This window comes from Dunckerocampus dactyliophorus, chromosome 7 (genome assembly GCF_027744805.1).
Source record: "Dunckerocampus dactyliophorus isolate RoL2022-P2 chromosome 7, RoL_Ddac_1.1, whole genome shotgun sequence".
In the NCBI taxonomy this organism is placed as follows: domain Eukaryota; kingdom Metazoa; phylum Chordata; class Actinopteri; order Syngnathiformes; family Syngnathidae; genus Dunckerocampus; species Dunckerocampus dactyliophorus.
The window spans coordinates 16,078,666-16,322,458 of record NC_072825.1 but is presented as its reverse complement, the minus strand read 5'-3'; the positions used below and the strand labels follow the sequence as shown (position 1 = coordinate 16,322,458).

The following is a 243,793-nucleotide window of genomic DNA, read 5'->3' as shown; positions in this document are numbered from 1 at the left end:
CCGAAGTCAGCTGGGATAGGCTCCAGCATACCTGCGGTCTGCGGCTCTGGCAGTCGCTGAGGCAAAAACTCAGACATGGGAGGAGTTCGGAGAAGCCATGGAGAACGACTTCGAAGAGATTCTGGACCACCATTCGGCATCTCAGGATGGGGAAGCAGTGCACCGTCAACACCGTGTATGGTGGGGATGGTGTTCTGCTGACCTCGACTCGGGATGTTGTGGATCGGTGGAAAGAATACTTTGAAGACCTCCTCAATCCCACCAACACGTCTTCCTATGAGGAAGCAGAGCCTGGGGACTCCACAGTGGGCTCTCCTATCTCTGGGGTTGAGGTTGCTGAGGTTGTCAAAAAGCTCCTCGGTGGCAGGGCCCCGGGGGTGGATGAGATCCGCCCGGAGTTCCTTAAGGCCATGGATGCTGTAGGCATGTCTTGGTTGACAACTCTGCAGCATCGTGTGGACATCGGGGGCAGTACCTCTGAATTGGCAGACCGGGGTGGTGGATCCCCTTTTTAAAAAGGGTGACCGGAGGGTGTGTTCCAACTATCGTGGAATCACACTCCTCGGCCTCCATGGTAAAGGTCTATTCGGGGGTTCTGGAGAGAAGGATCCGCCGGATAGTTGAATTTCAGATTCAGGAGGAGCAGTGTAGTTTTCGTCCTGGTCGTGGAACTGTGGACCAGCTCTACACTCTCAGCAGGGTCCTTGATGGTGCATGGGAGTTTGCCCAACCAGTCTACATGTATTTTGTGGACTTGGAGAAGGCATTCGACCGTGTTCCTCGAGGAATTCTGTGGGAAATACTCCGGGAGTATGGGGTATCGGACCAGCTAATTCAAGCTGTTCCTTCCCTGTATGAACGGTGTCAGAGTTTGGTTCGCATTGCCGGCAGTAAGTCGGACCCGATTCCAGTGAAGGTTGGACTCCGCCAGGGCTGCCCTTTGTCACCAATTCTGTTCATTATTTTTATGGACAGAATTTCTAGGCGCAGCCAGGGCGTTGAGGGGTTCCGGTTTGGTGGCTGCAGGATTGAGTCTACTTTTTGCAGATGATGTGGTCCTGCTGGCTTCATCGAGCCGTGAACTTCAACTGTCACTGGATCGGTTCGGAGCCGAGTGTGAAGCGACCGGGATGAGAATCAGCACCTCCAAGTCCGAGTCAGAGTCCGAGTCCGAGTCCATGGTTCTCGCGCGGAAAAGGGTGGAATGCCATCTCCAGGTCGGGGATGAGATCCTGCCCCAAGTGGAGGAGTTTAGGTACCTTGTGGTTTTGTTCACGGATGCTCAGATTGAAGTTTGACATTTCCGCCATCTTCTGGTGTAAAGTATTAACTACAGGAGGCACCATAGCAGAAAATTCAGCAGTGGTGCGACTTAGGCGCTTAAAGGGCTATATCGGCTTTCATTTCAGAGAAAAAAGTGATACCGACATTACATTTTTATGCCAGTATCGTAGGGCCAATATTATCGAACATCTCTAATACCCCACTGAAACACTGTTCAACACGGAGTGATTGTTTAGTTAAGTATGCTAATTGTGATACTGAATACAGCTTGGAGATTGTACAGTAGCTGCTGTGCTGTTTGTACAAAACTAATGTTTATCTTTTCTTATATACAGGGTCAGGCAAAATGATCTGACACATATGTTTGCGATGGGTTTTGGGCATGTACTTTACTGGGCATGTTTTTACTCTTTGTAATCATTTCTACCTATAATGACATGCCCCCTCAATCATGCCACCTGGAGAGTTCAAGTTTTTAAAGTGTCAACATGCACCTTTTTTAGTGCCCATAGTTCAATTTGCATCATGAGGGATTGATGTAACAATTTAAACAATATGCTTTACATATTTTTTCCATATTTATGGTTTAGTGTCCTTCCAACAGTTTGACATTATACAGTTTCAATGACTAAAACGCTACTGTAACAAAATAAAAATCAGATGGTTAGTTTTCCATAATTTAGCCAACTAGTGAAAGTTCTGATTGCATGCAGACTCGTTTTTTTTTTGCATGTAATCTTGTTCAGAACCATTCCACACTATTCCTCTGCTTTTCATGCCCAGATTTGTGATCTAATATGGACATGATCTCACCAGAGACCCCAGCAGCCTAGTGAGCCCACCAATAAATGATTTCACTCTCATTTATGTAGTCACAGCTCCAGAATATACAGTAGAGGGATGTTGTTTAGTGTGGTGGTGTTAAGGGCTTGTGTGTTTGTATGTACATCAAAGGGGCAAGTTGGCAGAGCATATGCATGTGGATTATAGTAGTCTGGTCTGGACCAAAACATCCAGGGCCAAATTTTAGTATAAGGTATTCAGACGATGCGTTCAAAGACGATGTAAAGGAGATGTAGTACAGTCAAACCTGTCTATAGCGGCCACTAAAGGGAAACGGCAAAAGTGGCTGCTATAGGCAGGTGGCCGTTTTTGACAGGTTGGTGGCCATTTTGAATTTGTGCACGCACATATTAACATGTCTGTGATTAGAAGCTTGTTGTGTTTGCAGATACATATAATTATACTGTTACATGTTGACCAGTAGAGGGCACTGCGGGACTGCGGATAAAAGTTGTAAAGAACTACTAGGTTAATAAACCGCTGTTAATGAAGCGATTCCCCACAACAAGCGGCATTACAGTATTGACCAGTGCACATTGTCTCACACCAGGAAATAAACAGTGTCAATGTCTGCAACAAGCTCCAAAGAAGACGGCTTTTTTAATGTCGAACAACTGACAGTTTGTGTGGAACTTGTGAATGATTGTGACTGAGCTAGGACTCAGTAATTAAAGTCTACACACGACGGCTTCATTGATTAAAAAACAAAACTTTTTCGTGCATGAAGCTTCTGTTTGAGTCGGCATTTTGGCCGCTATATGCGGTCAGATATTGACCAAGGGATACAAAATGGGTGGCCGCTGGCCGCGTTAGACAGGTGACCGCTATACACGGGGTCTATAACACGCAAATGTTCTGCAGGGGATTTTTCAGTGGCCGCTATAGGCAGGTGGCCATTCTATACAGGTGGCCGCTAAGACAGGTTTGACTGTATTCTACATTGTCACTAGGTGTCAGCAATGTTGTCATATGTAGAGTCATATGCACCGGATCATATGTACAGTATATAGCAACACAAGCGCATGAGTCTTATTTATGTCTTAAATGGCTCACTTCCTGTTGTTATGTCTACCATGCTGGGTAATATGAGTGTAAAGGTGACTATAGTTATATTTTTTCATGTCTCGAGGGCTTTAATAAAGTTTAAAAAAAACATATTTAGAAGGTCGTAAACAGGTTTTCTATGCTGTAACTACGAAAATATTTAATTTATAAATAAGAAATCCTACTTTGTGGAAATTCTTTTATCACAGTCGGTTTTGGAACCAATTAACCGCAATAAACGAGGGATTACTATATATTAGGGGTGTAACGATTCACATGGATGTATTGAACCGTTTCGGTTCTGCATGTTCGGTTCAGTCCACTCCCGTACCGTTTCGGTATTTTATGCTATTTTTGTCATTAAATTTATTACTAGAGTGATCTAAGCGCTTCACGCAGAACTAAATTCCTGGTCACGTTTCCGCACGGACGCCTCTGAGTGTCGGACACTACTGACTGAGGAGGAGGAATGCTAGTAGCTTGCAGGGGTGACAAAAGGCATCATGGCAAATGCAAGCGAGAAGTCTTCCAATCTCACTACGGTCTCCTGTTTGGGAACACTTTGGCTTCCCTGTTAAAAATTACAGATGCACAAAGGCAAGTGGACAAATCCAAAGTTGTGTGTCGACATTGTTCCACAGATATCGGGTATGCTGCAGGAAACACGTCTAACATGTTAGTGCCCCTAAAGCGGTATCATCCGGCAGTGAACATTGCATCTACAAGAAAGAAAACCAGCTTACTGCAAACACCGATAACGTCAGCATATAAACAACCTCTAGCAAGCAACTCTGACCGGGCCAAAGGAGTTACATATGGTATTGGAGTTTTTATAGCCACGAGATTACATCCATATTCAGTTATTGAGAGCGCTGGCTTTAAGTACAGTCATGGAAAAAAAGTTACCAAACAAACGTACCTTTAGTTGTACCAGACATTACAATGGATGAATAAACTCAAGAAACAAGGGTGGTCTAAATTGTTTTTTCCATGACTGTATATGATTAAAGTTCTTGAACCTCGCTACGAAATACCATCACGTCCTCACTTCAGCCAGAAAGTTATACCAGCACGTCAACGAGCCATCACGTGTCCGCTATTTCACTTCCGACAGATTGTTGGACTTCACTTCAACAGACAGCTATTTAACTGTCTATTACATTTCGCCACAATGTTTAAATACAACAGTTGATTTTATTATTATTTTTCTATTTAAAAAAATAACTCAGAGTCTAATTTATTTGAAATATCATCCAAATGGGCTTCTTTTATTTATTTAAAAAAAGTTATTTGCATTTTTTTTTTTTAAATAAAAGCATTTTAATTCATTTTTTTCTTCCTTTTTTATACCGAAAATTAACTGAACCAAGCACTTCAAGAAACTGAACCGAACTGAAATTACATTTAAGTTTACCGTTAAACCTCTACTGTACATCCTATATATACATACTGCATATATATGTGCTATATAGCCTGGGCACAAAGCCTCACCCCCTGTTTTTAAAACCCTAGCGACGCCCCTGGTAAGTGTGATGGACAACAACGTATTTCTGTTTCCATTATTTCCATTGATGTAAATGTCAAGTTGTAAAATACAGTATAACGTGTTCCGTGGCGCTGAAGTAGCACGTAAGGACTGGACATTTGCCCCATCCTCACCTCCCCTCTATCAGTTGCTCAAGGCTCTGTCATTTTCTCTTACTATATGCTAATGGCTCTCAAATTGTATGACTATACTGCAATCTTGATAGAGTGGTTCCAACTTCCATACCATCATGAAAATTAGACCATCCCTCAGAGGATAATATGGACACACTGCCACCTTTCGTCCTATTGATATTTTCTTTCAGATGTAGGGCTCTCTTGAATCTACAGTGTTGAATTGTACAATCTAAAACAATTCAGTTGAACGCCACAACCAAATGTACCAATGTAACACAACATAACACATTCATTACGTAAAGCAGAAACATAAAGCTTTTGTAGGGCTAGTCATACCATGAAGGGACTGAGTTGAGCATATTTCCCATCATTTTAGCTTTAAACTGAAGCTTTTCACCAACAGAGCTATGAATGTGTGTGTTACATTGACTGTGATGAGTCAGTTCTGCAAAAAAAATGTTCACAATGTTAAGGACAGTGCAAACAAAATGGGGAAAAAACTTGCTTGATAAAACTACAATTAGGGGTGTTGTATTAAATGCTGTTTGAATTAATTAGCAAAATACAAAGTTCAGTTGCTGTGTGAGGCACTTTCACAAATGAGTTGAATGACATGACATTCATTCTATGATCTATGATCAAATGTTTACTCCAGTGGGATTTTAAATGACAGAGCAGATGTATTATTTGATCCGGGATTAGTGGTGCTGATGCATCATCTTATAATAGATATATTCTACTTCTTTCAATATGTACATAGATGATGATTTTTTAAATTGTATTTAGACTTCTAAGTAGGCAGGCAATTGTGGACTAAAGACAATTTAGAATCTCTTACGGAATACGTTATGATGATATACAGTAGATCATCTGTGCCTGGAAATCAACAAGTGGGAGATGAACATATTTTTGTGAGAGAGACAACAGATTGGGGGTTGGCTTGGATTCTGTACAGTATATGTTTTTCCTTCTATTAAAATGTAGAGGGGAACGTAGAATGCTTCCACTGAATTAATATTGTCTGATGCATTTACCTGTGCCCTGCGATTGGCTGGCGACCAGTCCAGGGTGTACCCGCCTGTCGCCCGAAGTCAGCTGGGACAGGCTCCAGCATGCCCCCGCGACCCTAATGAGGAAGAAGCGGTATAGAAAATGGATGGATGGATGATGCATTTACACTGCAGCACATTATGCAATTTCAGTCAAATCTATTATTAAAAGTCATCATAATAATAAGTGCTATTTAGCATCAAATGTTTTACGATCAACTCCCTTGTGGCACTACAGTATAAACATGGATCATTATTTTTGATATGTAAAGCATTACATTGACATTTCACATACACTCTTGGAGCTCTTTCCATTTCCCTGTGGTACAGTGAAAGTATCAATAATGCAGAACACGTCATTTCTCAGATCTCCTTTTGGATGAGGCAACCAAATTTAGCAATGCAAAGGTTGGGTCCTTCTGGGCCCAGAAGAGCTTGACCATAAAAATGATCATTTTGGTTTGGAACGGTAAAGGGGAAAAAGAAGAGCTGGACCGATTAGAGTGAGAAGAGAGGCGGGTGTGTGTGCAGTCGTCCTTTCCGTGTGTTGACAGACTGCAGTGAGACAGTCTTTATTACTCTTCTCCCCTTTGATGGGGTAGAAGGATATGGATCTTTTGTTTTAGCACATTATCCTTCCTGAATCTAAGATTAAACTGCAAGGGGAAAAAAAAGTATGATGCAACAGGAATACAACCAGCGTGCACATTGATTGTAGGAGAGTGAGGAAATTCCATTACAATGCCATTTAAAAGCGTCTGCTCTGAACGGAGTATTTTCCTGTTGCCTAATTAGCAAATGGTAGCAATCAAGGCCTTCTATCATGTGATTAGCCTTTAAAAGAGCAAGTAGGGCTTGTCGTGGTGGATGAATAACTGAGTGAAGTTAACACAGGTGCTAACTAAAACACGCCATTTTGTCAAAAAGCAAAATGGGAAAAATTAAAAGCATAAAATTTATGTGGAGAAGCACGTACTGAACAGAGAATGAAATGAAATATTTATGGAGAGCCATGTCATGTTTGTTTTCACCTTCACCAAGTGCAAAAGCAAGAGGTACTGTTTTGATCACCATTATTTATTTGCCAGCAGAATGACTTAAAAAGTACATAACTGATTTCCATTGTGGAGGGAACACGTGCCTGTCAACAGCCCTGTTTACCCATGTTTGGGTAAACAATGCAGGAAGAGGAATTTTTGTGGTCTTCTCGCCATTTGAGTCACAATGGAGCATGCCCCAACCCCAGAATACAAATGGAGTCCCATACGCTGAATCCTAATGTCTTACATGCTTCTCCATGAACCCAAACAAATCCTGTAAAATAATCCGTAGCAATGGGAACTCCGGCTCTTTGAACAAAGACACTAAAAAGACTCCGAAGTGGATCCTCAGATTTTTTTTTGCTGACATTAATTTATTACCAGAAAACACAAAATATTTCCAAATACAGTTTAAAATACAAAAACTCAATGAGAAGAAAATATTGGTGATTATACAATATGTATATTTATAAACGTTTTAACTAGGGGTGTCAAATTAAAGCATTAATTGTGATTAATTACTTAGTCATGCTCAATGCGTTTTAATCATGTTTACCTAATTTTTTATTTAAAATATTTACATTTTTAATCTGTACACAAGTTGCCTTTTCATCAAAATGAGGTTTTATGAAAGCCCTGGATGTCGCGTGTCTAGTTTTGCTTACAACGCCATGTTGGCAAGCCAAGCAGCAGCTGAAATGAATGGCACCATCGTCATCTTCAAGCTTCCTCAATTTACTGCTCATTTTAATCACACGGATATTGAGCAATGCAACACTAAACTTAATAGGTTAAACATGACCGACCTGTGTAATGCACCTGGCACGATTTTTACATTTACCGAGTTGACAAAAACAAAGGACAAATTTCCCTGCCTGCAGTATCTGGACACATAAAACTACCGTAATTTCCGGATTATAGAGGGCACCGGTATATAAGCCGCACCCATAACATTTCAAGAAAAATAAAGGTTTGTACATAGGCCGCACCTCTCTATAAGCCGCAGTTGTCCATGTCGTAACATTGGATATTCAGTACACAGAAAGATGTTACACAGAGAGATGTTTATGACTTTTGATTAAATAAACAGAACAGTGCCTGTAACATGGCTAGCCTACCAGAAAAGTCATGCATCGCCGTCCTCCTCTTCAGAACTAAAACGACTAAAGTCCTCTTTTTCAGCATCACAATTGAACAGCCTTATAATTCCTTTGTCACACACTTTGTCAGCCTCTCTCTCTTTCATTGTCTCTCTGTGTTACTTTTGTCTCGGTTCATTAACCGTTTATCTTAAGCTAAAGCTCTTCATCACGCAGTAATCCAGCCTTTCGAAATCAGTTGGTGATAGTGGACATTTGGCGGTCCGAATAGTCCAACCACAAGCTGTTATAATTCTACACTTAAAACTTACTTAAGATGTGTCAGAGATCGCTGCATAAGACTTCAAAATGTGATATTAACTTTCACTTCACTACTTCTTGAAGCTGTGCTCTAAGCATCATGGGACATGTAGTTTTTAACCATAAATTAAGTTAACCATTAAATTAATTTAAGCATAAATTAGCAAATTAGTACAAGCTGCAGGGTTCATAGCACGAGAAAAAAGTGTGGCTTATACACATGAAATAATGGTACTCGGGATGTCCCAATCCGATCTTCAGGTTCGGCTGCCGATCCACTGTATTATGCAGATCGGATAATGTCGGCTTCCGCCACAAGATCGGACCGATCTGGTTGCCATATCACATTCATAATTCCGAGCCACACTCCAACATAGGTAGGTGCAGTATTGCGCCTCAAAGGTGGTTGCCACTCGACTCCCGCAACACACAAGAAGAAGAAAACGCAGTGCACCGTGGTGAATTTAGTTTCACGTTGGACGTCAGATATTCGGCTTCGTAGCTACAGCGGTAGACCCCCTGACTGTTCCCAGACTGCTGTGTCAATGTGTGGGGAGCTCGAATGCAGTGGTGGCCAATGGTGGTCGTGGCCACCCCATTAATTTATGATTTATTAGCTCATGATATTCATATGAATATGTACCGTAAATACCTGTGTAAACACCTGTGTATAAGCCGCACACACACTAAATTTAGTCCACGTCATAAAATATAATTATGGTGTGCACAAGTCCATGAGGACCAGGCAGCTCTACATTGGACAGGAGCCAATCATGAGCTATGAAAAGACAACGAGCTTGTCAACGCATTGCGGGTCATTACTCAATATTTTAACAGTCTGAGTCATAGTGTCATCTTACAAACGACACTAAACTCATCACAGAGCAACATAACACTCAAAAGGTATATGTAAAAATATACAAACAGGTACCAATACAAGTTAAAAATGAAAAAAAAGTGAACTTTAAAGTTTTTCCATGATGCATTGCATCTGAGCAAATCATTTCATTGGAGGACAAGCGGCATAGAAAATGGATAGATAGATGACGCTGCAATGCTGCCTCTGTACACCAGGAGTGAGCCAGAGGAGCCCAGAAGGAGGTTGACATCATTGCAGTGCCCAGGCACCAATGAATGCCTTGCTCAGACTCAATGCATAATGGGAAAACGTTGATACACCTTTTGAGTGTTAAGTTGCTGTGTGATGAGTTTAGTGTTCTTTGTAAGATGACACCGTGATTCAGACTGTTATATTGAGTGGCACGGTATTTGTAGTAGTAGTAGTAGTAGTAGTAGTAGTAGTAGAGTTCTGAGTAAACGAGATGCCACGAGATTAGAACTTAGCCGTACCGCCGTATAAGCCGCAGGGTTCAAAGTTTAAGAAAAAAGTAGTGGCTTATCCACCGGAAATTACAGTACTTCTAGTGTGTTACGTGCTAAGATAGCACAGCCAGTTGAAATCCACACTAAAGTACACAGTACTGCATTATGGGATGCACAACTCAACAAGGGGTGCACAGCCCAGCAAAACAGTCTTTAAGAATTGTTTTGTAGAAGCTGTACAGACAATAAAAAACATTCCCATTTGTGGGAATATTTTCCACTTTTTTACTTTTACTCCACTATTAAACCAATATTGGTAACATATGCTAGCTGCTGGTGGTGTTCTTATATTTTTCGGTTTCAAAATGTTTTTATTTGGAGAGAGTTGCATACTGTCCCTTTAATATGTTTTGGATGCGTTAGGTTAGGATGTATGTTGGGCTCATTGAAGCGCTATATTGCTCTAAGTGTAAATGACAGCACATGTCAGTCCTGTGATTGACTATTGATCAGCCATGGTTGTTCCCCACCTCTCACCCTATGTCAGCTGGGATGGTCTTCAGCTTCCCTGTGGCCCTGAACAGGATAAGTGGTATGAAAAAGGATGGATTGTTGGAAGGGAGGCAGAGCAAATCATGTTGCTTCAGGCTTTGTGTATCTACATTGGACTTTCCATTACAGCGCTCAATTGTGGACAACAGTGTGAGGTTTTAATGCTGCTATATCCCACAAATAAAATGTAGGATATATACAGGGATCATAATGAAAATGGCCCCATGAATGCATGACAATAATGAGATTTGTAATGAAAATTCAAAGTGACCCTGATGGAAATGTATCATCCAACATATTTGGAGATGCTGTGAGCCAATAACCAGTAAAGCCAAGTGTTTCATCAAATCCATTTTGTGTACTGCTGTGCCCAGAGCAGTACGTTGCCGCTGGCTGAAGGGATGGGTGCTTTTGAACAAGACTCTCGATAACAATTTTTCCCTGAATTGGATTTAGACTTGGCGTTTGCAACGCTCCTGTCTGCGAAAATGTGTTGATGTTGGAGTTGAACTGAACCATGACGGGTGTGGGGGTGGGGATGGGCGTTAAAAAATTTGAAAGGAGGCCTAGTCGCTGCTGGAAGGGAACAAATGGTCAGGTTATAATGTATGATGGGCTGTACTGTAGAGGAGAGTGCTAACATCAGTGGCTGGCTGAAGTGGGGCTGCCATTTCTAGCCTGTATATGTCTGACAGCTTGGATGCTACGATACATAATGCAGCATGTGAAATCTTAAATGAGCAGGGTTAGTAAGGTCATGCTCTTACATACAGCAAAGTTTCAGTTCACCTCAGATCCGCTCATCTAAAGCATTCAGTTCTAAAACATTTAAGGTTTTAATAAAAAATGACATTATCTTAACTTTTAAAGAAAAAACTGACAACCAACAGTGTTAAATTGTGCATGGGAGTGAATGTGTGAGTGTGTGCTTGGTTGTCGATATACAGCATGTCCTGTGATTGACTCGCAAGGATAACGACAAGCGGTAGAAAATAGGTGTGTCTCAGAATAATTGACTATTCGATTCAAAGGAGTCTCATTCAGCTATCAATCTCTCCGTTGGATCGTATGAAAATGTCTTGTAATCAAGATTGTACCATTCCGACTGCATGCGTGTGCCTGCGGCATCTACTGAGCATACATTTTTACATAGAATGCCTAGCTTATTTTGATAAATGAAGAAATAAATGAAAAATTGAAAATGACGTTTGTGTTTCAACAGAAGACCTTTACTTAGTACTCGCTAATGAAATCACACACTACAGTTGCGCAATTCAAAGGCACTGAGGTGAGCACTGGGACGACCGTCAACATCGACAGACTTACTGGCTCATCATGGCTACTAAATAATCATCCAAAGCGTGGATGTATTTTGAAAAGGTTAAAGACAACCCCAACAAAGTGAAGTGCAACTTGTGTCAGCCCTGGTAGAAAACTTATGAGTCTGGTTGCATTTTGCAGTGCTACATTATACTGTACACCTGTTAAGAACGGGGTAGTGGTTCTTTTAGAGTTGGGACACCATGGAAAGATTCCGGTCAGAGAAGCATTTAATCATCTTTATTATGCAGGTGGATGGGCTCTTTTAGGAATGTACTGTATATGTGTGTTTGTCCAAAGGAGTGGATTTTGTCCAAAGAGGTGAGTGTGTCCAAAGGGTTGTGTGTGTGTGGTCTAAACAATAGGAACACATGCAATTACAAACAATGCCAAGTAAAGCAGCCCAATAACATATGATACAAATAAATGCATGCACAGTAAACATATCCAGTCATCCTAAGTGATAAACACAAGTGAGAGCAAACATACTCGGCAGTGAGCCCGGTTAGCAAACAAGTACAAGCACATGGCTCAGAAGTGCACTCTTAATCACAACACAATCAAACAAAGTAGCTTTCATTTAGCTCCCAACACAGCTTACATCATGAACAGCAAACACTCCCAATGCACAACCTAATCATCAAACTCACCTGGTTGAGTCACACAACGCACACAAATGATGGCCACTTCTTACTCCACGTGGGAAGCAGGATCAAACTAGCAAAACTTGTACCAGTGCTCAGCTAGCGCTTTTCTAAGAAGGTTGCATTCAGGTGCATCACGTACCTCGTCAGGCACAAGTTGCTGCTGCTTTCATCGACACTTGGAAATCACAGGGAACACCCCAAACATGCACATGCAGCCCAAATCACGTGATATTTACAAAAGAACCACTTGTTGCTCATAACAGTAAGACAATGGGGGGGTATACGGCGAAAGTGGCTCAACCGATCCAGGCTTTGTGCTCAAGATGCAACTCCTAACCAAAACTTAACATCCGCAATCAGACTTAATTGGTCCCGTGACTCTGGTTATCAACTTACTTTGTCACTTTTTCTATTTCCACTGAAAAGTGAAGCGATCTCAGCCAGTGTATTTTACAAAAATGACTGCTAAAAGCAACACTGTCGCTGCCAATACAGAGAGGGAGGGTGGACTGCTGGCATGCCCATGCAGCGTGTGAATGCATAAGTTAATACAGTTTATTATAAAAACTATACCCCACTAGTCTTTTATCATCAAATAAATGATTCAAATAGAGGAAACAATTAATAAAGAGTTGTTTGACTAATGTTGGATGCACACGCATATACACACATGGCCATAGTGTTCTCTTTCTCCTTCCCATCTCCTTCAGAGCTCAACAACAGAAGGTGTTTTATTGAACGGAGCTCTGGGGTGGGAACATATTCCATCATTTCAAAATGAAACAGGTCTCATTTATCTCGCGCCGACTCTTGTCTCCGTTCTCAGCCCTAACGCACTTCTTTAGTCTCTCTTTGTTTGTCTTATTATTTCTCTTTTTTCTTTCTCTCCCCCCGTGTTAGATTTCCTCTCTTATTTTCCCTTTTTGATGGGGCAGGTAATTTTCTGCGCAGCCTCCTCTGGGCAAACGAGATGACCCAGTGTTTCTTAATTACCTCTACACTCCTCTATTCTTCTGCCATTATTCTATTAGAATCTACAACATAATAATCATCAGGTTGGAAATTGGATGTAATAGCTTGGAGCAGAATGCAGTATGAACAAGGAAGCAGAGGGCAATTAAATGACTTTGGTTCCCCTCAGCAATTCTGTCAAATGATGTTAAAAAGATGGCCACAAACGGTAGAAGTATTAATGCTTTTCAAAGAAAGTGGAGGTGATTCTTTTACATAGGAATTGGGTATCCCATGATAAAGGGCAATGGGACTTGCCAGATAAACATTTCATGTTTATTTTACCTACATCGAGTGCAGCCTGGGAGCTAATTGAGTTTATATGTTCTCTGTTTTGGAACGATAAAAGTCATTTTCTGTTGCTATAGTGGATAGTAGGAGTAAGCAGTCATTTAGCAGTAATTTTTTGTAAAATACACTGGCTGAGATCGCTTCACTTTTCAGTGTAAATAGAAAAAGTGACAAAGTAAGTTGATAACCAGACTCACGGGACCAATTAAGTCTGATTGCGGATGTTAAGTTTTGGTTAGGAGTTGCATCTTGAGCACAATGATAAAAGTCATTTTCTGTTGCTATAGTGGATAGTAGGAGTAAGATGGTGCAAATACATATGTGCATTGACTTGGGCTGTCTTCGACGAAGCATTTTCATCGTCAAATCTGATTCGTTAGATTTTGTCCGCAGTCGACTAATGGTCGAATGTTGGGTTTTTGTTTGTTTGGGGTTTTTTTTTAGCACACAGCTAATTGGGATCCATACAAATAAACTGATCTCATTTGCAAATGTTTCCCCTAAGACGCTCAGATAAACAAATAAACATGGTTGGTGTACAACAGCAGTACCTTCTATTTATTGAGTGGCACAGAAAGCAAGATGAACAAAACCAAAACAGTCACTTTCAGCAAGTGGACATATCACACGTCACAAAAGTACACATAAAACAGGAACAACATGGCTTGAAAAAAACAACTTGCCAAAACTGTGTTGGCAGCCTAATTTACAGATTAAAATCGACATTCAAATTAATTTGGTGTAACAGCGTTACCTGTTTTAAATGACACACCATGTGGGTTGCGCTTTACTTTCTTAGGGTCCATTTTAACCTTTTCAAAATACTTCCACACTTCGGATGATCTTTTTTTAGTGGAATTATGACCCAATAAGTCTGTCGATGCTGAAGATCGTCCTAGCCCTCACCTCCGCTCCTTTGGTTTGTGTAATTGCAGCGGGTGATTTTATTCATGACTAGTTAGTATACCTGTTGTTGCTTTGCCAAGTACTTGCTCTGCAGGACGTGGACACAAATGTTTGTCTCTTCATATGCTCTTTACCTGGGAAGTGAGACTTTATGCAGTGTCTTCAAGCATTTACAAATAACCAAGTTAATTGGCCAAGCTGTGGCAAGGAACTTTGATTTGTCTGCTGCACTTTGCTGCACTTTCCCAAGTTAACCACTCAGTTTCAGCTCTTCAACCTTGCCCCTTTTGCGATTCTCCAGGAGAACTAGGACAGCACGTCTGGGATCATTTGTCTGCCAGAATATCTGTCTGGAAGACACCTTGCTGAGCCAGGGTTATCACCATGTTGGTACGCTGTCGTGGCAGCAGATGCAACTTCTTCTGGGTAACTATTTTTAGTTTGCCTCTTCCCTGTTTTGTTATATTTTTCTGACACAGTAAAGAAAAGAGCTGGTTCCTAAAAACTGAGTACAGGGCCACATTTACATACATTAATTGACAGCTATCAAATATGCTGTAAACTCGAGAAACAAAGCCAACTATTGCTTAACTTCCTGAGACCTAGAGCTCTTGTTTCGTATGCATTTAATTACAGTAAGTTAGGCTTTCTGTTTGTGTTTATTGAACTGTAGTCTGTCTCTAGAGTGTAACATCTAAGACTGAACACAATCGGTTTGAGATGTTGGTAGACATGGACCCCGAAAACGTCTGCAATTTAGGGATGCCCTAAATTTATTCCGAGTACCCTTAAAAATACTACTCCTGATAATGTAGTTCATTTATGATGGCAAGACATTCATTCATCGTTGTATCATCTGCATATTTTAATGAGTCTTTTTATTTATTTTTTTTTAAACAAGTAAGATTATCAGTACATAAGTCCTGCTGCTTGTTCAATCATTGGACAGCCACACTTGTCCATTATTATAGACGCACCATGACTGTGATGTCCCCCAGTGCATGTGGAATTTATACATTGCTGTTGTAACTTCAGGCAGCTCTCTAAGCTACACTGTCAATGAAGAAGAGGGTGAGTGAAACTTGAAAAAAATCTGTTTATTTATCTATGATGGCAGTATGAACAAAATGTTTTATTTAGTGAGTACTTTTATTTTGTTATTGTTTTTTTTCAAACTTTTTGTGGTGTCATGAGCGCTTTAAGTCCCTGGTTTGCATGTTTAAGTCTTTGTAAGGTGAGGTGAGGTCAGGTGAGGACTGCAGGCAGGCCAGTCTAATAGCTGCACTCTTCTGAAATAAAGCCATGCTACAGTAACACATGCAGAATGTGGCTTGGCAACAGAAAGCTGGGACAAGTTGGGACGCCCCTGAGAAATATGTCATCTGGATGGCAGCATATGTTGTGGTAAAACCTTTCAGCATTAATGGTGCCATCACAGATGTGCAAGTAACATATGATGCCATGGGCACAAACATCCTGCCCACCGCCACCCCCTTCACACCCCCACCTCATACCACCACAGATGCTTCTTTTTCAACGTCACACTGGTAACAATCTGGATGGTGCTTTTCCTCCTTAACCCAGAGGACACATCCTCACAACACAATGCGGACTCATCAAAAACCGTTTGATTCTCTGAATTCACACAATCTGCTCGAGAAATGAGTTGTTCATGTGTGGCTTTGACTTTACATGGAATGTCATGTCCCACATGGCAGGTGGACTTTAGTTTTGGTTTTGCCGTGTTTCCTGTTTTGTTCCACTTTCTGTTTTGCACCATGGGCGGTGGCTGATGGCCGCACCTGTTTCTCATAAGTAATCAGTACCACTATTTAGGTTGTGTTGTGCCTTTTGTTTGTTGCAAGCTCATTTTCTTCTTCTTGGTTGCTCTTCATGCCCTTTGACTACACACCTCACCATGTGAGTCATTTGGATTTCTGAACTGAACATTGTTTACTCGTGCCCTGGACCTTTTTCTAAGTACTAGCTATGCCTTGTGCATTTCCTTTTTGCTTTGCTCAAATAAAGATCCTTTTTGACTGCACCTGAACATCATCATCATTGCATTCCGGGGTAGCGCACGTTGCTCATACAGCAAATCGTAACATGGAGAACTCTAAATGTTTGTTGATTTGCAAAAGTACTGATTTACCTAATAGGGATGTCCCGATCCACATTTTTTGGCTTCCGATCCAATCTTTTTTATAGTCTTGCCGATCCTATCCGGTACCGATCAATTTTTTTTAATAATAAGCTTTTGTTACAAATGTGAATTTGTGGAATTTAATATGTTTATGAAAATAGCGCTTCAAAGCATTAAAAATAAAGTATTATTGAATTTACTTTTTTGTTACACAGCATGAATATTATTAATATTAATATCCAAACAATATTGTTTGGATTTTGTAACAAACTTCTGTGAGTCAGGTCCCTAATCCAATAAAAGATACATCCAATCAAAAAGTCCATCCAATAAAGGATCAAATTGGAAAAAATGGGCATGCTAAATACTTTTAGGGTAGGATTAATCATTTGGCATGGTTATACATCAATTTGTGGTGTGATTTAGAATATATTACATTTTTTTAACAAACTCTCTTAGGCGCAATCGTCATTTATTGGCGGTCCCGAGGGTAAACAACCAGCGGTTAGAGCAGCACTTCCAGCAGTGGCAGAGCCAGAAATGTTTCATTGGGGTGGCCAAGGTGAGACCATTACTCACATAGGGGTGGCATTACGTTGATACCTGAAATGTCTAGATGGCCAGTGGGGTTGCCGGAGAGTGACCAAGGGTGGCCACAGCCATAATTGGCTACCACATAGCTCCGCCACTGCGTATGAGCTCACCACACAATGGCACAGCAGTCCGGGCACAGTGAGAGGGAACTATTGCTGTAGCTACAAAGCCGAATGTCCAACGTCCAACTAACTTCACCACGGTACACCGCGGACATGTCTGCATGGTGGGGTTGCGTTTTCTTCTTCTTGTGGATGGCGGGAGTCGAGTGGCAACCAGCTTTCGGGCGCATTACTGCACCTACCATGTTGGAGTATGGCTCAGAGTTACGTACATGATACGGCAACCGGATCGGCATCAACAGCAGAGAACAGAAAGAAAAAATACTAACGGGAGTTTTTTCTTAACAGTCATTTTTGCTTCTCAGTCCAGTCTTATGGTCTTTGTCACTGATTGATCCTATATATTGCTCATGTCATCCATTTCTCCTTGAACTTAGGCTCCCACAATCACAGGGAGTATGCAAACTTTTCCATTGTGTCAATTTCCTCTACAATCAGACTCCATTGATCCTGTGTAAGGCGGTTCTCCTTTGCCCAGTTCCTCATAATAACTTGTTTCTCCTGCTGTTAGATCTTTACCAGCATAGTTGATGTTGCACCCCCAAGGTTTACCAGCAATGTCTGAAAGTGGCAAATATTACCACATTCAATCACACACATGCATGCTTGGTCTTTTTGTGCATCTTTACTCATCTCACTGCCTTAATTTGACACATACTACTACTATTACCTTATTAATACTAATATTAGCCTCAGTATCATGATTTGTTATTAGTATTATAGCCGTTGTTGATTAAAGTAGTTCACTTCTAAGCACTAACAGGCTAAAATGTTATTGCAGTTGCTGCCAATGACGTGCGGTGAGGTCTGTGGTTGTTTTTTTTATGGTTTTTATGTTAATTTTATGTTACTGCCTCATAGCAGTGGATATGGACAGAGGGGTACAAGTCACGTGTGTCATGTGTGTCACGTGTTCAAGATTCAAGAGAGTTTTATTGTCATGTGCATAGTAAAACAGCAGTTATACCATGCAATGAAAATCTTATTCTGTTCATTCTCCCAAGAAAGAAAGAAAACAAATGAAAGAATAAGAACATAAGAAACAAACACATAAACATATATACCAATAAATTAAGCAACAACAACAGAAGAGACATTAATACAAGTAAATAATACAAATAAATAAATAAATAAATAAAGTGCTATGACTGTGTGCGTGTGTTGCGTGCGGCGTGTGCGAGTGCTTCGTTGAGGAGCCTGATGGCCTGTGGGTAAAAGCTGTTTGCCAGTCTTGTGGTCCTGGACTTCAAACTCCTGTAGCGTCTGCCTGACGGTAGGAGTGTGAATAATGAGTGTTGTGGATGTGTGCTGTCCTTGATGAGGTTGTGTGTTCTGCGTAGGACTCTAGATGTATAAATGTCTTGCAGTGAGGGGAGGGCTGCCCCAACAATGTTCTGTGAGGTCTTGATCACCCGCTGGAGTGCCTTCCTATCACGTGTTGTACAGTTACCGTACCAAACAGTGATGGAGGCGGTAAGGACACTTTCGATAGTGCATCTGTAGAAGCAACTCAGGATTGTGGTGGGCATGCCAAATTTCCTCAGTCTTCTCAGGAAGTACAGTCTCCTTTGGGATTTCTTCATAATTTGTTGGGTGTTGTGAGACCAGGTGAGGTTCTCGCTGATGTGTGTGCCAAGGAACTTGAAGGTTTTCACCCTCTCCACCTCAGTCTCATCAATAAACAAGGGTTTATGCGGCTCCTTTTCCCTTGTTCTTGGGTCAATGATCATCTCTTTAGTCTTATCTGTATTGAGAAGGAGATTATTATCACGACACCAAGCTATGAGGTCCGCCACCTCTCTTCTGTATGATGTTTCTGTTATGTTATGTTTTATGTTTTATGTTACCAGTTTTATGTTAATACCAGTGCGGTCAGGGGAGGCAGGTGAGGCAGAGCCTCACTTGTCATGATGAAAATGTTTTTTTAGAAACCATCTATCCATTTTCTATGCCACTTGTCCTCATTAGGGTCACGGGGGTATCCCAGCTGACTTTGGGCGAGTTGCAGAGTACATCCTGGACTGGTCACCAGCCAATCACAGGGCACATAGAGACAAACGATCAGTCACACTCACGTTCATCCGGCCCATACCCATACTCATTCTTCATATAACCGCTGCTATTCTGTCACATTTTCTTTCTTTCCTTTTTGACGGCCCCCTCTTGAACCATGTACTGTTTGGTGGTTTTAAAATAAAAACCGCTGTACAACGTTAACAGGAGGTGTACAGCAGACTACTACATTCTCTTCACGTACGTTTCCCAAATAGTGTATATGACTCTACAAGACGTAGGGATCTTATAACCAAGTAATGTAAGTTTCAGTAATGTATTGTATAACATTTTCCAAAACTGTGTTCTATTTGAATGATCTGCATCCATTACTCCATATTCCCTTTAACAGGGTATATTTTTGTGCAGTTGTTTACTCTTGACCTAGGGTGTGTATTAGATTCTTCCAAGAGAACTCTGAATTGGTGGCTGTATGATGTAGTTTCAACATGTTTAGCCATTCTTCATCTGTGATTTGTATCTTAAATTCCCATTAGAGTCCCATTTTCCTTTACGTATTTAGTTTGAGTGTCTATTTGATATCGGTGTTTTTAAATAAGCCAGATATGATTGTAATTTCAGTAGCTTTGAGATTAGTTTTATATGGCTTTGTCTTTCTAAAAGCTCAAGAGTCCTTCTCAAGAGGTAACAATACTGCACTGAACTAATGTGTGGCATGTTAAAGAGGCAAAGTAGTTGAAATAAGGGACAGAGGGAAAGTGAGAGACACAGAATCATAAAGTCAGGAAAAACGCAAAGATAGTATGAAGGAGAGGATGGGCGACGTGAAAGAAAGCCCGCAGGAGAAGAAGCAATAGCAGAATTTCAACACCTGCTCTCACGGCATTGTTCCTGCACCTTGACCTCTACTGCACCTTCATGGAAGTCTCACAAGACCTGACAGACACAGCTCAAGGCTGTTGTAATTCACTTAGGAGCTGCCAGATAAAAGAGCAAAGGCAAAGTCAATGGGGAATTCATCTCACAGCATTTTTATATTATTTGTAGTCACAGTGGAGCAGATAAAAAAACACTTGTGTCCACAGTTGATAGAGAAACAGAGCAAAACTATTTTGTAGGGCAGCATGGTGACACATACTGTATACTTTGCCTCACAGCAGAGTTTGCGGTTTGAATCTCTTGGTTGTAGCTCTCTGTGTGGGTTTATTCGGGTACTTAGTACCTACTCTTAGCTTCGTTGGAGTCTCTAAATTGTCCACGGGTGTGACTAGTGTAAATGGTTGTTTGTCTATAGCAGGGGTCGGCAACCCACAGCTCCGGAGCCACACACGGCCGCACCTATGAGCGTGAACCGGGTAAGTGGTAGAATATCAAAGACTTATGAATGAATTAGTTTGCAATAGATTCCCAACCGGAAATTACACATAAATGGCCATTTCCTCTTACTTCAGCTCAGAGAAGCAAACACTGCACACATCTAGCACAGAACGGACACTCTAGCCGACTATTAACAGGAACTTTCCCTCTTTGCTTTTGACAGGAACAAGCACACATCCAGTGAGCGTCTGTCAGAAAGAGCCAGTCTCAACCTCTCATAGAAGCAGCAAATGCTTCAATGTACAGAGAGAATCTATGAAATAAATCTCCTCTGTAAATAGCTCCCAGCCTCTGGAAGACAGATTATTGCTCAGATCAAAAGAGGATATTTTGCGAGACACAACAGCACCTTAAATATTCTTGTTAGTCTCACGCCGTTAGGACAAGCTTACGTTTTGCTCCTGAAAGCTCAGTACGCCAGACAAAGGCTCACATTGATTCTGGGCCAACATAGAACATGACAGTATTTTGATTGTTTTAAGTCTAAACCAGGAAGATACAATTGGAAAAAAAAAATGTGCTGCTCTCTGGTTTCACAGCCTGGTGCTCTGACAGCGTGTAAATGAAAATGGATGGTTGGAAGAGCCAATTAAAAAAAAAAAATACAATTAGCTGGTTGAAAGCATCTGACACCTGTCAGGGGTTACTTGTAAATGACTTTGATTTGAGTATGCATAAACACATCATGGGATGTCTGCTGCAGTGATGTGCAGTGATCATTATAAAAGAGAACATGCTACCGGCATTCCCTTTATGACGGTCTTCTGCCAACGCTCACATAACTGGCGTCACACAGTGACAAAACACATCATTCAGTCTTTGGCACCTACATGGTGCCATAGCTGGTGGGGGCTTATAAACACAAGCAATACACTTAGTTGCATGTAATATTCTGTTGAGGCCTTTTTTATTTCTTATTGCCCCGATGTCTGTGGTGAAAACAAACACTCTGAATCTCTGCACTGCATCTGCAATAGCGTTATCTAACTTGATGACGCAAGCAAACCGTGCAACCAAAAACTAATAATTAGCGTGTTTGAAAAGATTTTAGACTCGTCTGGCAATTTTAATTAGATGTTGCTTTAATGGCTTTCATTTACATGCCAGTGAGATTGTAGATTACGACGCTATCTGCCTCGTCAATCTAACAGAAGAGGTGGATGTGGAGGATCGTGGTAGTTAACCAGCCAGAGTCATCTGTATGCGCCGCTTTGGGCTATAGATGATAAGTATCGTAAACTTTGCGGATGTACAGAGGGACAATACAATTACATTAAGGGAGTGCACTGCCTGGAAAATTAGCCAGCTTGTGTTGTTACTGGTTTGATCATCCATCCAGTCAGACATATGTACTGTAAATATGGATATAAAAAGGACAGAGTACGCTGCAGGAAGACTAGTGCATGATGGCCCACCACTCTATCGATGCTGATAAAATGACAAAGAACGGAAGGGGAGTGGGCGGAGGGGGAGTGTTTTGGCACAATGGTGACCTCAGTGTGAGCTCTTGTTCAGTATAATTGAAGTGAAGTGGACATACGAGGTTTGTAAAAAAGAGGTAGGTGCCATCTAATGAGTCATCTACATGAGAGACTGCAGCAGTGCTCCTGCTTGTGTTTGACTCCAAGAGGTGGGTGTCCGCTTCTGATTTCTTATCTAAAACAGAGCCCCTATATTGAATCTGCATCGTGTCAAAGAGCACAAAAGCATGCGTCTCAAGCGGCTATCTTCGTCTTCTAATTAGGGATGGAAATTTCGGCTCTTTTTGGAGAACCGGTCCTTTTGGCTCGGCTCACTAAAAAGATCCAGTTGTTTTGGCTCCCAAGTGGGTCCTCATTATTTATTTATTTATTTTAATTAATTTATTACCAAATTATGTGTATTGTGTAAAGTGAATTACTAACGTAAAAAATACATGATATCAAATGTTTATTTAAATCTCAATGAACAGCCACAAAAATGTATTGTAATATAATATTACATTACAAAATACAAAACAAACATCCATCTCAATAGACAAATTAGGTCAAAATAGGCCAAATCTCTCCATGCAAATTTCTCACAAACAAATCGAGCACCACAGCGTGTTTAACCCCGCCCCTCCCCCTTTTCAGTGTGGACACAGACATGCCGCCACACATCATGACCAATGACATTCACCTTTAACTGGCAAAAAAGCCGAGGAAAAAACTAATCGGCTCCCAATTGGCTCCCAACGATGCAAACCGGCTCCTGTCTTTCATTTTAAAGAGCCGGCTCTTCAAGCCGATTCATTCGCGCCCGACACATCGCTACTTCTAATGCAGCTGGGCTAGAAACCCTCAAACAAGTCAATCTCTCTCTGAAGATCCCAAATTGCAGGTTAATAAATCGTGGGTCTATCATTCCGCACGGCATCATGATGGAGGCCTGCTCTTCTCCTGCAACAAACCTGAGATGAGAGTGTACCCACCTTTGACCCCCTATCCCCTCAGCAACCAACGGCACAGAATGATCCATTCTCAGCCTAGTGTGAATACACATGGCCTCATCTTTAACCATCATGATTCACCTCTCAAACTAGTCCAACGCGCACCCTCTCTGGAGGCAACCTCTGACCTTAATAGGAAAGGAAATGACACTCCAGTGTGTAATCTCAGCAGGATGCTTGTAGCACACCAGCTGCAGCAAGAACAACATTTGTTCTTTGTGAATGTGTTTGTGCACCAGCACAAAGCTGTGGTACACTGAAGTTCCACCACAATCTGTTCTGTGACCTTCAGTTTGGATTTTAAAACACTATTTGGTTGGAATATATTCAGTCCAAAGTTAGATTTATATTCAGTCCATTATAAAACCTTCCTTCACTGAACAGGCAATGTTTTAGTAACGTTTTAAAAACACATAAATCCACCTATAGGTGTTCAACACCACCGGAGAATACCGTCTTACTTGATGGTAACTTTCAGTGAATATTCTTCTCCTCTTACCACTGTTGTTCTTTGAAAGAAAGTGTTGCAAAAAGCCAAAGGAAAAGCAAAAACACATAGTTAATCCCTGCGATTGGCTGGCGACCAGTCCAGGGTGTACCCCGCCTGTCGCCCGAAGTCAGCTGGGATAGGCTCCAGCATGCCCCCGCAACCCTAATGAGGATGAAGCGGTATAGAAAATGGATGGATGGACATAGTTAATCCTTTTTTGCAAGTGGCTCTTCAGCCTTCGACCAAGGATTTTCATAGTCAAATCTGATTCGTTAGATTTTGTCCATAGTTGAATATTTACCTTTTTTTTTTTTAAGAGCACAGCTAATGGAGATCTCGACAAACATATCATTTGCAACTTCCATGTCGGCAAGTGGGCATATCACACTTCAGAAAAGTGCACATCGGAACATGGCTTGAAACACATTAATTACGTTTGAGAAGAGTTTGAAATATCTGACTCACCGCAAGTCCCTAAATACATCTAGACTGCGATCTGACTGCGGACTGGATGAGCGAGGGAAGGGGGATGGGGCCAGTGTGTGCCGTGCGTTACCCCCCACAGTCAGCTATCCTTTTTTATTCATTCAATCATTCATTCCTTCGGAAAATAAAAGAAATGCCTCTCTCTGCAACGACAATCGAGGAAAGGAACAATGTTTTCAATGTAGGCCTACACATGCACTTCTGTTAGTTGAATTCTGTTGTTGTAACAGGTAGCATTTCAAAAAGATTACAACTTTTAAGAGTTTATAAGCTGTGTAATGTTTTGCGACTTAAGACTATCAAAACGGCTGATGGCTGGCTTGATGGTAAAGCTTCCCGACCTCTGGTGTATAAACACTCCGTATACGCTCACCTTGAGCTCATGGCGTGCTGGTAGTATACAAAGAAGAGCAAAGAAACCACAAACAACAATGCTGGGTTGTGGGCGGTTGCACAATCTGGGGTGCATGCAAAGTTTCAAAGCAGTAGTAGTATGAGTAGTGTTTGTCATGTTAAAAAATATCTATTCCCATTTAAGTCCCTGTCACTTGCTGGACTGTGACAATATCTGATGTTGTCTGTTATAGTCACTACTACTTTTCTTGATACTATCTTGCCTACTGGTGTTGACTTTTGTTATTATCTCTTTAGCAATTGTCTCTTTTAACGCTGTGCTCTCACTTCTGTCTGTCGCCTGTTGTACCACATGCTGTCTGGGGGCATATATTTTCAACACAAACTACACAGGAGAAGTATACCAGACTTTCCTGTCACAGAGCAAATGTTTTCTGGCACTATAAGACATACAGATCACTTCTTTTTTTTTTTTGTACCGCTTTCCATTTGTGTTAGCTGTCGCTTCGACTCTTTCCTCTTCTGTTCACAGTCTGAATCGTAGTGCCGCTCACTTCCGGGATCATGCGAGGTATCGGGTGACAACAGCAAAGAAGGAGTGCATGCTAAAACATGGTTTAAATCTAAATGTCATTTTAAGTGGCATCCCAAAAATCAGTCTACATAAGATGGAAATGTGATGCCAGGGGGATGCTGGATAATCGGGAGGGTTGTTGGTGCTTGACGTAAAAGGTAGATATTGGCCTAGTTGACTGTTATAAGGGTTACCTATTTGATTGAATTATGACTTTGATGATTGGCTGGGATGAAACACATGGTTGAAATGGCCTATAGGGTATGTTAAACTCATTTCAATTAAGGTTTATGTTACCAAATATGGTTCTTTGGGCAATAGGCTGCAGAGTATCCTATTATGCATTATCATGATTCAACAATTACATGTTTAGATGAGCACTTTTTCGGTCTGAAGAATGCAGGAGCCCACAGTGCATGTTAAAGATATTCCTCTGAGCAGGAATGTAACTAAAGTTATAGCTTTTTCAACAGCAATGCATGATTTGCATAATTTATTTTCTTTTAAATTATTTATTCAACTAATCTGTGTGTCACTGGTGAAAGAAATAAGTTCTCCCATGAGTCCAAACCAATGTTGCGCTGGTTGGACACATGATAAAAGTATTTTTTTGTTCCCAGACGAGGCTTAGTAGAAGTAGTTTTCTAAAGAGCTCATTTGTAGGACAACTCCATCAGGAATATGGCTTTAAGAGGTTAAACTGTATTACTAGTATTTATTTGAAATTGTATATATAGTAGGCATAACGAAGCAACGTTTGCAAGATAATCTAAGGGCTCTGTACTCAGCCAGCATGTCAACAATGTAGGAGGGGAGTTAAGACATTGTGAGATTTAAAACCAAGGAGAAAGTTAAAATCAATCCTGTTTTATGGAGAACCACTGAAGATCAGTTAACTGGTGTTTCAATGTTTTAGTTAGTAAAAAGGTGGTATGCAGTGTTTAGAATGGGCTGCCTCAGGAGGCGTATCATAGATAAATTAATCTGCCACTTTCACTCAGAAGAGATAAAGGTTCATTTGAGCACCAACATTACCCTTGGATTCCTCAAATGAATTATTGCACTATTTTGAAAGAATTCATTTTACTGTTGTCTTTCTCTGACCAATGTCACCTGTGTGCTCCACTACATCTGTACCGTTATGTTTCCTGTTGGTATGTTGGTCCTGTTCGTATACACTATGGAGTTATTTTGGCCCACTGGTCTTTGCTGAATTGTTGTAATTCAGCCACATTGGAGGGTTTTCCAGCATGAACCACCATTTTAAGGTCACAGGATTCATCAATCACTTTTTCACAAGGGGCCATGTCTTTTACACAGTTGACACTACTGTAAAAATGTCACTTTTATAAAATTGGCTTCTTTATTTTATAATATAAGATTAATGTCGACAACAAATGTTAACTGTAGAATCGTATCGAATCAAATCATTTGGAATCGTATTGTTCGTACAAGTTCGTGTATTGAATCCTTAAAATAATGTTTTTAAATGGTACCGTAACCCACGTATCTAGACACGTATCAAATCATCTATCACAAAGAGATGTATAACCCTATTCAATGTCTTATTCACTCGGTCACAAAAATGCCTCATGGTCATTTGATTAAATGGCCTGATGAATTCATGTAACTAGCAAACGGGGGGAAAAAAATGCTTTTACTATTAGATGCAGGAGATGCCAATTTAAATCAGAATGTTGCCAGGCAAACCTTATAAAATTTGCATGATTAATTCTCCTGTGTTAGAAGACAAACATACTACCGACACCAGGCAAAACAAATTAAAAGGCTTGTTACCTTGGAGGTTGTTATCAAAAGTACAAGAACAAAAAAATACAATTTCCACACAGTGCACTACTCTCTTCCATGTTTTGTTTTCAGGGTTACACATTTCGCATTTTATTTAATACTTTTTTTGTATGTCGGGGAAAAGTTCCTGCAGCAAACAAGCTGGCTAAGTACTGTCTGTCAGTCACCGAGCTCATTAGCTTTCTTGTTAAAGGCACAATTAGTCCTCACAAGAAGTGAATAATTGACTGCTGTCTCAGGACTGACTGCCAACCACTCCATTTACACTCGTACCAGCAATACATTTAAATTAGTATGTGTGTATGGAGCTTTAGAATTGCACGTATTCCAAAATAAGATGATTGTCGTGATGGCATTTGTACATCTGACCCAGCAGAGCAAGCCCTGTTCAAAGGGCATCTCACAGCTGAGTAGTAGGGGGTCTACTGAAAGACTACTGAAGCGTGACTCCATCTGTGCGGCAGCACCATTCATAACAAGCCAACTCGATCTTCTAAATAAGGAGCAATCAGCCCCTCTCTCAATACTGACCGACTGTCTGTAGGGTCTCATCATTGTGTTGTGGCTCCCACAAGATGACACACGTGACTTGTACCCCTCTGTCCATATCCACTGCTATGAGGCAGTTATCGACTTTCCTCATCCAAGCCATAATTACATGATTCAGCAGTGTCCTCAAGTGCAACTACATCAAACATCAAGATAATGAATATCATCATTGAGTGATATCGCTGAGCGTGGTAGCCTCAGACCTGGGGGTATTATCATTAAAGAACCAACACATTTTATTAAGCACAAACCACATCCAACTTACAGCTGACGCCTCTCGCTTTTAAGGACTTCAAATATTGACATTTGAGGCTCATCTCATCTAGGGTGAGTGAATTTCGTAGATGAAACACAGTGAAACACACGAATGTCACAAACGTGATCAAATTAGGAGCTCACCAAAAATCTTTTGAAAAAATTGAAAAATAAAACATGGAGGTCATGTCAGAAGTCAGTAGATACTGTGGGACTTCAGCTCAATGTGAATCTATAGGAATAACTTTTTTTTAATGTTTTTTTTTTATCTGGCTGCATAAGTCCTGGACAAACTAAAATATGATGCGCATAGACTGGAAATGAACTTTCTGTGACATAGTTTTGTTCTGCCCAATTCATGAGTAATAAAATCCAATAAATGACAACTGAGATAGTAGTAGACAGTGGTGCAGCAAAGCCTTCTCTGTTGGCCTTTACACTATCCCAAGCACCTACATAAATGTTACTATTTGTTCCATCACCATCCATCCAACCATCCATTTTCTATATCGCTTCATTCTCATTAGGGTCACGGGGGCATGCTGGAGCCTATCCCAGCTGACTTCGGGCAACAGGCGGGGTACACCCTGGACTGGTCGCCAGCCAATGGCAGGGCACATATAAACAACCAACCATTCACACTCACATTCATACATATGGACAATTTAGAGTCGCCAATTAACCTAACATGCATGTTTTTGGAATGTGGGAGGAAGCCGGAGTACCCGGAGAAAACCACACACGCACAGGGAGAACATGCAAACTCCACACAGAAATGCCCAAGGCAGAATCGAACCCAGGTCTTCCCGATCTCCAGGCTGTTCCTGTGTTGTTCCATCACACTTCAGCTTGTTTGTGTTGCTATGTCAATGTAACCTGCCCAGGACCTTCAGAATTACCAATGCGGGTCATGTCACTTTAACACAATTAGAACAGTTAGGGGGGCGGTTTCTTTCGCCAATCAGATTTCATATTATATGTCAGTGGCGCACACACAAAAACAACAGCAGTCTCAGAGAAGCGACCGACTATTTGGAGTCGTTGTGTTGTTATCACAGACTATGCATTCAGTGACAGCTAACATTGGCAGATAAAGTTGCGAAAATCGCTACTGTTAGCTAACCGCAAAGGTGACAAATATGTGCGCTTGTGTTGCGTGGGGCGTTGCGTGGGGCGTCGCTTGCAGCGTCAGAGCAGGAAGTGGGCGGAATATACAGTTTAATAGTTAGCGCCCCCATGCAGTGCCTAACCAAGGCAGACAGCACCTTTAACGAAAGGTTTTACGATTGTCACATTTTGAACCTGGATCTTAATTAATTAATTTTACATCTAATGTTCTGGGGAAAAAAAACATTTAAATCAGAACAACGTGGAAGTCAATCAGCATTACAGTGTCTGACATTACAAGTTCCACTGTTTAAAATAAAAAGCAAAAGATGAAATCATGTGGATTTTTTTAAAAATAGATAAAACTGACTTTACATGTCCATGCAATGCCAAGAGGTCACTGTCCTTTTCGAGCTTCTTTTTGATAACCTCCAGGGATTAATACCAAACACAGACACATCTGAAACATTTACACAACTCAAACGTTCCCACTACTCTAACAAGAGCAGAGCTGATGTAAACAAAGCCTGAGGCTTGTCAAGTTAATGTGTGGTCATTGCGTGCCAGCCTAACACCTCTATACTCACAACAAAGCCTATCAAAGTTGACATGGCTTCAGGCAATGCATTTAGATTCTGAGTTTATACTCTCAAATGAGTGTGAAATAACATTTGCAAGATTGAAGAAGAATTAACTATCGTTCTTGCTGCTATTGTCTGCACTCCTGTCATGAATGTCAAGTTAGTGGGTGGGAGTTTGTGGGCCTGTGCATTACATACATTTAAATGCCAATTGAAACAAGTCAACGTACTTTAGCTGCAAAAGCTATTGTAGTAGAAGTAAGTAGTAAGAAAAAAGTCTCCCGAGCCTCTGTATTAAAAAGGTATCATCGCCAGCTGACAAATCTTTCATACAATACTCAAAATTTCCGTGCAATCAGAGAAAAACAAATTCGACTGAATACAATGTTAACCTGGAGCTGTGAGATTAAGTGTGACAGCTCATTTAAAGGAAAATATGCTAAAATATTCCAGTGGCATGGGGTGAGTAGAAGGTGGGAACATGCCCAGTGCTGCTGGTGTCTTATGGTGATCAAAGCATTACACAGACGGGGACCATCACTCCCCTGTGGGACAAGAAAATTTACCATTACTGATCATGCATATGTAATTAGTCCACGGCAGTTCCACTTAGAGCCTTTTATGGAACAAACATCTGCGCATCTAGGGGCAAGGCTAATCCACATAAGTGGCAGACAGCCTTTTTTGGAGCGTTTTAAGTGATTAGTGTTCCTCTTCATTAGGTTTCTGTACATTGTCATACAAATAAATAACCGATACTCTTCACCAGTCAGTGTGTTTATGTAAATATAAAGCGACATGCTACAATAGCACACAATTTCAATATCCACTTTTGGCGAAATACAAGATACACCCTGGACTGGTCGCAAATAGCCTATTATTGTATATTTAGTATGCACTCAAGATCTTCAATCCTCATTGTAAATTTGATTTATTGCAAGGTTTATAAATATGGAGTAGTTTGCAATAAACTAACCAACAAAAGAAAGAAAAGGAGATTAACATCTAACATTAACATTAACATCACTATTTTTTGGCCACATATTGAAAGTTTGTGCATTTTAATGTTAAAATTATTTTGAGTGCACCTGTAAATATTGATTGTGTCAAAGTGTCCTTGGTAAACATGCTAGCAGTGTCAAAGCGCTTTGAGTAGCTTGGAGAAAAGCACTATCCAAGTGTAAGACCATTGACCATATTAATCTTACATTATAAAATAAAGATGCCAATTATATGAAAGCGGGATCTTACAGTATTTTCTAATGCATAAAAGAGGACATCATATCCACTGGCAAAAATAAAGTCAACAGAATAACATGTCAAACATGCTGAATGAATATCCTTTTCTTTGATGGAATCAATATTTTACATTCTATATTTTATACCTGTAAAATTTGGATTTGGAACATGTAAGTTTTTACATGTCTTAATGTTGCTAGAAATAGAAGTGGAGCCATCAAACTAAGTTTCTTTGTATTCTGTGTGCAATGACAATAAACATCCATCTATCCATCTCGATAAAATGCAATATTTGGTTTAATGAAAAAACACATCTTAACCTTCAGTCCAATTAATAATACACAATAAGCAAATAGTGCAAATCCCCTTAAATGACATCTCTTCCAAGCACAGATAAGTAAATAGAAGTATTTGTCACATGAGTACAATGAAAATGCTGTTTTAGCTTGGAAAATTAAACAATCCCATACTCAAAATGTCACATAACAAGTAACCGTACAACATTTCAGACTGAGCATAGTGTTTTCAACACTGCAGAGGCAACATTTCAAAGTAATCCATTTAGAAAGCATAAAAGTTACCATACGCGCCTGTTGGTCTGGCTGGTCAAGTTTGCACCCTTCTTGAAATTAATCCAAAACGTTCCAAATTTTGGCGCGATTAGACCGTCGTGAGCTAGGCGGTTAGCATTCTTGTCTTCGGCTATGGCACGTTATGGAGCATGCGCGACAATCCTCTCGCGTTGTTTATAAAACAATGTCAACCGATTGATTCTCTCGCGATACACGGTGCATATCTCCGCAGTTTATCGTTCACATTTTTTGACAGCGGCACCAGCTAGAGCTAGATTTAACAACACGTCAAATGCATGAAAGATATTTTTATGCTCTGTCAAATGAATGAATGAATTTGGCTGCCAAGATGGACAATTATATATCCAAGCTAAACAAAAGTTGATCAGACTTTTACAACAAAGTATCAGAGCTTTTCCTGGAGAAGGATAGGGTGCATTACTTCATGCACAAATTAAAAATAGGACCACAAATATTTTTCAGTTTATAAATAACTAAATAAATGGGACTAAGAAGTAGTGGTGTCCCGACCCAACATTTTCATTTCCAATCCGATTCCGGTATTGCAGCCTTGAATATCAGCCAATGTCGATATTGTTCCGATATCAGCACAGATACATACTTTTACTAGTTTAGTAGCGTGGAATGTTAGAAAAGGCTTGATCAAGTGATATTACTCAAACACAGAATAATAGACCGGAACAGTAGGAATGATGTTTTAGGAAGCCATGGTGTTGCGAAAATCCTTCTTCAGATGCACAATGAGATTGGTCGTACAGTATTAAACATCTGCTCCACTATGGGAAAGTCATGCATGACAAGTTTTGCACTCAGCTGGAACATTTTCGGACTTTCAACGAAAAAAACAGCCACATGGTTGACATCACTCGTACTCCTTGCTCAACACGAAAGCACACACATGTTGCTACATGCTGAATACAAGTGCTGCTGCTGGACAGCAGTGCTGGCGCGGGGTCTGGAATGGACTGTTTGTATCGGCGTGCCAATATTGGAGATTTTAGAAGCAGACCGGCATAATCAAATCAGTTTTTTTGGCTATCGGCAGCACTAAGAAGAAAATAAAGTTTTTAACAAAAGTTAACTATTCTCTTTTTCTTTTCTCATTTAAAAAAAAGAGTTTGTGCCTCATTTCTTATAAAGGCATTTGTGCTCTCCTACTTTGCTTATCAATACTCACAGTTGCTGAATCACTGATATCCAAGAAACCATAGTTAAACAGATCCTTTGATTTGGTTAATTAGTAAAAATGTACCAAAATATAGTAGGTCAGTGACCCTCAAAAGAATCACATGTCAAATCCAGCCTGAATGATTCAGAGAAACAAGGGACTAGCTGTGTCAAGGAACAAACTCGAAACTAATTTCACACTTTGTCATCATGACATTGTGATTAATGGTCGGAAGTACCAAACAGCAAAAAATGCCACAGGTCAGTTGTCGATACAGTGCTCAATTTGTAAGGACCTGCTGTAAAGCAAGTTGATGGTAGTAAGTTTGAAGATCTCTTGGAGGTCAATTAAGAGGGAAGGTGAACTGTCATCTCAAAAATCACACTTGAATTAAATTAAACGCCCATTACTCATAATGCCGTGTAAGACAGTACTGTGTGAGACGGGAGCTATGACACTGAATTAATGCAAAATAATACCACCTTTTCTCAATAATTTGCCCTTTCAAAGTCAGTGCTCAACAAAGTACTTCTGTAGCACAAAGCCAGAATACATTATATTAGTGACAATATTGACACTGGTTGGTGGTGCATTAGAGCTTCAAGGCATCACATTAGCATTGATGACACAGAGTGAAAAGAGTGGTCAGCAGAAGGGACGTCTGCCCACAGCTAACATTTGGAAAGGCATGCGCACTCATTTAAAAACACCAACAAGGTCACGGTCTGATAATACAATCTGAATTGTCAAGCTTTAATTTCATCCTGTTCTGCAATTTATTAGACTGCAAATAAAATGATTCTGATCAAGTTCAGATTACTAGTGAAAATTAATTATTACAAAACCTGCACCAACGTATGTTTAAAAAAAAAAAAAAAAAACAATCTCTGACAACGAGCCAGAATGCAGAGCTGCCATGAGTCATGGAGAAATGTATGAGATGCCATGGGATCTTCTAGGCTGCTCCAGGGGACAAAAGGGACGGCAAGGATCAAAGGAAGCAGTACACCCTTACATCATGGCAAAACAAGAGGAGGAAGTGGGAGTCTGGTGGGGACTGTAAAGCACTGGAGACTGACCAACAGACAAGGAGGCCATTGGGGGAGTGATTATGGACCAAGGCATCAGTGCTCTGACTGTCAGCTGCAACAGCACAGTGGCTACTAAATGTTTGCCTATGGGGTAGAGCACTGTAGACAACGATAAAGGGTGACACTGCAGTGGTGACCTGTGGAATTGTGCTTATTGGGCTGTGGAGGTCAGTGGCGGTTTTTTAAATATGGGCCACATGGGCAATTGCCCAGGGCGTCTTTCTCTAGGTGGCGCGCATGAGGGGGAAAAACAAAAGATTCATAGTTATTTGTGCTCAGGTCAGGATCTGTATGTCATACGAGGGCCCTCTAAAGACGGGATACCCCGCCCTCTACCCCCCCAAATACTGCTCACTAGGCGTATCACGAGACACTCAGTTCACGAGATGAGGCGATACACGAGATTGGGATTTAAGAAACATACAATGAAAAAATATATAATAATATATTGCAATCTACTAATTTAATTTTTACTAGGACACCTTGCATTGCTCCTCACGAAGCTCCACTCTTCTGCATTCTGTATGTATGCTAGCGGCCCCACATCCACCCACCGAGATAGAGACTATATGACTGACAAAATGGCTCACTCTATATGCCATTGTTCTATGGAACAAACACGTATGAAAATGGCATTATACTGAGGCTGGCAAAATTATTGAATTCATTTATTTATTGTGTGATTAATTTACTTATTTACGATCGTCCCCAGGCCTAGTGCCCATGACAGTTTTTTTCTAAAAAGGAAATCTTGTCACGTTTTAATCTCACAAGATCTTGTGACACAAGATCTTGTGACACCCCTACTGCTCACAGAAAGTGGATAAAACCATACTGAGTAGGAAGGAGGGTAATGTCACCGCTTTGCCTCAGCCCTCAGGTTCAATAGAAGGTAAAAGTAAATTACAAGAGAAAATGCTTAAAAACTACACAAATTTCATTCTTAACATTCTGCATTATAAGTTATGTCACAGGTAAAGAGTGTCAAACATGTTTCACTACAAAAAATAACAAACATGAGCAAATTGAGAGTCAGTATGGGTTGTTGCAGCCTTGACTGCTAGTTGAGCTATCGACTGTGGGGGATGATGATTAAGTGTCAACAAAACATCACGGAAAAGAGAAAGTCGAAGCCAACAGGTGCACAAGAAAGAAAAAAAAGAGGAAAGAAGAAAAGAAGAAACGGGCCAAGGATACAGGGATGAAGCTACGTCATCACTTGTCTAAGTCGCAAGAATGTACATTTTTCAGGGTTGGATCTTAGGGAGGTTCTACTGTAAGTAGGGCATCACAATGCAAAAATAAGAAATGGGAGTGAGACAAAAAAAGGTTTGAGTACGAAATTTATTGCAAACAAACATTAAAGTGAAATCAGCCGATCAAAAGTTTAAAACTATAGCTCAAAAAAATCTGAAACACCCGTTAAAGGAAAACTGCACTTTTTTGGGAATTTTGCCCATCATCCACAATCCTTACTTGGGACATGAACACATATGTGTTTCTCTTTTCTGTGCGTTCTAAAGATATAAAAACAGCAGCTCAGTACTGCACGTATGGGGCCCACTTATTCCACCTGTCCATTTTCTATGCCGCTTATCCTCATTAGGGCTCCTGAGACTTTTAATTGTATAAATAACATACTGTATTCAAAAGCAAATTAAGAGGCACTTTTAATATAACATAAATATAAATGATCCAAATTTTATATTGCAGAAGATATATTTAGTCAGGATGAGGAGCCATCTATGTCATGCTCAGACACACAGGCCACCACACAAATGACATTGGATCCTCAGCCTCAGGATGCTATACCTTCATGCTGTTGTTGTCTTTTGATACTTCATATTATCTTTTATGATATTAGCTATTTGTATTGTAGTAGATATTTAGTTTCAGGTTATATTTACTTCATATTATATATTTTGTAGGGGCACAAGATCTCGTGAGATTAACAGATGAGATTTCTCATTTTTTTTAAAAATTGCAATAATAAATACACTAATCACCCGATAAATGAAAATGAACTTGATCATTTTGCCGACCTCCCTATGTTGCCATGTGAATGCCTGTCTGTTTTCCTTGTCTCTTGTCTCCAAACAGGCAGGACGAGCGTTCACTCTGTGCATCGATTCTGCACCTCGACGCTTCATACAGTTCATACATAATGTATATTCCACAGTGAGAACTCTTTGTCATTCACATAGTCGCTTTGTCTTTGTGGGGGGAGGCGGGGCCGCTAGCATACACACACAGCAGGAGTAAAGCTTTGTGAGGAGCAATGCAAGGTAATGTGAGAGAAAAGGATGCTTGCAAGCTAAATGCCACAGCCTGCATGTGGGAAAATGAATGAGCAAGGTGAGTCTATCAACACAAATGAGCCTTTATGTCAAATTTATTTGAAAGTGGTAGCGAACTTGCCCATCTCAAACATATCCACCCAAAGGGATGGGTACCTTTCACATTTGAACAGATATGTGTGGGGTTTTCTCTGGGTTCTCTGTATTCCTCCCACATTCCAGCATGTTGGGTTAATTGGGGACTCTAACTCTCCATGTGAGTGAGTGTGCATCGTTGTTTGTCTATATGTGCCCTTCGATTGGCTGGAGACAGGTCTGGGGTGTACCCCGCCTCTTGCCCAGCATACCCCCACAACCCTAGTGAGGACAAGCAGCATACAAAACAAATGAATGAATTATTTTATCAGTAATATCACCGAGTACTGAATTCCATTCAATAAAGTCGAATCCTTGAAAAATAATGTCATTTAAATTTACCTTAATTATTCAAAGTCATTTCATTGTTTATGTGTATGTGTGACATTCCACCACAACAGATGCCATGACTAATACTGTCCTTTTTTAAGCATCAAAGAAAATCAGAAAGGTCAGGGTTTAGATTACAACTGAACATTTCAGTTCAGTCAGTTTTTCAAAAAGTGTGCGAATAGCAGGTTGATTCAACTGTACTCGTTTGTATTTGAAGGATTTGTGCACAGCAGAAAAATAACTATTTGTGTTGAAAAACGTTTTTAAAAATATGTTCTATTTATGCTTAGTTATATTTATTATATTTAGTACATTTTGTGGGTTTTCAAGTTTATTTATATAGTTACTTATATACTGAATTTATATACTGAGGCAAGGGGAGGTTGGGGATGTGGGGGGGGGTGTATTTGAATGACTTTTGCACAGTAAAAAACTACTTGACATTCTTTGAATACTGTATTTAATGTTTTTTTATGCTCATTTGTACTTTATTATATTGTGCTAATGTATATGTTTTTAAATACAAATATTTGCTTTCATAAACATAGACTAGGTGTGTGAATTTGTGTTTTGGGGGGTTTAGAGCGGACCAGGGAGGCAGTGTACCAAGGGTGTCATACAAGCCAGAACCGCCACTGGTGGATATGGAAAGTTGTGGCTTCTGGCACTGAGAGTGGACAAGCACACACGAGGTGTGACTATGGAAAGAAGAACAGGTGACGGGTCTATTGGCTGGAGTACTGCAGATGACGATGAGCCACAGGAATGGAATTGTGGTAAGCAGGGATCCCCAACCACCCAGCGAAAAACTTACAGGCGCAATGATTAAAATTAAAAAAATAAATAAATAAAGACTAAACAATTTTATAAAAAAACAACATCAATCTTTTTGTACATGAATACTAACTTTGGAAATAAGGTATAGTATTTTATATAAAAGTATATATATATATATATATATATATATATATATATATATATATATATATACAGTTAGAAATCCCACAGTTTTTGCAAGTTTGTTTATTTGTTTCATTGCATCACGTTGTTCGACGGTCCCTCAATGCAACATAGTTGTGTTCAACGCTGCACAAATAAGACTTATATCCTGTACTTTTCACATTCGTCTTTCATCTCTTTGCTCCCAAATGCTGATACTGCGTGGGAATGCATAAAGGTAAGATTTGATGACATTAGTGAGTGCTAATGTGCACTCATTAATACAACGTTCTAACCTACTCTTTGAAAACAACTGCAGGCTTGTACTGATGTTGAATGGTTTGTGCTCATTTTGTGCTTATAAGTTGATGTTTTGAATGTCTTAGTTTTATACATAATACATAAGAAATGAATAGCATTAGATCGCTATAATGTACGACCCCTGCCCCGGAGCCCTCCCTCGTCTGCCGCAGGGTTGTGGGAACACAAGATGGTCCCTGGGTCCAAAAACGTTGGGGGTGTAATACCGATCAGAAGCAGAAGGTCAGCCTCCAAAATCTTTCAGTGCACCAGAGCCCCCAGTATTACAAAATCTGCAAGTCATCTCTCGCAGAGTCTGAAATGTGCCATTAATGAATCCCTACTTCTATTCACATGTGTGAGGAGCACCAGCCATCCATCCATCCATCCACCCACTGGTAACTTCTTTCCCCAACCGCAGTACTTGTCTTTTTCCTGGCTGCAGAATCCATTGGGTCGATTTTGTGGTCAACAGCAAGTAGTCACTGGAGGGTAAAAATCACAGGAAACCACACAAGAAACAAACAAACAACCCATAAAGCTGAGAGCTCCAAACAACACATGAGCAACACAATGCTTGAGCAATGTGTCAACTTGTGACAGAGACCCGAAAAGAATGACCAAAAGCAGTAAGCGTTATACAGACCGACTAATTACACAACTAGAGACAGCTGGGAAAGACAAGAGGGGAAAGGGGCTGATTGTCTGACACAGGAGGGCATGATAAATGAGAGCAGGTGAACCATGCAAACAATTGTCACAGCACAAAGAGACAGCGTGAACACAAGAACAGATAAGACCAAGAAAACAGAAACTATGATACAATCATCGTGATAATGAGGTATCAGTTGAGAAAGAATTTCATTAATGATTTTACAGCAGTACATTCATGCCCAAAGCATGTACCATTATACAAGGTTGCCATTCCACACACATGCAGTCAAGCAGGCAACATGATTGACAAAGCTCGGCATCCACTGTACAAGTGTGACTCACACCTAAGTCCTGTGGCCGTTGGTGGCACCATCAGAACATTATCAAGAAGAATACATATCCAATGTTTGTTGAATCCACGCTAACATGTAAAAAATGTCACATTAAAAAGAAAATATGAGGTAAGCTAGACTTGAAGGTTAAGATGGGGTGGTGACTCCCTGTGTGAATGGAGTGACTTGCAAAGAACTCATGTTATCATGGATGACCACATGGACAGCTTTGATTGTGAGGTACAAAAAAAAAAAAAAAAGTGCTACTATTCAATGGTGTGCAGCCAGGGCCAGCAAAACCTTGTCTGCTGGCCTAAACACTATCAGAAGCACTGATTTACATTTACAACTTAAATAGTAGTATTTGTTCCATGAAACTAGATTCATTTATTCCCAAGAGTCTATTATCTTATCTGCAGAAAAAAATCTGGCCAGTTAAGGCCCCACTGAAGGTCCAGGTACCAAATGCACCACCCACCACTGCTAGTATTCATTTTTTCAAAGTAAAACCCTTTGGTAATCAGGTGACATATGCTATTGTCTTCACTAAGGATTTAAAAATTGTTGACTTTGTTGATGATCGGTGGTCTCCATGAAAGATTCATAAGGAGAAGGAACATATAAGACAACAGATGTTTGGGTGCGATATTGAAAGGGGAATAACGACCCACGTACTAATACTCACTCTCAAAACCCCTCTGAAGTTTTATCTTCTGTCTTAGTGTCACAGCATCCTGATCCAAATAATCTCCTCCATTTCTCTCCATCAGTCCACACTGCTGTCCTCCATGATATTAAACATGGTCTGCAGGAGTACCACGTTTCCTGATCCATGCATCACCTCATCTCTCATCACTCAGCCCTTCATACTGTGTGTGTGTGTATATATGTATATATATACACACTACACACTGTACACTGTATATGATATAAGATCTGCAACAGTTGATGAATTAACAGCAGCCATTGAACATGAATGCATGCAAATACCAAGGGAATTGTTTTGTGATGTGTGCAATTCCATTGCTTTGCATTGTCAGCAGTGTCTGGACCAGAACGATGTCAAAAACGATGACAAAACACTAAAATGATGTTTGTATTTGAAAATTAACACCTAGTTTACAATTATTTTAAATATATACACAGTATATATACTGTATATACATATACACACACACACACACACACACACACACACACACACATACACACAGGCACACACAGTATATAAGCAGTATATATTCTAACATTCGGCCCTTACTCTTCATTTCCTGCTTTTAATCATGCCTGTCTGTCCATATTTGCTTAACGCACACTTGTCAGAACCTGTTGACGAGTAAAAATGTTGTTAGCTCCCCTTTGCTTGTCTGCAGTAAATGTTTTTGACCGGGCCACAGTGACGCTAATTGTTGATTTTTGAGAATCCAGGGGAAAAAACTATCCACCACAACAAGAGGGTGCTGTTCTCCATAATGAACATCTGGCAGGAGAAGGCAGCTCATCAAAGTTTAGACTGGTTTGCAATTAGAAAAGTTCACTTTCCATCTTCCTCTTTTCCTTCAAGGAAGTTAAAAAAAAAAAAAAATCACTGAGCCAAAATGAAAAGGGATGTAAAATATATTTAATACCAATGCTGACTGATAGCTGTTGAAACCCCATAGTCATTCATTATTTCCAAACAAACTGTGTGCTGTGTACATTACAGCTGGACTTGGTAGCAATGACAGATCTGTATCGTCCAGAGTATCTCATTCCCTGTGGGGCTATTACAGTCGTTAGCCTTATCTTTGAACTGGGGCAGCTAAACTGTGCTCTCTCTATTCTTATTCAACCTGAGAAGGAGAAAACTTCATCTCTGTGCAGAGGCGATTTCAGTCACCGGAGACAAGCCCGGTGTCAATGTGCCCGAGGCAGCTGGCTCGCTTGGCCCAGTGTGGCTGCAGAAATGTGATGACTTTTACTATGGTGGATTGGGGCTGAGTCATAATGGGCAGCGTAGTGGAAGGATTACAGGGGAACACAGAGCTTAGCCACATCTATCTCTGGGCATAATGAAATGTATCCACCCACTAGCCTAATTACAAAGGATTCTGAAATCTCTCCTACTGGATTCGTATGCTTCTTGGAGGAATTATGTCTCCAATTCCAAAGAGGCAAACTAAATGCATTTAGACTTTTGCTTGCATTTAACTTCAAGGACAGGTGCAAGACTTTAGTGCTGATTCTGTCTTAAAGTGAAAGGACTTCTGTAGATTCTTCTGTAATTTTATTTGTTATCATTAGGTGTGCTGCAAAATAAATATCGGACCGGTAATTATTGAATGGATATTAGGAATTATGACATCATACCAATAAAACCAAGAGCATTAAAAAATAGCTCAGACAACCGATACTTTAAAAAATGCTCCAATGCAGTGAGATTACCTGTACGTGAGTCAAGCACTCCTTTTTTCTCCTGCCTGTGGCATTAACGGACGATCGTTACATACCCCGAGTTCACTTGTAAACAATTTCACAGGAAGAATCTACCAAGCATAGTTGAACCAAATGTTCAAAATGAGGGAAAAACCTTAAATGGCAGCATGGCTCTGACACCTGGGTCCCGGGGCTTGTTCCTATCACCGGCCCATTTGAAAAGTGCAGGAAGTTTCCCAGAGACAACTTGAGGGCTAAAGTGATTTGCGGTTTCATCATTGAAATGATGGCGCTGGACAACCAGCCCTTTACCATTATTGAAGATGCCAGCTTTTATTGGCTAGTAAACCCCTTGGAGCATACCTGTATGCATCAAGCATACAGGTAAGCTAGCATCCTTGGCAGGGAAGACAAAAGAATGGTTGCCGACTCGTGGTACAGTCAATTGGATGTGCCCTGCGTATGTTTTTTTTCTTGAATCCGAGATGTTCCCAGTATACACTCCACCCTACATGGAGCAGCCTTGGGGCATTCAACAATCTCCCATCAAATAATATTATACTAATAATATTATATTATACAGAAACATCAAAAGACCCGATGCCGGAAGGTTTATTGACATACCCCAACAGTGAAATAAATACTGTAAAGTAATCAAGAAAAGAAAAATGATTACGAAGAAAACAATGAGGTCAAACTAAGTCCCCAGGCTGAGGAACAAACACCGTGGTTTCAATTTACTCCATAAAGAGCTTTTGAAATAGAAACACATCACGGGACTTGAAATCTTGGGACTTGGTCAAATGGGATGGAAAGAACCAACAATAAGAAGGGGAGAGCGGCATACGGCTATTTAATTATTACAACACAAGCACACCTGACAACATAATGCAATGCATCCGGGGAAAGCTATCAAAGGCGACTGATGCACCAATTCAATTAGAACAGCAAGAGATGGAAAACACACACACACACAACACAAGTACAGACAAAAAGGCATATGTTAAAAGAACGACGGTGTCGCTTTAAAAATGGTTACTTCACTATAACTACTGTGGAACACAATTCATTCCATGATTCCAATCAGACTTCAAAACAATGCTTGCGTGGATTTTCGGCAGCTATATCCCAAAACCATGCATGTCAGGTTAATTGCCCATACGCCTGCGATTGTCAAGTGACCAGTGCAGGGTGTACCCTCTCTCTCACCCAAAGTTAGCAGTGATAGGCTCCAGCTCGCCCGTGACGCTGAAAAGGATAAGGTGTAAAACATAAATGAATGATGAATCAATACTCCACGCTCAGGCTGCTGTAAACCGTAACACATGAAAACAAACCAACATGCAGAGGGAGTTTACTGCTGGTGCTGAATAAGTGGATATCTTCACACCAATCACCTTGTAGCATACATTATTTGTATTATTAGGTATTGTATTGTACAGATGAGTTTCATTACTATGCTACTTTGTCACATTTTTCCTCTTTTACATCACTGCTAACATTCTGTGGTAAATTCTTTACAATGCAAGATTTTCATGGATTAATTCTGAATTGTTCAACATCAGGGGTACTTGACTTTAGAGGTTTGAGCAGTGTTGACCAAATGGACCGTAACTAAAATACACTGGTGGCTCTCATGCCATCAAATGCAGTAAAAGAAAACAAAAAAATACATCCATTCATTCTACTGCTGTTCAGGGTCATGAGTGAGCAAGAGCCTATCCCAGCAGACTTTGGCTGAGAGGCGAGTTACACCCGGGACTGGTCGCTAGTCAGTCACAGGTCGAAAGAAAAATACCAAATCCTCTAAACTAGGAGATCAATGTCAAAATGAAAGCAGGGTCGAGGCGACGCTAGTTATTTTACTCTTTGCTCCCCCTCTGGCTGTAGCCTATAGCAACCTCAGTGGCACTCGTGACTGCTTAATCCAAAGTAATGACATGTCAGAGGCCTTAAATGTGATGGAATATGGAAGTATTTTGAAGGAGCTGTGGAGTGCACTTCATAGTTAGCAGCAAGAAGATTATGTGACACCAGGCATGTTTTTCTTAAGCTGGGTTACATCAAAATAAAATGTATTCGCCCTACAACATATAGCGCAAGTGGGAAGTTCATTTGAATAATCAAAATATATACTTTAGAATCTCCCCCCAAAAAATCCTTATTTTGGATTCTCTCTGAGTCACCATTTGGGTCTGTGAATGCATCATGTGTTGATGTAAGAAATGGCGCATAGCTAGACATCTGGCAGAAAACTCACATTTCCTTTGAGCCAAGCATGAGCAAACGTCTGATCAATTTCCCTGTTCAGAACAGCAGGCATGGCCAAAATTAACAAGTGACTGCACGTCACACCAACACATAATGAAGCATTTGAAGACAACCCCCTAAACACACACACAAACACACACAAGCGTATTCAATGTGATGGACAAATATCAATGGGAATAGAAATGGCTGGAGGACAGCAGTTTGAGCTGCAGCGCAAGGTGAGGGACGAAGTGAGACTAATGCAATGGGACGTGCTAAATGTGAGCTAAAGCACCGGCAGGACATGGAGCACAAGTGCTTCAAAGCCGGGGGTGAGGGGGTGTTGAGCAGTGGGAGCGCTAATCCGGACTGACATTGTGTGAACTACAGTAACTAAACTACACATCAATATGGAGCCCACTAACTCACTTCTGAAAATGGCCTTCAAAACCTGCCAGACATAAAGGATGCCAGAAATGACTGTTAATTGGAGAGCTACATTCCGTATATGTACACCAATGCTATTGCTATCCATATTAATATTATCCCTTTGTATTTCAGCTTCATATGACTGCTTGTAGGCGTGTCATGTCGCGTGCTAACCGCTAACCATCCGACTTCTGATTAACTCGAAATTGAAATCGTGAAATAGGGCAGGATACTCACTGCAATATGAGCGATACAACAAGTGAATATCAGTTACTCACACAAATATATTGATTAACCACTACACTAATTCCAGGAATACATTCAATACCAGTTGGTTTTAGTATGGCTCTGCAAACACCACCTTGTTCCCTCATCATAATCTGTCTGTTAGGCATGTGAGTAGTTTTACTTTCTATTTACTTCTTGTACAAGTGACCTGTATATTAAGCAAGCTGCAGCGACATTGTTATTGTAGCAGCCAACACAAAAAACTATATTTATCTGCAACGGGACAGACGGAATAGTGGTAGTGGATACTACTGATACTACAAAGACTCAACAAGATGCTCCTTTGCTGTCAGCATTTTTTGCCTGAGGACTGGAGCACAAGTCTTGTGCTGAAAGACACATCCATCCCAATGAGAGCGGACATTGTAAGTGTTGTGGCTGTTTCTATGCTGCTGTTGTTGACAGAAGTAGCGTTTGCTGCTATGGGCTATGTCAAATCGATGTGCCTCGGAAAAAGTTCTGGTAATGTTTTAAATCATCAAAATATGTAAGTGTTAATCCATGATCACAGCATGCATATAAAACGATAATATTTTTTAGTTTTTTATAGGGCTTTATAGTCATAATAGGTGCCTCCCATGACATGCAACATTAGCTGACTCGTGATAACTCGTTTTCTCTCGTTAGAACGCAGAGAAAAGAGAAAGAAATGTGTTCGTGATTCACATAAGGATTGTGGATAATGGGCAAAATTCAAAAAAAAAAAAAAAAGTGCAGTATTCCTTTAAGGTTTTATGATGGTAACAGTTTAGGTCTGGAATTAATTCACTGGGCGGTTTTTGAAATTAGAACAACTTGCAAGTCCACACATAACAGAACTGACATTGGAGGGGGCACTGTACTTCAAATTATTATGGTAATTTTGGAGTGGCTTCGACTGGATTTTGTTTGTATGTTAATTTTCTATTTGTATGACAATGAGCTGTACAGAACAATTCAGGTTAATGAACCACAAAGTCCACGTCGCTACAAAAGCAAACCACTTGATACAAAAGGTGTACACTAGTTTCCATGGGCATTATTCAAATTGCCACTGAAAGGGCTTTGAAGCGTTAAAACCCTGTTGATATTGCTGACTTGTGAGGTGTTTTTTTCATTGCCATGGCAACGCTGTTCATTATCTTAAGTGGATGAGCACTAGTGTCTAGTTATATATATATGACACGTTCTCCGAACCAGCTGAATAAAAACTTGACAAGGGAGTCAAAATTTGAAGTTGAGGTGCACTCAAAGCGTTTTTTTTTTGTTTTTTTTTCCAGTGTTCAATTGCCGTTACATCATGAAAAACATGTAAAAAGATAACGATACAATGTTATGTTCATGAAAAATAGTGGCAAATAAAACCTTGCACTCATCGACATATGTGTGAGTCATAACAATTGTGATGGTTGGACACCACATGATTTTTAGATATCAGCAGACAAGAAAGGTACGAATTTTTATTGGATTTCCGTGTTCCTGTTTTTCGTCAATATATTCTGTGTAGCCAAAATTGTGTGCGTATTTTGCAAACGAAAAACTCACTCATGACATCCACTGCAAATCATTTTACAAAATGCAACACTCTCCTCTTCACAACAGATATGTGTTAATTCCACGACAGGAGAGGTTCAATTTTACACATATCGGTATCGGAAATTGGCAAAAAAGCCGATATCAGACATCTCTAGTTCCTTTAAAGTGTTACAATGTTATAGGATATTACAAAATAGTGTACTAATGTATATTGCTTGAATGAGGGGAATAGAAAACTTCCCTCTGCAGTGCCACAGTGTTTAGATTACAGAGTACATGTTGGAGTATGTCCGCTTTATTTATTCTCAACCTTTTTCCAATTGGAAACAGGACCGTCAAAGTGGAATTGACTCAACTCAAATAAGAGTGACCATTCATAAAGAGGATTTAACAAGTGGCTGTGCTGGTCCTCTTCGGCAAGATGTTTTTGTAAGTGGGTTTTAATGATTGGGGTGACAGACAATACTCTTGTGCGCTTGCATGTAAACAATAATAGGAGGCCAGGTTAGATTCAGGTTGATTGATTTAGTAGAACTACAGTCCTGTCTCTCACAGTCTGGCCCTTTACTGGTGTACTCACACTAAGCCATGAGTGGCACGTCTTTATGACACTCGAAAATTTTATTGCAAGTGAGCGGGTGTGCTGCGGGTTTTGAATGTTAGGATTATTTTAAGTCGTGAAAGTTGGTGTTTGTTATCAAGAACTGGCGAGCAGCGATGGCATTATAGACATTCTCTTCACTTGGCTACACTGTGTGTGTAGCCAAGCTCCAAATGAGCTCCAAATGAACAAAAATTGGAAATCAAGCTAAAGCATACTGCACTCCATAATATAATTAGTCTGTCTTGTTGCAATGTCTCTGTCTATAGGCTGGCGTGACAGGTATTTAGAACAATATTGTAAATATATTCAAAAGGCAGTACAGTAAGAATAACATTTTATTCTACTCAATTAAATGGGTCATGTTAGCCATTGCTCTTTTTTTGAGTGGAAAATATGAGATTGCTTGAATATTCTCCTAATATTTTCACTTTATTCTCATGTTCTGAATTTTCCCCCAACCTAAGTTTCCAAAAATTATAACTTTATTAATTGTTTTTGACTTGAAAAAAAATCTTTAATATTTCAACTTTATGCTTCTAAAATGACACTTTTCCTTATACTATAAATTGTGAAATTATGTCTTTTTTTCCTCGCTAGATTACAAGTCAGACTTTTGATTGATTTCCCATTTTTGCTGCTGTTGTTTTTTTTTTTTATTTCCTTGTTAAATTACATTTTTAGTCTGTGCTGCGGGCCGCAAATGGCCCCGGACCACACTGTGGACACCACTGCTGTAGATCATTTACGTGAAAAAACACAGTAACGCAGGAACTAATAACACAGGTAAAAAAAACATAGTCTCTTAATTTAATTTTATTAAACTTTATTATATGAAACAACACTATAAACACAGCTGAACAGATTTAGCCACTACTGCCTAATATTTTATATATATATATATATATATAGTATGTGTGTATATACACGCATACTGTACAACAATATGGAAGTCCTTAATTATGATATTTGTTGGATACATAAAATATGGTTCTATAATGTCTCTTTCAAATACACACACACAATACAAGAAAATAGTCAAATTGGCAAATGTTTTTATCAACAGATATTGAAGCACAGAGGAAAAGAATGAGGACGTGTTGTTCTAAGCATGGACAGAGAGATGCGTTTGCGAGGTTGAGGTACATGTACTGTAAGCAGAGGTGTCAAACTCGTGCCACGGAGGGCCGAGACATTGCAGGTTTTCTTTCCAGACGGCCACCACAGCAGGTGATTTTAATGATCAACACCTCCTTCAATTTGATGGAAGGCATTCAATGAAATCACCCGCTGGAGAAACTGGTTGGAGAGAAAACCTGCAGTGCCTCGGCCCTTCATGGCACGAGTTTGACACGTGCTGTATGGTGTTGGAATTGAGCACTGCTGTCGACATGTTAAGGTAGGAATAAAGTTGAAAAAACAGTGCCACACTCTGTGGGGACACTACAATTGTCTCCATCTACCGTGATGCGTGTGCATTAGTTACAGTAAAAATGTTATTGTAATTAAATAATACATTTATTAGCACCATTAACATTAATGTTATTTTTGACAGTCCTACTAAAACGACATGAAAATAACTAACTTCGGGGTGCTGAAAATTAATTGTCACTATCCAGACTAATCATTCAAAAGGTGGAATAATGAGCACAACAGTCAGAGGTGCTCAATCCGGTCTTATCCATACGAGCGCAAAGATGACTTATGGCAACAGCCAAGGACCCCACCTGTTCACACACAAGCCGCAGTGGCACAATCCCATTACAGTGCGTGTTATTGGCCCTTTCACACCGTGCAGCACAGCACCAGATCAGGCAGCCACAGACGGCCATGCTGCCTCTCTGTGGAATGGAGCCGGTGTTTGATTTTCTGAGGCGCTCATCTCACATGCTCTCCCACCTTTCCTCACCCCTCACCCACATCTCCCTCTCAGCCCTCGCCGTTTCCCACTGCTCTCCTTCTCCTTGCTCCTCTGTATGCCTTGTTCCATCTCGCCTCGCCTCACCACATCCTGACTCTTTCTTTCGACAACAAAAAAAAAAAAAGAAAAAACTTATTTAGCAGTCAGCTCAGCACCACTATCGTAAAGCTGCCAATTCACCTGCATAAATTGCTGTATTCTCTACAGCATCTCCAAAACCCTTTGTGATTACGGTCCCTGCATGTCCCGTAAGCACCATGTATCAAACACCTTCTAGGAATGTTTTTTTCCAACACAGTTATCAACAAGTTAGCTAAAGTGTTCACATATTTCATTATACAGTGGAAAGGTTAGTGTCCACCCTGGTTAGCGTGTTTTTCAGTTAAACGTCAAACATTTTGCCAAAATGTTGCCTCGGTTTGCATGCATTTTCCTGTGAGCGAACAATATGGGTCACGTCTTGTTGTGTTATTAATACACTGCATGAGTCTAACTGTCGTCTTAATTTATTTGTATGCATAGCATGCTAACAAAATGGCAACCGGAAGTGGAAGGCAGCTATGTGGCTCGTCTATGTCGTCATCAAGGGTTGACTCTCAAGAATGTTAACACAAAATACATTTTTAGAGTTTTATAATTGTGATTTTACATGCATAAAACAATTCTAAATGAACATTTAAGGTTACTTCTCCCTTCATTACCTCCGCCAAGCGCAGCGCGGTGGTTATGTTTTTGCCGGCGTTTATCGGTTTATCTGTTTGTGTGTGTTCAAAATAATTTGAAAAGTTCTGAATGGATTTGGATGACATTTTCAGGAATTGTCGGAAATGGGATATGGAAGAACTGAATAAATTTTGGGGGTGAGCCGGATCACCGTCTGGATCCAAGAATTTTTTTTAAGGATTCGTTAACATTGTGAGATAAGACCATTTTCGGCATTTGTGCATATACTGTAGCGCCACAAAAATTTTTTTGGTGTGACTCACAATATGGGGAGGAACTATGCCGCTTGGCTTGCGGAGTGCTTCTCTCGTGGAAAAAGTGACCCAATGATGCAATGTGGCAGCAAGACACCACACAGACACAACATTACCGTTTTGTTTTTTGAATTCAATAGTGTTTCTCACCTTCTTTATCAAAATGCTGGCAACTTTCTTTGGCTCCATTTTAGAAACACTATTGAATTCAATAAACAACTCATGGCGAAACACAAAAGGTGGTGTCCGTACGGTATCTTGCTGCCACATCGCATTGTAAAACTATAAAAATGTGTTTTGTGTTTACATTTTTGGCTTTCTGGAATAGATTAATTTGATTTACGTTATTTCTTGTCTTCATTTATTCAGTTAGCGTCCGTTTCAGTTAGTCGGCCCTTGTGGAACAAATGAATGACGCTAACCAAGGTTCCGCTGTACACTTTACTCCAGGGTATCAGAACATATTCTTCTATTAGCTTGTACAGAACTGACACATGTTTTGGTCAGAAGCAATTAGTAAGGGCATCTTTCATACATGGCTTGAGTCAGATTATATGGAAGCCTACTAGAGTCAAGCGAGTCATCAACACAGGATTACTCTGAGTGTTTCTACCAAGTCGTAAATTGCAGCTTTGTGCCAGCGGACGTCTGAGGTAAGACAAGGCTTTAATTAGTTTGTTTAATTTAATTTTTTTTTTCTGTTGATTGTAAATCGGTACTCATAATTGTTTAATTGCTTGGACGCTGTAAAAGACAAGAAAGTGTGAGCTTATGGCAGTTTATAAATGCGCAGCATGGAAGCCGGGCATAGCAGAGGAAATGCTGTTCAACATTGAGTTTAAGATTTCACAAGGCTGTAGCAAAAGCATCCTTCAAATGCATTGCCTCTGATAAGCAGATCTGTGTCGTGTAAGAAATATTCTATGGAGTGATCTTGTTCTCCCAATTCTACCTTAGAAGTGATTGAGGAAATTGCATCTAAGCTGTGTAACATCAAGCAATCGAAGCATGACAGCCCTTTCAAGGTCTAAGAAGAGAAAAGGTGTTTACTAGACATGAGCCTGTATGAGATTCTGACAGTACTTTCGGCAAAAATATCGGTTTGGTATTATATTTACAGCTCTAAAATGTGTTATTTCGAAATATCTTCATTGAAGAGAAAAAAAGGTTTTCTGAACAGTCATTTTAAAACAATATAATACAACATGATGGAAGAAATGAAATGCAGTTCTTAATGCAGTCTACTGTAGCAAACCCTGCACCTGAAGTCACAACAGCATAGATATGTTCTTAGTAGAAAAAAAACACAAAATGAAAATAAATGCAATCACTAATTGACTCACAAAGGAAACAAAATACAGTCAAACCTGTCTTAGCGGCCACCTGTATAGAACGGCCACCTGCCTGTTGCGGCCACTGAAAAAAAAATCCCCCGTAGAAAATGTACGTGTTATAGACCCTGTGTATAGTGGTCACCTGTCTAACGCGGCCAGCGGCCACCCATTTTGTATCCCTTGGTCAATATCTGACCGCATATAGCGGCCAAAATGCCGACTCAAGCAGAAGCTTCATGCACGAAAAAGTTTTGTTTTTAAGCAATGAAGCCGTCTTGTGTAGACTTTAATTACTGAGTCCTGGATCGACATAAAAATCAAATTACTGAGTCCTGGTTTGACATAAAAATCGAATTACTGAGTCCTGCTTTGACATAAAAAAGCCGCCCTGAAAAGATTCAATGACGGCCAAAACGGTAATCTTCCCACTTTGCAATGCAGTGAATAGATTCTAAAATAGCCAAAACACCTGAATAAAACATCTAAAATATCACTTAATTGCCGACTAATTAGAGATTAGAAGCCCATTCAATAAGAAAGGAGCGATGGTATTGTTAGTTTACGACGATCTTCGCACCTCCTCCGCACTCAATTGTTCACGCACACACCCATTCATGACTGCTTCACGCGTATCCTGTACACATATCATCGGGCTCGTTCACTAAAATTTTTATTTCTTGCTTTTAAAATCGTGTTTAAAAAAAAAAAAATCAAAGATGGAAATTTGTGACGTTCTGCAGGACAGGAGCGAGCGTCCCCTGTCCTGCGCTCTTATTTGGCGGGCTGTGCCTTCTCCGGGGAGGAAGAGGCAGCCGCTTCATGCCTGGTGGCCGCACAGCTGCGGTCAATTAACAGTTGTGGCGGATAAAAGGCCAGCGCCGTCAAATGTGCGGCGCTGGTTCATTGTTATTGATATTACTAGTTTCCTCACCGGAGCTGTTACCTACATTTACCTATCTGTTTGTGTCAACAGAGCGTTTTCCCCTATGTCTCTTGGTTTTGCTCCAGTCTTTTTGTGAATACATGTTATATGTGTGCGCACAAATTCAAAATGGCCGCCAACCTGTCTATAGCGGCCACCTGTCTATAGCGGCCACTTTTGCCGTTTCCCTTCAGTGGCCGGTATAGACAGGTTTGACTGTAAATATTTAAAAAACAAAACAAATTTCTATTAAAAATACATTATTTCATAGCTTGGTCAATGTTCAGGTGTTGTTGGAATGTGTATTTGCTGAGTTTTGATTAATTTGTTGCCTTAATTGTAACTAATTTTGGTGTTGAAGTAAAACATTACACCTGTGCTGCTCTTCTTCTTCGCAAGTTAGCTAGCTAGCTATTAGCATTTGTAAGCTATTTTTTTAAGGACACCCTTATTTTGTTACCACAAGTAAAGAGGACGTGGCGCACAGCGGTCTTATTTTGAAGGTCGGAAGTGTGTCGTGTGTTGAGAAGGTTGCTTCGAGATGAGTTGTGTGCATGAATAAACGTGCCACCTGCAGCCATTTTTTCTGTTCTTTTATTTATACCGAAATTCCATGACATCAGCGGGCATCCTCAAACCCTAGGTTACACCAATTTAGCATGCCATATTTTCCTCTAACAAGTTCATAGTATTTGTTTCACTAATGCCAGCTGCAAAGGGTAGCTAGTTCATGTCAAGACAGCATTAACTTTACCTGAAATTTAGAATATAGTGATGGGTGGTGCTCCCGTGGATGCACTAGCATCTTTAAAAGGTGTCGCCTCCTCTTCCTACCAATGTCCCCAAGCACGTTTTGCACGTTCAGCGACTTCCTCCAAGCCGTGGCCATCTGTATTTTTATGAAGTAAAAATCAAACTATTCCCAAACAGCAGATTTTGTACTTAGATGAGGAGGGAATGTTTGGGGACTCGCCTCCTTCAGCCGTCATACAGCCTGCCGAGCTGTGAGCAGATGGAAGGTTCACGATACTGCAGACAACCTGAGGGATTTATGACCTCCATTTTCTCTCGTAACCCAGGAACGGTATGACGGAAAATTTTAGTGGTTTTGAAAACGTGACTTTTTCATATTACGGTATACATTGGAACCAGGAACCAGCCCATGCCGAGTGTGAACATGTAACGGGTAGAATAAGGCTGAATCCCAACTCTACCCCTTAGCCCTTCCCCCTCGTCTTATCCCACCACTTTAAAACCTTGGGCCAAGGAGAACGAGCCACTAAGAAATGGCACACCACTTGATTCTCCTCACATCATCACCCTTCACCTCTTGCTGGCTGTGACGTAGGCAGATGAGATAATTCAATGGTTCATAACAAATGTTTCCTTCCATAAAGTAAGATGCATACATGTCTACATTATTTCAATGTTATATAGCCTACCTCACACTTTTTTTTAATAAATAAAAAGGCACACATTTGTACAAACTGACATTTTTTGCAAAACAACAAACAAATGTAATAAACATTTTGCAACCTGCACTGTAACAACATTTATAAAAATAGAAAATGGATCAAATATACATGTGGAATAAAAATAACAATATGACAAACGTCATCAACAAATGTATAAACCTTATCAAGGGTCATTTCAAGATTTAAAAACCTCCCTGTTTTGGCCATACTGAGATTGTAGCTTGTAGTCCTGGAGTGCTGTGTGGTGTAGCAGCTGACTTCACTTGACTCAGCATCTCCTGCAGGAATGACACATATGCATGAATGATGGGCTACAACTATCAACTCATTGTAAATACAATCATAGTAGTATACCGTAGTAATAGTGTGCTAAAAATGAATATAGAGTGTGCTGTCCACCTATGGTCATGTTGTTTACATCTTTTATTTAGCTCACTTCCTGACCATCCATACTGTATGCTGAATACAGTAAACATATCTCACTATGACAATAGTTGGTGGACTAGGGTGGCTATGATTCACAGCAAACAGACTTCACTACGATGTGCTGCGTTACATGAATGATTAGATTAGAAAACGCTAACATCACTGTACACTCTGGAGCGGGGCTAGCTACCTGCCACGGGTGGGTGAGGTGCATCCGAGCAGCCTCCGTGCTGCCATGGAGCTCGGGAGTATAGAGCAGGGGATATCCACACGCCCTGCCCGAGAAAGGGGGCGCTTTAGTCGGACACAAACATGGCACTCTCTCGGCCAATTCAGTAATGTAGATTCCACCCGCTATCGAGCGATTTATTTTAAAATACAACGTACAATGGAAAGGCTAATGTGGTTGCTGCCTAATTATTTATTAAATGCAGTAAAGTCAGATATCGGTGTTACCCGGCTAGTTATAACTCGCGAAAACCAACAATTCAAAACATGGCGAATATTTAGTAGCAAATGATTGAATGTATAATAAACCATGAGTGACGTTACTGTGAAACTCAATTGTGCGTAATTACTTACATGTAAATCTTTCTTTCGGTCTCCGCGCTTCCATCTTCTCAGCGGGTGTTGTAGCTCCTTCGTTTGCAGCCCTTTCGTTTCAAGCGTGGTTGCTGACCACACTTGTTTTCAAGGGGTGTGTAACCCTTTGCACTTACTCCTTAAGAATTGGGACACCACTTGATTTTCATGAGTGCCCAAAACCTAGGGGTTAAGGGTTGAATTGGGATTCAGCCTATATCTCTCAAACCACTTCAACCATCATTTATTCCACTCAGTGACTCACAAGGCCAACTTAAATGAATGATTGAAAGGAGAAACAAGAATTGCACTCCGGCTGCTACTGAAAATATTTAACATTAAATCCCGTTGTTTGTATAATCCGCAGTTAGTCCAAAGCTTTCCAAGCGAGTTTCTGCTTGTTATGCACCCCGAGACTGAACAAAGGTTGAACCCAGAATGCACAAAGGGGACCAAACAAGCAGTCTGCATAGAGAGCATAATTGATTTAGACGGCTGTGATTGCGTGGGCATTGCTGCAAAGGATACAAAAGACACCACCCAACATTCATTAATTTTCCACTGCTTAGCCTATTCTGGGTCACGGGTGAGCTGGAACCTATCCCAGCTGACTTGGACATGGACCGGTTCGCCAGTCAATTACTGAACATAGAAACAACCATTGACATCTATGGACAATTTAGAGTGTCCAATTAACCTAACATGCACGTTTTTAGACTGTGGCAGGAAGCCAGAGTACCAGGAGAAAACCCACGCAAGCACATCAAACATGCACACTTGACACAGAGAGGTCCGTGCCAAGATTCAAACCAATACCAAGCGGCTGAGAGGCAAAGGTACTAACCACATGTGCAACCCTGCTGCCCAGCAACCTACAGTAAAACACAAATTAGCGAACAGAATCTTGCTGTGATGGCAGTTGTGTTCCTTCAACACGATTCTTATGTAGTACAGTGGAACCATTAAGGTCAGATGCAAATCAATTCAGAGATGCTGGTTAGCCTCCAATTTGTTAGTATAAATGTAACTGCCGCAATCATAACATTTACAAATGTAAAAAGTAAGTCAAATCACAATTGTCACAGATGCAGTCTCTTCTAATGAGAAATACAGGAGATGTTCATCGCTCTGTGTGCATTCTATGAACACCACCACCCACAACAATAAAGATACTTTAAGGATTCCCTGGCTGGAATCAGTCTGTCTATAGCAGAGGTCTTCAGTGAAAATTGAGTAAAGTCTGTTTATTTTTTCTCCACAGCAAAGGTCCGAACCTTATTTTGCATCAAGCAGACTACACAGCAAATCCAACTGTGTTAATACAGCTCATATTGAGTTAGTTTCAACACTTTCACTTAGTTATACAGTATATGGTCCACACTAGATTGAGTACAAACAACACTTTTCAAAGTGTTTCATTTTTAACACAGGAAGTGATGCAGCAAACACTTAAAATTGTTGAATTCAACACATTATAAGTTGCTGAGAACTCCCCTATTTTAACACCCATACCTTAACACCCTCTTCAAGTGAACTTTTAACAATTCTTAGGTGTTATTTTTTTAAGTCACAATTTTGTGTTAAATAAGTCTTTTTATAATGCCACACAAAAACCTGAAATAGAAAAATGTTGCCATTTTGAACCAAATTTGGGTTTGGGCATGAGATGCAGGGAGGATTTTCAGTTTTAGTGCAGACCTGCCAACATGTCTGAGTTTGTCTTACTCCGCATGCAAATTGACTTTTTAATATGCTTGTATGCTTCACTGGTCTCCATGTTGCAGGTTTCATTTTCGAGTTGTCTGTCCAGATATATACATAGATATCAGCTTTTCAATCGTATTTCAAATCGGGGGGCGAAAATATTTCTGTACTCCAGTGGGGTTCATGACAGGAAATTGAGAACCACTTCCCTACAACACAGGATCACTTATTTTGAAATTGCACTTAAAATAAATCAGGATCAAATGTCACAAATAAATAAAAAAAAAAAGTTTGACTGCACAAAACAATGAACACATGAGGCTTATTTTTAAGTTAAATAAAACTTCACCGGTTTCTCTGAAAAAAAGAATTTAATAAGTATCTTTTTAACAGAAAGGCTGCAAGAGTACATTCTCTTCAGTTTCACATTTTCCTCTTACCGGTACTTTTGTAGCCGACATTGGAATTTGCCCGAATTTGTCACACAATTGCTCTTTTTGTGACTAAGATCTCTGCAGCAGAAGCACGCCACAACTCTCCCGTCAGCGAAAGATGATGTTTTGCTCCAATATCTATATAATCCTTAAGACTTATTTGCACGTTGCTGTGCTGTAAATTAATATGCTATGACTCTTGTAGATTTTTCATACTGGACTCTACAGTTTCAGAGCATATGAGACACAGCGGTCCGTCCGTTCACTTTTAAAATGTTCCGTTTTCACGAACAACTGTTCTTACTTTTGAGCAAGGTTGGGTGGAGCATGGTTCTCATTCGAAGATTAAGCGGCATAGAAAATACTGTAGATGGATGGATGGATGGTTCGCTCGGAAAGTAAACAAATTATTTCATTGGCTCATTTTGAGTGACGTCACCGCGTTTGCTGTCACGTTAACAGTAACAACTGAAGCAATTTCGCCCACTGCAGCTTCGATCGGTCCGCAAGCATGATTATATTTCCCATTCACTTTAATTGGTCACAGGTCCGTAAACGGCAATCACTGCATCCAGATCCAGACAGAAGTCCACCATTTGGTAGTGGCTGGCCTGTTCTGTCGCAGCTCTCAATCATCAACATGTGGATGTTTTGTTTGGGCGCTCAATCCCGCAGACTGTTTGGTCGTACAATGCCCAAGACTGTGTACGAAAAACAAGACATAGTTTTAAGTTATCATTTTTATCAAAAAATGAATCCTTTCAAAACCAGGTTGTACAAAAACCCAGGTATTAACCGTTTAAAACCGCAGGGCCCCAATATTGGGGCCTGTGTTGTGTCGCTCAGATAATTGCTGAATATCAATAAACACATGTCCACGTAACTAGAAGAACGCCAGCTAAAAGCTAAATGTAACTGATTTTAGAAAAACAGAGGACAATTGATTCAAATCAAGGCTATGCATGGTCATTTAAATGTAATTGTCACATACAGTCCCTTGTTTATTGCGGTTAATTGGTTCCAGACCCAACCGTGATAAGTGAATTTCCGCAAAGTACTGCTACCAGTAGAGGGTGTTGTATACTCATGTGAGAGTTGAAGACTGTCCAGGTCTCAGTAGGGAGAACCCGCTCGTTGTGTTCTGCGTCCTGATTGGCTGGAGACAATTGTCAATCAATCTCCTTCATGCTTGAGCTAGCAATCATACATGCTGAAGAAAGGCAGAAGTTAGGCAGAGGCCTGGAATACTGTAAAAAAAATCTTCAGTTCATGGAGGACGACAAGGAGGAATATGGTTTAACAAGGATACAAAAACATTACAGCCTAACAGTGCCAGGACAAGCCACGGTCAGAGTGAATTATGCATGGAGTCGCTTAATTTATTGTGTCCAATCTCGTAAGTTGATCATTCAAATGAAATTTGAACTTTGAGAGTGTTTAAACAATAGAGAAATGTTAATGACCGTCTGAGAAAAGTGCATAAAGTGTATGGTGAGGGGTTTTACAGCCTTAAAACAAAAATATGTACAAAAATATAGTTTGTTACTTGTTACTTACTTGTTACACGGATTTCACTTATTGCGGGCTATTTTGGGAAGCCATCCCCCGCGATAAATGAGGGAACACTATTACTAATTGGAACATTTTCATAGTTGGAGCATAGAAAACCTATTTGACGGCCGCCGCTTTAAACATAGCATGCTAGCGGGCTAACTAGTTTGCCTCAAATGTATTTATTCTAAACTTGAGAAAGGGTTTCAAATGGAGTGGGGATGAAGGTAAGAAGCCTGACAAAGTAAGAAGCCAAAAACCTACCACTTCCACACGGAATGGGAGGAGAATCTATTTTCATTATATCATGTCGGACATGCCATGGCTAACTCCATGCAGTGTGAAGGCAACGTAAACAAATGTCATGTCTCAGTGTAAAATTACTGACGCCTAGTTACCAGAATACTACATAAAACATCTTTCCATATTTTTTGACGAATAATGGTCCACAGTCAACCACAAAAGAGCGGTCATTTATTATAATTAATTTCCAAAAATCGCGATAGAGTGAGGGAGCGATGTTCAAACCGAGGTACGACTGTAGTTCTTTTACATTTTTACTTTGTGTAATTTCCAGGGTGGATATAGCCATTCAACACATAAAAAAAAAAATTAACTCCAAATTTGGCTGAGGTATGAATAATTTAAGCCTACGCATGTCTTGTAGAAAACGTAACTGGACTTAAATGTTTCACCCAAAATAGCTTGTTAAGAATACACTATTGTTAATTCAACTAAGGCCTCATAATGGGTCAGCCCATTTTCCACTTGACTTTGGCCTTTGTGAGCTCAATTTGTTTTTCAAAAGATTTTGTCCAAATTGAACTGCTTCGTAATTAAAAACAATCTAAAATATGAGATTAGTTTTTAACCAAAGCTCTTCATTACCATATTCCATGACACCACACTTGATTAAGTAGCCTCCAGCCACATGTAAGTGTTGCTCTATCACAGTTGCTCTCTGAAAAGGTTAGGGATTGAAATGTAGAATAACCAATACCAGATGTTTGTGGCCTTGGTCTGAAGAGGACATTTATAGTGTGTTCATTTTCAACAGCTTTTCAACTGTCCATATTTAGAGGCAAAAGCCAATTTATGGCATCTCAGCAGATATGACAGCGCTTTTGCTCCACGGTGTGAAAATTCTTGCTGATAAAGACTCCTTTGGATTTGACTGAGAAGTATTACCGCTGACTTGTTCACCGTTGTTGCGGTAAGTGCATGGTGTTAAGTACTGCATGTGTCAAACTGCTAAATATGTATGTCACTTGTGTCAGCTTGGGTCTGCAACAGGTCAGTGTGTGTTTGTGTGTGCGTGAGCTGTCAATTGTCCAAGCAGCTGAGTGTGCCAGGGCTCTGCTGTGATGCCACGCTGACCTTCACTTGGCTTGCTGGGAAACTGTTCAAACAGCTCAGGGCAAAAGTCATTAAGATGCACACAATTAACAATGTCTGTCTTTGGCTACTGGACATTACAATTGTAATTTTAACTGAAAGTCTTTCACTTGTATAGCGCTTTTCCACCTCCAAGGCACTCAAAGCGCTTTGACACTGCGAGCACATTTACCTACTGATGACGCAGCATCGGGAGCAACTGGGGTTTCAGTATCTTGCCCAAGGACACTTCGACACGATCACAGTGCTATTGTGGCACGCTTGAGTCGCCAAAATAGTCCGATCCAATCTGTAGTTTGTAGAAAAAACGCCATCCAAACAACAACACATGACGCACAAAGTAATCTATACACTGCACCATGTGGGCATACAAATAAATATCTCGTCGCCAGAGAAGTAAACGAGGAGGAGTTAGCATACTCTTGATATCCAATGTTTTATTGTTCATAGTTCATGTTTTTGCAGCTGGACTGCCCAGCATGCCTTGAGGGCATTTGGAAATAACAGTTTTAAGTTACGTGTTTTGTTTAGAGCTTAGTGGTTATCACCCACTTAGTAGTAGTAGTTGATTTATGTGATGCGTTATCTTGCTGTGGATGTGTTGTGTTTTTGTTCCGTTGCACCGTGAGCAAGTATGGCGTTCTGTTTGATGGCCACCCATATATAGATGGAGCTAGCAGGAGAGTTTGGAAGGGTAGGAGCCAGTGTTAAAAACAGATGTTTTTATGGGCGACAATTACTCATAGCTTTTCACCAGTTGCTGGTTGGTGTGGAACGTAACTCCCACAAAAAGTGAGGATCTATTGTATATCCGGTGAACTGAGTCATCTAATTGATGTGTGCCGGTTGACTAAAATGTACTTTTATGTTGAGACGAATGCTACATTGTGAGTTTAACTGTAATAGAAGCACGCTGTCTTACCTTGCTACACATTGTTACAAACAGAGGAACGACGAGTTGCATCAAAGTAGAGCAGGTTGTATTGTAGTCTTTTACAATGACTATGCAATAGTGCGTTTCAGTATTGAAAAATGCTGTGCAATACACATTAGAGTTACTGCATTTCCAGATTTGTATTTTGTGGAATTGTGAACAGAACACACTGGTGGACCAATCCAGTTTCATCTCCAGCCCAAACTTGGCTGGGTTAAATATGATGAAAATACGGGCCTTGTTGTGATGCATACTGTACAGTAGGTGTGTATGCACCGTTTGAAAGCATTTCAAGCAGAAGGAGACACTTGTTAAGCAGAGTTTTTGGTATGAAGTGCTAAAAAAGAACATTTCAATTATTCACACTCAATCACATCTATAACTTAGACTCCCGGTATCATGTAACTGTTCACACTGTGTAGGGCAGTGCACTATTTATAAAAAGGACGCTGGGTGGCCACTCGGGCTTGATAAAGTGACAGACTGACAGGCATGAACAGACACACCTGAGAGTTCGGATGGGGAAGAAAAGGAAAGGTGGGGGATGAGTGGGGGAGAAAAAAAATAATGGCTATTGTGGATTATGGTGGAAGCAAAAAGGAAAGGGAGGATGACACAACATAAATGAAACGACACTGATGACTGAGCCGTCTCAAGAGGCTGGACTTGGTGCACGTGGGATGTAAACAGGACAGAAAGAGCCATTCAATCCACAGTTGAGCATATATTTCTAGCATCCATTCATTCATTCATGCCTGTTCTACACCACTTATCCTCTTGTTTAACAGATCCCAGGATGAAGAATAGCGTGCAAGGATTTGTTGGTTGCGTTCCAGACTTCACAATCAATTTGTCACAATCATGGATGTTTATTGTGGCAATAATCTGTTTCACTTGCAGTGCAATACGCCTTATTGTAATAGACATTACCAAAATGAGAGCTTCACTACCATGTTGAAACAGAAACACAAATAGCAACAATTTGAAACACAAATAGCAGATATTTTGTCACTATGTCACTTGTTCTGGTTTCCTTTACCTATTAGATGTCTTCAGCACGGTGAACAGTCATACGTGTTCCATCCAAAGAGGGGTGGTCTACTGTTACCATGACAACCAGGAGCAGGGTGATGGGCTAGAGGAGGAAAGCATAAAAGTCAACACCCCTTGCTAATTTCCTCTTAATTATTTTATTCTTTGTGTTGTCAATAAATCACACTTCAGATAGTGTTCCAGACACAAACTCTTGGACAACTCAGATATTCCGCAAGAGTTCCACTGCCTCAAAGTGCACATAAAGTAGGCAGAGTGGATGAATCACTGTCGTTGAGTTATTTCTCAGGCTCCTTTTTCCATTTCCTGTGATGGTTGAGCTTGAAACAACATGTTCTTTGCGTTGTCACATTGCTCGTCTCTCACAAAATAAATCAGCAGTTGATGATGCTACCGTGTACCTTCTTTGCTACCCTGCTGAAGCCCTGCAGAAGACTACTGGTCTTTCTGTGCTCGCTAAAGCTCACCAAAAGTATGTTCAGTGCTCAATTTTCCAGAGAAGGTGAAGCCAGACAACTTTGATCGTTTACATTCTAGTCTTGAGAAATATAACTGTTCTAACACTGCAAATATTAAACTCGATGTTGGACACAAAAGTTGGACTGAATTGAAAGAACATAAATTAACATAAAAGGAAAATAGGATGATGTTTATGATAATTAACACATTGTGAATACATAGATTTGTCTGACTGGGGCCCATAAAATCTGTTACTGTTACAGATATTAACACTATATTGGGTAATACAAGCGTAAAGGTGTCTAAAAGGGTGTTTATTTAATGTCTTTAGGGCTCTAATAATGTTAAAAACCATATTTAGAAGATCGTAAACAGGTTTTTTATGCTGTCACTATATTGCATTCATAAAGAAGGAATCCTATTTCGCGGAAATGAGCTTATCACAGTCGGGTCTGGAATAAACAAGGGACTATATCTCATTAATAATGAATTAATTTTATTTTTAGAATAGGTCAAAGACAAACCTGCCAACCTTGAAAAATTTTATGCGTACTCAGAGCAGTGGGACAAAAAAGGCCCCCGCGCCACACTTTGGACATCCCTGCCGTAGATGAATGGCCTTTATTGTAAAGCCACACACAAATGGCAAACAGTATCTCTGTCCTGTTAACAGCCAGTTAATTATTGCCAGTAAAACAACATAAATCAACCAGAACAAGTCCATTGGTCTATCTTTCAAACATTCAACCCAGCTAAAAAGGATCCAAAATGAAATGCTTTTTCTGAGACCAATGCCATGCCATATAATGCTGTCATAATCAAATCCTACTGAAACATAAACCAGAATCCCTGGCGAAGGCAGCTATCGCCACCAAACCCATCCATCCATCTATCGAAAGTGTCCTTACCGCCTCCATCACTGTTTGGTACGGTAACTGTACAACACGTGATAGGAAGGCACTCCAGCGGGTGATCAAGACCTCACAGAACATTGTTGGGGCAGCCCTCCCCACACTGCAAGACATTTATAAATCTAGAGTCCTACGAAGAACACACAACCTCATCAAGGACAGCACACATCCACAACACTCACTATTCACACTCCTACCGTCAGGCAGACGCTACAGGAGTTTGAAGTCCAGGACCACAAGGCTGGCAAACAGTTTTTACCCACAGGCCATCAGGCTCCTCAACGAAGCACTCGCACACGCCGCACGCAACACACGCACACACTCATAGCACTTTATTTATTTATTTATTTGTATTATTTACTTGTATTAATGTCTCGTCTGTTGTTGTTGCTTAATTTATTGGTATATATGTTTATGTGTTTATGTTTCTTATGTTCTTATTCTTTCATTTGTTTTCTTTCTTTTCTTGGGAGAATGAACAGAATAAGATTTTCATTGCATGGTATAACTGCTGTTTTACCATGCACATGACAATAAAACTCTCTTGAATCTTGAATCTTGAATCTGTCATGAACTGGGTTCCTTACGAAAAAGTGTGAGTTTAAGCTTCTGACCTCTGATTATGGTCATATGAAAAGTGCATCATGTCAGAGTTGATAGCTCAGACTGTGTGGAGCAGAAACTTTGGCCTCAGGCCACCGAAAGCCAGCCAAAAAGATTTGTGCCTCAACAGATGGAAGACACCCTTAATAACCTCGGCTTAATTAGAACATGCACATCATTTTGACGAGCTTTGAGTTGGGTTTCATTTCTCTGTTTCTAATGGCTTTGGGCATTTGGGTAACCATCAAAATGGCACTCCACTGGAGATACTGTTGGCATAACCTCGCAAAAGAGATGTTTGAGTTTAAAGAGAAAAGTGTCTTTAATCTTGGTGGAACTGTGTATCTCCAGGGCTCGTGGTGAGAGCACTGGATGAGTGAGTGGCAGTAAAGCAAGCGAGTGTCATCAGTGCACAGCCAGCCTCACTGACTCTTGGTCTTAGGTTGCTCCGCGCTACAAGGGCTCAGCTGTGCCTCTGTTGCCCTCTCATCTTTTCCATCTGTGTCTGGGACTGCAAAGTCACTCAGGTCCTCCTCTAGCTTTGCATCCTGGCTGCATCATTAGAGTCAAGCCAGGAATAAAGATGCACTGTATTTCTTCTGAAGGGTGTATTGAACTATTCATTCTGTTTGTTTTTTTGCGAAATGAGGGTTAGACCTACAGTAAATATTGGCACTAGGGGTCTCTTAGAAAAGACGACTTTTTCGTTGAGGTGGAAAAAGTTGCAAATGAGTTCTGTTTATTTGCAGGGATCCCCATTAGCTGTGCTTTAAAAAAAAAAAAACAACAACAACTATGAACAAAATCGAACAAATCTGATTCGACTACGAAAATCCTTCGTCAAAGACAGCCCTATTTGGCGTTATGCATGCGTTTGCACAGGATGTCGCCCTACAAGCAATAAGTCATCCAAAATATCAATGCATCATCAACAACCCTCAAAAACCAAGGCAGCTCAGCAGGATTTAAAGGTGAGACTATGACAGGTTATCATTGGAGATTTTCAGCTTTGGCTGACTACAAGAGAAGACAAGGTACGAGTGAAAGGATTATGGCGCACATACACTTCAGCCTCAAATGCTGGCTGCTCTATGGCTAAAGAAAAAGAAAGACACAATTGCTTACTTGTCAAACGATCATTGTCACTTTTGCTTGTTTCTTGAATGAGAAAGTATTTGTTATTGTGTTTCCTCCCACATACCACTTACCATCTACTTTGACATATCAATAAAGCGTATTCAAATATTTCATTTTGATTCAACAGCACCCTGCCTGCCCACTCTTCATCAGTTTAAATGCCCTCCCCTGCAAGTAAAGCTGAAGCATGATTCAAGAACACGAGTCTCTTTATTATTGTAATGAACATCATGACTATATGAAGTCTGGGTGCAAATGAGGAGTTCACCTCTTCTTGTTGAGCTCACTCGACCACTAATTACTTGCTTACAGGCTTTGTTCGTGACGTGACCAGCCATAAAAATAGAAGATAGAGGAGAGTGGGGTTTTTTTTCGTTTGTTTCCTAGGTGGAGGACTACATGGTAATTGATCGTTTGTAATTGATCATATGTAAGATGATTACCTACAGGTTTTATCTGTGGTAATAACACAAAAAGGTATGCATGTACAGTCTGCTTTTCATCTCAGATATTAATTTATTGTAAGGTTAAGTTGAGTGATGGTTCTTTTTTTTGTGAATTTGTGTGAATTGCAAAATCTTGCAGTAGTTTGCAATAAACCATTCAAATATTACTTATTACAAAATGTTACTACTTTATTTTTTTTTTTTGGCCATCTGTTGAAAGTTATAATACACAAATAGTTTACAATGGGGTTTGTATAATTTCCAGTTCAACTGTATGCATTTGCATCACTGCACAGAGTGGATGGAAAGAATCGGTAGAGGAGAGACACTCATGAGAATAACAATCCAGAAGATGTCGAGTAGGACACATAGTGCTCATGTGCGACAGTGTATTTCTATAGATACTATTGTTAACTCATGGGCCATTCTCCTAAAAGGGCTACCAAAAGCGTGACATAGCAAGCAAAAATGTAAGTTGTTATTTTTTAACCAATTTGCATGTTAAAATAAAAAGGTATCACTTGTTCTGTTTCAGTTTATGAAACTTTCCATGACGAGAAACGTAGCTCTGCTTAGGGCCGTTTAAGTAATGAGTTTGGCTTCTCAGAACAATATGCATTCAAAGGAGTCATACACTTACATCATACACATGTGTATGTGAGGAAGACGCTTGTATCTTCTTCCGCTGTAGAACACATGTAAACAAGATGGCCAAGCGATTTGTGAGGTCTGATTTGTTTGAGGAGGCATTTTTATGATGCAAATGTATTACTCACTTGAACGCCTATTGTTCTGAGAAGTAAACCTCTTTACTTAATGACCCAATAACTAGGCAGAACTATGTTGAATCCGACCAGAACTGGACCCGCGGGACCAAATGGGGGGGTAAGTCATTGTTGATATAGTCCACTGCTGATGGGGATGTCATACAACTTCATGTCAGAAAATCCGAACTATCCCTTTAATGAACATTCATAATTCATCCACCTCACAGGTATGGCATATCAAGATGCCGATTAGATGTACAGCTGTGCCGTAGGTTGGCCACAATAAAAGTCCACTCCAAAATATGCAGTTTAGCTATTTTAGGAGGGGACCAGTGAGTATGAGGTGTTACCACAATTTGCCTCAAATACCGTATATACCGATCCAGAGCATCCCAAACATGCTCAATGGGTGACATGTCTGATGAATATGACGGCCATGCAAGTACCGGGATGTTTTCAGCTTTCAGGAACTGAGACATGGGGCCGTGCAGCATCATTCTGCAACATGAGGTAATGGTCCTGGAGGAATGTCACAACAGTGGGCCTCAGGATCTCGCCTTGGCATGTATGTGCATTCAAAATGCCATCGATAAAATGCACCAGTGTTGCGGATGGAGTGGCCCCTGGTGGCGGTGGGGTTTGGGAATGGGCAGGTATATATTATGGGCAACATGCACAGGTACATTTTATTGATAGCATTTTGAATGCACAGAGATACTGACCGTCTTTGGGATGCTCTAGATCAGTGTATACTGCAAATGCTGGTCACACAAGGTACCGACTAGACCCAACCCAAAACAGTTAAACTGCACATTTTGGAGTGGCCTTTTATTGTGGCCAACCTCAGGAACATCTGTGCAATAATGATGCTGTATAATCAGCATCTTGAAATGCCACACCTATGAGGTGGATGAATTATGAATGATGAATGCTCACTAACAGATGGGGACAGATTTGTGAACAATCTCTGAGAGAGATAGGCCTTTTGTGTGCATACAAGAAAGTTTTAGATCTCTGAGTTCAGCTCATGAAAAATGGGAGCAAAAACAAAAGTGTTGTGTTTATATTTTTAGTATATATTTTTAGTATATATATGTTTAGTATATGTGTCATCTTGTCATGTGCTGGGCAAGTGTACCTAATGAAGTGCCCAGTGAATAGATGTCAGCTTTTATGTTGGAAACGTAGGATGTTATAGGCTAGAATATGAGGGCTTCTTGTCTAGTTTGCAGCCTGAGCAGTTACTGGGCATGCATATTAACAGTCTCCTCTGAATACAATGAAAAATAGATCGGCTCACCACTGTTTGTCAAACAATGTCTTACTGCAACTGTGATGTATTTGAATCTACTGTTATGAAACCATTAAAGCGCTGTCATGCTGTGTGTTTTTTCCTGGTTGTATGTGGATAGGGTTGGGGAAGATGGAGGAGGGTCATTATACTCAAAGTAATGAAGGAATATGTGTTAATGCCCTTTCGCTGAAGCTTTACATTTTACCACTTCCTCCCCAGGGACTTTATTCAGGCTCCTCAATGAGACTGGTAATTTCTTTTCCCTGTCCTAATTGTCTTTCTTTTTGTCTGCGTTTTATCAGCGGCGGGCAGTCTCTGTTGAAGTGAAAGTCTGCCAATGGCATCAGGTCTGTTACATGTTGATCAGGGCATTTTAATGCATCATTTGTGCGAGTTATGCACGCTATAATGTGAGCAAACGAGGTCGTTTCAGTCTGTCTGCCATTGCAAGGTAATTCTAGATGTCCCCTTGATAGTTGATATATGCTCTAAGTAAATTACAGACAGCAGGACTTAATATAGGTTGTTTTGGAGGAATTTCCCCCCTGTGTAATGAAGGGCTTCTCACACATTTTCTCCTCTTTAGTGCGCAATGTCGGTGTTTATCACAACTACCATCATAATTCTGAGTAATCACTTGGCACTCTATTTTTATGACGCCTAGTAAAAGCTCAAATGGGATAATATCTGCTTATTGAGCTGGTGCAGCGCAGTAGTGGAGTAGGACAAACCATGCATGACCACCGGCAATGACTACTTAGATTCAATAACATTCGTCTTATGAACTGACCTGGTCTTATCTATTGTATTTGGAGCCAACAATATTAGCCTAAAGTAGAAACAGCACGCGAGAAAAGTCCACTGATTGTGTTTGCTGCCATTCTTGCCATTTGTACTTGTGGCACACAAATACAACACGTTAAACTGGAATAGTTTATAACATTTCAACCTAATCACACTTGCAAAATGAGGAATGTGGTAAATGTTTTTGTGGTCATTTGTGGGATGACCTAGAGCAGAGCTATCCAACTAGCGGCCCGCAGGCCACATCGACCCCGCAAAGCTTTCATTTGGCCCGCCAAACATCACCCAAGTATGAAACCATTCAGTCTAGCTAGAGGTACTCATTCATGCAGTAGCAGCAGATGGAGTAGAAGAAGACAACTCTCATTTAAACAAATATGGCACTCTAAAATAAAACAAGTAGATACACAAAATGATACTGTTAATAGCGACTGGACTGCAAATTATGCATTTATCGAAATGAAGTGAGAAAATGCCGATGTGTTTACTTGTAACAAAGTAAACGCTGTTTTGAAGGAAAATAACCTGCAAAGGATCTTTCAGATGAAACTTCAATGCAGTCCATCCTCTCGGTTCAGATAAACGCAAACAGAACTTAAAAACTCTGAAAGACGAGCAAATCCAGACTATCTTGTCTCGGTCCTGCTCTACACAACAGAAGGCAACTATATATCCTTGCTATATCCTTGCTAAAAAGAAAAAGCAGCTAGCCCTTTACCTTCAAGTACACCATCGCCAATACGCCTGAGTTTTACTCAACCAATCTGAGGATGGATAAATGCCGATGTTATTGTGGGCCAGCTAGCTGGCCGTGTAAAGCAAATCTGAAATCTGATTGGTTAAAGAAACCACCCCATTGCTTATATAGTTTACGTGGCATCCAACAGCACAATGATTCTGAAGGCCCTGGGCAGATTACATTGACATGGCAACACATACAAGCTGAAATCTGATTGGACAGAGAAATAATACATAAACATACACTACCGGAAGCAATGCAGCCAAGAAAAACACTACAATAAAATTACAAATACTACAATTTAGGTTGTAAATGTGGGTCAGTGCTTCTCATAGTTCAGGCCAGCAAAGAAGGTACCATTGATAGAGCACGTAATAATATACAATGTCTTTCAGCAAACACATCATGAAATACATTAGATACAGTAAGTATGGCAAAATGCTTGAGGAAAAACAATCTGCATCTTAGGTTAAAGAAAGAAAACTGTTGGCAAAGGAAAACTATACATGATAAAGAATTACCCTCATCAAAGATTCTTCTATTTGCTTCCAAGACTGAGTATGTGTATGAATCAGACGTAACTGGCCATCAGAGAATGAAATAATGAAGTAAATCCAGCAGCAATTAGTGACAACGACAAGGCAGTTTCACATACAGTAAAATGCTTAGTCAACAAATGCAACTGAGTTGGGATGTCTACATGCGGAACTGAATTGTGACTAAAAAGCAAAGCCATGTTATATTGTTCCTAATGTGGGCCTGGATATTCCTCCCACCTAAAGGAATGTCATGTCATGTCAGAGGTAAGAGCATGTAATGAAATTCAAGGAGTCTCTGCAAGGTCACATCTACAAGGATGTCAGAAACAACACATGAAAAACATCCTACTGCTGACCTTTCATAAGACTTCGATATGAACAGCAATCCTATATCTACATTCTTTGTTATACTTGTATAGTGTTCCCTCGTTTATCGCGGAGGATAGGTTCCCAAAATAGCCCGCAATAAATGAAATCCACAAAGTAGCCAACTTTATTTTCTTACAATTATTACAGTATATGTTTTAAGGCTGTAAAACCCCTCCCCATACACTTTATACACTTTTCTCAGACAGGCATTAACATTTTAGCACATTTCTCTCTTGTTGAAACACTCTCGAAGTTTGAATTTTAATGATCAACCAACTAAGTTACACACAAGAAATCATGAAGTGACTCATGCAATTTTTCCCTCCTCTGACCGTGCCTCTTCCTGGCGTCGTTCGGCTGTAGCGTTTCTGTATCCTGGTTAAAACATATTGCTCCTGTCGTAGTATCTCACTCCTCCTCCTCGTTCTCCATGAACCGAAGATTAATTTACAGTATTCCAGGGGCTCTACAGCTGCGTAACTTCTGCCTTCCTTAAGCATGTATGATCGCTGGCAACACGAAACACGGGCAGTGCTGCAGGAAGGAGCTTGACTGACAATGGTCTACAGTCAGAACGCAGAACACAATGGGCGGGTCCTCCCTTAGCCAATCAGGATGGTTGTGGGTCTATATTGAGAAGAGGTGGAGGGACGACATCTTTACTCCAGTCGGACATGTCTTTCAACTCTCACAAGTATACAACACCCTCTACTTGTAGTTGTAGTATATACAATAACAGACACATACAACAGAGCACCGATAGATCGCTCTAATACACAACAAGGACGTGGAACACAATGCGCGTTCACCCGCTGTTAAAAAAAATATGCAAAATTGCACTTAAAAAAATTGAGAAACAGCGAATCCACAAAAGGTGAACCGCGATGTAGCGAGGGAACACTGTATACAGTAGATCCACACTACTAGCGGGTGTTATGGTCTGAGACCAACCGCAAATGGTGAAATTAAGTAACTGAGTTGCCTATAAAAATGTCTCTTTTTGAGAGGTTATGCTGCTGCGTCTAGGTGCCACCGTACACTACAAAGGCTCGCCCCTACCCCTCCAAACCCAAACACTAGTCAATATGGTACTTATATCCCTAGACTACTGCCTCATTGGTAACCGTTGGTGGTTTTTAAAAAAAATTGTAGAAATATAGAGTTTGTCCTCGCTGAGACAAAAGTCTTGCAAATATGCGTCCTGGATGACTCAACAAAGGATGGTGGTTCAAACTACGTGGCTTTGCGTGTCATTAGAGACAAAATATTCCCGAGAATCTTGGTTGAACTCAGACATGGAGGGCGTTCGGCAGTCAAGTTTAGAGGTTACAATTTAGAGACCCGCAGACATTCCACAAAATTGCCACATAGGAGCCTTGACAGCAGTTTGTCAGCGCTCCAAAATAATTTGTCAGTGCATTTGCACACAGACATTGCTGGAACAATGTGTTCACACAGCTCTAACGGAATCGTATGAGATAATTTGATGTGTGACAAGGTCCGCTGCAGCATCTGATGTGACGAATAACATACTGGCCTGACACCTGCGTTCAACAGGAGAAGTGAGGAGTCAGAGCGTTATGGGACACACTTTCACACATCACAATCAAAATTTGGTGGGCACTGTTGCCAACTCCTCAGTAAGAAAAATAACTATTGGCTGTCTTACAAGACGCTAGATGATGTTGTTAGCTAATTTGCATATGATGTTGTAACAGATGTTGTAGGAAAAAAGAATTAACTCGTCGGAGAGACAAAAAAGTAAGTAAAAACACCTTAATTACGTTTAGGACTACAAATAAATTTGGTTATTGGTTTGATAATTTAAAATTGGCCATCAATTCATCATAATAAAATAACAAATATTTTATCTTGGCCAGCATCGCTCAAAGCCTTGACAGCCTACAGGCGGGATACTTGCGCCCCCTGACCAAGAGTCTCAAACATGTTATTTCACTACTAAAATGTTAAAAGGAGAGAACTGTGAGTCAATAAGAGTTTGTTTGGCCTTGACTGCTAGTTGAGTGATGGTGGGGGATGATGATTAAGCGTTGTTAATTTTTGTCAACAAAACATGGAAAAGAGAAAGTGAAAGCCATCAGGCGCACAATTTATGAAGAAGAGGAGAAATGAGCCAAAGATAAAAAGGTACGGAGATATAGCATTAGCACTTTATGTACATCACATTGTGGAATGTATGATCACATAAGCTTACTTTACTTGGTGGCGTTAGACTAACTGCTGTTCATGTGTTTTCTTGACCGAGAGTTTTAATTGTGTAAAAAGAGATGTAAAATCAAAAGCAATTTAAGGGGAGCTTCTGCAATATTTTGGAGCACCTTCTGCAGGTGAAAAAACATTTATAAAACAGTTGTCGGAGTGTGTGTTGAGGTTGAGGAAAAGGGAAAAGTATTTGTAAAGAAAAACTGCTAGTGTGAATTTGTTTTGGGGCGGGCTGGGGGGGGTCTCATCGTTCTGTCCACGGTGTCATTCAAGCCGGAACCGCCACTGCTCAGTGAGAACAGAAACTGCAGAACAATACGTGCTTTCACTTTTAAGTCTACAAATAGGTATTTATACAGTACAATTCATACACAAGGTAATTCAAAGTATTTTGAAGTGAAGTAAAAATACCAGAAAAGGCATCAACGACACCAGCAAAATTCACTAGATTTGTCGCTCGTCGCTTTTGAGAAAACATGTCGCCAAGAGGGTTTGGAAAGTCGCCAGATCTCGCCAAGTTGGTAGGTTCACTTCATCCTGTCATTTCTTATCAGTGCTGTTCACACAGAACAGCAATAGGGCAAATGTCATGTTGTTTTCTTTTACGCTTCTAAATCACCAAAAAAGGTCATTTAGAAAAATATATAAGTAGCCCATCTTTGATGAAAGAAAAAGCAATTCTTTTTAAGGCAGCCAAGAACAGAATTTACTTTTTTTTTTCTTTTCAGTTCAATATAATACATTAGTTATCCATTTAACCAACTCTCAGCCATCTCGATCTTCCTAAGGCAATCTTCATTCTTGGCTTTAAGGCTCTGTACCTAGCTAAGATGGATGTGCAATTGACCTTGCAGCAGCACAAACATGCTCTGCAATATGGCGCCAGTGACAAAAGGGATCTGCTTGTTGGAGAGAAGCGCTGCTCTGACATGGCCAGGCGGTGACAGTGGCAAGTCCATGTGGGTCTGAGGTGGCCGCGTGCCTGAGAAGAGCCACCACACTAATCACCCAAGTGCCCTGCACCAAATCAGTAGGCAAAATGCAGCCCAGTTTTCTGACCAGTATCACTCACTGCACTTGATAAACACCAAAGATTGTCACTTGCACCTACACCCTCGAATGTGTGGCACAGAAGGGGACATTTAAGCTGCTTGTTGTTGCCAAGCAGCTCAGGCATAAGAAAAACACAACCAATGGCACAACAGTCCAGATGCAATTATTAAGAAAAAAAATGTAAATCAGCAAGGACACTAAACCCAAGCTCAGACGTAAACAAATTTTCCAATTGTGTTCTACTGTGTCACAGAGTTTTTTCCACACTTGGTAGAAGTAACTAAAAGTCTTCATGAACCAGTCCAATATTAACCATCCATCCATCCATTTTCTATACCGCTTCATCCTCATTAGGGTCACGGGGGCATGCTGGAGCCTATCCCAGCTGACTTCGGGCGACAGGCGGGGTACATCCTGGACTGGTCGCCAGCCAATAGCAGGGCACATACCTATAGACAAACAACCATTCACACTCACATTCATAACTATGGACAATTTAGAGTCACCAATTAACCTCATCTGCATGTTTTTGGGAATGTGGGAGGAAGCCGGAGTACCCGGAGAAAACCCATGTGCACACGGGGAGAACATTTAAACCACACAGAAATGCCCAAGGGAGAATTGAACCCAGATCTTCCCTCTTCCTGTGTTGGCCAACGTGCTAACCACTAGACTATCGTGCGGCCCCAATATTAACCAATAAGTTTATATTACGTTTAAAGCAATGCTACAAGACGGACATATGGAATGCGAATAACGGCCCTATTACTGCAGACTGTGGACCAGTGTCCTACAGAACCTTGTTTATGGAACTTGTATAGATGCCACCCTGAGCCTGAATTAATCAGACTCCAATTTGGTGCACAGCCACGTTAAATATGTACTTTGTAACACCACCAATACCCTCTAAACTGGCTGGAAGATTTAGAAATAGGCTTGACTGATTTTTCCAATCAGTTGCAAGGCCAAACCCAGAGCAAAAAGTCAACAAACGGCACCTCCAATCTTTTCTCAGATGTCCAGGAGTGAAAAACACACCAGGAATGACCAATTCCAGCCATGAAAATTGTTTGAGAATGTATTCAAGCTGAGCCTGGGGGAAGCGTTGTGGAAAATGCTGACACTTTAAGAAAATTTACTCTTGTTTGGCCTTGAGTACTGTGGTTGGTGCTTTTGAGAGTGTCAACCTGTTTTCTCTAAATTGCATACCCGCAGGTCATGGGGACCCTACCAGAGTCTGTTACAGCTGCTGTAAGCTTGTTTGCTATTAAACTGCAGCAATAACAGTCCAGCAAACAGTATACTTTGCAAGGCGACTAGGGACAAATTGAATTAAAATATTGTAGATGGTGGCAAAAGTAGCCTTGGATATACAGAACTGTATATCACCCATACACTGCTTGCGTGTTGCTAGGCAGGCTATAAGTTTGCAAAGCAGCAGTTCAGGTAGGGGTCTGTATGTGTGTCCTGGTGGTTTGATTTATAGCCCGCTTGTCATGCACTGTGTTATGTGTGGTTCAGGTCACAGGTGGAGGCAGCAAATCATTGTGCCAAAATAATGTGATTGAATGTCACTGAGCTTGCTGCTTCCCTCAAAGGAGATAAATGGACACCAAATGACAAGCTGCGGGGACCAGGCATCAACATTTGTTACTTTCAAAATGACTTTGGAAAAGAGAGGGAAAAAAACTAAAGTAGAAACAAATAAGTAATGTAAATAAGTGTTTAGGCTGTCTTGTGGAGTGACAAATAATGTATTCCTACTGTTAAAAGGTCAATGACAGCCGCTGTGTGCACCTCTTTGTCAGTTTGTACCTGTGCTAACAGTGTGAAACATATTTGCGAACAGTTCAGTTGGCAAAAATTGCATTTCTTCAGCATGACTGCGCTCAAAATGTAGGAAACCAACTGTGTGGTTATTTTTGCTCCTGACAGAGGTGGCTTCTATTCTGAATGAGAGTGCAGGATGTTGCCTGTATCAGCAGGAAGTACAAGAAGAATAAAGTGTGACATTGTAGTTTGCAATAAATGCTGCAAAGAATGACGCACACCATTATTGAGCATACTCAACAAGCTTCATAAAGCAATTGACAAACATTCTCAAAGCGAGCAAGCGTTTCTAAATTGCATGTCATTCTCTAAATGACTATTTCATCCATAGAGTACTTTTATTGCCACTTTCAAGCGCTGTCACTGAAGCTGCTTATCATTTGCTCTGAAGAACCTTCAGTCTCTTTCAACTGAATGACAAATAAAGGTACATAACAATTATAGTCATCATGCAAACTGAGCCTGAGTTGAACAAGCGTACCACCATAAAGTCCGGACTATAAACCGCTACTTTTTTCACAGGCTTTGAACCCTGCAGCGATGCGGCTAATTTATGGCTAAAAGAACTGCATTTCCCATGATGCAAATTCAGGAAGTAGTGAATTGGAGTAGTCAAGTGGACGCTAATATCAAGTATTATGCAGCGATCGTGCTTTGATCTGACAAATCTTAAATAAGTTTGATCAAGCGTAGAATTACTACAGCTTCTGCTAGGAAAGCTTGGACCGTGGCAGCAGTTGAATGGAAAAAAAGCGTTTCACGACTCAGTTATCGGGGCTAACAAGTGACACTCGGAACACTGAGTGTAGGTTGAATTGGAAAGGTTATATCGTGTTTGTCTGTGTACATATCCGATGTACACCTGGGGGCTTATAGACAAGTGTGGCCTATATATGTACAAAAAAATGATCTTTAAATTCCTTGGCTGCGGTTTCTATTCAGGTTTGTTCAACAGTCCTGAATTTACGGTACCTCCTATCCCGAATGCAGATCCACAATGCAAAGTGCGCACCAATCATTACTGATGGTGAGGCTCATAAAGAGCATCCAGTATACTAGATCTACAATGAGGAGGATTGAATGAATAAGTGAACTGAATCTTAATGCTCAAAATATTCAAATACACATCAGTCCCTCTCAGGACACAAGCTGGAGAGACCAAGGTAAGGAGGGTGTGACTGAACATCAAACAGGAGGCTGCTATCAGCATTTATCTCTAAGATCCACAGTTGAGAGATAAGACACGCTTTAATTGTGGGTCTGTCTATTATAGGTCACAAGCATCTCATCAATCACTCCACCCGGGGCAAGCCAGCATCTCCAGACTTCAAGGAACAGAGGGGAGTTGATCATGAATTAGAATAAATTACCATGCTTGGCATTTCCTTCATTTAGGACAAAATATGAAAGAAGAGGCTAAATAAATAAAGAAGTATGGAAGGTGGTTGCGACAGCGATGATTGATAATCACACTTGAAGTGCAGAATAGAGAGCAGCAGGCCTATTAAAAGAGCATTAAGACGGAAGTAAGGGTGGGGCCACATTCATCGCGTCAGAAAACACAAACAGCATTTGGTCCTAAACAGGACGTCCAAGTTCTCCACCTGATAACAATGCACTTGTGAGGAACATGCATTGGCAAGCCTCTCCACAGTAGTCTACTCACGCGAGGCCATCCGTACCGTGTTGGACTTGGGCATAATTTCCCCCCTTCTCCTGGTCCTTACTGGCCTTGCGTTCAAACGGAGCATTCAAGCCACGGTCCGTTTGCTTGTCCCATCACTTCTATTCTGCTGTTTTACCGCAATTTCCGTGATTTTTTCGGTTTATTTCCATTTGTCTCATTTGGAGTCGTTCTGATTATTTCTTTTGCAGACAGTGGCTGCTGTCATTAATTACTTTCTAGAGGACTGATCACATTAATTAAATGTGGCAAGTGAGCGGGTATGCTGGGGGTTTTTACTTTTGGATCATTTTTTAAGGCTATTTCTTCTCTTTAGCCTTTGTTCTCAGTTCTTGGGACTACATTGCTATTAGTGAAGTAGTCAATGATTGCACAATTTACAAGGTTTTCAAATTGTATTCAAAGTAAGAGCAATATGTTTGGTTACAGCACTGGACTATTATCAGTAAGGAAGATCTTCGAAAGAGCCCATAATGAAAGTACATATGGTTTTTAATATTATTAGAGCCTTCCAGACATGCAATAACACCCCTATAGTCACCTTTACACTCATATTATAGTCAAATATAGTAGATATAATCAGAAAAAATAAGCCATTTAAAACATAAATAAGACTCACGCCCGTGTGTGTTTCCATAAATGTCTTCCGCACATGCGGCCAGGAGGTGACGTTGGGAACTCAGAGTTGCGTTTTAGCTGTGGTACGGTCACAACAGTAGCCCGTGTTATTATTATGATTATGATTATGATTCTTCTTCTTCTTCTTCTTCTTCTTCTTCTTCTTCTTCTTCTTCTTCTTATTATTATTATTATTATTATTATGTTATGATTGTGTGAGATAATTCAAACCTGCAATAAAAGCCTAATGTTCCGACGATCAAGTCTACTGCATGTGTTACTAATGACACGTAGTCATATAGTCTACAAGTGTAGACTGTAGTTCATCAGCATCTTTTAATGCCTTAAACTGCATTGTATGTTAGTTAATTTAGCAATTTGTATGCTTGAAAATGCATAGCTTAGGCAGAGAATACTTAACATTTGCTTAAATATGCATTTTTTTTTCTAATACGAGGCTATCATCAACCACGAAACCGCGATCATTTGGTAATTCATTGATTTTTTTAAAAACGCAATAGAGTGAGGGTGCGATGTTTGAGGGACGACTGTAAGTTGATAGCACATCTGTTTGCTATCATATCCTCTCAGTACTTTTCCATGTGTTATCTGTGAGTGGTGTGCAACTCTCGTTGCACTGTGTTAGTGTGTGTGTGTGTGTGTGTGTGTGTGTGTGTATGTGTGTGAAGACCTTCTATGAGAAGCTACTGTATTAAACAGAAAAGGCACTGAGTTAACAGACTGAATCTAAAGGTGTAATAATAATAATAATAATAATATCTAACAATATTATTTGTATTATGAATTGTGTCAATTACCATTAAGAACCAGCGAGGAGTGCTCGCATTCCTGGATGACTCCACTACGCTGTGCATGGAATCATGCCTGGCTTGGGGCACAGATCAGTGCGCTCACACTAAATCAAACATGGCGGACTTTAGGTGTGAACTGGGCCCAGGCACGGTAGGACTGACTTCATGTGAGTAGAGCCGTGAGGTGTGGGCTTTTTGAAATGCTCCGAAATGTTCTCTAACGCTCTGTAACTCTAAAAATGCCATTGTAACTGATAGATGTGATCATTTGTACTAGATGGAATATTCAAAAACAGAAGGACAGACAAAATAAACAGGATTACACTAAAAATACAAAACCAATTTTCAGCAAACTTTGTGAAACGGCCATGAAGGAAGGATGAAATAATCCAGTGATAATCTGAATAAAAGAGCTAACACAGGAACGTGTTATTATAGTTTGATGTACTAGAGCGGTGGTCCCCAAGCCCCGGGCTGTGGATCATTTGCTACCGGGCCGCACAGAAAGAAAAAATAATTTCCATTATTTCATTTTTATGTGTTATTTTGAAAAGTGGCCGGATTCTCTTTGTTACATCCGTCTCACTTGACGCATGTCCATTGTGTGTGTGCTAACTTTCTCTCGCCGCACAGACTACTACTCTATTTTTAGCATTTTTCTTTCGCCTCATATTTGGTCTGAAATGCTGATACTATGTGGGAATGCATGAAGGTAAGTTTGGATGACTTATTGAGTGCTAATGTGCACATTTGTCTCAAGTTAATTCATGCTAGCACACTGCCTTTTACCACACACGTCAAACAGCGATGTAATAATCTCTCTGGAAAAACTTGGCTGGAACTTGAGCTGGTGGATGGTGGGTCGGCATTCATTTTGTGCTTTTAATTTGATGTTATTCATGTCTTAGTTTTACACAATACATAATAAATAAGATAAATTAGATCACTATAATGTAATTTAATTTAATAATTTTTGTAATGTAATGTAATAATACAGGTATAATAACGAAACCCCCCCGGGGCAAGCCAGTCTGTGGGTCAAAAAAGGTTGGGGACCACTGTTCTACAGCATCAAAGGAAGAGTCCAACACCCTAGAATCCTAATGGCACCCCCCCATCTGTTTGTCATCCACCATGAACCAGGAAGTAGCCTGCTAACTAGCTAACAGACGGACTTACACATTCACTACAAAATTGTTTTATTTTAGATTTAGTTAATTCATGCTTCATAGGAGGTCTTTGCTCTACTAAGTGCCATTCTAGTTATATGTGGTGATTAAAGTATTGCTAAAACAACATATCTCATGGTGGCCTAACACTTTTGTACAGTGCTGTAGTTCTCTGTGACATGCACAACAATGTTTGTATAGCAGAAATAAACCAGCCATAAAAAATTAAATTTTCAGTTCTAATTAGGCTTGATGCATTACGAGAACAGTAAATATCAACAGATGGGTCAACAATACAAATCTGTAGAAGCCAAAAGTAAATGTCACATCTGCCGTGGTGTCTTGTGGTTTCTACATTTTGATGAATTTACAAGCCAGGCTTGTGTTGTTTAACACACCAACACACATAATTCACAATCAGAAAGAAAGCTGTGGCTGTCATTCTGAGATTTATGTCCTCTGCTGCCTTCTTGCTAAGGTGTTGTGAGCCATAGAAATGTAGCCTTCTGCACTCTTGAATGGTATGACTTGACAACAACACGTCATCTTTCTGGCAGTCTCCTTCGCCAAACAACTTGCAGAGAACATTCAGGGCAGATTATGTGGCTTGACACAATATTGAATGTAGAACAGGTTGCGTTAAATGCTGATTGTCAATCACGTGTAACCATGACTAGCAATTGGCGGACTGATACAAAATATACAGTAGATACTACCATTACTGGTATTCATTTTCATATTACAATACTGGTATTTTAACACATTTTAACACATTTCAGCTATGCTGAATTGACAAATATTACTATATAATGGCTAGACAGTCTTAATGATAAGGTGTTGGCACCTTCCATCTCTCAATGCAAGTATCCATGATTAGTAGTGGTGTAACAATACAAGTGTCTGTATCGAACCGTTCAATACATATGCGTACCGAACCGTGACCCCTGCATTGAACAATACGCAGTTTCATACTTAGTTGATGAACTTCTGACGGCGCTCTGTGCTGAAAGCTCAGTGTATCTGTGATCGACTACTCTGGCTTAGGTTGCATTGTCAAGCACAAAACCACTGAGCTCCGCCTCCCACATTCATACCATGCTTAAAATGTTGAAAAATTAGAAAAATGTGAAAACTTTTGGCAATTTCAATAAAATTCAAATTTAAAAAAGGCAAGGTAATTTATTTTTGTATCAAAAAAATATTGAACCGTAAGTATAAGCATGGTAAATTAGTATGACATCAAGGTGAGTAAACTGCATAGGTAAAATATAGGCCAAATGTGTGTGTATATATATACTGTATCACTGTGTCACTCTCTGCGCTTGGCCTGCCAGAAACCCCGGACCTCATGTGTGTGACTTTTTCTTGTGTGGTTATGTTAAAGACAAAGTTTATGTTCCACCACTTCCAGCAAATATCGATGGCATGAAAGATTGAAAGATTGAATAACAGCTGCAATCAACACGGTGGAGCGTGACATCCTGAGCCGCGTTTGGGAAGAATTCTCATATCGGCTTGATGTTGTCCAGGCTACCGATGGTGGCCACATTGAGCACTTGTAAAACATGAAATAAAAACGTGAAGATATGTACAACACATGTGTCCAAGCTGGAGTTTTCTATTGTTTTACCCTGTAATTTTATTTGCCACAGTATCTGTAATGGTATCAGTGACACCAAGTTCTGCTTTACTTCTATTGTGACATCATAGTTCTTTATCCCTTTTCAAGTGTGCCATGCCATTCCTCTTATTATGTGATACTGATGATTCTCTGTCAATCTAATCTACCAATCGCAGCAATAAACTGAAAATGATCCATCATGTATGATCAGCTGTTTTGGCATCCTTTACAACCTTTGCAATTTTAAATGCCACAAATTTGATACAGCAGTCAACCCAACTCAACTATACAAAGTCTATTGGGTCAAGGACAGGTAAAAAAAAATGTAGTACGTAAGCAGTGAAGTACGCCTGCACTGTGTGTGCATCTGGCACAACGGCTTCCTGTAGCCCATACGTGTTAATTAGCAAGATTTTTGAAGTGCTGGAGGATCTATTTTTTAACTCAGCAGAAAACAGATTTTCGTAGTTTGCTGCTCAGGCTTTACACTGAGCTAAGCAACATGTTTCCTGGCTTTGCTGCCATGTGGAGCTTAAAGGCATGAGTGCAGTACCCGCTTTGTTTTCTGTGCAATCTAAGAGAGCATCCTGTTCAAATAGCACATGACACAATAAATCCCCATGACAACGTGGGCACGAGTTGGCGAATTGATGAGCCCTTGTCAGTGTGTTTACAAAAAGCAGATTCATAAATAACCAATGGGCTCCTTTATTTCCGCCAGAAAATAACCTTGAATCACAACACGAGCGTAACTAAACAAATGGACCAACACACAATCATCTTTACCTGCATAATCAAGACATCCATAAAACAATGATTCATGATAGACTAGGTAACAAGCAAGACTGAATGTGACTTGTAATAGTGGCCAGGCAGAGATTACAAGCAACATGTGATTGATCCTCAGGAGGAGGACATCTAGTACATTTGTCTTTGGAGTTTGGGGATAAGAGCTGACATTAGTGATGGAGTGGGATCACAACAATGCACTGTAGCTTTGCCTGAAGCCCACGGATGCATGTAACAGGCAGGGTGTCATGCTTGGAAAACCTTCTTGAAAGGCTTCTCTTGCTGCTGTTGTGGGGATTAAAGCTGCCTCATAATGGCCTGTGGGATTTGTGCCACGGCTGCGTGACAGCCATCGAACTGGGTGGCAGCCAGAGATGAATTGCAACGAGAACGCGGCACTCGATCTATACTGTTGCCAATCACGCAGCAGATCTGTTGACCGCAGAGGAGAAAAGGAGATATAAGGTACGTCTAGGATTGCCGCAGGTGGAGTGTTTTTACGCCATGAAGTAAGTTACTCGGTAGGCCGTGTTGGATTTGTGTGTATAATCCCATAAACACTTAATTCCCCCACACTGCTTTCTACAAACACATCTGCTTGGATTTCCTCTTGTCTGGGGGATTCTTCACATCCCAGATAGGTATTCCACACAGGATCTTGTTGCCATGGTGATATATGTGGCCAAATGCAAGAGCAAAGTAGGAGAAAAGTGTTGAGGGCTGACGGGGAAATAACTGGTTTCATTATATTCAGCCAGCTGATTCCCTCGATCACCAGTGGCAGGGCGATGGCAGGCGCCAGGAAAGAGATCATGTTTGTGTTGGAGCCCTAATAAATTACTGCCAGGGTCAGAGCGGTGCAGGCCGCACCCGCTGATTAAATGAGACCAAACTTATATCCCTCTGACATCTCGCAGCCTCCTCCTCTGGAATCTGAAGGTGCACAGACAAATCCCATAATCCTAATTAAGTATTTCCTGCTATTGCAACGTAGGAAATGTCTGCTCACACAGAAAGACCCCACTGGCTTCACATTCTCCTTTCAAGCATGTAGTTTATGGCTAATCTTCACAAATGCAGAAGAGGACATGGCATCACACAAAGTATTGCCTCAGCAGGTTGAGTGGCGGAATAGGTGCCGAATATGAGGATGTCGTTCTCGTTTTCACTGACTCACAGTCATCTCATGGTCAATTTAGCAGGTTAGCGTGGGAGAGGGAATCACAAACTGCAGCTGCTGCTGTGGCTCCTTCTCCCAAGCCTTGTAACAAAGTGCAGGACCTTCACTTCTGCATCCACACTAGAACTTGGAACGGGAACAAAGGGTGATGTGTTTGCACCTTTGGTAAGACATGAGCGTTTCTGCAGGATCATCACTGCACCAGAGCATACATGCGTTGGCCCTTAACGTTAGGTACACTGCAAAAAAGCTGTTTTTGAAAGTATCTGCATTTGCCACGAAAACAAGGATGTCACACCGAAAAATGAGCCTCACTTTAGACTTGATGGCATTTATATGTTATGGTTTACAGTTATTAAAAGTAGATTACAATATTTAATCCTGATTAATCGCATTTTGTCCATAGTAACTCAAAATTAATCACACTTAATCGCAGATAGAAATACGTTTTTATCTATAAGTAGGAATGCAAATCTCTTTGTGGTAAACAATCTGATATGCAACTACAATAACTGCATTCAATTTTATGTAAAGGGATATCAGTTTTGAAAATATGGGCCATCATTTTATCCAAATAATAATAATACGCATTGAGAAATCCCCCAGTTTTTGCACGTTTAAAGCGAGCAGCGTTTTGTCACACTTTTTTTAACGGTCCTTGAACACATCGACCATTGTCCCATAGTACAGATGGACTACTATGCTGTAGTTTTACCCTTTTTCTTTCAAATCATATTTGCTCCCAAATGCATAAAAGGTAAGATTTGATGTCATTATTGGATCCCTGTGTGCGTCTTTGTTTGTTTGGTGCACGGCCTCTCTGGTGGATGGGGGCTCTGTGTTCATTTCGTGCCTTAAATTTGATGTTTTTCCTGTCTTAGTTTTACACAATAAATGATAAATAAGATGGATTGGAACGCTGTGTGTACATTAATACGCGTGTGTTTTGCCAATGTGTTCATGACTAGCTAGTGTGGCATGAATGCTAGCTAATGCTAACGCTGCAGGCTCTTCAGCCACGGTTGGGGGCTAGCAGCTCGTACCCAAATTTTGGCTCGCAGTTCAGGGCAAAGAATCAGCCCAGGACGGCTCACATCTAAAAAGGCACTCGTTGGTCGGGACACTCGTGCCTCTGTATGGGTGACAGTAAGAAAGTGCCAGCAGTAGCCTACCTTCTCACTTCTCTGGCACGTCGACTAGTCTGTGACAATTCCAATCACAGCGACAGCAGATACAAATAACTTTGGTCTTGTCAAGAGAGTCATAAATTTCCCAATCAAAATACCCTTTTCTTGGTCCATGCTTAATATTTGTTCCCACTTGTGGCGCCAGTCACTGCTACTTCCTCAAACTACGGTGTGGGCCGAGGGTCAAACAAGACATGCGCACGTTAACTGTGCATCCAAAATATTTGTGCCGTGAAAGGAAACGTCCTTTAACACATTAAACTTTGACAGCCCTAATTAAAAGTTAGATTTATTAAAGACAAAGCCTACTTTCAATTACACGTTTGTGTTTCATAGACAATTTATAAAACAACATTCAAATGTCCGTTTCTACAAAACATTTAACTTTTCTCTTCATGTCCCAAATAATTAATCCTTTAAAATTAATGTTTGGCATTTAAAAAAATAAATAAATAAATGAAAAGGTTGATAGAGTTGCTGTAATTGTAAAATTTCAGAAGTGATGCTCTCTTTTTGACAGACTTGGAGGTAAATATCTCATGCAGGTTTTCTTTGTTTTTTTATTCACAAGTTGAATTTATACACATTAGTGAGGACAAAGCGGTATCGAAAATGTACAGTTTTGAGAGTATTTCAAAGATAACCATTTTTCCTTTGTAAGCGATGTTCTTCCTGTTGTGACTCATCCATTCCAGACATTTAATCACAACAACACTGACTGACAAAATAATTAGGACTGCAGCAATGATTCATTTCATCATCTATTGCTGGTGTGATAATTATTCTGTCCATTACTCCATTAATTCTTTGTTCATCATAATGGACCAAAACATTTCACTCAAATCCTTTTAAGCCCATGGCATCATCATTAGAGGAGTTGCTTTACTGTGAATGAATGATCTATTCACATTTAGAGTAGAGGATATTTGGAGAATATGTTCACTTGAGATGCAGTGAACAAATAACAAAAGACGGTGATGATCTAGGTCTTTAACTTCATCATTAACTATTTACTTCCTAATGAACTATTAATGTCTAAAGCTGATTTTGCTTTTGCAGTGAAGAAAACCAAGTCATCAGCTGCTGGGCTCAGACTCGGCTCAAAGCTCAGTTAAATCTAGTTAAACGTAAGTACGGTAATCCCTCGCCACTTTGCACTTCCAATTTCGCGGCTTCACTCTCACGGTTTTCAAGAATATATAAATAAATCTTACTGTTTTGTGGTTGATGGTGGCCTAGATGCATTTTTAAGCATTTTTTTCAAGGATAAAAATGATAAAAATGGCTAAATGAACTAAAATACAAAAGACATTCAGAAGACTCATTCAAAGGTGTCGTCTTTAAATGATATGTAGTATTGCACACTGGTCACTCGGTATAAGTAATGTTACTGTTATGTTCTGTGAGATGCACAAACGCCGGACTTGATGACCGGAACAACAGGCTTTTTTTGCAGGCTTGAATTATCTCACAACATGCACAAGGCAATCATCCCTTATTCATCACAGTTAATTGGTTCCACACCCGGCCGCATTGTTATTAGACACTTATGAAACTTTGCTACATCGTAAAGTAGTCAGTGTACAGCTTGTATAACAGTGTAAATTTACTGTCCCCTCAAAATAACTCAATACACAGACCTTAATGTCTAAACTGCAGGCAACAAAAGTGAATACACCCCTAAGTCCCCTAATGTCCAAATTGGGCCCAATTAGGCATTTTCTTTCCCCAGTGTCATGTGACCCATTAGTGTTACAAGGTCTCAGGTGTGAATGGGGAGCAGGTGTGTTAAATTTGGTTTTATCACTTTCACACTCTCTCATACTGGTCACTGGAAGTTTAACATGGCACCTCATGGCAAAGAACTCTCTGAGGATCTGAAAAAAAGAATTGTTGCGCTACACGAAGATGGCTTAGGCTATAAGAAGATTGCCAACACTCTAAAACTGAGCAGCAGCACGGTGGCCAAGACCATACAGCGGTTTAACATCACAGGTTCCACTCAGAACAGGCCTCGCCATGGTCGACCAAAGAAGTTGAGTGCACGTGCCCAGCGTCATATCCAGAGGTTGTCTTTGGAAAATAGACGACTGAGTGCTGCCAGCATTGCTGCAGAGGTTGAAGGGATGGGTGGTCAACCTGTCAGTGCTCAGACCATACGTCGCACTCTGTATCAAATTGGTCTGCATGGCTGTCATCCCAGAAAGAAGCCTCTTCTAAAGATGATGCGTAAGAAAGCCCGCAAACAGTTTGCTGAAGATAAGCAGACTAAAGACATGGATTACTGGAACCATGTCCTATGGTCTGATGAGACCAAGATAAACTTATTTGGTTCAGATGATGTCAAGCGTGTGTGGCGGAAACCAGGTGAGGAGTACAAAGACGAGTGTGTTTTACCTACAGTCAAACATGGTGGTGGGAGTGTCATGGTCTGGGGCTGCATGAGTGCTGCCGGCACTGGGGAGCTACAGTTCATTGAGGGAACCATGAATGCCAACATGTACTGTGACATCCTGAAGCAGAGCATGATCCCCTCCCTTCGGAAACTGGGCCGCAGGGCAGTATTCCAACATGACAACGAACCCAAACACACCTCCAAGACAACCACTGCTTTGCTAAAGAAGTTAAGGGTGAATGTGATGGACCGGCCAAGCATGTCTCCGGACCTAAATCCTATTGAGCATCTGTGGGGCATCCTCAAACTGAAGGTGAAGGAGCACAAGGTCTCTAACATCCACCAGCTCCGTGATGTCGTCATGGAGAAGTGGAAGAGGATTCCAGTGGCAACCTGTGAAGCTCTGGTGAACTCCATGCCCAAGAGGGTTAAGGCAGTGCTGGAAAATAATGGTGGCCACACAAAATATTGACACTTTTGGCCCAATTTGGACATTTTCACTTGGGGTGTATTCACTTTTGTTGCCTGCAGTTTAGACATTAAGGTCTGTATATTGAGTTATTTTGAAGGGAACAGTAAATTTACACTGTTATACAAGCTGTACACTGACTACTTTACATTGTAGCAAAGTTTCATTTCTTCAGTGTTGTCCCATGAAAAGATATAATAAAATATTTGCAGAAATGTGAAGGGTGTACTCACTTTTGTGACATACTGTATATATATATATATATATATATATATATATATATATATATATATATATATGTATGTATGTACTGGGATGTGTTTAAAACTGCAGCGGGGAGGGAAGATTGTACTGTTGATTTGGATGAATATGCTTCTGCTGTTACTGGCTACATTAGCACATGCATAGAGACTGTTACCACCACCAAGTATTACAGAAAATACCCTAACCAAAAACAGTGGATGAACTGTGATGTAAGGGCTAAGCTACGTGCTCGTTCGACTGCATTTGTCAAAGGCACCGCTGATGACTACAAAAAGGCCAGATATGACCTGAGGAGGTCCATACGGGAGGCCAAAAGACAGTACAGACAGAAGCTGGAGGGCTACTATTCCACCTCAGACCCTCGGCGCATGTGGGCAGGGCTCCAGCACATCACAGACTATCAACAACAGAGTAGCGTAGCCACGTCCAGCCAAACCACACTTCCAGATGAGCTGAACGAGTTCTATGCCCGCTTTGACACCCAAACTCCTGATGAGCAGAGAGGGTGGTTGAACCTGGGGAGCACACAGGACTCACCTCTCATGGTGACATCAGCTGATGTGCGCAGGGTTCTAAACAAAACAAACCCACGAAAAGCAGCAGGGCCAGACAACATCTCAGGACGTGCACTTCGGGTTTGCTCATCAGAGCTAGCTGATGTGCTTGCTGACATATTTAACCTGTCGCTTGCACAAGCATCTGTACCGACCTGCTTTAAGTCCACCACCATAGTGCCCGTACCCAAGAAGAGCAACGTGACCTGCTTGAATGACTATCGCCCTATAGCACTCACTCCTATTGTAATGAAGTGCTTTGAAAGAATAGTCATGACCCACATCAAAAAGAGCAACCCGGCGGCAACTGTGGACCCTCTACAGTTTGCATATCGCCAGAACCGGTCCACGGATGATGCAGTCAACACTGCCATCCACACAGCCCTTTCTCACCTACAGGGCCAGGACACATACGTCAGAATGCTATTTATAGACTATAGCTCTGCTTTGAATACAGTCTGCCCCCACAAACTCACAAATAAGCTCCTCACACTTGGCCTGTCTCCCTCCCTCTGTAACTGGGTGTTTAACTTTCTCACAGGCAGACCCCAGTCAGTCAGAGTCCACAACCGCACATCCAGCTCAAGAATTGTGAGCACTGGGACCCCACAGGGGTGTGTGCTGAGTCCACTCCTCTACACGCTCTTCACCTACGATTGCGTGGCCTCCCAGAACAACACCAGCATCATTAAATTTGCGGATGACACTACAGTCATCGGACTGATCACTGGTGGTGTTGAAACATCATACAGAAGAGAGGTGGCGGACCTCATAGCTTGGTGTCGTGATAACAATCTCCTTCTCAATACAGATAAGACTAAAGAGATGATCATCGACCCAAGAACAAGGGAAAAGGAGCCACATAGACCCCTGTTTATTGATGAGACTGAGGTGGAGAGGGTGAAAACCTTCAAGTTCCTTGGCACACACATCAGCGAGGCCCTCACCTGGTCTCACAACACCCAAAAAATTATGATGAAGTCCCAAAGGAGACTGTACTTCCTGAGAAGACTGAGGAAATTTGGCATGCCCACCACAATCCTGAGTTGCTTCTACAGATGCACTATCGAAAGTGTCCTTACCGCCTCCATCACTGTTTGGTACTACAGATGCACTATCGAAAGTGTCCTTACCGCCTCCATCACTGTTTGGTACGGTAACTGTACAACACGTGATAGGAAGGCACTCCAGCGGGTGATCCAAGACCTCACAGAACATTGTTGGGGCAGCCCTCCCCTCACTGCAAGACATTTATACATCTAGAGTCCTACGCAGAACACACAACCTCATCAAGAACAGCACACATCCACAACACTCATTATTCACACTCCTACCGTCAGGCAGACACTACAGGAGTTTGAAGTCCTGGACCACAAGGCTGGCAAACAGCTTTTACCCACAGGCCATCAGGCTTCTCAACGAAGCACTCGCACACGCCGCACGCAACACACGCACACACTCATAGCACTTTATTTATTCATTTATTTATTTATTTATTTGTATTATTTACTTGTATTAATGTCTCTTCTGTTGTTGTTGCTTAATTTATTGGTATTTATGTTTATGTGTTTATGTTTCTTATGTTCTTATTCTTTCTTGTGTTTTCTTTCTTTTCTTGGGAGAATGAACAGAATAAGATTTTCATTGCATGGTATAGCTGTTTTACCATGCACATGACAATAAAACTCTCTTGAATCTTGAATCTTGATAATCACCTTAATACTTGTATTATCTCATATAGTGGACAATATAGTGGACATGATAAGCAATAATAAGACATAACTCAGCGTTTGCATTGGCAGAGTTCCTTGTTGTTGAAGTATCTCAAAAGTAATGTGGGTCGATCGTGCATGGCATTAAAAAAAAAAGATCGCCATCATCCATCCTCACTATGATGTTTGCCACTTGATTGATATATTCGTGCTAGTCTGACGTGCATCTGCCATACACAGACATACACTACGACAGTACTGCTAGTTTTGTTTACATCACACTGCGCACGGCATGTACGCAGGCTACAGCATCTCTGAAGTGACACAAGAGACTGCCGCCGCTTTAAACACAGCAATATTGTATACTGAGCTAACTAGTTAGCCTCCAATTTATTTATTCTAAAATGTAAGAATGGGTTTGAAGCTGAGTCGGGAAGAATGACAAAATAAACAGGCAAAAATGTACCACTTTCACATGGAATAATATTCATTCGTTTTTGAAAAACCACCAGTGAGGGAACGATATTCGAACAACAATGTAGCGAGAGGCTGTAATCCCTAACAATAAAATTCCCTAATAAAGACATGGGCAGTAACCCACACCAATCTAAAACTGAACTTTAAACCCCTGACGTCACTTCCTGTCCGCCTGCTATTCTGCTCTCCTAGCATTGGAACACATTTATAGCAACACACAAGCACGAGTCTTGAATGGCTATTTTCTGTTAAGTCTACTATATTGGGTAATACGAGCGTAAAGGTGACTATAGGGGTGTTATTTCATTCTAGAGGGATCTAGTAATGTTTAAACCCGTATTTACAAAGTCGTAAACAGGATTTCTATGCTCTAATTACAAAAAAAAATGATTTATAAATAAGGAATCCTACTTCGCGGAAATTCATTTATCACGGCTGTGTCCGGAACCAATTCACCGCAATGAACAAGGGATTACTGTATTCTTAATAAGTAAAACATGAAGATGTTGATGTGGAGTATTATTTCAGCACACACACGTCTTGGCAGCGTCTTTGAGCCCTGTGATAAACTCATAAAAGGTCAATCCTCTTTTGCTTCCTGGGATCGTCAGTGGTTTATGTCATGATTTATGTGACAGTGGTCTAATGCACCACTTTGACTCCCATACACCTCCCCTCTGTCGCCCTTGAGCCTTGCCATGACAACATGATTCAGTCCTGACTGCTTTTTTTTCTACTCCCATCAAAACAGCGGTCTCCTCAACCGGGAGCACGACCTCCGCCACCATCTTCGCACTCTGCAGGGGTGAGCGGCACCTCACGAGTTTCTCACAACGCTCGTAGCTCCGCTTAGGGCATTTTCAAGGTTTTTATAATTCCTCCCACATCCCTGGATTAGCGACAAGAGAGGCGGTGCCCCAGTCAGGCCTCAAGGGCAACAAGGCCCCATGGTGCTGTCTCAGAATTCCAAACAACAAGCCTTCAGCTTGAACAGAAGCCACCTCTCCAAAGCAAATCAATACCTGCAAGGAAGCGACGGCTGCCATCATAAGGCATCAATTGCAAGCACAGGTGTGCCTGTCAAATGAGCAGATACCTTAATTACCACCTTTCAACTGCGGTAAATTAATATTTCCCATGTAAGTAGCGTGACAGGGAAACGGCGTGGTGATTTTAGGAAGAATTTATTTGCGTCTTGAGTGCCGCTGCTCCCATAAACATTTATCACGTTGGTCGACTCGTAATTATCGCTAATGACTGCACTGATGGCAAGCAGGAGCCGTACAAGTTATTGCTCGACGAGGTGATGCTGATGACAAGTCAGACATGAGAGGCTGTATTAGATGGTGCTGTTGCACCGCGGGTTGAGGAACAGCAACAGAGTGCTGAGGTAATTATTATGCAATGAACCACACTGGCAGCTTCTTTATTAAATGGAGCCAGTAGAGCCATCACTCAAGTTTCCTGTTGCTGACGGAGACTCTGGTAGAAGGAAAAAAAAAAAAAAAAAAAAAAGCTTGATGAATTGAGCCGCGCCTCCATAACTACGCAAAGTGATTTGATCCAGTGTGAAGGATCAACAGCTCAGTCACATTTGAGCTGTAAAATCATGTAGTTAGTTCAAGGACATTTCCCACCACCGACAGAGTGCTGACTAGTCGTGTTTTGATTAAGGATTGTCAAAAGTTTGCTTAGGGTAATACTTTTTCACATCTGAAGGTGAGAGGACGAGCAGAATGGCGCTACTGGGATTAATATTGTTTCATCATGCAATGTGACAAGGGTTCAAATTGTTTTAATACGCTTGTTTCTTTTGACTTGCACAAATTATACCTGTTCAATAGTCACAGAGAGTGTGGTATCTGATAAAACACTGCAATAAATACTGATGGCAAATATAGTACTGTGGTATCCCGTTTTTCGTCAAAAGGTTTTACGAAAAACGAGGCAATTCAACCACCCAAAGTGCTGTACAACAGCCAATAAAACACAAAAACTACACAATAAACATACCCAACGATAAAAACAGTACAATCAAAAACCAGAGTAAGACGATACACAAAAAATACTAACGCTAATAAATGAGTATAGACAATGCCCAACCTGTGTTAAAAGCCAGTTCATCAAGGTAAAGATTTCAATAAGGATTAAAAATGCTCCAGCGTTTGTGCAGATCTAATGCTTAGGGGCAGGCTATTCCAAAGTCTAGGACCTGCAACAGAAAAAGCCACATCGCACCAGGATTTAAGTTTAGATCTTGGAGCAGTTAAACGCCACTGTAAGCTGGACCTCATAGTTCTAGCAGGAACATCTACAGATAAGTCATACAACTACGAAGGAGTTGGACCATTCAGCTATTTCAAAACCAAAAGAAGAATTTTAAACTGGATGCAGTAGTTAACAGGTAGCCAGTCTAATGAGGGGTTATATGTTCCCATCTCTTAGCACCAGTTAGCAGGTGGGCAGCTGCACTTTGAACCAGCTGGAGATAATATACTGTACTTTTTCCCCAAAGAAAAAAGTCTGAAAAGACAAACTTATAATCAGGGTCTACAGAGTTAAACATACAAACCAACTGCTGCCACTGAACAACTTCTCACCAAATAAGTCAGAGCTTTTCTTCCTGTCATTCACACACCAAAAAATTCAAAAAAACAAATTCACCCACTTGAAAATAAATTGTCTCACCGTTTGCAAAGACCAGAGCAGCAAAACTGCCAATTTTAAGATCATGGTGATGAACAACGAAGCTGAGTCATCAAACTGTCGAGCAGCTAGTCCACCAGTTCTTATTTCACTGATATTGAAGACATGAAATAAACAAATTGTCTTTAATAGGGTCTTAAAAATATTTTGCTTAAAAACAGATCTTGAATATTCTTAATGTTTTGATCAATGTGGTCTATGTACTAACATAAAATCTGTGTCAAAGTATAGTTAAGTGTAAAATTACTCAACTTCATGTTTTAATGTTGAATGGTTGCATTTTAGTTGGGAATGAGACAAGAAAGCTACATTGAAAAATGAAATGATCCATTTTCATATTTTTTTTTTTACATTTTTAAAAATGATTTTATACAGTAGACGGCCCTACAACGTAAACAATCCACTCCGAGAAACTTTATGTTATAGAGTTTTTATGTTTTCCAAAGCGTAAAATACATGTAAATAGCCTAATCCGTTCCAAGATCTTCCCAAACTCACACCCTTGGCCCTTCAAAATATTCAAAGTCCACCAAATATGGTCGGAAAATATAAGAAAACGTTAGCATAAACATAGTATAGTAACATTCCAATATAAAATAAGGTAATAAATAAGATTACTGTAAATGAATAAAACTGAAAAACAAAAACAATCCTACCGTTCACGAGATGTCTTGATCAGGAGCGCAAGTGGAGCCAGAAGGAGGAGGAGGAGGAGGAGGAGGACTAGCCTGAGTCGAAACGCGACTCATAGAGTCTAAGAGTCAGCTGGTCTCACAGACAAACGCACACGCACTACACGATAATGCTGTGTGCAAAATTTTAATTTGTTACTTGACTTAATTGTTTAAGTTAGTTTAAGGGCGACTACGAAGAGGAAGGGCGGTTGAAGGGAGAAGCCTGTCTCTCACACAAACTCACGTACGCGCTGTATAAGTCAGCCAATGAGATGAGAGCGGAGGCGGTGCCCCGAAAATCAGCCAATGAGAGCGTGAAGCGTCAGAAGGCGTCACCAAGTGTTCGTCTAAACTTGCACCGACTTGAGGCATTAATAAAGTTGATTGAAAAAAAAAAAAGACTTGCACCGACTTGACACTTTACATTATATGGAATTTCTTACATTATATGATGCAAAAACTTTACATAAATTCTTTCCGTTCAGTGGAATTTACGTAAAAGGAGGTTTACGTTATGCGAGGTACTACTGTATACTTGATCTAAATGATTCTGGTCTCTGTTATAATCTTGAGCAATCTCACCAATTGTCATTTTTGGATGTCTGTATTGAGAAAGGCTATGAACCTCACATAACTGGGTGCCAGATTGTGTATAAGGTGTTTAAGTCTGTAATGTGTCTGCAACCACTGGTGGAATACAACAAAAAACTAAAATCCCTGCTCTCAAGCATTGTGCGCCGTCTTACACAAACAGTTGCTAATTGCTACATGAGTGCCACCTAATTGAGACACCAGATAAAACCTGACACAAATCAAAGGTCGATTTAGCACAGTGAGACTGAGGGGGTGAGTCATTTCATTTAGTGCGCACCCTTTACTGATAGGTTAATGCAACAAGAAAATAATCTCTGTGGGAGCAAACTAATACGTTCACTTATCACTTCATAGAATTTGGGCTGTGTCAAAAACACTGCCTTTAAAGCCGAGTTCTGATTGACACTTACAGAAAGATCAGATAATTAACGTAGTGGTGTAGGGTGCCAGTGACGTGCGGTGAAGTTTATGGCTGGTGAGGGTTTTTTTGTTGTTGTTGTTGCTGTTGACTTGTTAGTACAAGTTGCTCATTAAGAGGATCACCAAAACAAGAAGAGCCTAATTCACTTTGGTGAAAACTAGGGCTGTCAAAAAAAAAAACGGAGGTAAAAAAAAAAAAACGGCGGTAGCTAATATAGTTCATCAATTACGTTGAGTTTTTTTGGGTCATTAACGCACACGCCTCGTGGCAAGCTACGGCTCTCTATTATGACGACAGACGGAAGCACAGCGTAGCTCCCCACAGAGTCACACAGTGTCTGACGCTCTTTTAGAACTTTATTCTTACCTGAACACATCAACAGCAGCGCAATTCCAACACCATATATGTATCTCGTACTCCGAACAAACAAGTCTCTTGTCCATTCATTGCAACAGCACTTTCTCATTGTCACGAGGCAGTCCGCCAGATGCGTTCACGGACACTCCAAACATCACAATAACGTCCTTATTATGGGTGTATGGGTGGTCTAAATAAACAGAAATGCAATGAAAATCAATAAGTGGGTGTCCAAAGTCAGCTGGGATAGGCTCCAGCACCCCCGCGACCCGGCACAGAAAATGGATGGATGGATGGATGGTATTCTTATCACTCACTTTGTAACTCTTAATGCGGAAGTACAATTTGCTGCATTTAAGTGCGCTCGGAAATTCAAGAAAACTCACTCAAACGTGAATTCAATTTAAATGACGTGGTGTCTTTGAACGCAGCTCCTCATTGCACATAACAGTTAAAAGTCTGATTCAAATATTGTGCTATTAAAGAAACCAGTGTTAGGTAAATAGATTTCTAGATGTATGTGCCATCTCTTAACTTGACTTAAATTTTAAGTTAATTTGACGCTGCTAATACATACAAATATATATATATAAATATAAAATCCTGCCCTGTCATTTATCTTTCGTTCAATAAACTACAGTAAAAATGGGCATATTTCAGACATGGTAATGGTAATTGTTTGATTTATTTGGAACATGCATACAAGTTACATTGGAATACATCGCATAGCACAATTCACAGTTCCACATGTCCAAAAAGGAGAAGGAAGAAGCAAAGCTTATTTAATCCTACCCCCCAGCCGTTTCACATCAACTGCAAAACAGTTGTTCACTTCCTGTATTCCAAATGTACTCTTTGCTAGTTTAAAATACATACGGAAACAATAAGGTAATATGATCAAGTAATATAAGGTAACATAGTGTGATGTGGTGATTAATCATGATTAATTCATTTGAAAACTGTGATTAACCTGATTTAAAATTGTAATCATTTGACAGCCCTTGTTAAAACCTGTTTTCAGGCACTTCTTAGTCCTGTTTAATCTTGTTGTATTAACTATAAAACATTTGTGTTCGTACCTGTTGTTTGTATATGAAGTACATGCACTCTCCTTTTCCAGGAAATGTTCTGACACTTTGTTGTCAAAGTCTGATCACCTCCTGGTGAGTTTGGGTACATAATCTTGGCAGTCAAATTAATGCATTCATTCAGCAGAGCATAAAATATCTTGCATTTGACTTGTTTGTAAATCTAGCTGAGCTGACACTGCTGTTTGTGTATTTCAATAAAGTAAAAAAAAAATAAAATGCTGGCTTTTCCTCTGTGCAAGGCCATGACAAACTTCCAGCTCATGTACACCCCCGCCCCTTCAGATGCATCGGTTTGCCTCCCGAATGACATTTCTGTCACTGTTCACTCGTTTATCGCGGTGGATAGGTTCCCAAAGTAGCACACAATAAGTGAAATCCACAAAGTAGCCAACTTAATTTTGTTTTACAATTATTATATGTTTTAAGACTGTAAAACCCCTCACCGTACACTTTATACACTTTTTTCAGACAGGCATTAAGATTTTATCACATTTCTCGCATGTTTAAACACTCTCAAAGTTCACATTTCGTTTGAATTGTAATGATCAACCTACTAAGTTAGGCACAAGAATCATTAAGTGACTCATGCCATGTTTCACTCCTCTGACTGTGCCTTTTCATTTTTAATGATCAACCGATTAGGTTGGACAAAAGACTCACACTTATTTCTCTTCTCTGACCGTGCCTCTTCGTCCTGGCGCCATTCGGCTATAGCATTTTTGTCCTTGATAAAACATATTGCTCCTGTCGTCGTATTTTACTCCTCCTCATTGTCGTCCTCCATGAACCAAAAATTCATTTACAGTATTCCGTAATGGCGCCCTACAACATGTCAATAAATCCGACTAATTGTGTGATGGCCGGCTTCCTCTGCTTTTTGGGTGCAGAACGCCACCATACAGCGTTCAGAGTCACACGCGGTTGGCTTCTTCTGTTTCTTCTATTGTTTACAGTATTGGCGGTTAGCCAGCAGCTCACACGGTTTGCTAGTTTGGTAGCCATGACCACAACAAGAGACTGCACGAAGATTGACAATGGTCTACAGCCAATCAGGACGCAGAAGACAATGGGCGTTGCAGAATGAAGCTAAAGCACACAACTACAACACCCAACTTCCCACAATGCAATTCTTCTTAAGCGTATTCCTGCGCTGTAAAGCACTCCAATTGCACCAAAAAAAACACGCAAAATGGCGAGTCCACGAAAGGTGAACCGCAAAGGAACAGTATATTATTGTCTGATTTTATTGTCTGAGCAAGAATAATGATGTCACAATTACATGAAAGACGAGCTGTAGAATGTCATGCTGTATGATAAATGTTTCTGCAACATTGTATTGGATTATTTGTATTATTTGTATCATTGTATTGGCAACATGCTGACAAAAAGAAATTGGCAGGCGCCAGTGTGCACTCAGATGTGTTGGCAGGGCTTGCGCACTAAGCTGAGAAGCGACTCTCGGTGGCCTCATCTTAGGTTTGTTCCCTGTATTTATTTCATCAGGAAATCTGCAAATTCAGAGATTTTTACTTGGGAAAATGCTAAAAACCGATTGGAATCATACAGAAAATATATTTATACAATAATACGATTCAATGGCCAAATATATTTATTGTATATGGAAACTCATTTCCGCCAGAAAAAAAATGTGCCAATGGTAAGTCATAATGATGAGATAAAATGTCAATTATGAGATACAAACTGAATGTGCTGAGGCTCCAGTGAATAAGGCGACACGTGCAGTTTGTATTTCATCATTTTGACTTTTTATCTCATAATGTCTACCTTTTATTTCATAATTATGACTTTTTATCTCATAATTATGACTTTATCTCATAAGTTTGAGTTTTTATTTCATAATTATGACTTTCTATCTCATAAATTCGACATTGTATCTCATAATTACAAATTACCATTGGGATATTTTTTTCTTTCAGTAGCGGAAACCAGCTTCCATAATTTTATGTCATTTGATTTTCCCCATCACGATCTCACCTGACCGCACGTATACAGTATATGCACCAATATTAAAAGTGCAGACACAGTGCACTGAGCCACTGCAAAGTCCAGTGGATACCCACACATTCAGCACTCGCCGCCTTGCAAATTTGTGGCTTTTTGGTACATTTAACCCCAAAATAGGTCAGTTTTATTTTTCCAGAAAACACGTCAGAAATGCGCGATAATGTAATAGTACAGAACAATGCAGTGCAGTACAGCAGTGGTTCACAAACTTCTTACATTTGCCTTATAGACATTTGACTTGAAGCCATGTATTCCCTACTGCAGCTCATTAAGAAGCCTATCCCAGCTGACTTCGGGCGAGAGGCGGGGTACACCCTGGACTGGTCGCCAGCCAATGGCAGGGCACATTTGACAATTCACACTCACATTCATACCTATGGACAATTTAGAGTCTCCGATTAACCTAACATGCATGTTTTTGGAATGTGGGAGGAAACCGGAGTGCCCGGAGGAGAAATCCCACACAGAACTTGTAAACGCCACACAAAGACTCGAACCAACATGCTAACCACTTGACCACTGTGCGGCCCATCCATGCTATGATTTATATCTGCGTTTTAATTTGATACCAAATTGAAAGGGGAAGTTAAACACGATAAAGCAGAATCCAAAGTCCAAAAATACATAAAAGCAGCAATAAAACTGAATTTTCAGGGAATCGCCACTCTCTCATCCTGACACGTGTCAGCACATACATTGATAGGTTTTCACAGTGCGGGGATTGTAACAGCAATGTAAATTAAACGCTCAAGATTAAACACTCTTAACACACAACATAATCATCAAACTTACCGGTACTTATTCATCCATGGCGTGTCTCCTTGCTTCTTTCTGCTATTAAAGCGAGCTCTGTGCGTTGAGGCGTTCATGGGCACTCGTAATTATGAGGGTTCGCTGCTAATTGTTTTTAATTTTTATTTACGTACCCCCAATGACAATTGGCGTACCCCACTTTGGGAATTTAGGGAGTACAGCACGCATGTACGACGTGACATCAGTGCAAGATGGCGGCTTTGTAAACTCTTAGCTTCTACAGTCAACTTTGTTACAACCCTGCGTCTGGTTACAGGAATTACAACATGCAAGCAGTGTGGATGATGCAGATGCGGCTTGGAGAAACACCTTCTTGGACAGCCAGCCGCTTTACGGAATGGAGGCGGTGCCACAGCAGATGGAAGCAATGCTGCAGCAGTGGCCTGACGATCAGGCTAAAAGCTAGGCAATGACTCTGGTCCCATCTGTTCTTATGGATCACATCAACAGGCAGGGTTTTGGAGCTGAAGCTAATCTAATAATACAAAAATACAAATGTCTTAGTTTGATGAGTACAAGCATTATCGCCTCTGCACCAAACTTTACTGTTGTCCCGTGCATCCAGGTAGGTGTCGTTATCCAAAACAGACTGGTGACTTCACAGAAAGCGTTTCTTGGCACCGTGCTTTGTGATGAAGGGCTTGCTTGCATGCAGCTACTGAGTCAAGGAAACACATGCCATAAAACACCCAGCAGTTTTGTTTTTTTTTTTTTGCTGATGTTAATGCCAGAGGAGGTTTGGAACTCTGCGCTAATTGAGTCAGCAAAGCATTGGTGACTTTATCGCACTGTGTGCATCAGCACTCGGCGACCCCGCTCTGTAACTTTATGCGGTCTGACACTTTGCGGCTGAGTTACTGTGGTCTCTAAACGCTTCCACTTTGCAAGAATACCACTTACAGTTGATGATGGAATATGTTAGTGAGCGGAAAGTTATTCAACTGAGTGGTTACAACAATTAAATGACTCATTATTTCACAAATGTAAAGGAAAACTGCCTTCATTGATTGTACACACTTGTGACCAGAGGACTGAAAGTAGTGAATTAAAAGGCGTACATATGAAATGAGGTGGCACAATTTTGTGTTTAATTGTTAAAAAACCGACAAGGAAAATTAAGAGCTGCGTCGCTTTTATTTCAATCTTAAATCAAAGATACATTTGGTGTGAAAACAATGACGAGATGGGCAGGAAATAAACAGCAGGAGAGCACTTCAGTTGTTGTTGGTTAGTTTTGCTTTAATGTATTCTTCCTCTGTGCACTCTTCTCCCTTGACTCTTGTTGTCTCGTCTAGTTGTGGCCTTGGAGAGCCTCCGCCATGAACAGCTTCCCGAGGTTCTGCGAGGTGAATTCCTTCACATTCTGGCAGTAGTTGTTAATTTGCCCTGTTGGAGGGTAGCCACATACATCCACGCCATACGTACGTTTGTCCACAGACGCACACCCAAGCAGGTCGAGGCCGGAGGAAAAGGGGAAGGGAACAGAAGCATAGCAAAACATCAAATTAGTGGGGAGAACAGAATAAATTGCAGGACCGGGAAGCTGTTGGGGGCCGAGGAGAGCTGAACAGCATGAAACAGCAGACATGGGGGTGGTTCACTTGGAGATTGAGCAAATAAACTTTCGATTAATGTAATTTCCAGATAATGGGGGGCATAATTACAAAGCAGAGCCTGAGCTCCTGTGAGGGGGAAAACTGGAGGTTGATGGAGTTTGGACAAGTGGAAGGTTCTATCTTGGAGAGGACACAGGAAAATGCACCGTGTACATTATTGTACCTGCAATGAGTAGCGTGTCCATGCGAGGTGGAGGCTGAGGGGGCTTGAACATTTTGGTGATGTCCTCTTCAGGCAACGGCGCCTCCCCTCGACTCTGGCGCTGGGCATTTTCCTGCTGCCGCCTCTGGAGGTACTGTAAGGAGTGATGGGATGGACAAACGAGGCATTAGAGGACTGCACAGGTAGGGTATAATAGGGGTCCAAGAGGAGAAAGGGTGAAAATATAGGGATAATAACGGGGCAAGATACACAACATCAGATAGCAATGGCAGGTGAGTTAGACCACCTCAGCTGCCAACAGTGCAAGCGTAAAAGAGATGTACTAACAGAAGAAGAATATAACGTGGAAGTTACGGTGCCATCCAAGTATTGGAACAGTGAGGTCAATGTCTTTATTTTTGCTGGAGACTAACAATATTTGGGTTTGACATCAAAAGATGGATATGAGACCAGATAACAGCGTTTCACCTTTTATTTCCAGGTATTTACATCTGGATCGTTACACAACTTACAACCCAACTTGGAACCCACCCATTTGTCATGTTAGCAAATGTACTGGATCATGTGACAGGTGTTTTTTTTTTATTTATTTCAAAGTTCTTCTTAAATAATCTTTGTAAAATTTATTTTCATAATATGACATGCTAATTTGCCAAAAAATACAACTTTATTTTGTTTTGTTTTGTTTCTCATATTCCACCTTTTATTTAAAAATGTATTAAAATGACGTTATTTTACTTCATAATACGTAACATATTTATTCTCTTAAAATTTGACTTTCTCCCGTTAGAATCTGATTTTTTTTAACTTAACATTTTATTATTTTCTGACAGGTGTGTTTTGTTGCCCAAGTGTGTTCTATTACATTGCTTATTTGATTAATAAATACCACTGGATGTCTACACTCAGTTTTACATTGGGTAGGATAGGGTTTGCCTGTGTAAACTGCATTTTGAGGTGAAAACAACATGAAAATCAGAGAGCTGTCTATCAGTGAAAAACAAGCAATTGTGAGTCTGAGAGAAGATAAAAAAAAAATCCATCAGAACCATGGCAGAAACATTGTTCATAACCAAGACAATCATTTGGAATGTCCTGAAGAAGGAAACCGCTGGTGTACTAAGTGACACTGACATGAACTGACCTCACTTCCAATACTTCTTAAGGGAACTGTATATTATATGAGGTTAGAAGGCTCTCGTGACTTATCAAAATTAGGGGATATTTCATTCTGTGTCAGTGATACAGCGCTATTAACAGTGCATAAATTAGCTACCCTTTTAAGAATGTTAAAATATTTCAACAACCAAATTACCTTTGCCACCTCTCTCGTGCGTTTGTGTCTTCATCTAGATAATTTTGTATATCTGCAATCAGAGATCGCATTCAAAGTAGAGATTGCACTGTGCAAGCAGTTGCTAAGGTTTTCTTGACAATTGACAACTCACATACAATGAGGGTTATGAAACACAAAATGGATGGATTTGAATGAGCCTTTGTGTTCCGTGCAGCTTTGACTTTCTATGTTCGCTTTAGACGGAAATGATCGTGTCCCACATAGCAGCTGTCAGACAGACTGCAGAAGGATTCCTCTGTAGTGTGTTGTATTTACCCTGCAACTTCACAAGGCTTCCACAGCGTCCTGCACAGAAGCATCCCCGCAGCTACAACTATACCGAGCCTCATGTAGCAGAGAGTGTATTTCTGGGTATGTCTTATATTTGGGCTTACACCAAGAAGTACATGCTTCAAGTTTGCATCAAGGCCTTGTTTTAACACTTGAATCATCTTGAATTTTAGTCGAGAGCATTTCCCAGCTCATTTATATGCAAGTGCAAAATAACTAGAAATGTATTCTAATAGCCAAGTTAACCTGCTGAGGATCCAGTATATACATTGCATCCAGGAAGTATTCACAGCACTTCACTTTTTCTACATTTTATGTTCCAGCATTATTACAAAATGGGATAAATAACATTTTTCCTAAAAATTCGACACACAAAATCTATAATCAAAATTTTAAAAAAGAATAAATCACATGCACATTGGCATTCACAGTCTTTGCTCAATACTTTGTTGATGCACCTTTAGCAGCATTTACAGCCAAGTATTTCTGAATATGATCTACAGACTTCACGCACCTACTGTATCTGTGGACCATTTGAACATTCCTCTTTGGATGGGAAGCGTTGGTGTACAGCCATTTTCACATCTCTCCAGAGGTATTAAATCGGATTCGAGTCTGGGCTCTGGCTGGGCCACTCAAGGACATTCACACAGTTGTCCTAAAGCTACTCCTTTGATATTGTGGCTGTGTGCTTAGGGTTGTTGTCTTGCTGAAAAATTTACCATCTCCAGACTCGGTAGTAGCAGAAGTCTGGAGGAGCAGGTTTTCATCCAGGATGTTTCGATATGATCTTTGCCTCTACCCTGACTGGTGTCACAGTTCCTGTGGCTGACATAGACTCTTAAGTGTTCAATCTCTGTCTCATCAGACCACAGAATTTTGTTTGTTATGGTCTGAGAATCCGTCATGTGCCTTTTGGCAAACTCCAGGCAGGCTGTCTTTTACTCAGGAGTGGCTCCCGTTTGGCCACTCTACCATACAGGCTTGACGAGTGGATTTCTGCAAAGGTGGTTGTCTTTCTGGAGGGTGGTTCACGTGCTAAGGAGGAATGATGGAGCTCTGTTAGAGTGACTATCGGGTAAATCGGCATCATTTTGATCAGGATCTTTCCTTGAGTTCCCAAACACGACAAGTGTTAAGAACAGCATGTTTTCTACAAAAATCTACAAAACATTAAAAAAAATCTGAAATCTTCTGCCACTACCAGATGCCGAAAAGCTTGTTCATGCTTTTGAGACCTCCCGGGTGGATTATTGTAACTCCCTGTCAGTTGGTCCAAAACACCGCCGCATAAGTCTCAACCAGAGCCAGATGAAGAGATCATATTTCACCTGTGCAAGCCTCACTGCACCGGTTACATGTAAAATTTAGAATCAAGTTCAAATTCTCCTTCTTACATACAAAGCACCACACGGAGATGCACCAGCATATCTTTGATAGCTTCTAGTGTCCTATGAACCCCGTACAACACTGCTCTCCCAGAATTTACACCTATTTGACACTGCCAGGATTTTTAGAAGTAGAATCGCAGGTAAATTCTATGTTCTGGAACCATCTCCCTGACTCTATCCAGTGCGCAGACACCCTCTCTGTATTTAAAAGTAAAATGAAAGGTTTTTGCTCAAGCATATAGTTAGACCGACTTCTCCTTATACACCTCTCTGTCCCTTGGACTAAGATAAAGACTCTCCTGTTTTCTCATTTGATCTACCATCTACCCCTCCACTCTATTTTTTTCTATCCTAACACAACCTGTCGAGACAGACGGCCGCCCCATAGAGGCTGGGTTCTGTTCAAGGTTTCTTCCCCAGAGGGAGTTTTTCCTTGCCTCCGTTACCAAGTGCTTGCTCATGTGAGGTTCAGTTGGTTTCTCTTTTCATGTATGAGCGTGATCATAGACCAACCTCGTGTGTAAAGTGCATTTGTTGAGATTTGGTACTATAAATAAAATTGAATTAAATTGAATTAATTGGCCCTTCTCTCCCAATCGCTCAGTTTAACAGCTGGCCAGCTCTTGGAAAAGTCCTGTTGGTTTCAAACTTCTTCCATTTATAGTTGATGAAGGCCAATGTGGTCATTGGGACCTTAAAAACAGTACATATGTTTCTATTGCTTTCCCCAGATTTGTGCCTGGTGACAATCGTCATATCAATGTGGCAATGTGTGAAAAAGATGCATCCGCCGCGATGTCGCAGCCATCTTGTTTACGTATGTGTTTCACAGTGGACGAAGATGTGAGGGTCACAGCATCACATACACAGCAATGGACATCTGATAGCGCGCATTAATATGACGTCTGAGAAAGTAAGAGCAGAGCGATTTGTGAGGGGAAAAAAGCATTTTTGGTTTGCAAATGTATTGCTCTTTTGAACGCATATTGTTTTGAGAAGCCAAACTCTTTACTTAAGTAACCCCAATAACTAACGGGAACTAAGGTTCTCATCACCGAAATCCGACCAGAACTGGGCTCACGGGACCAAGTGGGGGATAAGTCACTGTTGATGGACTACACTGCTGATGGGGATGTCATACAGTTTCATGTCAAAAAATCTGAACTAAGCCTTTAACATCCCTTTGAGGAGGCTGTTCCTGATTTGAAAAAAATGTTGCAAATCCACAAAAAACAAAGCATTCGCAGTTAAAGGTGTTGCTGCCTTGGTTAGGTAGTGCATGGGGGTGCTAACTTTTGACTGTGACCATAATTTCTGGTGTATACGCCGCTAATTTTCTCTCGCTTTGAGCCCTGCAGCTTGTACAGTGATTGGGCTAATTTATGGCTCCATTTGCCATTATGCTTACAGTGCAGCTTCAGGAAGTAGTCATGTTGACAAATGAAGTGGAAGCTAATATCACATTTTGAAACCTCATGCAGCAATCTCTGACATATCTTGAATAAGTTTGATCAAGTGTAGAGTTACTAAAGCTTCTGCTTGGACTGCTCGGACTGCCAACCGTCCACTATCACCAACAGGTTTCCAAAGGCAGGACTACTGCGTGATAGCAGGATAGCTCAAGCTAAACGGCTAATTTGCCTCGAGGCAAAGGTGACTCCAACAGCGACAACAAATGAGAGAGAGAAACTAACAAAGTGTGTGACGAAGGAATAATGAGGCTGTTGTGATTGGCAAATGTGATGCTGAAGAAGAAGACTTTAGTTGTTTTAATTCCTAGGGGGAGGACGGCGATGAATGACATTTATGGTAAGCTACTGCTTAATTAGCCACATTACATGCACTGTTTGGGGGTGAGGAAGCATTTATTTACATTTTATTTACATTTAGCGGGTGCGGCTTATATACCGGTGCGCTCTATAGTCCGGAAATTACGGTATATTCCAGCCACGGCCGATGTAACACAAACCCATGCGCATTAGTTATGTTTGTTGTCAGCTTATGATAGTGATTTGGCAAAGTTTCGCTAATGTTAAATATCATTGAATGTATAGCCTATAAAAACCACACAATGACACCAAAGTGTAGGTCGCTTCTCTGAGACTGCCTATGTCTATGCACGTGCAACAGACATGTACAAGTATACAACACAGTGGTGAGTGAAAGCCATGAAGGGCAATCATTTTTACAAAGTTTAACTCCAAATTGTGACAAGTAGACATTTATTTGTACAATCTGTTCTCTATTGGTAACAATATTCTAGCCGGTGATGGTATTCTTATATATTTTTTATTCCTTTGAAGCAATGTACCGACTAAACTGACTGACGTGAAAGTACATGGATGTCTTTACCTAAAGTTATCCATGCCAGCAGTGCATTATTTAGAAGTGTTACCATAAAAAGCCATAAAAGATTACACTGTGGTGAGACAAAAACATGAAAATACATAAATCAGGGGAAGTGACAAACATTTCCTCTACCAAAGTCTAACGGAGAACCTGCTATTTACAGGTTTTGCAGCCTTCCGATGATTAATAAGGTTCCATTTGTCCCAGAAGCATCAGGGTCAATAGCACAAGATTACAGGGCGCAAATACAGTAGATACATGAAAGGTGTAATAGAGCTCACTTTCAGTTGCTGTCAGTGCACATATTGTTCACTGTACATAACTGCCCAAAATAAATATATAAAGTAGACAACATCAAAAGGTTGTGTGTGTGTGTGTGTGTGTGTGTGTGTGTGTGTGTGTGTGTGTGTGTGTGTGTGTGTGTGTGTGTGTGTGTGTGTGTGTGTGCGTGCGCGGCTCGAGGCCTGCGATGATGAGAAGGTCGGTGGGGGAGGGTGATAAATCATACTGGCTGCAGTGTGGGTGATTGGCCCGGGGACGTTTGCCTGTGTACGTGTGTTGTCTTTTTGCGAGGCTCACGTTGTGAACAGTGATGGGCTCAGAGTTGTGTGATTATTGTACGTCTGGCCGATGCTTGTGAACCTGGGTGATGATGAAGGCAGAACATTAACGCTTCAGACATTTTCACAATTCCAATCTCTGCGAGTAGCGACAGAATTATTGAAGCCGTTTGAACGTAGGTGGAAGTTTGTTGTATCTACACAATGCACATTAGTGAGCCGTCTATGCTACCATTGTTATGACTAATATATTTGTGCGTGCATGACTCTCTTTGCTTGTGTTGGCAGACATTTATGATGCATCTGATTGAGGCTGTGAATGTGCTAACCCTGATGAGTCTTCATCTGTGAATCTTTCTCTGCTTCTAGCTAAGTGTGTTGTATATGGTGTCTGTGCATGTTAAGTGTTTTTGAACACACTAAAACACATTACTGCTGCAGCTTTTTAATTTACAGCTGATGAAAACTGCATGAAATAGGTCTCCGAGATGCTGAAAGATAATAAAAACAGGGTTATTATAGGACTTATTTTCTAACTAATTTGCATATTAAAAGAAAGTATCACTTGTTTCAGTTTATGAAGTAAAACTAATATCACATTTATACATATAGGACCATGTAGGTTTGGATTTTTTTTCTCCCTTAATAATAAAAAGTTTCATTTAAAAACTGCATTTTGTCTTCAGTTGTGTTGTCATTGGTTAATATTTAAATGTGTTTGATGATCTGAAACATTTAAGTGAGACAAACATGCAAAAAAAAAAGAACTCAGCAAGGGGGCTAACTTTTTCACACCACTGTTAATAGATGGAAATCCCCTTCAGAATAAAAGACCTGCGAACCACTGACGTGTCCGTCGCGACTCACCAGTTGAAATTCACTGTTCTACTACGTCCACGGTATTTCACAGGTAAAGAAGCAAGACTCAGATTTGACATATCATGTCAACTACAACACACCTTCTTAAGTAGTCCTACATCAGGGCAGGAATGATTTGTGGTAAAAAATTAAATTTTTTGTGGCTTTGAGTACAGGAGCAACAAAGTACACAGGGGTCGTATTGCAGGTGGATCATGATTACAAATAAAGGTAAAATGTTGGACCAGGTTCTAGTCATGAGTTATTAAATATTCGGGCATGTGTTGAGTTCAACCATTCAATCCAGCAGCACAGAGAGGAAGCGGAACTTTAGTTTCTTTCACGAGTAGTGAGCGTTCATGTTTTATGTCCTCTTTCAACAAGTGATGATATAGCCTACAGTAGTGAGCAGCATCTTGGTCAGGACAAAACCAATATGAAATGAGGCACAGAGACAAACTCACACCTGATGTGCTTCCATTCATTTTTCAAAGCAGATATTTTCCACTGAAAGGCGCCCTAAGACAGACAGGCCATGTAATTCAAGCAGACAAGAGAAACCAGAACTTCAGAAACCAATACAGACCAGGGAGAAGATCAGCAGAAGCAGCAGTCAAGCAGGAACGCAATAAATGTAATTTCTTTTCTACAGAACTTCAAGGATGAAAAACATGTTTCAAGCTATGTTAATAGAGACATCCTTGTAAAAGTCACTTCTCGTAATTTAACTCCAAGCAGTTGTTAACTCAAACTGAACGTGTCTTCGACGAGGGGGTTAACCAGCCTGGACACTTCCACCAGATGTCTCCTGACTTGTTTATCATTAGGAGCTATGAAGACAGGTGTGATGGCAGAGGTGAGACAGAGTAACGCTACCAATGGGGTAACAAGCGCACCAAATTAGGACAGACATACTGTTGTATATGACACGTTCTCCAAACCTGATGACTAAAAACCTGACCAGGGAGTCAACATTTAAAGTTGAGGGGCACTCAAAAGTTGTTTATTATTTGCAGTGTTCCATCGCCGCCACATCATAAAAAAACACGTAAAAAGATAACTGTACAATACTGAGCAATACTGAAAAAATACTGGCAAATAAAACTGACATAAATAAAATTAACATTTTATTCACATGCAGTAATTTGGCCCAAAAACTATATATTGCTTAGCTTCTCATTGCAGTTGGTGTGTGTTAGAAGCAAAACAGCAGGCGTTTAAAATGGCAACTGGAACCAGAAGTCAGCTACAGAGTATGTCGCCCGTCTGTGATGTATTCAGTGGTTGACTTTCAAAAATGTTAATACAAAATATGTGTTACAGTGTTGTACAACGACAGTACAACAACATCAACAATGCTTAGAGAGGTCGTAAGTCAGCAGTTACTATTGTGGCTGTAGTTGGCAATAGTGTTGACCTACACTGCATCACACTTAGGTATTTCCAGTGTTTGGGTTGCCTGTCTTTGGTACACGAAAGGTGTGCAATATTAGAAAAGGTTAGGTAGCATACTACTTTGTCTGGTAGAGCAGTACCGTTTCAAAGGGAAAAGGTAATGCATTGCTAGTTTTAATTCAAACCAAACAGGTTTCTGTCTGTACTGAAATAGTGAATGAAAGACTGACACTGGCATGTGCACATACTGAAACAGATGTTACTGGAGGTGTATATTTCAACATTTGTTGTTTACTGTAGTTAATCGTGGAGTTACTATCATGTGAGTCAGGGAAAATGTATTACTGTAGTATTTGTGTGTGTGTGTGTGTGTGGGCGTATTCTTTGTAGCTTGCATGCTGTGATTATTGTTGCAATTGGTCGTATTACCAGCTGAGAGAATGACACCTGCGTTTTTTCTGCAGAGACTGTGTGTGTGTGTGTGTGTGCACCTTAGTAGGCCTTTCCCTAACATATGCGGGCTGCAATGTTGAGATTTCCTTTGCTACTTGTCTCACAATGTCTGTGGGTGGTGTGAAGGTGCTAGAAAGTTTGTGTATGTATACAAGTGTATAGGTGAGTATTACCTGGTGCTTCTGCTGCTGCTGTTTACTCAGATTGCGGCTGTAGGTGTTATATTTGACGATGTCTTGGCTCATGTCATCCACTCTGTCCATCAGGAGCTGAAGGCTTTTCTCCAAATGGTTACTGCAAGACAAAGTTGTTAATCATTCACATTGTTTTGCTCAGTGACAAATTTCCATTTCCCAACCCTAAAATCATGGCTTCTAACTCAGGCTGCCAGGTCATCAATTTATTTAATTCATTGTGTTTAAGAAGGCAAGATGAGCCAGCTGGTCCAATGGATGGATTTTATTACAAAAACAACAATGATGGACCAGTCAAACAAAAAGTGATTTGCACGTTCTGCAAGACCTTCAGTTTCACCAAAGCTGTACATACTGTACTATGCCAATGCAATGCATGCGTTTGTTGGGGCTGCAGCTTGTGAGTTCAACAAGAGGCTTGCGCAAGATTACGTTGAATGACCAAAGGCCATTAACATGAAGTAAGGCTACCTCTGGTAAACTGACCAGCACAATTGCCAAATGGATCGCAAAGGACTGTAGAGGACATTGACATTTAAAGTGGTGTCTAATTTAATCTAATTGACAGTTTAAGTGGTGTCCATGAACGCATCCTACAAGCCACAGCGATGGCCAACATCCACAAGCTCTATGACACCGAAAAGGAAAAAAGGAAGAGGTTTTTGAACAATGTCGCCCAAACAGGAGACCACTGGACATCAATGAGTAATAACTGCTAAAATTAATTCAGGCAGTCTTCTGTTTACCACACAAAAAGGAGTAATGGGCAAGACGGCCCAATTTAATTGTGCAGGATAAAAGTGATAAAAACAGATAAAAACTCTTAGTTTCACTATTCTTACTGTGCTGCGTTTGAAAAAAAAAAAATACTGTTAGAAATATAGTGGAACCTTGGCAAGCGTCATTCATTCGTTCCAGAAGGTCTGACTCTAACCAAAACGAATGCTAACCAAATGTATTTTTCCCATAAGAAATAATGTAAATCCAATTAATCCGTTCCAGAAAGTAAAAAATGTTAACACGGCAAGCGGAATTAGAACTTACATTGTTAGAATTGTTTTACTGTATGCATGTAAAACTATAATTATAAAACTATAAAATCGTGTTTTGGCCCACATTCCGAAAAACATGCATGTTAGGTTAATTGGAAACTCTAAATTGTCCATAGGTATGAATGTGAGTGTGAATGGTTGTTTGTCTATATGTGCCCGGCGATCAGTCCAGGGTGTACCCCCGCCTGTCGCCCGAAGTCAGCTGGGATAGGCCCCAGCATTCCCCCGCGACCCTAATGAGGAGAAGCGGCATAGAAAATGGATGGATGGTGTTAACATTTTCGAGAGTCAACCGCTGATGACATCATAGACGGGCAATGTACACAACTTCTGCTTCCACTTACCATTTTGTTCGCTAGCTATTGGGATGCAAAGAAGAAATGACCTTTTGTGATAAAAACAACATATTAAGAATGCAGATCGACTCACCCAGTTTATTAACAATACGACAAAAGTCACGCCATGTTGTATGCTAGCCAGAGAATGCACGTAAACAGACACAAAATTGTGGCAACATTTTTCAACGTTCACCAAAAAAAACAACCCTAACCAGGGCGGATGCTCACCCAGGTTCCACTGTACCAGTAACTTTGATTTGATTCAGTTTAAAGCACAACATACTCGCATGAATATATAACTTAAATATGTGTATATGTACAGACAGATGTTTTATTATTAAAATTAGATTAAAATTTAATTATTCACATGTATAATTTCACTGTAAATCAAACTATCCAATATTATCAAATCCACTAAAATGTCCTTGCATCCACATTCAGTAAAATTTCTAATGTCAAAACGCTTTTGAGGTCATGATTAAAATTTGAACAAAATTTTCAGGGGAAAAATGCTTTGTCGTCGCTTCATTCGTCATCCACAAAGCATTTGGGTCTTTTGATAAATGTTGCTCAATGAACTACATGTGTTTGTTTTTCAAAAGGTAATGTACAGTGCGTTTTAGGAGTTTTTGCTGTGAAAAGGAAAGAGATGTCTGCTGCAGTTGTAAATAACTGCAACATACCAAAAAAGTAAGGTCAGAAACCGTAGCAAAATAATGAACATGCACTCTCTTAAGATCTGTAGAGAAGAGAGGAGCTGCGGTGTTAGATGATAAGTATCTTTAGGTTCATCACCGAGACTGACGGCTCTAAGAGGACACGCTGACATTTGATATATTGTTGCCATTATAAAAATATTGATCATGCCTTCTTGTAATTCAAAAGATAATGGCAAAAGGTGTTGCAATCAGATTTCTATCAGGTGAAAGTTTCTCACAACCCCCTACTTAAGAGGTGGAATGGATTAAGGCCATAAAGCAGCAACCCTTCCTTTGACAAGGGGAATGCTTGATACAAAAAGTAGCAAACTGTAGGAGCTTTGACATTTTTATAGTAAATTAGTAATGGATATTGATATCAATTCTGTGGTACAGTCAACAAAATACCATATCAAACAGCATAAACAAAACACAGTAAAAACATTTTGACAGCCGTAAAGAAGCCTCTTAAGGCTATTTTTTATATCCATAGTTTTAACAGTCTGAACTTTCTGCGCTTACGCATCAATAAGCACATTCTCACAGTTTCATTGTACTTTCCACAGAAAAGCTTTACACTTAAGGACCCTTCTGCATGTGCCTTTGCACACCACTTATTCTTGTTCCACATCTCTATGTTTTTCCAACACTCACTACACAACACCACCAGGCACGTTCTCACGTCCCGTGAGCCTAATTGTAAGTGGAGAGTCTCACTGCTGCTGCAAGTTCAACCTTGACAAGGCCGCAGCACTCCACTTCTCGTTTGTATTTATCTCTGGAATTACTTTGTGAAAGTTTGGTTGATACTATAAAAAGGAAAAACTGAATAGTTTGTCGTCCGAGAGAGCATTTCATTCATCACACAAAAAGCTAATTGAAAGTGCTTCTCTTTCAAGAAGCAGAAGTCACAGATTTTTGTGGTACAAAGTAGACTGTTAATTGGCAGTCCGGTTTAATCGGCTGATTATAGCCATTAGCGAATAATTGGTAATAATCGGCCAAAAGTTATTTTTACTAATAAATTGCACATAATATAGTATAGATGGTAAAATGATGCAGGTAATGTGGTGTTTGTCTTAAAAATTAATAATAGGGCCCAACCGATTATAGCCTTGAGAGAACAGATGTTTAAAATATATCTATACTATAGCCAGCCTCTGTTGGATTGGCAATAATACGGGCATGTGAAAGTAAAAATCGTAAATCATACAAACTTTTCATGATTATTTAATTTCCCAAAGGATTACTGCCCTTTTGCACATCATATTTTTTATTACTTTTATGTTCAAAATGTTCATATGCTACTTGTTCCACACAAGTTTGTAAGCATTTTAAATTCATAAAATGTTCTCCCTTCAATTTATATATGTGTAACAAGTGTTTGGAACTATATTTAAGTCATCAAAAGCAGGTATTTACTTGTTTTTTTTATTGAAAAATGTAAAAAAAAATTTAATGGTCCGATATATCGGTTCCCGAAATGTTTTATTCCCTAATATCGGAATTGGCCCTCGTATAAAGTGCGTGTTTAGCAAACATTACAAGAAACAGTGGGAAAATAAGATAAGTAAGAAGATCCACAAAGACACACGAGGGATCAAAAAAAGCTACTGACTGACAAAGACGGGGTACTTTGGAACTTTACAACTAGGAAACATTTACAAGAGAGCTGGAAAAGATTTCAAATTCATGCAATTCATCACTGGGATCCATGTCATCATCTGTGGTAACAACAACCTCGTTTCCTGAAGTGAAACGGTATTCACTCAGCTTTCCAAGTAGATGACATAGACAAATGGGGCTGCAGATTAGAAAAAGAGACAAAGGGAAAAACATTAAATAAAACCCATTATCATTTACTTCTTTGAAGGACTGGAAATGAGAAGAGAGGGTGTGAATGTCACCAGAAGATGTAGCGAAATGGACACTACAATTCAATACAAAGACAGAAACTGAGCTGCAATCTGACAACGTCAGGAAACCATTCCATCTTGTCAGACAGTCCATTCCCAGTCATGCCAGGAAACCTATCGGGAAGGCAAATAAACAGCTCCTCACGTGCTACACTGTCATATATTAAACAGTGTACTACTCACACATGTTAATCTTCTTTGCACCGTGAAAAATAACATTGAAAGGCATATTTCCTATGTTAGATGTGTGCTCGAATGTTGAAATAGTTACCTTTTTTTAACACACGTTTCGTCACTGAAGGAGGAAGTGACGTCACTTTTAGAACCCTCCCAAGTGCCAATGGAATGCATTTGTTTCTATATTGTTGTGGCACAGTCGTGGTTGAATTCCTGTCGTTTGTTTATTTTGTATATTTTGTTATATTATGCCCGCTCATTGTGTGGCGGGCTTTTTCTCGAACACGCGAGCAGAATGTTTCTAAAAAGACAACATTCGCTGCATCAGATTTTTCGGTACTGGATTTCGGCACATTTAAAGGACAGTCGTTTTGATACCGTGCTTCAGATAAAGGAACATATAGGACCGTAAAGTGCTTCCACCCCTTCAACCCCGGGGGAAACACTGGTACTGATGCAGAGGTAAATAAATAAGCCCCAGAAGACAAGAAAAGCGTGGCAAGGTGGCAGTAAGTTAATATAATTATTTTTCTACTAGATATATTCTACGAATCTTATAATAATATAGATTTTCATGCCGAATTTCAAGGCTTGCATAAACGATCGCCTTGGCTACTCGGTCTTCTTGTATCTTGGATTTGATTCGTCAGTGTCGATAAGTAAATCCACATTTTTCTACTATACAGTATATATTCTACGAATCTTAGAATACTATTGGTTTTCATGCCAAATTTGAGAGCTAGCTAAATAGTGATTGCTGCTCACTGTCTTGTATCTTGCAGTCGATCTGTCAGTGTCAACCACTGCCAGTCCAACATCATAACTATGGTTGCCACTTTTTGTGTGTTATATCATACTTATCACAACACAATATTTGTTTTGAATATTTCACTTTCTTTGCTTTGCTGTGCGTTCATGGCTGAGTTTTGTTGAGTCTGGTTGCCGTAAAGTGTCCTCGACATGACACAGCCAAGATGGCGGAGGTTCATAAAATTAATTTGATAGTATTTTATAGTTGTTCACTAGCAGATGACAGTAGTATGACAAAAACATCTATTTTAATTTTGTTAGTTTTTTTTTCCCCCAAACTGTTTTTGGTGACATGAGCACTTTTAAGATCTAAATATAGTACAAGGTAGCTTGTAGATATACATATACATATTTGTATTTTGTAACTTAAATAAAACAACTAAATTGCAACTAAATGCTACTAAATTGCAGCAGCAGGCGGTCAGGGCCAGCAGAAGCACTGACCTATATTTACAACTTTACAATTCTAGTATTTGTTCCATGAAATTGTATTAATGTATTCCCAACAGTTTATTAACTTCATTTCAAAGCGTGTCTCTTGGCTGCACTGTGTCCAGTACGTGTATGCATTAAGGGATGAAGTTAAAATATCTGTTGTTTTATTTTAAACTCGCATTGGTACTTGCCTTGTATATACAGTATCTTACCTAGCTTTTGAGTGTTAAGTTGCTGTGTGATGATTTTAGTGTTCTTTGTAAGAAGACAGTGAGTCAGAATGTTACTGTATATTGAGTAATGACCTCCTGCAAATTCCAATGGGTTGACAAGCTTGCTGTGAGATTTCTCATAGCTTATGATTGGCTCCTGTCAAATAAAGAGCTGCCTGGTCCTCACAAACTCGCGCACGCTTATAGTGTGGTGCGGCTTGTATATTGACAAATCTGTTTTTCCTCTCTAAATTGAGTGGGTGTGGCTTAAACACTGGTGTTGGTAGTTCTCCATTGATACACAGCAGAATTTTTACACGTGTGAATTTTGTTTTAGGCTGATGAATAAATTTTCAATGAGCTCTCATCTGACCTGCTTGATAGGTTGAGCAGCTCATGTTTGTCGGCGACTGTGGATTTGTCCTCCAGCTCCCACATCAGGACATTGATAAGGTGAGAGTTTTTGATGACAATAGGCACCTCCTCGAACATGTGCTCGAAGCCAATGTTAGCCTTCTTCAATCTGGAGCGTAAAGAGAAAGACAAAAGACAAAAAGATTGAAGGTCAAGTACTTTGCTTTGTGTCGAGGATAAAACAGTCATTCATCAATGCTTTTTCACATCCATTTCAAGTATTTATACAAGTGTCACATATTTCTGAAGCTATTTAAAGGTGAAGTCTTTGGTATGAAATACCCAAGAAGTAGTTTTAAAGGGAGCATCCTATCATTTGAGTGAACAAAAGCTTATTGTGTGGTTCAACACACACTACACTCCTTATCAAAATTTTTAAACCAGGGGAAAAATTGCAAGAATTTACATTTTTGAACTGATCTCAAGAAGGTTCTAAGTAGAGTTTCAAAATGCAAAAAGAAGACATTGAAGTGAGAACCAAAAAAAAATGTGACTAAGCAATTTATTGCAAATCATTCATCTGGAATAGGCTGTTCATCAGCTGAGCAAAAGTTTAGCTAAAAAAACAAACCTTTGTAAAATAGAAACATAAGTTTTAAATAAGACTCAGTAACTTAAAACAATCAGACTGCAGACACTTTTTTGCTTTTGTCATCAAGAGATCCTGACAGTGCAAGTAGCTGACAGAAAATGACATTGATGGCCAAGATTTGGTCTTTTAGAGGTCTTAAACTATACCTATTTCGCTTTATTACTCGTTTGCAAAAAACAGCTTACTCAAAACATTTTGTGTCTCGCTCCCATTTGTTCTTTCTGCATTTTGAAGCTCTACTGAGAACCTCCTTAAGATTCAACTGTGCAAAATGTAAATTCAACTGGTCTTAAAATTTTGATCAGGAGTGTGTGTGTGGTACAAGAGCCCTTTACAGCCACGCTCTGAAAGACTGACCCACCTCTTCTTGAACATATTGGCAAGTGAAAGAGTGTAATAACCACCACTCTGCTTTCAGAGAAAATATGCTCTTGGGTATGTTTTCAACGTAGTTCTATTTTTTCACTACTTTGTATATAATGTTTGTTCAAATAATTGCAAATGGAAAACTGTACTGTTACCATTCGACTTATCATCCTCAGTAAATTACATCCAAGCTACATAAAAGTGAAATGTAATTTATCATGTTACACCTAATGCATTTTTAAAACTTAATATATATAATGTCAATGTTGCTTTGCTCAAGCATTGCTGTTGGATTCGACCGCAATTTTGATTGCTATTTTGTACTACAACCCCTCGTTTCTCAGAAATCAAAGCTCAATCTGTACGTCACCGAAAAATGGTGTATTAGTCAAGTATAACTTCAGACAGAGACTCAGGCAGAGGACGTGGACAAGTGGGTCTGAATGGGGAGGACAGGAAACATTATGGATAACTACACGCTTACATGTATTGGCAAAATTATCCATCGCTGGGTCTCAACATATATCCTGCATATTATGACCTTTTCAGATGGCAATAGAGCAATATAAATAGGCATATGAATAAAGGACAACAAATTCTAGGCAGGACAAATTGCTCTAGTGCACTTAATGTTGTGATCTTTCCAAGTTGATCCCTGCTGGACAAAGCCAAAGGTTGATTTTAAAGGCTGACTAATTTGATGTTTCAGATTGTGAGCTCAAGTGGATACTATTGACCACTGCCTTAATAGCCCAGCGGACTTGGAGGTCAAATGAAAGGGATGGGTCTATTTGGCACTCATATGTCCCTTCAGTGCTATCAGATATCAAATTAAAACAGCAAGATATTGGATGATGATGTCGGAAAATTACACGGGAACAGAAATATATTATTCATATCAATGTTTACATTTTGAAATTGTATTGGTACAATGTGGTGACGTTGTTCTTATTGAAAACACCGAATATAAATCATATACAGTCGTCCCTTGCCTATTCGAGCTTCGAATTTCGCAATTTCACTTTTACAGTTTTTCAAAAATATATTAATTAATAAATCATGCTCTTTCGTGGTTATACATATTTAAGCAAATTTTTACTTAATAGGGGTGTCACAAGATCTCATGTGACAAGCTCTCCCGAGATTAAAATTTCTCATTCAGGAAAATAAGGGCTTGGGACAATTAATTAATTAATCACACAATAAATGAAAATGAACTAGATAATTTTGCCAGCCTCCGTATATTGTCATTTGCATGCGTGTCTGTTTTTTTATCTCTCGCCTCCAAACAGGCAGGAAGAGAGTTCTCTCTGCACATTGATTCCAGGACTTGGCGCATTTGTTTCACAGCAGAACGGCATGAACCAAGTGAGTCTTTATGTTAGTCATACGGTCTCTTTGTCTCGGTTGGCGGAGGCGGGGCCGGCAGGACACACACAGGGTGCAGAAGAGTGTAGTCTCGTGAGGAGCAATGAATGGTACACGTAATGTGCTACAAATTAAATTAGTTAATGGCAAAATACAGTCAAACCTGTCTTAGCGGCCACCTGTATAGAACGGCCACCTGCCTATATCAGCCACTGGAAAATCCCCCGCAGCAAATTTACATGTTATAGACCCTGTGTATAGCAGTCACCTGTCCAACGCGGCCAGCGGCCACCCATTTTGTCTCCCTTGGTCAATATCTGACTGCATATAGTGGCCAAATTACCAGCCGTCATGTGTAGACTTTAATTACTGGGTCCTAGCTCAGTCACAATCATTCACAAGATCCACACAAGCTGTCAGTTTTTCCACATAAAAAAGCCGTCTTCTTTTGAGCTTGCTATTTACTGGTCAAACATGTAACTTTAAGAGCATTTGCACCAAATCATTACCGCTAATTAGGCTGGGAACAGGACGTGCTCCCAGCGACGCTACAATAAAAAAAAAAACATACGCTAGCATGCATGCGGCAGCGGGAGCAAAACTGAGTTCGGTTGTACTTCATTGAAGTATTTTAGAATGTACTCACGTTATTTTTCATCAATCCTCATCCACAAATCCATCAAAGTCCTCATCTTCTGTATTCGACACAAACAAAGCCGTCTTCTTTTCCGTTCGCTACTAGTCCGTTAACTTGTCAGTGTTATTCAGCTCCGAAGCAAAGAAGGAAACTTCTCCTGTTGCTTCTGCCAACTTTATTTATTGAACGCGGCCACCAGACAGCAGCTCAGAACACACACATCTCGCAGCATCGTCTCTCCTTCCTGCTTGCCCACAAGGCAAAGGTTAAACAAGCCCCACTACATAGCTGTCCAGCCAATGCCTGTAAGAAATGACACCGTTTATTTCCTGGTGTGCACTGGTCAATACTGTAATGCCGCTTGTTGTGGGGAAGGAGAGACTCACGTCGCCGATGCACTTTAATGGCTTTATTAACAGCGGAGAACACTGCAGGACTTTACATCCACGCCAACATAAACACACTTCCCAACTCTCTCGAAACTCACAGCTAGCACTGAGCCTAGCTCTCCTGCTCGGGACGCCCACCGTCACATCCCGTCACTTCCAGATGAACTAAAGCTGTAATGACACTGCCGTATAAAAAGTAAAATATAAAAAACAAGCGTAAGACATTACTAGCACAGCTTTGTTCTGTGGGTCGTGGATATATTCTATCAGTTATTATTAAGCCTCTAGCTTCCTTTTAGTAAGTAAAAACCTTGGCTATGATTGCACTACATTGTCATGTAGACCTACAAAGTACACTTGGAAGAACAAGAGGTGAATAAATGTATTGCAACTGATGTGAAACTGATGAGGGGTAGGATTAAATAAGCTTTGCTTCTTCCTACTCCTTTTTGGACATGCAAAATTGTGAATTGTACTATGTGATGTGCTACTGTTTGACTCATGCATGTTCAGGATTAAAACCATGAACCATGATAATAACAAGCCTAGTAGTGTTGTACAACTTTTATCCGCAGTCTGCAGTGCCCTCTACTGGTCAACATTATTATTATTATTATTTTTCCCCCCTTTTTTTCTTTTTTTTCCTCTACTGGTCAACATTCAAACTGGACGCCAACCTGTCTATACAGGCCACCTGTCTATAGCGGCCACTTTGTCAGACTACCTCTAGTGGCCGCTATAGACAAGTTTGACTGTACTGTCATATCTTTTTTCATTGTATTTTTTTTTCAAAGTAATGTTAAAATCTCTTCTTGTAGACCCAATCTTGTATATCTTCTCTTATTTTGAACCGAGTTTCTCGTGACACCCCTATAAATTAAGCATTTTCAAGCATAAAATGGCTCAATTAACTAAACTACAACTATAAGGCATTCAAAATACGCATTCAAAGACATTGATGAAATGGTCTACACTGGTGACTAGATGTCGGTAGTGTCATTGGAATATTAAGTGAGACACACAATCACCACACCTGATCGCTGGAACAACAGGCTTTTATTGCTGGTTTTAATTATTTCACAACAGACAGAATAATGCCTAATAAAAACAAGGGCTACTTTTGCAGCCATTACCCACGCAAAGCTGAAACTCAACTCTGAACCTCCGACATCATTCCCTGCCCGCCTCTCTTTCAGGGTACATAGGGAACACATTTATAGGAACACACACAAGCAGAGGTCTTATTTATGTTTTAAATGGCTTATTTACTCTTATTTTGTCTGCTATATAGGGTATTACAAGTATAAAGGTGGTTCATGTTTAGAGGGTTCTAATAATGTTTAAAACCCTTATAAAGAAAGTCATAAACAGGTTTTCTATGCTCTAACTACAAAAATATTTCAATTATAAATAAGGAATCCTACTTCGTGAAAATTCACTTACCTCGGTGGGATCTGGAACCATTAAACTGCAATAAATGAAAGATTACGGCACACCAAAAAGAAAACCAGATTTGGATGATGGGACAAACTGTGTCAGTGACAACAAAGACACAAACAAAGAATGCTACATTAAATAATGCAATAGAATTATTACTTTTTTTTTAAATAAACTATTACCTTGTTCTTGGTGAAAACACAAAATACCTCTAGGATTTTTCCCCAATCGGGTTGCACTTTTCTGTACATGTGTCCTCACGTGTGTGTGTGTGTGTTAATGTATGCCAGAGCTTGTGTACTTGGACTCACATGAACTGCAAGGAAATAGTCCCCTCATTACATTTCTTTTCAACTGCAATTTAAAAGCAATTATGCTAAGCCTTGGGGTCAAAAAAGGCGTAAACAGTACATTTGTTTGATGGGCAAGGGCGAACTGATAAGTCACCAGCAGCTGCATCCATCTCCAGCTGCTGCAGAATGACTCCCCTGTGGGTGGACTTTAATTAACTTTAATTTCCATTTAGCACAGCACATTGAAACAAAAAAGATGTTTAACTTTGTATCCCTGCGAGTAGCGTTAAAATATTTCACTGAAAAAAATGTTAGATGCACACAGTCTTAAGGAGCTACTTACCCTTCAGGTGTGAAATCTTTCTCTTTGCAGATCTCCATGAGTTTAGGAGTGAGCCTGTAGGCCTTGAGGGACAGGGAGCCTTGGGCTGTCTTAATGGGGTCTGGAAGTAGCGCAAGAGTGTCGCTCATAAAAAAGAAGTATTCACACTGATAGTAACAATTCTACAGCATGCGTACACACGAACAACTTTGATTCTTTGTGTTTTTGAAAGGTTTCTCGTACAGACGACAGCATTTAAATGCGCAGAGTAAATTATCACCATTCACACCGAGCTGCAAAACGTCCCACCGCTTGTCTTCCTGATTTTATTCAAAAGCATATTTTTATATTTTTTTAATAGGCTTTTTAATGTACACTTAGTTTGAGAGTTTGAGTGGTGGAAGTTATGGGTCTCTGCTAGTCTGGTAAATGTAAACTTTGCTGGAGAGGCATTAAGAACCTCATTATCTTGAACGGCACACATGATACAACAGCCCTGCTTTCCCCCATTCATAAATGAATGTGGTGTATGCACACGTTTGTTTAGGAAAGATGCATTTCTCAGTGATGACACGGGCACAAAAACTTTCGCCACACTTTAAAAACGTCTTGTGTAAACAGAAACTAAGAGTCATGGTATAATGAATGGGAGCACTAAATCATGCTACAAGTGGACACGCACATGGTTACGCATGCGCTCCCATGAATTCAAAGCTTAATGTCGGTCTGCAAATATGGTTTACGCTTGAGAACTAGTGAGGTGCACCGTGGAAGATCGCGCTGTGCTCAGCATTGGCCGCACTTGTTTCAATGGCTTGACTGTTGCGAACCATCATTGTTGCCATTTTCTTTTCTTTGACTTTAAACAGAGATCAGATCAATTTCTTTGAGGTGCTCTGATCCACCAAGTTCTGTTATTGATTGACATTAACAGGAACCCTCGATTACATAAAAAAGAGCTGATTGCGTGGCTTGCTAAACGGCTGGCAGGAGAAGATCAGAGGGGTTCATGTGTCACATTATATTAACATTTCTGTCAACTCTCAAACATGACAGCGCTGAAGACATTTTGGAGCGGAAGAAAAGAGGCCACTGTAGTTTTTTCCCAAACATACAGGGACTAAATTGTTGGAATTCAGAATAGATTCATTTTGAAAAACAAGTCTAGTAGCCATCACGCTGCAGAAGAAAATTTTGTAGAAAGCGCATTTGCTACCCAGACTGAACTTTTCACATGCTTTCCCATAAAATGGAAGAAGCCAAACTTTATAATGGTGCTTAACAAATTAAATAGACCACCTATCATAAAAACAAGAAAACATGTTTTACGGCTTTCAAAAATGATGCCCCCCTTATGACGGGTGCTTGCCTAAATTTGTTGCGCAATGAAACTGTACAAAATGTGAGAGAAAAGTGATGTCTGCATACAGTTATTTTTAAGACTGAATGCATCGACTACATTGTCTGGGATGATGTGTAACGTAAATGAAGTCTCTACTGCATTATAAATAACCTTGTGCCTGATGCTGATGGCGCTAATGCTGCCCTGCCAGTGTTCATGCTGTCATTTATGGGCATCAGTGTCGTTGGTGGGCCACCTGTTAATGGCCGTTAAAAACGTTCTACGTCGATACTGTTAAACTATTAATTATCATTTTAATATCAATGTCAAAAATATATTCCTTGTTAATCATGGCAAAAATTGTGTGTAGAATAGCCATTAAGAATATTAGTCAAGATCAAAAATAATAATCTGATGATTTTGACCCACCCACAATATTGATACAACTGTTTCAGACCTGACCGTGATAAGTGAATTTCCGCAAAGTAAAATTCCTTACTTATAAATTGAATATATTCGTAGTTAGGGAATAGAATACCTCTGTCTGCGGCCTTCTAAATATGGTACATCACTTGGCTGTCTAGACATGCAATGGCACTCCTGTAGTCACACCTTTTACACTCCAATTGCCCAAAACAGTCGACATAAAAGAAAATAACACATATAAGACAAAGATAACAAATAATATGGACTCAGACACACACACACACACACTGCAGCCTACGGTTAGTTTCATTGTGTACATCATTGTTTCATCATTTGATACGGTTACTGCAGACTTCTAAAGTAATAATATTTACGTGCAGGACACACGCACTTCTTAAACACAACCACTAACCTGTGGTTACCCGCATTAGTCTACGGAATACCTTATATTTGTATTTTAGTACACTTAGCTTATTTTTATGCATGTAAATGCATAATTTAGGCCCAAAACGTTATTTAAACATGCTTTTTTTTTTTTTTTTTTTTTTTTTTACTAAAAATAGGCCATAGTCAACCGCAAAGCGGCAAGGAACGTCAACATAATTTTTTTAATGGATATATTTGGGAAAAACCGTGATAAAGTAAAGCCTCAACTGTCAACCCCTTGTTCTACTTACCATAGATGAGCACAACGGACTCTTCAATGGCATGCTGGTAGCTGAACTGGGAGTCGAGGAGCGCTCTGCTGACAAAGGAACCATAGTAGGTGGACTGGTACCATCCCACATGCAGATGGTCGATGTTAACATGACGCAGAGAACGCATCATCTCCATCTGGTACTGGACTGGAATCAGAAACATGGGACAGAGCAACATTTTTTTTTATTTGGAATTAAATTGATCTTTACACAAGTGTGGGCGTTCTTCTATTCTTGGGTTGTCATGTCCATTCTCCATCTGGATTTAGACATGGTGAATAAATGAGAACGGAAACTAAGAGAAAGGAAACAATGGGACAAACATTTTTTCCCGAAAGATGTGCAGGACAAATAAACTAAAAATAAGAATAGTAAAGGTCCCACCCCCACTTATCAATTGATTGGTGGTCATTTGATGTTTGTTGTAGAAATCTCCACCGCTGACACTCATTCTACTTCATTCCTCACGCTGATCAACATTTCCTAGATGGACTGATACATAGACAGGTTTCAACTAGAAGGGAGAGGGCTAGATAAGTGGAGTATCATTTGATTGCATCAGACATACGGTGACCAGAAATACAAACAACCTTTGCTGTGCCAACAGTAAGTAACAGCCACAGCAACTGAGGAAAACAGCACGTCCATACAGGCTAGTGGAAGAAGGTTGATAAATCAGGGCATTATTGGGCAGCTGTGGCCCCCTACACCCCAGCCTGGAGAGCGCATCCTTCTCCTGCTGTGGCAGTTAACAAGAATAAACTGAGGAGATAGAATGGAGGAGGAGGAAATGTATTGGAGGAAAAAACAGGCCAAAAGAGGGAGGATTGAAGGACAAAAGAAAGAAAGTGTACAAACCATATATCGTGCCAATACACTGTATTAGGGGGACAATGGCAACAGCCTGAATTTGATCTTTTGTGGGTGCAACTACATTTTGGACCACACCAAGTATGCAGAAAGACTTACTAGTGTCTGGTTCATTTCTCAGTAGGGGTGTCCTGATCCAATATTGATATCTAGCCGATATCATCAAATAAACAGATTATATTGCCCTGCATCTAAAATCTCCGATATTGGCACTCCGATACAAGCAATTGATTTCAGACTCTGCCTCAGCAAGTCTATCCAGCAGCAGCCAGACTTTTTTTTAGTGCAAACATTGCACTTAAAAATAAAAAATCATAACCAAAAACAATTGAAAAAAAATAGACCCTGTCTCTGTTAAGAAAAAAAACACAATAAAACCACACACACGCGCAGTTATGTAGTGTATTGTTAATGTAGACGGTCATATTTGAGCTGGACCACATATATAGTATATGCTGGTTCAACACGTCTTCTTTCACTTGGTTATAGAGCTCAGGAATTGCTGTTTGTGACATGTACATGTACGCTCTCCCAGTAATTCTTACTGTCTGTCCAACATTTCCTAAAATGTTTTTCCGCCGTATTGAAAAGTTGCATGTCTTTTGCAATGTAGCGAGCGACACTGTCTGTGAGCGTGCAAGATTTTGCGCCGTTTCATTGATATTTACTTTGCCAACCAAACGCCTCAGTAAGCGTTAACTGTTGGCACGAAGGCTCTGCTGCACCTCCACACATGGGCTGTGACATTTGGCTTACAAACCATTGCTTTTGTGCCTTCATTCATATTGTTTTTTGCTTGCTAACTTTCTGCTAGCACTCTGTGTATTCACTCACTAGTAGCCTCACCTCCACGTACTGGGACAAAGAGGCTTAATGGCTCACAGGAGGGTTCACTCTCTCAGTTCATTCCACCATAGAACTAATGCGCAAAGACACATGCAGAGTGAACCCTCTTGTCATCCAGCCTGCGTGGTAAAAAGACAATAAAAACAAAGATGCATACATGCACATGTGAATTTAGCAAGGACGGCAAAATTATCGACGTTGCTTTTTTTTAATCGTTCCATTAATCGATTTATCAATTATCATGCAAAGCCTCGTTAACATTTTAAAAATTGTGCCCTGCCTTGCATTCTCCCAATTGTTTAGTGTCCACAATATGGTTTGTTTACGCAGCCATCTTGGATCACGCGCCCAAGATGAAACTTTGCGATAATTGCACATGATCGTGCAGTGCATTTTGGGACACAGCCGCCATTTTAGCGTAACACAGTTTGCTTATATTAGAGTTGCTGCATCAGAGAGAGATACAGCACGTAACAAAATACATGGACCGCACAAAAGAGAACGGTGATCGACCATACCGAGACAAGGGTGACAAGGAAGAAAGGCAATACGACCAACTTGTATGCACACCTCAAACACAATCATCCTGTCCAATTTTCCCAGATGCGGATAAAAAAAATACCGCTGGAGGTGCAGCGGAGCCTCCGTCATGACAGTCAATGCTTACTGAGGCCTTTGGTCAGCAAAGGAAATATTAAAAAAAAAATTCACACTCAGCGTTGCTCGCCATATGTTAAACCTTCCTGTTAAGGAATAATACCCAATGTTCATTATTTATTCAAGTGCAATTGTGTTTACAGAGAATTGATACTCCATTTTATTTACTGCTTGTATTGTTGTGTGTGCTTTTTATTGGAGGAAGACAGAGTTTTTTCCGAATAGAGACAGGGTGTATTTTTTATTGTTTTTGGTTGTGACTGTGACTTTTATTTAAGTGCTATTTTTGCTAAAAGAGAGTCTATTTTAATTGGGATTTTTTGGCCGTTGTTGTTTGTTTAATTTATTATGTAGTTTAAATTATGTTATTTAAAAGCTCTTGACATTCCAATTATAATATTACATACTCTTGAGAAATTAAAGTTTATTGCTTTTGATACAATGTGCTCGCATTATTATGCCATTTAAATGATGAAAAAAACTGTCTCAAAAAATGTTGTCAATAATATCAATTATCGACATTAATTTGTAAGACAATTTTCGTCCAGCAATTTTTGTTAACCCTGACAGGCCTGCTTGTGAATGTTTTTGCACATTGTCTGCTTTCTGTATTGCTGCTGGTTTTGCTGTGATAAACTATGACAGTTTTTGGGAATTATATTTCATAATGGGACCAGTACCGCATAATATGAATTAAAACCAACCCTAAATGTGGGTTGCCAGCACTGTGTGAGAATCAAGTATGAGCCTTCTTACCTTTCACATTGGTATTTAGCAACATCAAAATGAGTCATTTAGCCGGCATGTGCAACAAGCCTGGATGTGCTCAGTCTGGATAGCTGTATAGTGTAAGGCATGCAATATAAGAAAGTCAACATTTCATTTACCTTCAGGGATTGAAATTAGTACAATGGAAAAAGTATTCCACTAACTGCATCCACCTCTGACCCTCTAAGCCAATCAGTATGTGTGCTTATCTCTAAGTGCCTCAGAAGTACAGACCTGACCCAACACAGACAGTGATCGGTCTTGAAACATTAAAGCTTGAGGCTCAAGGGATGACAACAGGCAAAGCCACCAACAAGCCAGCTCAAATATTCAGGTATGTCTGTTTTTATTTTAAAAACACATTGAAAAGAGAAACCTGATTATACTAGTGAGTCATCATCTCCCAGAAAGAAATGTGAGGAGAAAAAACTGCTGAAATGACCATAATAGTTCAATTGTAAATGTTTTGTGAAATAAAATAGAATAAGAATCAAAAGTAGAGGATGTGCATGACACAATATTAGTGTGAACTCAAAGGGTTATTTTGCGATGAAGTCTAAAGAATATGATTTACACTGTTCCACATTGATCAGGGTAAGAAATAGATTCTGCCTTTCTGCTGAGTGCCAACCATGCAAGGCTGTGTGAACGGTATAAGTCTAGGATTATTTCAGTGGTACGGTATCAGTGCAGCAATATTACATTCCCGCAATATATGAACACACAACTACCTGAATATACTGATTTAGTGTTTACATCCAAGCAAGTTCCAAGATTTATTGGCAAATTTGTATATGGGAGTAAAAGAACTGGATGGACATCCAACACAGTAAAAACTCCAGCCAACAAGAATTAGTGACACACACTCAGAAGGTCACGCTGACATTTTGGAGTTGTTTATATCAGATGTGATTAATAGTTTCCCTGAAGCAGGCAGCATTGACAAACTGAAAAATGTGTGCATATGGACTCACATATAATTATTACAGCTTTGTCACAATGTTTATTGTCAATATAGGCCTAATGTTCATCAAACATGTAAAATACAGGATTTATGCATGTTCAATATTAGAGGATCTGTCAAAATCAAACGTTTCTCCGGGCAAAGGTCGGAAAATGAGAGCTGCTGATTTGTATTGTGTAGACAAACTGCAAGAGTGAGTGCATGATTTCATACATTGATCCTCAGCTAAACCTGCAACCTCTACATCACTACCGCTAGTGACTAATGAGTCCTTTTGCCATACATGAATTAGACATGACCTTGGCAGTCATCCAAAATGCTGTTTTTTTGCTTAAAAATTAAAAAATATATGATCATTTCCATACCCCCCTCTGGCTTGCTAACAAACCACACTCACATGTATTGCACAGCAGTAAATGATCACGTATCCAAGTCCGCAAGTCTTGGTTCTACATGTTTAACATATGAAGTGTGTATTGTTATGGCTCATAACAATAAAAGTGCTATAAAAACAAGCTGCAAAAGCACTATCTGAAGACGAGTGTGATGACGGTTTGCCTTAATGCTGCACTACAAATGCCTCGTGGTGACACATTGCACACAACAATGAACTAACTGAATATTACACTTAATGTTCACAATACTTAAATACACACTAATTTAAAAACTCACTGCGTGCTTGCAAATAAGTCATGTAATGGAAATGTGCACACAGACAAAGTTTACAGCAGTGGAAAATAACTTGACTGTATTCTTTTGAAAGTTATGTGATGTATTTTTATTGCAGTTTCCAAAATGAATGCTGCACTGCAGTGTAATATTGTCACACTCCACAAAAACTGAGCAATTACAAGCTTTACTAAATGGAATTCATTGGAGATCTAGTGGAATATATCATATTTTACAGGTGTACATAATAAAAGTGATCACAGACTGTTAAACAAAAAACAAACAAAATTTGCATAAAGCAAACATATTATTCAGTCTCGAGTTGAAAATGATTGTTCAAAGGTACACTTATTATAGATAAAACCTTATTTCTATCTGCGATTAATTGTGATTCATTAGGAGTTAATTGTGGGCAAAATGTGATTAAGCACGATTAAATATTTGAATGGACTGACAGCCCTAGTTATTACTGAATCAAAGCAGTATATAAGCAGTAATTTCCTATGAAGCCAATGGATTCTAAAGCCTGTGGACCACATATGGAACACATCTCAAAAACACCGCCAAGCAGACCATTACACAACTTACAACGGACTTGTTTTTGTGATTACAACAAGAAAGTACAAAGAAACAATTCCTTTACAAACACGCACTTCAACATCAACATAACCTACCACTGTTAAATTGTCTGTGATTTAAAAAGAAAAAAAAAAGTACAACCCACAAAAATCCTGACATCATAGCAAAACTGAGATTTCCATGGCAGAGACAGACAAGAGGTCAGTGGCAGGCCAACCATCTCATCCCAATGGAACTACAACAATAAACTATGAGTCATTCATGAATTGGAGCTCCTGCTGTGAAGATAAGGTAAAACTAAATGTGTGACCATCTGATAGAGGTGGAAAATATGTGCGTGTGTGCTCCAACACTAAGTGACACAACAAAATTCTGGCAGAAAATGACACGGTTCAGGTAGTACAAAGAATCCGTTAGTTCCATACACATGCATTTCAAACAGACGTTTTGGCTGCAGACACTTCATATAGATAGTTATTCTTACCTGTGGTTATTTATGTATGAGCAACATTCAGATTTGGTCTGAATGAACTGAACAGACTAATGGCTATTACAAGAGCCAAAAGAAGCTTGTAAACCCAAATGTGTTTCATGTAGACCTTTCATAGCACATACTGTATACAGTGGAACCTTTGTCAGAGTCATTGACCCGTTCCAGAAGGTCTGACACTAACCGAAACGAACGCTAACCAAACTGATTTTTCCCATATGAAATGACGTAAATCACGATCCATTCCAGAAAGCCAAAAATTGTAAACACAAAACATGTTTTTACAGTTTTACTATTAAACTTTTACATGCAGACAACAATATGAAATGCATCTAAATAAAGTGGTGTGAAGAAGTGTTTGCCCCTTTCCTCGTTTGTTATTTTTTTGCATGTTTGTCACACTTAAATGTTTCAGATCAAACACATTTAAGTATTAGTCCATGACAACACAACTGCACACGAAATGCCGCTTTTAAATGAAACTTTGTATTATTAAGGAAGAAAAACATGACTGAGATTAATTGAGCTCTTTCAGTCTGAAAAAAGGTTATAAAGCCATCTCTAAATCCAGGGAGGATTTTTTTCCTCCCTTAAGAATAAAAAGTTTTGTTTAAAAACTGCATTTTGTGTTCAGTTGTGGTGGTGTTGACTAATATACCGAAATTTGTTTGATGCAGTGAGACAAACATGAAAAGAAATACAAAAATCGGGAAAGGGGCAAACACTTTTTCACAGCTGATATCTAGCAACTTCCATGGTTTTCTTGATAATAACCAAAATCACTTAAGTTCTTACATGAATAGCTATAGCATTGTACTGCCAACAAATGTAGCTCTTCCATCCATCCATCCATCCTTTTTCTATGCCGCTTATCCTAATTAGGGTCGCTGGAGCTATCCCAGCTGACTTCGGGCGAGAGGCGGGGTACACCCTGGACTGGTCGCCAGCCAATCGCTGGGCAAATGTACAGTAACTCTTATGAGCTATTTTTGTTGTCATCCTAATTTGTCCAAAGAAATGTACCTTGAGTAGTATCAGCTATTAAAATGAATAAGCAACTGAAGAAATGAGGGTGGTCTAATCATTTTGTCCATGACTGTATGCTTCCATTCCAGGGGAATTCTAAAATATGACGATAAGTCATAGAAAACTGAAAGTAACGCACTGATAAATGAAGTGTTCGACGGTGGGAAACACCCCATCACATTCGGCCAAAAACATTCCTGTAAGTTCAAGTGCATTTGAATATGTAAATGACCCCAAAATCGAGGGAATTCTCTCGTCATTGTACATCATACAGAATTGTCTAAATCACTTTAAGAAAAGCAAGACACATTTGTTTGAAACATTTTTGCCCCCATGACTGTATTTACAAAAAAAAAGACGGTACATTTTTGAGGTAATATTAGCTTGAGAATGAGCCATCTGACAATGTCGTCAAAGGTCATGTGCTTCCATTTGTATTCTTCACCCATTGTTCTGCCGTGGAGTCTTTTATATCAATCAATGTGGGTCTTAAGGCCAGGCCAGGAATGAGACACTCCAATCGCCGAGTGCTACTTGATTGTGTGTGTGCGTGCGTGCGTGCGTGCGTGCGTGCGTGCGTGCGTGCGTGCGTGCGTGCGTGCGTGCGTGCGTGCGTGCGTGCGTGCGTGCGTGCGTGCGTGCGTGCGTGCGTGCGTGCGTGCGTGCGTGCGTGCGGAGGCTCCAAAAATGATGCTGCAAAAGTGCAAAACAAGGGGGGTGCAAATTTGAGGATACTGAAAATAGTTTGTGTGTGCGTGTCTTGGTATTCATCAGCTGGAAGCTAAAATCTCACCCTTGGGCAGCAGTGTTACAAGAAATAACCAAAAACACACAGCCCGTGAGTATGTGTGTGTGTGCGGTTAAACACGCTTGACACAGCAATGGGCATGGCTGTGTGTCTGTGCAATGAACCAGACAGATAGTCCATACTCTAATAGTCAATGACACAAGAGGTGAACTGCTTCAGACCTTGCATGCTGCTGCAGGCCACAACATTTCAGTGAAGGCAAGATGTGTGTGTGCCTGCACCTCTGTCTCTAAAAGTGAAGATCCACGTAACTGTTTGTCACAACACATTCAAATCACCACCTTGTCACACTAAAGGGATCGTGCCTGGAAAGTCTCCACACGCACGCACGCACGCACGCGCGCACGCTGATGATGACGAAATTGCTCTCATCTAAAAGGCCCGTTCCCACCAAGCAGTACTGTTTAGGTCCTTTGGGTTTGGTATTTTAAATGGTACGAGATGATCCAGATTGCACGGTGGTCTAGTGGTTAGCGTGTTGGCCAACACAGTAACAGTCTGGAGATCGGGAAGACCTGGGTTCAATTCTTGTTTGCATGTTCTCCCTGTAGGTTTTCTCTGGGTACTCTGGTTTCCTCCCACATTCCAAAAACATGCATGTTAGGTTAATTGGAGACTCTAAATTGTCCATAGGTATGAATGTGAGTGTGAATGTGAATGGTTGTCTATATGTGCCCTGCGATTGACTGGCGACCAGTCCAGGGTGTACCCCGCCTGTCACCCGAAGTCAGCTGTGATGCCCCCACAACCCTAAAGAGGAAAATGGATGGAGATGATCCAGACCATACCTCCCTTTTTTAACCATTCAAAAGTGAACCTGCGTGAATGCAATCTTTAAAGATGTACTGTACTACAAAGAATTCCCATTAATGACTTTATTTAGTGGTTCAATCAATTCCAAAACAAAACAAAAAAGCAGATAACCGGTAGCCATGTAATAAATATGCATGAATAGTTGAATCGAGCAACACATTTAAGTCACACAGTTTTGAGGAACCTGCATTGCATTCTTCTATTGTGTCAATAAACAAACTTTGATACTCTGCCGACTGAAATGTACTAATTGTTTGTTATTGCCGTTTACTTTTCAGCTTCTGGATGCTTCCACTGTCCAGCAAATTCCCAGCTGCAAACTGTGAGCTGTGCAGATAAGAAGTTTAGAACAGACTAGCCTGTCTGACAAGGACAGTTAAATAGCAGACTCCCGCTCCCAATCTGAGAGGCAGACAGGTGGGTTGAAAAGCCGCTTCAGTGTATGACTTCCTGCCACGCTGAGTATTCACTTGAAGCATTTGCAGTGTCCATAATCTGTGGCTGCAGGACCTCCATGCAACAACGTCCAACGGAGTAAGCTAATAAAATCTATCACCATGAGGCCATGATCACTTAAGATAAGCATGTAATACAGTGTTTCCTATACCATTATACCGGGATGAACAACAGATGAACAGATCAGAACACAAGGAATTTAAGGATACCATAACACTCTGGTTTTGGTGTTCGGAAATCCCAGTGTCCGTTAATGCACCTTGGTGTGACTGATTGCTGGACGAGCGGGTATGGCAGTTGTTGCTGGAGTTGAGAGCTGTGTGTGTACAAGACCGCAAATACTGTGTTAGCATTGAACACTGGGGTTGGTGTCTTAAGGTTGGCAATAAAACTTCAAAAAAGCATGAGCTTCTCTGTCGGGACACTACGATACTTCTCATCTAGAATAGAGCTACATTCTTTTATTAAAACACTAAAGACTAAATAGCATGTCATTTCAGTCTCTACATGGTCGGATTTACAATTTCTCATCTGCTCGCTATCGCATGCGAGGAGCATCCACATTAATTAAATATCTTAATTCTGACTGTGGATTTATTTGAAGTCTTTCAAGTGATTTCTATAATGAAAGTTTGCCAAATGTTACTGCGGAAGACATTGCAACACAGTCACATGTGAGTCTGCTTGTGCCTCCCACCTCTCCAAAGCTGCTGACCTAGGATAGGGGTGTCCAAACTACTGCCCATGGACCAAATGCATCCAGCCGTCCATTTTAACTGGCCCGTATCAAAGTCAAAAAATATAATGGGCTATTACTCCCCTTACACTGGGCGATGGCTCAAGCCGGGGGAAGGCTGGTAGGTACTGCAACATCGTTAGCCTGAACAGAGGGACTTGGCTTGGAGCTAATTAGCTGAGCTGAGCTTTGCACCATATGCTACGTTCACACTACAGCTCAATTGAACATCAGGTCAGGTCAATTTGCTCATATGTGACATGTTTCTGTTTTTTCACATGTCAGTGTGAACAGTACAATTCTGATTTTTCAAATGCTACCCAGGCCTGGTTCATATGTAGACATAAATACAATGTTTTCGATGTTACGCAGTCTGAACGATCAGATTGCATGTTCCGACCTATACGTCATCGAAAGGCTTTTTTTTTTTTTACCGTGTGAGACTTGGGGAAAGGTACTCACAGGTGTACAGAAAATTTCTTCTTGTCATCCTAAATTATTTTACAAATATGTCAGTGACGTGGCTCACATGTCCCAGCACTCCTGGCTCAGAGTCCTCGCCCACACGCTCCTCGGCTCCCCACGAGCTGCCATTGCCAAAATTCCTGCCCACTTCTTACTTAATCTCCTTCGCGAAATAATTTACTTCAGCAAATGTCGACCCTGGTTGCACAAAATCCTTGAAACGTGCCAAGAAGACCACTAAACGAGCATGCTGACTTTCTTAACACACGGCAACGTGTGTGACGTATTGTTTTGTGCGCATGCGTGTCACTTCCCTACCATGCAGTAGTTGTTGCGGGAGTAATAGTAGCAGTCGCAGTAGTAGCAGCAGCTACAGTTTTTAGGAGAAAAGGTTTCTTCATTTTTCATCTAGACCAGGGGTGTCCAATCAAGCGATCTGGGGGCCATTGGCATCCTGCGGCTCATTTTTTATTGGCCCACAGCACATGGTAGAAATACAATTAAGAAAAAAAAATTCTGCAAAAATGGGGAAAATAGAGCTAAAGGCACTTCGTAAGGAGAAAAGCCTTGGACATTGATACTGTTAACAAATAATACAAAACATTGTCTAATTATACACTGCGTTTTGTTTAACCTTTTTACAATATATAAAAAAAAGTACAGTGGCTCCCCACATCCTTTGACATTTCAACATGTGGCCCTTGGTGGAAAAAGTTTGGACACCTCTGGTCACCAATTCATTCCAATTCCAATTAATTAATTCAACCAAAGACATAAGCTTGAGCAAATTCTGTTTTTCATTTGCTTTCTCTGTGTTTTCAAATTCGATCAAAGGCTAGCCGTGTCTGAACCTCCATAAAAAATAGCCACTGTAGACAAAACCTTACACAAGTTTCCAGGTGTCATCTCATTCACATTCATAATGTCATCCTTCCTTTGTCTCGCTGGCATAAAAAACAATATGCCAATTAGGCCTTGAACTAACACACACACCCCTGAGTGAGCTGCAAAGTGCCACCAAGAAAAACCTTTTTAATTCACGCGGAATCCCTCTCCTTTTGAGTGCACCAAGTGTGCACGCACGCACGCACGCACACACACACACGAAATGGATACAGTTGCTTTGAACAAACGGCTGACTAAGCAGCTGTCCGTAAGTACATTGAGAACATGGTGGCTTCCAGGCATCACTAAATGGTGGCCATGAAAAAAAATAGCTGCTAAGATTAAAAAGAGATGGAAATTACCACAGCCCTTCACTAACAAACTATAGTCTCGCGCAACAAAAATATGACAGCCAAACCATGTTGTAACGCGAGGGCAGCTATTTTGAAGGACGGACACACAAAGAATCTAGATGGCATAGGCATGGGGAAAAGTCAAAATTAATTCATACATTCTGGAAACACTGAATTATATACTATATAAATGCCAATACTAGCAGTTTATCAGCACAAATCAAGAGTACTTGAGGCAAAATGACCATTCAGAGTGCAAATTAGCCACTTTTTGGATTGTTTTAGACATGAAGCTGGTCTTGCTGGCCTGAAACGAAGATACCAACATTACTACATAACATAACACCTGCTTTGACTAACTTACTAATGTTCTGTATATTACGCCTAAATTATTACAAGGGGAGGAAACAGGATGACAATTTTTTCTAACCGACTCAAACTTCAACCAATGTGACCTGCAGAGTTGGTGAAACAGTAAAGTGGCACGGCCGTTTCCCGTAACAAATAAAAGCTCACCATATGTGTCATCAAACACAGGAAGTATATCTTTAAAGAGACAATGAATGCTTTTAAAAGTCAAGCGCTTGACAAAAAAACATTTAAACAATTAAAAGCTGCAAGCTTGTTTAGCACCAGCTGTAACACTGACATGCCACAGGGCATCCCTGAAATCAAACACTGTTGACAGGCTTGCATTATGTCACAAAAAGACACAGGGCATCTCATTTTTATGGCGCATAACATTTGACTAGAGTATTTTTCTAAATAAATGCCTGGCTTTACAGCAAAATACCATATAATGTATTTTTTATATTGCTCATCACAGGGAATCTGCTGCCTATGCTAGCTGACTTTGGGAGAGAGGCATGGTACCAGCAAATCGTTCTCTGAAGTGAGCATTAAAATACTCCTACACACAACTATTTTTCCAGCACGAATACATCCTTCTCAGAGGCAAAAACACTACAAGGAAATGAAGTTGGAAGGATAATTGCACATATACAATATGTGAAAAGAACCATATACAGTTGTCCCTTATTAAATCACGGCTCGAACATCACTCCCTCACTATCGCGTTTTTTCAAAAATGTATTAATTAATGATCGCTGTTTCATGGTTGACTATGGCATATTAGTTTAAAAATATTGGACAAGTCATGGTTAGTATTCTCGTCACGTGTCAGTAATGTCACACAGGATTAGACATTGCCTTACATGACTTGCAGTCATGGATGCTGTGGACATGATTGCTGTTGCTGGTTGCTGTTCTCCTCTCATTGCGTGTGGAAGTGGTACGTTTTTGGCTTCTTGCTTTGCCCTTGTTCCCCAATCAGTTTCAAAACCATTCAGAGGTTTAGAAGAAATAAATTGGAGGCTAACTGGTTAGCTCGGTCGATTGCTGTTTAAAGCAGCAGCCGTCTCTTGTGTCACTTCAGGGATCCCGTAGCCTGCGCATAAGATTTGCGCAATTTGGTGCAAACAAAGCTAGCAGTCGTGTCGGTGTGTACGTCTGTGTATGGCAGATTCATGTCAGACTGGCTGTCCTGTATATCAATAAAGTGTCAAATGTCATAGTGAGGATGGATGAAAGGCTGGTGTCCATCTTTTTTAATGCCATGCGATCGACCCACATTACATTCAAAGTACTATAACAACGAGGGACTTTCTCAATGTTTACGTGAGTTATTATGTCTTATTATTGCTCATCGTGTCTACTATATTAGATCACACGATTATAAAAGCGATTTCATGTCTTCGGGGCTCTAATATTGTTAAAACCATTTTAGAAGATCATAAACAGGTTTTCTATGCTCTAACGACAAAAAGACTCAATTCAATCATATTGAACCTTCTTCGCAGAAATTCACTTATCACTGCAATAAACGAGGGACGAATGTACTCCCAATAACAGGTTGAAAAACTTCACATGATCGTGTTGATTTCTTTTAACAGTAATACTAGTAGTATGGTAATTTTTGAGGAGTTTAGGTAAGGTAATTATCGATCCTCTGACTAACCGAAGGACATTCATGAACAATGAATTCACTACACCCATCCCTGTAGTAAGGACATTGCCTGTCAAGCACATCCTTTTAAAAACAGGACACACACTTTCTTCTGTTGAAGGTCAGGTAATGCTAATATGAGAAAGCACATAGCTTGTTCTTTTGTCAACTTATTTGGCCCATCCACACATTCATCTGTTGGAGAGAACAGTGATAAATGTGCAAGTTGTCGGGAAGTAAATGGTGGTATCGAGTTGCAGTCTACCCGGAGGTGTCAAGAGAGGCACAAGGCTAATTTTCGCCAGCAAGGATATAATGGGATCTGTGTGCCTATTTGTTAGTGACTGTGTGTTTGTGTGAACGCAGCCACCTTGGTCCATGTTCCACCTGGCACAGTGGATTTGGTGCAATTAATCTTAGTTAAGCAAGACCTGCAGTAGACTGCCCAACACATTCAGGCACATACAAAGACCAAGCTTAAAAACAAGACCATAACAAACTGCATGATACACACATGGAGTTTTTGTGAAGAAAAGTAGCGGAGATTTCAGCTAGTTTAGAAACTGATTGAAAAGACTGACAACTTGTGTAAATCTACAATTATTCTTAGATCTCCACTGAGTTCCTTTGACTTTCCCAGTCCTCCCAAAATCTTTTCTCAGAGACACTACCAGATGCAGACAAAAACGATCAATGAATAAGGCTTGGTCTTGTCAAATTAAGACATTATGGAACCTTTGGCATCACTTATATTTAGGTGACATATTTTAGGTGTTGTATGTACACCTGTTGGTATAATTCTGACACTATGTAAATAATTTTAAAACTATTTCTTGTTTTGAAAAATCATTGAAGAAATATGTTATATTACAATTCCATCCTGGAAAAAGACCTGTTCAAATAAATCAACATAAGGGCCTAAAATTAATAACACAATCAAGCCTGTGATGAGGGTTTCTGCCTTTCCAAAAACAATGAAATAAGAAATATATGTTCATACACTGCTCATGCGGGAAGTTGATCGTATAAAAAAAGGGATGAGTGTTTTTTGTAAAATAGGCTAAATAGCTTTAAACTACAGAGGCACCAAATTTCTTGACCCATATCCAGTGACATTGTGGAGCCTGGCAGATTGAAGCATAAAAAGCATTACCATTTTGATGTGCTCACACTTCACTTCCACTTCAAAGTCATATTCTATCACCTAAACAAAGCTTCATGTGGAACAGAGAAAGAGAGCGATGGAAGAAAATACAATCTTCCTGAAAAACATGTGGCACTGTTTAGGTAGTGTTTCATTCTAACGCGCATTGGAGGGACAACATTGGAACCCATACACCCAATGGTGTAAACTCTTTCTTGCCATCAGGATAACATTAAATATCACATGGCCCTGCATGAATGCCTTGCCAAATTCCCAGATAGGAGCGACGCTGACCTGTCAACACATCTGACGTAATTTCTCCTGGCTTTTTACGGGCCCGACCCTCTCGGCTAGTCACTACGCCCTGTATCATAACTTTACTGAATCAATGGCAAAGTGATCATACCAAATGCTGGTTGAAGCAAAGAGATCACGCACAGCAAAAAGGCAAAGCGGCAACAAGGAAGTGTTGATTCTACATAAAACAAGATGACATCTACGACAATAAACTCATCGTGTGCGGATTCTCGGCCGTCACACTACTAATGGAAGGAACTCCGAATCTGGAGGCAAGATACAATATCAAATAAACGCTGTGAATGTGGAGTAACACAGTTTTAAACTTTTGAGAACTGTGAATCAGGCTGGTATTCTATAGGACACGTGCAATAAACCACGGAGATTACTATGTGGCCGTCTACTGAGACATCTTCTATACGAGTCAAAATTGGCCATGCTGTGACTCTCAGAATCATGGCTACACAACAACTCCCCAGCTAACATATCACAGGTCGAGGGGTACAATATGTTTAGAAGAGATAGGCCTAAGGGAAGGGGAGGGGTGTGCCAATTTATGTAAAGGATCAAATTAATTGTAAGGAAATTATGTCATCAAATATTGATTTGGAATGTACTGTGCTTAAAGTAGTCCTTGCAGATAAATGTCAGTTATTATGCTACCTAATGCAAACAGCATGTTTTATGATCAATTACATGCTCTTATAATGAAACTACTTTCATTGGTGATCTTAAGATAAACTTGTTTGATAAAACAAAAGGAGCTTAAATCAACTGCAAGCAAATATGATCACAAATAAATCATTGGAGGACTGACCAGAATAACCAAATCTACAGACTGTTATATATCTGGCCGTTACAAATCAACCTGATCACGTAATGAAAACATAATTTCATCACAGGGTTATCAGATCATAATATGGTACGGTTTCAGAGAAAAATTAATCAAAATGGATTAATGTACTCATCTGCTAATAATTGAGATCACTACAAAATTGCTGCTACTGTTCAATAGTAGTTGACGCAACTGTTCAATTTACTGTTACACAATTTACAGAAATGACATCTACTACATTTCTTGTTACCATAGGGAGAGTTAATGTTTTACTGTCTGGTCAACTACTGTGTTTACTGTTCTCCGCACGATATTACTGTTTATTGCTCAGCATTAAGATCCAGAAATGGTTTCATTCTCTACACTCCCCCATTCAATGCCATTCCCACAGCAACTCCTCGCATCTTCCTCCATCTTTGACCCAATTGTTCTGAGACTAGTACCTCTCTAACAGCTGTTTACTTTGGAGGCCTATCTTTTTCCATTTCTCCTCTTCTTGTGCCTGCACTAACTTGCAATCTTTTGCTTGGTTGCCCTTATTTCCACCCTATAACTTTCTCTCTTCTCGTCTCATCTCCTCATCACTCCACCACACATCTCCTATACCACACTATGAAGCCATCCGCAGGCCTCTTCATTTTGTCTCGTCCTTGTCACCTTCCCTTCTTGCCTATCACCCCCACACAGACACAAAATTTAATGTAGGGCGGAATCGTGATGAGACAAAGGAGCAGATGAATAAAACAGCGGAACTGATGGAAATGGTGACTGCACCTGGGGGACCCACACCCATGATTTATAATGCAGGGTAAGGATTCAAAATCTGATACAGCTCCAGTTCAGTGCTAAGAGACAACCCTAGATCTGCAGTACAGTAAAAAAGGAGACATACTGAGTGAAAGTGTACTATCTTGAATACAGGGCCTCCAAGTGATTTCTAATTGGCTTTGCTGGGAGTGAACAAGGAAAAATGGAGGAAATCAATTTCCCATTTGGGGCAGGTACAGTGATCTATTGAAGGGCAAACCCCAAGCAAAGACCCTATCAGAAGCGGGGAGGCTCAACTTTTTATAAACCACACACAAACCCTGTACTGCATACTGAACAGTGTATTTACAGCAAGGAGTTGGGAGATCATGGTAGAGGCATTTTAATCCTCTGACTTCAATTAACCTGCGGTGAAGATGTCTGCTGCAGATGACAATTAAGACTCTAAAATTGCGGGCTAACCTAGCAGGACCCCCAGAAAATTGCTGATTCAACTGGTCTTATTTCGTTCTGTTTATGCATTAACTTTGAAGATTTCATAGCATCCGCTTTTTAAAAGCAGTTTACTTTTTTTGCACACTCACTCTGTAAACTCTGACCAGATGACCAAACTGTGTTTAAAATTGAATTATTCAAGACTGTTATTTGAAATACCCGTTTTATTTTCATTTTTTTGTAATCATTTCACTGTCTGGTGGTAATAATTATAAAATTTTTGAGTTCAAATGTAAAAATGAAACCCTCCTGAATAGATTACAGGCATTCTTATGATGGCTGTGATGCTGCTTATAACATGAGAAAATCCTTGATTGGGTAGTAAACGCATTTATTGGGTATAAAATAACTAGCTGCCAAATGATGAAAATGTTTATTATTTCAAATGAATTAATCATGATTCATCACCATTTGCAACTAAGTCTGAAATATGCTCATTTCTACTGCATTTTATTAACTCAAAATTAATGGCAGGACACAACTATACATATTGTATGCATCAACAGCTCCAAATGAAGTGGAAATTTAAATCTATTTGCCAAACACTAGTTCTTTGATAGTAGCAGAACATTTGAATCACACTTTTAACCATGTTATTAAGAGCAAGGAGGGGTTGCAAAAACACCACGTAATTTAAGTTGAATTCACATGTTTTGAGTGTATTTCTGAGCATACTTAAATGCAGCAAATAGTACTTCCACATTAAGAGTTACGCAGTCCTCTTGAACGCATCATTACGTGAACAGCACCTGGCCAGGACGGAGAACACAGTTCTAGCTGCTAGTCTGCTTTGACACTAAGAGAAGAGACAATTATGGAGGTGTTCATCATTTGTTAGTTCTATGAACCAACAGGTTTAATGATCATGTTTCCCATCAAGGGTAAGTTCCTTTGAGTGTTCATGATAAGAATAGCTTATTGTTTTTCTTTGTCTTTCTGTTTATTTAGGACTACACATACACGCATAATGAAGATGTTGTGATGTTCGGAGTTTGGAGTGTCCGTGAATGCACCTCACACAAATGAAGTGTTGCTCTGAGGACGGACAGTGTGTCAGACTCTGTGTGAACGCTACAGCGTGCCTCCGTCTGCCATCATAAAAAATTCACATAATTAATTAAATAATTTAGGTACCGCCATTAACTATTTTTGACAGTCCTAAATAGAACATGTGAAAAGTATCTATGGTCATATATTACCTATGATTTTCTAAACACTGTTTAGTGTTACAGTGTTCAGACGTTGAAGGCAAGGAAAATGTGACAATGCACAGTATATACAGTAGCTCTTACATTCAATAACCCTTTTCACAATATGTGCCACAAAACATGCAATCCAGATATTAAGAATCTTTATTTTATTTTAATACTTGTTCAAACATGAATCTGTAAAATGCTGTTACAAATGCTATTTTCCCATTAAGAGACTGTCATACCTTATCTCATGAGATACTGAAACCATCTGTCCTGTGTTTTGGGCAGTCCCACATTATGTACTTCAAGCTAACCATCAAGATCAGCACAACCAAATCGTAATACACAATGTTCAAGGAAGCCCAGTGAGACACGAGTTGAAGGCAGACAATTTCTCTTACCACCAGTATGTTTCTAAATGAATCCTATTGAGGTTGTGATGGGGACGGGGGGGATTTTTAAGTAGAGGGGGTAGTCGGACTGCCATGGCAGAGAGGGAAGATGGAGAGACCTTAAAGAAGCAATAAAGAAAAGTGCAAAGGAAAAGACGCAGCGTCAGTGAGTTGCTGGAAATAAGGAGAGAAAGGCAAAGGCAGCTCTCACCTGCAGTGAGTTAAAGAGAGGGGAAAAAGGCTGGTGAGCAGTCATAACTAAATCACTTTACAATGCAATGTATTATACAAGCACAAACCATGAAGAAACAAGAGATAATGTCAAACAAATGACCATATGATCACTGTCAGTTACATTAAATTTAAATAGAGCTATATTTGAAACCATTTGTAAAACTAAAATAAAATAAATAAAAACAGTTGAGGGTGTCTTAAGAGTGTCTCTGTTGGATCACTGGCGTCCACAGGCATGTGGCAGCAGTGCACATTTCACAACGCAGAATTCACAAAGGATTGCCACTTCCGTCATGGCATGAAGAAGATCAGAAATTAACTTTGACGAGCAATGACCACATCAGCATCTAACCGGTCCAGAGGGATAGTTAACATTTGCATAAAGGACAGTGTCCTATTGCTTAGCAGCTAATTAGATTATCTATTTAGCCTAAGGTTAGTGATACACTACTGCATCTTGAACAGGAGGCTGCTTCATCAAGCAACAATTCAGGTGAAAAATTAGCATTTTGAACAGATGAAGTAGTAGGGCCATTGCCTGTCTCCGTCTTCCCATTGATTTTTTTTAGTAACACAAGAACCCTACAAAATAGGCTCTCTTAATCTTACGACAAAGAATGATGCTGGTGGATGAGATTATATTATTTTATATGTAGCTAAACAACCAATTAAAAAGGGGGATTGCCAACACCCTCCCCCACTCACTTGAAGATGAGTGAACTTGAGCAAAGACTCACTAGACAGTAGAGGTGTGACTGTAAAGCATCCTCACAGTTCAGTACCTGTTCAGACCAGTATTAAGCTTTCAAGGTTCGGTCCACTTTCGGTAAAGTACGGGTACAAAATACAAACAAAACTACTAGGAGACTGAATAAATAATAAAGAAGTAAATATGATATACAGTCGCCCCTTGCCACTTCGCGGTACAAACATTACTCCCTCACTTTATCACGTTTTTCAAAAATTAATTAATGAATTAATGATCGCTGTTTCTTGGTTGACAACAGCCTATTGAAAGACAAGTCATATGTAGTATTCTGGTCACTGGGTGTCACTAATGTTACATTTAAGAGACATTACCTTTGATTATATTACCTTAACACTGCACGGAGTTAGTCATGGCCTGTCCGACATGACAGAGAAAACAAGTTCTTCTATTCCATTTGGGAGAGCTAAGTTTTTGACTTAGGACACCGGTTAATATATTTTTGGAAAACCGTCAGTGCAGCCGCAAAAATTCGAAGCGTGAACTGGCGAGAAACAACTGCAAATGCAATATGCAAGTTCCTTATTGGCTGAAGTGCATCATTAATAGTTCCAGCTTGTAGCTAAACATTTCCAGCTCACTGTCTTACTTTTATCCACTTTGTACGTTTATGCCAGGGCTGTCCTGTTTTCCGCCAAGGGCCACTTAGAATTTTATAAGACTAAACAAATTTTTACATACATTTAAAGACAAAGGTTTCTTTAATGCTTAGTATCATTATTTCAGCTTTTTATCATTACACAATGTATTTTTGCTGTATTGTAACATTTTTGCTGGGTTTTTTTTTGTTTATTTTATTTCGACGATGTTGCACGGTGTCATGAGTCAAAGGGCCCTTAGTGTTTCAAATTAACCAAGTGCAGACAAATTATTCATTAAATTACAAATGATGCCAATTTCATTGTTAAAAAAATCAAATGCAATGTTGGACGAGCTGCATTTTCAGCTACAGTATGTGGAAATATTTTACTTTGCTGCCCAATGTTAAGAGGAATATGAAAATGACATACATGGTACACAGTGTATATTATATGCCTACAAACATGGTAAGGTAATACAGTACAGAAGATTATGAGGATCAAAACATACTGTATTAACCATGCCACTTTTGTACATCAAATGCATACCACAGCCCCAAGGTGTTTTTGCATGAAATCCTACACATCTATTCCATATATTTGTCCATGATACAAGGTCAGCCTGTACAAGGTCATGTGCACCGGGGTTCAGGAAAGGTTTTTTTTCTGCTCCTACTGAAGGCCTATTTTTCCTGCATGAGCTCAATTACTTTCCCTCTCTCACTCGTATTTGTCACGTTTGTTACAGCTCATCTGTACTGCAGCAGTGGCTCCACACTGGCACCTGTTGATGAAAAACAGCATAGCACACACACAGCTTACTCTCAAGCCCACATCCACACTGGGGCACCCAGTCACATTCTTTCCAGCCCTTTTGACATTGTGTGTACAGATCAATTAGGTGTGTCATTCTGATCAAAGAGATCTTTGCCGATTGAGAAAATGCACAGATGCAAGCTATTTATGTGAGGACTGTATTGATTTGGCTCGCTATTATTTACAAGACTTGTTTTGCACTGTACTGACAGACCTCCATTGGTATGGGTGCTTGTCCAAGCCACTACTAACACTACTTTGACATTATGTGCAAAATAACACATCATCATCAGAGGTTGCTGGACCAAAAGAAGCCCTGAATTATGCCACACATGTAGTACATTTCCAAGTGAATTATGCAAAGACATTATTAATGCTGCTTGCTACTGGTAGTGAAGAAAAAGGAGAAACTGCCAACAGTTTTTGCATAATATGACTGTAAAGCTACATTCGCAAATTAGATGACTGCACAATAAAATGTCAAACAAATGCGTTAACAAGCCGAATCAGCAGGCCTAATTACAGCTGTCAATACAAAACTGGGAAAAGGTGAGCTGCACCAATTCAACTTTGAGACACAGACAAAGCAACTACCAGTGGGAGCGGAGAAGATAGCATATCGACCAGTAATTAAAATTTGGGTTTATTGATGAATAAATCCCTTAAAGCAGGGGTGTTCACACTTGTTCAGCCTGTGAGCTGCTGCGAATCAGGAGAGGAGCTTAATGACAGCTGACTGATGTCATATAACATCTATGAAGTGACGTTTATGCAATCAACCCAAACTACCTTCGCGACCGACCGGTAGCCCGCGATCACCATAATGGGCACCCCCTGCCTAAAAGGGTCACTAACATAAATTAAAGATGTTATGTATCGTTTGAAATTATGTTCTACATTGTTCGTTCTTTGAAAGCGAACAGTAAATTCGCCAAAAAATACAGTTATAGTTAATGGCACCAGCCATGATGAACTCGTCGCAGCAAAGCGTCATTTCCAGAAGTGACATCAGTGGAGTAACACACTCAGCTAAAGCCGAGTAAACCCTTCTCAAGGTAGCTTGTTGACTTCCTTGAGAATATTTTTCATCAAAATCATAGTCATGCCAAAATGTTGTGTTGCTGCTGGCTGTTCACAGTATCCGAGTGATATTTACCTTTCTTTTCTTTTCCAAAAGTACAGAGGAGGACAAATGGACACCCACCTTGAGTTGTGTTCTTTGCAGTGAACAATTCACTGATGACTGCTATGAAGGAACACCTTTACAAGAAGCATTTGGCTTGAAAGTACGGTATAAACGCATTTTGAAAAAGGGATGCTATTCCTGATGCGGCACTCAGGGGGAAAAAAAAGACAAGAACGACGTCAAAATTGCCACAGAACAGAGTATGTCATGTCTTGTTTGCATATTGTATTCCAAACACTATTCCACCATAGCGACAAGCCTGTAAAGAATTATACATATTATTAGGGGTGTCACAATTCATTTTAATACCAATTCTAATCGTATCACAATTCGAGGTTGCGGATACGAGGATGATATTGGTTCATTTAGAACGATACGATCCAAAACGGTTCAGTAACTTTGAATCGATTCAGTAACTTTTTAGCCAAATATTCAAACAGTGTGACTGTGAAAAATACTGGACAGCGCAGGTGTTGTTTTTTGAAAGGGAATCAGGCGTAAATTATTAATAATGCTGACATACTTAAGAATAAATTATCAATGAGTACAAAAAAGTGGTTAAAAATGCAATACAAAATCAGGATGAACCAAGGTTGGTATAGCTTGCCATGGTGAATTATTTACTTTAAATGGTGCATTCCAAACTTGCACTTTGCACCCGAAGGTGAGGGACATTATGCAAATTTCTCAGCAAATGAATGTGGTATGGTATCTTCAATTAGGTGTTGAAACTTTCTCACCTGTACGGGCCGATGGAAGCAGGGGATTTTTTTGTGCTGATAATCCTCCTGATCAGAGCAGCCATTTGAAAGAACGATGTAGTAACAAGCAAGTAATGTGGCGTCCTTGTACCTTTTACCGCTGAGACGGTTGGGATGGGTCCTCCGCCTTGATGACACGCTTAACACAGACACTGAACAGGATCCCGTGGTGTGGCGGGTTTATGATAATACGTTTTGATAATGATGAGACCAAACCGGGAGAGCAAAAAGATACTTTGCATGTGAAGTGATGGCAGATGGCGTGCAGCAGTGTAAGGAAACGTGGCAATGAACAAGAAGAATACATAAGAAACGCGAGTGTAAATGTGTGACAAAAGGAATAAACGGTCAACAAAAATTACGGCTTCCCAGCCATTCCTCTCCTCCTCACTCCCCGCCACAAGCAAGGCCGTGCCATTTATTGCTTCCGCTTACGTAAGCGTATGTTTTGACCTGGGCACCCCGTGCTGGATGATAACATCACTAAGCCTCACTGCTACAGGACCGTAAACTATAGTCGTACAAAATGTCCTTACTTTGCATATTGGTAATGGTTTAATTTTATTTGACCATGCATACAAGTTACAATGGAATACATCACATAGTACAATTGGACAGTTCCACGTGTCCAAAAGGAGTAGGAAGAAGCAAAGCTTATTTAATCCTATCCCCCGTCAGTTTCACATTAATTGCATTACATTTATTCACTTCCTGTGTTTCATATGTGGTCTCTTTAATACATAGAAAAGTGATAAGGTAATATATCAATGTGGTAATATAATTGTTGAGGTTTTTCCACAATCATAAGAAATAATCATAATCGTATATGTTAATCAGCGTAATAATAACCAATACAAATAGACATAACAGAACAAGTTCATGACTCTTCTTCCTTGTATTTTGCAAACAACTGCTTGTATTGTTTGTAGAAATCCCTCATATTGGTGTTTGTTCCATAATTTGGTAATGGTAGTGGTTTAATTTTATTTGACCATGCATATAAGTTAAAATGAAATGCATCACATTCCGTACATGAATTTGATTCCACATACTGACATGCTTTGGGTTTTTAGCGTTGTTCTCGCGTATAACTGTTTTAAGTTTAGTTTTTCCCTGAGATCATATTTCGCCTCTGTTGTAGAAAAATACTGTATGACATTTATGTGTCAGAGTTTATTCTTTGCTTAGAGGCCATTTAAGTAAAAACAAATCGCTCTGCATTATATTTGTCTGCCGGCGTATTCCTGCACAGTCGCCTGTCCATTCTTGTGTATGTGAACAAGACGCTCGCATCTTTTTCCGCTGTGGAACACACACGTAAACAAGATGGCCGTGGCGCTCCGTCACGGAAGAAGGTGCGAGCGTCTTCATCACAAACACAAGAGTGGACAGGCGACAGTGCACAGGGATACATCAGGAGACTCATAGCTAAAGTTGATATGATATAGATATCATACCTTAGACAATTAAATAAAACTTAAGTCACTTAGACTGTATACAGAACACATGGACATAAAATACAGTAATAATACTTAATACAATAATTACATTAAACAGTAATTTTTAAAAAAGAGAACAAAAGCAGCTTTGTTACTGTCGCTTTGATAGGAGCAGATCCTTTAACATGCTCAAGAATACTGTAGCAACCTGTCGGTTATGTCTAATGTTAAGGAGTTTTGTGATTTCTGGCACTGTGAGACCATGACATTTGCTTGCATAAAAAAGCTGCTTGAATTACAACCCAGAAGTTCCCTTTCTGTTACAGGTTGTCGCTGAATCTTCTGATCAAAAAACAGTCCTAGATTACGACAGAACTGCTTGAGACACTTCAGTATTCTGTTGTCTGTGTTCTTCTACCTCTGCAGAAGATCAATGTAACCTCTTCCAACAACAGTACAAAAAAACCAGGAACAATTACACGCCACAGCGTAAACAAGCGAGGAACATCAATGGGGGATAATGTAGTGGTTTGGCTGGTCGGCTGAAGATACAACATCATTTAAATACATTAAATCCATTTTTCAGGTTTTGTTTACACGGGCAGCCCATGTCTTAAAGTCTATCTATGGCTGTGATGACTGAGATAAAATGTTGGCATGCATAAAAATATCTGCAACAGTTAAATTTGTTAACCATCCCAATTCATGACATATTTATGATCTCACCTACCAGTCACAACTAAAATGCCTCAGCAGCCACTTCGTTCTAGCACTGTCCTGTATTGATTGGTTGTTTATTTGCATTTTAAATCCTTTTGAACATCAGTTTAACACAGCCATCTCAATACAAAGGTTGTTTCTGGGATCAAATCATTCAAACACATTGCACAGAATCTAAAGCTAACAACTCAACATGCCAAGACACTGACCCAAAATATGCAAACTACTCCGGAAACTAACAACCTTCATACCATCTTGTTTAGTAACCATGGAGGCGAGTCAGAGCAAGACTTTCATCCTTTCTTTGGATCTCAATTGACTGCATCTGCTCACTTTCTCTTCCTTCGATGTTGCCTACGGCAAATAACAAGGCGAATGTAACAATACTTGATAAAGGAAGGGATGAGGTCAGACAGCATGGAATCCTTAATAACAAAAGCCAACGGGGGAAAGACATCAACGAAAACAATTAATGTCCTCACCACATAAGAACTCTGCAGACATTCCATGGCCCTCACACATCACCCCGGTGCTGACAGTGTAGGACACCCAGGTACCGGTAACCTAGATGGCCTTGTTGAAGGACAGCATTGTACTCACATGTACCAAAAAAATTGCCTGAATTCATTCGACTAGTTTTTTAACTTTAACTTTTCAACCGCTTAATTAGATTGCGTTACAACTGTTAAGGATTGGAAAAACACACAAGCTATACGATTGGAAACCAGATCACTCTTGCATGTGTACACGCTGATTGCTCGATCAATGGAGCAGGCTTTCTATGTATCCCGCAATCTGCATGGGCGATCATGGCCCTGTTTATTACATTAAATTCACACAAAAAGAAGAGGAAGCCAGCAAAAGGGGCGATGTTTACACCAGCAGGTAGACAAATTAAAGCTACAGAAGCTGAAAAAAGTCAATATTTTTTTTGTACAGGGGGGGAAAAATTTAAACCTACCTGTTGAATAAGGGGCAGACAGTTTTAGTAAAAGGGAGCTTTAATACACGACATGACACCAAGGATGGGTGTAAAAACGTATCAAACGCAAAACCTCATATCTGTATTCAAAATGGAATTAAAATACTGAAAATAATACGCCTGTATTTCATTGGGCTGAGAACCATGGCCTCAGATTTGGAGGTGCTGAGTCTCAACCCAGAAACTTCTCACTCAGTTGTTACCCACCTCAGCAAACGCTTGATGATGCCATCAGGACCAAATAATCTGCAAATAGCAGAGATGTAATGTGGAACACCCTCAACACCTTGGCTGTGCCAAGAAATTCTGTTCATAAACATTAAACACAAACACATCGAAACACAGAACCAGTGACAAACGGCAGCCTTGGCAGTGGTTCACCACGCACAGGCTCGACTTACTGCTAGCAATGCAAACCAGGCTACCGCTCCGGTTCTACAAGGGCCGACCAGCACATAACACTTCAGATATCTCAGCCACGATGATGGGCATGTCCGTGTCCACAGACTCTGCTTCCTCTACGGAACGTATGTCAAAGCCATCGAAATCAAACACTGAAAAAAATTTGAAGCATTACTTTGGCATTGGCATTAAAAAAAAGTATAAAGAAACATTTGTGCACACCAAGAAGATGGATGCCAAAGAAAGCTGATGCAGACATCACTGTTACACCCTCTTCTCCTCCCACTCATTGCCTTGTTAATGCGGTCTGGTTTTCCGCACTATTCAATCTAACAAAATACAAAAAAAAAGCACTTACCTCTGTACAACACCAGTAAAAGTAAATCTCACTCTTGTAATTGCTGATGGTTGGAGCATTAAAGTGAAGAAAGTTTTGAAGCATGCTTTTTTTTCAGCTGTAGATGCAATAAACAAAAACATTCTATACCTTCATCAAAGTCTGCATCATCCTCGGTGTGCTGCGGGAAGGGGAAACAGTTGGTGATTTCCAGCCGATCATCAACCACCAGGCCCAGTAAGACACCTTGAACCACCTCACTGCCCTGGCCCTCTTCCTGGTAGTGCTTGATGATCTTCAGCACCACCTGTGTAAAGTGAAGAAGCAATGTCATTAATATTGCAATACTTCAACAGTGGGCAGCATGGGAGATTAGTGATGAGCACATCTGCCTCGCAGGAAAAACATCCATGTTTGAATCTCCGGTGCAACATTTGTATGCATGTTCCCCCCATGCGTGCGTGGATTTTCTCCCTGTAATTGGAGACTAAACTGCCGAAAGGTGTGAATATGCGTGTCAATGGTTGTTTATCTATATGTGTCCTATGTACCTGGCCTCTCGTCCAAAGTCAGCTGGGATGGGATCCAACTCACTCGAGTGCTGAATGTGGATAAGCGGATAGTCATAGCTTAATTTAAGCCAATTAAGTAAAATGTTGAGTCATCACAAGCAATGTTTTTAATAGAAAGTATGACATTGTTGCAGCATTGAGTGTTACTGAAATGGCCGCAGACACATCAATGTGTCCATTGGAAAAATACTTTCAAAGAATGCTTTCAGTGGGTGATTTCTTTCCTTGAATACATCCGGCATTTTTTTCAATGATTTTGAGAGGTCGTGGAAGTTTGGTGTAACTAAAGGACAGGGCCCACGCCTGAAGGGGGCATATTTATTCATGTACACAGTTTCGGCAAAGTCAGGAGATGTTCCAAACACACATAACACACTTCTGTGCGCTGTGCGCCATATCCTGTTTGCTTGTGGTTACAGAGTAAGAGTCACAAAAATAGCTTACACTAGTACAAAAAAATTATGGACTTTATGGCGTTGGATGACCAGCCATTTTCGGTCGCTGTGCACTGGTACGAGGCTCAGATCAGGCCTACAGTATAATCTGTTGTGCAAGTTTTGTTTATGTTTAAAATGTGAAAAAGACTAAAACAACAAGTTTGTATTGTTTCACGGGTTCAATGTTTTTCAATAAAATAAGATTGGAACATTGAAGTTGTCGGTTTTTGTTTTTTTGAATCGATATTGGCCAAAATCAGAATCGGCAGGTCAGGCTTTTTAAAAATTGGTGATCGGCCAAAAAAATTGGAATCGGTGCACCGCTAATCTGAACACAATATGAGTGTTGTCAATACGGCAAACATAAGGCAAACAAAAATGTGTGATTGTTTTCAATGTAGAGGTGAATGAATGAATATGCTGTGCACAAACAATAAGTATATTCTTATCCAGTAAACACCAAGTAAAGTCATGATGTAAGGACCATTCTAGTAACATAATGTTTTTGTTTATTTTGAAAAGGTTATGTTAGTTAAGTAACTTGCTGCATGGGAGGATTCCGAACAGTACTGGAGAAGGGAAGAGCTGTGCACATTTAGAATGAGACATGAATCTAATGAAACTTTTAAGAAAAATGTTACCTTCCTTCTGTGGGAGGGTATTATTTGGACATGTAGTCCGATATCCCAGATCGTTGTGCCTCATCCAGGCACGGCATCCATGCATCATTGTATGCATTTAATTTTTAATGCCAGATAAAAATGGGCCAATAGGAAAAGCCTCCACATGATTGAAAGGGTCGTTTAACCTCTAATGCTGTGTCACCAGTTCCAGCAGCGGTAGGCTGCGGCTTATTTCAACACACACACACACACACACACACAGACACAGACACGCACACACACAAACACACAAACCAGCTAGCAAAGGCAAAGAGCTAAGCCAAAGAGTTAAGAATAAGGTAAAGTGTCTAAATGAAAAGGTAGAGAACAGCAGGCTAAAAGCGTAATGTGGAGGCTGTGGAGCATAAATCACAGTGATAACAGTGTGGGCAGGTCATAGAAAAAGGCATTAATAATACACACATACAGTGGAAGAGGGTGGCAGTCCTGGAGCCAAGCTCACAACAACAAAAACACCCATCAAAATCATGAGCGAACCCCAGAGGTGTCACCAGCGAGCTACACATACACACACGAATCTGTCTGGGCACATGATTTATTCTGGTAGCGTGTTGGATCTGTCACCCTACAAGTAAAAGAGCTAGGGGTGGGAGAGGAGAGATGATATGGCTAGGAGTGAGGAGAAAAACAAATCTTATTGCCTGCCTCCCATCCCCGGCTCCTTTGATGAATAAAAGGTTGGAGGCAGGTCTAAAGAAAAGGTCAGGAGAAAAGGGGACAGGTGACCAGGTGAGGACAAGGAGAAAAGACAGCTGAACTAAATAAGAAGAAAGAAAGACAAGAACAAACACTATAGCACCGGAACCTTTACCAAGACCTTGTCCCTCAATCACCTTCCCACCTTTAGCTCTGTATCTATAAAGGGCAAATCATTCGCTTTGTTCATGTGTTTGAACTTCCTGTCTACCGTGTTTTTACATTGTGTTTTTAGAATAAATAGGTCTGGGTCTGTGTAAAACTTGACATCCTTTTAGGCATCGAGAGCGAAGATGGTGGACATTCACCGCTTAATTTCACAGGTGCCAAACAAGTTAAGCCTTGGCACAGGTGTGCATTCGCTTATTGTTGATGTACTGATGCCTGTTGGCACCATTTATCTTTCACAAGAAATTCGTTTTTGGTATGTCTACATAGAGTGGACCCTCGGAACTGTAAAGAGCAAATGACGCAATTTTCTAGCTAAAGTTTCAAAGACATTGTGGTTCAAAAGGAACAGGAATTCAAAATCCCAATGAAAAGGGGCAAAACAAGACAACGCAAATTGGATTCAGCTGCTCTTCCTCTTTGCCTTTAATGTTTTTTACATTTTATTAACAGTTACTTGCTTACAGTGTATAGCACTTCAAAGTTATAAAGATTAAATAAATCAATACCGTTTCTAATAGCGGCCCCTCGCCACATTGCGGTTCAAATTTTGTGGCTTCACTCGAGCACAGTTTCTCAAACATATACTGACTCAAATCGTGCTGTTTCGTGGTGGAATACGGCCTATTAATAAAAAAATGCATACTTATGTTTCATTTACGTATTTTTCACCTAAATAAACTGAAGTACAAATACAGGGAATTACGAACACGCATTCAAATTGTGAATGTAGTATTCTACATTGGCCACTAGGTGTCAGTAATTATTTGGTGAGGCAAGCACCAGACTTAATCACCTGAACCACAGGCTTCAATTGCAGGTTTAAATTATCTCACCACAGACACAATAATAATAATAAAATAATAACAAAAATAACAACAACAACAACAAGACAGGCGAAAGTGAACGTAATTCAGCTAAAACTCAACTCTGACCCTCAACATCACTTGCTGTCCACTTGTCCAGAACACATTTACGGCAACACATATGAGCACGAGTTTTATTTATGTCTTAAATGGTTTATTTTCTCTGATTATATCTACTATACTGAGTAGTATGAATGTATAGGTGACTATATCGGTTTTATTTCATGTCTAGGGGGCTTTAATTATGTTAAAACCATAATTAGAAGATGCTAAACAGGTTTTCTATGCCATAACTACAAAAATATTCCACTTATAAAGAAGGAATCTCACTTTGCAGAAATTCACTTATAACGGTCAGGTCTGGAACCAATTACCCGCAATAAACGAGGGATTACTGCACATCATACTGGGAAATTAACTCAAAATTAGAACAAATCAAAGGTGAAGCAACCCGTGGGAGGAATTATGGTCGGGTTTTGAAGATGCACTGTACCATAAATCTGGAAAACATGGTGTGAGAGGTAGCTGAGCGGGTAAAAAAAAGAACCACAGTACAGCTAAATAGATGCATTTAAGCAGTGCAAAATTATTCATTTGCTTTACAGTACAGGAGAAGAGGACATGTGTCTCCAATAAACAAGAAAATGAAGGTTTCATGGATTCGTAAACCTAGTAAGTCCACAGTGTCATGCGTTTCCCCTACTTCACACACATCCAGACACTTTCTTAAATTGACTTAGCTCAAAAACAAGTACAAAAGACAGTGTGCACATCCCATGTTGGGAAGAGAGCCAAGACTGATATGTGGACAGCATAGCATAAATCAACAAGCTTCAAATTGAATTGGACAATCAATTGCAGTTCAAATCCCCCAATGGCTGCCTTTAATTTGTACCATAAATCTTCTCTTTCGCTCAGACAAAAGGGGTCATATTACCACCACAACACACACAGCTCAGGTTTACAACACTACGACAACATTAGCAAACCTGCCAACCTCAAACAAATGTTATAATCCTCCAGTCATTAACTGACACCGCAGGTCGTTCTGTGTGTTCTACAGTTTCGTAGGCTAAATGCAAATACATCCAGGCTCCATAAAAAAAAAGACTTAATTTAAAGATTATGGACAACTGATTGAACAGACATTGCAATTAAATTTAAGTGCAGTCACTACAGCAAATGGTCCTTTTGAAAGCCTGGCTGTAAAAAGTGATTTTAATGTCAACACAGACTGGGTGTAACAATATAGTCTATAAGCTTGTTTCTGTTCATTTCATAGCCACCTAGAGGTTTTTGCACATCCCCGTGAAGGCATCTGCGGTCTATATATGAAGGTTGGCACGTCACATCAAAGTGGTGGAAAGATACGCCCATGCTTTGCTTTTCCTGAATTTGTTGCAGATTTGATGGAGGTGGTGACAGAAAAAAAGTTTCAAACATAAAAATCCATCTGACACATTCTGTGATGTACAGACATCTGTGCAACGCTTGTTTAAGATTGTCTAAACTTTGTAGTCTGTGAAGCTTTCTAAAGTTTTTCAATAAAATTCAATATGGACGCCTTGGGCCAAACCCACAGTACCACTGTTTTTCTTTTCAGGGCCCCGAATTGGAAATTAGCACTTTTTTTTATCTCCCAATGTCCTCACAAACTACAAAGTCTATATACAGAGTTTGATGTAGCAAGAAGTTTATAAAGGAACTCAATATGGTGCCTGCATGGTTTCTCTGCCTGACTCCACAACAGTGTTTTACAACAACACGTTTCTGGGTCAGTCTCCTGAGAGGACTACTACAGAGGGTGCCGTCACTTTGAGAGGCATGACGCACAGACTACGGTGACAAATAAAAAATATACCCAAATACATTGAATAAACAGGGGAAACAGTGGTGAATATTTTCTTCGGGTCTGTCAATCAATCTGATGTCAATTTCAGCCTGTTTGCACATCGCCATTTTGAGGCATGCAAAAGTTTGTCACAAAGATGATTAAATAAATAATATAAAACGGTGGAACTTACGGGGCCCTATGATTTCCAGTTAACGGAATGGCGGATTAGCCAATAACAACAAAATTAACTGTTAAATGCGGAATCTCACGAAAATGATATGAATGAAAATAACATGAATGGAACAATGTCATTGTGAGAAGAAGGAACGTTCGTGTGGGGAAGTATTTTGCTGGTGGAGGCTGACATCCCATTAGGAACAATTAGCCAGGCTACATCCATTTCTGAAAACTGTCCAATGATGTATTGCATCAATAAATGTAAGGATTCTTGCATTTAATAAGTGGACATTTTATTCACTAACCCAAAAAGCACACCCAAAAAGCACACACTCTATGCTGGTAAGTGTAAACGGTACAAAACGGAATTCAAAAAAATTAAAATGGAAAAATTGAATTAAAAAAATAAACGGAATTTGGGGAAAAATACAACAGATTTCATAGGGCCCTAAACTTACATTTCAGATGCTGTGATTTCCGAACACCTCATTATGCACCAACACATTCTGCTGGATCCGAAACGTGTAGTTTGACAAAACATTACGGGTCGTTAACATAAACAGTGTAGCACACAATGTACGGTAACTAAAATTGAATCGCGAAAGACTGTATGCAAATGAGCCGACCTCTGCCTTGACACACAGTGTGAACTTCAGTGTATTTGCGGGTTATTTCTCCAGTCTTTAAACAATAACAAAAGTGGCACTGATTCCAGAAACCTGGTGTAATCTCCATCACACGTGTTACCGTCAAGATTTCCACTGATCTGTTTTTCCCATCAATACACTGTTTTTTTTTGGTTTTTTTACATCATGCTTCCGCAGAAGGTGAAGTATGTTCCTCCTGTGCTCGTCAAAATGTCAAAATTGTTTGTGGCTCCTAACTTAAAATTGTTGGCGCGCAAGCAGAAAATTTAGGGGCGTACAATGCAATCAACTAGCAAAGTAAATATTCACGTATTACTAATAAATACTTGAATAATTGCAGAAACGTTTTCAATTCATAGTTTATTGTGCAGCAGTTGACAAACCAGCTAACTGGCCGCAAAGAACAAGTAGACATTTTACCCAGGTCATGTCACATTTTATGTTTCAGACTGTCACTGTGTTTGCTCAAAGTGTTGTGTTTTAGTTGTGTAGTGCCAGTATTATGAGTGAATTTTGTGTTCCCTGCATGTTGTGGGTATCGACAGCAAAATCTGCAGTACAGTTTCCATGCACTAAATTAGTCACATTACTGAAACAATTTGGTGTGTCCATTTTTCACACTGCAGTGTGATGTCCCTGTTTATATGCACTGTGATTATTGGCCATGCGCTGGGTGCCTCTCAAAACTCTTGATGGCGCTTATGCTCCTTTCAGCGTGGGTAAATGTGTGGCTTTTCCAGATGACCTGTTACGTCACATGTAAACAAAGCATGTCGGCCAGCGCTGCCAGATTCACCCATTAGAAGTGACTTTGGCCTTGTTTTTTGTGTAAAGATGTTTGCAAATTCCCAAGTTTTCTGTTGATTGGGGCTTGCTTTTGTAAAGTCGCTTGCAAATTCCCAAGTTCCCCGTTTTAGGCTTGTTTTCAGAGAGCTATTCGCTTGTTTCTCTTGCGAGACCCGAAAACCGCGTGACACTCCAGTAGAGGCGATGTCGCCTCCTGTGTGTGGCGCCCGTAAGACGCTACCGAAATGGCTGAGAGGTAAACTCCGACCCGCACTCATCGGATTTAAAGCACTTTGGCTTTCACGTAGTTCAAGGTGAAAATGAGCTGGACAAGAGCCAATATTGGGAACATGACAAATATGACAAACCACATAGCACATCTCCGCCCGAACCAGGAGGAAAAACAGCCAGCTGAAGTTGCTGCCAACCAGAGAACCATCAAGCAGGTGATAACTAATTTTCCACCCAACTAAGAAAAGGCGAAGCGAACAAAGACACTTAGAACAGTAAAATATTTAAAACAAGAAGTAAAACACAATAAAAGCAAAAAACAAGAAGTAGGTAACAAACAAACAAACAAACAAACAAATGAATAAATAAAACCAATTCAAACTAAAAAAAGGAATAAAAGACATACGGGACCACACGACTCACGCCGAGTTAAAAGCATTATTCTTGTATGGGAGCCACTGGTACAGAAATCTATATTTTGCATGAAAGCTATTTATGACTTTGATATGTTATGCTATGTTAATGTTATTTTGTCAGAGATTCTATTCTCAGGATTTTAGTTTAAATTCAGAAGTCTATTATTTACTTGTGAATAATTTGTGAACAGATTTTTTTATGTTGGTTACTCAGAATATGCTGAAGTTTGTTAATTTCATACATGCTGCTACTGGTGCACTTTAGTTTTCCTGCTGGTTCTGTGCAATGGGAAATATGTTGGTAGTTGTAACTTTCCAATTATTAAAAGATAATGGAAGTAGATGAATCTGTTTTATTTTTATTTTAATTATGGATTATTTCTTTATTATTATTATATATGATTATTATTTATTCTGATTGGGGAAAAACATTGCCAATTATATTACCACACTGCTACATTACCTTATCATTTTCCTATGTATTAACTGGCAAACACCAGATTTGGAATACAGCAAGTGAATAAATGTATTGCAATTGATGTGAAACGGATGGGGTGGGATTAAATACTACTACTACTATATGAATACTACCTACTCCTTTGGACATGTGGAACTGTGAATTGTACTGTACTATGTGTACTACGTATTTCATTGTAATTTGTATGCATGTTCAAATCAAATTAAACCATTTCCATTACAAAAGTTACATCCACCGAACATTGACACAGATTAGCTTGAACAGCTACTAGCAATGTGCATACAGAGAACGTTTAGCAATGTATACACAATCATGACCCACTTGGCCACAACTGATTCCGGGTTACATCCCGCCATGAAGACTGGCACGTGCACAGAAGGCACACTGCGCTCCAGTAGCACACACATGCAAGAGAGAGAACTAGTTTCCAATCGCATAATCTACGTATGTTAAAAAGCCTAGGTATGTTAAAAAGCCAAACAAATTAACTGGTCGCACATGCGCGAGTAGATGAAAAATTTCCTTGCGATGTCTCAAATTTTAGTCGCAAAAATGCCACCAGTTAGACGCAGTCTGGAGCCCTGGTGTAATTTGAGTACCTCGATTACATAAAATAATCACGGGATTTTCTCTGCCTCGAGGAATCGTCACGTGTGCTTATGTCAACAACGCACTTAGAAGAGGAAGGGGATGTTTGGTGCCGACAAAAGAAGGAAAACAAAATTGTAAAAAAGACTGAAAAATGTCCAAAGTGTTAGCTATAGTTAATAAGAGGTAAAATATTCACAAATTACAAATGTGCAAGTAAAGGTTGATTTGCCCCTGGACGTGTCTCATTTGTTTTTTGTCCCTCAAGTGTGAAAAGAAATTAAACAATCAAATATGGAATTAAAAAAACTAAACAAAAAAATGGTTTGCTTCTGTTGATGCTGGAGGCCTGTGTATGTTCTCATACTCCTCTCACTTTGGAATAAGTGGAATAATAAAGCCCCAAAAGCCCAAAAATATGTATGGGCAGTTGGTGTTCTGATGCTGGCTGAACTGAGCTCTTCCAAGGTATACTGAGGGCTCTCAAAAATTGCTGAAGTCTGAGTGACCTTTTTGAGGCTGATGTATTTGTGTTTCCTGTCCATTCATTCATTTGTGGCTCCCTGTTCGCACTCGCTCAGAAACACATAATGCTTGTTAATGTAGCTTGTCGTTCCCATGCCATAAAGTAGGTGGTGGCATGCATCGTAACGAGGCTTCTCAACACGCCTCATATGCACCTGGTCTGCCAGAGAATAAGACAAAGTTGCAGGTGGGATCAATGTTGCCTACTCAGCAACTTTGTCACGATATTTAGCAAGTACTCAAACCCACCAAGAGGTTTTTTTTTACCTCAAACTTTGGAGACTCTGACATGAAAGCACATACTGCTCTTCTCAATGAGAATCGGTTGCTGCCTCTCCCCTCTAAAAGCACTCACAAGCGGCTCAGTCTTGTTTGTGACATTTTTAAAAATGACAAAAAAAGACAAAGTTCATTTGTAGTCCTAAATATATATTTTTTTTGTTTAGTTTTTACTCACTTTTTGTCTCTTGCAAGTTCTAACCTTCTCCTACAGCCCATTACAATTACATGCACATGCGTCGGAGCCATTCCATTCCATTTTCATTTACATTTTTCCGCTTATCTGTGTCTGGGTCATGGGGGCAGCAGTGAGAGCCAATTATGCAAATTTGATGATGTCATCTAATGACTTCTACAAACTTTTAGGGGAGCCATTAGCAACCACCCGTGTTGCGAAACTGCTGGTTACCTTATCAGTGTCGTGGAATAAATAGATAGGAAACTTACTTTAAAATAGGTATTTTGCACATTCTTGCAGGAAAAAATTACAGTAATGCATGTGTTACGCAAAAATGTTCATATGCTGTGAGGGGCCTTAACCAATAGTGATCATATTATGACTTATATTGTGAGATCCAAGATCTATTATTGCATTGTACTTGCAATACTGGTACTAAAGTGATATGCTTCAGAGTTCAGACTGCTCAAATCTAATTTACTGTGGCTTTTATTCAGGCTTGTTACCCGACTGCCACAGATCACAGCTTAGAATAAAAGAGGTATTTTCCATATATACAGCAACTGTTTGATCTTAACGGGTGTGCGATAGAACCCCTCGCTGTGGAGCTTGCCACTTTAGTGGCAACGCGACTGCTGACAGTCTTCAAATTAAGGCAAAACAGTTCGTACAACACAGCAGTGAGGCCGCTGCTGACAGTGCACCTGCAGCTATACCTCTGACAGACAGATCATGACGCAACACACGAGCAAGTGTTGCACATCAGTGAACACAAGCAAAAGACATTTCATATCACTACCTGGAACAGACACCTTTGCTTCAACGCAAAAGGCTCAAATTGAGGTCATACCGTTTTAAATTAAAAAGTTTGGTTGATAAGAATGGGAGAATGAGTAAGGAAAATCTCATTAGAGCTCTATCGAATACACATTGAGGTGAAATATTTAGATTTGAAATTAGGGTCCCAAGACTCCAGGGCAACTTTAATTAGCAAGATAAAAGGAAGGCAGCAGCTGGCAAGTTTAAGTCCTGTGTAGAGGCACACTGGGTAAATGAGCTGCTTTGTGTCCATGGCATTGGGGGCTGCAGGGAGTGAGGGGGGCAAGTGGGAAAGCGGGACATGGAAGTGAAGCAAGTTTGTCCTCTGCTGTTTACAAAGAGGTACTACAGAGTCAACACTCCCCATTCCACCATTTGCCAAAATTAAGTTTTGAATGATGAGACGGAGACGGCGAGCATTTGCTCATTGTCGTCTGTTGAAAATAAAAAATCTTTACAACACAACAATGAGAAAACCCCACATTTCCTCAAACGTTTCTACAAGCAAAGGAACACGGTGGGCTCTTGATGAAATTATTCAATGTTTAAAGACCCCCGCTTAAACTCATCTTAGTAAAATCGTTTCATTTTAATAATTCACAATAATTGCATGAATTTTGTAAATTTTCAGGCCGGAGATTTTCTTTTAACTTGTCACAGTGCATTCCGACACAGGAATTCACTGTCGTCCCTGTATTGCTGGGTTTCAATCATGTGATCTGGAGGCATTTGCATCCCTTCTGCCAGGACGCAATGGCTATGGCCGCATATACTCAGTATGTTGTTACACTATTTGGCAGAATACGTCTAGAATGGTGCATTGGAATGATTTGCTGCAATTGTGTGAGTGTACATGGTGTGATGCATGAAGACAGAATAGTTGAAAGCAAGGTGATCAAACAGCAATGAACGTAGCAGATAAAAAAATAATGCTTCTAACGTGTCCATTTGCACTCTTACAGCAAATTAGGGCTGTCCCAAAACAACTTTTTCCACTTCCGATTTGATACCCATATTGCACCCTTGAATATCGGCCGCTACCAAAATCAATTCAATATCAGCAGGTATCATAAATACTTTTACTTGGTAGTGTGGGATGTTAGAAAAAGCATGATCAAGTGATGTTACTCAAACAGCAAACAATAATCAGCAACAGCAGGTCTGACGAAAAATGGACCACTTTACTGTTCTTCTTCAAGCATCTGGGGTGTTTCATCCACAATGTCATGGCAGCTGGACAAAATATAGCGAGGTTCTAGGTGATGAATTAAGCGTTTAAACCCAACTTGACCCACCATCGACAGAGGGTCATCTTTTCTGTTATTGCTAATGCCTTCTTGTCGTCGCACGATGAGTTCGGTCGTATTAAACGTTACTGGTTGTGGGCCACCACGGGAAACTTGTGATTGACAAGGTTTTCACTCAGCAGCAAAATCTTTTTTGGACTTTAACAAAAAATACAAAGGGCCGACATCAGTCCTACTTCATGCTTAACACATTACCACACACTGTTGTTGTGATCACGTGGGCTGGATAGGCGTGATGCGGCGGAGTCTGGAATCGACTTCTTGTATCGGAGTGCCAATATCGGAAATTTTACATGCAAGCCGATATTCAATGCTCGTTTCTTTGTTGATATCAACCCGATATCAATATCGGATTGGGACGCAAAGTGTGACCTCCATAGCCAAGCCCCCAGGCTTCTCGGTTATCCGCTGGATATCTCAGCTGGACTTCACGCAATATTTCCAGACTGCTGGAAGCCCAGACCATGCCATACTTCACTGTTCTCAGTGGAGCATCGGTGAACATTCTTCCTGGTGGAACACCAGTTTTAGTCGGGGTGCTGCGCTGGAGGTCAAGAGAACCCAGGTGGAGAGGGGCCAGAGGCTCCTCGGCTGTCCGCCTTTGAGTCATTATAGGGCGGCAGGGGCAGTGAGGCAGGCCGAGGTATGCGGATCCCCCGGTGAATGCAGGCATGTGTCAACACACGCACACACTCATAGCACTTTATTTATTTATTTATTTGTATTATTTACTTGTATTAATGTCTCTTCTGTTGTTGTTGCTTAATTTATTGGTATATATGTTTATGTGTTTATGTTTCTTATGTTCTTATTCTTTCATTTGTTTTCTTTCTTTTCTTGGGAGAATGAACAGAATAAGATTTTCATTGCATGGTATAACTGCTGTTGTACTATGCACATGACAATAAAACTCTCTTGAATGAACATGATAGCTTCACAAATTCCAATACGTTGTGCAGACTTTTCCCATTTTTAAAAGGGATAGTTTGGATTTTTTTCCATGAAGTTGTATGACATTCCTATCAACAGGGTACAGCTGCACAGCATCAACTGTGACTTGAACGCATATTGTTTTGAAAAGCTAAACTCTTTACTTAATGACTCAGAAGCTAAGCAGAAATTTGTTCCTCGTCGCAGAAATCTAACCAGAACTGGACTTGCGGGACCAAATGGGGGGCTAAGTTACTGTTGATATAGTCCACTGCTCATGGGGACGTCATACAACTTCATGTCAAACACTCCAAACTATCCCTTTAACTTTGGGGAACTCAGGTTTTGTTGAGCTGCATCTTGAGCACAAACCCAGGTTTGTTAAGCCACTGTCGCCGTATACCCCCAAGGTTAATCTGGTTAAAAATCCATCCATCCATTTTCTATACTGCTTCTCCTCATTAGGGTCGCGGTGGCATGCTGGAGCCTATCCCAGCTGACTTTGGGCGTCTGGTTAAACATAGTCTGCAATAATTTAAAAACACACCAGCCTCATCATATGCCACTTATACCTCATGTAGAACAAGAGAACACTAAGTAAAACAAACACATACGGATGTCAGAAATGTAGGATCGGGCTCCTCTTCATGACTTGTTTTTGTGGTTATTGTTCCGACAATATCTTCTAACTCCAGAGAGCTCATACGTTCACTGGCATGCCAGGACAAACTTAAGTTTAATCACTGGAGTAGTAGTTTAATAAAGTAAATTATAGGTTGATCGATTTAGTAGTTGGTAGTTTTATTTTCCTCTATGGTAGTATAAAACATAACAGCTAGCCTTTTATTAGCGTGGAACGAACGCGGGATTCACAAAGAAATAACAAGTCCATCGTCGTAACCCTAACCCAAATAACATAACAGGATTTACATTTTCCAGATAACACAAATAAAACTTGTGATCACAAAATAATATCCTCCTTTTTAGCAACTCGCCGCCCTGATAATGCTAATGCTAAAGCTAAACCCAGTAGTCACATCTGTAAGGTTTATCACCGGTTTCTCATGTAGCCTTTTAAATTAAATGCACAAAAAGGGGACATAAACGTTCAGAGACACTTACCAAGCCCTCGATTTGAATCTGTTTAACGGGAGAATCCAAAGTACCACCCGTAGAAGCCATCACCACGATAAATATTGGACCACTCTTGATAGGAAACCACCAACAATCCACTACACGCGGAAAAGGGGGACAGGTTTCTGTGACGGACAGTTTCCAGTAAAGGTGAATTAAACTATCCGGTTCGTACAGGAACACGAGTTACAAGGGAAAAGTTCCGCAAGTAAAACTACAGTACGTATTACGTCACTTTAACTTTAAGCAGTTTCAACATACTGTACGTATGCCACCAGAATGTATACAGGTACACAAGGTTATATACACATATATACACATATATAGATTTTTGCAATAAAAAAATGTTGAAATTGTGTGTGCAGCAAAATTAGATTTATCAAGGACATTTTTTTCCTTGATAAAAGATGTGATAAACCACTGCAATGCACAGTCTTATGAGACAAATTAACTATGAACTTTGGATAGTTTTGGAAATTACATTAATTATATAATAATTATTACATAATTGTATAATAACATATAATAATATATTATATATATATATATATATATATATATATATATATATATATATATATATATATATATATATATATATATATATATATATATATATATATATATATATATATAATTATTATAAATATATAATAATATAATATAGCATAATTCTATAATAATTCTTTTTAGAGGTTTTTTTAGCCTAGATTAATCCATCCATCTATTTTCTATGCCGTTTATCCTAATTAGGGTCGCGGGGGTATGCTGACTTCGGGTGAGACCCTGGACTGGTCGCCAGCCAATCACAGGGCACATATAGACAAACAACCATTCACACTCACATTCATACCTATGGACAATTTAGAGTCTCCAATTAACCTAACATGCATGTTTTTGGAATGTGGGAGGAAACCCACACACGCACGAGGATAACATGCAAACTCTACACAGAGGAGATTCGAACCCAGGTCATCCCAATCTTCTGACTGTGTGGCCGACATGCTAACCACTCATCCACCGTGCGGCCCGCCTGGATTAATAATAAATATAATTTATCTTGTTCTGGACAAAACAACCAAGATATTTTACAACTATATTTTGCACATGTCTCCAACCAGCAAAGACCACCATGGGTACTGTCAATTAGACATGAGCAATGTGATTTTGGGGAACCTGCAAGTATTCTAGTCACGCTGGGATGCGCACTCACCTTTCCAGACAGCTAAGACCACCTTGAAACGGCGCGTCATCAGCCTGGGGGCCAGTCTCCCTTGGGCATTATTACATTTAGCGGAGCAAACATTTAATGGGGCAGAAAAGCGTTCTGCTTTGTTGGTAGATGAGATTGAAAAGTGTGTGCACAAAAGTTTAGCGGCGGCCTTTCACCATATGAAGTGGCTCTTCCACGTCAAGGTCACACACGCAATTATGTGACAAATGAGAATGTGATAACAATCCACGACGTGAATTGTTATGAATGTTGCCAAAGGATAAAAAGTATCAAAAATGTCGCGTGAGGTATGCCGTGGATCGCACTGCCACTTGCTCATATGTCTGTACACTGTCAGGTGTACAGGTGTATCGTGCGCTCATCTCTGTCCCTGAAAATGTACGCATCCATTCTGTGGTTTACTATGCTGTTGACATTCATGGAGGACCGAATCCTATCGCAGCTGAATTAAGGCAAGTGGCGAAGTACTGGTCGCCAGTCAATCACAAAGCACATCTAGACAGACAACCATTCGCACTCACATTCACACAGTCACTGAGACAGCCAAGTGAACCACTGCACTATCAGTGACCCCTCAATGTGCTGAACTAATGTACCGTAGGGCTATTATTGAACGGCAAACCAACTCCTTGTACCGTTTCCAGATAGAACCAGATAGATCCAAATACTGATAATACCGATAGCAAGGATAATATCCGTAGTAACCATAGTAGCATATAAATCACCTCAGGGAATAAGATCTTAGACACAGGAGTGCCTGGTGGGCAAAAAGCCAACTGATTTGAATGAGAGCCAATAGTCGTTTTTGCTTTAGTTGACTTTTTTTGTCTTAAACAATCGTATGTAATAAAAGGGGATAAGGGAATGATTTTGTTGATATTGTGACACTGTCTTATATTGTCGTATTTTTATATATTGTTCAATTGTTTGTTAATTAAATATATATGTATATGTATATGTAAAATCTTTGTGTCTTGTGTTTTTTCATGATCAGTAAAGTAAAGGAAAACTCCCAAAATCATTCAAAGAGCCTGAAAAATGTCAAAAGCGTCGGTAGCCTACCAGTATCGGCATCTGCATGACCCTGTATTTACGTGGTATCGGATCGATACCAAACACTTCACTATTTGTTGTTTTTGTTTCAACATCTCACACACATTCCAGTTGTATCAATTCCTGCTTCTCGAGACTACAGGACACACCAGCGTTAATGTTACCTTTTTTTTTTTAAATTGTCCGTCATTAAAATATCACTTGAAAATTGCCTGTACACTTCAAAATTTCGATGGAAACAATTCGACCCTGGAACAGATTCCTTTATTTTCTATAAAAGTGTTTTTCGATATATGAACAAATCTGAGGGTTGACCACAGGGTGCCATAACGATGTTCCACGTGTTGAGTTGTATTTTTTCCCTAGTCACCTTTATGGTTACCACCCCCCCGCCTGTCCAAAATCATGCATGTTAGGTTAACTGAAGACTTGTCTCGATACAGCAGAGGTTGTGGCCCACCTCTCACTCTAAATCAGCCGGGAGAGGCTTCAGTCACACACAGGATAAGCAGTACAGAAATTGGAAAGATGGATTCAATCCTGCGGCCTGTCAGCCCTCTGATGAGTGCACAAGGCAGCTGACGGATAACATGTATGCCCGCATGATGGACCTCTCTGTGCCACAGAGGCCATTTGCAGAGGCACGGTACTCCATCACAGAGGACACTTTATGGAGGTTCTTGCAGTAGGTCGGGTGTGGATGCCATCAGCCAAATCAAGCACAGTGAACTTGAGACCAACTTTTCGAAGGAGTATTGATCATTTGAGTGAATAAATCCATCCATCCATTTTCTATGCCGCATGTCCTCACTAGGGGAACAGGGGTATGCTGGAGCTTATCCCAGCTGGCTTTGGGCAAGAGGCAGGGTACACCCTGGACTGGTCACTGAGTGAATAAACCTTTGGCTAATTCATTTTTTAACAAATTAACAGAAGTTCCAACTTCCTGTCAGATCTGTTTCATTTCAACCTAAGACTACCTCAGGGGCCCATTTGAAAATGCTTCTTTTCACAGACATCCAACACTTTTCGGCTTAAGTGTTATGGGATGCACAAGGGAAACTGTTGTGAATGACAGTTACAACCCTCTTGATTCTATTTTAAATATTGTCATCAGGCTAATATCTCTACAGGCGTCATGGGAAAGGGTTTTATCAAATGACTTTTGCACAAGGAACTCTCTTGGTAGAGGCACTTTCAAACATATGAAAAATGTAAGAAATACCAAGTACAATGGATGATGTGCAATTACATTGCGGCTGGCCAACAAAATGCACCAAAGACCAACTTCAACTTGTGCAGGCAGCTACAGTACTATAGTTTAACAAGTGCAACAAAGACACGCTTCAATTTCTGTTATTTATAAACTGCACCTTGAATGTCCAGACACTTAATAGCTAAAGGATATACAGCCAAGCGCCTTTTGGACACTGTGTAGTATGTTTTTAACTTTGTGTTAACATAATATACACGATATACTAGAAATAATATACAGTAACCATGTACTTAAAACACTTTATTTCCAACCTTTACAGATGTATCACTAGAGATTACCCAAAGACTAAAAAGGTGTGACACTGTACGTATCTGTAACAAATACATTACCTAGTTACATGATGCAAAAAGGTGAACAAGCGTAAATGCAAAATACAAAAAAAAAAAACAAAACATGAAATAAAACTGACAAATTGCCTGAATTATACAACTGAACCACGATATCTGTCGACAAGGAAGATCTAACATTTTTGACGGAATAACTTTTTTGTTTATCATGGAAAAAACAAGTGCAACAAGGATAAATTGGAGAGGTTACACTTTAGAGTAATAAAACAGTACCTTCCATTAAGTACATGTAGACACAGGATTCCACTTTGCAAAATGTTATTTTTTTACGTTCATAAGCTGTAATATTTCTCGGTTGAGAAGAGTACTGTGATAAGATTTATGGATGAACAGACAATGGGAATTTAACTTAAAACAAAATGAATCAAAGCGTACAAATTGGTGAAAGAGAAATGCTTCTATATAAATATAACTGTTAAACATTCTCCGCTTTGTGTTTGAATCCAATGAATACTGCATGTTTCCACCTGAAATACAGTAAAATCATTTTAAACCCTTCCCTAGTAAGCCCACCCTTTCTCTGGGAAGAGAAAGTCTGACAGAAAACACAAAATAAAAAGTTGAGCATTTAAAAAAAAAAAAAAAAAAAGCAGTGTTTTTTTCTTCCAATGTCTAAATAAGGTTGAATCGTGGTCCAGCTGTGGCGATGATGTCGCTGTAAGGCTCTGTCTGGGTGACCTCGATAGCTTGCTGCTTCTTGAGGACCAGGAAACTGTAGAACTTAGCAGCCGCCTGCTTCCTGTTGTTGTTCCGGCACAGGTCAAGCAGGCTGACGGAGTCTGCTCCAGTCTTGGCCATGACGCGCTGCAATGTGGTTTGGACAGATACATAAATAAATAATTAGGTTGTCAACAGTATTTAAAATCAGGGGTGTGTGAAAAACAGGCTATCCCCGAGAGGAAGAATGACAAAAAATAATTGAGAACAACTGTGGTAGGGTGATGTGTACATATCTTACAACTACCATCATAATTCACAACTACAGTTTTACATCAACAGTTCTACCAATAATTTCAGTTAATTTAAAAGTTAAAAGTATGAAGTCAGTAATAAACAAATCAAAGATCGATAGAGGGAAATTAAGGAATGTTTTTGTACCTGAAGACCATGTAGCATCTGCTGGGTTCTCTTGTTCCATCTCTTCTCTTCTTGGTCCTGGTCTCCAGCTTGACCTTCTTCTTCCTAATGAAGAAACATGGTAGTTTTGCACTTCATAAGAGATTCACTGTCTGCAGAAATTGGTTGATTACAGTATTTGCTAACTTTACATAAACATAGTGTGTTAAAACATTGAATTGTTTAGGTTTTTCCCGTACAGAATATCATTAGTGCTACATAAAGCTATGAAGGGTAAAAGACAAAACTGAGATTAGTAGATACTGGCAGAGGTGTGAACTCCAGTCACGCGACTTGGACTCGAGTCAGACCTGAGTCACAATTATGACTTTGGACATAACTTGACAATATACTTGGACTTTAACATCATTTACTCAGGACTTGACTCGGACTTTAGTTTAATGACTTTAAATTCTGTGAGTGTGTTGAATTAAATGTGTCCCCACTCAAAGTATACATAACAATCACGTTAGTGGTAATGTCCAGACAGAAAATATTGTCAGGTTCTGATCAAACTGCCGCTATGCTATTCATGTTCATAGTGTCAAGGCTGTCATTGTTTATACAAAGTTAATCACGTCCATCTATTGAATACCAAATTAAACCTGAAAAGAGGAGATTGCGGCAACAGCTTGGTATTAGCTTGATGCTTGCCGTGCCAACCATATGATGAATAAGGACTATATACAGTGTGTGTATGTATGTATGTATAAAAAAGGAATATTGACTGGTCAAAAGAACTGGTGGAAACATCACACCTTGCAAGCAAACAAGACAAAAAAAGCAATTACGCTCTTACCTCCTCTTCGTCGCTCTCATCTTTCTTGTCCTTGCTCTTTTCTCCAATTAGGTCAAGTTCAGGAACAAGCTGGGTGAGGTTGACCGTACTCTCCTCTGGGGGCAAGTCCACCTGAGGCATATCTAGCCTCTGAGACAAGACTGAGCGGTCAGCTGCCTGTTGCGGTTGCTGCTGATCCAAGGCAGCCATCTGTAAAAAAAAAAAAAAAAAAAGGCCACTCAAATCACACCAACAGCACATTAGCCTCCTGGGTGCCTTGTTCTGCTTTAAAGGAAACCTCCAATGAGCTTACATTCTTAAATTTGCAAGTACACAACATCTGGAGTCAGAGGGTTTTGTAGTTTAAGGAATAACATTGGTCAACTTCTTTTAACACTTAGGTGACAAGTAACAGGACTGCATCATTTTGCAATAACGAAACAAGAGACGGAAAGCACAGTTCACAGTAATCATATGAAATTAGGGGTAAGCTATAATTACCATGCTGATATGACAAATTATGACATCATACTGTTACATAAGATAACATTAAAAAATAGCTCCAATAACCCGGGGCTTGTTCCTAGCGCCGTGGCGTGTGAAAAGTGAAATTTTTTTTGCCAGAGACGACCCGAGGGCTAAAGCGATCTGTGATTTCATTATGGAAATGATGGCGCTAGATGACCAGCCCTATACGATGGTTGAAGATACCGGCTTTTGTCGGCTAGTAAACCCCTTGGAGCCATGGTTTGTACTTCTAAGCTGCCGCTATTTAAAAAGTTTTGTTAATAGTAGCGAAGTCATTTTTAAAAGGAGGTACAGGTACAGTTTGTCAAATCCAACTTTGAGTCACTTCTCCCTTCAGCTTCAGGTGTGCACAAACTACCGTTAAATGTAAATATAAAAAATAGATTATAAAAAGCTACCCGTTATCTATATCGGTCTTGAGAAGCAGCAAGTTAGCAGTATCTGCTTGAAAAAAAATAAATAAAAATGGCGCATCCCTATATGAAATGTTCATACCAGTTCATTTTTAGTGTGGTGCTCTACAGTATACTTTTCTAGGACAGTGACAGTTTGACACTGGGAAGAACTGTTTCCATTTTAATTCTATATGAGATGTGTGGGAGTGTTTTGAAAGCCGACCCTTTGAGATCCACTACCATCATCAACAGGTTCTGAGATAGAAAATCAAAAGACATTTTTGAACAACTCACAGGCAGGGTGCTCTCCTTGTCAAGGGTCTTGCGTTTAACACCACGGGGTGTGGAGGGAGGAGGCATGACTGTCTCATCCAGTGTTGTCCTGCTGCCTTCCACTGCAGATGCAGCCAGCATACTGGGCTCTTCCATGATAGTCTGATCTGTAAGGCCAATAATTAGCTTTTCCTCCCAACTGCTGACTGTCACCCTCACACGTCGATAACCCCTTACCAATGACATCTCTGTGCTGACTCATGACCTCCTCTCTAGGCACCTCGGGATTCTCCAGCTCTTTGAGGAACTCATCCAGACTGTCTGCTTCGCCGCCCTTCCTCCGCTTCCTCAGCTCATCTGGCACCAGAGGTGTCAGGCAGCGTGTGAACATCTAGCATTTCAATTGTGAGATTCAGAGAGAAGATAGGAAAACCAAATGAGGATCATTATAAAATTTAAAAAAAAAAAAAAAGCCTTATGGGACAGACAAGTGCGAGACAAAAAGATTAAATATTTGATAAATTATGCACAGACATGCTTTTTGTTCAGTATTCTGAGGAAGCACAGGCAGCAGCAAAAGGAATAAGAAAACACATTCTTTCCTTGTGTTCCTTCAATTTCCAAACCTGAATAGCATACCAATAAAAGATAGCACTTGAAAAAAAAAACCTCTCAGTCCAACTTTAACAGTTATTTGGCTACTTGAAGACTCCATCCACTGGGGTGGCTTGTGTTCGGCAGGTGACAGTTTGTGCTCTTAAGACACAACAGGTGTTTTCCCCAAAAAAAAAATAAATAAATAAATAAAAAGTTTTTTTTTTTTTTGGCTCTGCCCTCTACAAATCACATAATCAGTAATGTCACAAATCCATTGTGTGCATTACCTTGAGCAGTCTGGCGTTCCAGAGAGGTTGAGCGGGAAGGGAGAAGAGCTTCTCTACTCCTCCGGTCTCCTTCCACATCATCAATTTCTTAGTGGGAGGGGCAAGGTCCAGAGTGGTGACAATGTCAGAGTAGTCAGACAACTGGGCCCTGATGGTTTTGCTGTCCAACTCCTTCACGCTGTCGACAATCAGCTTCCTCTTTCGCTTCGCCTTGGTCTCTTTCACTGGAGACAAGTTTAAAAATAATTATGACACACATCATATAGCGTCATCATTCTGTTACTTAATTTTAATAGTGTTTATAGACAGTTTGCGAGTTTAAAAAGGAAAATGTTTGATGAATGAAACTGCACAAGAAGAAAAACAATTTCTTTTTACCAGTGATGTCGATTGGCTCCAGTGCAAAGGCTTCCTCCTCATTGTGGACCAGCGTGGTTTGCTCTGTCTGATCAGCCATGGTTGGCAATGGCTCTGCTGGGCCGGAGTCTGGGCTGTCTGGACCCGCTACACACACAAATTGTAACTATCTTGAAATGCATTTTTTTTTAATTCATTAAGTTTCTTATAGGTGTAATTGGATTTTTTGGACACTGTAACCATGTATTTTGCTGTATGCCACACACGGGACAGCTTTACTTACGTGACTGGAGGTTGTCAAAGTCGTCCTCATCATCACCATGATCAGGAGGCATCATGACGCTCTCAGTGATGGCTGGAGGGTCGTCAAAGATACCGCCTCCATCTTCAGAGCTCAGTAGCTTATCCACTAAGAAATCACAAGCTCATTTAAAATCATCACTTAGCCATAAATGCATCATAGGCGAGCTGCCAGGAGAGGCACTGAATGTGCAACTAATTGACACGCCGAAGAGCTCACCAAGCATCCCTCCATCACTGTTGCCCATGGAGGCGTCCCCAAAGTCATCATACTCCATATGGTTGGATTTATCAGGCAGATTAGCTGGACCAGGCTCAGCCTCTAACAAAAGGTTAGAGGCTGTGGCGCCATGCATGATATCCTCCTCAAACGTGCTCGCATCACGCATCATCTCCCGGTCGTCCATGCCGAAGTCAGCTGCGAAGAGCAGATTATTGTAAATATGAAGAAAACAAAGGTTTTCTATTTTGACAGAACATAATCAGACCGTCCAGGATTTTGCAATGTTGCAATTACAACTATTAATGTAACTTCAGCAAAACCAAGAGACGTTAGCATGACATGCAACTTTAACCAATCACTGCAATGTCACTGCAATGTAACAACTTATACAATGACTAAGTGATGGTACATGCAAACGGGCCCTAGAAGGAATCACGTCCTAGTCCAGCGTAGCTCCATTGTGAGCACATCTTTAGACCACTTTATGGAGCCATTTGATCAAAAGTATAGTATGTACATGTTTTTAGTATATTAAAAAAGTGTCGAAAAATATTACAGTTGTCTGCAATTTATTTACCAATTATGTAATGAAATTGCAAAAATGCCACAAAACCAAAATCTTTTCTGGCAACACGTTGAAAAAGGTGCCTCAAATTCAATGATAATCGGAGAATCCCTGTGGTACTGCTAAATGTTGCATCTAAATTGTTTCTACATGAAAAACGGCACATAAGTCTGCAAATGGTGTCTTACCAAAGTCATTGTCTTGCAAGAGGCTGAGATTGCCAACATCCTCTCTCATGGTGATCTCCTCAACTCTGCTCTGGTTCAGGGTAAATTGCTGGGCCACATCAATGTCACTGTGTAAAACACATCAAAGTGATGAATACAACAGTAGATGCAGTAGTATCCACCTTACTTTTCCTGGGGGTGCTGAACCCACTGTAATATTTCCCAAACCGCTTATTTTTCCTCTACATTCAAGCCATTCATCTAGGGCTGGGCAATATAACCTCAATATCACGATAAATTGGGCACTATTGCCTCGTTAACAATAAATGCACGATAAATCCCTGACCACTATATATCTTTGCCACTGAAAATAATTGCAGGAAATGCAAATTAACTGCTTTTCGTTGATTTATTGATCAACTGTTACACATTATTTTCAATGAAATATAATGCATGTAATGGGACGCACCTATTCCGCCTATAAAGTCTTCTGAAAAAAAAAACTCCAAAAAGCGCCAACAATGCTCCATTTACATAATGTGCTGTGGGTGGTTACCATCTTTGTGGAACCCAAAATAACCCTTCCTGGGACTGCGGTCCACAAATATGAATGTATCGCACATAGCCTGGCATACTACATCCTGTACACATATGTACCAAGCTACAAACACAGTCACATCACATGACTGCCATCACCTCTCATGCAATGACATTAATAGCCATTTAGCACACTGCACAAGAAGAATGGCGTTAATATCAACCCAACCTACCACAACCATGTCAGGTAACATTTTCCAATAATAATAATAATAATAATAACAACAACAACAGTTAAAAATCTAGTGACTCATTTTTCTAACAATTCAATTCAATTCCAGACATTCCATTGTCATGTTATTTGCCCATGTGTGTGTGCCATGTTGGCTTTAGAAATTGGATACATAACCATCATCAAAATGACCATATACACAATGAAAAGAGAATTTCACATGTTCTTCTAGCCATGTGATCATCGATTAGTGACATCAAATAAAGAATGGAACACTTAAAAACTGATACCAACAGCAAACTAATCATGGTTTCCATTAGCCTTTTTTCCTATAGCTTTTATAATGTTTTTTTTAATCTTGTTCTTTATTTGTGAATTGTCAAATTTGCATAATTGGTCATGATGTACAAGTTTTTTTTGGTTATTTTAAAGGCTTTAAAAATCCATATATTTCAGGTGAAGTATTTGTGTATCAATTGGCATTACAATGCATACAAACAGGAAAGAAGTATTTTTAGCGCATGATTGAAAAAGTGGGCCGCACGGTGGTCTTGTGGTTAGCATGTTGGCCAACACAGTAACAGTCTGGAGATCGGGAAGACCTGGGTTTGATTCTCCCTTGGGCATTTCTGTGTTGACTTTGCATGTTCTCCCCGTGCATGTGTGGGTTTTCTCCGGATATTCCGGTTTCCTCCCACATTCGCAAAACATGCATGTTAGGTTAATTGGTGACTCTGAATTGTCCATAGGTATGAATGTGACAGTGAATGGTTGTTTGTCTTTATGTGCCCAGGGTGTGTCCCGCCTGACGCCCGAAGTAAGCTGGGATAGGCTCCAGCATGCCCCCGCGACCCTAAAGAGGAGACGCGGTATAGAAGATGAATGGATTGAGAAAGCAGTATAGTACATCACAGAGAGCGCGCCAGTATTCAACTGATAACATAGCTAGTTAGCTACGTCAGCGAGTGCATCTTGCACGGATGAGATGCCATACCGTGTCAACCCGAGTTGCCAATGTGAGCCAAGAAAAGTTGTAGGAGACTTGTAGATTTATATACAGATGCGGCAAAATGTTACTCTACTTTAATTCACTTTTTATGGACTTATTTTAGGAGCAAAATGTGAATGAAAGGGTTGAAAAATGTAGTCGCACCCGTTCTCCCTTTTTATTTTTTATACTCTCACAGTCTACTGTATTTCTAGGCGCATAAGCAAGTGAAATGCTGGCATTGTACAGCCGCTTCTTCATTTGAACCATCACCCACTCCCTCATCGTCTGTTTCCCTTCTTGTTCAGACTGGATGGGTGGAGTCACGTGACTACACATGCTGGACCTCGTCTTAAAGGGGAATGAACATAGCATACCAGCACACACAATCAAAACAGACAAAAAAGGGCTTATTTTCTTTATTAAAACACCAAATTTATCAACATGGGCAAAATGATGTCTGTTATCGTACTAAATTTTGGTAACGGTAAATTTTCGGTTTATCGCCCGGGCCTACTTTGATCCAAAAGCAAACATATGTTTTTGTCCTTAAGGAGAAAGCTTTCAGAAAACTTCGAGAAGACTTTCCAAAACTTCCCATTTGTTTGATTTCACAACTGAGCTTTCTGACTCGTGGCCTTTGAACGGTGCAAATCAATCTTCTTTATTTAAATAGTACTCCACAAAAAACATGTTAAAGTCATTGCCGTATGTGCACTAACATTTCCTAAAGTGGCAGACACTGACCTGTCAACCTGAATACTTCCCGGATGCATGGAAGCACACTACGCAATTCAGAAATGCAACAAAATGCAGATCTGGAGAGCAGCAACGCACATTTAAAAAGGTCAAAATGTGTGTCGAGTACAAAAAATCCGTGCATGTTGGCAGGTCTGCAGATAAATGCAACTTATAACAAGCATGGAAAGAATTATTAAAGTTGTTTCCACAATTTCGTGCTAATTTTAAGTTTGAATTGGATGAGTTTGTTTTTATGTGGACAAAGATGATTAAAAAAAAAAAAAAAAACATAATATAGATCTTTTTCACCCTGTAGTTTGGAAACCATAATGCTGACTTACTCCAGATCGGGAAGCGGCTGGTCAAAGTCATGGAACTCTTCAGGTAAGGTAATGGCATTGTAGGCTGCCTCTCTGTTTTCTTCAGGCAAATCTACCACACCTGAACAAAAATACAAAAAAATATTGTGTTAGACATAACGATACTCATAACACAGTACCAAGGACAAACTCAAGAGATGTCCCCTTACCTGGTCGAAAAGCCATCTTGATTTTGATAAAGGCTTCATTACAATCTGCCAGCAGGTACTTTGCCTTCCTGTGGTAGATTCTGACCACCCCAAGAAGAAGGTGACCTGATGTACGCAGCGCCATCTTCACCTACGAGCACCACACATATAGGTTTATAAAGGCCTCAAACTGAACTGACAATATTGACCTGCTGCAAAGCAGACACTGTACTTGTGTTATTACCTTGGGCGAGATGATGCTCTCCACACTGCTCTCCAAGTTGCATTCGAACACATGAGCTTTGGTCAGCTTCTTGTCCCAGTGGGCCGCTAGCCAGATCTTGGCCAGCGGCCCACGTTTGCTGAGGACAAAGTGGGCGTAGAACATTGCCCCGGGACCACTGCCTCACACACTCACAATGGCGTGGGTTCACCTGGAGAGCAAAACGTACTGGCATTTAAACAGTAAAAAAGTCAATCCAACATAGGAAGTACTAACTAGGAGATTTGTACTTTAAAATCGCAAGGCAGTAGTTGAGCATCCCCCTCACCCACACCCACACAATTTCCTGACCCTTCAAGGATCCACACTTCCAAAATCAAACTTCGAATGAAACAAGGGGTCTGGTCAGTTATGTTACTACCAGTTTAACAATAGAATTGACACCGCCTCCAAGTGGCCCAAATCAAACCAGACGAGTTGGAAATCTCCACCAATAAACCTCGAGAGGTGCAACTGTTGAACATAAACGAATATATGTAACAATTACATGGGTAAAAATGTTCTGCAAGAAAACCAGACATCTTGGAACTCCATACATTAACAAAACTGACGTTCGGTCTTTTAACCGCTGGTGATTGAAACGCAAACAGAATCGAGTCAATGCGCTACGTTGATGTTAAATGTACCCGTCAAGTGGTGATGTTTCGCATTGTAAGCAAAACGAGGACGCGATAGTCATTGTTTTGACAAACCCCCTTTACCTAATCAGAATGGAAAATACTGGATACGCACGTGATTCAATGACTTTAATAAACAATAGTCTTGAAATGGATACATAATGGTTGTGTAACGGTAAAACGTTTAAAAAAAATGAGAGCAAATGAATGAAATCGCGCCAGTGAATAGTCGGCGCCATCAACTGCGAGTACCTAAGTTAGCCGCCAGGTAGCATTAGCATTAATCACAACCAGCATCTGTATAATTGTGTGCTGAAGGTTTTCATCGTTTCCCCACGAATCAAAAAGTCGATTTCGGCAGCAAAATGCGTAAACAACCACAAGTTTACGTTCGCCATCCTAGCATGTTCACACTTTTCCCTCTCACATCACATCAGAGCCGTTAGCTGGCGGCTAACGACTCCTGTACTACGAAGGCCTGAACAAATGACCACGACCGTGCATACTTACGTCGTCTAAAATATACAGAAAATAACGCGCAAAGTAGTGCAACTGCAAAGCCACTTACCGACGGTACACCACTTGTGAGTGAAATTCCGCAAATTATGTTATTTCTCCCAGCGAATTCCCCCCTGTTGTACTCATTAAAACAGTAAAGATGGCGCCAGTCGCCTTCCTCCCGCTCACCGCTGCCCTTTTAAAATCGACAGGATGTTTACAGTCAAAAATGGCGGAGGAGGAGTTTCCTGAGTGAGGGACAACTCGCAGTGAGCGCTCACGGCCAATAGGGGGCTCTGAAAATAAAAGAAAATAAGAAAAAAAAAATAAATCATGTCTGGCAAAAGGAGTGTAATCTCCTACATGACATATGAATCTCTACTTTTTTATATGCAACTGGGATACAGGTAATAATAACAATAAAATAAATAAACAATGGAAATAAAATTGATTACAAATAATGTAATAATTAAGAAAGAATAGGGGCGGGACTCACACTGAGCATTCGTGCTACAGCCTGCTTGCTTGTCCCTAGGTTAGGATATCGTTAGCATATTATCCCGTACAGGTGCCAATTTAGTACTTTTGAAACTGTGCTGATGCTCAAACAGTGCTCAAACCGACACTTTAAAAAACAAAATATGCTAATTTAGTTTAAAAAAATGGCTTTTTATATTTTTTTTACATGCAAGATAGACAGAACAGTAATTTAAATATTTCAATAATATAAATAATCTAAAAGTAAATTCACAAATTTGAAATGAATCCACAACAAATTGTCATAATTATTTAGTTAGCACTGCTGTTGGCGTGTTAAGGTCGGCAATAAAGTTAGTGTTAGCGTCTGTGTGCGTGTCTGTCGGGATGCTTACTGACGAGACATTACTTGCACAATATCACCTTCAAGCCCTTGCTGTAGGTGGTTGAGTCTGCATTCATTTATTACTGAAATGAGGCACTGATAGCTACCTCTTATTTCAGTTCGGTTACTAGCATTTACGTCGGCACTGGCGCCATTATGTTACAGAGTTTCGGTATGCATCCCTACCCTACTTGTCCCATCACTTCTATTCTGCTGTATTACTGCAATTTCCTTGACTTTATGGGTTATTTAGAGTCATTCCTGCTTTTGTGGAAGGTGGTTGCTGTCATTAATTATTCGCGAGAGAAGCCATCGCATTCAGCAAATGACACGTCTTTATTACACGCACAAATGTACTTGCGTTTGAGGCAGCAGGTCATGGTTTTGACTTCTCCATTATTTTGAGTCTTTGTATTTTATTGCTATTAAAATGTCTCGGGTATCAGTGAGAGCCTGCGTCATTCTGTGACTCGGCTACGTTGCACACGTGCATGTGCATGGAATTGTTCGACACCACCTCTTCCAATCATGTCAGAACTGTTACAAAACATGGTAAAACACAGCAGTTGCGAGAGTTACCAGCATCTCTTAACACATGTCAAAGCATAATAAATAACGGTGGTTATCAATGCAATGATCAGTTACTACCAATACTCCATCTGTACATCTGAACACTAAAATATGAGAAGCAGACGCCCATGTGTGCAGCAAAATCGATTTTACCAGCAGTATGTTAGATCGGATATGCCTGACAGAGAGATTTTCAGTCAAATTGCAAAAATTGGTAGACAGGAAAGCGGATTTGTCTCATAGGCTCCGGCATCTGTTGCCGTAGGAAGGCTGCCAGCTGAGCATGTTTATGATTTATCAGCAGCAGGAGGCTGTGTCATCGCACAGGGATTTCTGCAACATTAACTCGAGGCACTACTCGGGCATCAATTTAATCCTATACTGTCTTTCCCTCGGTTTTGCAGTTGATTTGTTGCAACTCATTGCATATAGTTGCGTATATGGAACAAGATACAAGGTGAAAAATACTACCAATTTGACATGAAAAGCACATCATATGGTAAAAACCCCAAGTTATTTGCATGTATTGTTTACATGCTACCTAATGCAGCCTGTCCCAGTCTTTCCGCCATCTGTTAAACCAGATCATTTCATCCCAAGAGGCAATTTCTACGTGCTGATATGCCTCTTCACCTTCCCGTGCAAGATGACGCACAAGGCATGAATCAAATATCTGATAATGTGTAGCTTTGTGAAATAGGCTGCGGGCTAGAAACGCTCCCAGGGCGAAAAGGTGGCAGGAGATCTTCATTAAAGCAATTGTAGACTGATGAACGTAATTACTTTGATCCCATGAAATGAATTGTTTGTGGTGACATAATTTGACTAATCTGAATGCATTCAATCATGTTTCCACAGGGGGTCCCTGCCAAAAAAATATGTACCCACGAGTTGCTCCCTGACAAATGAGCTTAGCAGTCATCAAATTCCCATCTATAAGAAATGTGTACTGCAACAGTGAAAGAAGAAAACAAAACATGTCCACTTTAAGGAAAAGGAAAATACAAATTTGGTGGAACATTGTGCTAAAATATTTAAAAAGATGTACGGTGTAGAAAATCGATGGATAGTGCAGTATAAAATGCAGGAAAATCCAGTTAATAGAAATCGGTGTATGTCCACCTGCCACTTCACTGGGTATTCCTGCATCTACACAGCACAAATTTAAATCTAAGCAAGATTAAATATCCGGAATGAACGTCAAAATACTTACTCTTGACAAACACAATATTTTTTCTTACCTTTGACCAACGTGCTTATGTTAATGTCTTTAAAATTGTATTGACGACACAACAGAGCAAGAATATTTGACTTGCCAAAACTCCATTCTAAGCAGTCGGACCTACAAATGTGGTGCCCCAGGCAAGATTTTATATGGCGCCCCCCATCAGCGATTTAAATCCGCTTAAAAAAAAAAATCGAAAAGCGTTGTTTTTACTATTGTCTTTCATTTATAAGATAACATGTCACCCAATTTACATGCTTATTAACAAATGACAAATAAATCAAAAAAAACCTGAAATACGCTATAAACTCCCTCACCACAAGTCAATAAATAACAATAGTAGTACATTATAAATCAGTGGTCATCATCTTAGGCGATCATCAAAAAAAAAAATCATTATGCTTAGGCTTGTTTAGCATCAGCTGATAGGTTTCCAATGTGGTTGGGAGGGCAAGGTGAGGAGCGATGAGCAGCGGAGAGGAGACGTGAAAATGGAGAAGCATGTGAGAGTTGTTGGTCCAACGAATGGGAAATTTACATTTCAAAAACGCCCCGACAGCACCATTGATAAAGGTAGACTGACACGCCTTCTTTGTATCATACAAGCCACCGTGCAGGACTACAGTGACGACCAAAATCAGCGAGATACGCAATGGCGAAAAGAAAAACAAACTTAGGATTTTGGTGGAGGATTCATCCAACAGTGTTGCTGTAACCCAGTGCTTCTCAAATAGTCGGGCGGGCGGGGTGAACTGTCGGGGAGGCGTGAGAGGCAGGGAGGACTTTCAACATTCGTGCAGACTTGCCAACATATCTGAATTTGTCATACTCAGCATGCAATTTGACTCTGGAATATGCTTGAATGCTTCACTGCTCTCCATTTTGGTGCATTTTTTTGGTTTCAGTTTTGAGTTGAGTCTGTACAGTACAGAAAAATAGATATCAGTTTCTCAGTAGTATTGCGAATAGGGGGGGCATGACAGAAAATAACTGAGAGCCACTGTTATAACTGAAGATCACTGGACCCCAGCTGGCAACCACAGCTATTCGGGGGACTGGACATTTTGCTGATGGTGATGAACAACGTTATTTTTGATGTGCTACAACACTGTGATTGATGGGTCTGTTTTATTCATTTTATATGTTCTGAAGCAGAGGAAAAGCAACAAGTTCAGTGTTCAGTACTTGTGCTGCTCGTAAATTAGGACTGCATTTGTTCACATCTGTCAAAAACAATCAATTACTTTGTTATATAACTCATATATTTTGATCTGCCACAATTGTCATGAATTTAAATGAAAATACCACAATGTCAGGGCTTTTCCCAGCAATTTTTGGTGATCTTAAAAAGAAATGAATTCGATCAATTAATTACAGATCATAAGGAATTAATCTCATTTTTTCAAAATCTTTTGACTACACCCAATAGTATACCCAGACCAAAGTAGCACACCATGCACTGAAAACTATAGCCCTATTAATAATAATTGAAAGCCATATAATTGGAGACTGTAAAATTGTGCATAAATGTGTGAATGGTTGTTTGTCTTTATGCGCCCTGTGATTGGCTGGTGACCAGTCCGGGGTGTACCCCGCGTCTTGCCCGAAGTCAGTTGGGATAGGTTCCAGCTCTATCCACCTGGATAGCTACTCAGGTCCAAAACAGTAAAAAAAAACCAACAAAAAAACAAATATCTTTAAAAACCCACAGCCATCTGTAATTTATTTAAAATGTTTTATTTCCTGATTTTGCATTTTATTTTAGAAAATTATTGTACAAAAATGTGATTCTTCCACCGTCATTCCATGTCAGTCTCTACATTTGTAGCATTTCAGAAAGTGAAGATAGCAGGCAGATTCAGAGGCGAAAAAATATCCATTCTGTTGAACAACGTGTACAGTGTGTACACAAAATGAGGTGTATTACGAGACTTGTGACCCGTTGGGACTTATACAGTAATACAAGGCATATATATGTCAGTGTCAGTCACACAGGACCACGGAAATGTTCTTAGAACAAGTAGGAATGTTGGTAACAGATGTATCATTCCAGTGTTAAATAGTACAGTTTAAGAGAGTCTTTACATATGAATGGATAATGAGCAGCGCAACAATGGTACTTGGTTCTCACACAAGGCTTTAGGGAAGAATGTATTTTTTTTTCTGAAGGCACATTAATACATAACAGCCTCTGAAGCAACAAACAGAAAGAAAAAGAGAAAATGTCATCTTTAATATTGCACCTATCTTCACATATCTTGATAGCATTGGGTTTAGAAATACAAGGACAGCAAATCGCACATTCTCTGAAGCAGAAAGCTCTTCTTTCTTACAGAAACATTTAAAAGAACCTAATAAATATGGGAATACATGGCATTCCCCATACAGTACCAACAATAAAAATAAAAAAAAAAACAATTGGCACGCACTGGGGTGAAGTGTAGCGGATTGAAATGGAAGTTTAATGTTGTTCTAAAAACTGAAAATGGATGAAATGCTGCTGGCCTTAATGGTTAGTTTTACCTTGATTATGCAGTGATTAATAAATCATTCACAAAACACTTTCTGATATGAAACCACTAATTTTCTGGGTCAAATGACAGCTTGTTGTCCTGACACCAGTGAGTGGTATAATAGTGTAAAAATCAATCAAAATCATTAAGGTTACCAATTTATGGACTATTTTTGCAAACATTCTGGGTTTCCATCATGTGCTTTTTATTCTGCTGTTTTCAGGGTTGGCGATTGGAGTGGTGCGAATATGCTGTCAAAACCACCAATTAGTTGAGTGAACATCACACACGCTGTGTGAGATATCAAGTCAGTATAGTCAGAGCAAGTGGTTCATCACAAAAAAAGAAAAAAAGAGCTTGAGTACCATTGGACCTGAGCGACAGCCATTATTGTCAGTGGGCAGAAAGAGAAATATGCTTGACAGCATTGCATCAATGACATGCAGTGATTGTTACACACACACACACAGATCCATTGCCAGCGCTTTGATCTTGGATGTTCAAACCAACAAATATTCAAGTACCTTCACTCACTTGTCACACACGGTTGGTGAAGGAAATAATTAGTGGCTAAATTGTCAAAACTGGTTGAGAATAGTCAGTCAGTGGGTAAGTTGCCCAAAAATGTAGGAGTCCTGATCAGATATTGGTATCGGTCCAATATCAGCACCAAACGAGTATCAGATTATATCGGCCTGCATCTTAAATCTCAGTTTTTCAGTCCATTCCAGATACAGCTCCAGCACTTCTCTACAGCAGCGCCAGGATAGACCACAAGTGATCGCAACCACAGCGTGCGCTAAACAAAACTAACTAGCAAGGAGTAGGAGCGATATCGGCCGTATGGCACTATTTTTCGTTAAGAGACCGAAAAATACATTGGAGCCGAGTGCAGAACTTGTCATGCACAAGTTTCCTGTAGTGGCACAGAATCGGGGAAGTGGAATACGACCAACTTCATCGCCTATTTGAAGCGGACAGTGTCACATAAACAGCATGAGGGTTTTTGCAAGACTATGCAGAAGAAGAAACAAACCTCTGGCTCCCTCTAACAAGCAACGCTGTCCCAAACATTTACAAGGAGTGAGAAACTCCCATGGAATGGCAAAAAGTCATTAGCTATAACAGAAAGAGGGGTTCATTTCTTGTGCTCGATGACCAGCCCTTGTCGGTAGTGAGAAATGTCGAGTTTAAAAACCTACTGTTGATGACTACTGTTTTGTTTGGATGGATGGGTGGATGGATGGCAAAATCACTTGATCGAGCCTTTTCTAACATTCCACACTACAAAATAAGTACTACAAGTATGTCTGATTTGTGCTGATATTGGTTCGATATCAGGAGATACTCAAGGCTGCAAGTGAAAAACGGGACACGGCTACAAAAAAGTACAGAACACCAATGACTGTGTTAAACCCAGTTTCATGTCAGTGATGAAAATGTGTGAATGTTATCTCAACTGTGAGCTCCACCATTTTCAGTCATAGCGACAATCGCCAATTATGGGGAAAAAAAATGGAAAAGCTGCAGGATGCTAATTTTCGAACACACCTTTTTATCTGGACTCCCAAATAAAAACAATAAACTCGAGGCACTGTGAAGAACAAGATCCTAACTTTGGTGAAGGGCTTGTCGGTTCTCTCTTCACCTCGTCTGCCACTGATTTTAAAATCGAGGCAGCAGCACTTTATAAAAAATGTACGAGAACTGTAAAAACATCCAAAATAGTGGTATCCTCTTCATTCTAAATAATATAGTATTTATAATATTGCCAACTATTACAATTAGCAAAAACTTTCATGAATGTGTGCATAGTGTACAGAGAACAGTTTTAAGTGGGCTGGAGTTGTTACAGTTTGAAAAAAAAACAAAAAACAAAAACATTATTATCATCCGATTGCAGAACTTTGGCAATTCCAGTTCAAAGTCAGGCAGTTTTAGGCCCTCAGGTGTTATTCAGTGTGTTGTACCTAGGGTTGGGCATCAAGCATCGATGGGAACCGGGACTAACATTCTGATACTCCCGGAATCGTTCATTTTTAAAAATTTCGATCCTTGCTTTCGGTGATCGAACAGCCCGTCGATCGTCGATCGATCGGTTTGTGTTCATCCATTTCAACCATGAACGGTGTGCGACGGTGCTGGAAAGTTTGGCAGATAAAAAACGAACGGTCGGCACGGTGCAACATTTGCAATGGCTTCATGCAAAGGAGGGTGCACCACTTATGGGATTAAACATCTCTGGATTCACGGTGAACAGAGCGCCCCCTTTTTGAAGCGCTGTGCCGCACTTCTTCCAGCCAGTCAGGTGAGCAAAACAATAAATTATGTCTTATGCCGAAACTGAAGCAGCAAACAAATAATACTGTACTTTGTACTGCCAATACGCTGGCCAACTCAAACATCCGGCTAACGTAAGGCTGTGTACTTTTTCATGGACAAACGACCTGACGTTAACGCTACTTGTTTGATATTCTGCCCGCAGGTTCGTAGGAACTCAGTAACATGGTTAAGTTACACTGTCTATTCTGCATCATGAGACACTCTCCAACAGGATATGTGCCATTGTTTTTTTCCATGAGGTTTTCAAAAATAAAAAGAACTTGTGAATGTGTACTACTATGTAAAGATACTTCTAAACATTTATGTTAAAGTTCAGTGGTTTGATATTTACTGTATATACTGGTTAAAAATAGCCCTGTGAGAAATTCATAGTAATTCATAAAAAGTTCATACAAGTATAATCAAAAACAAAACAAACATGGAGACATTCAGACATTTCATCCAAGAACTTTGGTTATGCAAACTTTTATGACCCTACCCTTAAAAAGAATTGGAATCGAGAATCATTAGGAAGCAGAATTTAAACGAGGAATCGGAATTGCTGAAATTCAAACGATGCCCAACCCTAGTTGTACCTAAAACAGATGGAGCCACACACACTGCTACCGCCCAATATGTGACAGACAAGGGTAAAACAGGAAAAAGATGCAGTACAGAGGACACTGAACCTGTCCTTTGTTACCCTTCTTGCCCACTTCATTTTCTTCTCCATTGATCCATTTGTGCAATTAAAAGAAATGGATGCCCGCCCTCACTCTTTTTCAGTTGTGTTCAGAGAGGAGGGGGGGCTCTGGAGGGTTATAGCCTCTCAATATCCCTGTACTTCTTCCGCAGTATGGACACCTGGTCTTTAAAGAGGACTGGGTCCAGCCTCATCTGAGAATGAAGTAGTGGCATTGTGCCAAACCAGTTGGCAAACTTGTTCATGCAAGTCTGACGCTGAGCAAAATGGTCTGGGTCTGCCCAGCGGGAAGCCCGGGAGCTCTGAGGGGGGTGGAGGAGATGGACAAAGATGAGGTGTGCACAGAGAATATGGACAGCAACAATACTTATGAAAGATTACACATTGTATTGATCTTTTATTGCACAATTTTAAGTTCAAATACCAAGAGTGGAAATGTGTTAAAAGTTAAAAACGACACTGATTACTACATTAAAGGCTTTTTCTCATACATCTGCATTAGTTTCACATTGTAGAGCACATGTGTCAAACTGTAGAGCACTGCTCACCTGGGCCATCATGGTCTCCTTGTATTGTTTCTTCTGGGTGACCTTGATGGGGGGCAGCTTTGACACAGAGGAGACCAGGAAATTCATCAGAATGTCCTCACAGTTTGACATCTGGTCCACCATGGTCTTCAGGCTGGCTGGAAGGTATGTGGTGTACAGGTAGTGGTAGTATCTGAGGACAAAGTGACAGCGAGTATTGGAATAAATAAAAGAATATATATGAGACAAGTAAGCAGCAGTGAAGATAGCAGCACTAAGTACTTGTGATAGATGGCTGCACCAGTCAGCACCATGGAGTAGTCATTGGTCCATTTGGAAGTATAACCCCAACGCTCCTTGTTGCTATCCCAGAAGTGGCTGCGGGCTGGGTACCCAACAATACGATCTGGGAAGCTACGCCACACTGTAAAGGCAAACTCCACCTGGATAGACATGTAGGAAAAAAACGAGTCAGAAAGATATGAGGGAGATAATCATGCTGAAAAAAGATTCAGTTTATTGTCAAAAGGTCTGCATATAAACATTAACTGACCACAGCACACCCTGCATTTTCTAAAAAGCACACAAAAGCAAGCATGTGCTGTCTGTTTGTAGTCTGACCTCTGTGGTGGAGAGCACAGTGTCCTCATCAAGGCTGAGCACAGCATCGGTGGGGATGGTGTCGTACGGCAAAAAGCGGCTGCTTATGACCTGGTGTCAATGTGCGAGACAGAAAACAAACAAGTCAGTAACTCCAGTTGTTTTATCAGGTAATTCAACAACATTTAGTTAACAAAGCCCTACAAACACGAGCTGCCCGGCCTCTAGTGTCTTTCATGTCTACTGTATTTGTGCGACAATGTTTCAGTCAAATCAACAGAAAAGCACAGATTTTCCCTTTGGTGGTGTGTTTCCCTTTGAGGTGAACCCAGCAGGTCTTTGGAATGTACTGGATTTACTGATATTATGGCAACATGGACATGGGACACAAAGACCGGACAGACTACGTATGCTAGTAAATGCACTGTCAATGGTAAATTGACTTTCACTTGTATAGGGCTTTTCTACTTTTAAAGCGCTTTGACACTGTTAAAGGGCTGCACCACCAACTATTTTCTTAGTCAATTCATCTGAAGCTTGTTGTGTCGATTAATTGAGTAATTTTTTCGGCCCTGGATGGACCAAATCAATCCACAACATATCAGAAAAGAGGCAAAAATTAAAAAGTCAAAGCTGATGTCTGTGAATATCCTGTTTTGCCTAAAACACAAAGATAATAGACCTGCTTTCATGGACGTTGGGAGGAGCTGGACACAGCAGCAGCAGTAGTAGTAATAACGTTTACCTTGACCTAAGTAAGCCGGGGAGAGGGAAGTCTGGGCTGCTGCCCCCGCGACCCGACATTGATGAATTGTTGCAGCTCTATGTGTAGGTCTTGACCATTTATGTATGACAAGGTGTGTGTGTCAGCTGAGAGGTGTTACTTTTACCCTGCAATGTGTTACCTATGTGTAGCCAAAGAAATTCACATCATCTATACAAATAAGGGTTTTAGAAAATAAGTACATGGTTTCTTCCACTGATAGTTATAACCTTAAAAATTTAATTAAGGACTTGTTTTGGTAAATTCTCCTTTCCTACTGTTCGGGGACCCCACAGTTTGGGTTAAGAAGATTTAAACTACTTGAAAGCAGACTTGCCTCATGCTGCTAATGTGCTGAGAACTCTCTTGATGACATGATCCACCCTGGCAACAGATTTTGGACTTATTTCTAATGACGGTCATTTGTTCCAACTCACAGTATGTTAGGAATGCCATTTTAATTTTGTTCCTGTCATTTCTACTTCCTCAATTTTTGAGAAAAGGTCATCTTGCAGTGGCATTGCAGGTTTACATGAAGACAAAACTTAATAATTGTTTCTGAACTGGACATTTGGAACACTCGGACATAAAATATTGGGAAGAGTTTTTGCATTTAACCATAAATACAAAATAAAACAAAAAAATAGTTTGGGTAGACTGGGGTTCCTTTAAATAGAATGAAAAAAGGCAGCACATGCTCTAAATTTCGGGGAAATAAACAACAGGGTGCATGTAGTTTGACAGTTTAGATCTCAGAAGGAGCATTCCTCCTTTGTGTTCCAATGTAAAAAGCGGCAGCAATACCTAATGAGAACAGAATCAGGATATGGCTTTTACCTTGCTTTCCCCCTCTACTACTATGACAGGAACTGAAGTGACAGGCCAGCGGTGCTTGGCAGGAAGAGATTTGTCACAATTCCACACAATGATCACCTGCAAGAATGGAAAGTTGGGTTAATGATACGGCATATAAGAACACATCTTTGAACATCCTTTTGATTGATGTGATTAAAAATAACTTTATCTAGATCCAAATTAGGTGGGAGATAATGTTTCTAATTCAGATCTATTTTGTCACGCTAGTTTCTGGTGAATGGCAAAGCACTTATCTAAAAAACCTGAATGGACATAGTGACAAGTTTAAAATGATCAAACGGCAGCACGTTTCACAATGAAGACACGTCAGACAACATAGGGTGATGTTAGTAAAACACATAAAAAACAACTGTCACCGATGATAAATTAAACAATATTTCGGTAAGAGGGCCAAATTGATGAATGGAAGGAATATCATGTTTGACAGCCCTACTAGCGCTGAGTGCAGTAATTTTCTTGATATAAAACTGACTGCCAGAGATCATTGCGTAATGTCACACAATAAAGCCCCACTTCTTCCTAAAACGGCACATTATAAAACACAGATATAAATCCTTAGGGGAAATTGTTAAAGCTGAAAGGTGAGTTCCGATTTATGCTGCTATCATCCAACGGTGTCTCAGTTTATACTCCATAAAGAAAATATCATGATATAAAAGAAAAGATAAAGGTTTTGCCTCACCTGTGCACAGTACTGTGATTTGGCTACAGCCACGAGGAGCTTCATGACTGGCTGGGACTGAGAGACCACTGCGGTCACCACGTGAATGACAGCTGTAAACTTTGGGTATGGCTTGATACCTGAAAACATAGTTCCACGCCACCAAGGGGAGAAAAATAAGTAGGAGGCTAACTGCTATGTGTGCATACTACCTACTCAGCAACTTTGAACATCTTTAAGTCTATTCAGGGTTGGCTTGTGTAAAAGGTAGTGTCTGTTTTGCTTAGGTACGGCATGGAGGGCGTTAACTTTTAAATGTGTATATTCCGCCTGCTTCTCTTCCTGCTCCTGGTATTACAAGCCAAGCCCCATGTAACACACACGCACGTGCATTAGTTATGTTTTCTGTTCACTACTCATAGCAATTTCGCAAAGTTTAGCTACCAACCTTAGCTATCATGGAGTGTATTGTCAAGTCTATCACAACAACACAGTGACTCCAAATTGTCAGTCTTCTCTGATGCTATTTTCGTGTATGTGCACGCGTGACGGACATGTATGCATATACAAGACAGAGGTGAGTGAAAGCCATGAATGACAATTATTTTATTTGTGTCGGACTAAGTTTCACTTGAAATTGTGCGAAAGAGACATTTATTTGTTCCGCCCGTTCTTTTAAACCACTATTGGTAACATCTGCTGTGTCTTTTTGGTTGAAAAAAAGTGTAGTTTGTAACCAAAGAGGCACAGCACCTTTAAAGACATGTCAGTAAATCAAATCTCAGTATTAGCAATCAGCTTCATACTTGGCAAAATGAACAAAGCACACATGTAACAGGAGTCAATGAAGTTAAATTATTAAAAGTGCAGTGCATAAATCGTAGCAATGTCATAGATTCACAAATTCAACAGCTGCCACATGCCAGCTGTTCCAGTCTTGTCTCATGACTGAAAAATCATTTGTGTGATTTATAACATACACAGAGTGCATCAATAATTTACTGACCAAGCTTAGCGTAGTAGAAGGGGAAGTCTCCAAGGTATGTGGAGTACTGGGGCAAGGCGAAAAGACCGCCAGGCAGACTGTTCCACATGAGGTTACTCCTCGAGGTGTGCTGCAGCACCCGGTCCTGGATTATCTGCACAGACCATGGTGGCAGAATATAAAAATTTGAAGACTCTGTTTTCTGTTTCACTAAAAACAAAAAACTAAAACTTATTTAGGTGGCTGTGGCTTGTCAGAGAGACATCAGGAAGAAACCAGACTTCTTGTGTCCATTTATTTTACACATTGCTGTCAGGTATTCTCCAGTAATTTACAATAATGCATAGTCACTTCTTTTAAATGCTCTTTTGTTTCCTTTTGGTACTTTTTATATTTGGATATGAGGCAGCATTTTCCATTATTAGGTACCACATTTAAATAAAGTCATGAGGCTTCTTCTGCAAGTAACAGAAGACAATAATCATTCTTTTTGTGAGGGTGTTAACATAAATTAATTGGAATGAAAAAAGGATGCATAAAAGGTTCTAAAACAATGGCTACTTTACGCACTATGAATCAAATGTACCTAGATAAAACAATACTATTTCAATAGGCAGGCATGGGAATAGGGAAAAGCTTCCCAAAATGTCATATTCCAATAAACACTACATACAGTAATGTGTATATTAATTTTGTGTAAATCATTTTCAAAGTGTCTGTAACTACAAAGGAATACGTACAAAAACAAATACGATGCTTTGGAAGATGAAACTTTCAAGCCATGTGGTTTTTCTCTGCCCAACATCAACGTATTAGCACTGCATCCCCCACCCACATCAGTGTTCACTGAGAGGGCAACTACATAAAATATTACTATATTATTATTATATTAGTCAATATTAATAACCATTCCCAGTCAGTAGAGTAGGTACATAGTAAAGTCAGCATAGTGCACTTGCTTGTTTTCTCTAACATATCTAGACATATGAAAGCACAGCTGAGGGGTTACAAGCCACCTAATTAGTCGTCAGCTATAGTAACAAAGGCAAGGTTAAGTAATATGGAGAGTATACCATTATCTTGGGTCGTAAAGGCAATGGCTGCTTTCTTGTTCCATGATTTCATGCCCTTCAAGCTCTATCAGTATCCACATGTATCTGTCTTGATAATTAGCAACAACTGAACAATTGGAAACGAAAAACAAAACACTGTGTGTATAATCAACGGCAAGCAAAAGAAAGCAAAAGAAAGACCTTAAGGCTAAGCAACCCTCTCGTAAAGTTCAAGTAACTTGAAGCAAAGAGCAAGATGATAGATACTGTAGTTACTCACCACGAAAATACAACTACATGAACTCTAAATGGAACAACCAAATGACACGACTGATTGCCGATGGAAGGAAAGGAAACATGACAGCAGTACCAAACTGGAAGTGTACCCTGACTCATTTGTCAATACACATAGAAAAACATGCATGACATTCACATGAAACTACAGGTCCCTACCAAGGTTCATGTAACACATTTTGGCCCATGGCACAGCACTAATTGTAATTTAAATAAAACAAGCCCATAGGGAATTGAATTTAACATTAAAATGCTAGTCTGCAGAAACATGAATAAGTACCGTACCTCCAGTGTGGTCAGAACTATTTTTTCTACAGAGTTGAAGTAGGCCTCCCACAGGAATTGGGTCTGCTGTCTTAGGGATAGAATCTTATCCTGGTGGATGGAGCGAACTGTTGAGGGAATCTGTGACACAAGCAAATAGACATGCTTATAAATCCCTGAATGAAAACAAGAGAAACAGGAAGCTCCTTGCAACTATTAATGCAGTAATAAGACATTTACTTTGCTGCCTTTCTTGCATACATATATAAGCCGCACCGGACTATAAGCAGCCCACGTCCACGTCATAAAATGACATTGTGGCACACATGAGTCTGTGAGGACCAGGCAGCTCTTTATTTGACAGGAGCCAATCATGAGCTACGAAAAAACTCACAACGAGCTTGTCAACCCATTGGAAATTACAGGAGGTCATTACTCAATATAACTGACCCATGGTGTGATCTTACAAAGAACGCTAACATCATCACACAGCAACTTAACACTCAAAAGGTATACCTAAGAAATACACAATACAAGTACCAGTACAAGTTTAAAATGTAAAAAAAACAACAACTATTTTAACCTTTTCCCATAATGCATTGCGTCTTAGCAAAACATTCAGTAGGACAAGCAGCATAGAAAATAGATGGATGGTGCTGCCTCTGGCCACCAGATGGAGTCAGAGGAACCCAGATGGAGGCTGAAATCACTGCAGCGCCCTGGCAGGCACCAGTGAATGCTTTGCTTGGACGCAATGCATTATGGGAAAATGTTGAGTCAGACTGATATATTGAGTAATGACCTCCTGCGATTTACAATTCGCTGACAAGCGCGTTGTGAGTTCACTGATAGAGTAGCTTCTGATTGGCTCCTGCTAAAGAAAGAGCTACTGTTTTCTCACTGACGAGCGGCACAGTATTTAAAGTAAATAACATGCCACGACATTAGAACTTAGCCATAAATTAGCCACACTGCTGTATAAGGTTCAAAGTTTAAGAAAAAAGTAGCGGCTTACACACCGGAAATTACGGTATATGTTTTTTTTTTTTTATATATATATATATTTGGCAATCTCTACCCTAAATGCAATTTGCGTCCACATTCCACTCAATATCATTTGATGCAATAAGACATTATAAGCAAACCCTAATTCAAATGAACAGTGGTTTACTTCCATATCTACTTGAAACTACTTCACTGTGATTTATTGTTTTATGGTTTCACACATACAAATGGCCTACTGAGGGCAACAATACTGCGAACGAGGCGGGCAATGAAAAGTTTCACACCCCTGTTCTAGGTGATATCAATGCTACACCTTACTGATACGGTGTAGTGCCAGATCATCAGATCTGGCCTCAGAACAAACATCAGTTGTAAAATAATAAATTAAAAAAAATAAAATCAGTGTTAATATTCTTTATGTTTAACCATGAAACAAAACTTGATAAAGTAATTCATAGCTGTATATACATTTTTACCTGAAGAAGCAGCCTTTCATCACCAATCACAGCGGCAGTGTTCCAGTCAATGATCTCGGAGAAGGGCAGCTCCCAACCATTACTTAGCATCACTGGCACACAAGCTGCCTGTAAGGGGTGTACACAACACAACGGGTAACACATATCACTTTATGGGGACAGATTCATTGGATTTAGCCATGACAAAATCCTAGATTTGGTTCATGGCACATGGTCTTACTGCTGGTCCTTCATTGCCCATCACTGTATTTTGTTACAGCAGCCACAGTGCAGGCTGCAACTTCGATTACGATGTTATAACTATTGGCTTTTATTCATAGAATATAATGTGAAGTTCCAAGAAAATGCAAACTTTTGAAAACGTTTCATTTAAAAAGAAAAAGAATATGTTATAAAATCCAAGACATGACTGCATTCAGGAAACCTATGGGATCCCTAAGCAAGAGCAGCCATAATGCATGTATTTGAGAGATTATTTACATTGAGAAATTTCGGTTGTACGTGTATGCGTGACTGACCTGCAATGCCTCTAAGAAGCGAAAGGAACCCAGCCGACGTCCTCGAGGGACAAGACAGAATGTGGAGTTGTACAGCATCTCTCTGTAGTCATACCTGCAAGATGATGACGTTGGAGTCCATCAGAAACAACTGAGATTGAAAATGCTGCTAAAAAGAACAGAGACAAACATACCACGCCGCTACACTCAAACCTACAAAAGGTACAATCAAACACTGAACAGAACATTCTAAACACCCCCCTACCAGTAGTGAACTGTACACTATGTTTACATTGATGACATACACTTAAGAAAACACTCCCTGATGTTGACAGCTCTCTTTTCCTCCGTCTGCCACCCTTTATCAAAACCCATTTCCCTACTCAACTGCACATTTCAACAGCTCAAGTTTCATTGTCACTCCCGCCATCCAATTTACACCTCAGTTACCACTTGGTTGGATTAACAGACTGCTTGGAATCCCTTAAGTGACAGTATACTCTGCATGAGCCAAGAGCGTGAGAGAATATGCACTGGTATGTCCTTTGGTCTCTCACATGACTTGACACTAGGGAAGTGCATTGTGATAATCGTTCAGCAGGCATATTTGCAATTTTGTGGAACTGACAACAATTACAATGAATCTAAACTACAATTAGTGTCCATTTAAGACACTACCATTTAAGAAAAAAAAAGTGCTTTTATGTTTGCTGAAAAAGCATGAACAAACTAAACGACAATGTAAAGCTTGCTGGAGTTCAAGTTTTCCCATATGTGTCCATTAGGGATGTTTTATGCTGCCGATTCCGATATCAATCATTCAGGACAGAAATCGGCCGATACTGATACCGATAACATGGGTTAACATTTTTCAATTTATTTGTGATAAGTCCTATTGGCCATATGATATGACATCGTGAAACCTAGAGGTTGAGACACCTTCTTTAAAGAGAGTTTGGATCAGAGAGTACATTGGTGGAGCTCTAGCAGGACTTCCAGGTAAATGAGAGAGCACTCGGCGAACCCGGTGTCTTCCACCGCTGAGAAAGGCTGGCCATCTCTTCCGATGAATTCAATTATTTTTTGAGCTATTAGCTTAGCCTTCTGATTGCCACACATACGAGCGAGTGTCCACATGGCTGTGTTAGCTGCCGTTTGACTGATGATCACACTGTGAGCCTCGAAAATTCACCATACTCCGTCAAGTGTTTTTCAAATGCTGTATTAAATTAAACCTTTTTAACGTGCTAACCCCACAAGATAGTTTTCTTGGCATGTGTTGGTGGTTAAGTTCCACAAAGCAGACATGTTTTTGTTTTGGCATGCCTGCGCACTGCGAAGGAAGGTGGGAGGAGCACGATGACCAAGACGTTAGTTAGGGCAAGACACTACACAACATGCATGGATGGCTGAATGGCAGAATGCAATAGCACTAGCCACAGGGGTTTGGCTTTTGTGATCATCATAGAAGGGCATTTATCGGCATATGCCAATCACATGATTTTTTTATGGAAATCGTCCGATACTGATCGGTGGCCATACATGTACAACAACACTTTAATGTATTACAGAAAAATGACATGAATTAATACAACTCCAAATCTTAAAGCAACAGTTGTGGATGCATTATCTATGAAGATAATCCCATGTTAGACTACAACACATCATTTAGAATTAAGAGTATCTACAGAGAGTTAACAGGAGATTAAAGGATACAAAAAACGCATAAAAGCTACAGTTAAGCACAATTCCATCTACTGTAATAGTAAAAAAAAAAAAAATCCATTAACACGGCATTAACACAATTGTACTACGTAAGCTGCTCTGTATAATGCTGCTTTGTATTCCTATAGGGCCATCATGAGGAAACTGACCATATTACGAGCCCATATCTAACTCTTTCACCAATCAAATCCTGCCTGCGGAAGCTTAGAAACAAGCAGATGTTCCTCTCCACGTATTTCTCCATTCTTCACTCGTCATCTGCCTGTGGGGTGAAGCAGGCTCACCTTGAGTAGGGAATGTATTTCAATAGAAATTTTATTGAACAATGACATTTTATCAAGCTGGTATCACATCTCCATAAGCACTATCTGAAACAAAATTGTGTTAGGTTTAAATTGTCTAAGTGTCATGGGAAAACGACCAAAATAAAAGTTTCTCAACATTAAAAACTGGTAAAGGAATAAAGTCTCCATTCACTAAAACATTACCTGGAAAAGTAATTTTACAGCACCCAGTTCTAGAAAATGCAATCTGGGCATTTTGGTCATTTAATGTGAATTATAATAATTATATCTTGTCATATTTCTAAAGTCTTTCGGATGTTTCACACATTTTAGACATTAGTTCAAATATTGACAATACATTTAATTCCATTTGTCCACTACAGTAGTATATAGTAATATATACACACAATATTAGAGTTTCTCAGTTGATCGATTTTTGTGAAAAAACACGATCACATCTGCCGACCAGCTCCGCCCCCAGTTTTGCACCCTACAAAACATGCCACAAAAAATGTCTCGCCCGGATGGGGCGTTAAAAAGCTTTAGTTTGGTGTGGGATTTGGGGGGTAAACACTTGGCAGGGTGTGGTGAGTTATCAAGGCTTGCGATGCGATCATCGGTCAGGGGGTGGCTAATGTCGCGCCTGTGTGTGCGTAGCAGTCGGAGGTCTAAGGCGGATAGCCCGAAAAATGGTTGGATTCGTCGGACTGCCTGAGGGTTGTGCTGGAACGCCATCAGGCTGATCTCGCATCCAAATTCTCCTTAAAGAAGGCGCCTGATCCACTGAGTTTCACCAGTTTTGAAAAAGTAAGCCAAATAGGTTTTTGTCTAAATGAAGGTGATTTTATGGTTCCCCTTTCATAATTATACAGCCCAGGTTTCACCAATTTGGTACCCGCGGGCACCAGGTAGCCCCCCATGACCACATGAGGTGCCTGCAAGCCTGTTTTCCATTCAGATTTTTAGTTAATAATGTGAGAACACTACAAAGAAATGCATTCTAAAATACAAAATGTAATGCATTTATTATTCCTATTGCGGATAACCTAACTAAATATAAAAAATATGACCAAAACGGTACGCAAGTGTGGGCCGCACGGTGGCCGAGTAGTTAGCATGTTGGCCACACAGACAGGAGATTGGAAAAGACCTGGGTTCGAATCGCCACTTGGGCATTTCTGTGTGGAGTTTGCATGTTCTCCCGTGCGTGTGTGGGTTTTCTGCGGGTACGCCGGTTTCCTCCCTCATTCCAAAAACATTCATGTTAGGTTAATTGGCCACTCTAAGTTGTCCATAGGTATAAATGAGACTGTGAATGATTGATTGTCTGGCAACCAGTCCAGGATGTACCCCACTTCTCGTCCAAAGTCAGCTGCGATATGCTCCAGCATACCCGCACGACCTGAATTAGGATAAGTGGCATAGAAGATGGATGGAGTTGCAAAGTTTTCTGGTTGGATTTTATATATGCTATATGCTTATAGTAAGAGGTATATCATTTGGATTGTGTGCACCCCTGATATTCATGTACAATGTACATAAATACTCATTTATAAATTAAAAAAAATATATACTGTATATATATTCTATGTTTGGAGTAGGAGGTACAAATTTTTGGACAAAGCAGCCCACAGGCTGTGAGCACTCCTGTGATACATACTGTATGTGTACAGTATATACACACACACACACGTATAGCCTATCATTTACATACTAACCACAATTAATGTGAAATAAAATATCTATCAAATATTATAAAAATGTTTCACTACACTTCATTTTAAAGAATCACCTGTCTGCCCTGTTGGCACTTGACAGATAAGGAGTGGAAGAAAAGGCAGAGAAAAAGGCATTTAAAGTTAATTAATGCATTTGTTGTTCAAGCCTGTGAAAATAACCCTAATGTTGACATTATTACAAACAGTACATTAAAATAAATAAATTTTATAAAAATTCCTGCCACAGCGACGCAGCAGCGGCGGCAGTCAACCTCCCATGCAGCCCACCACCACAGCTTCAAAAAATCCTCGGGAAATTCTGAGAGACACTGGACAAAAACGGCCTGCATGGCAGAGTTTCAAGACTAAAACCACTCCTGAACAAAAAGAACATTAAGGCTCGTCTCAATTTTGGCAGAAAACATCCCGATGTTCCCCAAGACCTTTGGGAAAATACTCTCTGGTCTGATGAGACAAAAGTTGAACTTTTTGGAAGGTGCGTGTGCTTGATGGAGTTGATGAGAAATGCTGTCAAGACACACTAGACCAAGGGAGTTTGGGATTTTGGAGATACCATGGGCAATCATGACAATCTGTCTAAAGAAAGAGCGCATTTTGGATTACATCACGGCCAGAGAAAGCTTTGCGCACATCTGTTTTGCAATCTACAAGCTTGATGGGGTTGACGAGCAATGCTGTTAAGTGCTCTCCAGAAGCCTCACTAGAACAAGGGAGTCGTGGAGATAATGGAATGACTGTTAATTGAAAAGATATTCACGCTGGAATACCAGGGCTAACTTGTAAACTGGGACAATCAGTCACCACAGTCCATTACTTGAAGAGTAATAGCTCTAGCTAATGTACAGTCGTCCCTCGTTTATAGCGGTTAATTGGTTTCAGACCGCAATAAATTAATTTCCGCAATATACTAACACGTTAGCCTCAAATTAATTTCTTCAAAACTTAAGCCAAAAACGTACCACTCCCACAGTTAATGAAATAACTTTTTTTCACTGTCATGTCAGACATGCCGAGACTGACTTCATGACTTCATGCAGTGTGAAGGTAATGTAATGTAAGGTAATCTCAAAATGTTTTGTCATTTCTCCCGCCTAGTGATCATAATACTACACATCACTTGTATTTAATAATAGACCCTAGTCTACCACAGGAAACAGGAAACAGGGATGATTAATTAATCTCTGAAATAACGCGATATGGCGAGGGAGCAATAATCAAAATATTGCGAGGGACGATTGCATTAATAAAGAAATTCACAAATGAAAGAAGTCTGCTAATGACTTGAAAAAGTGTTCTACTTTGGAACAAAGAAGGAAGTGTACAGAACTCTACTATGTCTTAAAATCTTAATTGGGATCAGCACAAGACTTCTGTATTGGGGTCATAATAAAAAGTTAATAAATGTATCCTTCAGTCATACCAAAGGCACGCACCATGTTTGATCAAATGCAGTCACAAGTCATACACATACGTAGAAAATTCATGGCAGTAATAAACATTTTGGCAGAGGTGATATATTCAGTTTCAAGACATAAATGGAGATGGGAAAGAGTGAGCAAGTCAATGACAGTGAAATTGAAGGAAATCTTGGCAGGCAGCTGCATTGGCAAAAGACAGGCGATGTAAAAATGTAAAATTTATTTCATGAATGAAAATTTTCACGTTTAAAATGTAATCCACAACTAATCAGAATTAATTGAGGAGACAGCTTAGAGGCAGCAGTTGATATGCCAAAGTTGGAAAGTTATTACGAGCTTGGAAACAACTGTTGGATGTGTTAATGCAGTTGTCAAAGAGTTTTGTAAGAACTGGGCAACATTTCTAAATGAAATCAGTCAAAAATTGCAGCCGAGACTTCTTGGTGGAAATGACGAGATAATTGAAGAAGGGAAAAAAATGTAAATTTAAGTACATCCATTGGAGTATTTGTATAACATGTAAATAACTTCAAACCATTAGTTTTATCAGGTTGGCAACCCTGTCACTGAACAAACATCACCTCCCTCCTATGGTAAATAACCACAATAAAATACATAGCAGGAATACATTGAAATGATTGTCATGGTTAAAAATCAAATCAAATCAAGTAGTTGTGCCTGATCTAATCCGACCATCGATCATTGTGCACAACCTCAAGTTAATTCATGCTAGCAAACAGCGACGTATAATCTTCTCTCTGAAAAACAAAGTTCAGGCTCGTACTGGACTTGGATCTGTATTCATTTTGTGCTTTTGATGCCTCATTTGATGCTGTTTGTCTTAGTTTTACACAATACACACTAAATAAGACAAATGAGATCACTATAATGTACGCAATGCTATTATTTACATCCAATCTCGTCTTCAGTCATGGCAAGCTATGGAGCATGTATGACAATCCTTTCGCAGGGAGCCCAGGCTATCGTGTTGACAGAGACACACTGACCCGTTGCTAGTCTTGCGATACTCGGTGCATGTCTCTACATCGATTAATCTAAGGATTTATGGCTGATTGTTATCAGTCCGGGAGGCTGCTACCAATGCAGCCGTATCTCTCGCTTGTCAAACCGGATATCCGGTCGCATTGGTTTATCATTCACTGCCGTATTTGATACCTATGTGACATACCTACAGTATAACACCCATTATATGGTGCTAGGTGGGTGTACAGAGTAAATAATTGGCAAATTTATTGGACAACAAAGAGACACCACTGCTTACATGTAACAGAGACCACTGGTATGCAACATCTATTGTTGCTTCAAGATACAACTGGGATGAGTCTGAGTAGTAATTTGATGCTATTCCTCTTTGATTCGAAGTTATCAACCTAGTCTGACAGGCACCCGTAAATAAAAGTGTGAAATAAAAATCAAGAAAACCTGAGGTTGAGTTGATACAGCGTCCTCTACGATCTTCTCAGCCTTTTCAAGTGCATGCTAGCTTAAGTCCAAGCCACTTTCCTCAACTTTTAGGCATCACCAAATCAAGAACCATATCGGCAAACTGGTAGATTTTATGCAACTGATTATAAGTCACACTTTTCAAAAGAGCCTCCAAGTTTTAGGAATTATTTGTTTTTGTCCAAGTAGGATAAACTGCAATATTTTTTCCTCACTGTTCATCACTTTGGGGGACTACAATATTGGCCAAAAGTTAACATAAGCCAGAGTACACGGGTCTATACCACCAAACTATTCCAGCTTCAACAAGAAACAGTTTGGACTGCATAACAAGATAAAGTTTCAGTCCTTGGTGGGGACATGTGGCAACTACTAAAGTAGAGAAAGGAGACGACATGTAAGCTGAGGTCACACTGAAGGTGGACAAGAAAAATGAGCCATAGACAATGCATAATCATTGAAAGGCTGAAGATACAATGGATGGCAATAACAAGATGCCTACAAGTAAATGTTTTGATCACTTCCATGGGCTGACCATTAAAATCCATGACACACAAACAAAAAACCCAAGTAATGACCTATTGCTTCAAGTCAGTAAAGAAAAGAATGTAAGCACAAGTGCAAGAAAACCAGTCTGATGTAATGAGAGGACTTCACTGTAATGCTCAGAGTACGTTGTTAATGTTGTGTCCAGTCAAGTCGTCAAAGTGTGTAACTCCAGCCCTTTTCGCTTTCAAGAAGGCAAAGATGATTGCTTAAAATTACCGGAGACCACAGAGGGAGAAGCCCCATTATTTGCCAAGATCACATAGTAACAGCGGAAACAAACGCAGAGATTATTTTTGTCACATGGCTAACAAGCAGCAAGTAAAACTAAAAAAAGTACTATTTTTTGCTCATTTTTATGCAACATTTTTACTGTAAAGCAGCACAGATTGTAGGCGTCCAAAACCTTTTAATTCCACAATTCTAAAGACATTTTCCAAAGAGAATTCATATTGGGCCTGTCCAGTTGATTAGCATGACAAACGCAGCAACAACAACACAAATTCAGTTTTAAAATAGAAAATGTATGGACTTGGCCAAGACAAGCGTTGTCCCACACAATACAGCTTTAAGCTGATTTGTTTCTCTGGGTGATTAGTTGACTTCATGACAAATCAGTGATAATGATTTAGGTTATAGTCTATCAAATGTATTAACAATGCCATTACAGAAATAAATGTTGCATTCTGTAAATACTTCCAGTTAATTATCCATATGATTAACTTAATTAGCGCCTAACACTCACAATTCCGAGTGCGCTGGAATGCCTCACGGCAAGAGGAGAACAAAGCAGAAAGGAGTGCATGAATTTGTTCATTGCTCTGTGTGCATCATATGACCAAATAAGTAAGTTTGATGATTATTTTGTGCATTACAAGTGTAATCTTCAAGATTCCATTTACATAGGTGTTCCAATCCCCGCACGGCACAGCGGTGACAACCTGTCGCTGCGAGTGGGGATTTGAAACTCCTGACAGCAATATAATAGACATAAAGTCAAAATAAGCCATTTAAGACATAAATAAGACCAATGCTCAGAGTGGTGGGCAGACAGAGTTGAGTTTTAGCTTGGTGTGGGTTACGGCCGCAACAGTAGCCCATGTTTTTATCAGGAATTTTTTTAGGGATTATTTTGTCTATTGTGAGATAATTTAAACCTGCTGTTCTGGCAATCAAGTCTGGTGCTTGTGTGTCAGTAAAATGACTGGCACCTAGTGGCCAGTGTAGAATACCACAAATCATTCACAGCGTCTTTGAATGTGTGTCTTATATTTGTATTTTAGTTTATTTAGCTTTTTTATGCTTGAAAATGCTTGACGTAGGGAAAATTATGTATAATGTGTTTCAATATGCATATTTTTTGACTAATGGACCACATTGAATTACATGTAGCAGAAACCCTGCGCACACACACACACACACACACACACACACACACACACACACACACACACACACACACACACACACACACCGTCACGCAAGCCTTTATTTCTCTTAGGGCCAGTTGAATCTCACTTAGTCCAAAAAAAAAGTAGCATATCAGTGCATGTATGTGTATAATTTTTCTGTGTGTGTATGAATTTTATTTGATGAGCCAAGTAACTACGTGGCCAGAAAAGTGTTTGCCCACAGTGATTTTATGCTGCCAAGTGCTCTTATGTAGCACAACATGGATCCACATTGTGCAATCATACATTGCCAAGGTATCTTGGAAAAGGTATTGGGGACAAATCACCTTCATGCGACCTCGTAAATGAATCTGTTTGTCTTAATAAATCTCCAAAAATAATCAGGATATCTGTTGTACTAAAAGCACTTTGAAATAAAATGTAATTTCTGAAATATGAAAAAAGAGCCAAAAAGCCGAAGACATTGGAAGGCTCCATATCTACATGCATGGCAGGTCTGCTCTGCACTCATTACAGGATTAAAAACTCACAACATTTGGCTGGCCATGGCATAGCGCTTAATTCTGCTTGTACCAGTCATAACATATTTCTCTGTACATGTGGGATAATTCAAAATGCCCTGGTAACACTAAGAATGCAACTTTGCTGGCGTTTCAAAGGACTTTAAATGTGATTTAAGGCTCACACGAACAGAGGGTTCTTCAGTAAATCACTTCTCAGTTGCATTCTACTTTGAATGACTTGTTGATATGAAAGCTACTTTTATAATTCCTTTATCATTTTCATATTTGGTGAAAAAAGGCATGTTTAATTCAAAATATAAAAGTACTGTTTGCAGTGGCTCAAACTCATGGTTTCTGCTACATGTAATGGATCGTGACGGGGGGGGGGGGGGGGGGGGGGGGGGGCTGCTCAGTAAAAGTCGCTACTCCTTGGAAATGAGTTTTTTTTGTTACGTGAAAACAATGTTAAGTAATACAGTCTGGACATATATGCTATATCAGGGGTGCCCATTATGGCAATCGCAAAGGTAGTGGGTCGCGTGCCACCTGCATGATTACTGTCACTTCATAGATGTCATATGACAGTCGCCTGACATTATGCCCCCTCCTGATTCACTCTCGTACCACGGCGGTGGCATAAAAAAAAGTGGAGAAGCCACACACGGAATCATGCACCCAAATCACCCATCTGCCCTATTGGCAGTTGAGTGGAAGAAAGGGCAGAGAAAAAGGCATTTAAAGTTAATTAATGTGTTTCCTGTTCAAGCCTTTAAGATAATAATGTTATTATTACCGACAGTAAATTCAATAATTTTTTTTAATCCTGCAAACTGTATTATAAGTAGCACATATTCAGATTTTCCACATCCTAGTTTGACTGCAAGTTAGCTAGCCAAAGTCTTACAAGTGGGAAATACAGTAAGCCAGCTGAGGTTTGGGAACACTTAAAGCCAAAACAATGCATGGATTCTTGACACAACCATTGACTTTCGTCACCTCAATTATACACAAGTGCGGCAAACGTGTCATGTTTTGTTTAGCACAACTTAACCCTATAGTCTGTTTGAGTCATTCAATACAACCTTTGTACATCTGCGGGGGAGGAAAGCATTTGCCGATCACATGCTTTTTCACAGAAATCGGCCTATTTTGATCGGTGGCCAATCGGAGCAATCCCAACTTTCTTTAAATGCTCATAGAGTCTTTATTTATAGAGCACACAAGTAGTGGTTATGTGTCATGATATCTTAACATTGATGAGAATACCCCACTTTCACATCCTACGTCACTCTCTTGCCATCTGGTCACTGAAAAATACAAAGGCTATTTATTGTGAGCATGCATTATTCGACTGGCTGATCGATTGGCACCGATTTCCTTAATTTTGGGGGATCAGTGATTGGCCTATCCTTACATATAAAACTGATAATGATATGTTTAAGTGGATCATCTGGGTGAAAATGATTGTGCAAGATGGGTTGTTTTAGCCTGCTTGTTCTGATGGCTCGTAATGCTTTGTTTTAATGTTGTGATGGTTGGATAGTTCCTATTGAAGGGGACAGAGGATTACAATAAGCATTATGCGTAGAGACGACATGGCGATAACTTTGGAAACCACTTTGGTAGAGAAAGAATCTGTATATTGATTGTTCCCTAATGATTGACAATACTACTGCTCTCCACCAGAGTGAAGACAGGGCACGCACGGACGACCCGAGACTGGGGTGTGAAGCAGATTCAACATTAGGACCTTTTGGATGCAAATTGTTTATGTTTGTCATATTGTTTATTGTATACATTTATCACTGATTTGTACCAGGCCTGTCAAAAATAATGTTAACTGCAGTAACAAAATTAACTACATAAAAAAATTAGGGCACGTGCATCATGGCAAGCCAAGCCTCTCTGTTATGACGTCAGACAGAGGCACAGTATAAGTCTCCACATATGCTATCACACCAGCCTGCTAAATAGGCTGAGTTAGGGGTGTAGTCACACTAAGGCCTCCTCTCTTGCGGAACCACTGACCTGTGTTCACACTGTGCATTCATGCTTCAGCCATTACACATTGTGCCATCACTTCTACATTGCTGTATTACGGCAATTTCTCTGACTTTGTGGATGAGTCCCAGTCTTATTTCAAGTCTTTCTGAATATTTCTGCTGTGGAAGGTGCGAAAGGAATATTAATTCACATTAATTAACTTCCAGTGCGAGCACCCTACACCATAATGCAGTAGTCCGGGCACAGTGAGAAGGAACTACCGCTGTAGCTATGAAGCAGAACATCCAACGTGAAACTAACTTGGCCACGGTACACCGCGGACAGGTCTACATGGTGGTGTTGCGTTTTTTCTTCTCGCGGGTGGCACGAGTCGAACGGCAACCAGCTTTGAAGCGGATTACTGCACCTACCATGTTGGAGTGTGGCTCAGTGTTACAAACGTGATACGGCAACCGGTTCAGCCCGATCTCGTAATTAATGGATTTTATTATATTTTTAGAGCCATTTGTCATACAAATCATGACAATAAAGATTTTTTTGTGTATTTTAGTCAATATATTTTGCTCTTACCTAGATTAATATTCTTTGCTCTTAACTCATTGACTGCCAGCTTTAGACGCTCTTCTTTCATCAGAAAAAAGGTTTATTTCTAGCCTTTTTGTGTCCTTAGATATTGGTGGTAGAACATCGGGTAGTTTCAGCAAGAACATCTGATTTTGACCAAAAAACAGAGAAAACAAGCTTTTTCTGCAGATAAGCAAATTCAAGCAGAGTGACGGCGGGGTCTGAATCGGTGGGGATGAATCCCTGCTGCTGACCGATCCACACGGCAGCCACCCGTCAGAAGAATCAGGGTCAGGAACTGCTTCCGGTGTCAGGCTCTGGTGTCGCGCAACATGGCTCAGCAACGCTAACAACTTGTTGCTTCGGCTGCCTTTGTCAACTGCATTTGTGTCTACATCACCTACATCACCCAAGTCAGAAATTCACACACAAGATGAATAAGACTTGATCTGTAGCTCCCGCGGAAAAAAAGCAAAAGGCGTCAATAGACGGCTTGGCAGTGAAAGAGTTCATATGTTGTAGTTGGACGTTCTTTAAGAGAATAAGGATATCAACAAAATTCCTGTCTGAAGAAAGACATGAGATTAAGTGTGTCAGTTAAGTTTTAGAGTGTGTGACCACAACTGACTTAAGTATGGGGAAAATCTGACCAGACAAACAGTTTTCCCCAAGCTCTGTAAAGCCTGCGTTATGTTGGATAGCTGCCCTGGGCCAATGGCTTTGGCCATTACTGAGGATTAAAACCCTGCAAGTCTATAAATACACCAACATGACCAGCGTCAGCACCTAGCCAGCTATTGCACTCACCTCACTGCCAGATGCCTGAGTTTTCTTCTGTATTTCCCCTTCCTTCACCCTCTGGCTATATCATAGAGCTGAACGATATGGAAAAATAACCTAATTGTGATTCCCACCCCCACACACACATATTATGATTGCCATTTGATATGCAATTTAAAAAAAATTGCAAGAAAAAAAAAAGGTACTGTACTGTACTATACTATGACAGAATGGGTTATGCTTAAAGTGCCAGTTACAGATGTAACTTATGTCGGGGTTTGTAAATTCTGTAAGTCCATGAATGGCATGGCAATGGCCTGTATAAGTGGAGTACAGCATTCTGACTAAAGCATGTATGGGAGAGTATATTGAACAGTTTATCAAGCTTATTTTTTTTATCAATTCTGTGAATTCATGTTGTTAGGCGTCATACCTTTCGAGTCATTTCCCCCCATGCCATTTTGAAATACTCTACTCTTATGTGACCAACTTGTAATTTAATCTGTTACATTTGACCATAAAGCGATATGACTGCAAATGCAATTAATCCTTCAGCCCTACGCTATCATGCCCTCGAGAGAACGTACATGCTCTCTCTCCTTTTGCATGGCCTCTTAATTGGAAACAAGCTGTGTAAGGGCTTTTTCTTTGAGATTAAAATTGCATCCTGCTGTAGCTTTCAACACTATTTAGGCTGCAGTGCTAGTTAAAATGGTCGCCTATTACATTAAAATGAAATTCAGTGTGGTGAAACATGTAAAGTTCCCTGAAACTAGACAACATTGGATTGCGATGCAAAAAAAGGAAAATATTGACAAATATTACAAGTGCATGATTGCAAATAAGTACCAACTAAATGCATATAATCTGTGGTAATGTTGCTCAATCCACCTGCTGTACACTCCTGATCAAAATGTTAACTAGTTGAAAAATTGCAAGAATTTACATTTTGCTCTGTTATATTTTAAGGTGGTTATTATTAGAGTTTCAGATTGCAAAAAGAAGAAATGGGAGTGAGTAAGCACTTTATTGCAAACAACCATTAAAATGAAATAGGCAGCCGATCAAAAGTTTAGGACAATAGCTAAAGAACCCCCCTAAAAAAGAAATTAAATGTTCAATAAACAACTCAGTACCAAGTAGCTGCCCCATTTTTGTCATCTCAAAAATTGGTTTGTGCATGCTTCATGCCAGTGTTTCTAGGAGGCTAGTGGGAATGTTGCTCCTGGTGGTGAAGATGGCTTCACAGAGGGCATCCACTGTCTGGAACTAATGTCCATTTTTGTAAACTTCCCTTGCCATCCATCCCCAAATGTTCTCAAATGGATTTAGATAAGGGGAACATGCAAGAGGTTATTCCTCTGGAAGAAGTCCTTTGTCCGGTGGGCAATGTCAACTGCTGCGTTGTCCTGTTGAAAAACCCACACAGATGAGGGCCTTCAGTCATGAGGGATGCCCCCTGCAACAGCTCCACGTAACCAGCTGCGGTTTGACGCCCCTGCACAACCTGAAGCGCCATTGTTCCTTTGAAGAAAAAAGCACCCCAGATCATGATGGCGTGCCCTCCACTGTGCCGTGTGGAAAACATTTCAGGTGAGATCTCCTTGTCATGCCCGTAACGTTGGACGCCATCAGGACCGTCAAAGTCACATGTTTTCCTCATCAGAGAATAAAACTTTCTTCTACCTTTCCATGTCCCATGTGTGGTGCGCGCGTGCAAATTCCAAATGGCCAATTTAGTGGCGCCAAAGGAAACAACCTGCCTTTGAAGATATTATTTGTTCTTAAAACCCGTCTGATGGGTATTGGACTGCACTTGGCACCAATAACCACCTTCATTTGGGCCGAGGATCGTCCCGTGTCTTGAAAGACTGCAGCCAATCGGATAGTATGGCCAGTGAAATTTTTTGACGTCTACCACTTTACTTTTGTTCCATAACCCTCATGATCTTTTAAGAAGTTTAAAATGACTAGTCTTGCTGCGTCCAACCTCAGCACCAATGGCACGCTGCGAGAGGTCATGCTTATGCAGCTCAACAATCTGATCGCCTTCAAAGAGAGACAGCTTTTTTGCCTTTGCCACCAAAAAATCATGACGGTGTGTATACCTGACAGCCTATTTCACTTCAATGCACGTTTGCAATAAATTGCTTACTCAAAAGATTTTGTCTCATTCCCATTCCTTCTTTTTGCATTTTCAAGCTCTAATTAGAATCTTCTTAAGATCCAACAGCCCAAAATGTAGATTCTTGCAATTTTTCAACTGATCTTGAAATTTTGTCCAGGAGTGGACAGTAAAAGCTGCTAAATAAAAGCAATATATGCAAACAAATAATGCATTTGTAATACAGCAATTAGTGTCACTTAAGAATGAAACATTCTCTGCTAAGTTCACTCAACAGAAGAACACAGAATGATAACCAGAAATCAAAGGTTAAAAACAAGCATCTCGGGTCCTCTTCTCCTTCTGTCCCTTCAGCATGTCACACTTGTAGGACTTCTACTCACTGATGTGGATTCTTCACAGAAAGCGTGTATGTACTGTAAAGCTACCGCATGCTGCTTAACGCATGACTGATAAATAACTACTTAAATATTGTACATTCTTTACACAGTCATTAGAAAAACAGAACTATCACAACTTCCTTTTGCTGGTGGGAAAGGATAACAAGGATTTCTGACATAAAAAGGCCACAAATGAGTACAGCACTTTTACATCCACCCAGTAAGGGCGTACTCACACTGAGCCATCCATATCGTGCTGGACTTGGGTGCAATTCCCCCTTCCTGGCCTCCCACTGGGGTGGGCTCAGACTGGGCTTTCGAGCCACAGGCCGTTTGCTTGGCCCATCACTTCTACACTGTTGTATTACTGCAGTTTCTCTGACTTTGTGCATTGTTTCCAGTCCTACTTTGAGCCATTTCGATTATTTTGTGCAAGCTGGCTGCTGTCGTTAACTACTTGCAAGGAGCGATCACATTCATTAATTATGCACGTGAAAGTAGTCGTGGGTGAGCGAGTGTGCAGTGGGTTTGACTCTTGGATCATTTTGAGTCTATTATATTTCTATTATGAATTGTATGAGTTGTCATTAGTAACCCGTAAGGAGCAATCACATTTTAGTCAGTCACTGACTCTGCTACATTGCCAGCATGCATTTGCATGTGCATGAAATCATGCCAGGCCCTAGACTACCTCTGCAAACTGTGCCAAAACAGGTAAGAATGCTATTAAAAACTATGTGCATTTAAAGTTGAAAACAAAGCAGCAGTATTGCATAACTTAAGTCATGTTGTAGGCAATTTAATATCTTCCTTCAGGGGAGCAAAATGCTGTATCTGTTGCACTGTTTCACCATAATGTTTTTTTAGAAGGCTATATTAAGCAAAGTACATGCATACGAATCCATTACTAAACTAAGAAAGGAGAAAAGAAGTTATCGGATTGGAATCAGCAAATATACAACGTAGCAGTATCATTATCAAACATGAACCATCCCTAGTTGTAAGGCACAAGTTTTTTTTTAAAGGGGCTTTTGTTTTCTTCCCACTCAATTCATTCTATTGTTACACAGAAGAAGGTGGACTGTTTTCGGTCCGCCAATCAACAGCAGTGTGTCGAGCTCTTCCACTTACAAGCATACCAATGGCAATGTTTTGCAACCCCTTTACAATGGAAACACAATTTGTGTGCTTTACTGTATCGAGTAGACTTTACACGATCCGGAGTTTGGGGGCCAATAGATTAGCGATTATAAACTGAACTTATGTATTGTTTGAGTATCCACAAAAAGCATTTTTAAACCTGTAATTTTTAGCCATGCCTCAAAGTGATATACATGATGCATGATCTGGGAAAATGACGTTGTCACTGTCACGGTTTCATTTTTGTGTCGTTTTTAGCCATCACTGTGTGAAATGCCTCACTGATAGTATCTGCAACCAAACAAGAAGCTGTCAGGAAGAGTCAATGGGAGAGTGGCAGGTAGCAGATGGCACGTCTTTTGAACGACAGAGAATGGCATTCCACTGAGCCAATAATAAATTAACCTCTGGGTTTGATACCTTCTGTTGAAGACACACACAAACAGGAGAATCCTCTGTGGCATGAGAAGCTTATTAAATATTCAAAAGGTAATAATACGTCTGAGAGAGGTCATGATTTGAGCAGCAGACTTATTAACATACTGTGAAACAAAGCTGCAAAGAAAAGAATTGGCCCAATGGTCAATCCCAGCAGGTCCCCAAACAGTGGAGAGGTCACAAAGGACACAATGTAGGACTAGGGCATTTCTGGCTCATGCAGTTGGGTTTGACTGGGATTTGATTGAGTAAACAGGGCCCACTATGGCTTCCCCTTACTGGCACCAGGGTTTTGTGCCCTCTAATCCATCCCAACGATCCAAAGTCAAACACCCAGCGGCCACCAAAAACAACACAGCAGTCTGGTGGTACAAAATGAATGCCACTGGCCGATGTACAGTACATTGACGCACCCAAATCAAAAGCCTTAGAACCTACTAATATTGTATAAACTCAGACCATTTATGGAAACATTTTTCCCAATAAAAGCTACATCCAATCCAAGCCAAGCAATCTGTGTCCCCCCAAAATATTAAAACAACAGGAAGGCGGAGACTAAGCAAGACCACAGATTAAAATAGACTGTGACCAAAGTGTGTCAACTGTGAGAAATTTAACCTTGGGATGAAACTAACTTAAATAATTTATGACATGAGAATTGAATAAAAAAAAAAACAAGACAGAAGAATGGTCCTCCCAAACTTCAGCATCATGCAGAATAATAGAATAGACTCACACAAAGACAGTTCTTAAAAATTTAGATTCAGACACTTGGACACTGAAGAATCTAATAAGATTCTGTACAAAAGCACTATTGATTTTTCTATTCATCTGAATGTTTTTTGCAGCCCCACCCACGGACGTAACGAGCCCCATTCAAGAGTATGTGTTGCACTAAAGATGAAGAGAGACCAATGTAAAACTAACCACAACCAATTGTAAATCTAACATTCTAAGAAAACATTGTGAGCATATTATACAGTGCATAACACGGAGATTATGATAACACAACTGAGTGATTAACAATAGTACTTACTTGTCATATTCCGCATTGTCTTTGTCACAGCGTGCATCTTTGTGCTTCTGCCAGTCCTTCCCATGCTTGCAGGTGGTGAGCAGGACCACGTCCTCTGAGTTGTGCACATGATATAAGGCGTTCCTTGTGTCAGAACCTATTCCAGTTAAATATCTTTTCCCCTTGAACACAAGCATGTACTTCCTATAAGGGGGGATTGTGTTGTGCTTAAGGTAGCCCCGTTCCCCTCCTGTCCTGGGGTGGTCTTTAGAGAAAAGGGGTATGGAAACGTCGAAGTTGGGCCGAAAGTTCTCGGTGCTGATGCTGGCCTTTGCCAACAGGGCGAGGCCGATGTCAAAGCCCAGGTCTTCCGTGTAGTCAGGCCAGGTGCCGGAGTACAAGTTGAAAATGATGTGGTTTTTACCATCATTCCAGAGAGGAAGAGTCTGGACTTTTGCCTTTAGGTTGTGTACATACTGTGGTGACAACTGGTCCCTGTCCAGAGTGTCTAAGCCCAGAACAAAAAGACAGGCCTGGCCTGGGTCTGGAGTAAAGAACCTGGAGCTTTCAATAGATGACAAAATGTTCTGATAGCTTTCAGACATCTTCTCTCCCTTCTGCTTGGGATAAATGTAAACTTTAAAGCCATTCCTCTCACAAAGAGAGAAGTCAAAACACGTCTCCATTCTACAGCGCTGTCCGGAGAAAACGCCCGAGTTTGCATCCCTCTTTTGTCTCGGAGATATGTGCTCATTAACGTCGTCGTTGGGGTCCTGCTCCCAGACCCCGAAAGGTTGAAGTGCCCCGGGGGAGCGACGCCAACGCGCCCCCGGACTGCGCTCATCACGCCGACTGAGACCCCGTCTGGACAGCGGGACTTGGATCCCCCCGAAACAAAACAGCAGAATGAGACACACACCGGCGGAGAACAAAATTAGGTAGCGTTTTTTGGCCTGCATGTGTCCTATGATGTGGGCTAAGATGTGTGGCGATAAAACCAAGAGGTTCCGAAGTTTTGGCTTCACCACCTCCTGTGGGAGAGCTCCGCCATCTTCCCCCAGGCTGCGAGTCTCCCACCTTCTGCTTCAGATGCCTTTCGCAAGTCCGAGAACTGATCAAAAGCATGTGGGCGACTTCTACTGTACATCCAGTTCGTCTTCTCGTCAATATTCCGTCGATGAGCTGGCAAAAGTTTGTCCTACACGACTAATATGCCTGAATAGTGGCAGGGGGATTATATTTCTTTATACAGCGTTACCTTTAATTTGCCACCAATATACATGTTTTAATAATACTCGTGTTCTAATCTTGAAAAGACAAAAAACATGTTTGTTGTTTTCCGTGAGGACATGCATGGAAACAAAAGTACCATTCCCTTATGAAACTGGTACTCGCTAATACCGGATCGTGCAACATTTCATATGACCATTTCAGACGTTAACTCTATTTTAATCCGCATGTTTTCACACCAATATGTGTTTTTCTTGTGGTTTGCCACCTTAAAATGACACTAGCATGCTAAAGACATGCTCATTTCAACAAACATTTCCCAGGTTAGCGTGCTAGCTTTGCGAGAACATCAAGTAGCTTATGATCCGTGTGAAAGTGAAGACAGCGTCTCCTACGTTCAAATAACATGGCTCTTCATTAGTCTGCAACTTCTTCTTGGCTCCACCCGTGAAGTCGCCACGGTTATTTCCCGTTACATCTCTCCCGTCCAAGTCAAGAGTCGAAGCGGTGCATCTCACATAAAAGAGAGGCGTTGTGGACCCAACAAGCAGAGCAGAGGACGGCGACTGACGATGAGGATATGACGTTGGTTCACCGTGCAAGGTGCGTTACATTTGGTCTACAGGCACATTCGAAACGGGAGGGGCTTCAGTGCAGCCGTTTACTGGCAATGATCTCTGAGCGTTTGGTTTTGATTGTGATTTGTTTGTGAACGACATTAAATTGCATTCAGGCCAATGTTATTGAAACTACATAACTACTCACAAGCTAGATAGACAGACAGACAGACAGACAGACCGACAGATAGATAGATAGACAGACAGACAGATAGATACTTTATCCCCAAGAGAAATTCACGTTTCCAGCAGCTCTGCAAGTGTCCTAATTAACATAATCACTTAAAAATAAAACAAACAAAGCAAAATATCAGAGTTAAGAAAAATAAGAAGAGAGAATAACAATAAATTTATAAATACGTAACAGATCACTTCAATTTCAATAATACATAATAATAATAATAATACATAATAAGTTAATAAGTCGAGTACTGTGTGTTTTTTATAGTCAACAATGTATATGATAATTGTGACATTTTTTCCCTTGATTCAGAAAATAATTTTAAAAGTGACCTACAGGTATGTATGTCTGTGTAGATTCTCAGTAATCTAGGTAATGGTATAGATGTATATACAGTATATGTGTTAAACCCATTCAGCCATCTGTTTTCTTTGCCGTTTCTATATGCGTGAGCCGGAATGAATCCCATCTGATTTGGCGTGAGATGCTGGATTGGTCACTAGCCAGTCAATCTGAGAGCACATACAGTAAAACAACCATTCACATGCACATTCACACCTATGAATAATTCAGTGCCTCTAATTTATGCAAATTTCTAGACTATGGGAACTTGAGTACACAGTATATACTGTATGTATAAACATACAGTATGCAAGCAAAGAGAACATAGGAAAAGTCTGAGTCAAAATTTGAACCCAAAACCTGAGATGCTCAGATTTAAGTACTGTACATACATATCAACCTGCAGTTATGCAATTGCCAGACCTTTTCATGTGCTCTAAAGCGGACTCATTGCAGCCATATAGGCTCTCTTTGTACAAGCTGTCACACAGTAATAAAACTCCATTTTCAGCCCACTTCCAACCAGAATGAAAAAAAATAGGATTAATAGAATGGAATTGCACCAGTGAATGAGGACCCGCAGGAGCAAGGATAGTCTTTTGTGGCACATAATAAGCCATGATGTGTTTTCACAGCTCCGATATACAGTCAGAACTGAAGTGATTTTTTCAAAAGTGGCGATCGAGCAAGAAGGAACAGAAATCAGCATTCCTTCCAAGTGGTGGACCTTCGATGTGCACTGTCTCACTTCCCCAAAAATGGGTCGCTGATCAAAGTCAAAGATGGTTACTTCATTTTCTCACTCCTCCTTTCCTGTCTCAATCCTCACAACGGCCATTTTGCCTTTACTCTATATCATCTTATCTGCTGCTCTCCTTTTCTTCCTCTGAACCAATTTGCAAAGAATAAATGTAAAATAGATGGCTAGTGCCATGGCAACGATTACATGTGTTTTGATTGGGTTTGTGTGTTTAAATGAAGCTCTTTGAAGCTGCCACTTGATGTCCATATGTGACAGCCTCTCATTTTGGGGAGTGCAAATAATCATATACCGTACTTCCACTGGTTTATTTCTAAACTCCGTTACAAGCACTCATAGCAGTGATGGCAGTGAAATCAAATGCTGATAGTGCAGACAAATGTAGATCCTACTTTTGTCTTGCTTTTATTGGCAGCTTAATGAGGATGTGAAGACCCTGTCTCCCTGCATTGTGTTGGTCTGAGCTGAGCAGCAGCCAGGATGAGAGCAGCGGGGTGAGGGAGCCAGGCCGGCGCTCCCAGTGTGGAATACATTCAACCGTGCCAATATCTAATTTGGATGTACCCAGGTCAGCAGAGTTTTCCCAGACAGCCAGCAAGCCCTGTCAGCCAAGTGACGACTCAGACAAATGAAGATTTATTATTTCCTTCTCACTACATGTTAAGGTCAGTTATCTGCTCCTTGGGTGTAACTTTAAATAACAACACCAGTCCAAAATGTAATCCCAGCTGCCTAGTCTCTCTTAGAATCATGAACATCTAATCAATTCATTTATCATTTTTGAAATACCTACTAGGTTGCAAGGAGCTGGTGCTTCCATCCATCTTCTTACGCTTATTCGGAGTTGGGTTTCCTGGGCGACAACCTAAGCAGAGAAACGTCCTTCTTCGTCCAACTCCTCCCAGATGAGAGAGCCTCTCTAACATATCCTCAGTCTTCCCCGAGGCCTCCTGCTGGTCAGACGCGCCCTGAACACCTCCTCAAAGAGGCAACCGGGAGACGTTCTGACCAGACACTCTCGCCACCTCATCTGGCTCATTTCACTTATTCAAGATTCAAGATTCAAGAGAGTTTTATTGTCATATGCATAGTAAAACAGCAGTTATACCATGCAATGAAAATCTTATTCTGTTCATTCTCCCAAGAAAAGAAAGAAAACACAAGAAAAAGAATAAGAACATAAGAAACATAAACACATAAACATATATACCAATAAATTAAGCAACAACAACAGAAGTCACCGGGAGAACGCAGCAGCCTGCGGGTCTGGTGAGCTGAATACCCGGCGAGCAAAGCATCCGAGGCGTAAACGAGGCAAGCGAGCCGGCCTGCATGCTAGGCTAAAAGCTAGAGCGACTAGGCCACCGCTACCAAGCCTGCTGCTAGCCAACGTCCGCTCTCTTGAAAACAAGATGGACGAACTCTGAGTTACTCTCAGACGACCGAGATTCTCACCCTGTCTCCAGGTGGGAACCATATGGTGGAAACTCACTTCGTCCGCTTGTACCCGCAGTCTTGTCCTTTCGGTCACTACCCAAAGCTCATGGCGATCGGTGAGGGCAGGAATGTAGATCGACTGATAAACTGAGAGCTTTTTTTTTGGCTTAACTCTCACTGTAAATGCAGCACCAACCTGCCTGCCGATCTCACAATCTATCCGTCCATCACTTGTGATCCGTCCATCACTTGTGAACAAGACTTCAAGGTACTTGGACTACTCATGGGGCAGGATTTCATCCCCGGCTCAGAGATGGAACTCCACCCTTTTCTGGGCGAGAACCACGGACTCGGAAATCGAGGTGCTGATTACCATCCTGGACGCTTCACACTTGGCTGCAAACCGATCCAGCGAGAGCTGAAGATTCCCAGATGAGGCTAGCCGGTCCACATCATCTGCAAAAAGCCAAAGAGACCCAATCCTGCAGCCACCAAAACCGATCCCCTCAACGCCCCCTGGCTGGACTTTTGTCCATTAAAGTTAGAAACAGAATCAGTGAAAAAGGGCAGCCCTGGCGGAGCCCAACCCTCACTCCAATGTGGACAAAACTCTGGCACAAGTCATAGAAGGAGAGAAATCAGGCGGTGTATAACACCCCATAGTCTCAGAGTACCCCCGACAAACTTCCTCAAGGGACATGGTTGAATGCATTCACCAGGTGTACAAAATACAAGTAGACTGGTTGGGCAAACCCACATGCATCCTCAAGGACCCTGCCAGGAGTATAGAGTTGGTCCACAGTTCCATGACCAGGACGAAAACCACACCGCTCCTCCTGAATCTGAGGTTCAAATATTCGACGGACCCTCCTCTCCAGTGTCCATGAATAAAGTAATAATAGGGATCTGGAGCTTGTCCCAGTTAAAGGCACACTACAACCTGCATTGGTCAGCAGGCAATCATAGCGCCCATACGAGACAGACTACCTATATTTAAACCATCACTGAGTGGGAACTGAACCCACACTGCCTACACAGAAGTCGGCCAAGTGTACAAGTGCTTATCTAATTCCTGACTGATACATTTTACAGAAAATTTAGATTTTAAGTAATACTATTAGATTACCTGGCGACCAGTCCAGGGTATAATCAGCCTTTCACTCTATTCAGCTGTGATAGGCTCCGGCTCACCCCAGACCTATGAGGAAGTGGTATAGAGAATGGATGGATGAATGGATGGTGACACGGTAACAAAGAAAAGTAAATATCAAGTAATTTTATCCTCTGTGCGTTAAAGGCTTAAAAATGGTTACAAATCTTATATACAATTTGTAAAGCGTGGCCTGTAAAAAAACATGAAAAAAAACCTGTCCGTCAAAAATTCTTATCAGAGATCACGTCATGCCTATAAGTTCTCATTGCCGCTTAGTAAATTCTTTTTCATCTTATTGATGAATATATGTGAGGCCGTGATTAATGGTTGACCTCGGTGAAATGTGATCACCTGCTTCTGTCTCTGGCAATCACTTCTGTAGTGCGTTACAGTCACAAGGACCTTTCACTTGAGTGGCAGCATTTAACCTGGACATGACCCCCATAATTCAGAGTGAATTGCCATGGAATGTTAAGATGAATATTCTATTCCTGTGTAATGAACAAGTCTATGGATGCCTTTGGCAAACATATAACATTTCCATTCATCATAAAAAGGTGCCAAGATACGATCAGTCAACAAGTCCTCAATAGTTCCATGAATAAATATTTGATTACTTAAAAAAATGTTACTTGTCAAATGAATTACTGAAGGCTTAATTGTAAAACGGTTTATTTCACAATAATAATAATATCACACCAATGGGCTCTCTTATTCTTTCCCTCATTTGATCCTCTTGTATTGAAACAAAATGACAGCAATGACAAGAATGCTTGATTGCGTGCTCATAGCTGAGCTCTTTGCACTGTGATGTGTGTGTGCGCGTGCTGGAGTAACTCAATCACAGAGCAGAGATCCGGTTCAATTACACTTGCAATAACTTTGAGGTCTCCGTAGGCCTGGGGAGCATTTATATGCTAATAGGTATGACAACCGTAATGACTTGCAATAGAAAGACATCTGCTGCTTGATCAAATCTGATGGCGCATTACCACAGTCTGCCTTTGCTATTTGCTCTGAAACCATTCATTAGCCCCAAAATGACTTGCAGGAACTATTTGGGGTGTTGTAACAATGTAAGGGGTTACATTTGTGTATTGTACCCCTAAGGGAAATTTGAGAGTGGGCACGGTTTTAGTTTTGAGAGGTTTCAATGCTGAACAGTTTACTTTACACCATCCTGTGTGTTCTTAGATCTTCATTCCAATACCCATTCTTCCCCTCTTTAAGTGTAGGACACGCACTGATATCCGAGTAACTTTCTATGATTACCAATGGTCCTCCATCATACATTCAGTGGACTATGTCAAACTTGCAATGAATACCTTGACAATTTATATTCCCACTGGCTACTACTGTCAGCTCCCTGTGGAGCCATGCAAATCCATCCATCCATCTTCTATGCCGCTTATCCTCACTAGGGTGAGCAGCCTATCCCAACTGACTTAGGGCGAGAGGCAGGGTACAGCCAATCGCAGGGCACATACAGAAAAACAATCATTCACATGGATCATTTAGCGTCGCCAGTTAACCTTACATGCATGTTTTTTACAATGTGAGTATGCATGCACGGGGAGAACATATAAACTCCAAACAGAGATGCCCAACGGAGATTCAAACCCAGATCTTCTCGATCTCCTGACTGTGTGGTCAACATGCTAACCACTAGGCCACCGTGCAGCCCGCCAGGCCAATCCACTTAGACCAAATACTGGGCACAAATCACCCTGTACGGGCAGTGATGTTACTTTGGCACTTGTATTGAGCACTTTTGGTTGGTACTGTTAATTCACAACAACTAATTCGAAAAACAAGTCTAAATATTTTTGGGCCCAGAACTGCAGTTTTGTCTGTACCCTTGAGTCACAAACATTGTAAGGAGAAATCACTGGTTGACCTATTTTTCCTTGTTAAGGCTGTATCATTATACAATGCAATCTCTAAATTGAAATACCCCTGAGGCTGTGCTGTTCAGCCAAAGCTGCTGGTAAAAATACACTTATCTAGTGCTGCACAAAGCTTCGAAGTTTGAACTACGGTCATGCATATGGCATGACACTTCAGATCACATCAAACAACAGATGAACTTAATAGCATCAAACAAAAGATTAACTTTGCACTTTGTTTTGTTTTTCTATGGCTTTTTGCAACATGTATTCCAACAGAAGCAGTGGCTTCAAGAAGTGTTGAGAAGAAACACTACATGAGATAAGGCATTCACATTCAAGGCAGTCTGTAAGACTCCCATACGCTTTGTCACTTCTTATCAAAGTTAAGGTAGAATATATTTTTACAGTTATGACGTCTTTTTACACTGGTGTGATGATTAACAATATCAAAATTTACAATGTGAGGCACCTTTATGATTAATGGATTTTGTTTGACGTTAGAGTGAAAAGGTGGAGCACACAATGTTGGTCATATTAACAACGGTTTACAGCGTTACGTGTTATGTCATTTTGTCATGGATAAAGATGGTATTGTACTCGGACTTTGTAAGGATGATAAGGAGGTGCTCGCTCCACAATCTCTTTATTTGAAAATCAAAACAGGCTACAGTTGGCAGAACCACGCCAAAACAACATCAGCAAACTCAACTGTACTCTTCATGCGGCTACACACGCAGTCACGACACACGTGACGTTCACAGACAGTCAGAAATCACATAACTTTTTAACACTACAATACACCGCCAGGTCAGTGATTCTCTGAAAGCACCTGTAGTAACTAAGCAGTGCAGTGGTCTTATTATTGACATTGAAAGGTTGCCAATACTTGCTACTGTATTTTATGTCCTTCATGCGTTCTCCGTACAGCGTGAGTGACTGTGGAGTTAATTTAGGTATAACGTTCGATTTACACCAAAACTCGACTTTGGTTACACTCTAGGAACGTAACTCGTACAAAACCCGAGGGCCACCTGTGATAATAAATGGCTTCACATTGCAGCTAATTGTAAGTAGCCGACATTAGACTTGGGGGGTTATTATATTAAAATGAACGGAGGAGAACCAAGTACTTTGGTAGGCTTCATGTGATATGATTTTATCCCAATGAGACAAACATGCTGTGCGCAAGCTTAGGAAAAAGATCAATGAAGCTGAATAGCAGAGGGACCACACGAGAGAATGAGCTCCCTTTAATCACCTCACACGGTTCACAGTGGTGTGAAAGTTCCAGGGCCATGAAAAGGTTTAATCACTGGCAACGCTGAGCAGTCAACTTGCTGTTAATAAAGGGCGCATGGGCCCTGAGGGCACACATGCACATGTGTGCATTCGCTAGTTCACCTTGGCACCCACACACTTTGAGCACTTATCTATGTGTTACAAAAATACTTGTATAGCAAACTTCAGAAAACACTTTTACAGCTGCCGGGTACAGATAAGAACCTCATTGAGTCAGTCTTTTAAAAAAAAACAACAAAGTTCCCAAAGTCTCATTTGGGAAATGTATTTTAATACAATGGTACTGATAAACGGTGGTCATTATTTGATAGTCAATTCAAGGGTTTCACTGACAAATGATAATTACCTGGCCCAACAGTCACTGATGTCCACGCTCAGGGAATGACAAGTGGGACGTCAATGATCTTAATGAGCAGTCGTAATGAAGATGACTTCAATGGTTAAGTGAAAAGGCTTTGCGTGACCTACGTAACATACCATGCATACGCCTGCACTTTCCCAACATACAAATGCTCTATTTCATTTTATTATCTCACACTATCACTACTAGTAAGTGATTTTTTTGGTGTAAGCTGATCCACAAAGACAAATCGAGATAACAAGACGAGGAACCCCCTTAAGGCGGCAGAAGGTTAATAAGAAGGTGTGTCGTAAGAGACCTCATTAGTGAAACCCTTTCATGATGCTTCCCAGGAAGCTTACCCACGTGCTTCTGAGAATGTGACCTTGGTGTGATAGCAAGTGTGTAATAAATCCAGCGGCCGCAGCGACACCGTATGTAGTGTGTGGACAGCCGGGACAATGAGGAGGCCAGCCATGAATGTAAATTGCACCTGTCTGTCTTCCCCAATATAAAATGCATTGAAATAATGGTGCTGCAGTGGCTCAGATAAGACAAACGTTAAACGCGGCTCACCTTGCCATATGTCATCCCTCAGATCTTCCTGCCACCACTTTGCACTGCTAAACTGTACACATTAAATGGTAACAAAGGTGTTTATCATATAAAAGTTAAGCCAAGAAAAGCTTTGTCAACCAGATGTTGCCGACTTGAAATTAAATGTCACTCTGCGGCACAAGAAGGCGATAGGTCAAACAAACAATCTCTCCATTTGACTATTATTAACCTCTGCCTCATATTGAGCCTGCCAGCCTGTTAGGAAGAATTCCATCAGAATGTACAATAAATAGGCACATTAACCAAATGTCGGTCTGGCTTCTAGGTCAGGTGTGTCCAAAGTCATAACAATTACAAACAATTTACTTACTCCTATAACACAAAGCTGAGTTAAATATGTTATTACATAGCATATTTTGACCGACATTGCATTGGTTGTAGCATGTAATTAAGTAAACAAAAGCTGAATAATATCAAATAAAGTGGCTATTAAAGTATATTTCATTTTTGCTCTATGTGGCCCTCAGTGGAAACATTTGGACATCTCTGTTCTGTCAGATTTGGAAAAGTTAACAAAATATCCAGCCTCAAAATATATCAGCCACAAACATCCAGATGCTCCAAACACAGAAATGATCCAATATCGAAAACACACAGACATGATAAAACATATGCAATGGAAAAATCCTGCAAATGAAAAATCCTGCAATCCAATAAACGCTTTAAAGACATGACCAGGATGCGGGATGAGAAAGTTGACTGACTTTTGAAGAGGCAGGATGCTAGTGGTTAGCATGTTGGCCACACAGTAAGGAGATCGGGAAGATCTGCGTTCAAATCTCCGTTGGGCATTTCTGTGTGGAGTTTGCATGTTCTCCCCGCGTGTGTGTGGGTTTTCTCCCGGTACTCCGGTTCCCTCCCACATTCCAAAAACATGCATGTTAGGTTAATTGGAGACTCTAAATTGTCCATAGGTATGAATGTGAGTGTGAATGGTTGTTTGTTTATACAGTATGTGCCCTCCGATTGGCTGGCGACCAGTCCAGGGTGTACGGATGGATGGATGGATGGATGTCTTTGTTTAACACTTGACTGTATGTTACAAGATTATAGAGAAATTGATTTACGAAGTAGGGTTGGTCTACCTCCCCTGGTAGCCTGATAAATAGCTGTTTTTGTCCATGAACTTGCAGCATTTCTCTCATGCAGTTGTTTTTAGGTGTTGCGTGGGTTTTCCACATTTTTGGCTTTTTGTTTTGCATTTGTTTTTGACCTTGCAACGTGTATGTGTTTGTAGCATTTTTTTTGTTACTTTGCTGCATTTTCCTTTTGTATTTTGCGTGCACAATTTCTGTGTTTGGAACGTTTGGATGTTGCTGCGCCTTTTCCCCTATCGGCCACTGGATTAAATGGTTATGCAATAGCAGCGATGCCGTTTGGTGCACTTCACGGTTCTTAGTGTATTTTTTGAAAGGTTCGAATTTTAAATTTGTGAATATATTAATTTAATTCGATTAATTCTCACCACTTAGTTCAATCAAGTAAAAATAATACCAGTGGAGGAGCAATGAACCCACGCTCACAGACCAAGTCATTTGAAGCGGCACAAAAAAAAAATGGATAAACTGAGGACACAGTGGATCTCTGTCGCCATCTAACGGATCACGGTGACTTCAACTGCTTCAATAGAGCTGAGCCACGTTTCTTCCAAATATTTATAGGTTTCGGAATGTATAATTTACTATGTTACAAAACAATTTTTAAGAATATCAACTCTCTCGTAACACGACAGACCACTTTTGTTCGATTTTTCCGGCTGGCTACGTGCAATGAATCAAACGCACCCAGTAGCAGAGTCACATGGTTGGTCATGAGGAAGTAAACAGTGAAGAAAAAATATCCAAAATCCGAGTAGTTCCAATTAAAAATACGACGTTATCTGTCAATTTGTAACACACAAAAAGGTACGTGATCTACGATTGCTTTGCATCTTTATTTATATTTGCAGCATTAAAGGGTAATGGGAATAGTTTTGATGAGAATACGTTCTAACGTTAGCATGGCAACGGAGGGAGTAGCTAAACTACGATGTAACATTACATTTTATTTTGTTCAAAAAATGGTTTTATACAAGCACCGAGTTGCATATAATTAAGGTTAACAGCCGTCTATTAATAAGCCATAATCCATCCATAATAATTAATCCATTCGAGGCTCCTGTTAATTTTCACAGTATTGTACGTAGAGTGGAATCATATGTGTAGTAACATGTAATAAACATCTAAGTATCACTTCAGCAGGGTGCATTCTTACTGTCGAGTCAGTGCTGTATTCAAACATCCTGTCTACCTGTCACAGGTGTGGCTGCTCTTCATCTCCAGCCACTATGGTGGACTTCTTGGCGGAGAACAACCTGTGCGGCCAGGCCATCCTCAGGATAGTTTCCAGGGGAAATGCTATCATCGCCGAGCTCCTGCGCCTCTCAGACTTCATCCCTGCAGTTTTTCGGCTCAAGGACAAGAGTGACCAGCAGAAATATGGAGACATTATTTGTGACTTTAGCTACTTTAAAGTATGTATAGCTTCACAGTGGGCCTTTTGGATTTTATAAAGAAATACTTAGGTTTGTGATTCTTCTCTTTTGTTCCTTTTCCACATGCAAACTAACCATGCTTCCCCAGGGCCCGGAGTATTATGAGGGAAAGCTGGAGGCCAAACCCGAACTTCAGGACCTGGATGAGGAGTTTAGAGAGAATAATATTGAGATTCTTTCGAGATTCTACCTTGCTTTTGAGAGTGTCCACAAGTACATAGTGGATCTAAACAGGTGAGACTGCACTGGGCCATTATGATTAAGTCAATTCAAAGTCATGATAGAGAAATGTGATTTATGGTTAAAAGCTTTGTCCCACTGCACCGTTGAAAGGTTTAGATTTTGTTGTTGTTTTTCAGACGTACCTAGACGTTGACAGACGTTGCTAGCTGTTCCAAACTTGGGACATGTTCAACATTTCCGATGACCAGCTGTGGATAGTGACTGGCAGTTCTCATATGTTATGCTGGCGTTTTTTTTTGCTGTTTTCACCTTTACTCGGGTGGAATCTTACCGCTTTTTAGACTTTCGTGGCTGTTGGGCAGGCGGACAGCTCGTCCTTCTCCAGCCATGGAAGTCACCATAATAAATAGGATAAAAAAGGAATGTTTTGCACAGATATGACATGTTGCATACTCACTTATTTCAAGTAGGCTGCCGTCTCGTCGTCATCACGCTACTTCACGCAGTAATAGTTTTCCAAGATAATAGTGATCCAAATAACGGTATACCAAGATAATAGTGATCCAAATATAATTTCAAAATTACCAATTTGGACCATCCAGGAGCTACGACTTGTGATGAGGCGATGGGCAGAGCTTGGCCTTTCATAAGCTGCAAACTGGATATTGATAGATGTAATTGAGACATTTTTCAGCCTCATTTTCGTTCATTATTCATACTTAAGTAGACATTTCTGAGACTTATTTACTCATGTTACTCTTGCTCTTCTATGGACTGTGCATGGCCAAAACATTCAAATTTGCCGCTGTATGACACCATCTCATGTAAATATTTAAATGGAGGCAGACAGAATTGTTAAAGAGCCTTAAAGGGAGTTTGGAGTTTTGCCCATCATCCACAATCCTTATGTGACACATGAACACATATGGCTTTGTCTTTTCTGTGCGTTCTAAAGATATAAAAACAGCTAAAAAGACGCAACTAAGAATGCACGTAATGAGACATTTATTCCGCTATACAGCCTTCTGAAAAAAAGCATTTACATATAATGTAACATGCATATTAACCAAGCTACAGCGACATTGTTATTATTGTTATTAACATTTTTACACCGATCGAACTACGTTACTGGCGTATTGACACCTCGGCACACCACACCAGCTAGCTACTAGCCGGCTTGCAACTAGCTTCAACACACACTCGCCCGTATCGCGTCTGCTGCTGTGTTTTTGTTTTTGAGTTTGGAAAAATTAATGCTCGGTGTAGGCTTTCCTTTCTACGTTGCTATGTGAAATCAATGCGCCCAGGAAGGAAGTTCCGGTAATGCTTGAAGTGACCAAAATAGGCCAAAATAACTGTAAATATTACATGTTATCATGAATGTACCTGTTCCTACATGTACTGTGCATAAAAAAGGTGTTTTAATAGCGGTCTTTGTAGGCAGGATAGGTGTGTCCCATTATGTGCAATAAGGAGCTGTCTCTTTTTATCTGCTTTTATATCTTTAGAACGCACAGAAAAGAGAAAGACAAGTGTGTTCATATCTCCCATGAGCATTGCGGATGATGGGCAAAATTCCCCCCAAAAAGTGCAGTTTTCCTTTCATGGATGAGTTTAAAATTAGATGGCCTAAATGTTGCTCTTGATCTGTGTTTTCGTTTTTCTTCTAAAATCCCCAAATTCCACAATGTTGTTAATCATCTATATTAAGATACGATTTTACTTGTCTTCTCTCCAGACACTTGGATGACCTACATGAGGGTGTTTATATTCAGCAGACTCTTGAGACTGTGCTTCTAAATGAGGACGGAAAACAACTACTGGTAAGTGACACAATACAAATGGCTTACAATCCTTGCAACATTACAGCAGCAATGACTTTATGTCTTACAATATTTATTTGTACTGAGTTTACATCAAAGTCAAGGCTCTGTGCTATCTGCATATCGAGCCTGTACAATTATTAACTACACAACGAAAGACACTACAGAAGAACATTTGAAGCATATCATTTTTTTTCCTACTCAGTGTGAAGCTCTCTACTTGTATGGCGTGATGTTGCTTGTTATTGACCAAAAAATTGAAGGAGAGGTTCGAGAGCGAATGCTTGTGTCTTACTATCGATACAGGTACACACCCACACAGGAAAATCCATCATTTTTACACTGAATCATAATCTCCAGGTGCACATTCATCTTCCTAATGTATTTTTTTTTTCTTCAGTGCTGCAAGGTCTTCAACAGACTCCAACATGGATGACATCTGCAAACTCCTACGCAGCACCGGCTTCTCCAGCCAGCCTGGAGCCAAACGGCCGGCCAACTACCCAGAGAGCTACTTTCACAGGGTTCCTATCAGTGGCACTTTTATTAGCATGGTCATTGGGAGACTGCGCTCTGACGACATATACAACCAAGTAAGAAACATAGAATTTCAGCGTCAGGGTCTGTTCAATATCAGGGAAAGGACCCCGCAAAAGAGATCTTTTAGGTTGGTCAGGTTAACAGTCTGGCAGCTGAAGTCGTTTAGTTCAGTTTTTGGTGAGCATGTTTACCAGTGATTTGATAGATTGCATAAATTACCCTGAACGTCACATACAAATGTTCTTCCAACTCTAAAGGTGTCTGCCTACCCTCTACCGGAACATCGTAGTACAGCGCTGGCTAACCAGGCAGCCATGCTGTACGTTTGCCTTTACTTCAGCCCGTCCATACTTCAAACCCAGCAGGCGAAGATGCGAGAAATAGTGGACAAGTACTTCCCTGACAACTGGGTATGGCTCTTGATTTAGTAAGACTCTTCTGCACAGTGGGAAGAAGTGAAATACCATATCATCATTTATTGACTCTAATTCTATTGCATTACCTGTCAGTTATTCCCTTTGCTGTATGGCATAATTTTCTTCTGTCTAACCACAGGTTATCAGTATATACATGGGGATCACAGTAAATCTGGTGGAGGCCTGGGAACCTTACAAAGCTGCTAAAACTGCTCTGAACTACACTCTGGACTCTGCTAACATCAAGGAGCAGGTACAAAAAGAGAGGTTCTTCACATATTGAATTGTATTATTGTATCTTGTCCTAAAGATGGTTCATAGGCTCAAATTCCACTCTATGTGCTAATACGTTTGTGTATGTTAGCATCTGATTGCAGCTTGCTTCGTGTCTCATCAACAAATGTTGCTGAGCTTTGACTGACATTGCGTGACATGTGTTTAGGCGACCCGTTATGCCACAAGCACAGAGAGCCTGCGGCCTCAGGTGCAGCAGTTACTGAAGGAAGGTTTCCTTCGGGAGGAGATCATTTTAGATAACATACCCAAACTGCTCAACTGTCTAAGGAACTGCAATGTCACTATTCGCTGGCTCATGTTGCACTCTGCAGAGTCGGGTAAGACTCCTGAGGAAGTAAGTAAGAAACCATTGATGTGCGGTCAGGGGAGGCAGGTGAGACAGAGCATCACCTATCATAATGAAAAAAAAAAGAGAATAGTAACATAAAATAAACATTAATATTTTTCCATTGAACTGTGTTATAAATGTGTGATTCCAATCGTTTTTTGAAATAAAAAAATCACTGAATTTGCGCATTTGTTGATCAAATTAAGGGCAGAAAGCTGAGATGAGGCTGCCGCATAACTCTCCTCTCGCCTTAAGTGCGTGAGCTGAGCCTGCTATCCGAGTGCACTGCACTAAAAGCACTGGATGGCGGATGGCGCGTGCACGTTTCTGTTAGTCAGTGTGTCACCAGTATAACTTTGCAGAAACATTTATTATGCACCATGACTTTCTACAACGTGTGACATTCTTCTTGCCAATCGGACAATGAAATACAGAGAAGTGCCATGCACTAAGGAGCTGCAGCAGGCGTGCCTCAACTGGAAGGTGATTGTCGCTGCTATCCTTCCATAGAGAGGAACAGCCCGTGTTTTTGTTGACAATCTTGATGAAGCAACAAGTTAAATGAAATGCTCTGCTAATGAATTAATCAATTTGACTGTCAAGATGAAGGATTATATCACCACGAGGTAGGGCAGAAGTGCTTCATATACAAATAAAAGGTAAGACTGCAAATTTAAGAAGTATTTGAAAACAAGTGAATTATTATTATTAAAAATAGTGAATTATTTAGTGAAATAGTGAAATATTTCCGTCACTGAGCGGTCCCACTAGAAACAAGTGCTTGCCGAAGGTTCCTAGGTCCGTATTGAATATGTTACAACCGGCGTTGAGGGAATGCAGATGCTATGCAGACGGCCTCAACCTATATTAACACAAAAAAACACCAAAGGTGTCAGTGCCTCACCAGCCATAAACCTCACCGCACATTACTGTTAGAAAGTCACTTTGTTAGAAACTCACTTTTACCTTGTGACCTTAGGCCAACATTGTAGATATTCCAAGATTGTTTGAAAATGGATACCCATAATGAAGCTTTTAAAATGACATTGAATTTTGTATTGTTCTTCAATGTCTGGCAGCCTATGACCCAAACAACAAGAAACTGCGCCAGATCAAAGACCAAGTGATCAACGACTCCAAATACAACCCCAAGATCCTCTTTCAGCTCCTGCTCGACACAGCCCAGCTGGAGTTCACGCTTAAAGAGGTGCGAGAGAGCGTATTATATATCACAGAAGGAATTTCACACATTCTTATACTTCACCAATGAGATTATCATCTGGATCCAAACAATGTGTATATAATTTTCCATTTCCTTCTGCTTCTTTAACGTTACTAATTACTCTTGACTTTTTTCTAATTTTGGTCTCGACTGAAACCAATGATGAAAAACGCTTTGGTGGAGATCTGTGCTCTCTGAGTTGTTTGCGGCCTTTAAAACTATTACTTTGTGAGCTCCTGTCTTGTCATGCTAGTCCTCACTGGGGGTATGATGACATCTCCTAAGATTAAAACGATGAGATTTCTCATTCAGAAAAACGCCTGTCTTGCAGGCACAGTGCAGCCAGAAGTCTATAAGACTGTGAGCTATGGCATCGCTGTTGTGACTGATAATGCATGTCATATGGAGGAGCCCGTGTGCGAGGCGGGATTGTAACCGCAAAAGAAATGCTTTGAGCAACCCAAGCTGAATACTGTGTTCCCAGAGTCCAAACTGCAAATGTTTTCAAATATTGCCCATCACCCACAATCTTTATGTGAGACAAGAACACACATCTTTCCCTTTTCTGTGCGTTCTAGATAGCCGCTTTGTGCTGGCAGTTTTTCACTAAGAACGGATGCAATTGGGATTCACCTATTCCACCTACAAAGCCCTCTAAAAAAACCTCTCCAAAAAACGCAAACAACGCTCCATTTACATGTCGCGACCTGCATATTAACCAAGCTATAGCGACATTGTTATTATAGCAGCTAACATTGGGGAACTACTTTTCTGGCATAGTAACATGGTTAGATGGACTGCGTGTATAGCTGTGATATCAAGCCCGATGTGCTTCATGTATCACAATCAATATCATGGCGACTTACTCGATGGACAGTTGTCTGTTTGGTCCAGCTGTCCCGGTGTGTCTTCTCCAGTTGATTTTGGGTAGGTGGAAAAAGGTTTCTACCACTGCAGGGTTTGTTAGCGCTGACAATTCTTGGTTGTGATGCAGTCTCTTGAAGCAGTTTCGGCCTCACCAGATACACGAAGCCTTTCCATCCATGGTAACACTGTGTGCCACTCACTTGATTTCTGATGGCATGGCTCTGCGGGCTACACATTTACAACACCAAGTCATGCCGGTACTGACGCTCTCTGCCCTCGTCTGCTCTGACATTTCACCCTCTCTTCTTGCCTTCTCAGCTTCTAAAAGCTGTAGCTCATCCTCCACGTTTTCAAGCTCAAACAGATAAGGTTCTGGATCCTTATTTCTTCCACAGTAGTTGTCGGCGGCTTTCAGAGTCAGCCATGATATAGCAAACACAGAATGTACTTTCTATGCTGTTGTTGACGGAAGTAGCGTTAGCTGCTGTGCGATCTGTGAAATCCCAGTAATGCTTAAAATAATCAAAATACTGTAGGTTATACTGTAAGTTGCCTGGTATCATGAATGTGCCTGTTACTACATGGTTACAGCATGTATATAAAACATTATTGGGTTTTCTTTGGGTTTTATAGGTGGAGTAGGTGAATCCTAATTTTGTGCATTACGACGTGGCTATCAAGAACGCACAGAAAAGGGATTGTGGATGATGGGCAAAATTCCTAAAAAGTGGAGTGTTCCTTTAATTTCCAAGCAGAAGCAGCTCCAACTGTCATTTTCTATATTTAACAACAGAGGCAAGTCACACCTCTGCTCCTTCACCTCCCCTTCTCTCGCCCCCCACCGCACACACTATAGGAGCTACAGTGTGCGCAACTTCCAACACGTCTTCATCGTGTTGCATTATTATAATTGTAATTATATTAATATTATATGTAATGTATGTAAAATAATTAATGAATATGTAATTTATTTGTACCTGCTGTAATATGTAACTTGAAATAAGTCTGTAATAAAAGTCTTCTATTTAAATAAGATTTTTACACATAAAAATTACAAAAAATGTATAATGTGTCTGCATACCCCTCAGAAAGTAGGTGGTTGCTCTCCTGCAATGATATAAAACATTTCTAAATGCACCTGCACTGAGTTGTGACTCAGTTAAATAAAAAAAAAGTCCAGTCATATTTTATTTAATGGTACTTTTCTTGAAAGGAATGTTAAAATATCATCTCGTCTGGTAGACCCAATATTGTGTATGGTATCGTCTCATGAGCCGAGTGTATCGTCACACCCGTCGTCCTCACACATCATTTCAGTGAGAGATGACAGAAGAATGTCACATGGAGCCACACAAGCTGTGTTTCCTGTTTTGTGCTGCCCCCTCTGTTGTTTATGAACACACTGAGGGGGCAGCATATGGCTAGCCATTCGGTGATCAGGAGAGGACACAAATTGAATCTTCTCATTATCATCATCTCATCTGACTAATCCTTCCTCATCCTCTCCACATCTGTGTGGCCCCTCCTCCAGATGTTCAAGCAGATGCTGTCAGAGAAACAAATCAAATGGGAGAGCTACAAGAAGGAGGGATCAGAGAGAATGACTGAGCTGGCCGAAGTCTTCTCAGGTGTTAAACCGCTCACCAGAGTGGAGAAAAATGGTGAGTTATGCAGTCAGAATGGCAAAGCAGGTCTGGCATGGTTTATTTCACACATGAACACAGCCACTTAGATATACAGTAGTACCATACAGTAGTACCATAACGTAAACCTCCTTTTACGTAAATTCCACTGAACGTAAAGAATTTATGTAAATTTTTCGCGTCGTATTACGCAAGGAATTCCATATAACGTAAAGCGTCAAGTCCGTGCAAGCGACAGAGAGACTAACAGAGTACACTTGGTGATGCCTTCTGGCTTCACGCTCTCATTAGCTGATTATCGGGGCACCGCCTACGCTCTCATCTCATTGGCTGATGATCGGGGCACCGCCTACGCTCTTATCTCATGGCTGACTTATCCAGTGCGTCCATGATTGTGTGAGCTCCCTTCCTCATCTTAGTCGCCCTTAAACTAGTTTGCACGCATTGAAATCTCTTCTTAATTTGTTTACTTTTATTTGTGTTAAAATTACCGAAGTCATGGGCCCTAAACCAAGTGTAAGTGGTAAGAAAAAAGGGAAAAGTTGTCGATCGAAACGAAACAGGATGTTATGCAGAAATTCTGACGCTTCATGCTCTCATTGGCTGATTTTCGGAGCACCGCCTACGCTCTCATCTCATTGGCTGACTAATCCAGCGCGTTGGTGTGTTTATGAGAGACATGCTGCTCTGTTCCTCATCGTAGTCGCCCTTAAACTAGTTCGCACGCATTGAAATCTCTTTTTAATTTGTTTACTTATCTTTGTGTTAAAATTACCGCAGTCATGGGCCCTAAACCAAGTGTAAGTGAGAAGAAAAAAGTTGTTGATCGAAACAAAGCAGGAAATGATCCAGAAGCATGACGGTGGTATGAAATTAAGTGATGTTGCTAGACTATACGGCCGTTCCCCATCGACCATTATACCTTATTTACCTTATTTTACATTGGAATGTTACTCTACTATGTTTATGCTGTTTTCTTATATTTTCTCACCATATTTGGTGGACTTTGAATATTTTGAAGGCCCAAAAGGTGTGAGTTTGGGAAGATCTCAGAACGAATTAGGCTATTTACATGTATTTTACGCTTCGTATAACATAAAATCCCTATAACATAAAGGTTCTTGGAACGGATTATTTACGTTGTAGGGGCGTCTACTGTATTTACAAGATATATTTTGCCCACCTGTTTTCAATACATGCATAGACTGGATAATTGGAAAGTAAAAGATGTACTTTGTGTATGAACATAGGCAGTGGCTTCAGGTTTACATTCTGTCACTCTCACAGAAAACCTCCAAGCCTGGTTCAGAGAAATCTCAAAACAGATTGAATCTTTAAATTATGAGGACTCAACAGCTGCTGGGAGGAAGACCGTCCAGCTCATACAGGCTCTTGTTGAGGTGAGTTGCCGTGGTTTTCTTGCCATATCTTGTTTGATTATTGGAACAGAACATGGTAAATGTGATATGTGACAGTACTTTTCTACATTCAAGGTACTCAATCACTTACTCGTGAAGCAAAGTTCTTGCTAACGTTGATATAGCAAGTTATGAAATCATCTATATGCGAGGGTTATCGATATGGTTTCTTCGACAAATGACTTCATAAGACCCAAATTACGTGACTCCAACTGTGCATGTTCTTAATCTTTACATGTCACAATTCTAATGTTCTTCATTCGGTCTTCAGGTTCAGGAGTTCCATCAGTTAGAGTCTAACCTGCAGGTCTGTCAGTTCCTGGCAGACTCAAGAAAGTTCCTGCACCAAATGATTCGCACCATCAATATCAAGGAAGAGGTCCTCATCACAATGCAGATAGTCGGAGATTTGTCATATGCATGGCAGATCATAGACAGGTAGGCATTCTCTGATTTGGAAGAAGACTTACACAGTAAGTGACAAACCACATAAACATCATGTGTATATCAGTGATGGGAAAAAGTTTATTGGATCATTTTCCCTGAAATGTTTAGACAGATTCCATTTTAGACAGCTTCAGAGGACCTACTGTATTCATTTGGGTGAATACAAATTCCTTCATCACACACTTTGTCAGCCTCTCTCTCTTTGTTGTCCCTCTTGTGTCACTTTAGTCTCGAGGCAAATTAACCATTGGGCTTGTCTTGTCATCTTCATTACGCAGTATTCCAGCATTTCGAAACCTCTTGATAATGGATTTTTTGACACTGCTTCACGCAGTCAAGATCCACTGGCAAACTGGAGCAAAAGTTGCTAGATCGATCACTTTTAACTTGAAAACTGCACCATATGAATTTTTATTGTGTGTTTTCCATGATGAGGGTGTGTGCATGAAGTGCAAAATGACAGTTCTGAAGTATATGAGATGTCGCGTGACCATAAACATGACCATAAATTAGCCTCATCACTGTATAAACCGCGGGGTTCAAAGCATGAGGAAAAAAGTAGGAGCTTATACACCACAATTACAGTCATTATTGTAGGATTGCTGTGCTGTATAATATAATCGCTATCATGGAAAAATGTATCATGATAGTGTAATACCTTTTACCATCCCTGATGTGTACATTTATCGCTAATAAACTGCAAAAAACAAAAACATAATCCTTGTACTAGACAGTCACATAAATAATTGATTGTATTTCCTATGTGACATGATTAATCAGTATGCAGGTAGCGCAAAAACACAGGTGCTGTGTACTGTATGTATGTTTTCTCTTCTTTGAAGGTTTTTTATTTGTTATGCAGAGCAGATTTCACCAGTTTCTTTTCCCCACTTTTTTTCTTCCCTTACTCATTTTTTACCCTGCAGCTTCACATCCATTATGCAGGAGAGCATCCGGGTAAACTCATCCATGGTCACAAAATTGCGAGCCACGTTTCTGAAGGTGAGTTGTTCCTGTCAGGAATGTGTAACCCCCCTGTTTCAGCCAGCCCCGGGCTGGGCACGTACACAGGACCTTCAGAAAGAGAGTCAAGAGCGCTGACTGCTGGGCCAAAAGCACGGCCTGTCAACCCAGCATCCAGCGCGGCTCTTAAGGCCGAGGGGGAGAGGTTGACCAATGTACACTTGCACAGCCACACTGGCTGGCATCCGTTATACAGTACACGCATAATTAGGAGTTAGAGTTGACACTTCCCAACAATGATCTTAAAACCAATTTTTGTGTGTATGTGTGAAACCAGCTGGCCTCTGCTTTGGATCTCCCATTGCTGCGCATCAACCAGGCGAATAGTGCTGACCTGCTAAGCGTCTCCCAGTTTTACTCCGGAGAATTGGTGGCCTACGTCAGGAAGGTGCTATTTGTCAGTTACATGAAGCTCACATTACACACATTTTGTTCTACTAACTGACACGCGTATGTTTCATATTTTGTATCTGTTTTATTCCTGGCTTTAAGTATTGAGTATTGTTTCTTTTACAATCTGGGCTTAATAGTCAAAAGTGTATCAACAAATTGCAGATATTTTCTGGTGTCATGTGCCACTAAACTGGATTGCTGGACTAGTTTGATGTTAAACTGTATTTTCATGTTTCATGGCAGGTACTGCAAATCATCCCAGAGAGCATGTTCACCTCTCTGGCCAGGATCATCAAGCTTCAGATTCATGACATCATTGAGGTCCCCACACGGCTGGACAAGGACAAACTGAAGGACTACTCTCAGCTGGGGGCGCGCTATGAAGTAAAGAACCTCATTAGTTTGTAATGGTCTAACACACATCACATCTACTGTGTAAAATCAAAAGCTGAATTATTCAAGGCATGGCTTCAAGATGCTTTCATGCAGAACAATCAATATGATTCTGAAGCAGTCACACCGGCACTCTTGTTAGAGCAATTTTCCGCCCCCTCTCAATGTGAAATACAAATGAGAACATTTAGGTTGTGCCAGCAGAGGCCTTTTGCGTATTATTTAAATTTATCATCACAAATGCCACACATTGGCAGACAAATTAATGGAAACACAATTTATTGTTATGAAAGCAAATCATTTAAGTTGAACTTGCACTAAAGTTTTGTATACTATATTTTTCTGAATTGGCTGGCGACCAGTCCAGGGTATACCCCACCTCCCACCCAATGTCAGCTGGGATAGGCTCCAGCATACCCCCACGACCCTAATGAGGATTAAGCGGCATAGAAAAAAAAAGAATGAATATTTTTTTTTTCATTAAGAACCCAGTCATGTAGGAACCAAATCTAAAGAGAACATTCGGTATGTAGTGCTTACCGTCTTTATTTTATAATAACATTTCAACATTTTTTAACATCACTACAGGTGGCTAAACTCACCCATGACATCTCCATTTTCACTGAGGGGATCTTGATGATGAAGACCACTTTAGTTGGTATTATCAAGGTGCGTCATGTTTTGTTTATTACATGGTATTAAACATTTTTAATTTGCAAACTGTTTACACTGTGCAAGAATGAGTTACCGTGAATGTGATGCTTCAGGTGGATCCTAAGCAACTTCTAGAGGATGGCATCAGGAAGGAGCTGGTGAAGAGGGTGGCTTATGCGCTGCACAAGGGATTGATTTTCAACCCCAAAGCTAAGGTAAGACATTGTATTGCTTTTCTAATATTTACTGTGTGAATACTATTTTTGACATTGCCACCCTCAACCCAACCCTCTCAGCCCAGTGAGTTGATGCCCAAGTTAAAAGACATGGCGGCCACCATGGACGGGTTCTACAGATCATTTGAGTACATCCAGGACTATGTCAGTATATACGGCCTTAAAATCTGGCAGGAGGAAGTCTCCCGAATCATCAACTACAATGTAGAGCAGGAATGCAACAGCTTCCTCAGGACTAAGGTTGGATTCAGCAATGGAAGGTCAACACTCTTTTTTTCCCCCCGTTTTCTGTAAATTATTCTTTTTCTCGATCTTGATCAGATCCAAGACTGGCAAAGTGTGTACCAGTCCACTCACATTCCCATTCCCAAGTTTCCCTCTGTGGATGAGTCTGCCACCTTCATTGGTCGTCTGTGCAGAGAGATTCTCCGGATCACCGATCCTAAGTCTGTGTCCTGTTGTTATATTATAGAATGTTTTCCTCTATAATAAACAGCAAGTCAAATTTTGCAGTGTCTGTAGAACCTCGACCGTATTTGTTATTTCCCCAGGGTAACATGTTATATTGATCAAATGAACACCTGGTATGACCTGAAGAGCCACCAGGAAGTGACAAACAACAGACTATTCTCAGAGATCCAGAGCTCGTTGGGTACATTTGGCCTCAACGGATTGGACCGCTTGCTCTGCTTTATGATTGTCAGGGAGCTGCAGGTAACGCCTTTCCAAAAATAAAAAAAATAAAAACACATTGAAACTTAAACGTTTGTTGCGTTGTTGAGGATCCCAATCATTCCAGCATGTGTAGACTTTTAAAATGTGTGTTTCTCCCATTAGAATTTCTTGACAGTAATTCACAAGGTCATTCTGAAGGACAAAGCTGCATTGGAGATCTTCAAAGCAATGCTGGGGACTGTCAACCCAGTTCAGGGGATCGTGGGTAGGTAATAATGCAAGAAAAAAAACATCTAGGATATTCCTGGTGATTAAAAACATTATTTTTCTGATAGGTAATGCCAGCAAGGTGTATGCCAACGCAGTGGCCAAAACCCAAAAGATCTGGGGGCCATATTTAGAGGTCATCATGAAAGTGCGTGTGCCTGCTTCATGTTTCCAAATGATAAACATAGATATCATTTCACTAGTCTGGAGGAGAATATGCCTCATCTAATGTTGATGTTGTAGGTCGGTCAAATGCAAATTCTACGGCAGCAGATTGCTAATGAGCTGAACTACTCCTGCAAGTTTGACTCCAAGCACCTGGCGGCTGCCTTGGAAAACCTTAACAAGTCAGTCTAGTGCTCACACCCCCAGCATGTAACAAAATACAAAGTATGACAAAGTAACTTAAGAATCTTTCATCTGGCATTGTAAACGATACATGTTTGGTTCAAGACTTCAATTTAGGAAATTGTTTCTTACTGTTCTTTTGCTCTGTGATCCTGCCAGGTCTCTTCTAGCAGATATTGAAGCCCACTACCAAGACCCATCACTGCCCTACCCCAAAGAGGACAACACCCTTCTGTATGACATCACTGCCTACTTGGAGGCTGCGGGTATTCACAATCCGCTTAATAAGGTTTGAGGATGAAAACTAGTGATTTTTTGCCCTGTTATTATCCCACATTTACTTGTTAAATTAACGTGAATGCTCTATTTTTTATATCTTTTACAGATATACATTACCACAAAGCGCCTCCCTTACTTCCCCATCATCAACTTTCTTTTCATTATAGCACAGCTGCCTAAGCTTCAGTACAGCAAAAACCAAGGTTAGTTCTCCCCTCACTATAGCTAGCTGTTCGTCAGTGAATGACTTTATTTAACTGTGATTATAACATTTCACGCATGCATTTTTTTCTGTCGAAATGGTAGTTCTGACAAATAAGTATGAATATATGAATTTTTAAAATTGGCCATGAGGCATTCCCAAAAAGTGAGCAAAAAACACAAAGAGCCAAACAAATATCTTTAGAGCTACACGTGAACCTTCTTCTGCCGCTTCTTTTTGTTGCTTTTTGCAATGTCAAAAACAAATAGAGCTCTCGTTGCTCATTGAGAAGAGCAATACAGTATATGCTTTCATGTCAGTCACCACAAGTCTTTTCACTAGATTTGTTGCTAGTCACTTTTTAGAGGATCTAGCAGGGGTCTGATTACTTGCTAAATATATTGACAGAGTTGCTATGGCGTCTTATTCTCTGACAGACCATGCGCGTTATGTGTTTATCAGTGTGAGCGAATAGATAGCATCAAATCTATTTGTGGTGGGCCACCAAAATAAATGAAAGTGTGGGAAACACCGTAGTACTACTCTAGTAAAAGAACTACTGGTGTATGAGCCTGAAAGCACATGCAAACTGAATGTGTACTTCTAACAGGAATGACCTGCAGGAAATCCACTGACCCAGTTGACTGGCCTCCCTTAGTTCTTGGTCTTCTCACTCTTCTGAAGCAGTTTCACTCCAGATACACACACCAGTTCTTGGCCCTCATTGGTCAGTTCATCCGCTCTATCATGGAACAGTGCACAAGGTAACTGTCCAAAAAAGGGCCTTTGACCTCCTGGTTTTATTTATATTGTCTTTTATAATATTTTGCTTAGATGTGAATCCTACTTGAAAATTAAATCGATGTCCTTATGAGCTCTTATTATAGTCTTTTTTTTTCAGTCAGAAGATCCCTGACATGCCCTCCGATGTGGTGGGAGCGCTCATGTTCCTGGAAGACTACGTGAAATACACAAAACTGTCACGCAAAGTAGGTGACCCTCAATCATTCTAAATGAAATATGTTTTTATTATATTGTGAATAAATGCTTGCATGTTTTCACACAGTAAAGAAGGTTGGTTCATTGTCATTTCTTTCTGTTTCTGTTTTTCTCTGTGTTCCAAAGGTGGCTGAAGCCCACGTGCCCAGTTTCATTTTTGATGAGTTCAGAACGATACTGTGAAGATCCGGAAAGAAGCAGAAAAAAGGATTTTGTTGCCTTTTGTTTACTTATACATTTCATTGTTTAGCCTATTAATGTCGTAAAGCACATGTAATATTGTATATTGTTCATAGATGGAAACCTGAAATTGCCTTACTGTTCCTAATATTATGCATTACCACATTTGATACTTGAATAAAACACAAAAACAAAGAAACACCTATCTCAATTAGACCAAAGGGTCCAATCTGATCTTGTGTAGTAATTATAAATAAATATAAATGTGCAAAAGTAACGGAAAGAGTAGCACAGGTTTTGCTTGTTTTTGGTCAATATTGGCATTCAGAAACAAAGTGTCTCAGCCTTGGTTTCCTGCTGCTCATTTTCCTCCTTCCTTCCAGCCTGCTTGTGTAGTGTCATTATGCAATCCATACCAGGAATGCAATCGGATCTACGCAGGTGCAGAACGTGTCTACATCCACTCGGCCTATTTTTCGGCAGTCACGTGTTGGAAAGGCTGATTTGTACTACTACGCATGTGAAATCTATGTCGTCCATCCATCTATTTTACAGAGCGTAAACAACAGGCTGCAAGATTATGTTTTTCTTATATAATATTCATAGTGCAAGTGGATCAATTATAAGCCCTCTTTTCTTGGTTGCATAAATTATTATTTTTTTTTCGCCACTGAAAAATTACAAGCAAAAGCATTTGCTAGCAAGATACTGTATGTTTGGATGGATAGTATTTCTCAGTTTAAAAAAAACAACAAAAAACTAGCCGAATCCTCTAGATTAATCCACCATTGCACTTTGCTTATGGTTGTTTACATTCAAATATCACTGCATTTTACGTGTTGTTTAAGTTGCTAGATGATGTCGTCTTCTATTTTGCATATCATTTGTATATGATGTAACAAATCATTGCCACGTGGGAGAGACAAAAAAGTGAGTAAAAACACCTCAATTATGTTTAGAACTAAATATAAACTTCATTGTTGGTTTGTTCATTTAAGATGGCCATCACTTCATCAAAATAAAATAATATGTAAAACTCTTTACCTCTCATCTTCTACACAGCGTAATAATTACATCCGGACTCGCCTCCAGCCTCCACCTTTTATCTTGCTAGAACGACTTGTTTAATTCATCACACAGCGTTCTTCCATCACACGTTCTGACCTACTGACAGGTAAATGACCAAGTCTGATTGAGGCCTGAGTGTAATGAGTAGTAATTTAATGATACTTAAGACTTAACATTGACGTTTTAGATCCCGCTCTGTAAAACGGGGCGTGATCCACCCGAGCTGTGTCGCGCCTCGGGCATGAGTGATTCATGGATGCGTAGAGCTTCACTATGCTCTCTTTATGTGTGCCGCGGAAAGCTGACTACACTTATGGCTTTGACTGCTTTGGGGGTTTAATCAGCACACACTGCTGCTCAGTTAGATCAGAAACTGGTCCAATGGCACCATAAAAAGTCGCCAGATGTCTCAAAGAGGGTTTGGAATATTGCCAGATTTACAAAAGCCAAGTTGGCAACACTGCCCCCTTCTGCTTAATGTCGACACATACGGCGCTACACATTTTGACCAATCACGTGTGGCTTTAAATTAAAAAGGTGACAAAAAGGATGTTCTTTCACTTCCAAGAACCGACTCTAGGGCCGTGTCTAATTTAAGGGTCTGCAGCCCACAAGGCCAGTAGCCTACCCGGTCGACAAAGGCCAGACTTTAGGAGGCTCCTCCTCAAGCCAGCCTTGTGACTTCAGACGGTCTAGCCTTCCTCACACGTTCTGGTTGTGTCACGTGTTCTCGTGTTTACCCTGACGTAATGACAGAATGATACCTGCCTTCAACCGCTAACGGAGAGAGAAAACCTAACTAAAGTGAAGGAGAACAAACAAAATGTGACATTAGAGAAGCAAAGTTATTAGTTTTTAATGAAAAAAATTGAGATTTTACAGTAGAAATAAGAAGGTTTCCTTGCTAAACCTAACAATAATAATATTATAGGTACTTATTCGCTACTCTTTGGCTACTTGGTTCATTTGTACAACACTCTGATCAGCAAAACATTTATGAAATGTGTTTATATATAGATGCGAGCATTTAAGGATCATTTGAATATCTCCAACAACTTGCATAGTATTTATGAGTTGTAATATATGTATTATATGATCACATACATGGCTTGATGTAATAAAACAATATAGCATCCTGCACAGATCAAGCTGCAGAGCAGGTGAAATAATATGAAGTGCAGGAGGGGGAGAAGGTTTGGAGGCCATCAGTGATGTTCTATGGTGGTACCACATACAGTACCTGGCTGTCCTGGAGCTCCTTCCTAATCATGATTATCTTTAGCAGTTTAAAACTATCCTACTCTATTTGTGTTCTTTTTCAAGTTTATTGTGGACGTCTTGTGTGTTGACATGATTGAGAAAGAGTATTTTCTTTGAAAAGGGTTAGTGACATGGCAGTGGATATCATCCTTGCACACCCACTTGATGCATGATGTAGAGGACAGTGGAGACATGCACCAGTCCACATGATGTCCCACTGACAGACACAAGACATATTTGTTGATGGAACACACATGCAGTCATACTCACATTACAGTATATGTATTTTAAATACATGTTTAATAATAGTCACTGCATTTTCATTCATGTCTAAAATGTTACAAATGATTGTACTTTACACTGTACTTGTAAAAATCACTTGTACTTGTAAGGCAGCATATGCTCCTTATTCATCAGTCTTTGCAATTTATACAGAAGATACAAATCACAAGAACAGTAGTTTCAGCACAATATGTATTCATTGACATGTGAAACACTGAAAACATAATTTTGCTTGCCAAATCATCATCTGAACTTGTACATACTCTTATTTTTTATTGTTCGTTTACTGTATGTGCTTTTGAGCCTGTGCATTTCCTCCAAGACTGTTCTGGAAGCAAGAGAAATGTAAACACAAGATCACATTGACACAAGTATGAACATTCATAAAAGTGAACACACTGAATTTCCTAATAAAACATGTACGTGATGTACACAAACACAAAATTACTTCATATGTGTTCCATTTATGTACGTAATTTAAAGTGAAGTGTTATGTATTTACATAACCACGCTAGTAAGATCAAAGTGAAATTTTCACTTCGTAGAAAACTTAAAACGTTACATCCAAAGGCTCCGCACATTAAACTGTTTGCTTGCACAAATGACTTACAAACAAACCAATATTTATGAATAAAGTAATACTTACGCTTCTCTCCGCTTTGCGCCGTAATGTTGACATTTTTAAGAGCTGGACGGAAGTGCGCAAAGAATCTTGGGATATGATGGGCTACGAACGATGGTTTGAATGCAGGCTTCTTTCAATGGAGGAGGAGGACACATTTGTAGACGGCATTTGGAGGAGCCTTCGCGCGGCGCGATGACGTCATACAGCCCACAAATGCGGACTAGTAAAGGATTTAGACACAACCTAAGAGCGGTTGCGTCCGCGACAGACAAGTTACTACAAGTGCCATAGCCGGAAGCGGAAGTAGGAGCTACAGGCACTGCAAGTCACATTTTTCCCCATTTCGGCGGGTGATTTGTGTGACTTCAAAGACCGTGAGCTACTTTTATAAGTTGTACCTTTACCAACACTTGCTGATAAAGTCTTCAACTGTTTAGACTTCGCAGCATAAAAAGTTTTAACTGCTTACATTTAGCTTAGTCTATGCTAACGTGCTGCTAGCTTATTCGAGTGTATTGAGATATTCGCTAGTATGTCGCTAAGTCTGAGCGAGGTACGTGGCAACTTGACCAGCCTCAGGTCCTGTCAGATCGACCTCTTGACGGGGATGGACATTGTCACCGCAGTGGCCATGGACTTGGCGGAGGACCAGGGTAACTATCTCTTTATTAGCTTTGTCACCTCCGCTTATATGCTTATACAAGTATACGCTTATATGGCCCGTTGTATAACATGGTGTCTGTTGTGTTCAACATGGAAAATATTTGTAATTTGGTTTCAACCTACCATAAACACGTTAGCTTTAGCTAACAAATGTGCCTTGCCATATGCTTTAAAGTACCAGAGGGTTATTTGCATAACCCTACTGTGTTGTGTGCATAGACGGAGAGGGGAACCCTGGCATTGACGAGATGGAGGCCCTGATGTTGGAATGTGCCAAGCTGGATCGAGAAATTGACTGCTTTGTTGACATTGTGCAACAAGCCACATCAGACGTGAGGAGCCACCTGGAAGCATGAGACAAAGTCATGTTAACGATCACATTAGAGAAGTGGTTTACGTGGAGAGATTTGCTTGAATGCATTCAGAAAGTTATTCATCAGAGTGAAACAACAACTATTTTTGGTTAACTAAAAATATCCTGTTACTTTTTTAAATTTAGATTTCTGCACTGCAACCAGAGGCCTTGTTCAGTCTTTCCTCCAAAGTGAAGGAAAGAGTCACTATGAGAATAGCCAGACTGTCGGATGCAGATGTGCAGAATCACCAGAAAGTAGTGACTTTTAAGGACAGCATCAAGAGCTTCTTCAACCAAGGTACAAACATGCTTGCTAAAATGGTTGGGTGTTTTCAGGTTAATGAGTCTAATTAACAGCCACCACCTTGCTGACTTTTATATAAATATGTATACCTGCTACCCTCTTTTTCCTGGCATTATTATTTATTGCACTGTTTTTAAAGTACATGTACGGTTGTGCCTTGCCACTTTGCGCTTCGAATTTCACGGTTTCACGCTATCATGGTTTTTCAAAAATATATTAATAAATCGTGTGTATTTAAACAAATATTGCTGATGTTCTACCTAAACGAAGCATTTCCAAGCATAAAAATGGCTAAATGAACTAAAATACAAATACAAGGCATTAAGATGATGTTATGAATGTTAGTATTCTGCATTCTTCACTAGGTGTCAGTAATTGGGGAGACAAGCACCAGGCTTGATGGCTGAAACAACAGGCTTTTATTGCAGGTTTCAATGATCTCCTAACAGGCACAACATCATAATCATTGTAATGACAGACTGCTGTTGCGGCCGTTACCCAAACAAAGCTAAAAACTCAACCCTGAACCGTTGATGTCACTTCCTGTCCGTCCCTCACTCAGGTCCCCGAACACATTTATAGTAACGCACACGAGCACACTTATTAATGTCTTAAATGGCTTATTTACTCTTATTTTGTCTACTGTATTGGGTAAGATGATTTTAAAGGTGGATATGGGGTGTTATTTTATGTCTAGAGGGCTCTAATAATGTTAAAAAACTTATTTAGAAGGTGGTAAACAGGTTTTCAATGCTCTAACTATGAAAATATTTTATTTAGAAATAAGGAATCCTACTTCGAGGAAATTCACTTATCACGGTTGGGTCTGAAACCAAGTACCGTAGCGCGATAAACGAGGGATTACGGTATTTAGGACTGCAGATATAACACTGCAGATAGAACCAATGTTAGCGAGTGAAAGATGTTAACCACAGCAACAGCACCTTTCTGCCACACCGTTCATGTTTACTGTTTGGTCAGTATTTCTAGCCATGTTGGTTATGACCAGTGCCCTGCTTTATCAATATACTAGTTTATACTTTCTAGTATATTCAGAATAGGGTGATCGTTGCTGGTCCAAAATCATGTCCTCCTCATCTTTTTCTTGGTAAAAGTCGAATAAAAGTATATGAAAGTTAAGTAATTTGCTGTGTGGATGTTATGTTTTCAGCCACTCAAGAACCAGAAAACGTGGAGGATCTTGATGAGGACGTTGCTGTGACACAGACCCAAATAAACTTCACCTGCCCTCTCACCCAGGTACACTACTCTAGCTGCTTGCTGCATTTTATTTTCATACTCATCTTGCTCACTAACATTATTGCGGCCTCCTTTTGCCATTTTTCTGCTGAGAGGGTCGTAATGGGTCACATACTTTGCATGTGAACATGATGGCAGATGGCGTGCTGCAGTGTAACATTGTGGTTTGTCCATGTACTGTCTGGCAAAGATCAATTACTTTTTATGTCCTGTTCTTCCTGGAGGTATTCTGCATGTTGTTGTTAAAATTAAATATTTGTGCCAGTAATGGTTAGTGGTCAATAATGGGTTTTATTTCATGTCAAGATGGCTTCAATAGTGTTAAAAAATGTATTTGGAAGCTCGTAAACAGGTTTTCTCTGCCTTAACTACGAAAATATTCTATTCATCCTACTTTGCGGAAATTCATTTATCGTGGTCGAGTCTGGAACTGCGATAAACGAGGGGTTACTGTAGTCACGTCGCTACACTGAGAAAGAACAACAACATCACTTTTGTTCTTGAGGCAGTGAGGCAGACCCGTCTGATGGCAGCACGTGAAAGTGAAAGGCTAGTTAGATGTCACAAGACACTTGGTGGAGAACTCAGCATTGGCTGCATGCACCGTCCTAGCTGCTGAAACGCATCATCATGAAGACCGTCATGAAGGATAACGATGGTATTCTTGATCATGTGAAAGGATCTGCTCCTATTAAATGGACAGTGATAACAGTATAAGCAGCATAGTGT

The 243,793-nt window shown here is 40.3% G+C and overlaps 5 protein-coding genes and 1 long non-coding RNA gene across 6 annotated transcripts in view; 2 read left to right on the top strand and 4 right to left on the bottom strand.

Annotated features, from left to right (window-relative positions):
* Window positions 1-5,884: 5,884 nt before the first annotated feature.
* Window positions 5,885-82,931, bottom strand: LOC129184968 (uncharacterized). The gene is made up of 3 exons (XR_008572017.1): window positions 82,803-82,931; window positions 60,570-60,665; window positions 5,885-5,959 (listed from the first exon to the last, which is right to left on the bottom strand). It is a non-coding gene; the product is annotated as an uncharacterized LOC129184968 (long non-coding RNA).
* Window positions 82,932-98,473: 15,542 nt separating this feature from the next.
* LOC129184967 (eukaryotic translation initiation factor 3 subunit H) lies at window positions 98,474-162,520 on the bottom strand. The gene is made up of 8 exons (XM_054781551.1): window positions 162,372-162,520; window positions 148,783-148,939; window positions 121,877-122,044; window positions 119,453-119,552; window positions 113,987-114,136; window positions 107,955-108,075; window positions 99,149-99,281; window positions 98,474-98,755 (listed from the first exon to the last, which is right to left on the bottom strand). The coding sequence occupies exons 1-8, from the start codon at window positions 162,429-162,431 to the stop codon at window positions 98,661-98,663; spliced, it is 984 nt and encodes a 327-aa protein (XP_054637526.1). The 5' UTR covers window positions 162,432-162,520; the 3' UTR covers window positions 98,474-98,660.
* A 3,653-nt stretch (window positions 162,521-166,173) lies between these two features.
* On the bottom strand, window positions 166,174-176,515 carry LOC129185645 (double-strand-break repair protein rad21 homolog A-like). The gene is made up of 14 exons (XM_054782972.1): window positions 176,354-176,515; window positions 175,130-175,319; window positions 174,907-175,036; window positions 174,719-174,818; window positions 171,901-172,007; window positions 171,145-171,342; window positions 170,908-171,033; window positions 170,646-170,771; window positions 170,268-170,491; window positions 169,621-169,774; window positions 169,405-169,550; window positions 168,209-168,397; window positions 167,392-167,475; window positions 166,174-167,097 (listed from the first exon to the last, which is right to left on the bottom strand). Exons 2-14 carry the CDS (start codon window positions 175,271-175,273, stop codon window positions 166,906-166,908), a joined length of 1,920 nt encoding a protein of 639 aa, XP_054638947.1. The 5' UTR covers window positions 175,274-175,319; window positions 176,354-176,515; the 3' UTR covers window positions 166,174-166,905.
* A 4,166-nt stretch (window positions 176,516-180,681) lies between these two features.
* LOC129185314 (exostosin-1-like) lies at window positions 180,682-211,831 on the bottom strand. The gene is made up of 11 exons (XM_054782145.1): window positions 210,037-211,831; window positions 192,500-192,593; window positions 191,982-192,089; window positions 190,522-190,641; window positions 188,912-189,044; window positions 187,927-188,045; window positions 187,206-187,301; window positions 185,627-185,716; window positions 185,288-185,448; window positions 185,027-185,198; window positions 180,682-184,780 (listed from the first exon to the last, which is right to left on the bottom strand). Exons 1-11 carry the CDS (start codon window positions 210,972-210,974, stop codon window positions 184,595-184,597), a joined length of 2,217 nt encoding a protein of 738 aa, XP_054638120.1. The 5' UTR covers window positions 210,975-211,831; the 3' UTR covers window positions 180,682-184,594.
* Window positions 211,832-221,586: 9,755 nt separating this feature from the next.
* On the top strand, window positions 221,587-238,273 carry washc5 (WASH complex subunit 5). The gene is made up of 29 exons (XM_054782983.1): window positions 221,587-221,785; window positions 222,180-222,393; window positions 222,503-222,648; window positions 224,336-224,420; window positions 224,626-224,726; window positions 224,821-225,013; window positions 225,218-225,370; window positions 225,516-225,629; window positions 225,819-225,990; window positions 227,081-227,208; window positions 229,622-229,751; window positions 231,021-231,133; window positions 231,423-231,589; window positions 232,525-232,600; window positions 232,899-233,009; window positions 233,258-233,398; window positions 233,996-234,076; window positions 234,175-234,276; window positions 234,358-234,537; window positions 234,619-234,743; window positions 234,849-235,011; window positions 235,135-235,237; window positions 235,308-235,387; window positions 235,483-235,586; window positions 235,747-235,876; window positions 235,973-236,069; window positions 236,679-236,832; window positions 236,970-237,057; window positions 237,194-238,273. The coding sequence occupies exons 2-29, from the start codon at window positions 222,208-222,210 to the stop codon at window positions 237,248-237,250; spliced, it is 3,480 nt and encodes a 1,159-aa protein (XP_054638958.1). The 5' UTR covers window positions 221,587-221,785; window positions 222,180-222,207; the 3' UTR covers window positions 237,251-238,273.
* Window positions 238,274-240,587: 2,314 nt separating this feature from the next.
* Window positions 240,588-243,793, top strand: part of nsmce2 (NSE2 (MMS21) homolog, SMC5-SMC6 complex SUMO ligase) — a 4,603-nt gene continuing 1,397 nt past the window's right edge. Inside the window, exons 1-4 of the mRNA XM_054781669.1 lie at window positions 240,588-241,135; window positions 241,365-241,477; window positions 241,645-241,798; window positions 242,976-243,064. Coding sequence (XP_054637644.1) covers window positions 241,015-241,135; window positions 241,365-241,477; window positions 241,645-241,798; window positions 242,976-243,064 — 477 coding nt within the window. The 5' untranslated portion in view covers window positions 240,588-241,014. The remainder of the gene's footprint in view (window positions 241,136-241,364; window positions 241,478-241,644; window positions 241,799-242,975; window positions 243,065-243,793) is intronic.

Coding starts and splice junctions, on each gene's coding strand:
- LOC129184967 (XM_054781551.1), bottom strand. CDS start 162,431: ATGGCTTCTACGGGTGGTACTTTGGATTCTCCCGTTAAACAGATTCAA. Junction 119,553..121,876: donor GTCCGTTGTGCTCATCTATG/GTAAGTAGAACA, acceptor CGCTACTTCCAG/ACCCCATTAAGACAGCCCAA. Junction 99,282..107,954: donor AGCAGCAGCAGAAGCACCAG/GTAATACTCACC, acceptor CACTCCTTACAG/TACCTCCAGAGGCGGCAGCA.
- LOC129185645 (XM_054782972.1), bottom strand. CDS start 175,273: ATGTTCTACGCCCACTTTGTCCTCAGCAAACGTGGGCCGCTGGCCAAG. Junction 169,551..169,620: donor TCAGCACAGAGATGTCATTG/GTAAGGGGTTAT, acceptor TTGGCCTTACAG/ATCAGACTATCATGGAAGAG. Junction 167,098..167,391: donor AGATGCTACATGGTCTTCAG/GTACAAAAACAT, acceptor ACCACATTGCAG/CGCGTCATGGCCAAGACTGG.
- LOC129185314 (XM_054782145.1), bottom strand. CDS start 210,974: ATGCAGGCCAAAAAACGCTACCTAATTTTGTTCTCCGCCGGTGTGTGT. Junction 192,090..192,499: donor GCTTCTTAGAGGCATTGCAG/GTCAGTCACGCA, acceptor CACCCCTTACAG/GCAGCTTGTGTGCCAGTGAT. Junction 189,045..190,521: donor TAGTTCTGACCACACTGGAG/GTACGGTACTTA, acceptor TGGTCTGTGCAG/ATAATCCAGGACCGGGTGCT.
- washc5 (XM_054782983.1), top strand. CDS start 222,208: ATGGTGGACTTCTTGGCGGAGAACAACCTGTGCGGCCAGGCCATCCTC. Junction 234,077..234,174: donor CTTTAGTTGGTATTATCAAG/GTGCGTCATGTT, acceptor GTGATGCTTCAG/GTGGATCCTAAGCAACTTCT. Junction 235,012..235,134: donor TGATTGTCAGGGAGCTGCAG/GTAACGCCTTTC, acceptor TTCTCCCATTAG/AATTTCTTGACAGTAATTCA.